The sequence below is a fragment of the Hyla sarda genome, chromosome 6 (genome assembly GCF_029499605.1).
Source record: "Hyla sarda isolate aHylSar1 chromosome 6, aHylSar1.hap1, whole genome shotgun sequence".
Taxonomy (NCBI): Eukaryota; Metazoa; Chordata; class Amphibia; order Anura; family Hylidae; genus Hyla; species Hyla sarda.
The window spans coordinates 56,995,228-57,231,227 of NC_079194.1; the positions used below are offsets into that span (position 1 = coordinate 56,995,228).

The window sequence follows — 236,000 nt, forward strand, 5'->3', positions numbered from 1 at the left end:
CCACATGATGGTAATAGGGTCCCTACTAGAGAAAAGCAAACTTTTTAAAAGTTCAGTTTGCTGGCTCGCTGAACTTTCAGACAAAGTTTGGTTCACAGTGAACGGGATCTCCATGAATTGGCAGTGAAATAAGTTAAAAAATACATGTATAACACTGCCTAAGAGCCCTATATCCCTGTATAACACTGCTAGAGGTACCTAGTAATAAAAACACACTGAACTAGCGGATTTTTATGCTTTTTAATTTGTTTAATTGAAAAGAGAAAAAAACATTGGCAGTACAATATTTGGGATTCAAAATAGATATAAATATAAAGCAGCTCCTAAAGGAGAAGCAAAGGAGAAGCAGACAAATCATTGATGTAAAACAGATATCTATTCAGTGGAGTTACAATATGAAGTCAGCATATACTTACCGACAACAGAAGAACATAAACAGAGAAAGATACAAGGCGAGGAAAGATACAGGAAAAAAAAAAAAAAAACATTAAGAAACATATGAACATATTTCATCACTACCTCGAAGAGATTCCAAAGATAGTCACACAAGGGACTAATATGGGACCCCACAGGCCAGCAAGGAACCCCAATGAGCAGCACATATATGAATGCACATTCAAGGAACCAGTTGGCGTGTCCTGCCTGAATCATTATAACAATAATGGGAGGAGGGAAGAGCACCAGGGACCCCATACACATTCAAACTTAGCAGGGCACTTCCTGTGTTTGTGTACTACATATGAGAAGGGAACCGAGGTCTCGGGTACATCCATCTAAGGGAAATTGCAAGAATTAACACCTTCCGAATCAGTGCGAGTGTGATGCGGCCATACATACCTCCTCATTCAAGATCCCAAACAGGCATATCAATGGTTCTAGAGGGGTTGATAGATAAACTATAGTGGGCAGTAATTGCAGTACATCATTTAAAAAGGAAGCAAAATAAGGACATGCCCAAATGAGATGCCAAAAATACGCCCTGCGGGCATAGTAACGATGGCAGGCATCCAAGGCTAAGCGCCCCATCCTATGAAGTCTAATAGGGGTTACTGTATATAACTATAGATGTTGTACAACTGAATCGATTTATTGGCAGCTGGGGATACCATTGTGTGAAAAGACCAAATCTCCTCTCACTCGTGGGCACGTGAGACTGCAGGTAAGGGTTTAGCAGGTAAGGATGTCTGGGAAATTTTGGCCTGAATGAGGTGATGATTAGGATGGATACAAGACCCCTGAGGCCTTAAGACCCTAATGAGTGGATATGCTGAGTAGTGTTGAGCGGCATAGGCCATATTCGAATTCGCGAATATTCGCGAATATATGGACGAATATTCGTCATATATTCGCGAATATTCGCATATTTGTAATATTCTCATTTTATTTTCGCGTATGCGCCAAATTCGCGTATGCGAAAATTTACATATGCGAAAATGTTCGCATATGTTCGCATATGCGAAAATTCGCGCGCCAGTCTCACACAGTAGTATTAGAGCCTTCTTTACACCACACAAGCTGGAAGCAGAGAGGGGTGATCACTGTGATGTGTACTGTGAAAAAAAAAACAAAAAATAAATAAAAACGAATATTCGTAATTATGAATATATAGCGCTATATTCGCGAAATTCGCGAATTCGCGAATATGCGATATTCGTGAATAATATTCGAATTGCGAATATTCGCGAGCAACACTAATGCTGAGATTTCCAGGAAATTTCCAGGAAATTTGCCAGTTAAGTGCGTGGATTATTTGCAGATACCTAAAGAAGACCTCTCTGGGAATGCCTTAATCAGACTGGAGTTGGAGGAAGGATTTCAGGATGTTACCAACATAAACATCCTCCAAGTAATGCACACGAGCATCTATCCCAAACTTGGAGTCTAGGGGACTCGAGGGAAGTGTGAGTTTTGCCACAGAGGAAGGTCAGATGGGACATCAGTGTAGACATGTACCTTTCTAGCCACTCTCCAATACCTATTTTATGTAATGGGAGGAGACCCCCCTCTCCCAGCAGGAAAACTCTCCAACAATGGACTGAGGAAGTTCACATTAGGAAAAAAAGAGTTAGGGTCTGTTCTGCACCTAAGATCAGGTAAAACCCAGTGACGGATATAACAAAGTTGCCCCGCTGCGTAATACATGTAAATGTCAAGCAGGGCTGTCCCCGTCGACACCTTAGGGTGTTGTAGGGTAGATAGTTGCACCTTGGTCTAAAAGATTGGGGAGAGTAGGGATTGCAATGTGTTATAAAATGACTTAGGGACAGGCACAGAGAAGAAGTGTTCTAACTTGTACAAGCACTTAGGTAAAATAATAAGTTTAATAAGATCAATTTGTCCAGCAGCAGCCAGTGAAAGAGAGACCCATATCCTGAACTCCTCTCAGACATGTGGGAGAAGCTTCAGAACGTTAGACTCAAAGTCCTTAGATGGAATTGTGGTAAATATATATGCCCAAGTACTTTAACATGAAGACCATCTGAAGGCAACACATTACCGGAGGCCAGGGTTTGTCTAACGAGTATAATCTCCAACTTGGTCCAGTTAATGAATAGGCCGGAAAAGAAGCCAAACAGATCCAACAACTGGATAGCATATGGCAAATTAACCTCTTGGTTCGACATAAAGAGAACCATGTCATCAGGTTACAGGCCTATTCACTCCTTACCCCCACCTGTACATATACCAGAGTATACTATGTTTTGCCTAATTAGGATTGCTAAGGGCTCCACTGCCACCGCAAATAGGAGTGGAGACAGAGGGCAGCCCTGACAAGTGTCCATCCCCAAGGTAAATGGCAGAGAGCACAGTCCATTTAACAGGACCTGCGCTTTAGGGTCACGATATAAGATTAAAATCCACTCGCGAAATTTAGGGCCAAACCTACCACCCGTCCAGCGGCACCAATGACAATCGCCCCAAAGCAACGTTCCAACCTGGACGGCCTCCTGTTCAGAAGAGGATATACCAGGTATGAAGCCCATCTGATTGGGATTAATAATAGATTAAATAACTTGGTTCAATCGCATAGTGAGAACTTTACTCAATATCTTTTAGTTTAAATTCAGCAAGGATATGGGCCAATAGGAGACACACTCCACATGGTCCTTAGGACATTTCCTTTAGGGTCTGGTTTTAGGAGAACTAGTATAATAGCATCATATAAGGAAGGGGAAAGAGTACCCTTCCTAAATGCCACATTGTACATATCCCAGAACGCAGGTAAAGGATCTCTGAGTACCGCTAGTAAATCTCCAGGGGTAGCCCATCAGGCCCAGAATACTTTCTCTTGGCCATATCAGAGATTGCCTCCTGCATTTTCTCTAATGTATTGGGGGAGTCAAGGAATGCCCTCTGATCTCTAAACATTGTGGTAAAGGTAATGGTAACCCGGTTGGATCATATTTGGTCAGTGTTAAATTTTGTCACTGATGCTTTGCAATTCCGCTCCAATCCTCGTCCCTGCTCCAGTGCTAAGACTGGGGGGGGGGGGGGGGGGGGTGGCGCACCGTTCCAAAGCAAGTACAGTTGAAAGAAGCATCCAGCACTGGGAAGGCAGGTAAAATCCGTAACTTTATTGTGGCATCTGTATAAAATAGGTACACCGTAGTGCAGTCTCCGACGTGTTTTGGGCTATGGCGCCCTTAGTCATGCCATGACTAAGGGCGCCATAGCCTGAAACGCGTAGGCAACTGCGCTCCTGTGTACCTATTTTATACAGATGCCACAATAAAGTTACGGATTTTACCTGCCTTCCCGGTGCTGGATGCTTCTTTCTAGTGTTACATTTTGGGGTGACAGAACTTCCGAACATTGCCAGGTTTGGCTCTTGCCGACTTAGATAAATGCATACAAATGAAAATACACCATTGCTGATAGTGCCAGTGCAGCTTCTTCTCTCCTTGTCAGAGGAGGAGAATGTCATTGCACTTGCCCAGAATCTTTACTGACAAGAAGAGAAGCATTGCTGTGTATCCATTACAAGATCCAAGAGCTTATAGATAGCTTTGCAACATGAAACGCATGCTCGCCATGGCACTGTTACTGCAACATATATCTAAAAATAGTGCTGTTAACAAATACATTATTATAATTTGTTAAAAAACTCGTTTTACTTTTTTATAGCATAAGAATAAGGTTATAAACTTGAGTTTTACTATAGATTTAATTATGAAAACATTATTTTCAGAAAAAGAGTCTTCTGTAAATAACTTTGGATAATCAACAAGGATTTCTAGAATTATACACTTAAAGGGGTATTCTGGCTTTCTACATCTTATCCCCTATATAAAGGATAGGGGATGAGATGTATGAGCGCAGGGGTCTCCCTGTCACGCCCCCTCCCATAAACATGAATGGAAGGGGCTCGGCATGACGTAACGTCCCTGTCTCAGAGGCAGCCCCCGACACAGAATCCTGGGGCTGCACCGAGATTGTGGGGGTCCCCAGCAGCGGGACCCCTGTGATCATACATCTTGTCCCCTATCCTTTGGATAGGGGATAAGATGTATAAAGTTGGAATTCCCCTTTAATAGGAGATTCCATTTTATGTCTACAGGGAATTAAAGCAGCAGGTTCAATTACATAAATTCAGATTTACACATTGTATAATTCAGATTTGTTTGAAAAGTTATCCCCTAGCTACAATACGAATATTGTAAGGATGTGGAATAAAAGTTAATGCATAGAGAGGATCTTCCCTCGGGCGAGGTTGGTCATTTGGTATCTCAAATTTGAGCTGCTGTAATAGAGTGGTAAAAAACAGGAAGAGTTCCATTCTGGCAAGTCGTTCTCCCAAGCAAGACCTCCGACCTACAAGAGAAAACATTATATTATATATTTTGCCCAATTTAAAAAAAAAATTAAATAAATAACTGTCCTGACAATGGCTTTAAAAACTACATTAAAATGCCTCAAAATGACAAGTGTGAAACCACTCTGAATTTATTAACATTCGTATTATGAATATTCATACTTGACACACAATTTTTAATAGTCACTGTCATTTATAGAAACTTTCCATAAATCAATAGTACAATTAAATAACCTTTGTAATGTATCTTATTAGAAAAGAATCACTTCTTTGTTCATTTTCAAGCTCCTTTGCCCGTTAGCCCCCCTTAGGGTATGTTAAAACGGTACTCTGGCCCTAAGACATCTTATCCCCTATCCAAAGGATAGGGGATAAGATGTCTGATCACCGTCATGCCCCCTCCCAAAGACTTGCATTGAGGAGGTGGGGCGTGACGTCACAAGGGGGTGGAGTCATGACATGAGGTCGTGAGTCTTTAGACACGGAGCCTCCAGCGCTGCGTGCAGCTGAGACAGCTGGGTGCTGCATGAGAGATTGCGGGGGTCCCCAGCCGTGGGACCCCCGTGATCAGACATCTTATACCCTATCCTTTGGATAGGGGATAAGATGTCTTAGGGCCGGCATACCCCTTTAACAATACAGAATTTCCATGTGCGGAATTGCCCTTCAGAATTCTGTTATGTAAACCTTAACATTTTTGTGAATGGTGCTTCCGCAAACCCATTCACATTGCAAAATTTCAGTGACGGAGAACCTGTTCATTCTTTTGGACGAATTATAAACGCACTGCACTGCCATCAATGGACATAGGTCATAGGTCTGTGCAGTCCTACTGCCTATGGATTTTGTCAATTTGCCATCAGATAAAATTTCTAGACGGAATTACTAATCGGATTTCCACGTGTGGAGATTCAATTGTGTAACAAACCCTTAAACGTATCAATCTCTTTAAAAAAAGCTCAAATATGTCCTGAGAGGCAAGATAAGCTAAGAACTCACAGAGATCAACTTGCAAGCTGTCCATAGAACTACATGGAGAGGGGGGAAGAAACAGAAGCAACCAGAGAAATTATAAAGGCTTACAGTGAGTACTATTTCTCACTTTAGGGCTTGATTGATTCAATACTGTTTTATAATGTTCTCTATGCTGCTCTTGCTTCTTAGGGTGCAAGATGTCCTCTTCTGTGTGTGCCATGTATTGAACACATCATAACTGCTAGTCGCCATATGCTATCCCAATTACAACTGAAAATTAGAAATTTAGACCAGGAATGTGATGAGAAATGCCATACAGAAGACACATAATGGTGAGTAATTGCCAACGCTGTTTCTCATGTACACAAATGGCAGCTTATCCTGAAAAGTAACCTGGAATGACAGATACACTTTAAGAGTGGGTTTTTGTTATTTAAATTTTTTTTATTTACAAAGTCTCACATTGTATGGGCAGCTTCATTTCCCAAATAATCTCATGACCCCTGTGTATAAAATATGAAAGTTAATACTAAAGATGAGCGAACTTTTGAAAAATTTGATTCGGCTGATTTGCCGAATTTTTCGGAAAAAATTTGTTTCGATCCGAATTTATTTGCGGTGAATCTATATTAAAAACTGCTATTTCTGGCCTACAGAGAGCCTCAATAGGGGTGTAGAACACTTAACTCTGTTCTAACACGCATATGTAGTGTGCTGGGTTAGTGAAATAATACTGTTATTCAGAATAACATGCAGATTACCAGCATCGCTTTTAGAATCACTGCCGCAGAGAGGAACAATGACAGAGCCTGGAGGTGGCATCAGTATGAGGAGACCATATAGTGCCTGAATGACACAGCGTGGAGGTTTGGGCAGCATGAGGAGACCATATTGTGGCCGAATGATACAGCTTGGATGAGGAGGAAGCATGAGGAGACCATATAGGGGCTGGATGACACAGCTTGGATGAGGCTGAAGCATGAGGAGACATATAGTGGCTGAAGGACACAATGTGGAGGTGTTGGCAGCATGAGGAGACTATATAGTGGCTGAATGACACAGTGTGGAGGTGTTGGCAGCAAGAGGAGATCATATAGTGTCTGATTTTGGGTAGCTAGTGTCACGATTCGGCAGGCTGGAGGTGGATCCTCTGTGTCAGAGAGGGATTGGCGTGGACCGTGTCGGTGGACCGGTTCTAAGTAGCTACTGGTTTTCACCAGAGCCCGCCGCAAAGCGGGATGGTCTTGCAGCGGCGGTAGCAACCAGGTCGTATCCACCGGCAATGGCTCAACCTCTCTGACTGCTGAGATAGGCATGGTACAAGGGATAAGGCAAGAGCAAGGTCGGACGTAGCAGAAGGTCAGGGCAGGCAGCAAGGATCGTAGTCAGGGGCAACGGCAGGAGGTCTGGAACACAGGCTAGGAACACTCAAGGAAAGGCTTTCTCTGGCACAAGGGCAACAAGATCCGGCAAGGGAGTGCAGGGGAAGTGAGGTATAAGTAGGGAGTGCACAGGTGGAAACGAATCAAGGTGATTGGGCCAGGCACCAATCATTGGTGCACTGGCCCTTTAAGTCTCAGAGAGCTGGCGCGCGCGCGCCCTAGAGAGCGGAGCCGCGCGCGCCAGCACATGACAGCAGGGGACCGGGACGGGTAAGTGACTTGGGATGCGATTCGCGAGCGGGCGCGTCCCGCTGTGCGAATCGCATCCCCAACGGCCATGTCAGTGCAGCGCTCCCGGTCAGCGGGACTGACCGGGGCGCTGCAGGGAGAGAGATGCCGTGACCGCTCCGGGGAGGAGCGGGGACCCGGAGCGCTCGGCGTAACAGTACCCCCCCCCCCTTGGGTCTCCCCCTCTTCTTGGAGCCTGAGAACCTGAGGATAAGACTTTTGTCCAGGATGTTGTCCTCAGGTTCCCAAGATCTCTCCTCAGAGCACTCAACTAAAAAGGGTCCAAGATAACGTGGTCCCAGATTAAAACTGGGGACACGGAAGCGGATATACTTGGTGGAGAGCCACACAAAAACAGGAGGAGTTCTTCTTTTTTCTTCGGCAGGCTTCTTCACCCGGGATGAGGCTAGTATGAGGGATTTTAGAGTCTTTTTCCAGATGGTGGCGAAGCCCCGGGAAACCACATCAACAGCGGGCACACAAGAAGGCGTGGGGGTGGGGAGGGAGGGAAGAGGGTCAAGCTTGGCACGGGGCAGAGTGTTAACAGGACGGGGGCTGTGAGGAGGAGACACAGCATAGTCCAGATAGGCCTTGGGGAGACCAGGTAAAGGGGGAGACACAGAGGTTTGACTGACGGGACTGGGAGCAGACGTGAGGCATTTTCTGTGGCAAGAAGCACCCCAGCTCTTGATCTCCCCGGTGGTCCAGACAAGGGTAGAGGAGTGGCGTTGGATCCATGGCAGACCGAGGAGGACTTCAGAGGAGCATTTGGGCAAAACAAAAAGTTCCATGCTCAAGAGCAGGGGTTCTGTGCGGTAACGCACAGTGCAGTATAGAAGTAATTCTTTCTTTTTGCGGCGAGTCCTCTCTTCAGGGGTCAGGCGAGACCGATCCACTTGCATAGCCTCCTCGGCGGGAGGCACAGGGGTGGATTGCAAAGGATACTGTGAGAGAGGTGCTCCGGGTGGTGTGGCACATGGCAGGGCCTTCTCAGGCAGGAGACCACGGCGGAGTCTAGAGTCCCCATCAAATTTGTCCGGCAGGGACAAGCAGGGGTTAGGAGCGACCGGTCGCTGCGGAGGAGTTGCAGGAGCCGGCGGAGGAGATGGTTGTTGCTGTTGCAGCTGCTGTGTCTGTGACTGAACTTGCTGTATCTGCGGCAGCAGCTGCTGTATCTGTGACTGAAGTTGCTGTGTCACGGTGGTCAAGTATGCCAGCTGGTGATTTCGTTGGGTGATCATTAGGGATTGCTGGGCAATCAACGTGGAAATGTCGGCAAGACTTGACAGCGGCACCTCAGCGGAATCCATGGCCGGATCTACTGTCACGATTCGGCAGGCTGGAGGTGGATCCTCTGTGTCAGAGAGGGATTGGCGTGGACCGTGTCGGTGGACCGGTTCTAAGTAGCTACTGGTTTTCACCAGAGCCCGCCGCAAAGCGGGATGGTCTTGCAGCGGCGGTAGCAACCAGGTCGTATCCACCGGCAACGGCTCAACCTCTCTGACTGCTGAGATAGGCATGGTACAAGGGATAAGGCAAGAGCAAGGTCGGACGTAGCAGAAGGTCAGGGCAGGCAGCAAGGATCGTAGTCAGGGGCAACGGCAGGAGGTCTGGAACACAGGCTAGGAACACTCAAGGAAAGGCTTTCTCTGGCACAAGGGCAACAAGATCCGGCAAGGGAGTGCAGGGGAAGTGAGGTATAAGTAGGGAGTGCACAGGTGGAAACTAATCAAGGTGATTGGGCCAGGCACCAATCATTGGTGCACTGGCCCTTTAAGTCTTAGAGAGCTGGCGCGCGCGCGCCCTAGAGAGCGGAGCCGCGCGCGCCAGCACATGACAGCAGGGGACCGGGACGGGTAAGTGGCTTGGGATGCGATTCGCGAGCGGGCGCGTCCCGCTGTGCGAATCGCATCCCCAACGGCCATGTCAGTGCAGCGCTCCCGGTCAGCGGGACTGACCGGGGCGCTGCAGGGAGAGAGACGCCGTGAGCGCTCCGGGGAGGAGCGGGGACCCGGAGCGCTCGGCGTAACAGCTAGTGCTACCATAACAACATTTTTATTTCCAGACTTAGGCCCAGCAGCATCAGTAAACCATATATTGCCTGAATGGCACAGCCTGGAGTTGGCTGAAGCATGACGAGACCATATAGTGTCTGAATGGCACATCCAGGAGTTGGCAGCAGCATGAGTAGACACTAGGCCTTCACAATCCCTAAGATTACAGGATGAATTCTGAAATTTAAACTGAAGATTTTTAGTAGCTCGTACTACCATAACAACATTTTTATTCCCAGACTCAGTCCCAGCAGTATCAGTAAACCATATATTGCCTGAATGGCACAGCCTGGAGTTGACTGAAGCATGAGGAGACCATATAGTGTCTGAATGGCACAGCCTGGAGTTGACAGCAGATGAGGAGACAATAGGGACTCACAATCTCTAATAATAAAAGATGAATTTTGAAATTTCAATTGAAGATGTATGGTACCTCGTGCTACCATAAACATATATAGGTAATGTCTTAGGCTCAGCAGCATTACTAAACCATGTAGTTGCTATATGACACATACAGGAGCAGGCAGCAGCAATAGTACGCAAGAGGGATTCACAATCCCTAACATTAAAAAGGTGAATGTTGAAATCTCTATTAAAGATGCATGTTACCTAGTGCTACCATCCATAAATTTAAGGCACAAGCCCAGAAGCATCAATAAGCCAAGTAGTTCCTGAAAGACACAGTCAGGAGCATGCATCAGCAGTACACCAGAGGGTTTCATGACCCCTTACATTGAAAGATCAATGTTGAAATTTCTATTAAGCATGTATTTAGCTAGTGCTAAACATCCAAAAATTTAAGGCCCAAGCCCAGAAGCATCAATAAGCCAGGTAGATCATGAAACATACAGTCAGGAGCAGGCATCAGCAGTACACCAGAGGGTTTCATAACCCCTTACACTGAAAGATCAATGTTGAAATTTCTATTAAGCATGTATTTAGCTAGTGCTAAACATCCAAAAATTTAAGACCCAAGCCCAGAAGCATCAGTAAGCCAAGTAATTCCTGATAGACACAGGAGCAGTCAGGAGCATGCATCAGCAGTACACCAGGGCGTTTCATAACCCCTTACATTGAAAGATCAATGTTGAAATTTCTATTAAGCATGTATTTAGCTAGTTCTAAACATCCAAAAATGTAAGGCCCAAGCCCAGAAGCATCAATAAGCCAGGTAGTTCCTGAAACATGCAGTCAGGAGCAGGCCTCAGCAGTACACCAGAGGGTTTCATAACCCCTTACACTGAAAGATCAATGTTTAGAGTTCTATTAAGCATGTATTTAGCTCGTGCTAAACATCCAAAAATTTAAGGCCCAGAAGCATCAGTATGCCAAGTAATTCCTGAAAGACACAGGAGCAGTCAGGAGCAGGCATCAGCAGTACCCAAGATGGTTTCATAACCCCTAACATTGAAAGATGAAGCTTGAAATCTCAATTAAGCATTCATGTTAGCTAGTGCTACCAGAACATATTTGGAGTTAATATCCCAGTCCCAGTAGCATCAGAAAGCGATATATTGGCTGAATGACACAGCCTGGAGGTGGGGAAAGCATAAGGAGCCCATGTAGTGTCTGAATGGTACAGCATGAAGGTGGCTGAAGCATGAGGAGATCATTGAAATACAAGAATTTTAAATAGAAATCAAAGATTTTGAAATTGAACTTGAGGATTTTGAAATGGAACTTTTAACTCTCAGGTTTTAGTGGCCCGGGCCCCAAACGTGTGGGTACAAAAGGACCTAAATCTAACAAGGAGTCCCATGTCACGTCAGCACAATGACAGAGCCTGGAGGGGGCAAGAGTAGGAGGAGACCATATAGTGTCTGAATGGCACAGCCTGGAGTTCGCTGAAGCATTAGGAGACCCCATGGCTTCACAAAAATTGTCAGAATATCACCTGACATTCAAAATAATAAAATGATAGATACGTTCTCTGAAGAAAAGGATCCTTCATTAGATGACAATATGAGTATTGTGTGTTCCAGTGACATTAGCTCATCGGAGGAACAGGAAAACATGATACAACTTAATTCTGAAACTGAAGAACCACAACAAACAAGGAATGACTTAAAGCCTACTGTAACTGAGGAACTTCAAAATGGTAAATTTACCACCTGGGATAGTCAGTCAATTCCAACAGCCGGTGGTCAGTATCCCCAGTTCCCTGTTTCTGCTAGTCCTGGCAATATTCCTTTTATTACTGGTCTGGTATCAACATGGCAATAATGCTGGGAGAGTAACTCAAGGATAGCCACATGTTTCCTACGATACATAGTCAATATATGGAGACGATATAGTGGCTGAATGACACAGCCTGGAGGTGGCTGAAGCATGAGCAGACCATATAGTGTCTGAATGGCACAGCCTGGAGTTGGCGGCAGATGAGGTGACAATAGGGCCTCACAATCTCTCAGAATAAAAGATGAATTTTGAAATTTCCATTGAAGATGTATGGTACCTTGTGCTACCATAAATATATATATATATATATATATATATATATATATATATATGTAATGTCCTAGGCCCAGCAACATCACTAAACCATGTAGTTTCTGAATGACATAGACAGGAGCAGTCAGCAGCAGGAGTGCACAAGAGGGTTTCATAAACCCTAAGATTGAAAGATCAATGTTGAAATCTCAAATAAGCATGTATGTAAGCTAATGCTAACATCCAAAAATGTAAGGCCCAAGCCCAGCAGCATCACTAAGCCAAATAGTTCCTGAAACACACAGCCTGGAGCAGGCATCAGCATGAGTTTACAAGAGGGCTTCGCAACCCCTAACATTATGTTAACGTTGAAATCTGTATAGAAGATGTATGTTAGCTAGTGCTAACATCAAAACATTTTAGGCACAGGTCCAGCAGCATCATTAACCATATAGTTGCTGAAACACATAGCCTGGATCAGGCAGCAGCAGAACTACACAAGAGGGCTTAATAACCCCTAACATTAAAAGGGGAATATTGAAATCTGTATAGAACATGTATGTTAGCTAGTGCTAACATCTCAAAAAATTGGCCCAGGCCCAGCAGCATCAGTAAGCCAAGTAGTTCCTGAAACACAAAGCCTGGATCAGGCAGCTGGATGTGTACATAAGAGGGATTCACAACCCCTAACATTAAAAGATCAGTGTTGAAATCTTTATTGAGCATGTATGTTTGCTAGTGCTAACATAAAAAATTGTAGGTAACATCCATGACAGTCCCAGCAGCATCAGAAAACAATATTTTGGCTGAATGACACAGCCTGGAGGTGGGGAAAGCATAAGTAGCCCATATAGTGTCTGAATGTCACAGTCTGGAGGTGGCTGAAGCATGAGGATACCATATAGTGTCTGAATGGCACAGCCTGGAGGTGGCATCAGGAGTCCTGAAAGTGACCCTAATGCAAGGAATTTCTGAAACTGGGGACCAGCACCTTAATTATGTTTTGTATTATCCATGGCAGCACAATGAGAGAGCCTGGGGGTGGCAGAATAAGCATGAGGAGACCATAGAGCAGCACAATTAGAGAGCCTGGAAATGGCAGCATTAGCGTGAGGGGACCATATGGCGGCACAATGACAGTGCCTGTAGGTGATAGCATCAGAATGAGGAGACCATATGGTGGCACAATGACAGAGCATGGAGGTGGTAGCATTAGCATGATGAGAACATAGAGCAGCAGAATGATCGAGCCTGGAGGTGGCAGCATCAGCATGAGGAGACCATATTGCGGCACAATGACAGAGTCTGGAGGTAATAGCAATAGCATGAGGAGACCATAGCGCAGCACAATGACAGAGCCTGGAGGTGGAAGCAGCAGCATGAGGGCCATGCCAACTGAAGGTTGAGTGTGAGGAATCCACCGACTGTTTACTGGAGTTGTCGAATTTCACTTGAGATAAAGTGGATGACCGAGTAAACCGATCAATCACAGCTGCTGGGTTGCTGGTGGCGACACGACTGCTAGTTGACACCGGGAGCTCAGACCTCTCGCTGCGACTCTGGCTGGCAAACACCCCTACTCTGCTGCAACCTCTGTCTGCGCCTGATGAATTTAAGCTGCTGCCACTCCTCTGTGCAATTCCTGGCAATACTCTTCCTGACATACTTAGTGCGTTTATGAGGGGAGTACAATACGCTCCACTACACTTAAAACAGTATTTGTCTAGAACAGCAGCAGGTGTGTACTATTGGACTTTTACAGTATCTAGGCCCTTGACAGATTAACAAGTACAAAATAGTAGACTACTTAGATGTACATATGCGGTATGCACTGATGAAGGCAGAAAAATGGGCTACAATACGCATAAAAACTCTGTATTTTTGTAAAACACCAGCCGGTGAGTACTAGTGCTTGGACTTCAACAGTATGTAGGCCCTTTGACAGATTAACAGGTACAATATGGTACTCTACTTAGATGTAGGTATGTGGTATGCACGCATGAGGGCAAAAAATTGCGCTACAGTACACTTGGAAAACGTATTTTCATAAAACAACAGCCAGTGATTAGTTTTCCCTTGCCTTTCACTGTATGTAGGCTTGTTACAGATTAACAAGTACAAAAAAGTGCACTACTTAGATGTAGGTATGTGGTATGCACGTATGAGGGCAAAAAAATGCACTACAGTACACTTGGAAAACGTATTTTCGTAAAACACCAGCCGTTGATTACTTTTGCCTGAACTTTCCCAGTATCTACACTACAGATTTACAGATACAAAATAGTAGACTGCTTTGATGTAGGTATGTGGTATGCACGTGTGAGGGCAGAAAAATGCACTACAGTCTGCTGAAAAAACTTATTTTTGCATAGTAGCAGGACACAACAGTGCAGCACCACAATAAATAAAATAAAAAATAAGAAATAAAAATTTGCACTCTGTCACAGAGTGTCAAGAATGGTGTGAACTGCTGGTTATTATACTGTCTACAGACTAGTGTAATAGATTTATCTATGTAAAAAAAATGTTCATTTAGGAGCCCCCCCTTCCCCATCTGTTTTCCCCCTCTGCTCCTTCCGGTATCTTGGCCCCCGCCATCGTGTGAAGACTGAACAAAAGAGACTTGTGAAACAGTTACAGGAAGTTGAGAGACACGAGGACAAGGCACATCCCCCATGCTATTTGCCCACTCCCTATATGCTAGAACATCCCACTAGAGAGGGTGGGAACTTATGTTAATGACAAAGGTGATATAAGCTTGAACGATTTGAAATAAAGGGAGTGGACAGCACACAGAGAACGCTAAAGCACAATGGCTCTGTCTCATTTATTTCTCTATGCTTCGGTATATACATTCTGTATACGGATTTGGCCGGGAGTAAGATAGTTACAAGAATGCTGAGTTAAAGCCACCACAGATGGCGCCCAACGTGGTGTTGGACTATAGGCCTAATGTGCAAGTCGCAATACCCAGACAAGGCGATTGAACAAAGACGGACGCAGATGGGATTTGATCAACTCCAGGTGTACGGTAGGACATACTTGTACCTAGCCAAAAGTACTCATGTCTCCCCTTTGTTTTGTCATGCTGATCTAGCGGACTTACATGTGACCTAACAGAGAAAGATAGATAAATTCTCGTCCAGAGCCAATTACCCATGTGCCTGTTATCAAAATGTATAATGTATCTATCTTACTGCCCGAGTGTGTATGAAGTGTGTGTGAGTGAATAAGTGGAATTGGGACTGTTCATTGGGGAGTTGAGTTGCGGAGTACGTTGTCAGAAATAAGCATTGGGCAGAATGTTTAAGACAGAGTGGTAAATAGATAAGTGATCTAGGATGGATAGGTGCTGGTTGCCTGGTATAAAGTCATAATTACTGTCAGGATTCGGCAGGCTGGTGGTGGATCCTCTGTGTCAGAGAGGGATTGACGTGGACCGTGTCGGTGGACCGGTTCTAAGTTGCTACTGGTTTTCACCAGAGCCTGCCGCAAAGCGGGATGGTCTTGCAGCGGCGGTAGCAACCAGGTCGTATCCACAGGCAACAGCTCAACCTCTCTGACTGCTGAGATAGGTGCGGTACAAGGGATTAGACAAGAGCAAGGTCGGACGTAGCAGAAGGTCAGGGCAGGCAGCAAGGATCGTAGTCAGGGGCAACGGCAAGATGTCTGGAACACTGGCTTGGGATACACAAGGAACGCTTTCACTGGCACAATGGCAACAAGATCCGGCAAGGAAGTGAAGGGGAAGTGAGGTAATATAGGGAAGTGCACAGGTGAACACACTAATTAAAACCGTGCGCCAATCAGTGGCTCACCGGCCCTTTAAATCGCAAAGAGCCAGCGCGCGCGCGCCCTAGGGAGCGGGGCCGCCTGCGCCGGGACAGCACAGACGGGGAGCGAGTCTGGTAAGTGGGTCGGGATGTGCACCGAGAACGGGCGCTTCCCGCATCGCGAATCGCATCCCGGATGGGGACATTATCGCAGCACACCCGGTCAGCGGGTCTGACTGGGGTGCTGCGAACAGGAGAACGCTGTGAGCGCTCCGGGGAGGAGCGGGACCCGGAGCGCTCGGCGTAACAATTACAGCTTATCTAGGACTGGGGGGTACAAGGGATTTTCCCGGCAATAGCAGATTCCTGGAACTTGTCCCATTGCAACTGATAGAATATGTGATATGTGTCTTGTCTTGTCTTAATGTGTCCATGGATTATTGTTAAACTAGCTAATTCAGACGAAGTGGGGGAAATAACTTCCCTTCTAATACTAGATCTAATGTATTAGTGTTTTAAGGATATCTCCTAAAAGTACAGCAAGGTTTTTTAGGAGGGCTTTAGTTGGCAACAGCTGGAGGCACCCCAGGGTTTGTAGGCTCTTTGAAGGAGACAGAGGGGGCTATAGCTGAAGAGAGCTGCAGGGCTTTGGAATGTGCAGAAGTAACCTGACCTCACTGATGGAATTGCATATGGAGAGGAAGTGGGGGAAGGGAATTGATAAATTATAGATATTAACCCCTTAAGGACAATGGACGTACTCCTACGCCCCCGTTTCCGAGTCCTTAAGGACCGAGGACGTAGGAGTACGTCCTGTCCATTCCCGGCCCCCCCGCCGCTAGCCGGAGGGGAGCCGGTGCCCGATGCCTGCTGAAATCGTTCAGCAGGCATCGCGGCATATCGCCCAGGGGGGTCATTATGCCCCCCCCATGTCGGTGATGGCCGCAGATCGCTGGACAATTCAGTCCAGCGATCTGCGGCGATTCCGGGTCAATCGGGTCTCCAGTGACCCGGTGACCCGGAATTACTGGCTGATCGGGGCCGTCAGAGACGGCCCCGAACAGCCAGAGCCTGCAGGGGTGAGGTGGCACTGGTGCCACCTCACGATCGCCCTGATTCGTCGGCCGGGAATCAGGGCGCCTGCTGCGGGTGTCACTCCCGCACCCGCTCCGCCCCTCTTCCGGAGGACGTGAGCGGGTGCGGGAAGACGACCCCGGGTGCTGGGGACCCCGATCCACGGCGTTAATGTTGGGATCGGGGCCCCAGGAGCGACGACGACGGTGGCGGCGGCGGGACTGACCTGTGCGGCGATCAGCAGCAGCAGGAGGTGAGTGACAGCCTCCTGCTGTTGCTTAGCAACAGCTCCCAGCATGCAAAAAGGGCATGCTGGGAGCTGTAGTTATGCAACAGCAGGAGGCAGACCACCACAACTCCCAGCATTCCCTTTTGGGCATGCTGGGACTTATGGTTTTGCAACAGCTGGAGGCGCATTCTTTCTATGGAAAAGTGTACCTTCAGCTGTTGTGTAACTACAACTTCCAGCTTGCACAAACAGCTAAAGTGCATGCTGGGAGTTGTAGTGGTGCATCTGCTGGTTGCATAACTACAACTCCCAGCATGCCCGTTGGCTGTCGGTGACTGCTGAGAGTTGTAGTTTTGCAACAGCTGAAGGCACACTGAGTTGAGTAGCAAACCAGTGTGTCTCCAGCTGTTGCATAACTACAATCCCCAGCATCCCCAGCCAAAGTAGTATGCCTCCCGCTGTTGCATAACTACAACACCCAGCATGCCCTTCTGCTGTCCGTACATGCTGGGGGTTGTAGCTTTTGCAACAGCTGAAGGCACACTGGTTGCAAAACACTGAGTTTGTTGCCAAACTCTGTGTTTCACAACCAGTGTGCCTCCAGCTGTTGCAAAACTACAACTCCCAGCATGCACTGATAGACCGTACATGCTGGGAGTTGTAGTTTTGCAACAGCTGGATGTTCCCCCCCCAATGTGAATGTACAGGGTACACTCACATGGGCGGAGGATTACAGTAAGTATCCGGCTGCAAGTTTGAGCTGCGGCAAATTTTCTGCTGCAGCTCAAACTGCCAGCGAGAAACTACTGTGAACCCCCCGCCTGTGCGACTGTACCCTAAAAACACTACACTAACACAAAATAAAATAAAAAGTAAAAAACACTACATATACACATACCCCTACACAGCCCCCCTCCCCAATAAAAATGAAAAACGTCTGGTACGCCACTGTTTCCAAAACGAAGCCTCCAGCTGTTGCAAAACTACAACTCCCAGCATGCACTTATAGACCCTACATGCTGGGAGTTGTAGTTTTGCAACAGCTGGATGTTTCTCCCCCCTCCAATGTGAACGTACAGGGTACACTCACATGGGCGGAGGATTACAGTAAGTATCCGGCTGCAAGTTTGAGCTGCGGCAAATTTTCTGCCGCAGCTCAAACTGTCAGCGAGAAACTACTGTGAACCCCCCGCCCGTGCGACTGTACCCTAAAAACACTACACTACACTAACACAAAATAAAAAGTAAAAAACACTACATATACACATTCCCCTACACAGCCCCCCTCCCCAATAAAAATGAAAAATGTCTGGTACACCACTGTTTCCAAAACGGAGCCTCCAGCTGTTGCAAAACAACTACTCCCAGTATTACCAGACAGCCACTGACTGTCCAGGCATGCTGGGACTTTTACAACAGCTGGAGGCACCCTGTTTGGGAATCACTGGCGTAGAATACCCCTATGTCCACCCGTATGCAAGTCCCTAATTTAGGCCTCAAATGCGCATGGCGCTCTCACTTTGGAGCCCTGTCGTATTTCAAGGCAACAGTTTAGGGCCACATATGGGGTATCGCCGTACTCGGGAGAAATTGGGCTTCAAATTTTGGGGGGTATTTTCTGCTATTACCCTTTTTAAAAATGTAAACATTTTGGGAAACCAAGCATTTTAGGTAAAAAAAAATTTTTTTTTTTACATATGCAAAAGTCGTGAAACACCTGTAGGGTATTAAGGTTCACTTTAACCCTTTTTACGTTCCCCGAGGGGTCTAGTTTTCAAAATGGTATGCCATGTGTTTTTTTTTTTGCAGTTCTGGCACCATAGGGGCTTCCTAAATGCGGCATGCCCCCAGAGCAAAATTTGCTTTCAAAAAGCCAAATGTGACTCCTTCTCTTCTGAGCACTTTTCACCCCCATATGGGGTGTTTTCTGAATCGGGAGAAATTGGACTTCAAATTTTGGGGGGTATTTTCTGCTATTATCCTTTTTAAAAATGTAACATTTTTGGGAAACCAAGCATTTTAGGTAAAACATTTTTTTTTTTTTTACATATGCAAAAGTCGTGAATCACCTGTAGGGTATTAAGGTTCACTTTACCCCTTGTTACGTTCCCCGAGGGGTCTAGTTTCCAAAATGGTATGCCATGTGGTTTTTTTTTGTGGTTCTGGCACCATAGGGGCTTCCTAAATGCGGCATGCCCCCAGAGCAAAATTTGCTTTCAAAAAGCCAAATGTGACTCCTTCTCTTCTGAGACCTGTAGTGCGCCAGCAGAGCACTTTTCACCCCCATATGGGGTGCTTTCTGAATCGGGAGAAATTGGGCTTCAAATTTTGGGGGGTATATTCTGCTATTACCCTTTTTAAAAATGTAAACATTTTGAGAAACCAAGCATTTTAGGTAAAAAAAAAATTTTTTTTTTACATATGCAAAAGTCGTGAAACACCTGTAGGGTATTAAGGTTCACTTTATCCCTTGTTACGTTCCCCGAGGGGTCTAGTTTCCAAAATGGTATGCCATGTGGTTTTTTTTTTTTGCGGTTCTGGCACCATAGGGGCTTCCTAAATGCGGCATGCCCCCAGAGCAAAATTTGCTTTCAAAAAGCCAAATGTGACTCCTTCTCTTCTGAGACCTGTAGTGGGCCAGCAGAGCACTTTTCACCCCCATATGGGGTGTTTTCTGAATCGAGAGAAATTGAGCTTCAAATTTTGGGGGGTATTTTCTGCTATTATCCTTTTTAAAAATGTAAAATTTTTGGGAAACCAAGCATTTTAGGTAAAACATTTTTTTTTTTACATATGCAAAAGTCGTGAATCACCTGTAAGGTATTAAGGTTCATTTTACCCCTTGTTACGTTCCCCGGGGGGTCTAGTTTCCAAAATGGTATGCCATGTGTTTTTTTTTGCTGTCCTGGCACCATAGGGGCTTCCTAAAGGTGACATGCCCCCCCAAAAACCATTTGTCGCTCCTTCCCTTCTGAGCCCTCTACTGCGCCCGCCGAACAATTAACATAGACATATGAGGTATGTGCTTACTCGAGAGAAATTGGGTTTCAAATACAAGTAATAATTTTCTCCTTTCTACCAATTGCAAAAATTCTAAAATTGGGTCTACAAGAACATGCGAGTGTAAAAAATGAAGATTGTGAATTTTCTCCTTCACTTTTCTGCTATTCCTGTGAAACACCTAAAGGGTTAATACACTTATTGAATGTCATTTTGAATACTTTAGGGGGTGTAGTTTTTATAATGGGGTCATTTATGGGGTATTTCTAATATGAAGACCCTTCAAATCCACTTCAAACCTGACCTGGTCCATGAAAAATAGCGAGTTTGAAAATTTTGTGAAAAATTTCCAAATTGCTGCTGAACTTTGAAGCCCTCTGGTGTCTTCCAAAAGTAAAAACTCATTAATTTTATGATGCAAATATAAAGTAGACATATTGTTTATGTGAATCCAAAAATGTTTTATTTTGAATATCCATTTTCCTTACAAGCAGAGAGCTTCAAAGTTAGAAAAATGCAACATTTTCATTTTTTTCATCAAATTTTGGGATTTTTCACCAAGAAAGGATGCAAGTTACCAAACAATTTTACCACTAAATTAAAGTAGAATATGTCACGAAAAAACAATCTCAGAATCAGAATGATAACTAAAAGCATTCCAGAGTTATTAATGTTTAAAGTGACAGTGGTCAGAATTGCAAAAAACTTTCCGATCCTTAAGGTGTAAAATGGCCTGGTCCTTAAGGGGTTAAGGCAGTTGCAAGTTTGAAATATATTGATGGTTGATAGGATAAGAAGGTTTATATATATGGCAGTGGAAATAAACAGTTATATATAACAGCGTGATTCTTGAGAACAATTGTGATTTGACTTAGTTATATTGTAACCATCTGAATGGACATAGATAGACAAAAGAATGTGAGGCGAATAGATAGGCATAAGGTGTTGGCTGAAAGTATGATGCAAATATTTAGGTATTGAAGTTAACACCGATGTACAGACATACCTTTATTTATAAACTGGTGATAGGATGATGAGAATTATCATATTTTCAATTAAGAGAGCCTTTGTAGTAAGTAGGGGGGAGGGAGTGTGAAAATTGAACTGTCTGTATAATATCATTAATATTATGGAGCTAAGAATCCCTTATGGAGTGACACCCTAATACTAATCCCTAAAGTTATAACCCAGATCTTACCTTTCTTTATTCCATGCTTCTCTCTCTCTCTCTCTCTCTCTCTCTCTTTCCATGAGGCTGCTAGTCTCTGCCACATGCTTATTTTGTATGGGGGGCAGCCATGTTATGGGGAAGTTCCTCCCCCAGCAGCCATTTTAGCTCATGCAATTAGTTCTCACCTCGACTCCCCTGCAGCCATTTTAACACACATAGTCAAGTGAAACATATATGATAAATTAGGAATACACAGAGTATGACCAGTGAATGGATTTAGGTGAAACTGTGTATGTCATAAGGAAACTACTTGATGATATTTTATTAATATCTTAATAAGTTTGTTCTCGCAGGAGTGCAAGATGGATAAAAAAAAAGGAAATTTATAAGGAAATGCAATTAACTGTCTGATTATATTATAGGAGTAACGAGAGAAGTTTGGCCAAGGAGAATAAAATAAAACGTAAAATAAATGAAAAAGTGATCACTGTTTAATTAATGAATATTACTTTAAGAATTTAAAATCAGCTAATGGTTTATTGATTATAAATAATGTACATTGAAGATGATTTTTTCACAATTTTTGAAAGAGCTCTGTATATTTTTATTCTTTTACATTTTGTGTTTGGTGAGAATGTGGGCCCTGTCTGTGTGTGTTGTATGTTGAGTATTTGTAAATGTTGGTATTGTTACATGTTACATGTGTATGGTATGTCTCAATGTAGGCACTGATTGCTCAAAAATTTTTGAGGAATGCCAAACTGAAAGAAAGACAAAAAGCCAGACTCAAAGGGGTGGTGACCAGTGACATAGTGGAGTGGGAGGAGAAAGGCGGGGCTTATAGGAAGATTGACAGAACCGCCTTGGTCTACAGAACCACAGTCACATTAAATTGAAGAAACTACAAATCTACTGTTTAAACTTGAATGTGTTATAGTACCTGCATACACAACGTGATATACCTATACATTCTACATTGTATTTATTTGAATAACATCAATTTTAGGTGGATAACTTTATAATGATATTTAATGTAATGCAAAGATGCTGTTTGTCTTGAACTTATAAGATAAAAAAAAAAAAAAATTCAAGAGCCATGATAGTATATCAGAGAATCCATGGTTAATGCTGAGTTATAAATGTAAGTTTGTTCTAAGTAATGTAAAGATGTAATACATAAGACAGGATATATGGTGACCACACGCAGAATGAAGTTCTACTGCAATAAACCACTCGATCTGAGCTGGTGGTTCAGAGAAGGAGAGTTAAAGGTATTCACAGAGATGTGTAAGCTATCTAAAGGTATGACACAATGAGTACGGGTACACTTTAATTATCGCCCACAAGTATGGGCCTATTGAAGTAAGAGTGTTCTTGAATCCCTGAGCGAACCAATCTGTAGTTTGTAATTCAAGTGTTCAAAGTCCGAGAGCGGCCAGAGAAAGTGGCCATCGTAAAGATCAGAGACACATGAAAGAAACAGCCACAGAAGCCAAGGGGACTAAATGGTGAAGGAGGCTGCCAAGGCTCCAGTGCTTTTGTTCCCCCACAATGATGGTACAAAGTATACAGGTGGATGGGCAATGTGGAATTTTCTGGTTAGGTCTCTTGCAGGAACCAGCTATGCATGCTGGGAGAGACCAATGTGCCAGCAGTCTCTTACCCCATGGTAACATATATGACCCCATATACTAAGCAACGGGGAGCTATGTGCATAGTAATGTCAGTACATTGGGTTGCCTCAGGATTCAACAATGCAGAAAGAAGGTTTGTACAGATGTCATCATTTACATCTGACATATGACCTAGGTAAAAACAATAAAGGTACCTGACCAATACGCTCCATAAACATCTTACCTGTTTCAGAGAATATGAGTAGACTTCATCTAACTGCCTGGGGTAGGTCAATATCAGTATCTCCTTGTCTAATTGTACTGATCCCTAACCATAGATACAGTAAATTATACAATTAAGAATCTTTTGTGAAACTGTACCTAGTTTAGATTCTGTAATTGTCACCCATTTCTTCAAAATCTATGCAGGAAATAAGTGAGGAAAGAGAAGATTGCATATGATGATCCCGTATTGATGTATCTCTGATAACTGTTAAATCTATGTCTGTGCATAACCATGGTTGTTCCAAAGGGAAAGATAATCACAATGGATTGTTAGGAGGTGACGTTGTATGAGGAGAAACAGTAGGTGAACATGTACAAATAGCAGGGTGCAACAAGTATTTCAGTGAGTAATAATGTTATAAAGGAAAGGAATACTTGGTGTAAGATTATAGAAAGGATAGACCTAGCTAGCGGGATGAGTAAATGGTAACTATCGTAAAGTATGGGGATATGAAGTTTAGAGTTAAATTAGAAAGGAATTAAACTGGGGAATACACATTAGTCAAGACACGTCTGCCCATACACACTTTCATTACCGAACCAGCAAAAGAAATCTAAACCACCCTTTAGAGGAAAACGTGCAGCCCCTGCTGGGAGTTTTGATCCCTTTGTGTATATTGATGTTAAAGGAGTCCCAAGGGGGGCCCCAGATGAGTTTTATAGTTATAGGTCAAGTAAAAATCCGGAGTTGAGTCAATAATATCCCAGATTTCAATGAGCAAAATTAATTATATCTATTATAACCGACAAAGATTAATACATTTCTTTGTAAATGCTCTTTAAGGTCAGGCCGAACAACTAAGAGTCACATCTGCTATAATATTCCAAAATGGTATGACATTAGATATGATGTATGGTGTAAAAGGAAAAAGGGGGGTATACAAGATGTTTGGGAGACTTGTTGCACGTATATCTCAGCCAATATAGGACCGGTAAAATAATCATACTCATAATTCTAATAATTTTGCTTTGTTGTGTGTTGTGTTTTGCCTGGCCTAAAGAGAAGAAGTGTGAGACGACCGACAAGAATGCCAAGCCAGTGATGACAAATGTGGACTTTGAGATTACAGATGAAGCCTATATCCCATTACAGAGCATCAATGCCATCTATAACACCAGTGACCCATAGGGACAGCATCTGACTCCATATGTGTAAAGTCTGAGGCTAAGGGGGTCCATGGATAAGCCATGGGTCGTCTAAAGTACAGTGGAACGTTCGAGAAAACACATTGGGGCAAATGAGTTAGGATGATGGAAATTAGGGAAACATAGAATGATAATTTTTTAGGGGGGCTTGTAATAGATTTATCTATGCAAAATTTTTTTTATTTAGGAGCCCCCCTTCCCCATCTGTTTTCCCCCTCTGCTCCTTCGGGTATCTTGGCCCCCGCCATCGTGTGAAGACTGAACAAAAGAGACTTGTGCAACAGTTACAGGAAGTTAAGAGACACTAAGACAAGGCACATCCCCCATGCTATTTGCTCACTCCCTATATGCTAGAACATCCCACTAGAGAGGGTGGGAACTTATGTTAATGACAAAGGTGATATAAGCTTGAACGATTTGAAATAAAGGGAGTGGACAGCACACAGAGAATGCTAAAGCACAATGGCTCTGTCTGATTTATTTCTCTATGCTCTGGTATATACATTCTGTATACGGATTTGGCCGGGAGTAAGATAGTTACAAGAACGCTGAGTTAAAGCCACCACACTATTATAAGCAGCAGATGATTTATTGTGGAAAAAATACACAGAATTGCACTGAAAAATCATTCCTGCCTCCTGTGATACGGTTCATGAAGTTAAGGCAGCTTGTTAATATGTATGAGGCAATGAAAAGCCTTCTGCCCCTCTCTGATAAAATGCTGAATAAAGTGACTGGGAGGTTTATGGCTAGCGTAAAAATCCGTCTCAGTGAGAACAAGCAAAGCACTGCACTGCTTTCTGTTCACAACGCTGATGTGATTAGCAGTTGGAAGTGGAACGCTGCGGTACGAGCAATTCAGCGTGTCTGTAACACACCGAGTCCCACAGCTGTCCTCCCTCTCTGCAGTGAACGGCATGAAATGAGCAGCCGCAAAATGGCTGCCGATTATATAGGGCTGTGACATCACAGGGGTCAATGAATGCTGATAGGCTGCATCCTGCAGGTGATTCAGGGTCATCTCGCCTACCTCCCTTCCCGCCTTCCATTCCCGCCTTCCCAGCATCCCCTGTCCCATGTACTGACATGTGGATCCATCATTTTAGGTGTCCTGGAGCGCTGTAAAATGGATTTTAATGAAGCAATTTGCGTGATAGAATCGCGGCAATATTCACATTCGTTGCTCATCTCTAGTTAATACCAATAAGACTCTTCGCACTTACCTGCAGAAAATGGAATAAATGCTTCTCGTTTTACAAACTTTCCGTTCTCATCCAGGAAGTGCTTTGGGTAAAACTGGAAAGGTTTCTCCCATACCTGCAGATCCTTGAGCACAGAGGACAGGTTGGTGATGACAGTCGTGCCCTTAGGAAAAATAATTAAAAACTATAAGATTGCTAAAGAACGATTGTTGTTATAAAGCCCAATAGAAAAATAACTGGATCCTAATGTAAACCAGTAGAAGATTATTGAAAGCCCTTTCAATGATTTCTCTGGTTCGGTGGCCTGTGCAGGATTCCCTATAGTTATAGATATTGTTATTAGATGTCACATCCATATTAATAAATACTGTTCTACTGTTTGATTGAGAAATGCTATACTTTGGAAGGGACAAGTTTTTCCAAATTTTTCATTAGGAGAATGTTTTTTTTTATTTATTTTTGTTCATTCTGCTATTTGTAATAAGTCCTCTGTGGGGGACATACGATTTCCCTTTTTGAATAATGATAAGACAAACCTTTGGTATAATGTAACCTTTAATTTCTATATCTTTGTAGGCCATACGAGGCAAAGCCATGGGAATAATATCTCCACATCGTTGTACTTCATGGATCACAGCATAAGTATATGGCATTTGTAGCACATCCCCCATTGTCGGTGTCCGCTCTCTTCCAATTACTTGATCGATTTCTTCTTGTACTTTGGCTAAATGACAATATTCATTACTACATTAATACATATACATACTACAAACATACGGAGATACAGAGATACTTTTAACTTGCAATATAAAAATAAATAAATCATGAAATTAAGTCAAAAATACATTGCTACATTCATATACAGTAGATGCCTTCAATTTAAAGGGGTACTCTTCCTCTAGACATCTTATCATATATATATTCAGAATGCACAGCACATCTTTGAGGTAAGACTACTCAGTAGCCCAGATAAGTAATTACCTCACTAGTTTGTCTGTAATGTTTCAGACTAAGGTCTTATGGCTAATTCTCTGTTTATATGTGACTATACAAGCACCTATATCAACATGGTGTGTTGTGCTTATTATATTGTACATTTTATGTCTTCTTGCTCAGTATAAGAAAGTCCCCTGATGAACCGTGTGAGATTCATAAGGAAATGCATTGGGACAGGAACAATGTGTAGCTTTGATACAATACAATATAAAAATGAGACATTGTGCGGAGGGATGTGTGGCTGGCTACCAACCACCATAATTATCTACTTGGCTACCTACCACAATAGCTACCTACCTGGCTACCTACCACCATAGCTACCTACCATCATAGAAATCCAGTAAACAGCAGCACACAAATTGTGAAAAACACTTGAAGGTTTATTCCATTATTCCAGTGCAAAAAAACAGAGCAAAGTTTCCGTGGCCTCACGCCGCCATTCTCAAGCTCGGAGCTTGTGCTGCTCTCCTTGGTATATACCTACCATCATAGCTACCTTCCACCATAGCTCCTACCTGGCCATCTACCACCATAGCTACTAGGGGTATATATATACTCAATGGGGACCTACTAACCTAACCAATGTTACTGTGCAGGACACCAAGGGGGAATTATTAGATTAGAGGGGGCCTATAGATGGGTAGATTGTGTAAAGATGAGGAGGGCATTGGAAAAATGTGGAATCTAACAAAACGAAGGAGGGTGACGCCGATCAGGAAAGATGTAAATTGCGAGTCACTTAATTTAACGTTATGGTAAAGGGGGTTGGGTGTGTCGACAAACGCATGGGGGTGGAAGGGGCAATAGGTATGTTTCTGCTTATAGCTGACAAATGAGTACATTGGCTGCTATATGGATCCGAGTCGCTAAACTTAAAGTATGGAGACAAGGAGACAGCTGGGACGCATATGAAGGAACTCACGATTCCTGACCTGCATATGAGTGAGTCCTCGCATCTGTGTTTCTGTTTGTTTATTTATTTGTTTTTTTTTGTTTTTTTTATTGCCGGTTCTCTGGAATGTCTCTGGTTATACATATGATTACATTATCTTGGACATTTTCTGATTTTTTTAATGGGCTTTTATTGGTAAATTATTAGAGATGAAGTTTTAGCCAGCTTTTTCAGTGATAGGCTTATTCAAAAGTACTTTGACCTGACATTTACAAAGTGGTAAAGTAGTAAGATTTAAAGTCTTTAGATGTAAAATGTAATGTGTTGTTACTCACATTGGACATCTGGGTAGAGGATCATATACAACAGAGCCCACCTCAGGGTGGTACTTGTAGTTTCTGTCCCGGCACCAAACAAATCGAATGTTGTCATGAGCAGGTTTCCTTCATTCATGCTACTGGAACTATCGTCCTTCACCTAAAAGAAATGAGCATTAGAAATGTGTTACATGGACTGAATGCAGGAGTTAAACATACAGGGGTTATCCTGGAAGAGGGAAAGTAATAGCTTTCTTTGCTCCTGGCACTTCACTTTTGCTTCCCCGTCATCTTGGACATATAGATTTCAAGACAGGGAAGTATATACTGCCACAGTCACTGCATATGGTTAAAACCATGCTTGCTTGAGGTGACCAAAGACCGTAATATGTTATGATGTATTACTTTTCCTAAATCCGGATAAACTCCATTAGGAAAGTATAAGCTAGAGATGGGGACACTGAGCTTGACAACATTTACTGAAAGAGTACCTGTTACTATGAAAAACTTTTGGCATGTCCTAGCGCCATGTGAAAAGTTTTGATCGGCAGCACTCCTCTGATGCCCACCAACCCCCAATACCCAGCAGCCCCCCACCCCCCGCCTTTGTCACATAATCGAGAAACTCTCATAGTCTTACATGGTGAGTTTGTCTCAATCACGTGACATGGAGCTGGGAGGGAAAGCGATGAGTGCAAACCTCGTTTTCCCACCTTTCCCACCTCGTTCTCCTGATTAGCAAAGGTCTGTACATTCAGAACCCCATCGATCAACAATATCGTCGCTAGGACATGTAAAAAGTTATTATAATGACAGTGGCCATTTAAGGCAGGGTTCACATGTAATGTTTTAGCAGTTTTTTTTTTTTTTGCATTGCACGGTTATTATCGGCATTGAAAATACATGCCACAGTTCACACTGTGAATTCCAGCATGTATATATTTTTTGAGCCCACATCTCAAATATGCTAAACATATTCCTCAGAAGTGCATGTAGTAGATGCAGAACGTATTAAAAAGGGGCTAAACAGTATTCATAACCACATTTAAAGGGGTACTCCGGTGAAAACCTTTTTTCTTTTAAATCAACTGGTGGCAGAAAGTTAAACATATTTGTAATTTATTTCTATTAAATTTTTTTTATCCTTCCAGTACTTATTAGCTGCTGAATGCTACAGAGGAAATTCCTTTCTTTTTGGAACACTGATGACATCACGAACACAGTGCTCTCTGCTGACATCTCTGTCCATTTTAGCAACCATGCATAGCAGATGTATGCTAAGGGCAGCATGGTGGCTCAGTGGTTAGCACTGCTGCCTTGCAGTGCTGGGGACTTGGGTTCAAATCCCACTAAGGACAACAATAAATAAAGTGTTATTATTATTATAATAATGTCAGCAGAGAGAACTGTGGTTGTGATGTCATCAGAGAGCATTCCAAAAAGAAAAGTACAGCTAATAAGTACAGGAAGGTTTAAGATTTTTTAATAGAAGTAATTTACAAATATGTTTAATTTTCTGCCACCAGTTGATTTAAAAGAAAAAAGGTTTTCACCGGAGTACCCCTTTAAGATTTCAGTCCAAATTTTCAAAGTTGGTGGCAAAAATCTGAGGCTACCTTTACAATGTTTGCCACATATGCCATGTAAAAATACCCTAATGGGATGGAATTTTTTAAAGAAGTAGACTGGTTAAAAAATATGACATTAAACACATCCCCAACAGCTGCCACTCTGACTTCCGCCTTATTTCGAATTCCTGGTCCCATCTTAGCACACAGTAAATGTCCATTCTGTCAATCACAGCCTATAGTGGTGACCAGCCTCAGGCAGTGCTAAAGTGGTCTACCAATCTCAAAAGATGTTTATTCTGCTATACTACCCCTTTAATAGTGTTTACTGCAGTGTTTTATAAAGCCAAATCTAGGAGTGGACACTACAAAGGGTTTTGGCTGGAATAAGGCTGAAGTAAGCCTTAGGTCACATCTTTTTGACCTGCTAGATCCAGACACATAGGTCTGGATCCAGCAGGGGTCAAGGAGATCTAACCTTAGGCAATGGCATTGTAATGTTTACATCTCTGGAAAGTCAAGCTGGAAAAAAAAGATACTTGAAAGAAATTTAAAAAAAAAACTACGGAAGAAATACTCTTCAAGGTCTCATACCTTATGGATTTATACTGTATGCTTTCTGCTTGAAAGCTGTTGTTTATTGCCCTAACCCCGACTATGAGTCAATCATTGGTCACATGAAACACTGCCTAGCTAAGCTTCTATGTAGAATCTTCTGGAAAGGCTGATGGAGGAGTCTCTAGTCCAATCCAATCTCCTCAAAGGGCTGGAATCAAAAAACAATCTAGCCTGAGTCAGAGTAGTACACATTTATCCTAGCTCTTCTCCTGTGAAATAGATCAGTCACAGTTAGTGCTGTGTGGCTCAACACATCACCGTCATTTCTTCAGCATACACCCTGCACCTAATAGGGTATTGTAATGCAAAACCATGAGTAAAGCACCACAGAAGGCCAAATTGTGTAGGCTATTCGCTGTAAACAGAATTGGACAGTATCCTGTCTGCAAATGCATGTTCACATGTAAAGAGCACATTAGAGACTTTTCAGTCAGTATATTTGCTATTACAGCAACTCTGAAACTCTTCATTCATCTGCTTCAAACCGGTTACCTACAACTCTGTGCCAACATTTTGCTTGGAGTTGAACAGAACGTTCAGTTTTTCCACATTGTTTGCAAGTTACATAAGTCTCTGCATTTATCATTCCTGTACCTGACACTACGGGCACAACCCATTTCACAAAAGAATTGTTGGGTTTACAGTGGACCATCAGGTTAGCCAGACCACCCTGCCAGATGACATCACCATGTATTGATACCAGGGGCGTTACTAGGTCTCCGATAGACACAGGGCTAGAGCCCATAGCCCAGCCACATCCCCTAACCACACCCTCAGACACACCCCTTAACCACACCCTCAGATACGCCACCAAGAGAATGCACAAAGCATTATCAGGGACATTACTCCCCATTCTGGTGATTGGAGGGTATCCCAGCAGGTAGACCTCACCGATCACCTAGCTATCCCCTATCATGTGGATAGGGGATCATTTAAAATCTAAGAGCAATGGTTGGTGTGATGAGAATACCAATGCCAGATATATAGTGTTTTTTTTATTATATTTTTACATTTTTTATTTAAAAAAGGTGACGATTTATTTTTATTTTTATTGGGGGAGGTTTTTTTTCCTACCTGGCTGATTAGCAAATAAAGAGGGAACATCATGCATTTTTTTTCTTTTTTAACCCCTTAGGGATATGCACTGTAAATGTATGCTGCAGTGAGTAAAGTCTGTCTGCTGCGAGGAGATGTTGTTCTCCCGCTCTCTGCGCCTAGCCGAAAGGCTGAAATCTTCTGAAACTGTTGCTATGTGCGGAGGGAGAACATCGGGGCTGACAGGCACCAGTAGCATCATGTAACTTCCCAGAAACCACCACTGTCTTAAAGCAGTGGTGGCAATTAAAAACAAAAAAAGACAGTGGTAGCCAGAGACCCGGGACTATGGGCCTGAGATCCAGGGCTACAGCCCCGTTAGCACCCCCCCTTGGAACGCCCCTGATACCACGGCACTACAATCTACAGCTAGCCCATCTACCACTCCTGTCCTTCCCTTGAGTATCACATTACAACATCGTAGCAATGTTGAGACCCCAGCCAGAACATATATATGCATGAACATACATATATACCTATGAAAGCAGAAGAGAGTCCTTATTATATAAGAATATAAAAGCTCTTTTACTTTTTCCATCTCCACTAGGTAGGCATCAATAAAATCACGGACAAAGTTTGGATTCCAAGTCTTCTTATGCTCTGAAACTATTTCCTTTAAGAATTCAATAATTTCATACTCTGGCTTCATCACACGATCAATAATCCATGGGATTTTCACTAGAACAGGAATTTCATTTATGATCTAAAAAGAAAAACCAAAAATTGCATAATATTAATTACAATAATTGAATAATAAATGAATATACAGCATGTGTCCCTAGATATATATATATATATATATATATATATATATATATATATATATATATATATATATCTAGGGACAAAGCTATTCAGCCCATTATAACTGCTTTTGGAGACAAAATAGCTATGTTTATACCTGTACTATGTCTAACCTCTCCTTGTCTGAAAATAGATGCTATTCCTATACATATACTTGTCGCAGTGTAAAACTAGCACTCACCCATTATGAGGATGCCTACCTGTCAGCATCTGAGGTAATGTGATCCATCATAAGCAGAATGGACATATGTTGCAATGTACGTCTATTGAAGCTGCCATTTCTATGTTTATCCCAAAAAAAATTGCATTGTAGAAATCCTAACATTCTGTCAAATCAGTTTTGTGAAAAAATTGTTTGTTATTTTCTAGTCAGATTCAGTATGCCTTAGATCCTCTGAAGGCCCCAACATGGCAAAACATGTCAGGGGGGCAACACTTGTTTGATTTTAAACCGGTTCTTAAGTTAATATAACATGATAGTAGGAATAGAGAGGAAATGTGAACCTAACATCAGTCAGTGTGGACTGTAGCACACAATACCTTACCTATCAAAATAATTTAGTATCGACGCACTGCACATTTTATAAAAGAAAACTGCTTTTGAAAATCCCACCACTAGGGGTCCCCATGCCTCCTGGGGCACTGATGAGACCCACAGGTGCATGAGCATGTCCAAGGGTCATGGACACGAGATGGCTGATTGACAAGGCTGCAGGAGGGACACAGCCTGCAGCAACACTACTGCAACACAGAGTTTTACCAAACATGTGCCTCCAGCTGTGGCAAAACTACAACTCCAAGCATGCCTGGACAGTCAAAGGATGTCTGGGCATGCTGGGAGTTTTAGTTTTGAAAAGGTTGTAGGCAGAGTGAGGTAGGGGGAGGAGTCATCACAGTGCAGGTAAGAGAAGGACACGCCCCCTACCTTTCACAAGATAAAAGACATTGAGCAGCTGTAATATGCTATTTTTTTGTGAAATGTGGGTGATAGAGACATAAAAATTACATGTACATGATCAGGAAGAGGTACTGAGAAACATGTAACAGTTTTTTTTTTATTTTTTTGGATTTGATAGGTACACTTTAAGGATAATTCAAACTACATAATCCGCACTACTGTTACGCTGAGCGCTCCGGGTCTCCGCTCCTCCCCGAAGCGCTCGCAGCGTTCTTTAATTCGCAGCGCTCCGGTCAGACCTGCTGACCGGGTGCGCTGCGATATTGCTCCCTGCCGGGATGCGATTCGCGATGCGGGACGCGCCCGCTCGCGATGCGCATCTCGGTCCCCGTACCTGACCCGTTCCCCGTCTGTGTTGTCCCTGTGCGCATGGCCCCGCTCCTTAGGGCGCGCGCGCGCCGGGTCTCTGCAATTTAAAGGGCCAGTGCACCAATGATGGTGCCTGGCCCAATCACCTTGATTAGTTTCCACCTGTGCACTCCCTACTTATACCTCACTTCCCCTGCACTCCCTGGCCGGATCTTGTTGCCCTTGTGCCAGAGAAAGCCTTTCCTTGAGTGTTCCTAGCCTGTGTTCCAGACCTCCTGCCGTTGCCCCTGACTACGATCCTTGCTGCCTGCCCTGACCTTCTGCTACGTCCGACCTTGCTCTTGCCTTATCCCTTGTACCATGCCTATCTCAGCAGTCAGAGAGGTTGAGCCGTTGCCGGTGGATACGACCTGGTTGCTACCGCCGCTGCAAGACCATCCCGCTTTGCGGCGGGCTCTGGTGAAAACCAGTAGCTACTTAGAACCGGTCCACCGACACGGTCCACGCCAAACCCTCTCTGACACAGAGGATCCACCTCCTGCCTGCCGAACCGTGACAGTAGATCCGGCCATGGATTCCGCTGAGGTGCCGCTGTCAAGTCTTGCCGACATTTCCACGGTGATTGCCCAGCAATCCCTAATGATCACCCAACGAAATCACCAGCTGGCATACTTGATCACCGTGACACAGCAACTTCAGTCACAGATACAGCAGCTGCTGCCGCAGATACAGCAACTTCAGTCACAGACACAGCAGCTGCAACAGCAACAACCATCTCCTCCGCCGGCTCCTGCAACTCCTCCGCAGCGACCGGCCGCTCCTAACCCCTGCTTGTCCCTGCCGGACAAATTTGATGGGGACTCTAGACTCTGCCGTGGTCTCCTGCCTGGGAAGGCCCTGCCATGTGCCACACCGCTCGGAGCACCTCTCTCACAGTATCCTTTGCAATCCACCCCTGTGCCTCCCGCCGAGGAGGCTATGCAAGTGGATCGGTCTCGCCTGACCCCTGAAGAGAGGACTCGCCGCAGAAAGAAAGAAGATTTACTTCTATACTGCACTGTGCGTTACCGCACAGAACCCCTGCTCTTGAGCATGGAACTTTTTGTTTTGCCCAAACGCTCCTCTGAAGTCCTCCTCGGTCTGCCATGGCTCCAACGCCACTCCTCTACCCTTGTCTGGACCACCAGGGAGATCATGAGCTGGGGTGCTTCTTGCCACAGAAAATGCCTCACGTCTGCTCCCAGTCCCGTCAGTCAAACCTCTGTGTCTCCCCCTTTACCTGGTCTCCCCAAGGCCTATCTGGGCTATGCTGTGTCTCCTCCTCACAGCCCCCGTCCTGTTAACACTCTGCCCCGTGCCAAGCTTCACCCTCTTCCCTCCCTCCCCACCCCCACGCCTTCTTGTGTGCCCGCTGTTGATGTGGTTTCCCGGGGCTTCGCTACCATCTGGAAAAAGACTCTAAAATCCCTCATACTAGCCTCTTCCCGGGTGAAGAAGCTTGCCGAAGAAAAAAGAAGAACTCCTCCTGTTTTTGTGTGGCTCTCCACCAAGTATATCCGCTTCCGTGTCCCCAGTTTTAATCTGGGACCACGTTATCTTGGACCCTTTGTAGTTGAGTGCTCAGAGGAGAGATCTTGGGAACCTGAGGACAACATCCTGGACAAAAGTCTTATCCTCAGGTTCTCAGGCTCCAAGAAGAGGGGGAGACCCAAGGGGGGGGGGTACTGTTACGCTGAGCGCTCCGGGTCTCCGCTCCTCCCCGAAGCGCTCGCAGCGTTCTTTAATTCGCAGCGCTCCGGTCAGACCTGCTGACCGGGTGCGCTGCGATATTGCTCCCAGCCGGGATGCGATTCGCGATGCGGGACGCGCCCGCTCGCGATGCGCATCTCGGTCCCCGTACCTGACCCGTTCCCCGTCTGTGTTGTCCCTGTGCGCGTGGCCCCGCTCCTTAGGGCGCGCGCGCGCCGGGTCTCTGCAATTTAAAGGGCCAGTGCACCAATGATGGTGCCTGGCCCAATCACCTTGATTAGTTTCCACCTGTGCACTCCCTACTTATACCTCACTTCCCCTGCACTCCCTGGCCGGATCTTGTTGCCCTTGTGCCAGAGAAAGCCTTTCCTTGAGTGTTCCTAGCCTGTGTTCCAGACCTCCTGCCGTTACCCCTGACTACGATCCTTGCTGCCTGCCCTGAGCTTCTGCTACGTCCGACCTTGCTCTTGCCTTATCCCTTGTACCATGCCTATCTCAGCAGTCAGAGAGGTTGAGCCGTTGCCGGTGGATACGACCTGGTTGCTACCGCCGCTGTAAGACCATCCCGCTTTGCGGCGGGCTCTGGTGAAAACCAGTAGCTACTTAGAACCGGTCCACCGACACGGTCCACGCCAAACCCTCTCTGACACAGAGGATCCACCTCCTGCCTGCCGAACCGTGACAACTACATATCTTCACTATGTCTGAACATGTCATACTGACTTCTATTACATACTTCCTGATAAAGGTTCTAATCCAATTCCAGGTAGAATTATCTGTCCTCTAAACACCATGGTCACATGCTTATTTCTTGTAAGTTGTAATAACAATTAATGATATATATGATCATGTCATATTTTACAGTATGTGGATATCAGTATCATGTTGCTATGAAGCTTTTAAAGTACCTGGGCCAAGAATCCAGATTCAGCCTTTAAAGCCGCACTAAAGAGACGTAAAAGTCGTTGGAATTTTGCATCCTCGTAGTCAAACCGATCCCCGAATGCAATGGAGCAGATGACATTGGCAACAGCATTGTTTATAAGGAAATGTGGATCGAATTGATCTGCAGAAAACACAACAATCAGGCTAAGTTTCTACTTGTTTTTTTTGTCCTGCATTTTTTGGGTTGAAAAAAAATGCCTGAAAAAACGCCAGTGCAATTGCGTTTTTGAATTTGTGTGGAAATTGCACCTTGGCAGTTTTTTTTTGGGTACCCAAAATTTGTTGGGTACCAAAAAAAAAAAAAAAAAGTATGCAGCAGTGATGGAAACATTTTTATTAAATGAAATGTAATTATTTCATAACAACATTTTTATTATTTTTAATAAAGTGTGTGTGTTTCCCTTTTTTCTCTATTTTTTTTTTTTAGGTAGTACTACTACTCCCAGCATGGAACAGACTGTTCCATGATGGGAGTAGTAGTACCTGTACGATAGACATATCGCCCCGGGTGTCAGTCCTAACACCCGATGCGATCGTCCATAATATAGCATAGATGTGGAGCGGCTCTATACAGCGCTCACATCTCTGCTCTGTACTCCGGCCAGTGATGTGAATAGAACATTACTCGTTCATATTTTCAACCCAGAGTGGTGATTGGCCGGATAGTTGCAGCCAATCACAGCTCTGAGGGAAATATGAATGAGTGAGTGGCCGGAGTATAGTGCAGAGATGCGAGCGCTGCTATAGACAGGACGATCGCAGCGGGTGTCAGTAGTGATACCCACTGTGATGTGTCCTTAACTGCAAGTACTACTACTCCCAACATGGAGCACACTCTGCTCCATGCTGGGAGCTGTAGTACTTGCATTAATAGACAGATCGCAGCGAGTGTAACTTCTGACACCCGCTGCGATCTGTCTATTAATGCAGGTACTACAGCTCCCAGCATGGAGCAGAGTGTACTCCATGTTGGGAGTAGTAGTACCTGCAGTTAAGGAAAGATCACAACGGATGTCACAACTGACACCCGCTGTGATCCTCCTGTATAATGAATAGATGCGGCCGCTCTTCTATGGTCCCCTGCACGACCGTATAGATACACATAGTCATATATCCCACAGAGAGCTGTGATTGGCTAGAAACATCTAGCCAATCACAGCTCTCTGTGGGAAATATGAATAGTTGTTTATATACGGCAGTGCAGGGGACCATAGAAGAGCGGCCGCCGCATCTATAAATTATACAGGAGGATCGCAACGGACGATTTCAATTGAATTCAATTAGTACAGGTACCTACTACTCACATCATGGAACAGTGTGTTCCATGCTGAGAGTAGTAATACTACCTAAAAAAATTTAAAAAAGAAAGAAAAAAAGTGAAAAACACACACACACTACATTTTTATTATTGCTGGCTACATTTTTAAGTCCCTGCCCACTCCCACATAAATTGATCTCTGTTTAAAAAGTAATAAAAATTTTGTTATAAAAAAGATACATTTCGTTAGATACAATTTAGAGATGAGCGAACTTACAGTAAATTCGATTCGTCACGAACTTCTCGGCTCGGTAGTTGATGACTTTACCTGCGTAAATTAGTTCAGCCTTCAAGTGCTCCGGTGGGCTGGAAAAGGTGGATATATTCCTAGGAAAGAGTCTCCTAGGACTGTATCCACCTTTTCCAGCCCACGGGAGCACCTGAAAGCTGAACTAATTTATGCAGGAAAAGTCATCAACTGCCGAGCTGAGAAGTTCGTGACAAATCGAAATTACTGTAAGTTCGCTCATCTCTAATACAATTTTTTACTTAACTACTGTATCTTTTTTTTTTTATGGTACCCTACGAAATTTTATTAAAAAAAGGTATCTCTATCACTTTTTTGGATCGCTAAAGTCCAAAAAAGAAAGAAAACCGCCTGAAAAAACTCCAAGGCTAAAACCCACATATCGTTTTTCTTGGCATCTTTTAGACTTCTATGGGAGAAAAACTCCACAATTTTGACAAAAAAATCGCCAGTGGCTCAACATGCTGCGATTACTGAGGATCTTAAAAACGCCAAAGAAGAGTGAAAAAACGGCAAAAGGATTAAAAAAATGCCAAAATGAAAAACGCCAAGTGGAATAAGAATTTAGCGATTTCTCATTGATTTACAGCTAACATCTGGCCGCAGCGTTTTTTGGCCGAAAAAATGCCATGCGGACAAACTGGCGTCTTTCTTGGCGTTTAAAAAAAAAAAAAACAAGTAGAAACTTAGCCTCATGTAGATAAATAAATATATAAACGACATAAATGGTCAGAAGTTTGTGTAATAGTATGACATAGTTTTGTTAATAATTATTTGTTTATAGTACTGGGAAGTATTGGGTGAAATTTATTAAACACTGCACCTGGTGGAAACCAGTAAAAAGTTGTACATTTTTTGTACACAAATTACTAATGGGAAACAGAGGGGCTTAACTACTACAGCGGTCCCTCAACATACGATGGTAATCTGTTCCAAATGGACCATCGTTTGTTGAAACCATCATATGTTGAGGGATCCGTGCAATGTAAAGTATAGGACAGTGGTCTACAACCTGCGGACCTCCAGATGTTGCAAAACTACAACACCCAGCATGCCCGGACAGCCGTGAGCTGTCCGGGCATGCTGGGTGTTGTAGTTTTGCAACATCTGGAGGTCCGAAGGTTGAAGACCACTGGTAAAGGAAGTTGTACTCACCTGTCCCTGCTCGTCACCGCTGCCCGGGATGTCGCCGTCCAACCCTGTCGCCTTGTCCCCGACGCTCCGGCAAGACCTCTGCTTCCCCGGCATCCACGCTCTCCGTCGCCGCCATCACGTAGCTACGCACGCCGCTCCTATTGGATGACGGGACGGCGTGCGCGGCGACGTGATGACGTCGATGGAGAGCGCCGACGATGCAGGGATCCCGAAGAAGACGCACCGGAGCCCCGAGGACAGGACAGGACAGTGATCGTCAGTGGAGCACACCGGGCACCGTAAACGGCTATCCGGTGGCAGCTGAAGCAGTCTGCGCTGCCGGATAGCCGTTTACGCGATGGCCCCGACATACAAAAGCATTGTATGTTGATGCTGCCTTCAACATGCCATGGCCTCTGAGAGGCCATCGCATGTTGAAATTATCGTATGTCGGGGCCATCGTAGGTCGGGGGGGTCACTGTATATGGTAGTAGTATGAGGGCCTTACTACTATATGGGGAAGTCTGGAGGCTCTAATTACTTTGAAGAGAGTTCAGAGAAGAGCTACTATACTAGTACATGGATTGCAGGATAAAACTTACCAGGAAAGGTTAAAGGGGTACTCCGCCCCTAGACATCTTATCCCCTATCCAAAGGATAGGGGATAAGATGTCAGATCGCCGGGGTCCCGCTGCTGGGGACCCCGGGGATCGCTGCTGCAGCACCCCGCTATCATTACTGCGCAGAGCGAGATCGCTCTGCACGTAATGACGGGCAATACAGGGGCCGGAGCATCGTTACGTCACGGCTCCGCCCCTCGTGACATCATGGCCCGCCCCCGTCAATACAAGTCTATGGGAGGGGTCATCACGCCCCCTGCCATAGACTTGCATTAAGGGGACGGGCCGTGATGTCATGAGGGGTGGAGCCATGATGTCACGCTGTTCCGGCCCCTGTATCGCCCGTCATTACGCACAGAGCGAACTCGCTCTGCGCAGTAATGATGGCGGGGTGCCACAGTGGCGATCCCCGGGGTCCCCAGCAGCGGGACCGTGGCGATCTAACATCTTATCCCCTATCCTTTGGATGGGGGATAAGATGCCAGGGGCGGAGTACCCCTTTAAATGACCTTAACATGTATAGAAGAAACAGGAGACAGAGGAGATATGATGAAACTTTGAAACTGTTATATACATGTTTCTTTCTATTATTTACTTATGGGCATACTTGGTTTTATAGAGCAATATTGAAAGAATAAACTGTAAGACAATGAATGCCATAGTGCTTTAATACCTCCTTTGTATTGTAGGATATGTTTAGAATATGCAAAGGAAACACAATCCTTGCGTGGGAAGAAAATGATGCTCCTCTTCTGTTGCTCACATCTTTTATTTACACACATTGGAGGAGATTTATTAAAATCTGTGTAGAGGAAGAGTGTTGCAGTTGCCCATAGCAACCAATCAGATCTCTTCTTTCATTTTTAAAGAGGCCTCTGAAACAATCTGGTGGTTGCTATGGGCAACTGCACTACTCTTCCTCTACATAGGTGAGCACATTACCTGTCTGTCCTCCTACTATCCATACCAAGGAGATAATGGCACTTAAACATGTTTTTTCTGTGTTCTTTAATTTTGCATACTGTATTATGGGGGAGATTTATCAAAACCCATGCTGCCCATAGCAACTAATCAGATTTCTTCTTTTATTTTTGAAAAGGCCTCTGAAAAATAAAAGAAGCAATGTGATTGGTTGCTATGGGCAACTGTATCACTTTTCCTCTGCAAAAGTTTTGATAAATCTCCTCATATATGTTTTAATATCACTGTAATAGGAAAGTCACCTGTCAGCAAAGTTTTACAATTCCGTCATATCTGTTCCTACCTGTTTGTATCAAATCACTCAGGGGAAGCAAAGTCTATGTAAATACACTGCTCAAAAAAATAAAGGGAACACTAAGATAACACATCCTAGATCTGAATTAACATAGCTGAATGTGCTGACAACAAAATCACACAAAAATTATCAATGGAAATCAAATTTATTAACCCATGGAGGTCTGGATATGGAGTCACACTCAAAATCAAAGTGGAAAAGCACACTACAGGCTGATCCAACTTTGATGTAACGTCCTTAAAGTGGTACTCCAGTGCTTAGACATCTTATCCCCTATCCAAAAGTTTGGGGGTAAGATGCCTGATCGCGGGAGTCCCGCTGCTGGGGACCCCCGTGATCTTGCACGCGGCACCCCGTTTGTAATCAGTCCTCGGAGCATGTTCGCTCCGGGTCTGATTATCGGCGACCACAGGGCCGACGGTGTGTGACATCACGCCTCCTCCCCCGTGTGACGTCACTCTCCGCCCCTCAATACAAGCCTACAGGAGGGGGCGTGATAGCTGTCATGCCCCCTCCCGTAGGCTTGCATTGAGGGGCAGAGCGTGAGGTCACACGGGGCGTAGACGTGACATCACACGCCGTCGTCCCTGTGGTCGCCGGTAATCAAACCCGGAGCGAACGCGCTCCGGGGACTGATTACAAACGGGGTACGGAGTGCAAGATCATGGTGGTCCCCAGCGGCAGGACTTCCGGTATCAGGCATCTTATCCCCTATCCTTTGAATAGGGGATAAGATGTCTAAGCACCAGAATACTCCTTTAAAACAAGTCAAAATGAGGCTCAATAGTGTGTGTGGCCTCCACGTGCCCGTATGACCTCCATACAACGCCTGGGCATGCTCCAGATGAGGTGGCGGATGGTCTCCTGAGTAATGTCCTCCAAGACCTGGACTAAAGCATCTGCCAACTCCTGGACAGTCTGTGGTACAACGTGGCATTCGTGGATGGAGCGGGCCAGTCCATAGCATCAAAGCCTTCCTCCTGCAGGAACTGCTGACACACTCCAGCCACAAGAGATCTAGCATTGTCTTGCATTAGGAGGAACCCAGGGCCAACCGCACCAGCATATGGTCTCACAAGGGGTCTGAGGATCTCATCTCGGTACCTAATGGCAGTCAGGCTACCTCTGGCAAGCACATGGAGGGCTGTGCGGCCCCCCCAAAGAAATGGCACCCCACACCATTACTAACCGACCGCCAAACTGATCATGCTGGAGGATGTTGCAGGCAGCAGAACGTTCTCCATGGCGTCTCCAGACTCTGTCACGTCTGTCACATGTGCTCAGTTTGAACCTGCTTTCATCTGTGAAAAGCACAGGGCGCCAGTAGGGAATTTGTCAATCTTGGTGTTCTCTGGCAAATGCCAAACGTCCTGCATGGTGTTGGGCTGTCGGGCCCTCTACCACCCTCATGGAGTCTGTTTCTGACCATTTGAGTGGACACATGCACATTTGTGGCCTGCTGGAGGTCATTTTGCAGGGCTTTGGCAGTGCTCCACCTTGCTCCTCCTTGCACAAAGGCGGAGGTAGCGGTCCTGCTGCTGGGTTGTTGCCCTCCTACGGCCTCCTCCACGTCTCCTAATGTACTGGCCTGTCTCCTGGCAGCGCCTCCATGCTCTGGACACTATGCTGACAGACACAGCAAACCTTCCTGCAACAGCTCGCATTGATGTGCCATCCTGGATGAGATGCACTACCTGAGCCACTTGTGTGGGTTGTAGACTCCGTCTCATGCTACCACTAGAGTGAAAGCACCGCCAGCATTCAAAAGTGTCAAAGACCAATACATCTGCCAGGAAGCATAGGAACTGAGAAGTGGTCTGTGGTCACCACCTGCAAAACCACTGCTTAATTGCTAATTGCCTATAATTTCCACCTGATGTCTGTCCCATTTGCACAACAGCATGTGAAATTGATTGTTGCTTCCTGAGTGGACAGTGTGATTTCACAGAAGTGTGATTGACTTGGAGTTACATTATGTTGTTTAAGCGTTCCCTTTATTTTTTTGAGCAGTGTTTATATATATATACATATATATATATATTTATATATATATATATATATATATATTTTTTTTTTTTTATTACCTATAAAGATGCACAAAATGGCATATAAAACCAAGGTCTAACAGGCAATGACAAATTAGCTTGTGTGTAAAACCACTTAAAGAAAAAAAAGAAAAAAAGAGAATTGAGCATTAAAACCAGTAAGCTTAATGGGTTTGGCTAATTTATAGCTTATGTAGATCAATTAATAATTATTATATGTGCAGCGCGTCTATGAGAGTATTGGAGATAGCAGAATGGCTCTTCCATAGAGATATATGGAAAGGACGTGTCGGCAGCCGCTTCATGTGGGGGTTGTGACGCGCCGGTCCCGGGGAGAGCCAGGGCCTCTTACAGGAGATCAAGGGGAGTCCCAGTGGTCGGACCCCCTTCGATCTAAAGTTTATCCCTTTTCCATTGAATAGGAAATATTTTTTTTCCTCTATGATACTGCTCTGCTCAAGATGTAAGATGGAATATTTTTTATTAATAATATGCAAACATACTTTATTTGGCCTTCATAAACTGAGGAAGAGGTTGTTCCCACACCTTTCCTGAGACCTCTTTGGTATCTAATAAACCTACAACTAGTCTTTAGGACCATCATGGGCGGCCAGTAATGGTCTTATCTAGGAGGTCATTTCAAGGGTTTCTTCTAAGGTGAACACCAGTAATGGTTCATTTGATAGACATGGATCCATAGGTACTGGACACTAGACCATGTCCACCAGGTATAAAAAAAAAAAGCACCAGGAACAGAAGTGTCTCAAAACCCGGTTGAAGTGTAGATCTAAATATCAGTTAAAATATGTTTATCTATTCAACAAGTCTTTACGCAAACATCTAGCACTCACCTTTCTGGGATTTAAATGCAGAACACAGACACTGGGCTTCTTCTGTCACTCTTTCCTCGAGAGATTTCTTGCCCATCCCAAAGTCTCTAAGTGTTGACAGGGTAAACCTTCTTTGCTCTTTCCATGAGCTTCCATATCGGGCCAGTACTATGCCTAACAAGAACACATGAAATAGCAAAGAAAAAAAGAAAAATTTAGGAACTCTTGCAACCAGTTGGCATACATTAAACTTGCTCTGCAGATTTCTGGGAAAGACTCTAATAAATGATATGTCAGATATGGGATAAGTGTAAGATCCTGTGGCTTCTGACTGCTTTGAACACCCCCCCCCCACACTTACAATGTTTAAAATAGCACCCTGACTCCTTTTGTTTTGAGTAGAGAAGAGGGTAGGTATAGGCATCCCCACTCCATACAGCCAAGCTCTGCACTTGGTTATCTTCGACTTCTCAAAAGACAATAAGTGGAGCAGTGCATGCCAACCGTTCTATGATTGCAAGGGTCATTGGGGGAGGGGGGGAATTGGGGGTTGGAGTGGGGACTTCTTACCGCTGGGTAGGAAATAAGTAAAATTAAGTTAAAATACCCCTTTACCAGAGTTTGTTAAAGGGGTACTCCACTGGCCAGTGTTCGGAATATTTAGTTCCGAACGCTATGTGCACGCTGCTGGTGTCTACCACACTCCCTAGTGATGTCACATCACACACCCTCAATGCAAGTCTATGGGAGGGGGCATGGTGGCCACCACGCCCCTCCCATAGACTTGCATTGAGGGTGTGTGGTGTGACGGCATGAGGGGGCGTGGCTGACCCCTGCAGGACACACACAGTGTTCAGAACTAAATGTCCCGAATGCTGGCCAGTGGAGTACCCCTTTGAGGCATAAAACATGAGCTATGAATGGCTACTGTGGACAAAACCTGTCGGCTTTTGTTTTCATTATTTTTCTTTATTTCCCCCTATTATTAAAGAAAAAATAACGACAACCATTTAAATGAAGTGTATGCTCCCAATATTTTCTGTTTCTTTTTCTCCTTCATCTATGTATCTACCAATGTGATTTATTCCAGAAAAATAATATTCTCCAACACCAACCAACCACCAAGGCAGGTGCTGTGTAAATGTGTTTTCAGATATCATAGTATTTTCCCACTTTCATCCAATGTATTACCAAATAAACTCATTCTCGGAACACCATTGGGACTAAATTGACTGCAAGTGAAACTAGTGTACAATGAGACCACAATTCTATGGGGAATAAGGAATCTGTTGCCAAAATCCCCAAATTTTCTTTACGAGGCTGAAGTTGGCTTCTTATTCGGCCAGTTTCTTATAGATGACTATGTCAAAAAAAACTTTTCTTCTCTTATTTCTCTGCAGTAAGTCTGTTTTTTTTATACATAAATGTTAAATATTATTTGGAAACAATCAGATTAATAAAAAAAATCTAGATTGTTTGGGTTTTTACTGAAAAAAGCAATATTAAACAATGGATGAAAAAATATGCATCTTGAATAAGTAACTGAGGAATTTAAAAGGTTATACACTGTTGGGACACTGACTTAAGGGTGGATATAGAAAGAGTAAGGGCCCTTCCATAATACCCAACTGTATTTAGCCTGGCCCAAACAGTGGATTGGCATGAAAATAGGTGCCAACTATATACATTTTCTACATTTTGAATAAGTAACTGAGGAATTTAAGGGGTTAAAGGCTGTTGAGTCACTGTCCTAAGGGTGGAAATAGAAAGAGTAACAAACCCTCCATAATACCCAACTGTATCCAGCCTGCATACGCCCCACGTCCTTAAGGACTCAAAATGCAGGGCGTATGCATACGCCCGGCGTCATGAAGAGGTTAAGATTTTTTAATAGAAGTAATTTACAAATCTGTTTAACTTTCTGGAGCCAGTTGATACCCCTTTAATACCCCTTTAAGGGTGTAGATAGAAAGAGTAAGTAGTCCACAGAATACACAGATCTGAAATGAGAATATAAAAAACTCCACAGAAAATAGGTTAGTACATTTATTGTCACCTGCCTGCCCATCTCCCGCCTGTGCAACATAACTATAGCTCCTTACTGTAAGGGCATGCTGGGAGATGTAGTCATACTGCGCGGACGGAAGATGTGCGGGCGGGTGACAAGCTTGTCACCCGCCTGCACATCTTTTACCCAAGGAGCCCAACTACAACTCCCAGCATGTCCTGCAACTTTTTGTGCGACTTTTAAAGCTGGGTCTGACCTTGCTTACACTTGCGGCTTTTTAAAGGGGGTTTTGCACTTTTTTTTTTTTTTTGCGTAAGTGCGACTCTCGCACTTGATAAATTCCCGACCACTGCAAAGTGAAGACTGAAAATTAGGTAAGGCTGATTGGTACTTTATGCTTACCCCCAAAAGTCGCACAAAAAATTGCTTAGGCGCACTTGTAAGCAAAATAGAAAAACCTCTAAATCCCTTGATAAATGTCCCTCATGGAGTTCTCAACATGGAGATTTTTTTCCTTTCCAAAGGAGTAACCAAGGTCGCTTTCACAGGGTGACAACAAGTGATATTTTGTAACGATACAAAATGTCTTCAGGGGCCGGGCAATACCACAGCCACGCTCATGCCCAAGTGGAATGGGGGGGAGTGTTGGTGCTATACTGTGTTGGCAGATTTGAGCACACTCAATGAAAATTTCTCCTTGTGTAATACAAAGATGCCCTTCCACACCAAAAAATAATAGCACTTGTTTTTTGGCCACTACCTTTTTGGATATAACATAGGGGCCATTACTCTTCTTATTTCTTTCCTCACTTTAGAGGACCAATGGCGTTTAACCCCTTAAAATCACTAGTTACTTATTCAAAATGTAGAAAATGTATATAGTTGGCACCTATTTTCCTGCCAATCCACAGTTTGGGCCAGGCTGGATACAGTTGGGTATTATAGAGGGGCCCTTACTCTTTATATTCCCACCCTTAGGTCGGTGGCCCAACGGCGTTTAACTCCTTAAAATCACCAGTTGCTTATTCCAAATGCAGAAAATGTATATAGTTGGCACGGTTGGCACCTGTTTTCCTGCCAATCCACAGTTTGGGCCAGGCTGGATACAGATGTGTATTATGGAGGGGTCCTTACTCTTTCTATTTCCACCCTTAGATTAGTGGCCCAATGGCGTTTAACAACTTAAATTCCTCAGTTACTTATTTAAAATGCATATTTTTTCATCCAATGTTTAATATAGTTTTTTTCAGTAAAAACACAAATAATCTAGATTTTATTTTTTATTAATTGGATTGTTCCCAAATAAGGCTACTTTCACACTATGAGTATTCATCCGTTATCAAACATCCATTTTCTGTGTAAAAACGGATGTATAATAACATATGAAATAACAGGTGATAACGGCTGAATAATGTCCATCAAAATAACGCTCATATTCATCCGTTAAGACCCGTTATCACATCCCTCATGAACGGCCATTTTAACACCTCTCGCATCCGTTATGACCCTTTATAGGCCGTCATGAATATCGTCCATTAGTTGTGACAGAAAAAAAATAACAACGGCACATGCACAAATTCTTCTTCCGTCACAAAAAAAAAAGGTAAATTAATGGCCGTTATTTTTAACATTGAAGTCTATGGCAAACGGATGAGCCTTTATGTCATCCATTTTCACCTGGTTTATAATATCCGTTATTACTTCTGAGCATGCGCAGAAGAGGTGACATCAGCAGACTCCTGCAGTGCTGAGGGACTACTACTACTCCCATCATGGAGCAGACTTGTTTCCATGATGGGAGCAGTAGTTCCCCGGCTGCGGGAGTCTGCCGCGGGCTGGGGAGGCTACATTAGTGTTTGCACTATTACCCCCATTATGGAACAGAGTCTGTTCCATGATGGGGGTTTTAGTACAGGGGCTGAGGGATTGATCGCACTGGGTCTCACTTCTGAGACCCGATGTGATCCGAAGTTATTAAGCAGGGGAGCGGGTGGCATGCTGCGCAACCCTGCAACGTATAGTGTTTTTACTTTCATTTTTAAATGTAACATTTACCGTATTTTTCATCCTATAGGACGCACCGGCGTATAAGACGCACCCGATTTATAGGTGCAAAATCTAAAAAAATAAAGATTTTGAACCCAATAGTGGTCTTCAACCTGTGGACCTCCAGATGTTGCAAAACTACAACTCCCAGCATGCCCGGACAGCCGTTGGCTGTCCGGGCATGCTGGGAATTGTAGTTTTGCAACATCTGGAGGTCTGCAGATTGAAGACCACTGCATAGGAGGTAATACTCACGTGTCCCCGCCGCTCCGGACCAGTCACCGCTGCCCTGGATGTCGCTCCATCGCTGTCGCCGTGTCCCCGTCGCTCAGGAATGTCTCTGCTGCCGGCCGGGTATCCTCGCTCTCCATCGCCGCCATCACGTCGTTACACACGCCGACGCACGTGATGACGAGGAAGGAGAGCGTCGGCCATACAGGGGATCCCTGAACCGAGAAGACACCGAGGAGGCAGGTAAGGTCCCTCCCGGTGTCCTGTAAGCACTAACCAGGCTATTCAGTCGGGCTGTTCGGGACCGCGGTCCCGAACAGCCTGACTGAACAGCCGGGTTAGTGTCACTTTCCCTTCAGACGCGGCGGTCAGCTTTGATCGCCGCGTCTGAAGGGTTAATACAGGGAATCACCGCGATTGGTGATGTCCTGTATTAGCCGCGGGTCCCGGCCGTTGATGGCCAAAGGGACCGCCGCGATAGGGGTGTATTCACCGTATAAGACGCACCGACTTTTTCCCCCCAGTTTTGGGGAAGAAAAAGTGCGTCTTATACGGCGAAAAATACGATATGTATAAAAAACAGATTTACTGCAGAGAAATAAGAGGAGAAAAGGTTTATTTGTCATAGTTATCTATAAGAAACAGGCTGAATAAGAAAGCAACTTCAGTCTCATTCACATAAGTAACTTGCTCCATATATACTGCATGTAGTGTGAACTTTAACCCCTTAAGGACCAAGGACGTACCGGTACGTCCTTGGTCCTGCTCTTCTGATATAACGCGGGGTTACACAGTAACCCCGCGTCATATCACGGCGGGCCCGGCGTCATAGTGAAGCCGGGACCCGCCTCTAATAGCGCGCAGCGCCGATCGCGGCGCCGCGCGCTATTAACCCTTTAGCCGCGCGCTCAGAGCTGACCCGCGCGGCTAAAAGTGAAAGTGAAAGTTTCCAACTAGCTCAGTCGGGCTGTTTGGGATAGCCGCGGCTAATCGCGGCATCCCGAACAGCTGACAGGACAGCGGGAGGGCCCCTTCCTGCCTCCTCGCTGTCCGATCGCCGAATGACTGCTCAGTGCCTGAGATCCATGCATGAGCAGTCATGCGGCAGAATCGTTGATCACTGGTTTCTTATGAGAAACCAGTGATCAACATAGAAGATCAGTGTGTGCAGTGTTATAGGTCCCTATGGGACCTATAACACTGCAAAAAAAAAGTGAAAAAAAATAGTGAATAAAGATCATTTAACTCCTCCCCTATTAAAAGTTTGAATCACCCCCCTTTTCCAATAAAAAAAAAAAAACACAGTGTAAATAAAAATAAAAATAAACATATATGGTATCAACGCGTGCCGAAATGTCCGAATTATAAAAATATATCATTAATTAAACCACTCGGTCAATGGCGTGCGCGCAAAAAAATTCCAAAGTCCAAAATAGTGCATTTTTGGTCACTTTTTATATCATTTAAAAATGAATAAAAAGCGATCAATAAGTCCTATCAATTCAAACATGGTACCGTTAAGAACTTCAGATCACGGCGCAAAAAATGAGCCCTCATACCGCCCCATACACAGAAAAATTTAAAAGTTATAGGGGTCAGAAGATGACAATTTTAAACGTATTAATTTTCCTGCATGTAGTTATGATTTTTTCCAGAAGTCCGACAAAATCAAACCTATATAAGTAGGGTATCATTTTAATTGTATGGACCTACAGAATACATATCAGGTGTCATTTTTACCGAAAAATGTACTACGTAGAAACGGAAGCCCCCAAAATTTACAAAACAGCTTTTTTTTTTCAATTTTGTCGCACAATGATTTTTTTTCCCGCTTCACCGTAGATTTTTGGGCAAAATGACTGACATCATTACAAATTAGAATTGGTGGCGCAAAAAATAAGCCATCATATGGATTTTTAGGTGCAAATTTGAAAGAGTTATGATTTTTTAAAGGCAAGGAGCAAAAAACGAAAATGCAAAAACGGAAAAACCCTCGGTCCTTAAGGGGTTAATGGCCTGGTATGAATCCTCCAAAACAGCCCTGGACCAGCAGGCAGCAGCCAGTATAGCTCATGAGAGGAAGGAACCCACCATTTTAGGGGGTCCATACCTAATACATGGCCATGACAGTCACCGGACAGTGACTCCCATGGTGCAGCTCCCCCCTGCCTACTTCAATTTGTCTGCTGAGCTGTGTACCTTAAAGGACAACTGCAGCACAATATACACTTATGCCCTATCTACAAGATAGGGGATAAGTGTTTGATCGTGGGGGGTCCGACCGCTGGGACCCCCTTGATCTCCCTAACGGGGCACCGCCATTAGCGCTCATAGTGAGCGCTAAAGGTGCGTAGCGTCGACCTAGAGGTCGACGGTGACACCCCGTCTCCTCCCCATCCCAATACAGTTCTATGGGGGTGACGGGGAGGCAGGAACACTGCCTCCCCGCCTCTCCCATAGAGATGTATGGAGGAGGCGTGCCGGCCACAACGTCATGCTGCGGCTGGCACGCCCCTGCACCGGAGAGCCACAGCATAGCCGCAGCCCCGTACAGGAGATCACAGGGGGTCCCAGCGGTCGGACCCCCGCGATCAAACACTTATCCCCTATCAGGCACGGGCCCCAAAATCAAAAGGGACTGTTTTCACCTGGTGTCCAAAGGAGCAGCTCATCTTGGCACAGGTAAAGTTACAATGGTCCAAGAAAGACCATTGTATGTTGAAAATATCCTAACCTAAGACCATTGTTATGTAAGGGATCTCATGTCATGTCATTAATTCACCATATGCCTGACAACAATTATGTGTAATCCTTAGTAAACATTCCTGCTACTACTCATCCCTCTCCCAAATACATATTACACTGGATAGAGAACACCTTGCGTAACAATCGACATATGCTGCACAGGTTCAGAGTCTATGAAACCTCCACAAACAGGTAATGCTTTATGGGAGTCCCCGGGTTACACTCTTCAGATAAGTCTATGATTTCTGGAGACTGTTGGGATTCTACGGCACAGTCTGAGATATTGATATATTTTTTGATCTTAAAGGGGTTTTCCAGCTTATTGAAAAAATATTCAGTGCTGAGAATGGTGGGAAAAAAAACAACACACAGTATCTTACATAATTGAGTCCACCCCTCACATTATATATACAGTATCTCCCATAAGAGAGACCACCCCTCACATTATATATACAGTATCTCCTATAAGTGAGTCCACCCCTCACATTATATACAGTATATCCCATAAGTGAGTCCACCCCTCACATATCTCCCATAAGTGAGTCCACCCCTCACATTATATATACAGTATCTCCCATAAGTGAGTCCACCCCTCACATTATATATACAGTATCTCCTATAAGTGAGTCCACCCCTCACATTATATACAGTATATCCCATAAGTGAGTCCACCCCTCACATATCTCCCATAAGTGAGTCCACCCCTCACATTATATATACAGTATCTCCCATATGTGAGTCCACCCCTCACATTATATATACAGTATCTCACATAAGTGAGTCCACCCCTCACATTATATACAGTATGTCCCATAAGTGAGTCCACCCCTCACATTATATACAGTATCTCCCATAAGTGAGTCCACCCCTCACATTATATACAGTATCTCACATAAGTGAGTCCACCCCTCACATTATATACAGTATGTCCCATAAGTGACTCCACCCCTCACATTATATACAGTATCTCCCATAAGTGAGTCCACCCCTCACATTATATACAGTATGTCCCATAAGTGAGTCCACCCCTCACATATCTCCCATAAGTGAGTCCACCCCTCACATTATATATACAGTATCTCCCATAAGTGAGTCCACCCCTCACATTATATACAGTATCTCCCATAAGTGAGTCCACCCCTCACATTATATACAGTATATCCCATAAGTGAGTCCACCCCTCACATTATATACAGTATCTCCCATAAGTGAGTCCACCCCTCACATTATATATACAGTATATCCCATAAGTGACTCCACCCCTCACATTATGTATACAGTATCTCCCATAAGTGAGTCCACCCCTCACATTATATATACAGTATCTCCCATAAGTGAGTCCACCCCTCACATTATATATACAGTATCTCCCATAAGTGAGTCCACCCCTAACATTATATATACAGTATCTCCCATAAGTGAGTCCACCCCTCACATTATATATACAGTATATCCCATAAGTGAGTCCGTCCCTCACATTATATACAGTATCTCCCATAAGTGAATCCACCCCTCACATTATATATACAGTATCTCCCATAAGTGAGTCCACCCCTCACATTATATATACAGTATCTCCCATAAGTGACTCCACCCCTCACATTATGTATACAGTATCTCCCATAAGTGAGTCCACCCCTCACATTATATATACAGTATATCCCATAAGTGAGTCCGTCCCTCACATTATATACAGTATCTCCCATAAGTGAATCCACCCCTCACATTATATATACAGTATATCCCATAAGTGACTCCACCCCTCACATTATATATACAGTATCTCCCATAAGTGAGTCCACCCCTCACATTATATATACAGTATCTCCCATAAGTGAGTCCGTCCCTCACATTATATATACAGTATCTCCCATAAGTGAGTCCACCCCTCACATTATATATACAGTATCTCCCATAAGTGAGTCCACCCCTCACATTATATATACAGTATATCCCATAAGTGACTCCACCCCTCACATTATGTATACAGTATCTCCCATAAGTGAGTCCACCCCTCACATTATATATACAGTATCTCCCATAAGTGAGTCCACCCCTCACATTATATATACAGTATCTCCCATAAGTGAGTCCACCCCTCACATTATATATACAGTATCTCCCATAAGTGAGTCCACCCCTCACATTATATATACAGTATCTCCCATAAGTGAGTCCACCCCTCACATTATATATACAGTATCTCCCATAAGTGAGTCCACCCCTCACATTATATATACAGTATCTCCCATAAGTGAGTCCACCCCTCACATTATATATACAGTATCTCCCATAAGTGAGTCCACCCCTCACATTATGTATACAGTATCTCGTAAATATTATATTCTATCTTTATGTGTGACAACACTGAAGAAATGACCCTCTGCTACAATGTAAAGTATTGAGTGCCCAGTCTGTATAACCCTGCATTCACTCGGCAGAATTTCTGCATGTCAGCATAAATTCTGCGACCTCATTAATTTTAGCAGAATTCTGCATCATTCGTGCAGAATTTCCTGATGCTTTCCTTATGATTCCGCAGCACCGTGAAAAAGGTTGTCCTTTTTAAAGCTATGTTTTAATTTTGCATGAATTCCACATGTATTTCGCGTGATTTCTGCACCAATTCCACATTTTGCGCAGAAAGTCAAATCGCATTGACTTCAATAGGATTCCGCAGCCAAGGTTCAGAAAAAAAGATAAGACTTTCTGGTGTGTGAATGACCTTGCAGAATCCCATTTTAGTCAATGGGCAACAAATTTAGGCTGAATTCTGTGTGGAAAAATCATGCAGAATTTCTGTGCAGAATTTCTGCCATGTGAACACGGCCTAACTGTATTTAATGTTGTGTCCCCTCAAATTAATTCAACACACAGCCATTAATGTCTAAACCTTGGTGACAAAAGTGAGTACACCCCGTATAGTAATCTGCATTAAGACTTTTCTGCTATTTTTAAAATATATTTCGGGATTTACTCTAAGGCTTGGAACAGCTGAACCCCTTAAGGACCAAGGACGTAGCGGTACGTCATTGGTCCTGCTCTCCTGATATAACGCGGTAACCACAGTAACCCTGCATCATATCACGGCGGGCGCGGCGTCATAGTGAAGCCGGGACCCGCCTCTAATAGCGCGCAGCGCCGATCGCGGCGCGCGCTATTAACCCTTTAGCCACGCGCTCAGAGCTGAGCCGCGCGGCTAAAACCGAAAGCGAAAGTTGCCGGCTAGCTCAGTGGGCTGTTCGGGATAGCCTCGGCGAAATCGCGGCATCCCGAACAGCTTACAGGACAGCTGGAGGGCCCCTACCTGCCTCCTCGCTGTCCGATCGCCGAATGACTGCTCAGTGCCTGAGATCCAGGCATGAACAGTCATGCGGCAGAATCGTCGATCACTGGTTTCCTATGAGAAACCTGTGATCAATGATAAAGATCAGTGTGTGCAGTGTTATAGGTCCCTATGGGACCTATAACACTGCAAAAAAAAAGTGAAAAAAAAGTGAATAAAGATCATTTAACATCTTCCCTATTAAAAGTTTGAATCACCCCCCTTTTCCAATAAAAAAAAACACAGTGTAAATAAAAATAAAAATAAACATATATGGTATCACCGCATGTGGAAATGTCCGAATGATAAAAATATATAATTAATTAAATCGCTCGGTCAATGGCGTGCGTGCAAAAAAATTCCAAAGTCCAAAATAGTGCATTTTTGGTAACTTTTTATATCATTTAAAAATGAATAAAAAGTGATCAATAAGTCCTATCAATGCAAAAATTGTAACGTTAAAAACTTCAGATCACGGCGCAAAAAATGAGCCCTCATACCGCCCCATACACGGAAAAATAAAAAAGTTATAGGGGTCAGAAGATGACAATTTTAAACGTATAAATTTTCCTGCATGTAGTTATGATTTTTTCCAGAAGTCCGACAAAATCAAACTTATATAAGTAGGGTATCATTTTAATTGTATGGACCTACAGAATAAATATCAGGTGTCATTTTTACCGAAAAATGTACTACGTAGAAACGGAAGCCCCCAAAATTTACAAAACTGCGTTTTTTTTTTCAATTTTGTCGCACAGTGATTTTTTTTTCCATTTCACCGTAGATTTTTGGGAAAAATGACTGACGTCATTACAAAGTAGAATTGGTGGCGCAAAAAATAAGCAATCATATGGATTTTTAGGTGCAAAATTGAAAGAGTTATGATTTTTTAAAGGCAAGAGCAAAAAACGAAAATGCAAAAACGGAAAAAACCCCGGTCCTTAAGGGGTTAATAAACTTGCTCTGAAATTATTCTGACATTACCTTTGGTGTCTCCAACACATCCTATTTTTTCATAGATAGGAAATCGAGGTCGATCTGCGATGTCCTCCGACCTGTCGATCAGCGCTTCCTTCATCACATCAAACCCATTCAGCACCACTATCTTTTTCCAGAAGTACTGCAAACTATATACATCCCCAAACTCTTTTTTCAGCTGTTAAGAAAAGATATATATGTATTTTAAAGCAAAGGAATGCATGTTTTCAACAAAACAAATCTGTGCAGAATTCAGAATGATATTATTTTACTAAATATCAAAAAATCACAGGACTAATGCTACATAACTGATTCTTTTTGCTACCAATTGATATATTGTAACTAAACTAAGTGCGACTAGTGCGTGAATTATCCGTTTTTCTAATAACAATAAATCAAATTGTATCTTTTAGTTTTCAACAGACATTTTTATTAGAGATTCAAAGTGTTGGTCTGGTCAGGTTAAAGGGGTACTCCAGTGGAAAACTTTATTTTTATTTATTTATTTTTATTTTTTTATGAACTGGTGCCAGAAAGTTAAACAGATTTGTAAATGACTTCTATTTAAAAATCTTAATCCGTCCAGTACTTATTAGCAGCTGTATGCTACAGAGGAAATTCTTTTCTTTTTTAATGTATTTTTTGTCTTGTCCACAGTGCTCTCTGCTGACACCTCTGTCCGTGTCAGGAACTGTTCAGAGCAGCATAGGTTTGCTATGGGGATTTTGTCCTGCTCTGGACAGTTCCAGATACAGGCATCAGGTGTCAGCAGAGAGCACTGTGGACAAGACAAAAATGAAATTCAAAAAGAAAAGAATTTCCTCTGTAGCATACAGCTGCTAATAAGTACTGGAAGGACAAATATTTTTTTAATATAAGTCATTTACAAATCTGTTTAACTTTCTGGCACCAGTTGATTAAAAAAAAAAAAAAAAGTTTTCCACCGGAGTACACCTTTAACACATTTTTAGGTAACATTTTTAGGTGAACATTTTCGAGAATATTTGTCACATGAAGTTCTGCCTTTCATCATTTACAATTGTGCCTGCCAATCCTGCTAACTAAACAGAAATCTGTCCCTAATGTGACCTATGTTCACTGGAATAAAGTTAAGGAATGTGTTGGGAAATGTATCTTCATGAGGTGATGTGTATTAGAAAGTACACAAAGTAAGGGTATGTTCACATACTACATACAAGGATGACCAGTGTGGTTGTCCACGTTCCATTACTGCCAAACAAGGATTGTCATCAACAGAAAGTAATTCTCAGGGGAAATTTGTGTGGAAAATATCCCATGCATGTGAATGGTGTTGTGGAAATCTCATTAATTTGCATTGAATCTGTGCCAAATCCATCTGTGGTGTGTCTCACTAGTATGAACACAGCCTAAAAAGGTTTATGACTGAGAGTCTAAGGGTTTATTCACACGGGGAAATTTCAACTCAAATTAAAGCCCATAGACTTCTATGGAATTCCGCACTCCCATTCACACTTCTGAATTTCCGCTTGCGGGCATCCCGTCTCATCCCCGGAGGGGATCCTGAGATCCCCTCATACAGGCGATCAGCACAGTCTGCCGGTAAATACTCACTGGCGATCTGCGGCGCTTCCAGGTCACGTGAGTCACATGTGACCTGGATAAGGATGATGATCGGTGGTGTAACAGACACCACCAATCATCATCCATACAGTACTGGGGGGCCGCACTGTTGCTATCTCCCAGTACAGCAGTGATTGGGTGGCCACAGTGACCGCACCAATCATTGCAGTATGGGGAGGGGGGAGGTGGGATCAGGAGCACGATGCTCCGTTCTGCCCACCATTTTCTTCAGATCTGGTGTGCAGGACAGAGCTCTGTTCCTTCATCTCCCTTCTCATAGTTAAAAAAGTGCCCCCTTGCCCTGTTTCTGTGGCCCCTTGGCACAGAAAGCAGTAAGGGTAAGCTTAAGATTAGGTAGGGACAGTTAGGAGTTAAAAAAATAAGATTTTTTTTTTTGCAGCGTACTATCCGTAGGTGTCCGCGGGTCCTTAGCACCTTTAGCTGCGTGATCCCGGCCCTACTGGGTCGCTGCGGTCTGCCGCCAGCATTTTTTTTTTGGCGCAGACCTTTTTTTTTTTTTTTTGCTTAATGTGTGACTGGACCCTCTTAAAAGAGCTATAAAAGAGTGGTCTGCCACCGTTAACTAAAGCCCACCCGCCGCTGATCAGTCCCGTAGTACTATGAAGCATTTTTTTTTATGTGCAGGAACTTTTTCCGGTTATAGCAGCTTTTTTATTTTTAAATAATGTGCTGTGTGGACGGACCGTACCACTGTGTGTGGCCTGCCCCACTGTCAGTGATTTTTTGGGTTCAGGCAGGTGCATTTTTTCGGGGTTAAGCGTTTTATTATTTTATTTTTCGGGTATTTTGTGTGGGGGTCTGTGCCACCAGCCACTGTTCTGGGCTGAGTGGCCGGACCCCCGACTGACTTCTGCGCTCCCTGCCACCACCAAGCGCTAATCAGTGCGCACACCACTGATTAGGTACACAATTTTTTTTCCCTTTTTAGTTTATATTTTTTCTATTAGGGCGGGTTTAGTTAGTTAGGTTAGGGTGGGTTAAGGAGGTATTATCGCACCACACCACACGCAGCACATAAACGAATAAAGTTTTTCCCCCCACATTTATATACTTCACCCCCCATTAGAGTAGGGAAATGGCCCGCAGGGCGTTTTCAGCAGAGGAGCCATATGCCATACTTGCCTCCGACACTCAAAGCGCCTGAGAGGACGAGGAAGACCCCACCTTCCTTATTTCCTCGTCCTCCTCATCATCTAGTTCTGATGATGAGCCACCTAGGCGGTGGAGATGCCGCCAAGCGAGGCCTCAAACCTATTCTGCTCCTGACCCTGTGCCCCATGCTAGCATGAGTCCCCCTGGCACTCATACTAGTCAAGCCCCCCAGCCAAGTTCACTGGTGCCCCATACCGGAGAACTTGTCTGGACTGAGCCAGCGGACCACGAGCCCGTAATTCCTGAGTTTGTTGGCAACTCAGGAATCAAGAGTGACATTGTCGGGTTCACTGAAATTGACTTTTTTAGTTATTATTTCAGTGACGACTTCTCAATCTGATGGTTGAGCAGACGCATCTGTACGCCCAACAGTTCGTCGCCGCACACCCGGGCTCACTCTTGGCTTGGCCCAATGGCTGGTTCCCAGTCGATGCAGCATATGAGGACATTTTGGGGCCTCGTGCTGCATATGGGCCTGGTCAAGAAACCCAGTGTCCGGCAATATTGAAGTGGGGACGTACTTTACCAGACCCCGCTCTACAATATGGCCATGGCACATCCCCGGCTCGAGGACATTCGGAAATGTTTGCATTATGCTGATAATGCGGCATTTCCCCCCCGAACTGATCCCGCGTATGACCGCCTGTATAAAATCAGGCCGGTCATCAATCACTTTGGTGTCAAATTTTGGGAGGCCTATGACCCTGGAAGGGAGGTCTCTATTGATGAGTCTCTCATCAGCTGTAAGGGGAGACTCAGCTTCCGGCAATACATCCCTACCACGCGAGCACGGTATGGCGTGAAGATGTATAAACTTTTTGAGAGTACCTCAGGGTACACCCAGGGAACCCCCAGAATGTCCCCCCACTCTGGGTGTTAACGGGAAAATCATTTGTGGCCTTTTGCACCCATTGCTCCCAGCTCCCAGACTCCTTTCCCGGTACGCTGGCAACACAGGGACATACCTGCAGTTTCAAGAGGAAGTTCTAAAGGCCGTCATCTTTGGTGACCGCCAAAGAGCGGGTCAGAGCACTTCTGGAACTGTGGGCCCCCGGATCGTCCCCGGCCAACACTTTCCAGGTGAGGTCCCCCACACTGGAAAGAAGGGACGATCCCAGAAAAAATGCAGTGTGTCGCAAGAGGGGGATTTGTAAGAACACCACCACTCAATGCAACACTTGCCCCGATCATCCGGGCCTCTTCATTAAGGATTGCTTCAGGGAGTATCACACTTCCATGGAGTACTACATTTTTTATCCTTTCACCTGATTTTCATTCCCCAGAATTCGACTCCAATGTACATTGTCTTCCAAATTTTAAAACTAAAACACCCACCCCCCAAAAAAAATCCCAAAACCTCTTTCCCAATACCCCTGATATCTTTTTTTCCCACCCAAAAAATGGGTCATGGGACACAGAGTAAACAGCATTGGGGTTTTGCACTTGCTTCAAATGCGCAGCGCTCTCTCCCCACCTGAGCGGAGTGCACATTTGAGGTAACAGGTTAGGGACGGCCATACACATCACATTCCCAGAATGATGATTCAGAGCATAGGGTTTGGGGCGGGCATAATTTTTTACTTCCGGCTATACTCTGGGAATTGTCATATCAGTATTAAAATTGCTATTTTCATCCCCCCCCCCCCCCCACACACTTCATCCATTCCTGGAAAATAAATTTAGGGAACACCCATTTATTCCAAATCTCCACTTCACCCCTATACACCTTCCCTAGGGGTGTACTGTTTGTAATAAGCTCACATGTGGGTGTTCCTTTCTAATATTTTCCTCTGAATGTATTTAACTGTTAGGTGGGTAAGAAACATCAGCCTCAAGTGCGAAGAGTTCTCGCTCATGAGCTCTGTCGTATTTCCAGGCGACAATTCGGAGCCACATGTTAGTTGTTCCCAGAAAGATGAAGCAGAGTGTAGGTTGAAAATTGCAATTTTCAAAAGCTTTCATTTTTGTATTTTCCTCTGAATGTATGTAACAGTCAGCTACTGATATGCCTTAGTAGAGCAATGGTCGGCACTATCTGAAAAGAGTACTGTAATATAATAAAGGAGGTCCCAGCACTCACCGATGCAAGCAATTGGTATTTATTGTATATCCAAGTAAAATGACGTCATTTCCACTGGCCGGCATGCCGGGAGTGACGTCACGTTGTCATAGTAACATATCAACAAGGCGTCAAATGTAAACACAAAGCGTTACATGTACAGTGTCATGTAGCAGTGTAATTCATACATAGTAACAAGAAGAACAAGAAGAAACAGTGCGCCTCTTCCCCTCAGGAGCCACAGCGGGGAAAGAAACATCAGGTAATAACAGTCATGTAACTGTTCACTGGTGGACAGACGGGGTGCGCGCTCCCCCTGCAGGGGGGAGTTGGCGCAGCTAGCTGTCCGAGGACATATTGCAAAACGCCTATGGCGGTAAGGTACTGTGACCCCAAAAGCCGATCACGTCTGGCAGTGAACAGTGGCGCAATAAAATCCTGTCATTAAGGGGGGGAGCGCAGCTGCGCATCCAGCCGAAGCTGGTTACCCACTGAGTGGCAGTCAGGGAGGACCCACCAGAGCATATTTGCTCATGGGACCTGGTAGCAAAAAGTTATTGCGCCACTGTTCACTGCCAGACGTGAGCGGCTTTTGGGGTCACAGTACCTTACCACCATAAGCGTTTTGCAATATGTCCTCGGACAGCTAGCTGCGCCAACTCCCCCCTGCAGGGGGAGCGCGCACCGCATCCGTCCACCAGTGAACAGTTACATGACTGTTATTACCTGATGTTTCTTTCCCCGCTGTGGCTCCTGAGGGGAAGAGGCGCACTGTTTCTTCTTGTTCTTCTTGTTACTATGTATGAATTACACTGCTACATGACACTGTACATGTAACGCTCTGTGTTTACATTTGCCGCCTTGTTGATATTTTACTATGACAACGTGACGTCACTCCCGGCGTGCCGGCCTGTGGAAGTGACGTCATTTTAGGGTGCCTCCTCGTGCATATAACTGGCGCCTGCGAGCGAACCAGTTGACAGCAGAGGAAGGCTAAGTGCCGAAAGGCGTCCTGTGACTTGGATATACAATAAATACCAATTGCTTGCATCGGTGAGTGCTGGGACCTCCTTTATTATATTACTGATATGCCTTAGGCCTCAAATGCAAACAGACCTCTATGACTTCTGAGCCTTGTTGTGAGCCCACTCAACACGTTACCCCATATGTGGATGTGTTTCCATAGTCAGGAGAAAAAGCCCTCCAGAATTTGTAACCCAATTACTCCAATTACCACTTGTGAAAATGTTAAAAATTGGGTAACCCCAGCATTTTAGTGTAAAAAAATCTAATTTTTCATTTTACAGCCCACTGTTCAAAAAAACCTGTGAGGTATAAGTACTCACTGTACCCCTTGTTACCTTCCTTGAGGGGTGTAGTTTCAAAATTGTGGTAATTTGCCGTTTTTTTTTTATTTTTTTAGCTTTTACATCAGAACCTCAACCATTGCAGTGCAAAGCACTACTTTAGGCCTTAAATCTCATCGGTGCTGTCTCACTCCTAAGCCCTGTTTTGCACCCGTATAGTGCTTTACCGCCATATATGGGGTATATTCTTATTCTGGAGAAATTGGGCTACAAATTTTGTGGAGCTTTTTTTCTCTTACTACTTGTGAAACTAAAAAATTTTTGGTTAATACCAGCAATTTAATATTAAAAATCAAAATTTTCACTTTTACAGCCCTGTGAGGTATAAGTACTCGCTGTACCCCTTGATACGTTCCTGGAGGGGTCTAGTTTCCAACTAGTTCCCGACTTCAATTTCAGCCAAATTCTCGGGAGAAATTGGGCTTAAAATTTTGGGGTCCATTTTCTCCTATTACACCATGTGTGTCACGATGCCGGCTGGCAGGAGGTGGATCCTCTGTGCCAGAGAGGGATGGCGAGGACCGTGCTAGTGGACCGGTTCTAAGACACTACTGGTTTTCACCAGAGCCCGCCGCAAAGCGGGATGGTCTTGCTGCGGCGGTAGTGACCAGGTCGTATCCACTAGCAACGGCACCTCTCTGGCTGCTGAAGATAGGCGAGGTACAAGGGAGTAGGCAGAAGCAAAGTCGGACGTAGCAGAAGGTCGGGGGCAGGCGGCAAGGTTCGTAGTCAGGGGAGATAGCAATAGTTCTGGTACACAGGGTATAAACACACAAGAACGCTTTCACTGGCACTAAGGCAACAAGATCCGGCAAGGGAGTGCAAGGGAGGAGACTAGATATAAGCAGGGAACAGGTGGGAACCAATTAAGCTAATTGGGCCAGGCACCAATCATTGGTGCACTGGCCCTTTAAGTCTCAGGGAGCTGGCGCGCGCGCGCCCTAGAGAGCGGAGCCGCGCGCGCCAGCACATGACCGCAGGAGACGGGAACGGGTAAGTGACCTGGGATGCGACTCGCAAGCGGGCGCGTCCCGCTGTGCGAATCGCATCCCCAACGGCCATGGCAGAGCAGCGCTCCCGGTCAGCGCTGACCGGGGAGCTGCAGGGAGAAGGACGCCGTGAGCGCTCCGGGGAGGAGCGGGGACCCGGAGCGCTAGGCGTAACAGTACCCCCCCCCTTAGGTCTCCCCTTCTCTTTATCGGGTAACTGCCTCCCCTGGGATGAGGACACCGGGAAAGGATGGAGGGATTCCTCAACGGCAGGCAGAACCGCAGGAGTAGGAATGGGGAGAGAGGGCAGAGGGCGGGACCTGGCACGGGGCAGTGTGACACCAGGACGAGGGCCATGAGGGGACACAGAAGCTTGCCTGATGGAACTGGGAGGGGGGGAGGGGCATTTCCTGTGGCAGGCAGAGTCCTTAATGACCTTAGGGGGACCAGATACAGGAGGAACCACAGAGTTACGGCAAGGGTTACTGGGAACCGGTTTTAGACAGTTCTTGGAACAAGAGGACCCCCAACTCTTGATCTCCCCAGTGGACCAATCCAGGGTTGGGGAATGAAGTTGAAGCCAGGGAAGTCCAAGGAGAATTTCCGAGGTGCAATTGGGGAGGACCAAAAGTTCAATCCTCTCGTGGTGAGATCCGATGCTCATAAGAAGGGGCTCCGTGCGGAAACGTATGGTACAGTCCACCCTGGCTCCGTTGACCGCGGAAATGTGGAGTGGCTTGACAAGACGGGTCACCGGAATCCGGAATTTATTCACAAAGGAGTCCCGAACAAAATTCCCAGAAGCTCCAGAGTCCAGGCAGGCCACGGCTGAGAGGGGAGAGCTGGCTGAAGTGGAAATCCGAACAGGTACCGTGAGACGTGGAGAAGCCGACTTGGCATCAAGAGACGCCACACCCACGAGAGCTGAGTGCGAGCGTGCGTTTCCCAGACGTGGAGGACGGATTGGGCAATCCACCAGAAAATGTTCAGTACTGGCACAGTACAAACAAAGATTCTCTTCCTTACGGCGATTCCTCTCTTCCAGGGTCAGGCGAGACCGATCCACTTGCATGGCCTCCTCGGCGGGAGGCCTAGGCGCAGATTGCAGTGGAGACTGTGGGAGAGGTGTCCAGAGATCTAAGTCCTTTTCCTGGCGGAGCTCTTGATGCCTCTCAGAAAAACGCATGTCAATGCGAGTGGCTAGATGAATGAGTTCATGCAGGTTAGCAGGAGTCTCTCGTGCGGCCAGAACATCCTTAATGTTGCTGGATAGGCCTTTTTTAAAGGTCGCGCAGAGAGCCTCATTATTCCAGGATAGTTCAGAAGCAAGAGTACGGAATTGTATGGCGTACTCGCCAACGGAGGAATTACCCTGGACCAGGTTCAGCAGGGCAGTCTCAGCAGAAGAGGCTCGGGCAGGTTCCTCAAAGACACTTCGAATTTCCGAGAAGAAGGAGTGTACAGAGGCAGTGACAGGGTCATCGCGGTCCCAGAGCGGTGTGGCCCATGACAGGGCTTTTCCAGACAGAAGGCTGACTACGAAAGCCACCTTAGACCTTTCAGTAGGAAACTGATCCGACATCATCTCCAGATGCAGGGAACATTGGGAAAGGAAGCCACGGCAAAACTTAGAGTCCCCATTAAATTTGTCCGGCAAAGACAGGCGGAGGCTAGGAGTGGCCACTCGCTGCGGAAGAGGTGCAGGAGCTGGCGGAGGAGATGGTTGCTGCTGCTGTAGCTGAGACTGAATCTGCTGTAGCTGCGACTGGAGTTGCTGAGTCATGGTGGTCAAGTACGACAGCTGGTGATCTTGTTGGGCAATTTGTCGGGCTTGCTGGGCGACCAGTGTGGGGAGGTCGGCGACAACAGGCAGAGGAACTTCAGCGGGATCCATGGCCGGATCTACTGACACGATGCCGGCTGGCAGGAGGTGGATCCTCTGTGCCAGAGAGGGATGGCGAGGACCGTGCTAGTGGACCGGTTCTAAGACACTACTGGTTTTCACCAGAGCCCGCCGCAAAGCGGGATGGTCTTGCTGCGGCGGTAGTGACCAGGTCGTATCCACTAGCAACGGCACCTCTCTGGCTGCTGAAGATAGGCGAGGTACAAGGGAGTAGGCAGAAGCAAAGTCGGACGTAGCAGAAGGTCGGGGGCAGGCGGCAAGGTTCGTAGTCAGGGGAGATAGCAATAGTTCTGGTACACAGGGTATAAACACACAAGAACGCTTTCACTGGCACTAAGGCAACAAGATCCGGCAAGGGAGTGCAAGGGAGGAGACTAGATATAAGCAGGGAACAGGTGGGAACCAATTAAGCTAATTGGGCCAGGCACCAATCATTGGTGCACTGGCCCTTTAAGTCTCAGGGAGCTGGCGCGCGCGCGCCCTAGAGAGCGGAGCCGCGCGCGCCAGCACATGACCGCAGGAGACGGGAACGGGTAAGTGACCTGGGATGCGACTCGCAAGCGGGCGCGTCCCGCTGTGCGAATCGCATCCCCAACGGCCATGGCAGAGCAGCGCTCCCGGTCAGCGCTGACCGGGGAGCTGCAGGGAGAAGGACGCCGTGAGCGCTCCGGGGAGGAGCGGGGACCCGGAGCGCTAGGCGTAACAATGTGAAAATGAAAAATTTGGAGTAACACCATCATTTTAGTGTTAAAAATCGAATTTTTCACTTTTACGGCCCACTGTTCAAAAAACCTGCGAGAAGTAAGTACTCACTGTAACCTTGTTGCGTTCCTGGAGGGGTCTAGTTTCCAAAATGGTGTTACATGTGAGGGGTTTCTGCTGTTCTGGCATCATGGGAGGTTTGAAAATGTACATGACCCTGACTTCAATTTCAGCAAAATTCTCTCTTCAAAAGACCAATGGCGCTCCTTCTGTTCTGAGACCTATAGTGTGCCCGGAGAGCACTTAACGTCCACATATGGGGCGTTTTCTTAAATAGGAGAAATTGGGCTTCAAATTTTGTGGTCCATTTTCTCCAATTATCCCTTGTGAAAATGAAAAATTTGGGGTAACACCATCAATTTAGTGTTAAAAATCTAATTTTCCATTTTCACGTCCAACTTCAACGCAAAGTCGTCAACACTTGTGAGGTGTTAAGGCTCACTATACCCCTTGTTACGTTCCTTGAGGGGTGTAGGTTCCCAAAATAATATGCCATGTTTTTTTTGTTTTTTGTTTTTTTTGCTGTTCTGGCACCCTGGGGACTTTCTAAATGCACCATACCCCCCAAAAAAACATTTCAGAAAAATTCTCTTTCAAAAAGCCTAATTTTGCTCCTTCTCTTCTGAGCATTGTAGTGCTCCAGCAGAGCACTTAATGTCCACATATGGAGCATTTTCTTAAATGGTAGAAATTGGGCTTAAAATTTTGGGGTCCATTTTCTCCTATTACCCCTTGTGAAAATGAAAAATTTGGTGTAACACCATCAATTTAGTGTTAAAAATCGAATTTTCCATTTTCACGTCCAATTTTAACGCAAAGTTGTCAAACACCTGGGAGGTGTTGAGGCTCACTATACCCCTTGTTACGTTCCTTGAGGGGTGCAGATTCCAAAATAGTATGCCATGTGTTTTTTTTTTTTTTTTGCTGTTCTAGCACCATAGGGGCTTCCTAAATGCAACATAATTTGGTGTAACACCATCAATTTAGTGTTAAAAATCGAATTTTCCATTTTCACGTCCAATTTTAACGCAAAGTTGTCAAACACCTGGGAGGTGTTGAGGCTCACTATACCCCTTGTTACGTTCCTTGAGGGGTGCAGATTCCAAAATAGTATGCCATGTGTTTTTTTTTTTTTTTTGCTGTTCTAGCACCATAGGGGCTTCCTAAATGCAACATGGCCCTCAAAAACCATGACAGCAAAATTCGTTTTAAAAAATCTCACAGTTGCTCTTTCCCTCTTGAGTCATTTTGTGAGCCCACAGAGCACTTTATGTCAAAATAGGAGGTATTTCCGTACTCGAGAGAAACTGGGCTACAATTTTTTTTTCTTCACCTAATACAACTTTTAAAAATGAAAAAAAAATAAATAAAAATGGGGCTACAAGAACATGTTAATGTAAAAATGCACATTTTGATTTTTCTCCTCCACTTTGCTGCTATTCTTGAGAAACACCTAAAGGGTTAACAAACTTTCTGAATATAATTTTGAATACTTTGAGGGGTGTAGTTTCTATAATGGGGTCATTTATGGGGTAATTCTCACAGAAAGGCCCCTCAAATCCACTTCAAACTTAACTGGTCCGTGAAAAATTCAGATTTTGAAATTTTCATGAAAATTTTGAAAATCGCTGCGATACTTTGAAGCCCTCTGATGTCTTCCAAAAGTAAAAACATGTCAACTTTATGATGTCAACATAAAGTAGACATATTGTATTTGTGAATCAATATAAAATGTATTTGGAATATCCCTTTTCCTTACAAGCAGAGAGTTTCAAAGTTCGAAAAATGCTAAATTTACTAAATTTTCATGACATTTCGGGATTTTTCCACCAAGAAAGGATGCAAGTGATGACGAAAATTTACCATTTACATGAAGTAAAATATGTCAGAGTTATTAATGCATAAAGTGACAGTGGTCAGAATTGCAAAAAAGGGCTGCGTCCTTAAGGTGAAAATGAGCTGCGTCCTTAAGGGGTTTAGGACCTTTTATAATATGGTTGTTTACATTTTTTGGGGATATTTAATAAATAAACAGCTCATGAAAATCCAGCCACTTGGGGCCCCCATACATACTTTGACAGTAATCAGTCCTGCATCAGCATCAGGCTTGTCCTTGAGTCATGGACAAGAGATAAATCATGGACAAGGCTGCATGAGCAGATACACCAATCACCTCCCACTGTCACAAGGGAAGAACACACCCCCTCCCACCACACACCAATCACCTCCCACCACAAGGAGTGACACACCCCCTTCCACTGAGAGGATTTCAAACACTGTGAGAAAACACTGTGAGAAAATATCCCATGCATGTGAATGGTGTTGTGGAAATCTCATTAATTTGCATTGAATCTGTGCCAAATCCATCTGTGGTGTGTCTCACTAGTATGAACACAGCCTAAAAAGGTTTATGACTGAGAGTCTAAGGGTTTATTCACACGGGGAAATTTCAACTCAAATTAAAGCCCATAGACTTCTATGGAATTCCGCACTCCCATTCACACTTCTGAATTTCCGCTTGCGGGCATCCCGTCTCATCCCCGGAGGGGATCCTGAGATCCCCTCATACAGGCGATCAGCACAGTCTGCCGGTAAATACTCACTGGCGATCTGCGGCGCTTCCAGGTCACGTGAGTCACATGTGACCTGGATAAGGATGATGATCGGTGGTGTAACAGACACCACCAATCATCATCCATACAGTACTGGGGGGCCGCACTGTTGCTATCTCCCAGTACAGCAGTGATTGGGTGGCCATAGTGACCGCACCAATCATTGCAGTATGGGGAGGGGGGAGGTGGGATCAGGAGCACGATGCTCCGTTCTGCCCACCATTTTCTTCAGATCTGGTGTGCAGGACAGAGCTCTGTTCCTTCATCTCCCTTCTCATAGTTAAAAAAGTGCCCCCTTGCCCTGTTTCTGTGGCCCCTTGGCACAGAAAGCAGTAAGGGTAAGCTTAAGATTAGGTAGGGACAGTTAGGAGTTAAAAAAATAAGATTTTTTTTTTTGCAGCGTACTATCCGTAGGTGTCCGCGGGTCCTTAGCACCTTTAGCTGCGTGATCCCGGCCCTACTGGGTCGCTGCGGTCTGCCGCCAGCATTTTTTTTTGGCGCAGACCTTTTTTTTTTTTTTGCTTAATGTGTGACTGGACCCTCTTAAAAGAGCTATAAAAGAGTGGTCTGCCACCGTTAACTAAAGCCCACCCGCCGCTGATCAGTCCCGTAGTACTATGAAGCATTTTTTTTTATGTGCAGGAACTTTTTCCGGTTATAGCAGCTTTTTTATTTTTAAATAATGTGCTGTGTGGACGGACCGTACCACTGTGTGTGGCCTGCCCCACTGTCAGTGATTTTTTGGGTTCAGGCAGGTGCATTTTTTCGGGGTTAAGCGTTTTATTATTTTATTTTTCGGGTATTTTGTGTGGGGGTCTGTGCCACCAGCCACTGTTCTGGGCTGAGTGGCCGGACCCCCGACTGACTTCTGCGCTCCCTGCCACCACCAAGCGCTAATCAGTGCGCACACCACTGATTAGGTACACAATTTTTTTTCCCTTTTTAGTTTATATTTTTTCTATTAGGGCGGGTTTAGTTAGTTAGGTTAGGGTGGGTTAAGGAGGTATTATCGCACCACACCACACGCAGCACATAAACGAATAAAGTTTTTCCCCCCACATTTATATACTTCACCCCCCATTAGAGTAGGGAAATGGCCCGCAGGGCATTTTCAGCAGAGGAGCCATATGCCATACTTGCCTCCGACACTCAAAGCGCCTGAGAGGACGAGGAAGACCCCACCTTCCTTATTTCCTCGTCCTCCTCATCATCTAGTTCTGATGATGAGCCACCTAGGCGGTGGAGATGCCGCCAAGCGAGGCCTCAAACCTATTCTGCTCCTGACCCTGTGCCCCATGCTAGCATGAGTCCCCCTGGCACTCATACTAGTCAAGCCCCCCAGCCAAGTTCACTGGTGCCCCATACCGGAGAACTTGTCTGGAGTGAGCCAGCGGACCACGAGCCCGTAATTCCTGAGTTTGTTGGCAACTCAGGAATCAAGAGTGACATTGTCGGGTTCACTGAAATTGACTTTTTTAGTTATTATTTCAGTGACGACTTCTCAATCTGATGGTTGAGCAGACGCATCTGTACGCCCAACAGTTCGTCGCCGCACACCCGGGCTCACTCTTGGCTTGGCCCAATGGCTGGTTCCCAGTCGATGCAGCATATGAGGACATTTTGGGGCCTCGTGCTGCATATGGGCCTGGTCAAGAAACCCAGTGTCCGGCAATATTGAAGTGGGGACGTACTTTACCAGACCCCGCTCTACAATATGGCCATGGCACATCCCCGGCTCGAGGACATTCGGAAATGTTTGCATTATGCTGATAATGCGGCATTTCCCCCCCGAACTGATCCCGCGTATGACCGCCTGTATAAAATCAGGCCGGTCATCAATCACTTTGGTGTCAAATTTTGGGAGGCCTATGACCCTGGAAGGGAGGTCTCTATTGATGAGTCTCTCATCAGCTGTAAGGGGAGACTCAGCTTCCGGCAATACATCCCTACCACGCGAGCACGGTATGGCGTGAAGATGTATAAACTTTTTGAGAGTACCTCAGGGTACACCCAGGGAACCCCCAGAATGTCCCCCCACTCTGGGTGTTAACGGGAAAATCATTTGTGGCCTTTTGCACCCATTGCTCCCAGCTCCCAGACTCCTTTCCCGATACGCTGGCAACACAGGGACATACCTGCAGTTTCAAGAGGAAGTTCTAAAGGCCGTCATCTTTGGTGACCGCCAAAGAGCGGGTCAGAGCACTTCTGGAACTGTGGGCCCCCGGATCGTCCCCGGCCAACACTTTCCAGGTGAGGTCCCCCACACTGGAAAGAAGGGACGATCCCAGAAAAAATGCAGTGTGTCGCAAGAGGGGGATTTGTAAGAACACCACCACTCAATGCAACACTTGCCCCGATCATCCGGGCCTCTTCATTAAGGATTGCTTCAGGGAGTATCACACTTCCATGGAGTACTACATTTTTTATCCTTTCACCTGATTTTCATTCCCCAGAATTCGACTCCAATGTACATTGTCTTCCAAATTTTAAAACTAAAACACCCACCCCCCAAAAAAAATCCCAAAACCTCTTTCCCAATACCCCTGATATCTTTTTTTCCCACCCAAAAAATGGGTCATGGGACACAGAGTAAACAGCATTGGGGTTTTGCACTTGCTTCAAATGCGCAGCGCTCTCTCCCCACCTGAGCGGAGTGCACATTTGAGGTAACAGGTTAGGGACGGCCATACACATCACATTCCCAGAATGATGATTCAGAGCATAGGGTTTGGGGCGGGCATAATTTTTTACTTCCGGCTATACTCTGGGAATTGTCATATCAGTATTAAAATTGCTATTTTCATCCCCCCCCCCCCCCACACACTTCATCCATTCCTGGAAAATAAATTTAGGGAACACCCATTTATTCCAAATCTCCACTTCACCCCTATACACCTTCCCTAGGGGTGTACTGTTTGTAATAAGCTCACATGTGGGTGTTCCTTTCTAATATTTTCCTCTGAATGTATTTAACTGTTAGGTGGGTAAGAAACATCAGCCTCAAGTGCGAAGAGTTCTCGCTCATGAGCTCTGTCGTATTTCCAGGCGACAATTCGGAGCCACATGTTAGTTGTTCCCAGAAAGATGAAGCAGAGTGTAGGTTGAAAATTGCAATTTTCAAAAGCTTTCATTTTTGTATTTTCCTCTGAATGTATGTAACAGTCAGCTACTGATATGCCTTAGTAGAGCAATGGTCGGCACTATCTGAAAAGAGTACTGTAATATAATAAAGGAGGTCCCAGCACTCACCGATGCAAGCAATTGGTATTTATTGTATATCCAAGTAAAATGACGTCATTTCCACTGGCCGGCATGCCGGGAGTGACGTCACGTTGTCATAGTAACATATCAACAAGGCGGCAAATGTAAACACAAAGCGTTACATGTACAGTGTCATGTAGCAGTGTAATTCATACATAGTAACAAGAAGAACAAGAAGAAACAGTGCGCCTCTTCCCCTCAGGAGCCACAGCGGGGAAAGAAACATCAGGTAATAACAGTCATGTAACTGTTCACTGGTGGACAGACGGGGTGCGCGCTCCCCCTGCAGGGGGGAGTTGGCGCAGCTAGCTGTCCGAGGACATATTGCAAAACGCCTATGGCGGTAAGGTACTGTGACCCCAAAAGCCGATCACGTCTGGCAGTGAACAGTGGCGCAATAAAATCCTGTCATTAAGGGGGGGAGCGCAGCTGCGCATCCAGCCGAAGCTGGTTACCCACTGAGTGGCAGTCAGGGAGGACCCACCAGAGCATATTTGCTCATGGGACCTGGTAGCAAAAAGTTATTGCGCCACTGTTCACTGCCAGACGTGAGCGGCTTTTGGGGTCACAGTACCTTACCACCATAAGCGTTTTGCAATATGTCCTCGGACAGCTAGCTGCGCCAACTCCCCCCTGCAGGGGGAGCGCGCACCGCATCCGTCCACCAGTGAACAGTTACATGACTGTTATTACCTGATGTTTCTTTCCCCGCTGTGGCTCCTGAGGGGAAGAGGCGCACTGTTTCTTCTTGTTCTTCTTGTTACTATGTATGAATTACACTGCTACATGACACTGTACATGTAACGCTCTGTGTTTACATTTGCCGCCTTGTTGATATTTTACTATGACAACGTGACGTCACTCCCGGCGTGCCGGCCTGTGGAAGTGACGTCATTTTAGGGCGCCTCCTCGTGCATATAACTGGCGCCTGCGAGCGAACCAGTTGACAGCAGAGGAAGGCTAAGTGCCGAAAGGCGTCCTGTGACTTGGATATACAATAAATACCAATTGCTTGCATCGGTGAGTGCTGGGACCTCCTTTATTATATTACTGATATGCCTTAGGCCTCAAATGCAAACAGACCTCTATGACTTCTGAGCCTTGTTGTGAGCCCACTCAACACGTTACCCCATATGTGGATGTGTTTCCATAGTCAGGAGAAAAAGCCCTCCAGAATTTGTAACCCAATTACTCCAATTACCACTTGTGAAAATGTTAAAAATTGGGTAACCCCAGCATTTTAGTGTAAAAAAATCTAATTTTTCATTTTACAGCCCACTGTTCAAAAAAACCTGTGAGGTATAAGTACTCACTGTACCCCTTGTTACCTTCCTTGAGGGGTGTAGTTTCAAAATTGTGGTAATTTGCCGTTTTTTTTTAATTTTTTTAGCTTTTACATCAGAACCTCAACCATTGCAGTGCAAAGCACTACTTTAGGCCTTAAATCTCATCGGTGCTGTCTCACTCCTAAGCCCTGTTTTGCACCCGTATAGTGCTTTACCGCCATATATGGGGTATATTCTTATTCTGGAGAAATTGGGCTACAAATTTTGTGGAGCTTTTTTTCTCTTACTACTTGTGAAACTAAAAAATTTTTGGTTAATACCAGCAATTTAATATTAAAAATCAAAATTTTCACTTTTACAGCCCTGTGAGGTATAAGTACTCGCTGTACCCCTTGATACGTTCCTGGAGGGGTCTAGTTTCCAACTAGTTCCCGACTTCAATTTCAGCCAAATTCTCGGGAGAAATTGGACTTAAAATTTTGGGGTCCATTTTCTCCTATTACACCATGTGAAAATGAAAAATTTGGAGTAACACCATCATTTTAGTGTTAAAAATCGAATTTTTCACTTTTACGGCCCACTGTTCAAAAAACCTGCGAGAAGTAAGTACTCACTGTAACCTTGTTGCGTTCCTGGAGGGGTCTAGTTTCCAAAATGGTGTTACATGTGAGGGGTTTCTGCTGTTCTGGCATCATGGGAGGTTTGAAAATGTACATGACCCTGACTTCAATTTCAGCAAAATTCTCTCTTCAAAAGACCAATGGCGCTCCTTCTGTTCTGAGACCTATAGTGTGCCCGGAGAGCACTTAACGTCCACATATGGGGCGTTTTCTTAAATAGGAGAAATTGGGCTTCAAATTTTGTGGTCCATTTTCTCCAATTATCCCTTGTGAAAATGAAAAATTTGGGGTAACACCATCAATTTAGTGTTAAAAATCTAATTTTCCATTTTCACGTCCAACTTCAACGCAAAGTCGTCAACACTTGTGAGGTGTTAAGGCTCACTATACCCCTTGTTACGTTCCTTGAGGGGTGTAGGTTCCCAAAATAATATGCCATGTTTTTTTTTTTTTGTTTTTTTTGCTGTTCTGGCACCCTGGGGACTTTCTAAATGCACCATACCCCCCAAAAAAACATTTCAGAAAAATTCTCTTTCAAAAAGCCTAATTTTGCTCCTTCTCTTCTGAGCATTGTAGTGCTCCAGCAGAGCACTTAATGTCCACATATGGAGCATTTTCTTAAATGGTAGAAATTGGGCTTAAAATTTTGGGGTCCATTTTCTCCTATTACCCCTTGTGAAAATGAAAAATTTGGTGTAACACCATCAATTTAGTGTTAAAAATCGAATTTTCCATTTTCACGTCCAATTTTAACGCAAAGTTGTCAAACACCTGGGAGGTGTTGAGGCTCACTATACCCCTTGTTACGTTCCTTGAGGGGTGCAGATTCCAAAATAGTATGCCATGTGTTTTTTTTTTTTTTTTTTTGCTGTTCTAGCACCATAGGGGCTTCCTAAATGCAACATGGCCCTCAAAAACCATGACAGCAAAATTCGTTTTAAAAAATCTCACAGTTGCTCTTTCCCTCTTGAGTCATTTTGTGAGCCCACAGAGCACTTTATGTCAAAATAGGAGGTATTTCCGTACTCGAGAGAAACTGGGCTACAATTTTTTTTTCTTCACCTAATACAACTTTTAAAAATGAAAAAAAAAATAAAAATGGGGCTACAAGAACATGTTAATGTAAAAATGCACATTTTGATTTTTCTCCTCCACTTTGCTGCTATTCTTGAGAAACACCTAAAGGGTTAACAAACTTTCTGAATATAATTTTGAATACTTTGAGGGGTGTAGTTTCTATAATGGGGTCATTTATGGGGTAATTCTCACAGAAAGGCCCCTCAAATCCACTTCAAACTTAACTGGTCCGTGAAAAATTCAGATTTTGAAATTTTCATGAAAATTTTTAAAATCGCTGCGATACTTTGAAGCCCTCTGATGTCTTCCAAAAGTAAAAACATGTCAACTTTATGATGTCAACATAAAGTAGACATATTGTATTTGTGAATCAATATAAAATGTATTTGGAATATCCCTTTTCCTTACAAGCAGAGAGTTTCAAAGTTCGAAAAATGCTAAATTTACTAAATTTTCATGACATTTCGGGATTTTTCCACCAAGAAAGGATGCAAGTGATGACGAAAATTTACCATTTACATGAAGTAAAATATGTCAGAGTTATTAATGCATAAAGTGACAGTGGTCAGAATTGCAAAAAAGGGCTGCGTCCTTAAGGTGAAAATGAGCTGCGTCCTTAAGGGGTTTAGGACCTTTTATAATATGGTTGTTTACATTTTTTGGGGATATTTAATAAATAAACAGCTCATGAAAATCCAGCCACTTGGGGCCCCCATACATACTTTGACAGTAATCAGTCCTGCATCAGCATCAGGCTTGTCCTTGAGTCATGGACAAGAGATAAATCATGGACAAGGCTGCATGAGCAGATACACCAATCACCTCCCACTGTCACAAGGGAAGAACACACCCCCTCCCACCACACACCAATCACCTCCCACCACAAGGAGTGACACACCCCCTTCCACTGAGAGGATTTCAAACACTGTGAGATAATGAAAAGAGGGATTTTTATAATAAATATAGGTGATAGAGGCATAAAAATTAGATGTACATGGTCAGGATTAGGTACTGAGTAACATTTTTTTTTGTAGGATCTGACATGTAAGCCAGAAGAGTCAGTGTTGGAACGTTCATAGCATATAAGTGGTGGATAGCTCTGTGAGGCGAAGTTTCTACAATGCCTGTATAGTGTTTTATCTATAATAAACACAAAAAGGTATCTCTAGTGATTTGCTTATTACCTCCAGTAGTTCTGACCACTGAAAAAAAGTCTTGGATTGCAGTCTACTTTCTTTTTCTAAAAACCAGGGGGTGTACGGAACATTTGTATCTGGATATATGGAAATGGCAATTTTAATATTTTTTTCATGACTAACAATATTGCTTGATGTTGATTTTAAATATTGAGGAGTTGTCCATTGTGTTGAGACATCACATGTCTTGCGCTAGTCAATTCTTAGGGCTCATTCACACTAGAGCAATGGGCTTTGTGCAGTGGCGTTGCGACCCGGGTGCGGGGGGTGCGGCCCGCACCGGGTGACACCAACCTAATGGGGTGACACCAAGATGCTCCGCAGCACCCCCCCCCCCCCACTACACAGACACCCCCCATCTGTGCCTGACCGGCCACCCATCCGTCAGCACCCCCCCCGCGCGCTGTGTGTGCGGTGCGCCCTTCCGTCCGTCAGCAACCCCCCCTCTTTCACCTGCACTGTGCGCCCGTCCGTCATCACATCCCCTCGCCGTTACAAGCACTGTGCCCGGCCTCCGCTCCCACGTCTGCGCCGGCCTGACGTCACACTGCATGGCCGCGCAGGTGGATGTCAGTGACGTCACTCGCAGGGCGCCAGGTGAGAAGGAGCGCTGCTGGATGGGTGAGTGTGTGTGTCTGTCTCTCTGTCTGTGTGTGTATGTGACTGTGTGTGTGTGTGTGTGACTGTGTGTGCATGTATGTGACTCTGTGTGTGTGTGTGACTCTGTGTGTGTGTATGTGACTCTGTGTGTGTGTGTGTGTGTGACTGTGTGTGTATGTGACTCTGTGTGTGTGTGTGTGTGACTCTGTGTGTGTGTGACTGTGTGTGTATGTGACTCTGTGTGTGTGTGACTGTGTGTGTATGTGACTCTGTGTGTGTGTGACTGTGTGTGTATGTGACTCTGTGTGTGTGACTCTGTGTGTCTGTTTGTGAGTGTGTGTCTATGTGACTGTGTGTGTGTTTGTGTGTGTGTGTCTTTCTGTGTTGTATGTGTTTTTTTTTTGTGTGTGTGTGTGTGTGTGTGGGGGGGGGGGGGGGGGGGTGGGGGTGGGGGGGGGGGGTTGAACCAGCGATCTAATGTGGGGAGACTTTGACCCATTGTGGGGAACCTGCGGCCTAATGTGGGGAAACTACTACCAAGTGTGCGGAGTCTATGCTACCTAATGTGGGGAGTCTATGCTACCTAATGTGGGAAATCTGTGCTACCTTATGTGGGGAGTCTATGCTACCTTATGTGGGTAATCTGTGCTACCTTATGTGGGTAATCTGTGCTACCAAATGTGGGGAATCTATGCTACCTAATGTGGGGAAACTGCTACATAATGTGGGGAATCTGTGCTACCTAATGTGGGGAAATTGCTACCTAATGTGGGGTAACTGGTACCTACCTAATGTGGGGGAACTGGTACCACATGTGGGGAATCTATGCTGCCTAATGTGGGGAAAAGATGCTACCTAATGTGGGGAAACTGCTACCTACCTAATGCTCCCCCCTGGCAGTAGCACCCTCATCATCCACCAGCAACACCCACCCCCCAGCAGCAGCACCTCCATCAGCAGATCCTGGTGGTGGATGATGGCGGTGCTCCTGCCAGGAGGATGATCCTGCCGATGGATGATGGGGGTGGTACTGCCAGGGGGGATGGCCAGTAGCACCCTCATCATCCTCCAGCAACACCCCCCAGTAGTAGCACCCTCATCATCCACTAGCAACACCACCAATACCCCCCCTCCCGTGGTAATAGCATCAGCTAACGGATGTTGAGGGGTGTTACTGCGGTTGTGGTATTATATTCAGAGGGTGCACTGTATGGCAATGTTATTCATAGGGCGCAGTTTGTGGTAGTAATATATTCAGAGGGCGCAGTTTGTGGTAGTATTATATTTAGAGGGCGCAGTTTGTGGTAGTATTATATTCATAGGGCGCAGTTTGTGGTAGTATTATATTCAGAGGGCGCAGTTTGTGGTAGTATTATTAGAGATGAGCGAACTTACAGTAAATTCGATTTGTCTCGAACTTCTCGGCTCGGCAGTTGATGACTTATCCTGCGTAAATTAGTTCTCCTAGGACTGTATCCACCTTTTCCAGCCCACGGGAGCACCTGAAAGCTGAACTAATTTATGCAGGAAAAGTCATCAACTGCCGAGCCGAGAAGTTCGTGACGAATCGAATTTACTGTAGTTCGCTCATCTGTAAGTATTATATTCAGAGGGTGCAGTGGGTGGTAGTATTATATTCAGGGGTACAGTATGTGGCAGATTTATATTCAGGGGTACAGTATGTGGCAGATTTATATTCAGAGGATACACTATGTGGCAGATTTATATTCAGGGGGCGCAGTTTGTGGTAGTATTATATTCAGAGGGCGCAGTGGGTGGTAGTATTATATTCAGAGGGTACAATATGTGGTAGTATTATATTCAGTGGGTACAGCGTGTGGCGGTATTATATTCAGGGGTACAGTATGTGGCAGATTTATATTCAGGGGTGCAGTATGTGGCAGATTTATATTCAGAGGGCACAGTGTGTGGTAGTATTATATTCAGAGGGCGCAGTGGGTGGTAGTATTATATTCAGAGGGCGCAGTGGGTGGTAGTATTATATTCAGAGGGCGCAGTGGGTGGTAGTGTTATATTCAGAGGGTACAGTGTGTGGCGGTATTATATTCAGGGTTACAGTATGTGGCAGATTTATATTCAGAGTGTACAGTATATGTTGGTATTATATTCAGAATGTACAGTGTGTGGTAGTATTATATTCAGTGGGTATGGTGTATGGAAGATTTATAATCAAATAGTATAGTGTATAGTAGTATTATATTTAGAGGATACTGTGTCTGGCAGGTTTATAATAATAACTGTTTTCATATAGAGGATGAGAATGCGCTGACATAGAGAGGAGACATCTGGGCGTCACATTCTGCAGACAGAAGTTTTAGCTGGAACAAGTCCTGGCGGTATGTACCATCTGAATTAGATAAGGGAAGACTATAGAGAAGACGTCGCCTGTAGTCACTGATATCATTGTGTATTCTCCTCACTATAGAGAAGACGTCACCTGTAGTCACTGATATCATTGTGTATTCTTCTCACTATAGAGAAGACGTCACCTGTAGTCAATGATATCATTGTGTATTCTCCTGACTATAGAGAAGACGTCACCTGTAGTCACTGATATCATTGTGTATTCTCCTCACTATAGAGAAGACGTCACCTGTAGTCACTGATATCATTGTGTATTGTCCTCACTATAGAGAAGACGTCACCTGTAATCATTGATATCAGTGTACATTCTCCTCACTATAGAGAAGACGTCACCTGTAGTCACTGATATCATTGTACATTCTCCTCTCTATGTCCTATCAGAGCTGTAGTCACTTGTAAGTTCTACAGTTATGGTGAGTGAAACTACAACTCCCAGCATAACCTCACCACTGCTCAAAGGGGTACTCTACTGGAAAACATTTTTTTTTTATCAATTGGTGCTACAAAGTTAAACAGATTTGTAAATTACTACTATTTAAAAATCTTAATCCTTCCAGTACTTATTAGCTGCTGTATAAGTGATTCACAGGAAGTTCTTTTCTTTTTTAATTTATTTTCTGTCTGACCACAGTGCTCTGTGCTGACACCTTTGTCCATGTCAAGAACTGTCCATAGTAGGAGCAAATCCCCATAGCAAATCTATCCTGCTCTGGACAGTTCCTGACATGGACAGAGGTGTCAGCAAATAGCACTGTGGTCAGACTGGAAAGAACTACACAACTTCCTGTGGAGCATACAGCAGCTGATAAGTACTGTAAGGATTAATATTTTAAATAGAAGTAATTTAAAAATCTGTTTAAATTTCTGGCACCAGTTGATATAAAAGTAAATGTTTTCCAGTGGAGTACCCCTTTAAGTAATTCTGGGAGCTGTATATTTAAATGGTGAAAACTTCCTTAACACTTTCCTATTCTGTGGCAACTGGTATATCTGATTATTATACTGGAATTTCTCACAATGCGCTACAACAGTGGTGTCTGTCACAACAGGCTAAAAACTTACTGGGGGGAGGGGGTAGGTATGGGGGTGACACCATTTTCTACCGCACTGGGTGACACCAACCCTAGCAACGCCACTGGCTTTGTGGGTTTCAATTCTCTGCAAGTTTTTTCTCCACAGTATTTACTAAGGTTTCCCTACTTTTTGCACTTCTCCCCATGTTTTGCTTTTTTTACACCTGCTCTGATCTGTCGGGTTTTCCTCAGCTCAAATCCACCACATTTTCTGTGGAAACCTTAGTAAATATGTTGGGATTTTTAGAAAATGTTGGAGACACTCCTCCTTTTTGGTGGCCATGCCCCTTTCCATTACTGTCACTCCCCCTTTTAGATTTTCTCAGTAAAATGGAGAGTTGGTCAGGTTTTTTTCAATTCTGGTGCAAAGTCTGGCGCAGACAGAATTGCTGCTGCACAACCCGATAAAACAGGTCGGGTTTACAATAGTAAATCAGGGCCAATTTGAATACTGTATGGACTTTAATGGATTTTCCTCTGCTGCGTTCCATGATAGAACTTCTGACAGAAGCCAGCAGTAAAAGCCTTATGGGCGGCAAATTCCAAAGGAAATAAGTGCTGATTCAACATAATTTCTGTTCCATTTACCAAGGAGCAGAACGGGCTCTGATCCAAAAAAGAATTCAGCCAGGGAATTCCATAGTGTGAAAATTCCTTATGGCCCCACAGTGAAATTGAATACACAATGGACAACCTGTAGAATTGTTTAACGGTGTACAGTAGTGTAACAAGAGACTGCTGTGAAAATCCGTATTCTAAATATAATGGAAATTTATAGTAAGAATCTTTGTGTAACCCTTCATGCACAGAACTATGGTCAGGAATAACATATGCCATACACATATACTGTACCTTGTTCAAGGTTTCTGCTGGATTTTTGTAGTCGACCTGCAGAATGTTACCAAGGAAAGGAATGCCTTTAGGACCTGGTGGAAACTGTGATCCATTCTTCCTGCTTTTCATAAAGTCCAAGAGGAAAAGGAAAGCGATGAAAGAAATGAGCAATAAAAATACATTGGAAAACAAGAAGGAGAAAAACTCAACCATCTTCTCTGTAAACTATATCTAATGTATCCTACTAGTACAAGCTCACAGAATGTGCTGTATCCTTATATGTATCTCGGATTTCTCTGTATGAAAGCAAAGTATAAACCAGATCCAACCCTACAAAAGTACAAAACAACAATTCCTGGACACGCCTACCCATGAGTTCAAAGTATTCTTTTAAAGGAATAGAAATGTCATTTCTCTGCCAATAACATTACACATTATGAATCCTGACAAACCAGATAAAGTACATGCTCGGGATCTAACAATCTTTTCTAACATAACACAAAATAAAAACGACATGAAATGGACTTGTCCTCACAATATTATGTATTACAAAAAGGAAAACAGAAATGTGTTGGTATGACTTGAATAGATGCATGCTCTCCCTTGTGATGTAGATTTTTTTTTGCAGATAAAACTGTTTAAAGGGGTTCTCCGGTGCTTAGACATCTTATCCCCTATCCAAAGGATAGGGGATAAGATGCCTGAACGCGGGAGTCCCAACGCTGGGGACCCCCGGGATCTTGCACGCGGCACCCCGTTTGTAATCAGTCCCCGGAGTGTGTTCGCTCCGGGTCTGATTACCGACGACCACAAGGCCGGAGGCGTGTGACGTGATGCCTCCGCCCCGTGTGACGTCATCCTCCGCCCCTCAATGTAAGCCTACGGGAGGGGGCGTGACAGCTATCACGCCCCCTCCCGTAGGCTTGCATTGAGGGGCGGAGTGTGACGTCACATGGGGGTGGGGGCCTTTGGATAGGGGATAAGATGTCTAAGCACCGGAAAACCCCTTTATTGAAACTTATCTTCATGCTATAAAATTGCATCCCTGAGGTGTTAGACATGTGACTTTCTGTTCACTTACACCATGGATCGATGCTGGAGGTGCTTACTACAAACTGGTACTCACCTTTATATATGGTGGACCTGCCCAATCATCCGCCCATACTGGCAATCCATAGAATCAGCCATCAACACCCTCTCCTCAACACCTCTATCTCTCACACCTGACATGGTCCTCGTCTCTCGCCCCCCTTTAATTCTTATGACCCCAAATTTTCCCTCCTTCTTCCCACCTTTTATCTGTTCCCAAAGTTCTGATCCCACTGAGATGTATGCAGATGAACCCCCTGAAATTAGAGGATTGGTTTACCAGAGATTTGTTGTTTCAAGGAACTCTCCTACAGTGCCTCTAGAACACACCCTACCTTCCTAAAGGTATGGTCATCTTGGTTAACCTCTCAACTCAACACAGACACCGGAAGCCAAACTGCCCCATTGCCTAAATTTCTATAACTCAGTGTTTCCCAACCAGGATGCCTCAAGCTGTTGCAAAACGGCAACTTCCAGCATGCCTGGACAGCCTCAACAAGGATGCCTCCAGCTGTTACAATACGACAACTTCCAGCATGCCCAGACAGCCGAAGAAGTTGTCGTTTGCCACAGCTGGAGGCATCCTTGTTGGGAAACACTGCTATAACTAATGACCCCACCATAAAAGACAAGAACATAAGATGTGATTAAATGGGCAACCATTAGACATGAAAACTGCACATATTCTAAATATCTTAAAGGAGTGCTCCGCCGCACACATCTTATCCCCTATCAAAGGATATGGGATAAGATGTTAGATCGCAGGGGTCCCGCCGCTGGGGACTCCCCGTGATCACCATGTGGACCCCCGGCAATCTGATCTCCTGGCCGGCACCCCTGTCATTCGGGTCACGGTGCGAACTCTGCTCCGTGCCAGATGATTGGTGATGCAGACCGCCACGCCCCCTCCATTCAAGTCTATGGGAGGAGGCGTGATGGCTCTGTACTAGCCGTCAGGCCCCCTCCCATAGACATGAATGGAGGGATAGTAGCATGACATCCCGAATGAGGTAGCTGCAAGCTTCCGTGTTCTGGACGCCGCAGCTTCCGGCACCCTTTTTTTTATTTATATGTTCTATGGTGGCTTTAACCCCTTGGGGACGGAGCCCATTATGACCCTAAGGACTGGAGCATTTTTTGCAAATCTGATCACTGTCATTTTAAGCATTAATAACTCTGGGATGCTTTTACTAATACATTTTATTCCAAGATAGTTTTTTCATGACATATTCTACTTTATGGTAGTGGTAAATTTTCGTCGATACTTGCATCATTTTTGATGAAAAATGTAAAAATTTGTTGAAAACTTTTTACATTTTGCATCTTTCTAACTTTGAAGCTCTCTGCTTGTAAGGAAAATAGACATTCCAAATAAATTATATATTGTTTTTACTTTTGGAAGACGTCAGAGGGCTTCAAAGTTCAGCAACAATTTTCCAATTTTTCACAAAATTTTCAAAATCTGAATTTTTCAGGGACCAGTTCAGGTTTGAAGTGGATTTGAAGGGCCTTCACATTAGAAATACCCCATAAATGACCCAATTATAAAAAATGCACCCCTCAAAGTATCCAAAATGACATTCAGTAAGTGTGTTAACCCTTTAGGTGTTTCACAGGAATAGCAGCAAAGTGAAGGAGAAAATTTAAAATCTTCATTTTTTACACTCGCATGTTCTTGTAGACTCAGTTTTTGAATTTTTACAAGTGGTAATAGGAGAAAAAGCCCCCCAAAAATCTGTAACCCAATTTCTCTCGAGTAAGGAAATACCTCATATGTGTATGTCAAGTGTTTGGCGGGCGCAGTAGAGGGCTCAGTAGGGAAGGAGCGACAATGGGATTTTGGAAAGTGAATTTTGCTGAAATGGTTTTTGGGGGGCATGTCACATTTAAAAAGCCCCTATGGTGCCAGAACAGCAGAATACCCCACATGGCATACCATTTTGGAAACTACACCCCTCAAGGCACATAACAAGTGGTCCAGTTAGTCTTAACACCCCACAGGTGTTTGACGACTTTTCGTTAAAATTGGATGTGTAAATGAAGAAAAAATTTTTTTTTCACTAAAGTGCAGTTTTTCCCCCCAAAATTTACCATTTTTACAAAGGGTAATGGGAGAAAATCCCCCCCAAAATTTGTAACCCCATCTCTTCTGAGTATGGAAATACCCCATGTCAGGACGCAAAATGCTCTGCGGGCGAACTACAATGCTCAGAAGAGAAGGAGCACCATTGAGCTTTTGGAAAGAGAATTCGTTAGGTAGTCAGGGACCATGTGCATTTACAAAGCCCCCTGTGGTGCCAGAACAGTGGACCCCCCCACATGTGACCCCATTTTGGAAACTACACCCCTCACAGAATTTAATAAGGGGTGCAGTGAAGATTTACACCCCACTGGCATTTGACAGATCTTTGTAACAATGGGCTGTGCAAATGAAAAATTATTAGACACCTGTGGGGCATGATGCCTTACAGTTTGTGGTGGTGCACTCGTGTAACTGTCTGTGGTCCAAGATGGTGGCTCGGGGTGGTGAAATGTATCACTTTGTGATGCCAGGGGGCCGTTAACCTACAGGGTCCAAGGATAGGACAGCTTCTCCTTGGCCAGGCGTGGGATAACAAATACACCGATTCCAGGTTAAGAATAAATGTCTTTAATGAAGCAGGAGTAGATGTTACAATCCTCACAACGTAGATTAGAGTAGAGGAGATGCAGTGTAACCCTTGGGATGAGAGGGAACAAGGAATCCACAATCAGACATCAGAAGTTCATACTGAAAGGAGTGGTGAGGACAATGAGGAGGAGTTTGATGATGAGGATGTCAGCAGGCCTGTTGGCTTGGTCAGCTCAGGAGGAGGTGACAGCAACACTGCTGCTGCATCTTTAGGCTTTTGGAAAATGCCTTTGAGAGAAGGGGCACAGTCGAGTGGTGAAGTACCTATCACTTTAAGATATTCTGCCGTGTGGAAATTCTTTACTATATTACCAGAAGCAAGAAACCAGGCACAGTGCTGTCTCTGCAGAGAGAAAGTAAGGGATAGCCATGGTCTGACTTTAGGAATCAGGCCTCTACATAAGCACATGTAGAGGCATCATAAAGTCTGGCTACAAGTATCACTAGTCTACCAATGCCTTACAGCTAACACTACTTCACCACTGCCTGCTGTCCACTGGCTACAACTAGTCCCCACTTTGCACAATCATGTGACACTAAGGATGGGCCCCTCCATACAGCTGTCCATGCACAATTTGATAAACCTCTTTTTTGACAAATCTGAAAACTTCTTTTAATAAAAATTAGAATAACCTATTTAAAAAAAATGTTTTACATTTCTTTTCGAAATATTAAAAACATTCTTCAACCCTAGATTGTCATGCAGCAACACGGAAATACTCACTTTTGTTAAAATGAATCAGGCACGGATGCATGTAGAATTTAAACCTCTTATGCCAGATGCCACTGATTAGACAGTACTACCATCACTGCTGCCGTCCGCTGGCTACTACAAGTCCCACTAGTTTGCCACCTCATGCTGTATGCTGGTTACTATAAGGCCGCTACTCCTGTTGTACACTGACTACTACCTACCACCAGGTCGCCATTACCCTTGTTGCGGTTACTTTAAACCAGGCCTACACATACACAACCCATGATTCTAAAAGAAGGGATAATTTTTCCAGCTTTTTATACAAAAACAAATAATTTTTTCTATTTTGGAACACAAATCCTGTTTTAATTCCCAAAAAGGGATAATTTGCTTAACGCCTGGATGAAGCATTGTGTCTTTTTGACTTGCTCAACTTAAAACCTGTTGGAACTCCCAAAGTGAGGGAAAATTTGGCAGGCATCTACCGACAATCATGGCTACTTTATGCAGCTTAATTTTAGTGTTAATAAGGAAATTTCTGTGAATGAAGACCTGGATGAGAAGGAGGAAGAATATAAGCGGCAGGTGTCAAAAGTTGAATCGGATCAGTGGAACTTCGGAGGTATCACTACTGTAAACTGGCCTTGTTTCAGTGGAGCCTTGTTCTGCAAATGTTGACCCAGTGGGCCGTAAAATACATGAATTGGCCCTATCCATAGTTACTACTACAAATAACTACCATGGCATGAACTGTGCTGCACACCGAAAACTGCATGGAGTTGCCAGACCTCTCAGCTACATGATTGTGCAGGGATGGCTTTCTTGGCACAATAATGGTGACTAGGTATGCGCCACCTGGGCAAGACATACCTCATTAGTAACCTAAAGGTCTTGATGTCAACAAGATGCACCTGTGGCACCAACAACTTTTTAAATTTAATCCCTTAAGGACTCAGGGGTTTTCCTTTAGTTTTTTCCTCCTTATCTTTAAAAAAAAATCATAATTCTTTCAATTTTGCACCTAAAAATTCATCTGTGGCTTATTTTTTTTGCACCACTAATTCTACTTTTTAATGCCATCAGTCATTTTACCCAAAAATCTATGGCAAAACGGAAAAAAAAATCATTGTGCAACAAAATTGAAGAAAAAACACCATTTCATAACTTTGGGGGGGGCTTCCGTTTCTAAGCAGTAAATTTTTCGGTAAAAATGACACCTTATCTTTATTCTGTAGGTCGAAAATGTATTCGTTTAAAATTGTCATCTTCTGACCCTATAACTTTTTCTCTACGCGGCGGTATGAGCGCTCATTTTTTGCACCGTGATCTGAAGTTTTTAGTGGTATCATTTTTGTATTGATCAGACTTTTTGATTACTTTTTATTCATTTTTTCATGATATAAAAAGTGACCAAAAATATGCTATTTATGCTCTGCTCTGCTTGTAATATGATAGCTGTTTCACTGCTGGCTGGCATTTGTAGTGCACCAACTGTACAGACAACAGCAAGTAGTGACAGGACATCTGTGTCTGAGGTCAGCCCACAGATTAAGGCTGTGCTCAGCTTGCTGTGGAATTGTATAGAATTTTTGAAGGCTTTCCTGTCTTTTAGCTCTCTCCAAAATTGTGGCGCAATGCAAAACATTGGGCTTTATCAGAATCATAAACTTACCCCTGTACTGTACCCTATTGACCTGGGAGCAGACTGACACATAAAGGCAAGCAAATCGATGGATAACCTGTGGTCATAAGCTGGGTATACCCTGACATCATGTCACTGTCCCAGTATTTCCTCCTTTCATTTTGATATCAAAACGCCATGTGCTTCTTATCCTTTGTGCTATTATTGTGGAAATTACCAGGTAATTTTTTTCTTTTTTAAGCTATTTTATTATAAAAAAAAAAAACATCTAAATTGGGCACTGCTTTAGTTGTAATGACCAGCAGGAAAAAAAACAAAAACACATATATTACTACATAGTGAATTCCATAAAAAAAAAACAATTAGAATAATTAATAAAAATTATCAAAATGGTACCAATAGAATCTACAGCTCAACAACAACAAAAAAGCTCTCACTGAATTCTGTCAACGCAAAGAAAAAAAGTTATGGCTGTCAAAATAAGACAATACAAGATTTTTTACAGTGTTATCCCAAGATTACAATTAGAGATGAGCGAATCGAAGCTGACGAACCCAAATTCATTACGAATTTCATGAAATATTTGATATGAATGTGAATATCGCCACGATTCTATTGCGCGAATCGCTTCATTAAACTCCATTTACTGCGGTCCAGGCTCCAGGGCATCTAAAATGGTGGATCCACATGTCAGTACATGGGGCAAGGAATGTTGGGAATGCGGGATGACAAGACAGGAAGGGAAGTAGATAGGATGACCCTGAATCACATGCAGTGATTGATGTCACAGCCCTATATATTCGGCAGCCATTTTGCGGCCTGTCGCTTGATTCATTACCATTACAGAGAGATAGGATGGACATCGCTGTGTGTGTGTGTGTGTGTTACACAGAAAAGTTCAGTCCAGCAGCGTTTCACATCCTAGTCACATCAGTGTTCTGGTGGACAGAGAGCAGTGTTTTTTTGACTGAAAAGGATTTTTACTGCAGCCATTGTTCTCCCAGTCTCTTTCTTCAGCATTGAATTACAGAGAGGGGCAGAGAGCTGTGTGTTGCCTCATACATTTCAACAAGCTGCCTCAACTTCATAAACCTTAGCAGAGGAGGCAGGAATTATTTTTCAGCGCAATTCTGTGTCTTTGTTACACAACAAATTATCTGCTGGTTATACTGGTCTGTAGATGGTATAATACCCAGCAGTCCAATCCTAATAGTCTTTGACAGAGTGCAATTTTGTGTTTAGTACACAGTGTACTGCTGGTGTTGTGCAAAAATACGTTTTCGCTAAGCGTACTATACCACATTTTTCTGCCCTCATAAGTGCATACCACATATGTACATCTTAGTAGTGTACTATGTTGTACCTGTTAATCTGTCAAGTCCAGGCAAAAGTAATCACTGGCTGGTGTTTTACTAAAATATGTTTTTTAAAGCGTACTTTACCGCATTTTTCTGCCCTCAAAAGTGCATACCACATACGTACATCTAAGTAGTGTACTTGTCACATATGGGCAGGGAAGTGCACACTAATCTCGCCCACTCCCTTATCCCTGCCTACTTACATACCTGCCCTAATTGACAGGTCCGTAACCACGGTGCCAGTCCCTTCCTAAATAAGTGAGGGACAGTCAAAAAGTCAAAACAACAAACTACAAAACTGAAAAGAGGTCGGGAAAGGCTGGAGGTACATGACAGAAAACAAAACTAAACAGGCACACACAAATATACACCGATCTTTTTCTTCATTGACTAGCTATATATCTACTACCTACTTCTAATCAGAGCACCACCTGCAGCAATAACAAGAGTCCACTTCCACCATTTGATCGACGCTCCACAATAGGGTTTAGTGCAGTGCTGTGTCATCTTGTTTTCCGTAAATACTGTTTTAAGCGTAGTGATGCATATTGTACTCCCCTGATATACGCAATAAGTATGTAAGGCAAAGTAGTGCCAGGATCTGCACAGTGGAGTGGCAGAGGCCTAAATTCATCAGGTGCAGGCAGAGGTTGCAGCAGAGTAGGGGAGTGTGGCAGCCAGAGTCGCAGCAAGAGGTCTGAGCTCCCGATGTCAGCTAGCAGTCGTGTCTCAACCAGCAACCCAGCAGCCGTGATTGATTGGTTCACTCGGTCATCCACTTCATCCCAAGTGATATCCGATACCCCCAGTCAACAGTCGGTGGGTTCCTCAGACTCAACCCTCAGTTGACATGGCCCTCATGCTGCTGCTGCCACCTCAAGGCTCTGTCATTGTGCTGCTCTATGGTCTCCTCATGCTAATGCTACCCCCTCCAGGCTCAGTCATTGTGCCGCCATATGGTCTCCTCATGCTGATGCTGCCACCTCCAGGCTCTCTCATTGTCCTGCTCTATGGTCTCCTCATGCTAATGCTACCTCCTCCAAGCTCTGTAATTGTGCCACCATATGGTCTCCTCATGTTGATGCTACCACCTCCAGGCCCTGTCATTGTGCCACCATATGGTCTCCTTATGCTGATACTGCCACCTCCAAGCTCTCTAATTGTGCGGCTCTATGGTTTCCTCATGCTGATGCTACCACCTCCAGGCTCTCTCATTGTTCTGCCATGGATACAACTGCCATGCAAAACATAATTAAGGTGCTGGTCCCAAGTTTCAGAAATTACTCTGAATTAGGGTCACTTTCAGGACTCCTGATGCTGCTGGTGCCACCTCCAGGCTGTGTCATTCAGCCACTATATGGTCTCCTCATGCTTCAGCCAACTCCAGGCTGTGCCATTCAGCCACTATATTGTCTCTTCATGCTGCCACAAACTCCAGGCAGTCATTCAGCAACTATATGGTCTCCTCATACTGATGCCACCTCAAAGCTCTGTCCTTGTGCTGCCATGTGACATGTGACTCCTTGTTAAATCTGGTCCTTTGTACCCACATGCCGGGGTCCGGGACACTAAAACTTGGGAGTTAAAATTTCAATTTTAAAATCCTCAAATTCAATTTCAAAATCTTGAATTATTTAAATTTAAAAATCTTACATTTCAATGGTCTCCTCATGCTTCTGCCAACTCCAGGCTGTGCCATTAAGACACTATATGGTCTCCTCATGCTTCAGCCAAATCCAGGTTGTGCCATTCAGCCACTATATGGTCTCTTCATGATTCAGCCACCTCCAGGCTGTGTCATTCAGCCAATATATGGCTTACTGATTCTGCTTGGCCTGGCCTAAAAAAATTTATTATAGCACTAGCTACCATAAATCTTTAATTTAAAGTTCAAAATTCATCTTTTAATCTTAGGGATTGTGAAGCCCTAGTGTCTACTCACGCTGCCAACACCTCCACGCTTTGCCATTCAGCCACTATATGGTCTCCTCATGCTGCCAACACCTCCAGGCTGTGTCATTCATCCAATATATGGTTTACTGATGCTTCAGCCACCTCCAGGCTGTGTCATTCATCCAATATATGGTTTACTGATGCTTCAGCCACCTCCAGTCTGTGCCATTCATCCAATATATGGTTTACTGATGCTTCAGCCACCTCCAGGCTGTGCCATTCATCCAATATATGGTTTACAGATGCTTCAGCCACCTCCAGGCTATGCCATTCATCCAATGTATGTTTTACTGATGCTTCAGCCACCACCAGGCTGTGCTATTCATCCACTATATGGTTTACTGATGCTTCAGCCAGCTCCAGTCTGTGTCATTCCGCAACTACATGGTTTAGTGATGCTGCAAGGCCTAGGACATTACCTATATATGTCTATGGTAGCACTAGGTACCATACATATTCAATGGAAATATCAAAATTCATCTTTTATTCTTAGAGATTGTTAGGCCCTATTGTCTCCACATCTGCCGCCAACTCCAGGCTGTGCCATTCAGCCACTATATGTTCTCCTCATGCTGCCAACACCTCCATGCTGTGTTATTCAGCCACTATATGGTTTCCTCATACTGATGCCACCTCCTTGCTCTGTCATTGTTCCGCTCTGTGGCAGTGATTCTAATTGCAATGGCTATAATCTGCATGTCATACTGAATAACCATATTATTTAACTACCCCAGCACACTCCATTTGCGTGTTAGAACAAAACAAAGTGTTCTACACCCCTATTGAGGCTCTCTGTAGGCCAGAAATAGCCGTTTTTAATATAGATTTGCCGCAAATAAATTCAACCCGAAACACATTTTTTCGGAAATTCGGCAAATTGAATTCTTCAAAAGTTTGCTCATCTCTAATTACAATCTATATCATATCCACAGAATGGATGGCGAGTGATTGTTGGGGATTAAACCACTATGACCCTGACTGATCCCAGATATGGGAGTCCTGATAGTCCCTTTTTGAATGAAACAGCAGTATTTTGTTATGCAGCCTAATTCCAATACATTTATGAAACATCTGGCTAGGAAATTTTGGAACCTAAACTCCTTTGCAAACCCAATTGGGTGCCTGAAAAACAGCCTAATAATTACGACTGTACACATATCACATCATCTGACTGCTAGTAAAGAAAAAAAAAAAGGTTTAAATTTATGTATTTCTTTTTTTGCAGTAAACATTATCTGGATTATGTGTGGAATGCAGTACTGGGTCACATGATGTTACCTATCTCAATTAATATTTTTAAGTCTAGTCTTATGTCGGATAGCTAACAAACAATATTTTTTTTGATGAGTGCAGATAATAATGACAGTGTACCCTTAGATAAATGTATGCAAATGAAAGTACACCAGTGCTGATAACGCCAGTTCATCTTCTTCTCTGCTTGTCAGAGGAGGAGAATATCATTGCACTTGCCCAGAATCTCTTCTGACAAGCAGAAAAGTTGCTGTGTATCCATCACAAGATCCAAGAGCTCATAGACAGCTTTGCAATACTACACGCATGCCCGCTGTAACACTGTTCATGTAAGAACAGTTGTGCTAACAAATATGTTATTATAATTTCATGTGTAGCAAATAAGTTTAGCGAATGGCCCCACTGATATCACTAAGCCGTTATGTGAGTGGATGAGTACACTGCTCAGGATCCGTGCATGCAGTTAGGTGGTGCTGCGAGTATAAGCAGTCCAGGTATAACAAATAGGAATAGAAAAGAGACTCGGCGACTCAATGTTACTGCAAATGAACTTCTCTTTATTCTGAGGAATATGGTGTACACATCAAGGCAAGGGAGGGCTGGACAAGAGGCAGGGGGTGCAGTGACAACCAGAAAGGATTTCTAGAATTATATATGAGATTCCATTTTATATCTACAGGGACCTAAATCAGCAGGTTCACTTATATGAATTCAGATCTCCCTCTGTTTAAAATGTTATTCTCTTGGTACAACACGAATATTGTAAGGATGTGGACTGAAAGTAAACGCATAGAAAGGATCTTCCCTTGGACGAGGTTGGTCATTTGGTATCTTAAATGTAATTTGCTGTAATAACGTGGTAAAAAACAGGAAGAGTTCCATCCTGGCAAGTCGTTCTCCCAAGCAAGACCTCCGACCTACAAGAGAAAAGATTATTCTTTGCATACTAGCACACATTGCAGCTTTATAGAATTGAATTGCATATATTTGATGGGTTTTTAAACTTCCGTGCTGTATACTTTTCCTCATTTTAAAACCCAGTGCTGACAATGGATTTAAAAACTGCATCAAAGTGCTGCCTCAAAATACAAATTTGCAATTTTTTATGGCAAATGCGCATGTGAATTTTATGGTGCATAGTAAAAAAAAAGGCTGCAAATTTTGCGAATATATGATGAATATTCGTGAAATATTGTGAATTCGAATATGGCCTTTGCCGCTCAACACTAATCAGCAGCAGGTAGACATGGAGCAGGACCTGAACCAGCAGGTAGTGGCATATCTTGACATGACCATGCCAACACACTTTGAAGGTCTGCTGGACTTCTGGGCAGCCAAACTTAATTTGTGGCCACAACTAGCAGAGTTTGCCCTGGAAAAGCTGTCCTGCCTGGCCAGTTGTGTGCCATCAGAGCGGGTGTTTTGTCTGGTGGGGGCCATAGTAACTCCAAGGAGAACTCATCTGTCAACGAAAAATGTAGAGAGACTGACCTTTGTGAAGATGAATCAGGCATGGATTTCCAGGATTCTGCATCAGAGTAGATTGATCATGGTGCCACACCAACACTTCACAAATATGGATAGGGCAAAACATATTCATGGTGCTGCCCCCCCAGTTACAGAAATTACTCCACATCAGACCACAAATATCACCATGTGCCACCTACACCACCAAGTATTAATGTGATGCAAAGACCTCTAAAAGGTGGAAGGGAACAACATATGGTCCACTGTAACAGGTGGGGGTAACAACTTCCCCTGTAAGGCCCTACTCTCGCACTATTAATTCCCTTCTTGGCAAGTGTTACTCACCCTAAAAAGGGTGGCCCCACACAGGAACCTCTCCCTATTTCCACCTAAAAACACTGCCATTTCCCAAGGTTTTTAGTTGGAAATAGGGAGAGGTTCCTGTGTGGAGCCGCCCTTTTTAGGGCAAGTAACACTTGCCAAGAAGGGAATTAATAGGGCGAGAGTAGGGACTTACAGGGGAAGTTTTACCCCAACCAGTTACAATGGACCATACATTGTTCCCTTCCACTTTTTAGAGGTCTTTGCATCACATCAATACTTGGTGGTGTAGGTGGCACATGGTGTTTTTGCATAGCGAGTGCTGTATACAGCCGCTCCATCTCTGCTATAGACAGGACGATCACAGCGGGTGTCAGTAGTGACATCCACTGTGATGTGTCCTTAACCCCTTAACGACGTGGTGATGCGGTACTTAACGCACCAGGTGCCGTGATCAATACCGATCACGGCATCTGCAGCATCGCGGTCACTTAATTGGATGATCGGATCGCCCGCAGCGCTGCCGCGGTGATCCGATCATCCTGCACACCAGCCGGAGGTCCCCTCACCTGCCTACGCTGTCTTTCAGGAGTCTTCTGCTCTGATCTGCCTTCCCGCAGACCAGAGCAGAAGATGACCGATAATGCTGATCAGTGCTATGTCCTATACATAGCACTGAACAGGATTAGCAATCGAGTGATTGCTGTAAATAGTCCCCTATGGGGACTATTAACCCCTTAAGGACCAAGGGCGTACAAGTACGCCCTTGGTCCTGCTCTCCTGATATAACGCGGGGTTACACAGTAACCCCGCGTCATATCACGGCGGGTCCGGCGTCATAGTGAAGCCGGGACCCGTCTCTAATAGCGCGCAGCGCCGATCGCGGCGTCCGCTATTAACCCTTTAGCCGCGCGCTCAGAGCTGAGCCGCACGGCTAAAAGTGAAACCGAAAGTGGCCGGCTAGCTCAGTCGGGCTGTTCGGGGTAGCCGCGGCTAATCGCGGCATCCCGAACAGCTGACAGGACAGAGGGAGGGCCCCTACCTGCCTCCTCGCTGTCCGATAGCCGAATGACTGCTCAGTGCCTGAGATCCAGGCCTGAGCAGTCATGCGGCAGAATCGTTGATCACTGGTTTCTTATGAGAAACCAGTGATCAATGATGAAGATCAGTGTGTGCAGTGTTATAGGTCCCTATGGGACCTATAACACTGCAAAAAAAAAGTGAAAAGAAAAAAGTGAATAAAGGTCATTTAACTCCTCCCCTATTAAAAGTTTGAATCACCCCCCTTTTCACACAGTGTAAATAAAAATAAACATATATGGTATCACCGCGTGCGTAAATGTCTGAATTATAAAAAATATATCATTATTAAGCCGCTCGGTCAATGGCGTGCGCGCAAAAAAATTCCAAAGTCCAAAATAGTGCATTTTTGATCACTTTTTATATCATTTCAAAATTAATAAAAAGCAATCAATAAGTCCTATCAATTCAAAAAATGGTCCCGTTAAAAACTTCAGATCACAGCGCAAAAAATGAGCCCTCATACCGCCCCATACACGGAAAAATAAAAAAGTTATAGGGGTCAGAAGATGACAATTTTAAACGTATTAATTTTCCTGCATGTAGTTATGATTTTTTCCAGAAACCCGACAAAATCAAACCTATATAAGTAGGGTATCATTTTAATTGTATGGACCTACAGAATAAAGATAAGGTGTCATTTTTACCGAAAAATGTACTACGTAGAAACGGAAGCCCCCAAAAGTTACAAAACGGCGTTTTTTTTTTCAATTTTGTCGCACAATGATTTTTTTTTCCGTTTCACCGTAGATTTTTGGGCAAAATGACTGACGTCCTTACAAAGTAGAATTGGTGGTGCAAAAAAATAAGCCATCATATTGATTTTTAGGTGCAAAATTGAAAGAGTTATGATTTTTTAAAGGCAAGGAGCAAAAAACGAAAATGCAAAAACAGAAAAACCCCCGGTCCTTAAGGGGTTAAAGTGTAAAAATAAAAGTTAAAAAAGTTAAAAAAGAAAGTGTTAAAAAAATATTTTATATACATATTTTGTATCGCCGCATGAATAAATATATGAACTATTAAAATAAAATGTTAATGATACTGTACGGTGAACGGCGTGAGTGTAAAAAAAAAGTCCAAAAAAATGTTAATGATACTGTACGGTGAACGGCGTGAGTGTAAAAAAAAAAGTCCAAAATAGCTGCTTTTTTATAACATTTTATTCCCCAAAAAATTCATAAAAAATGTATTAAAAGTTTTATATAAGCAAATATGGTATCAATAAAAAGTACAGATCACGGCGCAAAAAATGAGCCCTCACACCACCGCTTATACGGAAAAATGAAAAAGTTATAGGTCTTTAAAATAAGGGGATCTTAAACGTACTAATTTGTTTAAAAAGTTTGCGATTTTATTTAAGCGCAACAATAATAGAAAAATATGTTATCACGGGTATCATTTTAATCATATTGACCCAAAGAATAAAGAACACATGTCACTTTTACCATAAATTGTACGGCGTGAAAACGAAACCTTCCAAAATTAGCAAAATTGCGGTTTTCTTTTTAATTTCCCCACACAAATAGTATTTTTTTCTGTTGCGCCATGCATTTAATGGTAAAGTGAGTGATGACATTACAACGGACAATTGGTCGCGCAAAAAACAAGCCCTCATACTAGTCTGTGGATGAAAATATAAAAGAGTTATGATTTTTTGAAGGCAAGGAGGAAAAAATGAAAATGTAAAAATAAAATTTTCTGAGTCCTTAAAGCCCAAATTGGCTGCGTCCTTAAGGGGTTAAGCAGGGACTACTACTCCCATCATAGAGCACACTCTGCTCCATGCTGGGAGCTGTAGTATCTGCATTAATAGACAGATCGCAGCGAGTGTAGCTTCTAACACCCGCTGAGATCTATCTATTAATGCAGGTACTACAGCTCCCAGCATTGAGCAGAGTGTGCTCCATGTTGGGAGTAGTATTACCTGCAGTTATGTAAAGATCACAGGGGGTATCACAACTGACACCCGCTGTGATCCTCCTGTATAATGTATAGATGCAGCGGCCGCTCTCCTATGGTCCCCTGCACGGCCGTATATATACACATATTCCTATTTCTCACAGAGAGCTGTGATTGGCTGGAACCATCTGGCCAATCACAGCTCTGCGGGAAATGTGAATATGTGTATATATGCGTCAGGGCTGGGGACCATAGAAGAGCGGCCGCCGCATCTATACATTATACAGTAAGATCGCAGAGGGCGATCTGTCTATTAGTACAGGTAGTACTACTCTCATCATGGAACAGTGTGTTCCATGCTGGGAGTAGTGGTACTAACTAAAAAAAATTAAAAAATAAAGAAAAAAAGTGAAAAACACACACACAATACATTTTTATAATTGTCGGCTACATTTTTATTTCCCCGCACACATAAATTGATCCCTGTTTAAAAAGTAATAAAATGTATTTTATAAAAAATATAAATTTCGTTAGATACCATTGTTTGCTTCACTACTGTATCTTTTTTTAAAAAAAATGTAAATGGTACCCTACGAAATTTTATTCAGAACAGGTATCTCCATCACTTTTTTGGATCACTAAAGTCCAAAAAAGATTAAAAACCGCCCGCAAAAACGCCAAAGTTAAACCCATGTGGGGTTTAACTTTGGCGTTTTTGCGGGCGGTTTTTAATCTTTTTTGGACTTTAATCTTTTAAACCCCACATATCGTTTTTCTTGGCGTTTTCTCACTCCCATAGACTTCTATTGGAGCAAAAGGCCGCGATTTTGACTAAAAACGCCGGTTTGAGCGATATACAGCGTTTTTTTCAAAACGCTAAGGAGCTGAAATAAATGCAAAAAAAGTGAAAAAGCGGCAAAAGGATTAAAAAAACGCCAAAGTGAAAAAACGCCAAGCGGAATTAGAAATTTGCGATTTCTTATTGATTTACAGCTAACTACTGGCCGCAGCTTTTTTGGCCAAAAAAACGCCATGCGGCAAAATTGGCGTTTTTCTTGCCGACTTAGTGGAGACTTAGCCTTAGGATCCCTGCTTGTCCTCGGTGTACAGAGCCAGGGCCGGATTATCATTGGAGCTTATGGAGCTCCTGCTCCAGGCCCCATCTGCCCAGTGAAACAAGGGGGGCTGGGGGGCTCTCCCGCCCTACCGCTTCTGTCAGCAGGCCCCGGGAGCCAGGAACAGGAGCAAGGAAGTCTGTGCCTCTGACGCTGCTGGGACCCGGGACCTGATCAGCAACAGGCCTCATCGGTGATCTCCCTTCATGGCGGCCGCAGGTAAGGAGGATGACGGGGGTATTATAATTGTGTGTGTGGATATATACTGTGTGTGCAGTCACCGCGGCCTCATGCACAGTAAGCCAGGGCAGGGACACTGCTGACATCACCGGCGCATCCCTGCCCCAGCTGTGCTCCCTGCAGGAGGGGGATCCACACCACTGCCCCCGGAGTCTCACTACAGCTGTTCAGTGGCATCACTAAGGAGGGGCCAGAGGGGGCCAAGCCCCCCCTCCCTACATCATGCTGCGCCCCCCCCCCCCCCCAAGTAAAAACCCTGAGAGGTCCCCTCCTGCAGCTTCCATGGTGCCAGTGACCGGGGGAAGGAGATCACAGGCAGCAGACTGTATCAAAAAGATCCTTGGTACAGCTAATTCCTGCTATCTGAGGATCTCACAACACAGCTGTATTGCCGCCTCAAGAGGAGATCCTGGCTGTCCTTCCTTAACAAGCCCCCTCCCCCTCGGCTGGCCCCGTCTGCACTGCATGGCTCCGTCTGCTGGTGAAGAGTATAGGGAGGAAGTCTGCAGCCTCTGGGATGACATAGACCTGATTCTGACTTCAATGTGGGGAAAATGTAAGTGTATTGGTGCTTGCAATTTAATGTGTGATGAGTACATGGATATAGTGAGTGTATATATAATGTGTGATGTGTACATGTATATAGTGAGTGTATATATAATGTGTGATGTGTACATGTATATAATGAGTGAGAAGAAGGACAGCCCGGACCGGTTCACCCTCCACCCGGAATGCCGCCGGACACTACAGGAAGGAAGGATGGATGGCCCGGACCACCCTGACAGGTAGGGGGAGAGAAGTGAGTGGTGGCATTGGCGGCCTATGGCACCGCAAAAGCCACTGCAGTGCATTGATTTAAAGTGCCCGCTTGAAATCAATGTTCTGCAGCGGTGTCGAGGGGGGATAAATAGCCGACAACTTATACCGGAATATCGGTATAAGATATCGGCTATCGGCCCTAACCTCCACCGATTATCGGTATCGGCCCTAAAAAAACGATATCGGTAGATCCCTAGTGTATATATAATGTGTGATGAGTACATGGATATAGTGAGTGTATATATAATGTCTGATGAGTACATGGATATAGTGAGTGTATATATAATGTGTGATGAGTACATGGATATGGTGAGTGTATATATAATGTCTGATGAGTACATGGATATAGTGAGTGTATATATAATGTGTGATGAGTACATGTATATAGTGAGTGTATATATAATGTGTGATGAGTACATGGATATAGTGAGTGTATATATAATGTCTGATGAGTACATGGATATAGTGAGTGTATATATAATGTCTGATGAGTACATGTATATAGTGAGTGTATATATAATGTCTGATGAGTACATGGATATAGTGAGTGTATATATAATGTGTGATTAGTACATGGATATAGTGAGTGTATATATAATGTCTGATGAGTACATGGATATAGTGAGTGTATATATAATGTGTGATGAGTACATGTATATAGTGAGTGTATATATAATGTGTGATGTGTACATGGATATAGTGAGTGTATATATAATGTGTGATTAGTACATGGATATAGTGAGTGTATATATAATGTCTGATGAGTACATGGATATAGTGAGTGTATATATCATGTGTGATGAGTACATGTATATAGTGAGTGTATATATAATGTGTGATGTGTACATGGATATAGTGAGTGTATATATAATGTGTGATGAGTACATGGATATAGTGAGTGTATATATAATGTCTGATGAGTACATGGATATAGTGAGTGTATATATAATGTCTGATGAGTACATGTATATAGTGAGTGTATATATAATGTGTGATGTGTACATGGATATAGTGAGTGTATATATAATGTGTGATTAGTACATGGATATAGTAAGTGTATATATAATGTCTGATGAGTACATGGATATAGTGAGTGTACATATAATGTGTGATGTGTACATGGATATAGTGAGTGTATATATAATGTGTGATTAGTACATGGATATAGTGAGTGTATATATAATGTGTGATGTGTACATGTATATAGTGAGTGTATATATAATGTGTGATGTGTACATGGATATAGTGAGTGTATATATAATGTCTGATGAGTACATGTATATAGTGAGTGTATATTTATTACTATTCACTATTCACACAAGTCACTAGGACATGAGAGTGAATAGTAATAAATATACAAATAATAGGCAGGCCTAGCGCTTCATACAGGAGGAGGCTGGGAAGCAGGAGCAGCCTCCATTGCGCAGCAAAACTGCTCTGCATTTAATCTACAGGGGACAATATCTTCTAAACTACTTCACAAATTTATGTACGTTATACCCTTTTCTACTCCAGTTCCTCTGCACTATGACCCAGTGTATTGGGTTTAGTGCAGGTGAACAGTCTGTCAGTTTCCCTTTAAGTCCTGGGTACATTGTGTGGCGTTATTATGTCCTAGCAACACAGTGTGTCGCACCATTACATCCTGGCAGCACAGCATATGACACTATTATGTCCTGGTAGCACAGCATATGGCACCATAATATCCTGGCAGTGTAGTGTTAGGCACTATTATATCCTAGCGACACAGCGTGGGGCACTATTATATTCTGGCAGCACAGAGTGTGATACTATGATATCCTAACAGCACTATGTGTGGTACTTATACATCCTGGCAGCAAAGTGTGTGGCACTATTAAGTCCTAGACTATATTGTGTAGCACTATTATTTCCTTGGGTAGATTGTGTGGCACTAATATGTTCTGGGGTACATTGTGTGGCACTCATATATTGGCAGCACAGTGTAGTGTGTGGCACTATTATATCCTGGCAGCACCGTGTGTAGCACTATTATATCCTGGCAGCACAGTGTGTGGCACTATTATATCCCGGCAGCACAGTGTGTGGCACATTTATATCCTGGCAGCACAGTGTGTAGCACTATTATATCCTGGCAGCACAGTGTGTGGCACTATTATATCCCGGCAGCACAGTGTGTGGCACTATTATATCCCGGCAGCACAGTGTGTGGCACTATTATATCCCGGCAGCACAGTGTGTGGCACTATTATATCCTGGCAGCACAGTGTGTGGCACTATTATATCCCGGCAGCACAGTGTGTGGCACTACTTTATACTGGCAGCACAGCATATGGCACCATGATATCCTGGCAGTGTAGTGTCTGGCACTATTATATCCTGGTGGAACAGTGTCCTGCACTATTATATCCTGGTATATAGTGCTTTATAATTGCCCCTCCCCCTTAATTCTGTCCCCCTGTGGCACCCAGTGTGCCCCCCCCAAAATATAAAAGCTGGAGACACCACTGTGTGTCTTCTCTACAAAGTAAGGTGTAGGTTTGTGGGGTGGGGGCTGGAAGGTTGGGGGCTCACTGAAGTGAGGTTGTTTGGGGGGGATGAGGTGAGGTGAGGTAAGGTAAGTGGGGGTTTGGTAAAGGGGGCAGAGGAGTGTGAAGGGACTGAGGGGGGGGGGGGTGCAGAAAAGTGGAATAGTGGAGAAGGACCAGGAGTGTTGCAGCCAGTGTTATGGTAATTTTTTGGCATTTTTGTTCTTATGCTTTTGCCTTCTCCAGAAACTTAGCCTTAGTCCTCCCCTATTCCTTAAGGCTAAGTTTCCGGAGAAGGCAAAAGCACAAGAAAAAAAAGAAAAAAAATGTCAAAAAATTACCATAACACAGGAAAAAGCAATAGCAGTTTTTCTGTGTTTTTGCAGGTAAAAAAAAGGGGGAAACCTAGCCTTAGGGGTATCTGGGAGCAGGATTCTGGAGGAGCACTTATGGGTCTGCGGGAATTAGGGCTCGTCCACACTACGAACTTCCGCCAGCAGAATTTCGCTTGTTTTCAATGGGATGCTGCTGCTCTGTGCACACTACGGAAGACACAGTGTGTGGTAGTATTATTTTTCGAGGGCATGATGTTTGGCAGTATAATATACATGGTACACAAGGCTTGGCAGTATTATTTTTAGGAAGCACTGTCTCTTGAAGGGTTATAATGATTGTTGTCTTTATACAGAGTATGAGGATCGGCTGGCAGAGTGAGGAACCAATGATGTCCAGGCGTCGAAATTTACAGAGGAAAATGGAGCTGGAAGAAGACCTGGCGTCTGGACCAGATGAAGAAGAAAAGGAAAGAAAACAGAGAAGACGTCTCCTGTGAGTCATTTTATGTTTGTGTATTCTCCTAACTGTCCCATTAGATCTCTCGTCACTTCTAAGTTTTGCAGTAATAATGGATGACACTGTACCCCAATTTGAGGCTCCAGCTGTTACAAAACTACAACTCCTATAATGCCTGAAGCTCTCCAGACATAATGGGGGTTGTGGTTTTGCAACAGCTGGAAAGAGTGACCTGAAATGAAGTGATTTTAAACCATTCAGCCCATTTTATTTGAACAGGGGCCTGACTCCTGTTACACCCACAGTGTCAAATAGTCTAATATGCCCAGGCCAATTTTTTTTTTTTTTTTGGGGGGGGGGGGGGGGCATCATAACGAAGTGCTCCGTCTTCCAGGCAGCCTTAATCTGGCCCTGTACAGAGCCCCGCATGTCCTTGGTGTACAGAGCCCTGCTTGTCCTCGGTGTACAGAGCCCTGCTTGTCCTCAGTGTACAAAGCCCTGCTTGTCCTCAGTGTACAGAGCCCTGCTTGTTCTCAGTGTACAGAGCCCTGCTTGTCATCGGTGTACAGAGCCCTGCTTGTCCTCAGTGTACAGAGCCCTGCTTGTCCTCAGTGTACAGAACCCTGCTTGTCCTCAGTGTACAGAGCCCTGCTTGTCCTCGGTGTACAGAGCCCTGCTTGTCCTCGGTGTACAGAGCCCTGCTTGTCCTCAGTGTACAAAGCCCTGCTTGTCCTCAGTGTACAGAGCCCTGCTTGTCCTCAGTGTACAGAGCCCTGCTTGTCCTCGGTGTACAGAGCCCTGCTTGTCCTCGGTGTACAGAGCCCTGCTTGTCCTCGGTGTACAGAGCCCTGCTTGTCCTCGGTGTACAGAGCCCTGCTTGTCCTCGGTGTACAGAGCCCTGCTTGTCCTCGATGCAGAGAGCCCTGCTTGTCCTCAGTGTACAGAGCCCTGCTTGTCCTCAGTGTACAGAACCCTGCTTGTCCTCAGTGTACAGAGCCCTGCTTGTCCTCGGTGTACAGAGCCCTGCTTGTCCTCGGTGTACAGAGCCCTGCTTGTCCTCGGTGTACAGAGCCATGGACACATAAACAGGCTAGCCTGGCCAGGTGGGTGGCTTATGAATATTATAGTTGTATGTATCTTCTACCTGCCTTTCACCGCCCCCTACATGATGGCACAGTCTGAGATATAAGTTATATGTGAAATATAACTTATATCTCTGACTGTACCATCATGTAGGGGGCGGTGAAAGGCAGGTAGAAGATGGAGTAGGCTTTCTTAGCAGCACAGAGTATTTCTGACAGGAACTGTAGTGAAGCAGACAGTCTGCCTCACTACAGTTCCCTCCAGAAATACTCTGTGCTGCTGTGCTATTTCTGTAATAAATCTAAGAGGCCTCAGCCTCACCCAAGCAGGGGGCAAAAAAGGTAAAATGTGTGGCTTATAAATGGACCAGTTGCAATTTTTTTCCTGCCTTTCACCGTTAACTATATGATGGCACAGTCAGAGATATGAGTTATATATCTGACTGTGCCATCATATAGTGAGTGGTGATGGGCAGATACTCAGGTGGAAAACTATTTTTTTTAAATCAACTGGTGCCAGAAAGTTGAACAGATATGTTAATTACTTCTATTAAAATTTTATAGTCCTTCCAGTGTTCTACACCCGATTGAGGCTCTCTATAGCCCAGAAATAGCCACTTTTAATATTGATTCGCCGCAAATAAACCTAACCGGACCTAACGGATTTTTTGGGAATATTCAGCGAATCGGCCGAATCAAATGTTTCAAAAATTCGCTCATCTCTAATATTAATAATTGTAATATGAACTTGTGCTTGAAACCAAATATTAAATAGTAATTGTCATTTCAGGAAACTTTCCAAAATCAGTAGTACAAGTAAATTAGCTTGATAAGGTACCTTATTAGAAAATAATCTCACATTTTTTTACTTTTCAAGTCTTTAGCATATCATTCCTTCAAATCTGCTTAAATCTGTCCTAAAGGGAAGACAGTCTAACAGTTCACAGAGAGATCAGCTGACATGTTGTCCATAGAACTCTATGGAGAGGGGAATAGACACAGAAGCAACCAGAGAGACTATAGAAGCTTACAGTAGACACTTTTTCCTCACTCTAGTGCTTAACTGATTCGCAGCTTACACTGCTCAGCACTGTTTTATAGTGCAAAAACAAAATGAAAAATAGCCAGTACAACTACCTAATACAAGGGTGCACTATACAGAGTATACAAAAGAAGGTTCCAGCAGCACTCTTGGTAAAAAAAATAGAGGCTCTAAGCGCACTTTTTGAGCAAAACGGGTCCCTGATCCACCACACGGAGGTGTCCTCATTTCGGATGGGACCCTAACACGCTCATTCCACTCCCCTCTGCTGGGCATATAGCCTCTGACTGGGTGCCATGCAGGATCCACTATCAATTTAAAACACCTCCTGTGAAAAGGGAGGGGTGCACGGCTACATAGAGTGCCACTCCCCCTAACTTGCACAGCAAAAACAAAAAGAAAAATAGCCAGCACAATTATCTAATACAAGGGTGCACGCTGCTGTGGCAATTACAGAGTGTACGAAAAAGAAGGTTACAGCGGCACTCTTGGTCGAAAAATGAAGGCTTTTAGCGCAGTTTTTGTTCAAAACATGTCCCCCATCCACCATGCAGAGGTGGCCTCACTTCGGATGGGGACCCTAACACGTTTTAAATTGATAGTGGATCCTGAATGTTACCCAGTCAGATGCTATATGCCCAGCAGAGGTGAGTGGAATGAACGTGTTAGGGTCCCCATCCGAAGGCCACCCCCGGGTGGTGGATTGGGGGAGCGTTTTGATCAAAAAGTGCGCTAAGAGCCTCTTTTTTTTTTTTTTTCCAAGAGTGCTGCTGCAACCTTCTTTTTTGTATGCACTGTTTTATAATGTTCTCTGTGCTGCTGCTTCATAGGGTACGGTAAAGACATTAAAGAGCAGGATGTCCTCTTCTGTGTGTGCAGTGTATTGGGAACATAATAGTAGCAAGTCCCAGTTCCAACTGAATATTAGAAATTGAGCCAAATGAGTTCATGACCCCTCTACAGAACGTATGATAGTTAACACTGATTACTTTTCAGGCTCACCTGCAGAAAATGGCATAAATGCTTCTTGTTTTACAAACTTTCCGTTCTCATCCAGGAAGTGCTTTGGGTAAAACTGGAAAGGTTTCTCCCATACTCGCTGATCCTTGAGCACAGAGGACAGGTTGGTGATGACAGTTGTGCCCTATGGAAAAATAATTAAAAACTATAAGATTGCTAAAGAAAAATTGTTGTTATAAACTCCAATAGAAAAATAACTGGATCCTGATGTAAACCAGTAGAAGGTTATTGAAGGCCCTTTCAATTATGTCTCTGGTTCGGTCCTGTGTAGGATTCACTATAGTTATAGATATTTTATCAGATGTAACATTCATATGAATAAATACTGTTCTACAGTTTGATCTATACCATTGCTGTAGAAATTTTATACTTTGAGGAAAAACAAGTTTTCTTAATTTTTGATTAGAAGAATGTTCTTTTGTTCATCCTGCCAATCGGAATAAGTTATCTGTGAGGAGATTAGATTTCCCCTTTAGGTTTTGTTAAATAATCCGGAGGGCGTTAGGGCCACTTGGAAATGTACCGCCTCATAGACGGCAATGCATTTCGGAGCAAAACCTGCTTGATTTAGGATTTTTTCTGCAGGAATAAACATCAGCCATAAAACTTCCACCATGTACACAGTGCAGCAGAATACCATTGAAATCAATGGGACTCTGCTGCAGCGGAATGTGCGTGCAAAATATTCTGGCGGAATTCAGCATGGACATTCCGCTGTATGAACATTCCCTTTGAGTAAAGATAAGACAAACCTTTGGTATAATGTAACCTTTAATTTCTATATCTCTGTAGGTCATATGAGGCAAAGCCATGGGAATAATATCTCCACATCGTTGTACTTCATGGATCACAGCATAAGTATATGGCATTTGTAGCACATCCCCCATTGTCGTTGTCCGCTCTCTTCCAATTACTTGATCGATTTCGTCTTGTACTTTGGCTGAATGACAATATTCATTACTGCATGAATGCTTATACATGCTACAAGCGTAATATATGGGGACATAATATTAACTTGCAATATAAAGAAAAATAGTGGAAATTAAGTGAAACATACAAATACATCCCTACATTCATATAGAATTCTTTAACTTGTTTTCACTGTTTTGTAGATGAGAAAAATGTAAAAAGTTTTAGCAAAATAACCCAATTCATTGCCGATCATACAGATGGAGCACAGTTAACAGTCAGATTTGGTGCATTAATGCCCCTAGTTATAGCCCTTCTTTTTCTCTTTGTGCCCATGAATGAGGCACTATTTGTGTCCAATAAAGACTCTTCTGTACCAGTAGTCTCAGTTTCAGAAATATCTACCATCTTTAGGCTACTACCGAAATGAAAATTACCCTTGTGACTGCCTCGATATGTCAAAACTTGTCCAGTTACAAAATCTGTGTACACCCATATGTATTTGCTTTTTTTTCCCTTAATTTCATTTTTGAAAGCATAAATTTCAGTTTGCAATAAGTAGATTTTGGATTAATTGCAAATCTCTGCATATCTCCAATATCAGTGTGAAGTTGGGTAGTCACATTAATAAGATACACTTTTTAATATTTTACTGAATAATTGACATTTTGGAGCTTGTGACTTCCCAACAATATCTCATGCACCTCTTAAATTTTTAATCAGGTTATGAAATGCCTGATGAATATCTACTTGGTTTAGTGGGGGGGGGGGGGGGGGGGGGGGGAATAAAGGTTGAAAAACATGTGTCGCTTCTGCTATCAGATTCCCTAGATTCAATCTTTGTGATGAAAAAAACCTGCCATACTGCTTATCCATAATCACAACTTGGGAAAATAACTGGGAGAAATATTATTCAAAATAACCCAAACTGACCAAAAAATGCACAACCCCATGCTCCCACCCACCCAAGAGACTAGACCTTGAACCAAACCCTTGAGTCAAAAGGCCCAGTGGTGAAAATCTTTAATAACAACTTGCCCCTAAAACTGTATATCTTTTTCCATTAGTAATAAAATGAATGAGGTTTTCTACAATGGTTGTGCAGTGTTTGTATAAATGACTACTTTTCCAACTGGAATAGCACAAATGGACAATGTCAGCAGTACGCTTGTTGTTACATCCCAACATGTTTGTTACGCCAAGCGCTCCGGGTCCCTGCTCCTCCCCGGAGCGCTAAAGGCGTTTATGTCCTGTTCGCAGTGCTCCACCGGTCAGACTCGCTGACTGGGAGCGCTGCTCTGATTCCCCCGGCGGGGATGCGATCCGCGCGGCGGGGCGTGCCTGCCCGCGGGTCGCATCCCGTTCTGCTCACCTGCCCCATCCTCTTTCGGCTCCGTCCCGGCGCGCGGCCCCGCTCTCTAGGGCGCGCGCGCGCCGGCTCTATGAAATTTAAAGGGCCAGTGCACCACTAATTGGTGCCTGGCCCAATCAGTGTATTACCACCAAACACTACTTAAACCCACTTCCCCTTCCTTTCCTCGCCGGATCTTGTTGCCTTGTGCCCTGTGAAAGCGTTTTAGTGTCTTCCCAAGCCTGTGTACCCAGACCGTCTGCTGTTGCCCCTGACTACGAACCTCACTGCCTGCCTTGACCTTCTGCTACGTCTGACCTCGCCTCTGTCTAGTCCTTGTGTACCACACCTGTCTCAGCTGTCAGTGAGGTTGAGTCGCTATCGGGTGGAACGACCTGGGGGTTACCTACCGCTGCAAGTCCATCCCGCTTTGTGGCAGGCTCTGCTGAAAACCAGTAACCCCTTAGATTCCGTTCCCCTGGTACGGCCCACGCCATCACCTCACTGACACAGAGGATCCACCACCAGTGTCCTCTCCGCATACCAGTCCGGATCCTGACAATGTTTCACTTTACCAACAGATTCATCAGGGATAGCAAAGCTGTAATGGCATCCACTTCAACAAATATGGCTTATATAACTTCCTCTGAGCATCCCACTTTTCATGACCGATCTTACTAAGGATACCTCAAGATACAGCCAACCAAAGGACCATATGTTGCAATGTTCCCATGCATCATCAAAGCATTGCAAGACTGACCAAAGCATTTTACAATTTCCCTAGGTGCACTGCTATTCCTGCCTGGTTTCCTCTAAGGGTACTGTCATTCAGAACGCTCCACACATCTGTCGGGGAAGAACACTCAGTAGACCAGCTAAATATTTTACCCCACCAGTTTGTCTGTAATATTTGAGACGTTCTTATTGCTAATTCTCTGTTCATTTGTGACTATACAAGCACCTTTACCAATGTGGGGCACGTTCTATTTATTATAGTGTACATAAGATGCACAATTACAGTGGTCTCTAGGGTATTCTTGTTCTAAACTACATATTGCATAATCCATCATGGGTCTCACTGTGATGAAAATGCAAATTTTACATTACACATCATGCAGATTTTGACTTCATGGTATTAAAGGGGTACTCTGGTGAAAACCTTGTTTCTTTTAAAACAACTGGTGGCAGAAAGTTAAACATATTTTTAAATTACTTCTATAAAAAAATCTTAATCCTTCCATTACTTATTAGCTGCTGAATGCTACAGAGGAAATTCCTTTCTTTTTGGAACACTGATGACATCACAAACACAATGCTCTCTGCTGACATCTCTGTTCATTTTAGCAACCGTGCATAGCAGATGTATATTATTATTATAATAACGTCAGCAGAGAGAACTGTGGTCGTGATGATATCAGAGAGCATTCCAAAAAGAAAAGAATTTCCTCTGTAGTATTCAACAGCTAATAAGTACAGGAAGGATTAAGATGTTTTAATATAAGTAATTTACAAATATGTTTAACTTTCTGCCACCAGTTGATTTAAAAGAAAAAAGGTTTTCACCGGAGTACCCCTTTAAAGCCTTGAATGGCACACTGCATGTTATACCATAGGGTTTTATTGTGATAATATAGTACATTGCATACCACATATTGTACAGACTTTTATCGGACTGTGATTTATATACTGTACACTGTATATATTTCCCTTCACCCCCTTTCCCCACTTATTTAACCCCTTGAGGACTCGTTTTTTCCTCCTCACCTTTTAAAAATCATAACCCTTTCGATTTTGCAAAATAGAAAAATGGTGGAGAGGCTCCTATTCACCTGGCAACCCGAGACTCGAGCTACCCAAACAACACCTATACTCAAGATGTTAAAAAAGTGCAATATACAGTACAGAAATTGGGGCTCAGAGTCATGAATATTGGAATAATCTTGATTTATTAGATAAATGTATATATTATAAGATATTAATAAACTTGTGTTCTTTGACTCACAGGGCCCTTATGGGTCCACGGAAACACAATTATAACAATTAATAAATGGTTAATAAATGGTTGTTATAATAAAATCAATAACATAGCAGATATACATATATAATAAAAATCTGAATAAAAAATAGAGCTAAAAAATATTATAATCCTTTAAAGAAGTGTCCACATATCAATAAAAAGCAGTGAGGTAGTGGTTGTAGAATATGGGATAGTCTCTCTCAAGTCACGATATTCACAAGTGTTTTATATCCAATTGAATAGTGTCCTATGTATTCTCTCACACGATCCTGGCTCTCTATGCAGAGAGCCCGCTGCTAGAGACACAGCCTGTCTCAAAGGTATGCAGCGACAATGGTAAACTTTAGTAGTATAGATAGTTTATGTGCAGGTATACAGAGTTGGTACCTTCTGTTAGTTGCGCTTGGTCACACAAGCGAGTCCCGATTCCCTGGGCAGAGTGAGCGCTGCTGGAGACTCGGCCGTCTCAGGTAAGCAGCGGCAGCAGTGGGCTGAGTCCATGGGTACTGCAGAGGTTTTCCCGCAGGTGATAGGAGGAAGCCTGCGGCATCCTCCTGGTTGAGTATTGCACGTACTTTCTTGGATAGATTTACAGACAGCAGTGGATGTTAGGTAACGCTGTATCTGGCAAGAACTTGATATTGTGGCACTTGGGTTATGAATGTATATGGCTGGTATACAGCTGGACGTGTTTCAGGTCCGCCTTAGGACCTTTCTTCAGCAGCTAAGCATATGTGATTATATATGTGACATATATATATATATATATATAACTCCTCTCCTTTTTTTGGAGGATGTCACATCCAATTCACAAAAAAAAAATGGGATATACAGAAAAGGTGGAAAAATCCTCGATTTTGGGTATTTAAAACTGATATATTCTGCAATGAGAATATTTAGCAGTATGACATATGTAAATAATTTAATAATTGCATGTATATATTATAAATAAAATATGTACAGTTAAATAAAATATGTTGAAATATGATATTCTAAAAAAAAACTATTAAACTATTCTATGCTCGGGTGTTTGTGTAAAGTTGATGTCTATGTTTGTTTATGCAAGTGAAATTATTAGTGTACATATGAATAATATATCTCTGTCAAATATTATATAAAATATTTTATTTAATTTATTTTATTTATGTGTAGTCAATGTATACACTGGGTTATAAATATAGATGGATATATATATATATATATATATATATATATATATATATATATATATATATATATATATTCTAAAATAGAGTGTCCACGTAAGAAACAAATATATATAAAAAAAATTATGAATGGCTAAAATGATTCATAGTTGTATTTATATAGACTAGGTAAAAGCATGTTTAACTAAAATATACATCCAAAATGACAAATATAGCATGTATGGTGAATGTGTCTTGATTATACCCCAAATAAGTCTTTGGGTTGCATCAGGTTGGGGTCAGGAGGAGGTCCCGACTAAGGACACACCAGAGTGCTGGAGTGCACAGCCAAACGCCTATGGGTCGTCGCAAGGAACGACCTCCTAATCTAAGAACCCGAATACTTCCATTTCACTGTTCAGTCCCTTGGGTGCCAGAGAGTTGAATTCAAAACCTTTTCTGGATTCTGCTCTGGACATCTTACCTATATAGTTCACTCCTTGCCAGTCTTGCTGAATCAATTGGATGGCTGCATATCTGAGTTTATTAGGGTTTCCTAGGTGGAATTGTTTGTAGTGGGCCGAGAGTGGGTGTTTATCATTTTGTTTTTTTATGTTATATCTATGTTCCAATATACGGGTTTTTGGGGCCCGTGAGGTTCGGCCTACGTATTGTTTATTACAGGGGCATTCGATTACATAGATGACCCCCTTACTGGCACAATTTAGGAAATCTGTAATTTTATGTACAAAGCCATTAGCGCTGGACTTAATTTCAATTTTTTTTTTCTCGAATTGAGTCACTTTACAATTGGCAGTGAAGGAGGAGGAAATCGGAAGCTGAGATCGCGCTGTTGCAGAAAAGGTTCAAGGATACTGGTAGAAGTCTTAATTTCTTTTATTCTATTCACACAACGCATTTCTGGATATTAATAATCCTTTCTTCAGGCGTGATACAAGACACAGAATGCAGGAGATATATATAAGGGAAGTGACGTATCGCACCTGGATAACAACACGCCCACAATTCTCACACAGGTAAACATAATGAATATTATTAATACTACATATAATCACTAAATAATAGATCCACTATATTCCACAATAGATAATAAACCTGTCCAATAACAGAAAGGATTATTTTACATAAAAAATGCAATAATGTACAAATGCATAAAAAACACATTAATACATAAAAACACACAATAAAACCTACATTAAAAGGCCGTTTTTTCTATACACTCATTTAACAATGAGACATTGTCCATACCTAAAAAAGCCCTTCAGGTCTTTTAAGTGTACCCTTAAGGTACTCTCATAAAGTTTGTAGAGCTTCACACCATACCGTGCCCGCCTCGAGGGAATGTACTGGCGGAAGATGATTCTCCCCTTAAAACTGGTAAGAGACTCATCTACCGAGAGCTCCCTGAGCGGTACGTAGGCCTCCAAAAATTTGGCCCCAAAGTGATCGATGATCGTCCTCACTTTGTAAAGCAGGTTATAGGCGGGATGACCTTTGGGGGGGGAGAAACATGCCTCATTATCAGCGTAATGCAGGCATTTCCGAATGGCCTCGAACCGCTTCCTTGTCATGACCATACTGTAAAGTGGGGTCTGGTATAGGATGTCCCCGCTCCGGTACTGTCTAACACTGGGCTTTTTGACCAGGCGCTTATGCAGCACAAGGCCCCAAAATGTCCTCATTTCTGCTGGATCAATGGCGTACCATCCATTGGACCTAGCCGATAAAGAATTTGGGTGGTGGGCGATGAACTACTGGGCATACAGATTTGTCTGCTCCACCATGTGATTGACAAAGCCATCACTGTAAAAATAACTAAAAAAGTCAATTTCAGTGAACCCAGCCGTGTCAATCTGGATTCTGGAGTCACCAACGAACTCCGAAATCCATGGCTGATAACCCTCTGGGGGTCTCCAGACAGGTTCACTGAAAGGGAGCTCCGGAAAAATTGTCTGGGGGTCGGACTCCTATTACAAGCGTCATGGCCACTTGTACTAGTGCCGGCCACTGGGTCACTATCATGGGGGGGTGCGTGGCCTCGCCTGGCGGCATCTCCGCCGCCTTCTGGGGGGCACATCATCAGTACTAGATGATGAGGAGGACAAGAAAGAACACAGAAAAGTAGGATCTTCCTCGTCCTCATTGGCAGATTCAGAGTCGGAGGCAAGTAAGATGTATGCCTCCGCCGCTGAAAATGACCGGCAAGCCATCGCCTTTTCTCAACAGTTGCGGGGGGTGGAGGGGCAGTGGCGGGGGGGAGGGTGTGTGTGTGTGTGTGGGGGGGGGGGCGGGGAAGTATGTAGTGTTTGCTTGGTGTGACTTTATAATATAAAGGTGTGTGATAAGAAATCACAAACCGTTATGTGGGCAAAAAAGCGCTGCGGCCCCCCAAAAAAATGGGGGGCCAAATGCAGCACCCTGAACCCCTAATGGGGCCCTAATTTTTACTTTTGACTCCTACCTTTCCCTTTTCTGTATTCTTCCCTGACTAATGGAGGCTTCTTCTTCTGTGAGGGGGCTCCGATCACGCAGAGGGGGGGGGGGGTCCCTGGCTCCTTCTTGCAGCTCTGCCCGCTGACTGAACTCAGTAAGATGGCAGAGCTGCCGGCAGCTATTGTCCGGCCAATAGCAGAGCTCCTGGGGGGGGGGGGGGGGGGTGACAAAATTGCCACCGCCCCATAGATACAGTAGGTGATTGGGGGTGTATTGTACACCCCCGATCACCATGTATCTCCAGGTCATCGGGTAACATGTGACCCGTATGACGGGAGTCGCTGCAGATTGCATTTGTGAATTCACCAGCGATCTGCGGCGATTGCCGACATGGGGGGGTCTCAGGACTCCCCTGGCAATTTGCACGGGATGCCTGCTGAATGATTTCAACAGCCATCCCGATCCGGTCCCCGACGGGTGCGCAGCGGGGACCGGAATTCTCACGGGCATATGGATATGCCCTGGGTCCTTAACGATCAAAAACCCAGGGCGTATCCATACGCCCTGTGTCCTTAAGGGGTTAATTATTAACAATATATTTTTATAGTTCGGACATTTACCACATATGTTTCTATTTATATTTATTTGCACGTTTTTTTTCTATGGGACAAGGGGGGGGGGGATTCAAATTTTTATTAGGGAAGGGGTTAAATCATCTTTATGAACTTTTTTTTTTAACTTTCTTTTTTGCAATGTGATAGCCCCTATAGGGGGACTATAACATGCATTACACTGATTGCCCACACTGATCAATGATTTGCCATAGCATAGCATTGATCAGTGTTTTCGGTGCTCGACTGGATCTCAGGCACGGAGCTGTTATTCAGCGGTCGGACAACGGAGAGGCAGGTAGGGATTAGCCCAACTGAGCTGCCGGGAATGCTTTTTCAACTTTGATCGCCGCATTTAGAGGGTTAATACCGGACATCACCTCGATTGGTGATGTCTGGTTTCAGCCACTGGTCCCGGCTACCATTAGGGTCCAGAACGAACCCGATATGAGGGGGGTTCACCGCGTTACCCTGTGTTATATTGCGGGAGCGGACACAGGGCATACAGGTACACCTTGCATCCCCAAGATGTTAAATATTACCTATCACCAAACTAAACTTTTAATATATTGTTCCTTATGTTATGTGAGAAGGTGAAAGGCTTGGTGGTTGATGGCCGATATGTGTCACCAAGGCTCCTGGCCTTGGTGAAGTAAGAGCCAGTATTTTTTTTAGTGTCTGTGCTGTGATGCAGACTGACACTGTGACCATAGTATGGCTGGAAGGCTAATCCGGGACGGCTCTTACTGGGAATGGTCAAGTCTAGGGTGGGGATCATTCCCCACAATCCAGGCCGTCTTTTGTTGGCCTTAAAGGCAGCATGCTTCACCAGCTGAGGGGGATTTGCTATTTGCAGCTCACACTGCCAGAGACAGCTGAGAGTGGAGTTCTTCCCTGAGAGTTTGGAAGCTGGTGACCAGCCTGCCTGGAAGCCTGGGAAAGACTTGCTTGATGCCACATGGCATGGTCTCCGGTGTCAACAAACACCTAGGGAATACATGTGGACTTTTGTTACGTTTTCTTTGAACTGCATCTAAGACTGTTTTTGCTGTTTTCCAAGTGTGAATAAAACACGGAACTTTGATTTAAAAAGTACTGTTCCTTGGCCTATATACTGCAACCGCACCTGTCTGCAAGAGCAAGTCATTACATTTGGTGGAGTATTCAGACAATGAAGTGAGGTCAGCGATTGAGTTGTAGCTGTCAGGATCCGGTTGGCGGAAGGTGAGGACACTGGAAGTGGATCCTCTGAACCAGAGAGGTGACGGCGTAGGCTGTACCAGGGGAACGGAGTCTAAGGGGTTACTGGTATTCACCAGAGCCCGCCGCAAAGCGGGATGGACTTGCTGCGGCAGGTAACCCCCAGGTCGTTCCTCCCAGTAGCGACTCAACCTCTCTGGCGGCTGAGATGGCGCGGTACAAAAGGACAAGGCAAGGCAAGGTCAGACGTAGCAGAAAGGTCAGGGCAGGTGGCAAGGTTCGTAGTCAGGGGCAACAGCAGAGATTCTGGAAACACAGGCAAGGACACACTGGAACGCTTTCACTAGGCACTAGGCAACAAGATCTGGCAGGGACAGGAAGGGGAAGTGATGTTTTATAGGGGAAACAGTGATTAGACTAGATTGGACCAGGCACCAATTAGTGGTGCACTGGCCCTTTAAATTTCAGAAACCCTAGAGAGTGGGGCCGCGCGCGCCGGGCAGGGACAGAGGAAGGACGGAGCGGGTGAGAAGGGACATGGGGTGCGATCCGTGAACGGGCACGTCCCGTCCCACGGATCGCATCCCCTCCGGTGACAGGGTAGCAGCGCTCTCGGTCAGCAGCGCCGACCGGAGCGCTGCAAGCAGAGTAACGCCGCGAGCGCTCCGGGGAAGCAGCGGGACCCGGAGCGCTCGGCGTTACAGTACCCCCCCCTTGGGTCTCCCCTTCTTTTTGGAACCCAGAAATCTACGAATGAGTTCCTTATCAAGGATATTGATCTCAGGTTCCCAGGACCTCTCTTCGGGGCCACAATTCTCCCAATCAACAAGAAAAAATCTTTTACCTCGGACAACCCTGGAGGCGAGGATCTCTTTCACAGAGAAGATATCAGAGGATCCAGAGACAGGAGCAGGAAGAATGACTTTGGGAGTATAGCGGTTAAGAACAACAGGTTTGAGTAGAGAGACATGGAAGGAGTTAGGAATATGGAGAGAGGGGGGCAGATGAAGTTGGTAAGAGACAGGGTTGATTTGTTTTTTGACTTTGAAAGGCCCTAAAAATCGGGGGCCCAACTTGTAACTGGCTACACGGAATCGAATATACTTAGCAGAAAGCCATACCTTGTCACCAGGGGAAAATACCGGAGGAACCCTTCTCTTTTTATCAGCATGCACCTTCATTCGAGATGAGGCCAGTAGAAGTGATTTTTGAGTCTCACGCCAAATGGAAGAAAAATCTTGCGTCAATTCATCAACGGCAGGAACCCCAGAGGAAGTGGGGATAGGGAGGGGGGAAGCGGGTGACGGCCGTACACCACAAAAAATGGGGATTTGGAAGAAGACTCAGAGTTTTTAAAATTGTACGAAAATTCAGCCCAGGGCAAGAGGTCCACCCAATCGTCTTGGCGAGAGGAGACAAAATGTCGCAGGTAGTCACCAAGTATCTGATTTACTCTTTCCACTTGACCGTTGGATTGAGGGTGGTAAGCAGAAGAAAAATTTAGTTTGATTTTTAATTGACTGCAGAGTGCCCTCCAAAATTTAGAAACAAACTGGATGCCTATGTCTGAAACGATGTGCGTGGGAAGCCCGTGGAATCGAAAAATATGAAGAAAAAATTGTTTCGCCAATTGAGGCGCAGAAGGAAGACCCGGCAGAGGAACAAAATGAGCCATTTTAGAAAAACGATCAACGACCACCCAGATGACTGTATTATTGCGGGAAGGTGGCAGATCGGTGATGAAGTCCATACCAATATGGGACCATGGCTGTTCAGGTACAGCTAAAGGAAGGAGGAGACCTGCCGGCTTCTGGCGTGGAGTCTTGTCACGGGCACAGGTAGTACAAGCCAGAACAAAATCAGTCACATCCTTCTGCAAGGTGGGCCACCAATAGTGTCTGGGAATCAACTGCTCCGACTTCTTGACACCAGCATGTCCGGCCAAAAGAGAAGAATGACCCATTTAAGAATTTTGTGGCAAGGGCGTGAAGGTACAAAGGTCTTCCCTGGAGGAACTTGCACAAGAGTGGTAGGAGTGGAGGAGATGAGACACTCAGGAGGTATGATGTGCTGTGGAGGGGCTTCAGATTCGGAAACATCGGTGGAACGTGATAGTGCATCAGCTCTAACGTTCTTGTCAGCTGGACGAAAATGAATTTCAAAATTGAAGCGGGCAAAAAACAATGTCCATCTAGCTTGGCGAGGATTTAATCGCTGGGCAGTCTGGAGATACGATAAATTTTTATTGTCCGTGTAAATGATGATGGGATGCAGGGAGCCTTCTAAAAGATGTCTCCACTCCTCGAGTGCCAATTTAATAGCTAAAAGCTCACGATCTCCAATTGAATAATTTTTTTCTGCAGGAGAGAAGGTCTTGGAGAAAAAGCCACACGTGCGATTTCTCCCAGTAGTGGTCTTTTGAGTTAAAACGGCACCGGCACCAACAGAAGAAGCATCTACTTCAAGGATAAAAGGCTTTGAGGGGTCAGGCCTGGACAGGACAGGTGCAGAAGGGAAGGCAGCCTTGAGCAGATTAAAGGACTCCTCCGCCATAGATGGCCAGGACCTCGGGTTCGCGTCCTTTTTGGTCAACGCTACAATAGGAGCAACGATGGTGGAGAAGTGGGGAATAAATTGACGATAGTAATTAGCGAACCCGAGGAAGCGTTGGATAGCTCGCAATCTAGAGGGGCGTGGCCAATTCAGAACCGCAGAGAGTTTGACAGGATCGATTTGAAGGCCTTGGCTGGACACAATGTAACCCAAGAAAGGTAGACTACTGCGTTCAAAGAGACACTTTTCTATCTTAGCGTAAAGGTGATTTTTGCGTAGGTGCTGTAACACCTGACAGACATGGAGGCGATGATCCTCAGGGTTAGAAGAAAAAATAACAATGTCATCCAGGTAGACCACTACACAAGTATATAGCAAGTCACGAAAAATCTCATTGACAAAGTCCTGGAAAACTGCTGGGGCGTTGCAAAGGCCGAAAGGCATGACAAGATACTCAAAATGTCCGTCACGGGTGTTGAATGCAGTTTTCCACTCGTCTCCTTCACGTATACGGATAAGATTATAAGCCCCTCTTAGATCGAGTTTGGTAAAAATTTTCGCTCCCCGCAGACGGTCAAACAATTCAGAGATAAGGGGAAGTGGGTAACGATTCTTAACGGTAATTTTATTTAAACCGCGGTAATCGATGCATGGGCGTAGGGTTCCATCTTTCTTAGCAACGAAGAAGAATCCTGCTCCAGCAGGAGACGAAGATTTTCTGATAAATCCTTTTTTTTTTTTTTTTTTTTTATTAAACATTTTCACAATAAACAAAAACATAAAAACATTTGATTAAGCGGAAATGCAAAATTTGGTGTATCGGTAGAAGCATACAATCTGTTGATAACATCCCCCCACAGGTGTATATCAGCTCCCGGAAACAAAACTCCCTATCCCATCCTCCTCCCCTGTCCTCCAAGTATCCTTGGTTGTAGGAGGACATCCAGTAGAATCCCTGGATGGCCTCCTTGGGCCAGCTAGTCGGTTACACAGAAAATGCTCACACCCCTGAAAACTAAGCTGACAACACGGAGCAAGATAAGGAAGGGCAGGACAGGGACACCCTGCGACTCCCAAGGGATCCAGGACAGGAGCAATCATGCGCCTAAGCATCAGGATTGGCACATAAGGAATCCGGTAAGCGTAATGCTCCCAGAGAACCTCTCAGGGATTCCACACTGTACCAAGTAGTGTATCTGAAAGGTTTAACTATATTTATGATCCCCTGAGAGTCGAAGTGGGTTACAATAAAGGATTTCCACTTTTGGAAGAAGCGCTTGGTGCCAGAATCCATGTGCCTCTCTGCATCCAAGCGGTCTACTTCCAAGAACAATTTCAGCTGAACGATCAGAGAGGGCAAGTCCGGAGTGCTCGCCTCCAGCCATTTAGAAAAAAGACATCTTAAGGCTACTAGAAGAACCACATGAATAAACTTGGGATACCGTCCTATCCCCTCCCCCTCCCCCTCAGGAGGACGTGCCTGATGGAAAATCAGCGTTTGAGGTGTGAAGGGAAGTTGTATGCCCCAGTTATCCCAAATGTAAGATTGTATACGACGCCAGTAATCAGCAGTATGAGGGCAGTCCCATATCCTGTGATACATGTTGGTGAGCGATAGCTTACACTTAGGGCAATGGGTGATCCTATCCGGAAACGTGGGGGATGGCAGGATGTTGAAACCATATAAGGCTGCATGTGCTACTTTTAAATTCGTCTCCCTCCATCTTTCATTAATGACATTCTTCCGCACCGCTTCCCACCCTTGTAGTATTACGTCAGTAATGTCAGTGTCACCTGTCCACCTCTCCCAAGTGCTAAAAACATGTTTGGGATCAAGTTTAAGGAATCGATTGCGGAAAGCAGCATATAAGTCTGAGATCGACCGTCTTTGGGGTTCAGTGCCTATAATCTCATCTAAAGTATGATTCGTAGCCTCCTTCGAGAGATCACGCAGTCTGGCGGTGCAAAAAGTGTTGGCTTGAATGGCATAAAAAGAGTGAGAACGGGGCAGGTCATACTGGTGGAGAATCTCGCTTGGTGTAAGCCATCTACGGTTAGCCTCATGCATTAAATGTCCCACCGTGTTTATCCCTTTATCATGCCGTATGCGCAACCAAGAGCAGGACCCACCTTGGGGAAATTCCGGGTGATTACGCAAAGGCATTCGTTTGGACAGGAGAAATGGAAGACCAAAGATCCTTCGCACCTCCTTCCATGACATTATAGTGTCCCGTAATAGTAGTGAACCCTTAATGTCCCTCGGTAGGTTAGCATACCTGGTGTGTAAGAGTGCTGGCAGTGACCATGGAGAGGCGAGTGCTTTTTCTACCACTAAATTTGAAAAATAAGTGGAGGAGTGCAACCAGTCAAGCGCATGTCAGAAGAGGCATGCTATATTATACCCTCTTATATTAGGGAAATTGACCCCCCCTTCTGGTCTAGATAACATGAGTTTCTGTAAAGATATCCGAGGACGTTTGCCTTGCCAGAGAAATCGTTGGAAGGCCGAATTTAAATGCCTGACATCAGTGTGTTTTAAAAGGAGTGGGAGTGTTTGCAGGGGATATAACAAGCGAGGAAAGCTGATCATCTTTACTAGATGGCATCTGCCCAAAAAAGCCAAGGGCAACGATTCCCATCTCTTTAGTTCTGTGAGTATGTGTTGGAAGAGCGTGTGTAGTTAAGGGAATACAAGGTATCCGGAGTCCTCCCTATTCGGATGCCTAAGTAAGTTATGTGGGAAGTTGTTACCTTCACTCCCAGATCCAGGCCCTCCGCAGCCCACCGAGGAGGGGATGTATCCAGCGGTAACAACATGCTTTTAGTGGCATTAACCCTATATCTGGAAAACCCTCCCGCAAGAGAAAGAAAATGTAGTATCCTTGGGACAGCTACTTTGGCATCATGTAGGTAGAGAAGCACATCGTCCGGAAACATGGACAGCTTCACCTCCTGATCCCCCACCTGAATGCCTTGTAAAGATTAGAGGTCAGTAAATGGCGAGCCAATGGTTCGATCGCCAGGTCAAACAGTAGGGGTGACAGGGGGCAACCCTGTCGCGTACCTTTGGACAATGTGATAGGTGCTGATAGAATACCCGGGGTGTGAACTCTCGCTGTCATACCGTTGTAGAGACCTCCTATGAAAGTGCTGAAACGACTCTCTATTCCAAATTTAGTCAACACCAGTCCCAGCCAGTCCCAGCGAACATTATCAAAAGCTTTTTCAGCATCCAGGGCAAGGAGAGCGCACCGGGTAGCTGACTGGGACTGGCCCCGAACACTATCCATCACCGCCAACACCTTCCTTATGTTCGTGACCGCTGAGCGATTTTTGACAAATCCCACCTGGTGATCACCCACTAGAAGCGGCAAAAATTTGGCTAGCCTATCTGCTAGGATTTTAGACAACAACTTCACATCCTGATTAATGAGAGAGATAGGACGGTAGGAGCTCGGATCCAAAGGGTCCTTGCCCTCCTTGGGTAAGACTTTGATATAAGCCAACTTCGCCGCTGGAGAGATCGTGCCTGTGTGCAAAATGTCATTAAAGTATGCAGTTAGGGGGGGTGACACCTGATCTACAAGGGTTTTGTAAAATTCCCCGGTGTAACCGTCCGGCCCCGGAGCCTTCCCGTTCTCTAAAGTTCTAATGCCGGCTTCCACTTCTTCCCTAGAAACATCAGCATTGAGTTCCCGATGCTGCTCGTCTGATAAAGAGGGAAGAGTCAGCCCTTCCAAGAAGCGCGCCCCCTCATCAGTCGGGGCTGGCTGAGTGGAGTAAAGAGCTGCGTAGTAGGAACCCAGGGCTGCATTGAGTGTGTGGGGGTCATGGGTAATCCGTCCCGCAGAGTCACGGAGCGATATCACATGCGCCTGTCCCCGTGATCCCTTCGCTACATGTGCCAGTAAGCGACCTGCCTTGTTACCCTGTTTAAATAAGTCTGCCTCAAAGTAAGATCTGTAAATCCTTTCTTTCCTGTCAAGCCATAATTCGTATGAGGACTTCGCTACCTGCCATTGGTGTTTGTGTTCTGAAGTGGGATTGTCTAAGAAGCGGGTATAAGCCTCTGCCAAGGTAGCACTTGCTTTCGCATGACCCTCCAAGGTATTACGTTTGATCGAATTACTATAAGACAGTATTCTGCCCCTGAGCACTACCTTCGCTGTTTCCCAGTACAGGGAAGGGTTGTCTAAGTGTATTGCATTGTCTGTCTGAAACTCCAGCCACCAGCCCCTGAGAAGACTCTGGAAGGATTCATCCTTCACTAAATAAGATGGAAAACGCCACAGGAAGTCCGAGCCTTTGGGGCAGGATGGCAGAAGCTCCAGCGAGACTGGTGCATGGTCTGATATAACCATATCCTGTATAGCTACCTCCCGCAATCGGGAGCTCAATAATGGGCTGACCAGGACATAGTTAATGCGAGACCAGGAGTCATGTGCGTACGAGAAGTGTGAGTACTCACGACCATCAGGGTGCAATTGTCGCCAAGAGTCAATCAGATCCGTCTGCGTCAGGAAGGGGGGGAGAACTTCAAGTTCAAGTCACCTCCCAGTATCGTCAATGGTCCACTAGTGCTATTGACAGTGTCTGCTAAAGAGCTGAAGAAGGAGGAATTGTCACCATTAGGGGCATACACATTGTATACGTGATAGGGAGAGCCATTGTGTACTAATTGCAAATGAGAGAGACGCCCTTCGCCATCATTAACGTGTGAGAGGACCTGATGTGCAAACGACTTGATAATCAGAGTAATCACCCCAGACCTGCCCTCCACCGCCGGGCTGCCCACCACGTGGGCCACCCACAATTTTTTCATTTAAAACGCCTCTTCAATAGAGAGACATATTGGATATTTCTTTTGGATACCAGATACCCGCGGGGAATGAACAAACGCTTAGATTTAATCATGACCTGTACATAAGAATATAGTATAGCGTTATATGCCTCCCCGGATGCCCCGAGCACCGTAGCCCCTTATAATGTTTTATATTTATATATTTTTGGTAGACCAATAATTTCTCTTGGTGCGAGGGTTGGGAGGGTGATTCCGCCTAGTGTGTTTTGATACCTATTAGAGTGCGGTTACTGAAAATTAAAATTATAGTATTAATACGTAATGGATATATATGTAAACCAAAACAGAGCAAATTGTGCAGTGTTTCAATTTATTTATGTACATCTATTAATTCATGGCATATATATCATCTTTTAGTATATGTATACATGCACGTAGGTCTCAGAACTACACATAGAAAGAGGTTGTTTATCCTTTTCCATTATTTACCCGTGCATGTGTGATATTGACATGCCGTAATCCATTTAATGCATGTAATTTTTAACATATATATCCATGTATGCAGATCTCTGAGTTTTTTAGTCAATGAGGTAGATTATCCCATTCTACTATTGACCTATACATGCACGATATCAACATACCGCAACCTATTGTGTGCATACCTGTCGATTTTTGCACTTAATGTTTGGAGTATATTCACACTCATAGGATAAACACACAGCGAATGATGCACTTATGGTAGGATCCAACTCATTCTGTAATACTAACAGATGATATCCATGCCGGGTTTTTATAATTACTACCTATGTCAGGTATTTTATCATGTGACCATCGAGTCTCTGTTTTAAATTTGCATGTTGGTCTGTTGAATTTAGTCTACGTTTAAGCTCAAGAGAGAGCGAAACGCGTCAGATTACCACAGTCCTGTGATGTCTGTTTCCTTGCTATGGCATGAATAAAAGCAATCTTTTAGAGCATACCTGGTGCCGGACAATCCTTCCTTCTATACGCTGTTGAAGCCGGGGCGGGACCGGCGGGTCCGTGACAGCACAGGTGTGTCGGAGATTCGGCTCCGGAGGTGAGCGGACACCACTGCATTTGGACAATTTTTTCATTCTCTGGAAATCCTGTTCCCGCAAGTGAGTTTCCTGTAACAGGACTATGTCGGGACGCAGGCATTTCAGAAAACGAAGGACTTTCATACGTTTCTGAGGGGACCGTAAACCCTTCACATTCCAGGAAGCAACCTTACACATTACCAATCAGAGAACCCCTGGGAGTCAGGGGAGAGGATACCCAGCCTGGCCAGATTGTACGCAAGGAGGGGACAGCAAGGAGGTAACATTTAGAAGAGAAAGCAGAGCACGTACTGGAGGGGAGGGAGAAGAGTTGAGAAATGTCATCGACGGTGGTCCAGGACCCACCGCAAATGGAGATCCCATGTAGGGAAAGCAACAGGGAGAAGGTGGAGGAGGACCCAAATGCAGAGGACACCAAAAACAACAAAACAGAGAGAAGGTAAAAAAAACAACAACAGAAACCAAGACATCCCCACATGGCTCAAATCCCTCGATGGAAATGGAAAGGCCAAACAATGGGTAATGGACTTCACTTTTTTCAGGCATGCGGTCAGCCAGAACCCCCACCCCGGAACCCGCTAGATGGCTGAGACCAGACTAAGACCGTTAGCAACACAAAAGACTGGAGATTGTATGAACGGAAAAGACAAAAGGGAAGAAACATTTTAAGGTAATATCATGGAGCAACACAATAATAGAGAGGGAAGAACCAGCTCTGTCAGCAATATCATAACTTGTGAGCAAATAGTAACATCAATATCAAAGAATGCAAATGAGAAACATCCCTGAAATGTTAAGGCACATCTATAACCCCCGAGACCCCCCCCCCCCCCACAGACAGAGGGAGAACAATAATAGCAAAACAGCCAGTATACTCAGTCTGGGGAAGAGGAACGACCGCTCCTGCTTCTGCTACGTCTTCCTGTAGATGGGCGACGTCTCCTGGAGTCGCCTGGGGAGCTAGTGCGACTACGCCTCCTCCTGGGCGGAGGGTGAGAGGGATCTCCACGATCTCTGGAGGGCGGAGATTGATGAGCTGGTAAGCTAGTAGCCCCAGTTGACTCACAAAGGATCTCCGGCAGGGCCGCTTCTGCTGCAGCTGGGGTTAGGTAAGTGGAGAAAGAGCCATCTGACCGGAGAACTCTCAAGGTGGCAGGATAGTGTAGTTGAAAGCGTCTTTTAGCCTTGAAGAGTTCCGAGCATATCTTGCCAAAGGCTCTTCGGCGCTTGGCGGCATCTGCAGAAAAGTCCTCAAACAATAAAATGTTATTATTCCTGAAAGTGAGCGGCGTAGAGCGTTTCCTATAAGCCTTCAGCAACCCCACTTTATCATTGTAATCCAGAAGTTTAAATATGCTCTGCCTAGGACGGGTGGAGTCCACGTGCCGTGGCTGAGTAGAAGTCGATTGTGGTCTTCCCACACGATGAGCTCTTTCCACTCTACATTTATGTGACAACCCCAGAGCCTTAGGTAAGTCACTCTCACAAAAGACTATGCGTAAATTGTTGCGGCGGGATCTATTCTCTAGGTCTTCAAGTTTTGCACTGACATAACAGAGATCTGTCTCCGCTCTGCGAAGTCTTGTAGCCAACCCACTGTTTTCATCTTCTAGGGTCACAATACATTGTTCTGCTTCACTAAAGCGCCCCGACTGAGCACCTAGATCAGACTGAATTTGTGTTAGCGTGGAGCGCATAGTATTTTCCAGAGTTGATTGTATGGTCGGTGTAATTAACTTGACCAATGCATCTGCCAATGTTTGTAGGCCCATGGGGGAGGTAAAGGACACCTCTGAGTTTCCAACGACAACATGCAGCTGTACAGGCGCGGAAGGCAATTGAATTCCTTTTTCCGGAGTGAAAAGAGGCTGACTGCAAGTGGTCTCCATGGCTACCAAGGGATCCCGTCCCCCCTGGGCAGATGCAGAGCAAGGCACTGGAGCGAGGGCAGGAACAGGCCCCAGCTGTGTAGGGGCACCTGTAGAATGACCAGCGCGTTGGGAACTTTTAGATAAAAATTTCTCCATGAGGATAGGAGCCAGGGAAGTAGGGGCGATGACTGAGAGTTGAGGACTCCGCCTTGCACCAAGTGTTCCAGATATGAATAGCAGTTCCTAGAACAGGAGGAATGGTAGGTATAAAAGCCGTCCGAGATTGTGCCTCTGTTCCGTTGGTGCAGTGAGTAACGTTTGCTGTTCAACGAGCAGGAAAATGTGGGGGTGAATGACAGACTGATGCTGGTCCACTGCTGGGGCAAATATGGAGAGAAACGTTTACTTTCCACTACTCAGGAGAAAGGTGAGAGTCAATGACAGGCTGAAGCTGATGCGCTGTTTTGTCAGGTATAGAGAATCACAAATGTAGATCACAGGGCCAGGGGAGTGCAGGGGTTAATAACAGGCCGAGGCTGGTGTACTGCTTCACCAGGTGTAGAGAGTGGCATCCACTGTTCCCAGCGCAGGAAAGATGGAAGGGTTAATGACAGGCTGAAGCTGGGTCACTGTTGCGTCAGGCACAGAGATTAATGGTGGTAGGTCACAGAGTTGGAGGCATGCAGGGGTTAATGACAGGCTAGAGGCGATGCACTATTTTGCAGAAACATGGAGTGATGATGCAGTTCACAGATCCAAAGGAATGCAGTGGGTGATGACAGGTAGAAACTGATTCACTGCAGGTATAGGGAATGCTGGTGGGATTCTCAAAGCACAGAGTAGGGGGAGTGCAGGGGTTAATGTCCGGCCACAGCCGAGTCACTGCTCTGGCAGGCACAGGGATGGATGGTGCAGTGAGTGATTTAGAAGCTGTCCTGTATCATGGCCGAGGAAATGAGCTGTATGGAGGCAGCCTCTTATCAGTAGCGAGGCTGTCTGGCTTCTCCACTATCCACTCCGCTCCCCCGTTCACTGTACTGAGAGCCTCGGCTGCCGCCCTGTCAGTTCACCGAAGCTGCGCTCCCACAGTACCTTTACCAGGCCAGGGAAGATGGCGGCCGTCCCTGAGTTGCCATGCGCTCCTGCGGGCACGCCGTCCTTCTCGCCGGCTGCGTAACAGGGGGACTCACAGCCTCCCAACGACCTCCGGGACCTCAGATGGCAAGGTGAGCAGGGCTATGCCCCTTCCAGTTGTCGGTTCTGTGCAGGTAGACGGTCCGGGGTGTGGGAGCTCCGGCTCTGCGATCCTCACATGCCCGCGCCGGAACCGGAAGTCCTGATAAATCCTTTTTTTAGATTTTCTTGAATATACTCGGACATGGCTTGGGTCTCTGGGGCAGAGAGCGGAAAAATTCTGCCACGCGGTGGAGAAGTACCAGGAAGCAAGTCAATAGGGCAGTCAAAGGGTCTGTGTGGAGTTAAGACCTCTGCTTGCTTTTTACAAAAAACATCGGAAAAGTCCTGGTAGGCCTTAGGCAGGCCTGGCAGAGAAGAAGAGATGGTTACTTGACGGATGGGTACGGTCTTAAGGCATCGCAGGTGACAGGTAGGACCCCAACTTCTAATGTCCCCAGAAGACCAGTCGAGAGTAGGAGAGTGGAGCTGGAGCCAAGGCAAGCCTAGTAAAACTTGAGAAGTACAGTTGGGAAGCACAAAAAATTCAATCTCCTCATGATGGAGGACACCTACGTTCATGCGCAAGGGCACAGTGCGATAGCACACGGTACAGTCCAGATTCTGTCCACTGACAGAAGAAATGAAGAGAGGCTTGTCGAGACGGGTCACAGGGATGTTGAATCTGTTGACTAATGAGGCCTCAATGAAGTTACCTGTTGAACCTGAGTCCAGAAAGGCCACGGCAGAAAAGGCGGATTTAGCAGGCAAAGAAATACGTACAGGAATAGTTAAGCGTGGAGAGGTAGAATCCACACCCAGTAATGCCTCTCCCACGTTTACTAGGTGCATGCGTCTTCCCAGACGCGGAGGACGAATAGGACAGTCCTTCAGGAAATGCTCGGAGCTCGCACAGTAAAGGCAAAGGTTCTCATTCCTGCGGTGAGTCCTCTCAAATTGGGTCAGGCGAGACCGATCCACTTGCATAGCCTCCTCGGCGGAAGGCACAGTCACAGGTTGCAGCGGATGCTGGAAGAGAGTGGTTGGGCGGGGAAACCGCCTGGTGTGAACGAGATCCTTTTCTTGGCGTAGCTCCTGTCGCCTTTCTGAAAAACGCATATCAATGCGGGTGGCCAAATGGATTAGTTCAGACAGGGTTGAGGGTATCTCTCGTGCGGCCAGAACATCTTTGATGTGGCTGAATAAACCCTTCTTGAAGGTCGCGCAGAGAGCCTCATTATTCCAGGCTAATTCTGAGGCAAGAGTCCGGAACTGAATGGCGTAATCGCCCACTGAAGAGTGGCCGTCTCGGCAGAAGAAACCCGGGCTGGTTCCTCAAAAACAGAGCGTATTTCTGAGAAGAAAGTTTGGACTGAAGCGGTGGCAGGATCGTTGCGGTCCCAAAGCGGAGTGGCCCAAGACAACGCCTTTCCAGAGAATAAGCTGACCACGAATGCCACCTTAGACCGTTCCGTGGGAAACTGGTCAGCCAATAGCTCCAAGTGCAGAGAACATTGGGTCAGGAAGCCACGGCACAACTTAGAGTCCCCATCAAACTTATCCGGAAGAGAAAGACGGACTCTGGTGCTGGAAGCGGCAACTTGCAGTTGAGGAACTGGTGGAGAAGATGGCTGTAGAGGCAGAAGTTGCTGAACCATTGCAGTCAGTTGTGACAACTGATGTCCTTGTTGGACTACTTTTTGAGACTGTTGGGCCACAACGGAGGAAAGGTCTCCAAGGCTAGGTAGCGGCACCTCAGCGGAATCCATGGCCGGATCTACTGTCAGGATCCGGGTTGGCGGAAGGTGAGGACACTGGAAGTGGATCCTCTGAACCAGAGAGGTGATGGCGTGGGCCGTACCAGGGGAACGGAGTCTAAGGGGTTACTGGTATTCACCAGAGCCCGCCGCAAAGCGGGATGGACTTGCTGCGGCAGGTAACCCCCAGGTCGTTCCTCCCAGTAGCGACTCAACCTCTCTGGCGGCTGAGATGGCGCGGTACAAAAGGACAAGGCAAGGCAAGGTCAGACGTAGCAGAAAGGTCAAGGCAGGCAGCAAGGTTCGTAGTCAGGGGCAACAGCAGAGATTCTGGAAACACAGGCAAGGACACACTGGAACGCTTTCACTAGGCACTAGGCAACAAGATCTGGCAGGGACAGGAAGGAGAAGTGATGTTTTATAGGGGAAACAGTGATTAGACTAGATTGGACCAGGCACCAATTAGTGGTGCACTGGCCCTTTAAATTTCAAAGAGCCTAGAGAGCGGGGCCGCGTGCGCCGGGCAGGGACAGAGGAAGGACGGAGCGGGTGAGAAGGGACATGGGATGCGATCCGTGAACGGGCACGTCCCGTCCCACGGATCGCATCCCCTCCGGTGACAGGGTTGCAGCGCTCTCGGTCAGCAGCGCCGACCGGAGCGCTGCAAGCAGAGTAACGCCGCGAGCGCTCCGGGGAAGCAGTGGGACCCGGAGCGCTCGGCGTTACAGTAGCATGCTGTTTGCTAAGAACTGAGTCTGGGATAACTTGTTGGAGTGGTTGCTAGGGGCAACGATCCTGCCGACAAGTGACTGACAGTACAGCAGGAGTGTTTTCTCCAGAGAGTCAAGGCAAAACAGTGTTCCAGTGACCGCAGTGTTACAAAAATGGAGGCTGTTATGAAAGCACTCATGGAGGCCAACAAGCACCAGCAGGAAACCAACCATCTGCTGTTACAGCACATAATGGCGCTACAAACTGCAGTGACAACCTGGGCCACCCCTGATTCCCAGAAAGCCACACGGAAGACAATCCGCAAGATGACCCCCTCAGATGATGTCGAGGCCTATCTGGTGGTTTTTGAAAAAGTGTCTGTGAGGGAGAGGTTACCCTGGAACCAGTGGGCTGAGGTCATCGCTCCGTTCCTGACGTCTGGGTCCCAGCAGGCGTACTTTGACTTGCCCACTGATTATGACACTGTCAAGGGTGAGATCCTGGCAAGACTGAAGGTAAATGTGTGGGTCCGGGCCCAGCGGGTAAGGCTGTGGGAATATAAGCCGGCTGAGCCTGTCCAGCCGCAATATGACCTATTGCAACGCCTGCAGAAGTGGCTGCAGCCGGAGGTGTTGAGTCCCACTGCCATGCTTGACTGTCTCCTTGCCGATATGTTCTGGAGGGCTCTGCCTTACTCCCTCCAGAGCTGGATTGGCCAGGCATCCCCTAGCAATGCCCTGGAAATGGTAGACCTCGTAGAAAGGTTTGAGGCCACCGTAAAACTGCGGGAGGGGGCGGTAAAACCCTTGCCCAGGTGGCTGGAAAGCCCTAAAAGCCCTGCCCCGCTGCTATGTTGGGACTGTCACAAACTGGAGCATGTTAGAGATAATTGTCCCCAGCAACAGGAAGCTATGGACACCAACTATACATTCCGCCCATCCCTGTATGCCCAGAGACTGTTTTCCACCGGTGTCCCTGGGGCACGGGACTCTGATCACCTCTGCCAGGTAAAGGTGGGAGATAGTGTCGTGGTGGCACTAACAGACTCAGGTAGCATGCTGAGGTCCAACCTGGTGAGGTCCAACCTGGTGCCGCCTACTGAGTATACGGGCCACCAAGCTGGAGTCTTCTGCATACATGGGGACTTAATAGACTACCCCACTGCCCTGGTGACTTTTTCAACAATGACCGGAAGCTGGACTCATGAGGTGGCCGTTGCCAAAAAGTGACCCTATGAATTTATAATTGGGAGAGACTTTCCAGGGTTCGTATCTTTGTGGCCCCAGACAAGAGTTCCCCAGACCCGTGAGGCAGGGGTATCCCCAATAGACTGGCCCTACTCAGGGGCAACCCCGGAATCCCTGGAACTTGAGTCAGAAGAAACAGCAGTTGGGGTGATCACCACTACGGTGGAAGAGAAGGCGTCATCGCCACTAAATGTAATGGTTGGAGATGTGAAGGAGCTGCCGTCAGGTCCAGAGTTGGCAGACCTCAATGTCTCGGGAGAAAATTTAGGTACAGCACAACATCAGGACCTGAACTTATCTCTGGCCTGGGAAAATGTCTTAAATGTAGAAGGTGTGCCACAACAACCGGGGGCCGAGACTGTATACCCCGCTTTGTGGTCCACCAGGGGATGCTGTACCAGGTAAATCAGGTACGGGGTGAGAGTGTGGAACAATTGGTGGTGCCTAAAGCATATCGGAGGCTTGTGTTAGAGTTAGCCCATCAACATGTTTTAGGGGGGCACCTGGGCCAGCAGAAGACGCAGGACCGAATTTTGCAGTGTTTTTCCTGGCCCAGCGTGTATAAGGAGGTTGAAAGGTATTGTGAATCTTGCCCAACATGCCAAATAACGAGCCCCCAACCACATTATGGTAGTCTCCTGGTTTCCCTCCCGATTATCGAGGTCCCGTTTGAACGGATCGCTATGGATCCTGAAGGCTTGTTGCCGAAATCCGCTAGGGGGCACCAACACATCCTGGTAGTCCTGGACTATGCGACTCGGTATCCCGAGGCGCTACCTCTGCGACATAACTCGGACAAATTAATAGCTAAGGAGCTAATGGAGATGCTTTCCCGAGTGGGCTTACCTAAAGAGGTGTTGGCTGACCAGGGCACCCAGTTTATGTCAAGGTAAAACAGCTACAGACCTCCGTGTACCACCCACAGATGGACAGCCTGGTAGAAAGGTTTAATCAAACATAAAAAAATATGTTAAAGCGGGTGGTGGCTAGATATGGGAAGAATTGGGAACTTTTGCTGCCCTATCTCATGTTCACAGTGCGAGAAGTGCCCCAGGCCTCTACTGGGTTCTCGCCCTTTGAACTGCTGTACAGCAGACATCCACGGGGTCTGTTAGACATCGCCAAAGAGGCGTGGGAACAACAGCCCACGCCACACAAAAGTGTAGTTGAGTATGTCACGCAGTTGCAAAAACGGATGGAAACAGTGTTGCCCTTGGTTAGGGAACATATGGGGCAGATCGGGTTCTGGTACCAACGGTCGACAGTGAGTTTCTGGCTAGGTGGCATGGTCCCTACGAAGTGATCGAAAAAATAGGGGAGGTGACGTACAGGGTACACCAGCCCAGGTGGAGGAAGCCAGAGCAAGTGTACCATGTAAACTTGTTTAAACCCTGGAGAGATAAGGAGACTAGTGTGGATGACAGCCCACGGCCAGGTTTGTTAGGGGTGGAGTTTCCGGTCCCTCAGTCTAGGGCAAGGGAAGCAGTTGCCACAGTAAAGATTGCTGACAGCTTTTCCTCTGCACAAATTCAGGAGGCCAGGGAGTTTGTCAGTAGGAACACCGATGTGTTCTCAGACCATCCTGAGCGTACTTCTGTCATCCGCCATTACACTTGTCACTGAACCCCAGGTGAAAATACAGTTGAAACAATACCGGGTACCTGAGTCGTGGCGACAAGCCATTTCGGAAGAAGTGCAACAGATGTTAAAACTGGATGTCATCAAAGAATCGAAAAGGGAGTGGGTTAGTCCGATAGTTTTAATACCCAAACCCAATGGTAAGTTACTGTTGTGTAACGATTTCCGGAAACTTAATGAGGTTTCCAAGTTCGATGAATAATCCAATGCCCCGAGTTGATGAGCTTATTGAGAAGCTAGGACAAGCTCGTTACTTTTCTGTTTTGGACCTCACAAAAGAGTACTGGCAAGTACCCTTGACGGAGGCTGCCAAAGAGAAACAGCCTTTGTCACACCAGAAGGTTGACACAAGGTGTTACCCTTTGGTTTGCATGGCGCTCTCGCTATGTTTCAAAGGCTAATGGATATTGTACTCCGGCGACATCGTCGGTATGCCTCAGCTTATCTGGACAATATCATCATCCACAGTACAGACTGGGAAAGTCACCTTCCAAAAGTACAGGCAGCGGTTGACTCCCTTAGGAAGGCCGGGTTAACTGCTAACCCCCAAAAATGTGCCATAGGGTTGGAAGAGACCAAATACCTGGGGTATGTCATTGGGCGTGGAGGTGTTGAATGTGATTGAAAAAACGGCCACTAGGTGGCTCTGTTCTGTTCCCTGCCGCAATGTCAAACAGTTAGTTTGGTCTCCTCCTGGCCTGGCACGAGAACAAACTCAGGAAGTGCATGCAGAGCATGGGGAGGCACCGCTCTCACAGACTTAAGTGACGTTGCGCCTGCTGGGGATCGTCCACTTTCTCCAGCCAGGAGCTCACACAATTAAAGCAAGGGGAAAGGTATGATACACAGCTTTTTAAAGCTCAGAATTTTTTTTTAAGGGCAGGAGGGGTGTAAGGAGTAGTTAGGTAATGGTAGTTTAGAAAATATGGTTTGATGCCAGGTATTCTTTACATTTTATTTTGCACTTTAGAACAAGGAGGGACAGTCTCTATGGTTGAGGTAGGACAGGAGAAGGTTATTAAGAAAGTCTGGACACTTATCCCCTTTTTTCCCTGGAATCTTTTGTTTTTATCTTGTCAACGCATTTAGAGCACTATTGGCCTCTGGCAACATCTGGTCTTTAGGTTGGCTGCATATTGAGGTATCTTTAACTCCTTAACGATGCAGGACTTAAATGTACGTCATGGTAAGCTGGTACTTAATGCACCAGGACATACATTTACGTCCTAAGCATAGCCGCGAGCATCGGAGCGATGCCCGGATCATGCGTGGCAGGTCCCGGCTGCTGATCTCAGCCAGGGACCCGCCGGTAATGGCGGACATCGGCGTTCCCGCGGCTGTCCTCCATTAACCCCTCAGATGCTGTGATCAATACAGATCATGGCATCTGCAGCATCGCGGTCACTAAAATGGATGATCGGATCGCCCGCAGCCCTGCCGCGGCGATCCGATCATCCAGCACGGCAGACGGAGGTCCCCTCACCTGCCTCCGCTGCCTTCCCGGTGTCTTCTGCTCTGATCTGCCTTCCCGCAGACCAGAGCAGAAGATGACCGATAACACTGATCAGTGCTATGTCCTATACATAGCACTGAACAGTATTAGCAAATTATTGCTATAAATAGTCCCTATAGGTACTATTAAAGTGTAAAAATTAAAGTAAAAAAGTAAAAAAAAATAGAAAAAACCCCTCCCCCAATAAAAATGTAAATTGTGCCATTTTCCCTATTTCCCCTCCAAAAAGTGTTAAAAAAAGATTTTATATACATATTTAGTGTCGCTGCATGCGTAAATATCTGAAATATTAAAATAAAATGTTAATGATACCGTACGGTGAACGGTGTACGCTGCTTTTTTATAACATTTTATTCCCCAAAAAATTTTGAAAAAAGGGATTAAAAGTTTTATATAAGCAAATATGGTATCAATAAAAAGTGCTTATACGGAAAAATGAAAAAGTTGTAGGTCTTCAAAATAGGGGGATTTTAAACATACTAATTTGGTTAAAAGTTTGCGATTTTTTTTAAGCACAACAGTAATAGAAAAGTATGTTATCATGGATATCATTTTAATTGTATTGACCCAAAGAATAAAGAACACATGTAATTTCTACCATAAATTGTACGTCGTGAAAACGAAACCTTCCAAAATTAGCAAAATTGCGGTTTTCTTTTTAATTTCCCCAAACAAATAGTATTGTTTTGGTTGCGCCATACATTTTATGGTAAAGTGAGTGATGGCATAACAACGGACAACTGGTCACGCAAAAAACAAGCCCTCATACTAGTCTGTGGATGAAAATATAAAAGAGTTATGATTTTTTGAAGGCGAGGAGGAAAAAAAAGTCCTTAAGGCCCAAATGGGCTGAGTCCTTAAGGAGTTAATCCGACTGGTCATGGTTCAGTGGGATGGTCATAGAGGAGGTTATGTAAACCCCATTTGTTGAAGTGGACGTCATTAGAGCCTTGCTATCCCTGATGACACTGTTGGTACAGTGAAACATGTTAGGGAAGCATGTTTATGGTGTTTTTTAGAGTGGTTCTAGCAGTGTGTCCATTTTGTGTCATTCCAGTTGGGAAAACAGTAATTGATTAATACACTCTGGCACCATAGTTTTATAGAAACTTTTATTAATGTTATTACTGGTGAAAATATATATATATATATATATATATATATATATTTGAGCAGCAGGTCATTATTAAAGGGGTTTTGTGATTAGAAGTTGTATACCCAAGATCCAGTCTGCTGGGGGCTTCTGTTTTATTTTCACCCTAGGTGCACAACTTTGCTCCTTTGCCCATCCACCCCTACCCCAGGAGATGGACCCCTACAATCGTCTCCTAAAGCCATACATGACCATGAACACTGACCATCCTTAAGCTGTGTTGTAATGCAGAGGATGATGCCAAATTTTGCACTTGTAGTAACTTGGTTGTTTCTGCAGTCGTGTCCTGTTACTGCACAAGCGCCAGCATCTGCCTCTTTGTTCCATCATAGCTGAGCTAAGTTGTCATCTGTCTTATTTAAAAGTACTTTGAGCTGACATTTACAAAGTGATAAAGTAGCAATATTCAAAGTCTTTATATGTAAAATGTAATGTAAGAGTGTTATAACTCACATTGCACATCTGGGTAGAGGATCATATACAACAGAGCCCACCTCAGGGTGGTACTTGTAGTTTCTGTCCCGGCACCAAACAAATCGTATGTTGTAAGAAGAAGGTTTTCCTCATTAATGCTACTGGAACTATCGTCCTTCACCTAAAATAAATAAGTATTAGAAATGTGTTACATGGACTCAATGCTGTAAGTGAACATAAAGGTGTTATCCGGGAGGAGGTAAAGCAGGCCCGTCCCTAAAGGACAGGCAAACTAAGCAATTGCTTGGGGCCCCGGTGCTTGTTGTGCTTCCCATAAGGCTGCAGCCGCCTGAGTGCTCTATAGAGAGCCTCAGGTGGCTGCAGCACTCCTGGTCACCTCCTAAGTTCCTTCCCTGTAGCGTGGCCGAGCTTTTCTTCCTCCTGGCTGTCAGTCTGGCCGAATACAGGATCAGGAGATTCAGTTTCCTGTACCCGGCCGAACTGACAGGAAGTGTACACTGATTTGTACATTAATTTAAAGGGGTACTCCGGTGGAAAACTCCTGGTGCCAGAAAGTTAAACAGATTCGTAAATTACTTCTATTAAAAAATCTTAATCCTTCCAGTACTTATCAGCTGCTGAATACTAGGAAAGAGGAAATTATTTTCTTTTTGGAACACAGAGCTCTCTGCTAACATCATGACCACAGTGCTCTCTGCTGACATCTCTGTCCATTTTAGGAACTGTCCAGAGAAGCATATGTTTGCTATGGGGACTTTCTCCTACTCTAGACAGTTCTCAAAATGGACCGAGATGTCAGCAGAGAGCTCTGTGTTCCAAAAAGAAAAGAATTTCCTCAGTAGTATTCAGCAGCTAATAAGTACTGGAAGGGTTAAGATTTTTTAATAGAAGTAAGGTACAAATCTGTTTAACTTTCTATCGCCAGTTGATTTAAAAAAAAAAGTTTTCCACCGGAGTACCCCTTTAAGCATTGCTTTGCGTCTACTCCTGACTTTCCCCGTGTCAGTGGCCTCTGGTGAGAGGAGCTTTTCAGCTTTGAAGCTGATAAAGAATTACATGAGGTCCACCATGGTTCAAGAAAGGCTCACAGGACTGGCACTTATGTCAATTGAGTGTGATGTTCGCCAGTCTTTGGACATGGAAGACATTGTGATTGCCTTTGCAGGAAACAAGGTTCGCAAACAGCAGTTTTAGATAATTTGCACATGAAAAATTTTAATGTGTGTGTATTTTAAGTATGTTGGATTTAGTTATTGTGCACTTTTTAAATATGTATTGGATTGTATGGTACAGTGGTGTTTTTTGCAAATGTTCAAATTTCATGCACATTAAATGCAACAGCAGTATTTGCACTGTAAACCTCCTTTTTTATTTATATAAAGTGTCGGTGAACTTAAACTGTATGGCCATGCTGTGGTTCCTGCAGGCTTTGCGTGCGTAAAGTGGGGAGGGAGTGAAGGGGTGGGGGGCTTCCATGTCTATTTTGTTTGGGGCCCCCAAATTCCTTCAAACAGCCCTGAGGGAAAGTAATAGCTTTCTTCACTTCCATGGCTCCACTTGTCATCTCCTTGGTATCTTTGAAGGGGAGCGGGTACTGACTCCCAGTCATTGCATGCGGTTGAAACCATGTTTGCGTGCGGCGACCAAAGATCACAAGTTATGAAGTATTACTTTTCCTCCATCTGGATAAATGCCACAAGGAAGGCATAGGCTAGAGATGGGGACACTAAGCTTGACAACATTTACTTTAAGGCCAGGTTCGCATGTAGTTTCTTGGCAGTTTTTTTTTTTTTTTTTTTTTTTTTTGCAGTCATTATTTTCAATCAGAATACATGCAACAGTTCACACTGTGAATTGTGGTGCATATTTATTTTTTTCAACCTCTCATATGCTTAATTGCTGTTACATGTCACTTTTTCTAAACCTATTCATCAGAAATGCATGTAGTAAATGCAGCACACCAATTTGGTGTATTAAATGGGGCCAAACAATATTCATGACTCCAATTAAGATTTCAGTCCAAACTAAAATCTGAGGCTACCCATGGAATTATTACCACATGTTGCCCTTGGGAAAATGCCCTATATGGGTGGCATTTAAAAAAAAATAACTTTTTTTTTTTTAATCATCTGGTGCCAGAAAATTAAACAGATTTGTAAATTACTTCTATTAAAAAACCTTAATCCTTCCAGTACTTGATAGCTGCTGAATATTACAGAGGAAATTCTTTTCTTTTTGGAACTGTCCAGAGTAGGAGAAAAACCCCATAGAAAACATATGCTGCTCTAGACAGTTCCTAAAATGGACAGAGATGTCAGCAGAGAGCACTGTGGTCATGATGTCAGCAGAGAGCACTGTGTTTCAAAAAGAAAAGAATTTCCTCTGTAGTATTCAGCAGCTAATAAGTACTAGAAGGATTAAGTTATTTACAAATCTGTTTAACTGTCTGGCACCAGTTGATTAAAATAAATAAATAAATAAAGTTTTCTACCGGAGTACCCCTTTAATACTGTATGCCTTGTGCTTGAAAGTCGTTGTCTATTGCCCTAACTCATTGCTATAAGTAAATCATTGAAACACTTTCAAGCTAAGCTTCTATGTAGAATCTTCTGAAAAGGCTGATGGAGAAGCCCCTAGTTCAATCCCATCTCTTCAAAGGACTGGACTCAAAAACCAATCTAGTCTGAGTCTGGCTTTAGCCAGAGTAGTACACATTCATCCCACCTCAGTTCCTGCTAAATAAATCAGTCAGAGAAAGTGCACATACCTAGTCAGAGTGTATATTCTAGGATTAGTCATAAATGTTCAGGGCAACCTTGTGTCTGTTCAAGTCAAAGACTGCTACAATCAAGTCTAAATCTTTTTAAAGTTGCAAGAAACATCCAAAGTTGATCAGATCTGGGCCAAATGCAATGTGATTACGGCACTGGAGTTTGGAAGATATCTCTCAAAATGACCCTCTGCTTAGACAAATATCTTCATGGACCTACTGTTGGAATTAGTGCTGTGTGGCTCAATCATCCACAGAAGTTTCTACAGCATACGCCCTGCACATGGGTAGCGGGATGCAAAACTGTCAGTTAAAGGTGTACTCCGCCTATCAAAGGATAGGAAATAAGAGGTCTGACCAACCGTGGGGGGCCCGCTGCTGGGACCCCCCTTGACCTATGTGCAGTACCGGTGCCGCTCCTGGCATTCTATACAGTATGTTAAGAATGCTGGGTTTGGGCAGCTGAAGACATGACGTGACATCACGCCAAGCCCCCTCCATTCATGTCTATGGGAGGGGGTGTGACGGCCATCACGCCCCCTCACATAGACTTGCATTGAGGGGGCAGGGCGTGACCTCACATGGGGCGGAGTTGTGACGTCACGATACTCCGGCCCTATGGTCGTCACGCTTCACACTCAGAGCCTCCAGCGCTGCGGAGAGATCACAAAGGTGGGTGCAGAATGACAAGTTCCAGGGGTCCCCAGTGGCAGGACCCCTGCGATCATACATCTTATCCCCTATCCAAAGGATAGGGGATAAGATGTATTAGGGCCGGAGGGCCTTTAATGGAGGGAGTGTGGCGTGACATCACGAGGGGGAGTGGCATGACGTCACGTCATCGGCAGTGCAAACTCAGCATTCTAAACATACTGTTTAGAATGTCGGGTGCGGCATGGGTGCTGCACAGAGATCACGGGGGGCCCCAATGGTGGGACCTTCATGATCAGACATCTTATTCCTTATACTTTGGATGGGGATAAGATGTTTGTGGGCGGAGTACCCCTTTAAGTTCAAGTATCTGCACCACAGTAGGCAAAACTGTGTAGCACATTCACAGTAAAGAGAAGAAATGCAGACAACTATTCTACTCATACTCCAACTATGACTTATATAGTAATTCTTACTTATTGGGTCCAGAGGGCACCATCAGGATAGCCAGATCACCATGCCACGTGACATCACCATGTATTGCTATGAAGAAACTATCCACAGCTAGCCTGACTACCACTCCTATCCTCCCCTTGAGTACCACATTATAAAATCGTAGCACTCTTGCCATGAGACACATACTTTCATATCTTATCCTTGAGACCCCACCACCACCACCAGAGGACAGTTTTTAACCCCTTAAGGACCAGAGCCATTTTGGCCTTAAAGACCAGAGCGTTTTTTGCACATCTGACCACTGTCACTTTAAATATTAATAACTCAGGGATGCTTTTCCCTTTCATTCTGATTCCGAGATAGTTTTTTCGTGACATATTCTACTTTATGTTAGTGGTAAAATTTCGTCGATACGTGCATCATTTCTTGGTGAAAAATTCAAAAATTTGATGAAAAAATATAAAATTTTGCATTTTTTTTAGCTTTGAAGTTCTCTGCTTATCAGGAAAATGAACATTCCAAATAAATTATATATTGGTTCACATATACAACATGTCTACTTTATGATTGCATCATAAATTTGACATGTTTTTACTTTTGGAAGACATGAGAGGCCTTCAAAGTATAGCAGCAATTTTCCAATTTTTCACAAAATTTTCAAAATCGGAATTTGTCATGGACCAGTTCAGTTTTGAAGTGAATTTGAAGGGCCTTCATATTAGAAATACCCCACAAATGACCCCATTATAAAAACTGCAAGCCTCAAAGTGTTCAAAATGACATTCAGTAAGTGTTTTAACCCTTTAGGTGTTTCACAGGAATAGCAGCAAAGTGGAGGAGAAAATTAAAATTTTCACACATCATTTTTTACACTTGCATGTTCTTGTAGACCCAGTTTTTGAATTTTAACAACGGCTAAAAGGAGAGAAATCTTCCTAAAATTTGTAACCCAATTTCTCTCGAGTAAGGAAATACCTCCTATGTGTATGTAAAGTGTTCGGCGGGCGCAGTAGAGGGCTCAGAAGGAAAGGAGCGACAATGGGATTTTGGAGAGTGAGTTTTTCTGAAATGGTTTTTGGGGAGCATGTCACGTTTAGGAAGCCACTATGGTACCAGAACAGCAAAAAAAAACAAAAAAAAACACATGGCATACTATTTTGGAAACTACACCCCTCAAGTAACATAAAAAGGGGTCCAGTGAGCCTTAGCACACCACATGTGTTTGACGACTTTTCGTTAAAGTTGGATGTGTAAATGAATTTTTTTTCACTAAAATGCTGGTTTTCCCCCAAATTTTACATGTTTACAGAGGGTAATAGGAGAAAATCCCCCCAAAATTTGGAACCCCATCTCTTCTGAGTATGGAAATACCCCATGTGTGGACGTCTAGTGCTCTGCGGGCGAACTACAGTGCTCAGAAGAGAAGGAGTCACATTTGGCTTTTGGAAAGAAAATTTTGCTGAAATGGTTTTTGGGGGGCATGTCCCTTTTAGGAATCCCCTAGGGTGCCAGGACAGCAAAATAAAACCCACATGGCATACTATTTTGGAAACTACACCCCTTAAGGAACATAACAAGGGGTACAGTGAGCCTTAACACAGCATAGGTGTTTGACGACTTTTCGTTAAAGATGGATGTGTAAACCATTTTTATTTTTTTTCACTAAAATGCTGCTTTTCCCCCAAATTTTACATTTTTATAAGCGGTAATAGGAGAAAATGCTCCCAAAATTTGTAACCCCATGTGTGGACGTCAAGTGCACTACGGGCGCACTACAATGCTCAGAAGAGGAGGAGTCACATTTGCAAATTTTGCTGAAATGGGGGGGGGGGGGGGGGGGCTGCTCTGCGGGTGCACACCGGTCTCATTTAGGAAGCCCCTATGGTGCTAGGATAGCAAAAAAACAAACATACACATTGCCTACTATTTTGGAAATGACACCCCTTAAGGAACGTAACAAGGGGTACAGTGAGCCTTAACACCCCACAGGTGTTTGATAAATGTTCATTAAGTGGGATGTGAAAAGGAAAAATTTGATTTTTTTTACACTAAAATGCTAGGTTTACCCCAAATTTTTCATTTTCTCAAGTGATATTTAGAGAAAATGTCATCGTAAATTTGTAAAAACATTTCTTTGGAGTAAGGACATACCTCAAGTCTTTACTCAGCTCTGCGGGTGAACAACAGTCTCAGAGGTGCAGGAGCGCATTCAGGGGCCTTGAGCTTCTACATTGTTGCCTATGGAGCTAGAACAGTGGGACCCCCCCAAGGGGCATTACATGGGGTACACTAAATAACTAAAATGGGGTACACTGAGACGTAAAATAATAAAACAGGTTATGCTCCCAGAATGATGACCCAGAGCATAGCCAAAACTAAAAAATATGCCCACCCCAAACCCTATGCTCTGAATCATCATTCTGGGAATGTGATGTGTGTGGCCATCCCTAACCTGTTGCCTCAAATACGCACGTCGCTCAGGTGGAGAGAGAGCGCTGCGCATTTGAGGCAACATCAAAAGTCCCCAATGATAGTGACCCATTTTTGGAAAAAAAATACCCCCAGAGGTCTTATCAGGTTTTTTTTTATATAAAAGAGTTTTTGGGGCAATTTAGTGGTCATATGCAGCACGAGGCCCCAAAATGTCCTCATTTCTGCTGCATCAATGGTGTACCATTCATTGGGCCTGGCCAAAAAAGAATCAGGGTGGTGGGCGATTAACTGCTGGGCGTACAGATTTGTCTGCTCTACCATGTGATTGACAAAACTTGTCACTGAAAAAATAACTGAAATAGTCAATTCAGTTAATCCAGAAATGTCAATCCGGATTCCGGAGTCGCAAACAAACTCCGGAATCTGTGGCTGATAAGCCTCTGGGGGTCTCCAGACAGGTTCCCCGGAAGGGGGCTCAAGTATACTTGTCTGGGGGTTCAGACTCCCATTACGAGCGGCATGGCCACTGGTACTAGTGCCGGCCACTGGGCCACTATCATGGGGGGTGTGGCCTCACCTGGCGGGGTCTCCGCCACCTTCTGGGGGACTCATCATCAGTACTATATGATGAGGAGGACGAGGAAGAACACAGGAATGTAGGATCATCCTAGTCCTCACTGACAGATTCGGAGTTGGAGGCAAGAAAAGCGTAGGTCTCCGCCACAGAAAATGCCTGGCGAGCCATCGCCTTTTTTCTACGGTGGCCGTGGGGGGTGGCGGTTGATGGGGGGGAGGGTGTGTGTGTGTGTGGGGTGGGGGGAGTATGCAGTGTGTGTGCTTGGTGTAACTGTAAGTGCACAGCACAGGTGTTTGACAACTTTTCGTTAAAGATGGATGTGTAAATGATTTTCTTTTCACTAAAATGTTGCTTTCCCCCCAAATTTAACATTTTTACAAAGGGTAATAGGAGAAAATGCCCCCAAAATTTGTAACCCCATCTCTTCTGAGTATGGAAATACCCCATGTGTGGACGTCAAGTGCACTACGGGCGCACTACCATGCTCAGAAGAGAAGGAGTCATATTTGCAAATTTTGCTGAAAGGGGGGGGGGGGGGCATATCGCATTTAGGAAGCCCCTATGGTGTCAGAACAGCAAAAAATAAAACACATGACCTACTATTTTGGAAACTACACCCCTTAAGGAATGTAACAAGGGGTACAGTGAGCCTTAACACCACACAGGTGTTTGATAAATGTTCATTAAGTGGGATGTGAAAAATAAAAATTAAATTTTTTTACACTAAAATGCTGGGGTTACCCAAAATTTTTCATTTTCACAAGTGGTATTAGGAGAAAATGTCATCGTAAATTTGTAAATACATTTCTTTGGAGTAAGGACATACCTCATATCTGGACGTTAGGAGCTCTGTGGGTGCACACCGGTCTCTGAGGTGCACGAGCGCATTCAGGGGCCTTGAGCTTCTGCATTGCTGCCTATGGAGCCAGAACAGTGGGACCCCCCCTCAAGGGGCATTACATGGGGTACACTAAATAACTAAAATGGGGTACAGTGGGACATAAAATAATAAAACAGGTTATGTTCCCAGAATGATGACCCAGAGCATAACCAAAACTAAAAAATGTGCCCACCTCAAACCCTATGTTCTGAATCATCAATCTGGGAATGTGATGTGCGTGGCCGTTAGAGATGAGTGAATCGAAGTTGACGAACCCGAATTTGTTACGCATTTCAGGAAAAATTCGATTCGCAACGAATATGAATATCGCCGCTATTATATTGCGCGAATCGCTTCATTAAACTCCATTTTACAGCGTTCCGGGCTATTGGAGACCTAAGATGGCGGATCCACATGTGAGTACATGGGGCAGGGGATTATGGGAGGGCGGGAAACAGCGGCGGGAATGAAGGTAGGCGGGCTGACCCTGAATCGTGAGATGCAGCCTATCAGTGTTCACTGACCCCTGTGATGTCACAGCCCCTATATAATCAGCGGCCATCTTGCCTCTCTTCATTTCATCTATGCACTCAGATGGAGAGGACGGGACTGTGTGTGTGTGAATAGCTCATACCACAGCGTTACACTGCAGCTGCTAGTCACATCAGCATTAGGGAAAGACAGGAGTGCAGAGTACTTTGCTGTTACACTGAGAAGGATCATTGATAGCTAAACCTCCTATTCACGTTATTGAGCATTGCAGCAGAGAGGGGCAGATAGCTGTCAGCTGCCTCATACAGATCTCCAAGCTGCCTGAACTCTCTGAAGCATCTTATTTCCTCATTTTTCAGCCCAATTGAGTTTATATTTATTTGCTCCACAAATCTTCTGCTGCTCAGAATTGTGTGACAGAGTGCAATTTAGGGTTTAATCCCTGGATTTTTTTTTTCGTGGTGCTGCACTGTTGGGTCCTGCTGCTGTTCACAAATAAGTCATATTAGTGTGGACTTTAGTGCCTTTTTACCATTTTTCACCTGTTACTCTGTCTCTGTGCTAAATTCAGTGTTATACCACACGTTAAAAACCTGCCGGTGTATGAAAGAAAAAAAAAAAGTTTTTCCTGCGTACAAATATGCTTAACAGTGGCCTTATGATTGCAAAGGGCATGCATACAAGCAAATAGCGAACCATATACTACCTTTTTTTCTGTCTTTGCTAAATTCAATGTTATACCACACGTTATACACCTGCCGGTGTATTAAAGAAAATAAAAAGGTTTTCCTGCTTACAAATACGCTTAACAGTGCCCTTATCATTGCAAAGGGCCTTCATACAAGCAAATAGCGTACCATATACCACCTTTTTTTCTGTCTCTGTGCTAAATTCAGTGTTATACCACACGTTATACACCTGCCGGTGTATTAAAGAAAATAAAAAGGTTTTCCTGCTTACAAATACGCTTAACAGTGCCCTTATCATTGCAAAGGGCCTTCATACAAGCAAATAGAGTACCATATACCACCTTTTTTTCTGTCTCTATGCTAAATTAAGTGTTATACCACACGTTATACACCTGCCGGTGTATTAAAGAAAAAAAAAAGTTTTTTCTGCATAGAAATACGCATACCAGTGCGCTCATCATTGCAAAGGGCATATATACAACAAAGGAGTGTACTATTTAGTAACTGTTATTCTGTCTAGGGCCTATATACTTTGAAAGGACAGCCGTAAGTAATCGCCTGCTGCTGTTCTATACCCTCATAAACGCACTAAGTATGTCAGGCAGGGAAGTGCCAGGACGTGCACAGAGAAGGGGCAAAGGCCTACATACGTCAGGCAGAGTTGGCAGCAGACTTGGGGCGAGTGGCAGCAGGAATCGCAGCAATAGGCCTGAGCTCCCGTTAACACCCAGCGGTCGTGTCGTCAACCCATCTCTCCTCGTCAATTGGTTTGCACACTCATCCCCATCATCACAAGTGACATGTGACAACCCCACTCAAGAGTCGGTGGGTTCCTCAGACACAACCCTCAGTTGGCATGGCCAGGGAGCAGTCCCCGTAATCCCATTGCCTTTGTCTTATGCTGTTCCCTCTCCCAAAGAAGTATCTCATGCTTTGGGTTCAGCTCCACTATTTACTGAGGACGATCCAATAGAGGACAGTCAGCAGCTAATGGGCAGCCAAGAATGTGAGGAGACATGCGTTGTTTGCTCCGCAAGGCGGGCAAGTAGTGATGCGGAGAGTGATGTGGGAGGCGGTGTTTCAATTGTTCAGGGTCCTGAGGCAGACACTGTTGTGGAACACGAGGAGGACATCAGTGACGTGCACACATCTTTTGATGATGATGAAGCCGATCGCAATTGGGAGCCGTGTGCAGAAGCCGGGGCTTCATCATCATGAGGAGAAGAGATTTGCTCTTTGTCTATGAGGCAGCAAGGCGGTAGCACGGTTGGCAATCAGCGTGGTGGTGGCAGTAGTGGAAATTCAGGAGCCAAACGTGCCAGGGGGAGACCACCTGCTTCGCGGCAAGCTACCATTCAGGGAGGAAGTGGAACAGGGGTTCCTGGAACTGACGCCAATAGCAGTGAAATAGTGCGGACTGCGAGTGGAAAATCAGCTACTCTGCGGTGTGGTTGTTCTTCATCAAGAATCCGGAGGACCTTAGCGTAGTCACTTGCAAAATCTGTCGGCAGAAAGTAAAGCGTGGCCAGGGTCCTAATCTCGGCACCACGGCCCTGCGTCAACACATGATTCGCCACCATAAAGCGGCCTGGGATAACCGTGGCTCCGATGTAGTGGTCCAGCCTACACAGTGGCCATCCGCTCCCTCCGTCATCCAGCCAAGGCTCCACCACCTCAGCCGAAGGGAGCATTGTGTCAAACCCTCCTTCTTGCACTCCTGTTTCTTCCGCTCGTAGTCAGCCATTCCGCCAACAATTGATCGGCGAAGCTATGTCCAAGAGACAACAGTATGCGCCCACTCATCAAACGGCGCAGAAGTTGAATGTGTTCCTGTCCAAGTTGCTGGTGTTGCAGTCCCTCCCTTTCCAACTGGTGGACTCTGCAGCTTTCAGGGAATTGATGGCTTGTGCCGAGCCGAGGTGGAGAGTCCCAAACCGTCATTTCTTTGCGAAGAAGGTAGTACCAGCCCTGCATAAGTTTGTACAAGAGAAGGTGGGCCAGTCCTTGAGGCTGTCAGTGTGTTCAAAAGTGCACGGCAACGCCGACGTGTGGAGCTGTAACTACGGGCAGGGACAATACATGTCTTTTACGGCCCACTGGGTAAATGTTGTTCCTGTACAGCCACAACAGCAACTTGGACAGGTCACACCTCTTCCTCCTCCACGCTCTCGCTCCCAGGCAGTTGGTCCTTTTACAGTGTGCGCCTCCTCCTCCTCCCCCGTGTCCTTGGCCTCCACCGCACGTCCAAATCTCGGTGGCCCTTCATCGTACCACATGTGTAGGGCACAGCGGTGTCAAGCCATCCTTCACATGGTTTGCCTTGGCGAACGGAGTCACACAGGGGAGGAACTGCTGAAGTCCATTAGGGAAGAAATCCGAGTATGGCTTACTCCACGAAATCTGGAAATGGGAACAATGGTGACCGACAATGGGAAGAACATTGTGGCCGCGCTGTGACAAGGAAGTGTGAACCATTCGCCCTGCATGGCACACGTGTTGAATCTGGTTGTCAAGAAGTTCATCAAGTCTTCACCCCATTTGCAAGACGTCCTGACAATGGCAAGGAAACTGTGCATGCACTTCAGCCACTCATACACCGCCAAGCACACTTTGCTTGAGCTGCACCGTAAGAACGGTATCCCACAACATAGTTTAATTTGTGAAGTTGCCACACGTTCGAATTCCACCCTCCATATGTTGGACAGACTATACGAACAAAGAAAAGCCATCACAGATTTTTTGATGATACAAGCAGATAGGAGTACTCCCCTGTGTAACTTCAATGTGAACGAGTGGCAGCTCATACGTGACACCTGCCGTTTGCTGAGGCCCTTTGAGGAAGCCACATTTTTTGTTAGTCGCTTGAATTACGCCATGAATGACGTAATTCCACTCCTACATTTACTCCAAAAAATGATTGAAAACATGGCTGGTCACGGCAATGGAGATGTTGCGCCTACATCAGAAGGCTACATGAGTCCTGTGGGGGATGAACTGGAGGAGGAGGATGAGGGGCAGAGCGGAGCACAGTTTACGGTGGATGAGATGGCCGGTGTTTCTGGTCATTGGACAGGAGAGGAGGAGCAGGAGCAGCCAGAGGAGCTGGAGGGTTATTACGAGGGAGGCGAGACAGAGGACCAAGACACACCGTGGCAGTATGCAGTGGAGATGGAGGCAGGTAGTCCCAGCGAGTCACTGTCACAAATGGCACGATGCATGCTGAGTTGCTTGCGTCGTGACCCCCGAATTGTCAAAATTCATCAGCCTGATGACTTCTGGATCTCCACCCTTATTAGACCCTCGCTACCGGCCCAGAATGGGGGCCTTTTTTACACCCACTGAGAGGGAGGACAAACTGACTTACTTCAGGGAGCTTCTATGTAGTCGGTCACATGGTGCATCCACTCGCAGGTTTGACTCGGGGGGGCCCTCTGCGCTCACCTTGCACTGCCACGGCTGCTGGGGAGGGGAGGGGTGGCAGGAGCAGTATCGGCTCAATCAGCAGCAGCCTGAGTCTACAGTCGCTGATGAGTAGCTTCCTTCAGCCGCATAGTGAAGCTACTCATCAACAGCAGGTGGACATGGAGCAGGACCTGAACCAGCAGGTGGCGGCTTACCTCGACATGACCCTGCCAACAACCGTTGAAGATCCGCTGGACTTCTGGGCAGCCAAACTCGATTTATGGCCACAACTAGCGGAGTTTGCCCTGGAAAAGCTGTCCTGCCCGGCCAGTAGTGTGCCATCAGAGCGGGTGTTTAGTGTGGCCGAGGCCATAGTCACCCCAAGGCGAACTCGTCTGTCCACTAAAAATGTGGAGACACTGATGTTTGTCAAGATGAATCAGGGATGGATCAGCCAGGATTTCCAGCCACCAATGACAGATGGGTCTGAGTAGATTGACCATGCTCCTACAACAAAATTTTCTCTATTGTGGTTGGTTATGAAACCCTCTGGAGCAGACCTGGGCACTGTACGGCCCGCTTGCCACATACGGCCCCTTGATCGGCTCTGACCGGCCCGCGCTGATTGGGGGACAACTATGCTGCTTAATCTGGGGGACAACTATGCTCCTAATCTGGGGGACATCTATGCTGCCTAATCTGGGGGACATCTATGCTGCCTAATCTGGGGGACATCTATGCTGCCTAATCTGGGGGACAACTATGCTCCTTATCTGGGGGACAACTATGCTCTTAATCTGGGGGACAACTAAACTCCTAATCTGGTGGACATCTATGCTGCCTACTCTGGGGGACAAGTATGCTCCTAATCTGGGGGACATCTATGCTGCCTAATCTGGGTGACATCTATGCTGCCTAATCTGGGGAACAACTATGCTCCTAATCTGGGGGACATCTATGCTGCCTAATCTGGGGGACATCTATGCTGCCTAATCTGGATGACATCTATGCTGCCTAATCTGGGGGACAACTATGCTCCTTATCTGGGGGACAACTATGCTCCTAATCTGGGGGACAAGTATGCCCCTAATCTGGGGGACATCTATGCTGCCTACTCTGGGGGACAAGTATGCTCCTAATCTGGGGGACATCTATGCTGCCTAATCTGGGTGACATCTATGCTGCCTAATCTGGGGACAACTATGCTCCTAATCTGGGGGACATATATGCTGCCTAATCTGGGGGACATCTATGCTGCCTAATCTGGGGGACATCTATGCTGCCTAATCTGGATGACATCTATGCTGCCTAATCTGGGGGACAACTATGCTCCTTATCTGTGGGACAACTATGCTCCTAATCTGGGGGACAACTAAACTCCTAATCTGGGGGACATCTATGCTGCCTACTCTGGGGGACAAGTATGCTCCTTATCTGGGGGACAACTATGATCCTAATCTGGGGGGCATGTATGCTGCCTAATCTAGGTGACATCTATGCTGCCTAATCTGGGGGACAACTATGCTCCTAATATGGGGAAAACTGATGCTTCTGGCCTTGGGCCTATAATTTTTTTTTTAATTTAGCAGTAGCTAAATACATGCTTAATGCAAATGTCAACATTGATCTTTAAATGTAAGGGGTTATGAAACCCTCTTGCTCTTGGGTACTGCGAATGACTGCTCCAGACTCATTCTGTGTCTTTCGCAAACTACTTGCCTCCCTGGTGCCTCAGGCCTTGGGCCTATAATTTTTTTAAGTTTAGCAGTAGCTAAATACATGCTCAATGCAAATGTAAACATTGATCTTTAAATGTAAGGGGTTATGAAAACCTCTTGGGTACTGCAAATGCATGATCCAGACTCATTCTGTGTCTTTCAGGAACTACTTGCCTTCCTGGTGCCTCTGGCCTTGGGCCTTAAATTTTTGGATGTTTAGCAGTAGCTAAATACATGCTTAATGCAAATTTCAACAAAGATCGTTAAATTCTCGGCGCTCTGCCAGGGCGTTCTCCTACCCCACCTGGGCCGATCCGAGGACCTCACTTACCAACTCACTAACTAATCCAATCGCTTATAGCGACGGGCGGTGTGTACAAAGGGCAGAGACTTAATCAACGCCAGCTTATGACCCTCACTTACTGGTAATTCCTCGTTTTAAGGTTAAATAATTGCAATCCCAGATCCCTATCACAAACTGGTTTCAGCGTGCAACACGCACCTGTCCTTGAAAGATAGAGACACGCTAATCCGTTCAGTGGAGCGCGGCTGCGGCCCCAGAAATCTGAGGGCATAACACACCTGGTATTGCTCGATCTCGCAATTGATCGTGCAAAGGTAGGGGGTTATTAAAGCCTCTTGGGTACTGCTGAGGCCTACTCCTGACTGCTCCTGGTGTAATGTATGGGGTAATTAAACACTCTTGGGTAGTGTTTTTTTTTTTTTTTTTCTGATAATTTTATCGGTAATAAAATAGAATTTTCCAGAATGCTAATCGTTACACAACGGAACGCTTGTTGCGTGTGATTTTTTTAATGAAGATAAAAAAATTAAAATAAATACGGACAGGGATTAACACTGCTTCATCATTTTGGGCGAAAAAAGTCCTTTGGTGATCTGATCTTTTGGAGACAGATGCGCTTACACACATATTGAATTAGTTTTTGTAAAAAAATTTCAAACATTGTGTGGTTTATTATTTTTGAGAAGAATGTCTTTGGGTGGTCCACCATCCTGCATTATAGAGTTTTGTGAACTGTTGAATATGCGCTTGTTCTTACACAAAGGTATTTCTTTAAAACATTTCTAAAATGTTGTTGTTTTTTGGAGGGGATTGTGAAGCCCGGGTGTGTACTGGTGCATCAGCCAACTCCAGGCTGTGTCCTTCAGGCAATATATGGGTTCCTGCTGCCGCAGAGGTGGGGCCTGGGTCTGGAAATTTCTAATTTTTGGATAGCGGGTGCTACCTATGAGAAATCTTTGTCAAAAATTTCATATATTGTGTTGTTTTTTTGGGGGGATTGTGAAGCCCTGGTGTGTAGTGTACTAGTGCATCAGCCAACTCCACTCTGTGCCATTCAGCCACTAAATGGTCTCCTCTTGCTGCCAACATGTCCAAGCTGTGTCATTCAGCCACTATATGGTGTCCTCATGCTGCCAACACCTCCACGCTGTGCCATTCAGCCACTATATGGTGTCCTCATGCTGCCAACACCTCCACGCTGTGCCATTTAGCCACTATATGGTGTCCTCATGCTGCCAACACTTCCACGCTGTGCCATTCAGCCACTATATGGTGTCCTCATGCTGCCAACACCTCCACGCTGTGCCATTCAGCCACTATATGGTGTTCTCATGCTGCCAACACCTCCACGCTATGTCATTCAGTCACTATATGGTCTCCTGACACTGATGCCACCACCAGGCTCTGTCATTGTGCTGCTGTGCGGCAGTGATTCTAAGAGCGATGCCGGTAATCTGCATGCTATTCTGAATAACAGTATTATTTCACTACCCCACTACCCTAGACACAGCAAAGTGTTCTACGCCCCTATAGAGGCTGTATGTAGGCTAGAAATAGCCTTTTTTAATATCGATTCGCCGCGAACAAATTCGGATCGAAACAAACTTTTCGGGAAGATTCGGCGAATCGGCCGTATCAAATTTTTGAAAAGTTTGCTCATCTCTAGTGGCCGTCTCTAACCTGTTGCCTCAAATGCGCACCCCGCTCAGGTGGAGAGAGAGCTCTGCGCATTTGAGGCAACATAAAAAGTCCCCGATGATAGTGACTCAGTGACCCATGACCCAATTTTGGGTTAAAATTTGGAATGTACTTGGACTTGGTACATTGGGGTCAAATTATGGGAAATTAAAATGAAAAGGGAAAATTTAGAACTCCATGGAAGTGTGATACTCCCTGAAGCAGTTTTTAATGCAGAGGCCCTGATGATCGGGGCAAGTGTCACATTGAGTGGTGGTGTCCTTCCGTATCTCCCTCTTGTGACACACTCTGCATTTTTTCTGGGATCGTCCCTTCTTTCCAGTGTGGGGGACTTTACCTGGAAAGTGCTGGCCTGGGATGATCCTGGCACCTATAACTTCAGTTCCTTGGGAAGTCCGGCCTGCTCTTTCCCGGTCGCCAAAGATCAGGACCTTTAGGACTTCTTCTTGGAACTGTAGGTATGTCCATGTGATGCCAGTGTACTGGGACAGTACAAAAGAGTTGTACATGGTAACCTGTACCAAGTAGACCACAACTATTTTGTACCATACCCGGGTTTTCCGCATGGCATTGTATAGCTTGAGAACTTGATCAGAGAGATCAACTCCCCCCATATACTGATTGTAGCCCAGAATACAATCAGGCTTGAGGACCGTTGTTGTGGTACCTCGCAAAGGGACAGGTAAGCTGCCTTTACCATGAATAGTGGTCAGCATAAGGACATCCCTCTTATCCTTATACCTGACCAGCAACAGGTTTTCATGGGCACGGGACTCACCTTTGGGCATAGGTGTCTTAACAAAATTTAGAGAGAGGTCTCTCTGGTTTTTCCGCACGGCCCCACAAGCGGACATGGATCTGGCGGCGAGGGATGTGAACAGAGGGATGCTGGTATAAAAGTTGTCCAGGTACACGTGGTAACCCTTATCCAGCAATGGGTGCACAAGGTCCCAAACAAGCTTCCCGCTAACACCCAGAGTGGGGGGACATTCTGGGGGTGTGTGGGGGGGGGTAGTATGTAGTGTGTGTGCTTGTGGTAACTGTAACTGTATGGGGGGAAAAAAACTAAAACATGGGGGTGGGGGGCAAATGCAGCGCACTGAACCCCTAATAGGGCCCGGGTCACGCTGATAATACTGCGCTTGACCCTTGGGGACATATTAGGGGGTCGGGGGGGGGGGATATTATTCTTTACTTTTTTTTACACTTTTTTAACTCTTTTAACTTTTAACCCTTTTTTAACTTTTAATCCCTTGGATGTATTCTTTCCCTGCTCTAACAAGGGGTCTTCTGTGGGGGCTTGGATCTTCACAGAGAGGGGGTCCCTGGCTCCTTCTCGCAGCTCTGCCCGCTGAATGGACTCAGTGGGCTAGCAGAGCCGCTAGAAGGGGCCGTTAACCCCTCCCCTGCCGGCTGCTATTGGCCAGCTGCGATCATCCGGCTGATAGCAGCGATCCTGGGGGGGGGGATGACGAAATCGCCACCTCCCCATAGATACAGGAGGTGATTGCGGGTGTATTCTACACCCCCGATCACCATGTATCTCCGGAATCACCGGAATCGCTGCAAATCGCAAGCGTGAATTCACTTGCGATTTAATGACCCCCCTGGGCATTTGCACGGGGTGCCTGCTGATTAATATCGGCGTGCATCGAGGACCAAGATTCCCACGGGCGTACAGGTACGCCAGTGGTCTTTAAGTACCAGGGAGTGCAGGTGTACCTGTACGCTCCTGGTCCTTTGGTGGTTAATAACTTCTGCATGAACATATATATATATATATATATATATATATATATATATATATATATATATACACCGATGACAGAAGAGGAGAATCATTCAACCTTATTATATAAGAATATAAAAACATTCTTACTTTTTCCATCTCCACCAGGTAGGCATCAATAAAATCACGGATGTCGTTTGGATTCAAAGTCTTCTTATGCTCTGAAACTATTTCCTTTAAGAATTCAAAAATTTCATACTCTGGATGCATCACACGATCAATAATCCATGGGATTTTCACTAGAACAGGAATTTCATTTATGATCTAAAAAGAAAAATCAAGAATTGTATAATGTAATCACAAATGCTTATATAAACATTTACTAGCCCGTTTTTTCCTACCTAGTCCTTTTGGTAGAGAAAAAGGTATTTATGAGAAGGCCTCGTATCCCATCCTCGTATTTCGTCATCATATCCCGACCTCATATCCTCTGCATATATCCCATCCTCATATCCCGACCTTAGGTGGAGCTGATTTGTGATCAGTTGCGTTGCTAGGGTTGGTGTCACCCGGTGCGGTAGAAAATGGTGTCAACCCTTACAACCCCCCCCTCCCAAAGTAATCATATAGCCTGTTTTGATGGATGCCCATGGTGTAGTGCTTTGCACAATTTTTTTTCCAGAAAATGATCAAATATGCCAATTGCCACATAATGGGAAACTGCTGTTGTTTTATCCATCATAACTGCAGAACTTACAAGTGACTCCAGCTCTGATGGGGCTCTACTCATGAGAATACACAATGATATCAGTGACTACAGGTGACGTCTTCTCAATAGTGAGCAACATACACAATGATATCAGTGACTACAGGTGACGTCTTCTCTATAGTGTGGAGAATACACAATGATATCAGTGACTACAGGTGACGTCTTCTCTATAGTTAGGAGAATACACAATATCAGTGACTACAGGTGACGTCTTCTCTATAGTGAGGAGAATACACAATATCAGTGACTACAGGTGACGTCTTCTCAATAGTGAGCAACATACACAATGATATCAGTGACTACAGGTGACGTCTTCTCTATAGTGTGGAGAATACACAATGATATCAGTGACTACAGGTGACGTCTTCTCTATAGTTAGGAGAATACACAATATCAGTGACTACAGGTGACGTCTTCTCTATAGTGAGGAGAATACACAATATCAGTGACTACAGGTGACGTCTTCTCAATAGTGAGGAGAATACACTATGATATCAGTGACTACAGGTGACGTCTTCTCAATAGTGAGAAGAATACACAATGATATCAGTGACTACAGGTGACAGCTTCTCAATAGTGAGGAGAATACACAATGATATTAGTGACTACAGGTGACGTCTTCTCTATAGTGAGGAGAATACACAATTATATCAGAGACTACAGGTGACGTCTTCTCTATAGTGAGGAGAATACACAATATCAGTGACTACAGGTGACGTCTTCTCAATAGTGAGGAGAATACACAATGATATTAGTGACTACAGGTGACGTCTTCTCTATAGTGAGAAGAGTACAGAATGATATCAGTGACTACAGGTGACGTCTTCTCTATAGTGAGGAGAATACACAATGATATCAGTGACTACAGGGGACGTCTTCTCTATAGTCTTTCCCTATCTAATTCAGCTGGAACATACTGCCAGGACTTCATCCAGAAAATCATCTTGATGCCCAAATGGCATTGGCTCCTCACTATATCAGCGGAGTTTCATCCTCTATATGAAAACGTTAGTTAATATAATACTGCCGCAAACTGTGCTCCCTGAATATAAACCTAGCACACACTGTACCCTTTGAATATAATAATACTATTGCACACTGTACACTCTGAATATAATACTACAACACACTGCACCCTCTGAATATAATACTACCACACACTGTACCTTCTGAATATACTACCATACACTGTGCCCTCTGAACATAATACTACCACACACTGTACCCTCTGCGTATAATACTGCCACACATTATATCCCCTGTATATAATAATACCACACACTGTACCCTCTGTATATAATACTACCAAACACTGCCTCTCTCTGAATAAAATACCACCACACATTGTGCTCTTTGAATATAATACTATTTCACACTGTGCCTCTGAATATAACCTTGCCATACAGTGCATCCTCTTAATACAATACCAAAACATACAGTATTGTGGTGCATAAAAACTGTACCATGCCAGAAATGCCTTTATAATATACACTATACCTCTGAAATGCAAAACACTATATGTGCCCATCACATATAGTAATAATGGCCTGTCCCCATCCTGTGCCCCATACATATAATAATAATGTCATGTCCCTGTCCTCTGCCCCCTACATATAAAATATAACAATGCCCAGTGATGTCACAGTACAGGGATAATACAGCCAGTGATGTCATAATACAGGGATAATCCACAGAATGATGTCACAGTAGAGGAATAATACACTTAGTGATGTCACAGTACAGGGATAATACACAGTAACACAGTTCATAAGGTTGAAAAAAGACCAGAGTCCATCAAGTTCAACCTATACCCCTAATAAGTCCCTACTGAGTTGAGTTGATCCAGAGGAAGGCAAAAAAAAACTCATTCTAGAGGTAAAAATTCCTTCCTGACTCCAAATATGGCAGTCAGAATAAATCCCTGGATCAACATTCTGTCCCTATAGAGCTAGTATACATAACCAACAATGTTATTATTCTCCAAAAATGCATCTGTCACGATGCCGGCTGGCAGGTAGTGGACCCTCTGTGCCAGAGAGGGATTGGCGTGGACCGTGCTAGTGGACCGGTTCTAAGCCACTACTGGTTTTCACCAGAGCCCGCCGCAAAGCGGGATGGTCTTGCTGCGGCGGTAGTGACCAGGTCGTATCCACTAGCAACGGCTCACCTCTCTGGCTGCTGAAGATAGGCGCGGTACAAGGGAGTAGGCAGAAGCAAGGTCGGACGTAGCAGAAGGTCGGGGCAGGCAGCAAGGATCGTAGTCAGGGGCAACGGCAGAAGGTCTGGAAACACAGGCAAGGAACACACAAGGAACGCTTTCACTGGCACTAAGGCAACAAGATCCGGCAAGGGAGTGCAAGGGAAGTGAGGTAATATAGGGAAGTGCACAGGTGAAAACCCTAATTGGAACCACTGCGCCAATCAGCGGCGCAGTGGCCCTTTAAATCGCAGAGACCCGGCGCGCGCGCGCCCTAGGGAGCGGGGCCGCGCGCGCCGGGACAGAACAGACGGGGAGCGAGTCAGGTAGGGGAGCCGGGGTGCGCATCGCGAGCGGGCGCTACCCGCATCGCGAATCGCATCCCGGCTGGCAGCAGGATCGCAGCGCCCCGGGTCAGAGGACGTGACCGGAGCGCTGCAGCGGAGGGAGTGAAGCGAGCGCTCCGGGGAGGAGCGGGGACCCGGAGCGCTCGGCGTAACAGTACCCCCCCCCTTGGGTCTCCCCCTCTTCTTGGAGCCTGAGAACCTGAGGAGCAGACTTTTGTCAAGGATGTTGTCCTCAGGTTCCCAGGATCTCTCTTCAGGACCACAACCCTCCCAGTCTACTAAAAAAAAATTTTTCCCTCTGACCTTTTTGGCAGCCAAAATTTCCTTGACCGAGAAGACGTCCGAGGAGCCGGAAACAGGAGTGGGAGGAACAGATTTGGGAGAAAAACGGTTGAGGATGAGTGGTTTGAGAAGAGAGACGTGAAAGGCATTAGGGATACGAAGAGAAGGAGGAAGAAGAAGTTTATAAGAGACAGGATTAATTTGACACAAAATTTTGAAAGGACCAAGATAGCGTGGTCCCAACTTGTAGCTAGGGACACGGAAGCGGACATATTTAGCGGAGAGCCATACCTTGTCTCCAGGGGAAAAAACGGGGGGAGCTCTTCTTTTCTTATCCGCGAACCTCTTCATGCGTGAAGAAGCCTGTAAGAGAGAATTTTGGGTCTCTCTCCATATAATGGAAAGGTCACGAGAAATTTCATCCACAGCGGGCAGACCAGAGGGCAAGGGGGTAGGGAGGGGGGGAAGAGGGTGACGGCCGTACACCACGAAAAATGGGGATTTGGAGGAAGATTCAGAGACCCTGAAGTTATACGAAAATTCGGCCCATGGAAGGAGATCTGCCCAGTCATCCTGGCGGGAGGAAACAAAATGTCGCAAATAATCACCCAGGATCTGGTTAATTCTTTCTACTTGTCCATTGGACTGGGGATGATATGCAGAGGAAAAATTTAATTTAATCTTGAGTTGTTTACAGAGAGCCCTCCAGAATTTAGACACGAATTGGACCCCTCTATCCGAGACAATCTGCGTAGGCAACCCGTGAAGACGAAAAATGTGTACAAAAAATTGTTTAGCCAACTGAGGCGCAGAAGGAAGACCAGGAAGAGGGATGAAATGTGCCATTTTGGAGAATCGATCAACGACCACCCAAATAACGGTGTTGCCACGGGAAGGGGGTAAATCAGTAATAAAATCCATACCAATCAGAGACCAAGGCTGTTCGGGGACAGGCAGAGGATGAAGAAAACCAGCGGGCTTCTGGCGAGGAGTCTTATCCCGGGCACAGATAGTGCAGGCTCGCACAAAGTCCCCAACATCCGTCTCCAGAGTCGGCCACCAATAGAAGCGGGAGATGAGTTGCACAGATTTCTTGATGCCCGCATGACCTGCGAGATGGGAGGAGTGACCCCATTTGAGGATTCCGAGGCGTTGGCGTGGAGAAACAAAGGTCTTTCCTGGAGGAGTCTGCCTGATGGAGGCAGGAGAAGTGGAGATCAGGCAGTCAGGTGGAATGATGTGTTGCGGAGGGAGATCAACTTCTGAGGCATCCGAGGAACGAGAGAGAGCATCGGCCCTAATGTTCTTATCGGCAGGACGAAAGTGAATCTCAAAATTAAATCGGGCAAAGAACAGAGACCACCGGGCCTGGCGAGGATTCAGCCGTTGGGCCGACTGGAGGTAGGAGAGGTTCTTGTGGTCGGTGTAGATAATAACAGGAAATCTTGATCCCTCCAGCAGATGCCTCCATTCCTCAAGTGCTAATTTAATGGCTAGAAGCTCTCGATCCCCGATGGAGTAGTTCCTCTCCGCTGGAGAGAAGGTCCTAGAGAAAAAACCACAAGTGACAGCATGCCCGGAAGGATTTTTTTGTAGAAGAACAGCTCCAGCTCCTACTGAGGAGGCATCAACCTCCAATAGGAAGGGTTTGGAAGGGTCAGGCCTGGAGAGCACGGGAGCCGAAGAAAAGGCAGACTTGAGTCGTTTAAAGGAGTCTTCTGCTTGAGGAGGCCAGGACTTGGGATCAGCATTTTTCTTGGTTAAAGCCACGATAGGAGCCACAATGGTAGAAAAATGTGGAATAAATTGCCTGTAATAATTGGCGAACCCCAAAAAGCGTTGGATAGCACGGAGTCCGGAGGGGCGTGGCCAATTTAAGACGGCAGAGAGTTTGTCTGGATCCATCTGTAGTCCCTGGCCAGAGACCAAATATCCTAGAAAAGGAAGAGATTGGCATTCAAACAGACATTTCTCAATTTTGGCATAGAGTTGGTTGTCACGAAGTCTCTGAAGAACCATACGGACATGCTGGCGGTGTTCTTCTAGATTGGCAGAAAAAATTAGGATATCGTCCAGATATACCACAACACAGGAGTATAACAGATCACGAAAAATTTCATTGACAAAGTCTTGGAAGACGGCAGGGGCATTGCACAGTCCAAAGGGCATGACCAGATACTCAAAGTGTCCATCTCTGGTGTTAAATGCCGTTTTCCACTCGTCCCCCTCTCTGATGCGGATGAGGTTATAGGCGCCTCTTAAGTCCAATTTAGTGAAGATGTGGGCACCTTGGAGGCGATCAAAGAGTTCAGAGATGAGGGGTAAGGGGTAGCGGTTCTTAACCGTGATTTTATTAAGACCGCGGTAGTCAATGCAAGGACGTAGGGAGCCATCTTTTTTGGACACAAAGAAAAATCCGGCTCCGGCAGGAGAGGAGGATTTACGGATAAAGCCCTTTTTTAGATTCTCCTGGACGTATTCGGACATGGCAAGAGTCTCTGGGGCAGAGAGAGGATAAATTCTGCCCCGGGGTGGAGTGGTACCCGGGAGGAGGTCGATAGGGCAATCATAAGGCCTGTGAGGAGGTAGAGTCTCAGCTTGTTTTTTGCAGAAAACATCCGCGAAGTCCATATAGGCCTTAGGGAGACCGGTTACTGGAGGAACCACAGAGTTACGGCAAGGGTTACTGGGAACCGGTTTTAGACAGTTCTTGGAACAAGAGGACCCCCAACTCTTGATCTCCCCAGTGGACCAATCCAGGGTTGGGGAATGAAGTTGAAGCCAGGGAAGTCCAAGGAGAATCTCCGAGGTGCAATTGGGGAGGACCAAAAGTTCAATCCTCTCATGATGAGATCCGATGCTCATAAGAAGGGGCTCCGTGCGGAAACGTATGGTACAGTCCAATCTTTCATTATTTACACAATTGATGTAGAGGGGTCTGGCGAGACTGGTCACTGGGATGTTGAACCTGTTGACGAGAGAGGCCAAAATAAAATTTCCTGCAGATCCAGAGTCCAAGAAGGCCACTGTAGAGAAGGAGAAGGCAGAGGCAGACATCCGCACAGGCACAGTAAGACGTGGAGAAGCAGAGTAGACATCAAGGACTGTCTCACCTTTGTGCGGAGTCAGCGTACGTCTTTCCAGGCGGGGAGGACGGATAGGACAATCCCTCAGGAAGTGTTCGGTACTAGCACAGTACAGGCAGAGGTTCTCCATACGGCGTCGTGTCCTCTCTTGAGGTGTCAGGCGAGACCGGTCGACCTGCATAGCCTCCACGGCGGGAGGCACAGGAACAGATTGCAGGGGACCAGAGGAGAGAGGAGCCCTGACGCCTTTCAGAAAAACGCATGTCAATGCGAGTGGCTAGGTGAATAAGTTCATGTAGATTAGCAGGAATTTCTCGTGCGGCCAGAACATCTTTAATGTTGCTGGATAGGCCTTTTTTGAAGGTCGCGCAGAGGGCCTCATTATTCCAGGACAATTCTGAAGCAAGTGTACGGAATTGTACGGCATACTCGCCAACGGAAGAATTACCCTGGACCAGGTTCAACAGGGCAGTCTCAGCAGAAGAGGCTCGGGCAGGTTCCTCAAAGACACTTCGGATTTCCGAGAAGAAGGAGTGTACAGAGGCAGTGACGGGGTCATTGCGGTCCCAGAGCGGTGTGGCCCATGACAGGGCTTTTCCGGACAGAAGACTGACTACGAAAGCCACCTTAGACCTTTCAGTGGGAAACAGGTCCGACATCATCTCCAGATGCAGGGAACATTGGGAAAGAAAGCCACGGCAAAACTTAGAGTCCCCATCAAATTTATCCGGCAAGGATAAGCGTATCCCAGGAGCGGCCACTCGCTGCGGAGGAGGTGCAGGAGCTGGCGGAGGAGATGACTGCTGAAGCTGTGGTAGCAACTGTTGTAGCATAACGGTCAGTTGAGACAGCTGTTGGCCTTGTTGCGCTATCTGTTGTGACTGCTGGGCGACCACCGTGGTGAGGTCAGCGACAACTGGCAGAGGAACTTCAGCGGGATCCATGGCCGGATCTACTGTCACGATGCCGGCTGGCAGGTAGTGGACCCTCTGTGCCAGAGAGGGATTGGCGTGGACCGTGCTAGTGGACCGGTTCTAAGCCACTACTGGTTTTCACCAGAGCCCGCCGCAAAGCGGGATGGTCTTGCTGCGGCGGTAGTGACCAGGTCGTATCCACTAGCAACGGCTCACCTCTCTGGCTGCTGAAGATAGGCGCGGTACAAGGGAGTAGGCAGAAGCAAGGTCGGACGTAGCAGAAGGTCGGGGCAGGCAGCAAGGATCGTAGTCAGGGGCAACGGCAGAAGGTCTGGAAACACAGGCAAGGAACACACAAGGAACGCTTTCACTGGCACTAAGGCAACAAGATCCGGCAAGGGAGTGCAAGGGAAGTGAGGTAATATAGGGAAGTGCACAGGTGAAAACCCTAATTGGAACCACTGCGCCAATCAGCGGCGCAGTGGCCCTTTAAATCGCAGAGACCCGGCGCGCGCGCGCCCTAGGGAGCGGGGCCGCGCGCGCCGGGACAGAACAGACGGGGAGCGAGTCAGGTAGGGGAGCCGGGGTGCGCATCGCGAGCGGGCGCTACCCGCATCGCGAATCGCATCCCGGCTGGCAGCAGGATCGCAGCGCCCCGGGTCAGAGGACGTGACCGGAGCGCTGCAGCGGAGGGAGTGAAGCGAGCGCTCCGGGGAGGAGCGGGGACCCGGAGCGCTCGGCGTAACAGCATCCAGTCCATTTTTGAACTCTTTTACAGAGTTCACCATGACCACCTCCTCTGGCAGAGAGTTCCATAGTCTCACTGCTCTTACAGTAAAGAACCCCCGTCTGTGCTGGTGTAGAAACCTTATTTTCTCAAGACGTAGAGGATGCCCCCTTGTTATAGATACAGTCCTGGGTATAAATAGATCATGGGAGAGATCTCTGTATGGTCCCCTGATATGTTTATACATAGTTATTAGGTTGCCCCTAAGCCTTCTTTTTTCTAAACTAAATAACCCTAATTCTGAAAATCTTTCTGGGTACTGTAGTCCTCCCATTCCCCATATTATCCTGGTTGCCCGTCTTTGAATCCTCTCCAGCTCCATTATATCTTTCTTGTATATTGGTGCCCAGTACTGTACACAGTATTCTATGTGTGGTCTGACTAGTGATTTGTACAGTGGTAGAATTATTTCCTTGTCGTGGGCATCTATGCCCCTATTGATGCACCCCATGATTTTATTTGCCTTTGCAGCAGCTGCCCGACACTGGTCTCTACAGCTAAATTTACTATTAACCCCTTAAGGACCGGGGTTTTTTCCGTTTTTGCATTTTCGATTTTTGCTCCTTGCCTTTAAAAAATCGTAACTCTTTCAATTTTGCACCTAAAAATCCATATGATGGCTTATTTTTTGTGCCACCAATTCTACTTTGTAATCACGTTACTCATTTTGCCCAAAAATCTACGGTGAAACGGAAAAAAAAATCATTGTGCGACAAAATTGAAAAAAAAACGCTGTTTTGTAACTTTTGGGGGCTTCCGTTTCTACGTAGTAAATTTTTTGGTAAAAATGACACTTATCTTTATTCTGTAGGTCCATACGATTAAAATGATACCCTACTTATATAGGTTTGATTTTGTCAGACTTCTGGAAAAAATCATAACTACATGCAGGAAAATTAATACGTTTAAAATTGTCATCTTCTGACCCCTATAACTTTTTTATTTTTCCGTGTATGGGGCGGTATCAGGGCTCATTTTTTGCGAAGTGATCTGAAGTTTTTAACTGTACAATTTATGCAATGATAGGACTTATTGATCGCTTTTTATTCATTTTTAAATGATATAAAAAGTTACCAAAAATGCACTATTTTGGACTTTGGAATTTTTTTTTGCGCTCACGCCATTCACCGAGCGGTTTAATTAATGATATATTTTTATAATTCGGACATTTCCGCACGCGGTGATACCATATATGTTTATTTTTATTTACACTGTGTTTTTTTTTTTATTGGAAAAGGGGGGTGATTCAAACTTTTAATAGGGGAGGGGTTAAATGATATTCATTCACTTTTTTTTTCACTTTTTTTTTGCAGTGTTATAGGTCCCATAGGGACCTATAACACTGCACACACTGATCTTCATCATTGATCACTGGTTTCTCATAAGAAACCAGTGATCAACGATTCTGCCGCATGACTGCTCAGGCCTGGATCTCAGGCACTGAGCAGTCATTCGGCGATCGGACAGCGAGGAGGCAGGTAGGGGCCCTCCCGCTGTCCTGTCAGCTGTTCGGGATGCCGCGATTAGCCGCGGCTATCCCGAACAGCCCGACTGAGCTAGCCGGCAACTTTCACTTTTAGCCGCGCGGCTCAGCTCTGAGCGCGCGGCTAAAGGGTTAATAGCACGCGGCGCCGCGATTGGCGCTGCGCGCTATTAGAGGTGGGTCCCGGCTTCACTATGACGCCGGGCCCGCCGTGATATGACGCGGGGTTACTGTGTAACCCCGCGTTATATCAGGAGAGCAGGACCAAGGACGTACCGGTACGTCCTTGGTCCTTAAGGGGTTAACTAAGACTCCCAAGTCCTTTTCCACCTCAGTCTTCCCAAGTGTTCTCCCATTTAATACATAATCCCAGCCCGGATTTTTCTTCCCCATATGCATTACCTTACATTTATCAGTGTTGAACCTCATCTGCCACTTCCCAGCCCAAACTTCCAACCTATCCAGATTCATTTGTAACAGTGCACTGTCCTCTATTGCGTTTACAGCCTTACAGAGTTTAGTATCATCTGCAAAGATTGCTACTTTACTATTCAAACCCTCTACAAGGTCATTATTGAATATATTAAATAGAACAGGACCCAAGACTGACCCCTGTGGTACCCCACTAGTAACAGTCACCCAATCAGAATAAGTACCATTAATAACCACCCTCTGTTTCCTATCAATGAGCCAGTTACTTACTCACTTACACACGTTCTCCTCCAGCCCAATCCCTCTCATTTTATGCACCAACCATTTATGTAGGATTGTATCAAATGCTTTGGAAAAATCCAGATATATGATATCCAGCGATTCCCCCTGGTCCAGTCTGGAGCTCACCTCCTCATAAAAGCTGATCAGGTTAGTTTGACAGGACCGATCCCTCATAAAGTCATGCTGATATGGGGTCATACATTTATTTTTATCAAGATATTCCAAAATAGCATCTCTTAGAAAACCCTCAAACAATTTACAACGGAGGTTAAACTAACAGGTCTATAATTCCCAGGGTCACCTTTTGACCCCTTTTTAAATATTGGCACCACATTTGCCATGCGCCAGTCCTGGGGAACAGTCCCTGTCACTATAGAGTACCTGAATATTAAAAATATGGGGTCTGTCTATTACATTACTTAGTTCCTTTAGAACACGGGGGTCAATGCCATCTTGACCTGGTGATTTGTCTATTTTAATTTTTTGCAGGCGGCACTGCACTTCTTCCTGGGTTAGACAGGTGACCTGTACTGGGGAGTTTACCTGATCTCACTGTATTTCACCTGCCATTTAATTTTCCTCGGTGAACACAGTGGAGAAGAATTTGTTTAATATATTTGCTTTTTTTTTTATCTCCGTTTATAATTTCTTCCTCATCATTTTTTAAAGGGCCAACACGTTCATTTCTGACCTTTTCGCTATTTATATAGTTAAAGAACATTTTTGGGTTAGTTTTACTTTCTTTGGCAATGAGTCTTTCTGTCTCTATTTTTGGGCTTTTATCTGTTTTTTACATATTTTACATTTTTCTCTATAGCTTTTTAATGCTTCTTCACTGCTGTCCAGTTTTAGTAGTTTAAATGCTTAATTTTTGTCATTTATTGCCCCCTTAACATATTGGTTTTCTTTTATTTCTGACCCTTTTATTCCCATAAGGTATATACATCTTACAGTGAGAATTTAAGATATTTTTTAACCTGTTCAGGACCCAGGGCGTAATTTTACCCCCCGGCGCCCTGGTACTTAAGGACCCAGGGCGTAAACTTACACCCTGGCGGTTTCCGGTCCCTGCCTCGCGCCGGGCGGGGATCGGAAGCAGATGCCTGCTGAAATGCCTTAGCAGGCATCCAGGGCAAACGCCGAGGGGGGCCATGTAGGCCCCCCATGTCGGCGATCACCGCAAATCGCGATACCGGGCTGATCGGTTCTCTGGGACCCGACCGCCCGGTAATTTCGCATGATCCCGGCGACAACATTACGGAGACAACATGCCCCCCAAAAACCATATGTGGGCGCAAAGTGCTCTGGGGGCGCACAACAAGGCCCAGAAGGGAGAGTGCACCATATACATTTGAGGTGATTTGCACAGGGGTGGCTGATTGTTACAGCGGTTTTGACAAACGCAAATAAAAAAACACACGTGACCCCATTTCGGAAACTACACCCCTCACGGAATGTAATGAGGGGTGCAGTGAGAATTTACACCCCACTGGTGTCTGACAGAGCTTTGGAACAGTGGTCTGTGCAAATAAAAAATTTTGTACAGCCCACTGTTTCAAAGATCTGACAGACACCAGTGGGGGGTAAATGCTCACTGTACCCCTTGTTACGTTCCTCAAGGGGTCTAGTTTCCAAAATGGTATGCCATGGGGCATTATTTTGCTGTCCTGGCACCATAGGGGCTTCCTAAATGCGACATGCCCCCGAGCAAAATTTGCTCTCAAAAAGCCAAATATGACTCCTTCTCTTCTGAGCATTGTAGTTTGCCCGTAGTGCACTTCAGGTCAACTTATGGGGTACCTCCATACTCAGAAGAGATGTGGGTTACAAATTTTGGGGGGTATTTTCTGCTATTAACCCTTGCAAAAATGTGAAATTTGGGGGGAAACACACATTTTAGTGAAAAAAATTACATATTTTTTTACATATGCAAAAGTCGTGAAACACCTGTAGGGTATTAAGGCTCACTTTATTCCTTGTTACATTCCTCAAGGGGTCTAGTTTCCAAAATGGTATGCCATGTGGGGGGGTTTTGCTGTTCTGGCACCATAGGGGCTTCCTAAATGCAACATGCCCCCCAAAAACCATTTCAGAAAAACTTACTCTCCAAAATCCCCTTGTCGCTCCTTCGCTTCTGAGCCCTCTACTGCGCCCGCCAAACACTTTACATAGACATATGAGGTATGTGCTTACTCGAGAGAAATTGGGCTACAAAAATAACAATCCATTTTCTCCTTTTACCCCTTGTAAAAATTCAAAAATTTGGTGTACAAGAACATGCGAGTGTAAAAAATGAAGATTGTGAATTTTCTCCTTCACTTTGCTGCTATTCCTGTGAAACACCTAAAGGGTTAAAATGCTGACTGAATGTCATTTTGAATACTTTGGGGGTGCAGTTTTTATAATGGGGTCATTTGTGGGGTATTTCTAAGATGAAAACCCTTCAAATCCACTTCAAACCTGAACTGGTCCCTGAAAAATTGTGATTTTGGAAATTTTGTGAAAAATTGGAAAATTGCTGCTGAACTTTGAAGCCCTCTGGTGTCAATTTTATGATGCAAACATAAAGTAGACATATTGTATGTGTGAATAAAAAAAAAATATTTGGAATATCCATTTTCCTTACAAGCAGAGAGCTTCAAAGTTAGAAAAATGCAAAATTTTCACATTTTTCATCAAATTTTGGGATTTTTCACCAAGAAAGGATGCAAGTTACCACAAAATGTTACCACTATGTTAAATTAGAATATGTCACGAAAAAACAATCTCGGAATCAGAATGATAACTAAAAGCATTCCAGAGTTATTAATGTTTAAAGTGACAGTGGTCAGATGTGCAAAAAATGGCTGGGTCCTTAAGGGGTTAAAGTCTCCCATTTAGTGTCAGTATTGTTCTTTTTGAGGACATTATCCCATTTTATATTGTTAAGGGCTTCTCTGAGTTGATCGAACTTTGCCTTCCTAAAGTTCATTGTTTTTGTGGCCCCTTGAGAGATTCCCTTATTGAAGAACAAGTTATAATGTATTATATTATGATCACTATTTCCTAGGTGTCCTTCTACTTGCACATTAATTACTCTCTCAGGTACGTTGGTTAATATTAAGTGTAGTAGGGCGCACCCTCTGGACGGGCCCTGCACCATTTGGGACAGATAATTGTCTTTAGCTATGTTTCCTTTATGAGATTCGCAGGTCTAAGTGTCCCAGTTTATATCAGGATAGTTAAAGTCCCCCAATATTATCACATCATTTTGATTTGCTGCCTTGTTTATTTGCCTCAGTAATTGATCTTCTGGCTCTTCCATTATGTTTGGTGGCTTATAGCAAACACCTATCAGATTTTTTTTATTTTTATCTCCATATATTTCTACCCATAATGACTCCACATTATCGTTTCCCTCCCGTATATCCTGCCGCAGTGCGGCCTTCAGACTGGACTTTACATAAAGACAAACTCTTCCCCCTTTCTGTTTTGTACGATCCTTCCTGAATAGACTATATAATCCTGTATGTTGACCGCCCAGTCACAGCTATCGTCCAACCAAGTCTCTATTATACCCACTATGTCATTATCCTCCTCAGAAATTTTCAACTCCAGTTGGTCAATTTTATTGGACAGACTTCTGGCATTAATCAACATACAATTCAATCGTATATATTTTTTCTTCCTATGATGCCTATCCCTATTAACTATTCTAACCCCTTCCTCCGCTCCACCCCCAGGTACATTAATAATTCCCCCCTCTCTATCTACACTATATTCCCACTCTATGTTGTAGGTTCCCTCCCCCCCAGTCCCTAGTTTAAACACTCCTCCACCCTTCTAGCCATCTTCTCCCCAAGCACAGCTGCACCCTCCCCATTGAGGTGCAGCCCATCCCTATGGTAGAGCCGGTATCCAATAGCAAAGGCAGCCCAGTTCTCCATGAACCCAAACCCCTCCTTCCTACACCAGCTTCTGAGCCATTTGTTTACCTCCCTAATCTCCCGCTGCCTCTCTGGTGTGGCTCGTGGTACAGGTAATATTTCAGAAAATACTACCTTGAAGGTCCTTGCCTTAAGCTTGCAGCCTAAGTCCCTGAAATCATTTTAAAGGACACTCCACCTACCTCTTACTTTGTCATTGGTGCCAATATGTACCATGGGGTCCTCTCCAGCCCCACCCAGCAACCTGTCAACCCGATCCGCGATGTGCCGAACTCGAGCACCAGGAAAACAACAAACTGTTCGGCGATCCCGGTCTTTGTGACAGATTGCACTGTCTGTCCCCCTAATAATTGAGTCTCCCAATACCTGTCTGGCCTGCCCTGCACTCCTCCCTCCCTCCTTACTGGAGCAGACCTCCAGGTGGTCAGAGGCAGAGTCCTGCTGCAGTACTGCTAGCTCTGAAATGGCATCCCCCTCATCTGCCAACCGGGCAAACTTGTTGGGGTGTGCCAGAACAGGACTAGCCTCCCTGACACTTTTTCCTCTACTGCGTTTTCTAACTGTAACCCAGCTAACTGCCTGACTGTCCTGCTCCTACGTGCCACTATCGTCCCCCACCTCTACTCCAGAGAATACTTGCTCAGTGAGCAGAAGACTCCTCTCCATGTTGTCAATGCGTATAAGTGTTGCTAGTTGCTCCTCTAGATCCAGGATCTGGGCTTCCAAATGAACAACTCGCACACATCGTGCACAACAATATGCACCCTCAAACTGCTGTTCAAGGATTGCATACATTGTGCAAGATGTGCACTGGACTACCTTTTCCAACATGGAGGCCATACTAGGTTTGGGGATTGCAAAATTTTACAGAAAACAAAACAACAATGAAATATTTCAATTTAAATTCCCTGAACTTAAAGTCCCAATCATATCACAATACAGGGATAACACAGAGTGATGTCACAGTACAGGGATAATATGCTGTGATGTCCTAATACAGGGATAATACAGAGTGATGTCACAGTACAGGGATAATATGCAGTGATGTCCTAATACAGGGATAATACAGAGTGATGTCACAATACAGGGATAATATACAATATAGGGTTAATATGCAACTACAGAGCAGTACAGGGATAGAATTCATGATGGGGAGGATTGGCAGGGATCAGGGCACAGTATTTGAAGTGTTACATCCACTGTTCTCCTGCACTCTGGTCCTTCCTCTGATCCCAGCAGGCCTCTCCGTATTGTCGTGCGGTAATAACTCAATTATGAATTATGGTCATAAAAAAATATGAATTATGAAAAATAACAAATTATTAAAATTATTAAAATATCAAAATTATGACCTGGTGAATTGTAGGCAAAGCTAATCAATACAATTCACATCTGAGTCCGACTATTTCCTCAGATATCAACAAGCATAAATTTTTAACGTAAATTTGTTTTCCCTTAGTCCTAACAGCAGCACAAGTGGGGTGTTCTGCCCCTGTGAAGCTGGCAGGATGGTGGAACTTTTAATTCCGCCCAAGTAATTAGCATTTTTTTTAAATAATATTTTATTAAATTTTGCAAGTATAAGAAAAAACAGACCAGGGCAATCCCCTGGATGAAGGAAATCAAATAAAGGTCAATTCCGTACAACATAACTTATCAGAACAGTAGGTAAGGACAAGCCAAAAAACCCTCACCCCCACCCTCCCCTCCCTCCCTAGATCCGTTAACCAGTCCCGAAGGACCCTGTGCAGATATACCAAAGGAGAGATAGCTCAAAGACACATGTACCTCCTTGAAAAGTGCCAGACAACAGTCCATGAACATGAGCAAAGCGCAGCCTGGTTCCACGACACCAACGTAATGCAGTAACATAAGGACCCTATCCCCTATCTGCCATCCTGCAGTAACCTACCCAGGGAACCCGCAATTGCCCTCGTCAAATACCATGTGGTATCTTTAAAGGGTTGCATCACTGTCCGAATTTCTGCATCTGTACAGAAGGATACCAGAAATGTCCTCCATTTTTTGAAGAATGATTTCGCTGTTTTTTTCCTTCATACGTCGTAGGTCCATCACATCTATGAAGAGGTACTTTTTCATTTGGAACAGGATGTCGGACACCGGGGGTAGTGTCGACTGGAGCCACATAGCAAGAATACAGCGTTTTGCCCCAAGATAAAAGCATGGACCAGGAGCGGAATATTGTGATCAGGTGAAGGGATATGCAGAACAATCAGCGGGACATCCAATGGAAGTAATTAGCATTTTAATTAACTCCCCCATAAAAGGCCTCCTCTCCTAGGCCACATTGCTTATATAACTAGTAACAAAACAAATAAGGGCGGGAAATTTGTGTGCTGCTGTTAGGACTAAGGGAAAACAAATTTACGATAAAAATTAACGCTTCCCTTACATCCTAACCAGCAGCACAAGTGGGGATTTAGCAAGTAACAACACAAATAGGGAGGGACTACGGCAGAGCGGCACTTAGGATAGACTGCCCAAAGGCCAACTCTTCCGAATGTTTGGCATTAACCCTGTAATGACTGAGAAATGTGTTATGGATGCCCCAAGAGGCAGCAGCACAGATTTGTTCCAGGGGAACAGACTTCCTTTCGGCAAAAGAAGCAGACACTGCCCGGGTAGAATGGGCAGTAACAAAGGCAGGAGGAGTTAACTCCTGGGCTACAAAAGCCTCAAGGATTGCCTCTTTATTCCATCTACTCAGAGAGGGTTTAGAGGCTTTAAAAGCTTTGTTCTTTCCTGAAAAAGAGATGAGAAGGTGTTCTGATCTTCTGAAATTTCCAGTTCTTGCAATGTAGATTTTAAGGATTCTTGAAATGTCCAGTGTGTGATTCACAGCTTCTTCAGGAGAAGATGGGTTAGGACACAGAACTGGGAGAGGCCGGGACCTTAGGGTCAAAGGTAGGCAGATATCTCAACAGGACTCTATCTTGGAGAAAAAGTGTATAAGGCTCAAAAGCCGAGAGGGCCTGAAGCTCACCAACTCTTTTGGCTGAGGTTATGGCCAGCAAAAAGGTGACTTTAAGGGTTAAATATCTAAAGTCAGCTTCTTCCAGAGGCTCAAAGGAGGGAGAGCATAACCCCTTGAGAACAGTGAATAAATCCCATCTTGGAATAGGTTTAAGAACCCTTGGTTTAAGTCTTTCAGCTCCCCTGAGGAATCTTTTGATTAGGGGTTCTTGTGACAGGGATCTGTCTAAAAAGGCAGAGAGTGCTGAGACTTGAACCTTTAGAGTAGATGGGCTTAGACCCTTGTCAAGGCCATCTTGGAGAAAACGTAGTAATGCAGAAAGGAGGATCTGAGGCTACTACCTCTTTCATAGTACACCACTGATGAAAGATTCGTTTTATCCGGGAATAAACCTTGTTTGTTGATTGTGCTCTGGAATGAGCAATGGTTCTCAAAACCTCTGCAGGAAGCCTACTATCTAGTAGGGTCCTGTCAATCTCCAGGCTGTCAGATTGAGTCTCCTCAGATCTAGACAGGAGCCTGTGTTGTGAGACACTAGGTTCTGCATGGGGGCAAGCCTCCAATAACACCCTTGACTTATCCTCATGAACTGGGTGAACCAGGACCTCTAGGGCCAGAATGGTATGATGGCTATCACAGAGGCCTGGTCTTGCCTGACTTTCATCAATACCCTCGGTATCATGGAAAGTGGAGGGAATATGTAGGCCAGCCTGAACCTCCATGGTATGGACAGGCCGTCTATCGCCACAGGATTGTCCTCTTTGTAAAGAGAGAAAAACTTGCTCACTTTGGCGTTCAGACGTGTTGCCATGAGATCTATCTCTGGCACTCCACACCGCAGAGTTATCTTCTTGAAAACTTCTTCGTTGAGGGACCATTCACCCTGGACTGGAAGGCCGCGACGATCTGCTACTGTGTTGAGATCCCCTTTGATGTGTATCGCTGAAAGGTGGGTCAAGTTAGTCTCTGCCCAAGACAGAATTAGTCTGGACTCCTTGAGGAGTGCTTGAGACTTCGTGCCTCCCTGTCTGTTGATGTAGGACACCACAGTGGTGTTGTCCGACCAAACTTTTATTGCTTTCCCTAGAATTAGGGGTGCGAAGTGGAGAGCTAGACGAACTGCTCTTAGTTCTCTCATGTTGGAGGAGAGAAGTCTATCCTGAGAGGTCCCAGTACCCTGAACAGGACACTCGTTCAGATGGGCTCCCCAACCCAGAAGGGAGGCGTCCGTGGTCAAAATGATCCAACGAGGTTGAATCAAGGACTTCCCATCCGTCAGATCCCTCCACCATATGAGAGATGTTCGGACTTCGGGAGACAGGGTGCATCTCTTGTCCAACCCTTTGGGGTTGCGATTCCAAACCGACAAGACCTGATCTTGAAGTGGTCGGAGATGCCAAAGGGCCCAGGGAACTGCCTCTGCAGATGCTGACATGTGGCCCAACATCTTCATCAGAGTTCGGATGGAGACTTTGTGAGGACTCCTCAGAAACTCTGCGGCTCTTATCACTCGATTCTTTCTCTCTGGAGTCAGAGATAAAGTCATGTGGGAAGAATGAAGCCGAGAAACTTCCTGGATGTGGAAGGAATGATCTCGGACTTTTCCCAGTTTATAATCCAGCCCAGACGCTGAAGGAAATCTAGAGCCAGATGAAGATGAGATTGTAAGACTTCTGGAGAAGTGGCTTTTAGAAGCCAGTCGTCCACGTAAGGAATAATCTCTAGACCTCTTAGTCTGAGGGCAGCAACAACTGGAGCCACAACCTTTGTAAAAGTGTGGGGAGCAGAAGTAATGCCGAAAGGTAGGACAGCAAACTGGAGGTGTCTTACCACTCCTTTTATGGTGACAGCAACCCTCAAGAATTTCCTGTGAGCAGGATAAATGGGAACGTGAAGGTAGGCGTCCTTCAGATCGATGGTGACCATAAGATATTGAGGGTCCAGTATGCTGATGACTGACTGGATGGTTTCCATTCTGAACCACCTTTTCTTTATGAAGCGGTTTAGGAAATGGAGGTCGATAATCATGTGCCAGTCTCCTGACGGCTTTGGGACTAGGAAGATAGGGGAGTAGACCCCTAACCCTCTTTGGTGGAAGGGGACTTCCTCTAGGGCTTGTTTCTCTATATATTGGAGAACCGAGTCCTCCAGAAACAATTGCTTTGTTTGGGGTAATAACTTTGTTAACACAAACTTCCTTGGGAGGGAGAAATAAAATCTATTTTGTAGCCTGCCCTGACTACTTCTAGGACCCAAGGATCCTGGATTTCTTGCATCCAGGTGTCTATAAACAAACTTAAGCGGCCTCCCACAGGAGGAGATCTGGAAAAACTTTCCAACTGAAGATCTTGAAGGGAAGGGAGAGGGAAAACTTAAGTGGATCTCTCGGGACTGTCACGAGTCAGACTTCTGGTCTTTACCCCGACCGCGTCCTCCACCATGCCTTGGGTTATATTGGCGCTTCTGAGTCTTGGAAGAGGCCTGATTTCTGTTTCCTCTGCCCTTACTTCGGCCGCGAAAATTTTGGACAGGAAGGCATTTGCCCTTCTTGTCGGCGAAGCTTTCCATTATCTCATCCAATTGAGACCCGAATAGTCTACCAGGCTCAAAAGAAAGCCCACATAGATTGATTTTAGAGGAGTTATCCGCCTGCCAGGGGCGGAGCCACAAGGGGCGTCTACTGGCTGAAGCAAGGCCCATGGATTTTGCAGCCAGCTTTAGGTGTTGTTGAGACGCCTCGCAAAGAAAATCTAGACTAAGAAGAAGGGTCTTAAATGAGTCCAGAATTTCCTCTCTGGGAACATTTCCTTCTATGTCAGACTGAATCTGGAGAATTTGGTCCTTGGCGAAGTCAGAAACTTCTGATGAAGCAATAGCCACATTAGCAGAGGCAGAAGCAGCAGAATAGCAACGTCTCAGTAGAGAATCTACTTTCCTGTCAAGGGGTTCTTGGAGATTACTTCCATCATCCGCAGGAACGGAGGGGTGTGGATTACATGCTGGACTTACGCACTCACCCAGAGATGCAGAGCTTGTGCAGTAAGGTACTGAAAGTCCCATGAACTTGCATAGAAATTCATTCAAAAAATCTGACATCACATTGAATCTGCCATTTGTGTTTCCCCCTAAAACATTTTCAAAAATTTGTGTCAAGTCTGCTTTGTGAAAAAAACCTGTTCATCTCTAGTCAGATTGACTATGATTTAGATCCCCTGAAGGCCATTTATAGGAGGCAACACTTGTTTGATTTAGGTTCTGTAAAATGTGAATCTTATATCAGTCAGAGTGGACTGCAGCCATAGAGATTGTTTGATCTACCATAATACTTTAATAAGTAAGGCATAAGGCACTTCATTAATGGACAGCCTCCATGAATGTAGATATGGACAGCCTCCATGAATGTAGATACAAATAAAGTGCAAATGTGTTATAAGCAATGTGTTTTCTAGAGATAGTACATGAAAAAATCATATTTTAAAGGGGTACTCCAGAGAATTATTATTATTTTATTATTTTTTTCAAATCAGCTGGTGCCAGAAAGTTAAACAGATTTGTAAATTAGAACATCCACAAAAGCAACAGAAAAAGGGGAGAGCACTCTTAAGAGCAATATCACCTTATATAAGCAAAGCGGTCCTCAGCGACCTCTGTTGGAGTCTCCTGCGGGGTGCACATATGACAGTGTGAAGTATACAACGTAAATACAATAAAGATCACATATGTGCACTCACCGCGTGGCAGAGACAGTCAAGCCTGGAGGTCCGGTGGCGAAGACGGGGTGACGGGTCTCGGCATCGGCACTTGTATGTTGCACTCGGAGGCTACACCGGCTGTTTCGCAGATAGACCCGGAACCCCGTCTTCGCCACGGGACCTCCAGGCTTGACTGTCTCTGCCACGCGGTGAGTGCACGTATGTGCTCTTTATTGTATTTAGATTTGTAAATTACTTCTATTTAAAAATCTTAATCAGTCCAGTACTTATCAGCTGCTATATGCTACAGAGGAAGTTGTATAGTCTTTTCAGTCTGACCACAGTGCTCTCTGTTGACACCTCTGTCCATGTCAGGAACTGTCCAGAGCAGGAACAAATCCCCATAGCAAACCTCTCCTGCTCTGGACATTTCCTTACATGGACAGAGGTGTCAGCAGAGAGCACTGTGGTCAGACAGAAAAGAACTATACAACTTCCTCTGTAGCATTCAGCAGCTGATAAGCACTGGAAGAATTAAGATTTTTAAATATAAGTAATTTACTAATCTGTTTAACCTTTTGACATAAGTTGATTTAAAAAAACCATTTCCACAAGAGTACCCCTTTAATGCTGACCAAAGAAATATCATGTACCCCATGAGAAATGAGTACTAATTCTACATATACATGTACAAATAAAGGGATTATAATATCTATATCCAATGAAAACATACAAGGTGATTCTCAACACTGTCCGCCACGCAAAATTATTTAAATAATTGACAATTCCCTAGTGACAAGAAATTAATTTCAGCGCCAGCTCCAAGTTATGTCTTCTTCTACCAGATCTACACGGTCATACCCAAGGATCATTTGTAGCTCCAATGGGCCAGTTCAACCATGATCTTTAAAGCGATATCCACCATAAGGTGACTTTAAAGGGGTACTCCAGTGAAAAACGTTTTTTTTAAATCAACTGGTGCCAGAAAGTTAAACAGATTTGTAAATTACTTCTATTAAAAAATCTTAATCCTTCCAGTACTTATTAGCTGCTGAATACTACAGTGGAAATTATTTTCCATTTGAAACAGAGCTGTCTGCTGACATCATGAGCACAGTGCTCATGGAACCGCAGTACCCCTTTAATACTTACCTTTAAGTCAGTAATGGATATGCTTAGAAAAGATCCGTGCTTGTCTTGGAGCTAAATGGCTGTAATGTGAGTCCACCATAACGCTATGGCTTTCTTTTTGTGAAATGGCTTTTTTCTGTTGGAGTTCCCTCCCTCCAATACAAGTCCCAGGACCCCTTGTTTGTAACTGTGAGGTCACTTTTCTCCCCTCCCCCCCTCCCCAACATCAACCACCCCACTCATTGAAGCGCACCTGGGACAATTCCATGCAGCAATGTGGAGAATGATCTCCCTCCCACAAAGCGGTCACTCCACCCATTAAAGCAGACAGACTCCCATTGCACACCTGGCTAGTAATGTAATTTCTGGGGCCCCACAGCAACCTGGGGAAACCTGAGATGACACTCATTTTGTATGCTGCTAAAAATAAACATCGGAGCAAAGATCACAGAAGAATTGCGAGACCAACATGAAACACAGTTACAGACACTATATTAGGAAATGCACTAACTTTCCAGCCCCTGTAGAACAGTCAATTTAAAAAAAAAAATCCTGGAATACCCCTTTAACACCTTAAGGACCAAGCCCATTTTAACCTTAAGGACCAGACCTTCTAAAATCCATAACTCTTTTATATTTCAGGGATGTGGAATTCCTATCGCCCAACGCCTGGGACTAGCAGTTTTGGGCGCCGGGCAGGTGAATTTGTCCGGCCCTTAGCCCGGCTTCGGGCAAGCAGGGCCGGACCTGACAAGTCTGGTGGCGATCTGCAGTCTGTATGGAGCGGGCTGCCGACTTCTGCCCGCTCCATACTCTGCCGCCTCCGACAAAAAAAAACTGTATCCTCGGAAGCAGAGCAGGGGAGATGAGAAGCTGTGTACAGTATTTGTCTTCTCTCCCCTGCTCTGCAGACGTGCGGGGGGAGATGAGGGGGCGTGGCTTCTTGCTCCCCGTGCAGACCTGCGTCCTCTGCCTTCACTCCCCCCAGCTGTAGCTTCGGAGAGCTGAGGGGAGGAGGCGCGTCTGCACGGGGAGATGCTTGCGGCGCTCTGCAGTATGTATGGAGCGGGCTCGGGATTCCTGCCCGCTCCATACTCTGCAGCCCCCGGCTGTTCTCAGTAGCCGGGGGCCGCCGCTAATAGCCAGCATGCGGCGATCGCCGCGGCTGGCTATTAACCCTTTAGATCGCCGCTGTCAAAGCTGACAGCGGCGTCTAAAGGGACATGTGAATGCTCCCTGGTGGGCTAGTGGGGTGGGTCGCCCCCCCACAGCGCGATCGCAGGGGGGCGATCCACTATAGAGGTAGCCGAAGGACTTACCTCTGCTTCCTCCTGTCCCGGCTCTGTCATTGATAGATCCTGGCTGGACCAGGCTCTATCAATGGATCACAGAGCACACAGATTAATAGAGTTCAATAGAATCTATTCATCTGTCCGAGGAATCTAATGATTCCTCATAAGTCTAATAAAGTGTAAAAAAAAATAAAAAAGTTTTCATAAAAGTTTGAAAGACACATTAACCTAGTGGTCTTCAAACTGTGCCCCTCCAGATGTTACAAAACTACAATTCCCAGCATGCCATGACAGCCGTTGGCTGTCCGGGCATGCTGGAAGTTGTAGTTTTGCAACATCTGGAGGGCCACAGTTTGAAGACCGCTGCATTAACCCCTTCCATGTTAAAAGTTCAAATCACCCCCTTTTCCTATATAAAAACATGCAAACATAATAAAAATAAACATTTGGTATCGCTTTGTGCGTAATTGTACAACCTATTAAAATATAACATTATGTATCCCGTACGGTAAATGTAAAAAAATACCAAACCACAGATTTGCAATTTTTATAATATCCCATAAAAAAAGTTAAAAAGCGATTAAAATGTCAGATCAATGCCAAAATGGTACCGATACAAAAAACAGATTATGGCGCAAAACATGAGCCCTCATACAGCCTGGTATGCGGAAAAAAAATAAAGCTACAGGGGTTAAAAAATGGCAATTAAAAAAATTAGAAAACGTTCAGAATTAGTAAAACATGATGTAAACGATACAAATCTGGTATCGCTGTAACCAGGCGCCTTAAGTATAAAACTAACCTGTTACCTCAACCACAAGGTAAATGGCGCAGAAAAGAAAACCACCAAATCTGCAAAATTATCTTTTACTATTTCAATTTCACTTCCCCAAATATATATATATATATATTTTTTGGTTCAGAGAATATGTTATTGAAAAATTAAAAGGTATCCTTATAGTAGGTAGTTATGGCTATAATAGGGCGAGGATGAAAAAATCAGAGCGTAAAAGCGAAAATTGGCCGGGACAAGTGGATCGTCATGAGGGACAAGTAGAGTTTGCTCCATTTTAGTCCCGTGGACAAGTAGTTTTTTATAAAATCTCCACACCCCTGTATTTCCTTCTACAGACCCATATAAGGGCTTGTTTTTTGTGTGACCAACCAAAAAATGTATTGCGAACCCAAAGAATTAAAATGAAAACCACAATTTTGCATATTTTGGAGGGTTTCGCATTCACACTGTTCTTTACAGTAAAAATGATGTGTTTTTTATTCTGTGGGTCAACACGATGAAAATGATACCCATGGCTAGATACTTTTCTATTTTTGTACCGCTTAAAAAAAAATTTCAAACTTTTTATACAAAATCAGTAATATAAAATCGCCCTGTTTTGACCACCTATAACTTTTTCATTTTTCTGTATATAGGGGGTATGAGGGCTCTTTTTTTTTGAACCGTCATCTGTAATTTTTATTAATACCACATTTGCATATATAAAACTTTTAGATCACTTTTTATAAATTTTTTTGGAATAAAATGTGACAAAAAAGCTGCATTTTTGGACTTTTTTATTTTTTACGTTTATGCCGTTTACCGTATGGGATCATTAACATTACATTTTGATAGTTCGGACATTTACGCACACGGCAATACCAAATATGTTTATTTAAAAAAATTTACGCTTTTTGGGGGTAAAATGGGAAAAAAGATCAATTTTCGTTTTTATTGGGGAGGGGAGTTTTCAAATTTTTCTTACTTTTTATTTTTAAATTTTTCAACTTTTTTTTACACTTTTTTTTTTACACCCCTTACCATAAGGGACTATCGATAGCAATCAGTTGATTGCTAATACTGTTCAGTGCTATCCACAGGACATAACACTGATGAGTATTATCGGCTATCTTCTGCTCTGGTCTGCTCGATCTCAGACCAGAGCAGAAGACCCGAGGAGACAGCCGGAGGCAGGTGAGGGGACCTCCGCCTGCCATTACAGATGATCGGATCCCTGCGGCAGTGCTGCAGGCGATCCGATCATCTATTTTAACATGTGCATTGCCGCAGATGCTGTGATGTGTATTGATCATGGCATTTGAGGTGTTAATGGTGGACATCTGCGCAATCGCGAATGTCGGCCATTACCGGCGGGCTGATAGCAGCCGGGACCTGAAGTGTATGAAACAAACAGCGCTCCGATGCTCGGGGTCATACAGGTAGAATTATCTGTCCTCTAAACACCATGGTCAGGTTGTAATAATGATGTGTATGATTATCTCATATTGTTTTACAGTATGTGGATATCAGTACCATAATGCTATGAAGCTTTTAAAGTACCTGGGCCAAGAGTTCAGATTTAGCCTTTAAAGCCTCATTAAAGAGATGTAAAAGTCGTTGGAATTTTGCATCTTTGTAGTCAAACCGATCCCCGAATGCAATGGAGCAGATGACATTGGCAACAGCATTGTTTACAAGGAAATGCGGATCGAATTGATCTGCAGAAAACACAACAATAATGTAGATAAATAAATATATAGATGACATAAATGGTCAGCAATTTGTGTAATATGTAATATGGTGCTGATAATTATTGTTTAAAATACTGGGAACTATTGGGGAGATTTATTAAACATTGCACCTGGTGAAGATCACTAAGATGTTTTTACTGATATCCACCATCCAAGAAGGTAGGACTAACCCCGTTTTTTGTGTGCAGGGGAGTGGCTGCCCCACACTCCGAATTTATTAGAATGTATGCCTGCTAGCAGCCATAAATATAATGGTAATCTATACACAGACATCATAATCCAGCTGACCTCCTTAAAGGGGTACACCGGTGAAAACCTTTTTTCTTTTAAATCAACTGGTGGCAGAAAGTTAAACATATTTGTAAATTACTTCTATTAAAAAATCTTAATCCTTCCTGTACTTATTAGCTGCTGAATACTACAGAGGAAATTATTTTATTTTTGGAATGCTCTCTGATGACATCACAAGCTCAGTTCTCTCTGCTGACATTATAATAATAATAATAATAATAATGCTTTATTTATTGTGGTCCTTACTGGGATTTGAACCCAATTCCCCAGCACTGCAAGGCAGCAGTGCTAACCACTGCGCCACTATGTTGCCCCTTGCAGCCCCTTGCAGCCCCTTGCATACATCTGCTATGCATCTGCTATGCATGGTTGCTAAAATGGACAGAGATGTCAGCAGAGAGCACTGTGCTCCTGATGTCATCAGTGTTCCAAAAAGAAAGGAATTTCCTCTGTAGCATTCAGCAGCTAATAAGTACTGGAAGAATTAAGATTTTTTAATAGAAGTAATTTACAAATATGTTTAACTTTCTGCCACCAGTTGATTTAAAAGAAAAAAGGTTTTCACCGGAGTACCCCTTTAAGTTGGGTGCTAGGATCATTACGAGGTTCAAGGGGTATTCCGACCATAGACATCTTTTCCTTTCCATCTCATCCTTTGGATAGAGGATAAGTCCTGCCACTGACTACCCCCCCCCCCCCCCCTGTGCGATCTCCGTGCAGCACCCGGTATTCTGTAGCGTGATGTCACATCTCCAGTCCTGGAAACCAGCATTTCCAAGTCTGCAGCAGAATGTCAGGTGCTGCACAGAGTGACGGGACTCCCATGAACAGACATCTTATCCCCTATCCTTTGGATAGGGGGTAACTTGTCTATGACAGGAATTCCCCTTTAAGTACATTCCCCTTTAAGTAAGACTTTGTTACAGAAAAATAACTCTTTATTCTGGGGATAAGATGTCTAGGGGTGGAGTACCTCAATAAAAACATTGATCAATGGGTTACTAGACAATGTTTAAAAAAGACATATAAATTCCATTCATCATAAAATCATGTGTGGTGTCCCGGTACCATATTATATACGTTACCTGTATAAAGGTCCCCATAGTCAGAGTCCCTAGGATGTCGGGGTCCCTCTTTTGTAGTTTCCCCTTGTCACCTCTCCCTTAGTCAATGACTATATAGCAGTTCTATTTAATATTAATATAAGTATAAGTATATAAATGTGTATATTTAGTTATCTACCTGTTCGGAGCGTGGCAGGACCTGCGGGTCACGTGGATAGGTTGGAACTCTATGGTTTTGCTTTAGGACCTTTGGAGGTTCCCATTACGTGGTCACCCACAATGTACTGTAACGGTGAGTGACAGTCGTTACGGACCAATCCAAAACGGCCGGCCCCTGCCCATATAAGGGACCTGCGCCATCTTGATCCCTCTCTTGGGTTGCTGACTCTGGAAGAGGTAGGACCTCCGCAGCTTACAAGACGATTTACTAGGCCAAAACCTTGCGGCCTAGGCCTATAACATAGTGGAAACACTAAGCAATTCCCCGCTACTCAACGCAAGATCACTGGACCTAATAATTCCCCTAAATCCAGCGGATCTCTGCTATACAATTCTTCAAAAGCTAAATTGGGGTTATCCGATCCCAACCGACTGTCAATCGCTGCTCAAGCCTGATGTAAAGAGACTCTGTTATCTGGACTGTTACTATTACTACATGTACAGAAATTCATCAGTAAAAGTTCCTGCAAGTTTTCAGTTAACAGCGGTTGTGGACAATCCTTTATTTCTGCATCACCTATTGCCCTTTAAGGGTGGCAATAGGCCTATCAAGAAACCAGCATTTAACCCTCACCCTGGTGTCACGAGTGAAAAGGGTTAACAGCGCCCTTAACTATCCTGAACAGCAACACCCTAAAGACCCTACACTCCCACAAGACAGTATCCTCTCATATGCCACCACACATGCAATACAATGTTTCTGTGTTCCAATACCAACAATTGTCATATATTAAAAAATAAAATACTACATATTTTTTGGTACCACAGCATAAAGTGTTTTATTTGTTTTATCAACATTGCCATTATCTTTCTTAATATAATATAGTGATGGAGTAGAGCTGTGCCTGTTATGTGAATTGGTTATGGACTCTGCCATTCCACATGGGCTGACAGCTTTTTCAATGCCTGCTGCCTGCATCGGAAGATCAGAGAGAAGACCGACGAGGGAATGGGAGCATCTGGAGGACACAAATGAGCTGTGGGGGGAGCCGTGTGACAAGTGAGTATTTGTTTTTTTATGTTGCCACATAAAGGGGCAGTGTTGGGGCTTATCTAATACTCGGGGGCTAAGAGGGGACCTAACTACTATATGGGGACCAAGAGGGGTCCTATATACTATATGGGGGCAGTGTGAGGGGCCACATTACTATATGCAGCACAGAGGGGGCCTTACTGCTATATGGGGGCAGTGTGAGGGGCCTTACTACTATATGGTGGCAGTATGGGGGCCTAACTACTATTTGGGGCAATGTGGGTACCAAACTACTACACACATGAATTGCATCTTTGCTGCATTCAAGGTCACCTACTCGGTCCTGGGTCTGCGGTTAGATGGGGTTGGTCCGGGCTGCTATTATTATTTATAATAAAGCACACAATGGTATTGTGCTCACAGCGCAACATCTACAGGTGAGCACATTACCTGCTCTATCCTTATACTATCCATACCTAGGAGATAATGGTACTTAGAGCGACTTTTCTGTGTTCTTAAAATCTGCATACTGTATTATATGTTTAAAATATGACTCTGTAATAGGAAAGCCACCTGTCAGCAAAGAGAACTTTTACAAATTGCATGATTAACGCCATAACGCTATGGCTTTCTTTTTGTGAAATGGCTTTTTTCTGTTGGAGTTCCCTCCCTCCAATACAAGTCCCAGGACCCCTTGTTTGTAACTGTGAGGTCACTTTTCTCCCCTCCCCCCCTCCCCAACATCAACCACCCCACTCATTGAAGCGCACCTGGGACAATTCCATGCAGCAATGTGGAGAATGATCTCCCTCCCACAAAGCGGTCACTCCACCCATTAAAGCAGACAGACTCCCATTGCACACCTGGCTAGTAATGTAATTTCTGGGGCCCCACAGCAACCTGGGGAAACCTGAGATGACACTCATTTTGTATGCTGCTAAAAATAAACATCGGAGCAAAGATCACAGAAGAATTGCGAGACCAACATGAAACACAGTTACAGACACTATATTAGGAAATGCACTAACTTTCCAGCCCCTGTAGAACAGTCAATTTAAAAAAAAAAATCCTGGAATACCCCTTTAACACCTTAAGGACCAAGCCCATTTTAACCTTAAGGACCAGACCTTCTAAAATCCATAACTCTTTTATATTTCAGGGATGTGGAATTCCTATCGCCCAACGCCTGGGACTAGCAGTTTTGGGCGCCGGGCAGGTGAATTTGTCCGGCCCTTAGCCCGGCTTCGGGCAAGCAGGGCCGGACCTGACAAGTCTGGTGGCGATCTGCAGTCTGTATGGAGCGGGCTGCCGACTTCTGCCCGCTCCATACTCTGCCGCCTCCGACAAAAAAAAACTGTATCCTCGGAAGCAGAGCAGGGGAGATGAGAAGCTGTGTACAGTATTTGTCTTCTCTCCCCTGCTCTGCAGACGTGCGGGGGGAGATGAGGGGGCGTGGCTTCTTGCTCCCCGTGCAGACCTGCGTCCTCTGCCTTCACTCCCCCCAGCTGTAGCTTCGGAGAGCTGAGGGGAGGAGGCGCGTCTGCACGGGGAGATGCTTGCGGCGCTCTGCAGTATGTATGGAGCGGGCTCGGGATTCCTGCCCGCTCCATACTCTGCAGCCCCCGGCTGTTCTCAGTAGCCGGGGGCCGCCGCTAATAGCCAGCATGCGGCGATCGCCGCGGCTGGCTATTAACCCTTTAGATCGCCGCTGTCAAAGCTGACAGCGGCGTCTAAAGGGACATGTGAATGCTCCCTGGTGGGCTAGTGGGGTGGGTCGCCCCCCCACAGCGCGATCGCAGGGGGGCGATCCACTATAGAGGTAGCCGAAGGACTTACCTCTGCTTCCTCCTGTCCCGGCTCTGTCATTGATAGATCCTGGCTGGACCAGGCTCTATCAATGGATCACAGAGCACACAGATTAATAGAGTTCAATAGAATCTATTCATCTGTCCGAGGAATCTAATGATTCCTCATAAGTCTAATAAAGTGTAAAAAAAAATAAAAAAGTTTTCATAAAAGTTTGAAAGACACATTAACCTAGTGGTCTTCAAACTGTGCCCCTCCAGATGTTACAAAACTACAATTCCCAGCATGCCATGACAGCCGTTGGCTGTCCGGGCATGCTGGAAGTTGTAGTTTTGCAACATCTGGAGGGCCACAGTTTGAAGACCGCTGCATTAACCCCTTCCATGTTAAAAGTTCAAATCACCCCCTTTTCCTATATAAAAACATGCAAACATAATAAAAATAAACATTTGGTATCGCTTTGTGCGTAATTGTACAACCTATTAAAATATAACATTATGTATCCCGTACGGTAAATGTAAAAAAATACCAAACCACAGATTTGCAATTTTTATAATATCCCATAAAAAAAGTTAAAAAGCGATTAAAATGTCAGATCAATGCCAAAATGGTACCGATACAAAAAACAGATTATGGCGCAAAACATGAGCCCTCATACAGCCTGGTATGCGGAAAAAAAATAAAGCTACAGGGGTTAAAAAATGGCAATTAAAAAAATTAGAAAACGTTCAGAATTAGTAAAACATGATGTAAACGATACAAATCTGGTATCGCTGTAACCAGGCGCCTTAAGTATAAAACTAACCTGTTACCTCAACCACAAGGTAAATGGCGCAGAAAAGAAAACCACCAAATCTGCAAAATTATCTTTTACTATTTCAATTTCACTTCCCCAAATATATATATATATATATTTTTTGGTTCAGAGAATATGTTATTGAAAAATTAAAAGGTATCCTTATAGTAGGTAGTTATGGCTATAATAGGGCGAGGATGAAAAAATCAGAGCGTAAAAGCGAAAATTGGCCGGGACAAGTGGATCGTCATGAGGGACAAGTAGAGTTTGCTCCATTTTAGTCCCGTGGACAAGTAGTTTTTTATAAAATCTCCACACCCCTGTATTTCCTTCTACAGACCCATATAAGGGCTTGTTTTTTGTGTGACCAACCAAAAAATGTATTGCGAACCCAAAGAATTAAAATGAAAACCACAATTTTGCATATTTTGGAGGGTTTCGCATTCACACTGTTCTTTACAGTAAAAATGATGTGTTTTTTATTCTGTGGGTCAACACGATGAAAATGATACCCATGGCTAGATACTTTTCTATTTTTGTACCGCTTAAAAAAAAATTTCAAACTTTTTATACAAAATCAGTAATATAAAATCGCCCTGTTTTGACCACCTATAACTTTTTCATTTTTCTGTATATAGGGGGTATGAGGGCTCTTTTTTTTTGAACCGTCATCTGTAATTTTTATTAATACCACATTTGCATATATAAAACTTTTAGATCACTTTTTATAAATTTTTTTGGAATAAAATGTGACAAAAAAGCTGCATTTTTGGACTTTTTTATTTTTTACGTTTATGCCGTTTACCGTATGGGATCATTAACATTACATTTTGATAGTTCGGACATTTACGCACACGGCAATACCAAATATGTTTATTTAAAAAAATTTACGCTTTTTGGGGGTAAAATGGGAAAAAAGATCAATTTTCGTTTTTATTGGGGAGGGGAGTTTTCAAATTTTTCTTACTTTTTATTTTTAAATTTTTCAACTTTTTTTTACACTTTTTTTTTTACACCCCTTACCATAAGGGACTATCGATAGCAATCAGTTGATTGCTAATACTGTTCAGTGCTATCCACAGGACATAACACTGATGAGTATTATCGGCTATCTTCTGCTCTGGTCTGCTCGATCTCAGACCAGAGCAGAAGACCCGAGGAGACAGCCGGAGGCAGGTGAGGGGACCTCCGCCTGCCATTACAGATGATCGGATCCCTGCGGCAGTGCTGCAGGCGATCCGATCATCTATTTTAACATGTGCATTGCCGCAGATGCTGTGATGTGTATTGATCATGGCATTTGAGGTGTTAATGGTGGACATCTGCGCAATCGCGAATGTCGGCCATTACCGGCGGGCTGATAGCAGCCGGGACCTGAAGTGTATGAAACAAACAGCGCTCCGATGCTCGGGGTCATACAGGTAGAATTATCTGTCCTCTAAACACCATGGTCAGGTTGTAATAATGATGTGTATGATTATCTCATATTGTTTTACAGTATGTGGATATCAGTACCATAATGCTATGAAGCTTTTAAAGTACCTGGGCCAAGAGTTCAGATTTAGCCTTTAAAGCCTCATTAAAGAGATGTAAAAGTCGTTGGAATTTTGCATCTTTGTAGTCAAACCGATCCCCGAATGCAATGGAGCAGATGACATTGGCAACAGCATTGTTTACAAGGAAATGCGGATCGAATTGATCTGCAGAAAACACAACAATAATGTAGATAAATAAATATATAGATGACATAAATGGTCAGCAATTTGTGTAATATGTAATATGGTGCTGATAATTATTGTTTAAAATACTGGGAACTATTGGGGAGATTTATTAAACATTGCACCTGGTGAAGATCACTAAGATGTTTTTACTGATATCCACCATCCAAGAAGGTAGGACTAACCCCGTTTTTTGTGTGCAGGGGAGTGGCTGCCCCACACTCCGAATTTATTAGAATGTATGCCTGCTAGCAGCCATAAATATAATGGTAATCTATACACAGACATCATAATCCAGCTGACCTCCTTAAAGGGGTACACCGGTGAAAACCTTTTTTCTTTTAAATCAACTGGTGGCAGAAAGTTAAACATATTTGTAAATTACTTCTATTAAAAAATCTTAATCCTTCCTGTACTTATTAGCTGCTGAATACTACAGAGGAAATTATTTTATTTTTGGAATGCTCTCTGATGACATCACAAGCTCAGTTCTCTCTGCTGACATTATAATAATAATAATAATAATAATGCTTTATTTATTGTGGTCCTTACTGGGATTTGAACCCAATTCCCCAGCACTGCAAGGCAGCAGTGCTAACCACTGCGCCACTATGTTGCCCCTTGCAGCCCCTTGCAGCCCCTTGCATACATCTGCTATGCATCTGCTATGCATGGTTGCTAAAATGGACAGAGATGTCAGCAGAGAGCACTGTGCTCCTGATGTCATCAGTGTTCCAAAAAGAAAGGAATTTCCTCTGTAGCATTCAGCAGCTAATAAGTACTGGAAGAATTAAGATTTTTTAATAGAAGTAATTTACAAATATGTTTAACTTTCTGCCACCAGTTGATTTAAAAGAAAAAAGGTTTTCACCGGAGTACCCCTTTAAGTTGGGTGCTAGGATCATTACGAGGTTCAAGGGGTATTCCGACCATAGACATCTTTTCCTTTCCATCTCATCCTTTGGATAGAGGATAAGTCCTGCCACTGACTACCCCCCCCCCCCCCCCCTGTGCGATCTCCGTGCAGCACCCGGTATTCTGTAGCGTGATGTCACATCTCCAGTCCTGGAAACCAGCATTTCCAAGTCTGCAGCAGAATGTCAGGTGCTGCACAGAGTGACGGGACTCCCATGAACAGACATCTTATCCCCTATCCTTTGGATAGGGGGTAACTTGTCTATGACAGGAATTCCCCTTTAAGTACATTCCCCTTTAAGTAAGACTTTGTTACAGAAAAATAACTCTTTATTCTGGGGATAAGATGTCTAGGGGTGGAGTACCTCAATAAAAACATTGATCAATGGGTTACTAGACAATGTTTAAAAAAGACATATAAATTCCATTCATCATAAAATCATGTGTGGTGTCCCGGTACCATATTATATACGTTACCTGTATAAAGGTCCCCATAGTCAGAGTCCCTAGGATGTCGGGGTCCCTCTTTTGTAGTTTCCCCTTGTCACCTCTCCCTTAGTCAATGACTATATAGCAGTTCTATTTAATATTAATATAAGTATAAGTATATAAATGTGTATATTTAGTTATCTACCTGTTCGGAGCGTGGCAGGACCTGCGGGTCACGTGGATAGGTTGGAACTCTATGGTTTTGCTTTAGGACCTTTGGAGGTTCCCATTACGTGGTCACCCACAATGTACTGTAACGGTGAGTGACAGTCGTTACGGACCAATCCAAAACGGCCGGCCCCTGCCCATATAAGGGACCTGCGCCATCTTGATCCCTCTCTTGGGTTGCTGACTCTGGAAGAGGTAGGACCTCCGCAGCTTACAAGACGATTTACTAGGCCAAAACCTTGCGGCCTAGGCCTATAACATAGTGGAAACACTAAGCAATTCCCCGCTACTCAACGCAAGATCACTGGACCTAATAATTCCCCTAAATCCAGCGGATCTCTGCTATACAATTCTTCAAAAGCTAAATTGGGGTTATCCGATCCCAACCGACTGTCAATCGCTGCTCAAGCCTGATGTAAAGAGACTCTGTTATCTGGACTGTTACTATTACTACATGTACAGAAATTCATCAGTAAAAGTTCCTGCAAGTTTTCAGTTAACAGCGGTTGTGGACAATCCTTTATTTCTGCATCACCTATTGCCCTTTAAGGGTGGCAATAGGCCTATCAAGAAACCAGCATTTAACCCTCACCCTGGTGTCACGAGTGAAAAGGGTTAACAGCGCCCTTAACTATCCTGAACAGCAACACCCTAAAGACCCTACACTCCCACAAGACAGTATCCTCTCATATGCCACCACACATGCAATACAATGTTTCTGTGTTCCAATACCAACAATTGTCATATATTAAAAAATAAAATACTACATATTTTTTGGTACCACAGCATAAAGTGTTTTATTTGTTTTATCAACATTGCCATTATCTTTCTTAATATAATATAGTGATGGAGTAGAGCTGTGCCTGTTATGTGAATTGGTTATGGACTCTGCCATTCCACATGGGCTGACAGCTTTTTCAATGCCTGCTGCCTGCATCGGAAGATCAGAGAGAAGACCGACGAGGGAATGGGAGCATCTGGAGGACACAAATGAGCTGTGGGGGGAGCCGTGTGACAAGTGAGTATTTGTTTTTTTATGTTGCCACATAAAGGGGCAGTGTTGGGGCTTATCTAATACTCGGGGGCTAAGAGGGGACCTAACTACTATATGGGGACCAAGAGGGGTCCTATATACTATATGGGGGCAGTGTGAGGGGCCACATTACTATATGCAGCACAGAGGGGGCCTTACTGCTATATGGGGGCAGTGTGAGGGGCCTTACTACTATATGGTGGCAGTATGGGGGCCTAACTACTATTTGGGGCAATGTGGGTACCAAACTACTACACACATGAATTGCATCTTTGCTGCATTCAAGGTCACCTACTCGGTCCTGGGTCTGCGGTTAGATGGGGTTGGTCCGGGCTGCTATTATTATTTATAATAAAGCACACAATGGTATTGTGCTCACAGCGCAACATCTACAGGTGAGCACATTACCTGCTCTATCCTTATACTATCCATACCTAGGAGATAATGGTACTTAGAGCGACTTTTCTGTGTTCTTAAAATCTGCATACTGTATTATATGTTTAAAATATGACTCTGTAATAGGAAAGCCACCTGTCAGCAAAGAGAACTTTTACAAATTGCATGATTAATGGTAAAAATTTCTGCCCTTTACATTTCTCACTATTTTTACTACTGACTTGACTCAATAAAAGTAAAAATTTGTGAGGCCAGGGAACTATAAGGGTATAAATGCCCTTTGGGTATATCTCTTGGCTCATTATAGCAGTCGCCATATGGCAAACGCTGAAGGAGGGGCATGTGATGAGACAAGAATGTCAGATTCTTTTATAGAAGCACAAAACCCAGAAAAAAACACGCCCCTTCATCTGCAGCCATGTATGAAAAAGCACCAGGGGTAGAACTGTCTCTAAAGCAGGTAGGAGGGTGGATCTGATTCTCGGTTAACATATGTTTATTTATACAACAAGTCTTTACACAAACATCTAGCACTCACCTTTCTGAGATTTAAATGCAGAACACAGACACTGAGCTTCTTCTGTCACTCTTTCCTCGAGAGATTTCTTGCCCATCCCAAAGTCTCTAAGTGTTGACAGGGTAAACCTTCTTTGCTCTTTCCATGAGCTTCCATATGGGGCCAGTAACAGGCCTAACAAGAATACATGAAATAGCAAAGAAAAAAAAAAGAAAAATTCTGGAAAAATTCAAGACTCTAATAAATTATACTTTGGATAAGAGATAAGTATGAGGTTACGGGTCCTCTGACTGCTGTGCCACATCCATCCCAGATCAGAAAAGACCATTGTATGCTGAAATGATTGTAACCTCAGGCCATTGTAATGTAATGGATAACTTTTATATTTTATAATTTTACCATACACTTGAAAACAATAATATATAATATGTATATGTATTGAACATTCCTGCTACAACTCAGTCCTTACCCATATACATATTACAGCTTGTGTAACAATAGGCTCATGCTAGACAGGTTCAGAGTCTATGAAACTGAGTCTATGTGATGTCTCAGTACGGGATATGCATCTCACAGTCCTGTCAGCTTGAGTCCCTGCACTTCCCCAGGCCTCACCATCATTGTACCCCTATAATCTGTATAATTGTATATTATGTGTGAAGGACCTTTGATATGGTCACATGGTTATTGATCACTTGATAATAGTTGTCACATGTTAAGGTCATATGTTTTGTTACCCAAAGAGCACCAGGTGACCAGATGACCCGCTAGCCTATGGGCTCCTTGCTCAGCCCCCCCTTTATAAGGAAGGGAGGAGCTGCAATCTGCTTCTTTCGCTCTTGGGATTCATTCTCTGCTGAGGTAAAGTTCAGTCCAGACATCTCAGAGCCAGTGTCCAGCACATCTGGAGGCCTCAAGCCTAAATTACAGCCACAAGCCAGTAAGTCAAGTCATCTCCGTCTGCTGTCACTATCTTCAGTCAAGTCAAGTCTTTTATAGTGAGTGTCGCTGTCCTAAAGTCTGTCAAAGTCACTGCAAGTCCCAGCAAGCTGCAAGGTCCCCTGTGTTACTGGTCACCTCTCTGGGATCCTGGCCAGCTGTAAAGACTGTACAATCTGTCTACCTCAGTAAAAGCTACCGTTAACCCTGACCTGGCCGTGGACCCTTATTTGCCCTGCCTAACTAGGACTAGTGGTGCTACCATTCGGGTAGTTATCGGTAAAACCATGCCCTGGCCCTATTAATGTAATAGTATACTAATGTGTAATAGTATAGTATTCAGCACAAAAATATAAATTTATAATAATACATTTATAATAATAAGTAGTATCGCATTCGGCACAAAAATATAAATATATAAATTCCTGATGATAAGTAGTGGGTCCCAAAGTAAGTGATTTTATATATATATATATATATATATATATATATATATATATATATATATGTAATAGTATTAAAAATTTATAAGATAATGGCAATATAAAATGGCTCCATAGATTAATAAAAAGATGGGGTGAGATAAAGGAATGGGGCAGTACACGGGATTGATAGAGCAGAATAAAAATGGGTTATCCATTAAAAATTACACTCTATTATTTCATTAACCATGTGGCAACAGTGTCTCTAAAGAATGTAGCCAATAGTTTGCCCTTTTTCGTAGAGTGTTAAACCTTTGATAGAGCATATTGCCAAAGATGTATCCCAGAGTGGCTCACAAGAGACTAAAGTTGCCTGAATGGTGCTCGTGCATATGGCAGGATACACTGTGTAACGTGAACCCATGGACAGTGTTATTCCGGTTCTAATTAAAGGACATCTGTAGTGCTCTGAAGTTTATCCCCTATCCGAAGGATAGGGGATAAGTTTTAGATTGCAGGGGTCCCCGCATCATGCGGGGACGGAACGCCCCTTTCCTGCACATTGTCGCGGCCCCGTACAGGAGATCGCGGGAGGCCCCAGTGCTCGGACCCCCCGTGATCTAAAACATCATTCAGATAGGAGATAAAGTTCAGAGCACTACAGATCTCCTTTAACCCCTTAAGGACCAAGGACGTACGGGGACATCCTTGCACCCTGCGCTTTAAGGACCAAGGACGTCCCCGTACGTCCTGGCGTTTTCCGATCAATGCCGCGCGCCGGGCAGAGATCGGAAGTGGATTCCTGCTGAAATGCTTCAGCAGGCATCCAGGGCAAACGCCGAGGGGGGCCATGTAGGCCCCCCATGTCGGCGATCGCCGCAAATCGCGAAGGAAATCGCCCTTGCGATCTGCGGAGATACCGGGCTGATCGGGTCTCTGGGACCCGACCGCCCGGTAATTTTGCATGATCCCGGCTGTCACAGACAGCCAGGACCATGCTGGAGTATAGGAGCGAGGTGGCAAGCCTGCCACCTCCTCCTGTCCCCTGCTATCCATCGGTTAGCTAACCGACCAATCGCAGGGTGGGGGGCGGTTACTTCCTCCTGCCCTGCCCGGCCCCTTGAAGTCCGGAGAGGATGGGAGGAAGACCGGAGGACGCAACGGGGGACGGGGGAGTGCTGGGGACCGGCCCTGGTACTTACCTCGTCCCTGAAGACCCGGATCCCGGCGATGAAGACGGCGGCGGCGGCGACAGGTGAGTTCCTCTTCAGCCGTGGTCGGGCCCTTTACAGCAATGCACGTCGCCGTAAAGCGGCATGCATTGCTGTATTGGGACCCTGTATAATACAACTCCCAGCATGCCCAGGCAGCCCTTGGCGTCTGGGCATGCTGGGAGTTGCAGTTTTGCAACTTCTGGAGGTCCACAGTTTTGGGACCACTGTGCCCTTCCAGATGTTGCAAAACCTAGAGAAAGGAAGGCGCCTCATGTGCGGGATCAGTAGATCTTGCAGGTGGGGGTAGGGGAAGGTGATTCCCAAGCCGCTTACCGAAGTTGGTTGTGCGCCCACACACAACAAGGTTAGGAGCAGAAGAGATATGAAGGCAGGTCCACTGCAGCCCTCCTGGATAGGTGTAGAATCAAAGGCGAATGACCAGGGAGTCAGGAGTTTGTCTGGCGCAGAGAGGAACCATCAGACAGCCAAGTAAAATCAATGGATTTATTAGATGCAACGCGTTTCGCTGCGCATGCGCAGCTTCATCAGGCATGACAAGGGGAGGCTGGTAACAGGTATATATACCTCCAGGAATTAACCATTAGAGTGCTTTTTAAAAAGAGTTGTTACATAGAATTACATATCCATATGACAATGTATGAAAAAAATATATAAATAAATATAAACAGAAATCACAAAAATAGTAATAAGACAGCAATATGAAAGCACTATGAAATCCTATAAACATATGTATATAAATATATATAATATAATATAATTATAATTATCGCATGTGATGTGAATGTAACACCACAAGCGACTCAAGAAATAGCACCGCTAAATCGCCGGTGCGGCATTCAACAACACAAGTTGGATATTATTTCAAAAGATATATATGATATAAAGAGTCATGTCAATTGATTCAAGAGATAGAAAAATTATTATTTAATTGTATATCGCTACCTTATTAAAAAATAAAATAGTAAAAAATAAATGACAGTGCGATAAACCAAACCGCAACTGATCAAAAAGGAAATGTATGAACACTACTTAGAGAATAAAATGAACTCAATTAACTAATGCGGTATTGAATACAGCAACCGGCGAAAACGCAGGGTGTGAATATTCGTACAAGAATCCAGATTAACAAACAATAAATAAATTAAAAATACAAAGATATTTATATGTAAAAAAGAAGAAAGGAAAATAAACAAAACTTAGATAATAAAACGTAAGGAATAAATAAATACACCGTGGGGCGCTCCAGGGTGAACAGTACAGAAGGAACAAAGAAAAAATCAAGGTATAATATTTTCGAAATTAATCCATATGGAAAGATGGGAAATTTTTAAATCCCAAATTATCAAATTATTTAACTGTATCGATACATTCATTAAAACCTTGAGGGTGCAAAGTATGTAGTTTGTGAATCCAAAAGGATTCGCGATTGTTCAGTCTTTGTATTCTATTAGGTAAATGAATGGGGATAGTTTCTAAAATAATTAATTTTAAAGTTTCATCTGTGTTTGTTCATCCTGGAGCGCACCGTTTGTGTGGTACGGCGCACGTATTGGCGATCGCAACCACAGGTTAATAAATAGATAGCAAAAGTGGTGTCGCAATTTAGTGAATCCTTAATTTTAAATGTTTGTTGTGTAAAAAAGGAAGAAAAAGTATCAGTTTGGATAATCCATTCACAACAGAGGCAGCGACTTTTTTTTACAAGGAAAACAATATGGTTTAATAGAACAGGAATTCTGTGGTGTACGATATTCGGAAAATCTGCTGGGGGCTAATAAATTGCTGAGATTTTTGGAACGTCTGTAGGTGACATTAGGGACTGGGGGAATTAATTGGTTTAGAATTTTATCATTTTGAATAATGGGCCAATTTTTTCTTAATATTTTTCTAATATTAGATGCCTCAATATTGAAATTCGTAACAAAATTGTATCTAAAGGGGTTATGAAGCTGATTAGAACTGGATTTTTTAGAAATAGATGTAACCAAATCAGATTGTTTTTTATCTTTCACCTTCATATATGCCTTAGTAAGAAGCGATTTAGGATAGCCCTTTTGTATAAAGCGTTGTTTTAAAACCTCAGCCTGAGAGATAAAATCTGAATCAGAGGTGCAATTTCTACTAATTCGTAAATATTGGCCGAATGGCACCCCTCTTAGCCAGCTTGGATAATGTGCACTGTCGAACTGTAAAAAAACAGTTATTATCGACAGATTTGAAAAAAGTCTTCGTAGAAATAGTGCAATCGACTGTTTTATGGATGTCAAGGTCTAAAAATTGGATGGAATTTTCTGCATAATGCATGGTAAATTTTATACCCCATGTGTTAGTGTTCAACTCTTGTACAAAGAGGTCAGCTTCATGTTTGGTACCTACCCAGATCAAAAAAAGGTCGTCTATATAACGACGAAAGAAAAAAACGGACTTAAAATACAGGGATTGTGCCATGACAAGGGATTCGAATCGCCCCATGAACAAATTAGCGTAACTAGGGGCGAATCGAGTCCCCATGGCACAGCCCCTATTCTGCCGATAAATAGTATGATTGAATTCAAAAACATTATTGAGAAGAATAAATCTAATAGACTCCAGTAAAAATTCTGACTGACTGGGGTTAAGTGAAGAGTCCTCTTGTAAAAAATGTTTAATTGCAGGAACACCTAAATCAGTGGAGATGTTAGAATAAAGGGAGCACACATCCAGGGTAAGAAAACTATAATAAGGGGGTAGGGATAGAGCATGTAATTCAGAAATAAGTTGGGCTGAATCTCTCAGATAAGATGGTAATTGTAAAACAAAGGGTTGAAGAAATAGATCTATAAAGTGAGAAAGGTTTGCAGTAATCGAACCAATACCTGAAATAATAGGTCTACCAGGGGGATTGGTTAAACATTTATGTAATTTGGGTAGATAATAAAAAATAGGTAAATTATAATTTTTAATATTGAGAAATGTGTGCTCCCTTTTATCCAACAATTGTTTTTCTGTAGCTCCACCTATAAGCAAACAATACTGTGAAAAAATATGAGGGGAAGGGTCATAAGAAAGCGGAGTATAATATTCAAGGTCTGATAAAATTCTAAGGGCTTCATTTTTATAATCAGCCCTATTCAAAACAGCAACCCCCCCACCTTTATCTGCAGGGCGAACAATAATAGATTTATTGTTCTGTATGGATTTAATTGCAATTCTCTCAGCAGAAGTTAGATTATCATTTTCCTTAAAAATAACAGATTTATCACATAAATTTGAAAAATCCTGCATGACCATATGATAAAAAGTCTCAAGATGGCTGCCACGATTGTGTAGAGGGTAAAACGAAGATTTGGGTTTTACTGGTACATGACGAGCTGGAGTCATGTCAACTAGTGTGGTAACAGGAGTTGAAGTGTTATCAATATTAGAATTACAAACTCCCAAATTCGAAATTTGGGGGGTATTAGTAGTTTGATGGTCCGATCTGTTCTGGATAAAGAAGTGACGGCTCAATATTAATCTACGAATAAAATCGTTTAGATCTAAAAATAACTGAAAATCGTTCGGACGTGCAGCAGGACAAAAAGACAGCCCTTTCGCAAGTAAATTAGTTTCATTTTCGGAAAGTATATAGCTAGATAAATTGAAAATTTTTATAATTTCTTTTTTTGTTATTAATTTTTCTGTCTTTGAGATAATTGTAGAGGTGGGTTGGCGTTTTCTCTGACCTCCTCTGCAACCTCTTTTTATAGATTGTGTTCGATTTGATGTCTTTATGAGGGGGTAATACTGGGTGATCGTGCGTAAGCGTACATCCAAATTGGCATTGCACGCTAGAGTGGCATCTGTAGTGAGAGGGCAATTGTAAAAAGAAGATGAGGAGGTGGAAGCAGGAGTAGAACTCCCTGGGGTGTCAAGCGTGTCATATTGTGAGCTATCAATGAGTGTGGAACTCATGTCAGACATAGAAACCTCGTGCACCGTGAGAAGGGAGGGATCAATGGAGCAGTCGAGAGAATTACAAGGCTGCCCAACATGGAGACCCCCCACTGCCCCGGAACCCGGGTCCAACCCATGACAAGGATCCAAAAAAGTGAGAGGAGGAAGCAAAGGACAGACCATGTTAGGTGCTGGTCTGTCTAGTGATGAGAGAGTATTAGTGGTAGTGTTGTTAAGCACATTAGTGTTAGAATTAGCAGGGGTAATACATGTACTGGTAATGATTTTTTGGTTACAACTTGCATTGGTATTAGCAGTAGGCATAAAAGATTTATTCGCTGATGATTTGGTTTCAGAAGTAATATGATTTTTCTTGTTATTAGAATTTTTTGAATTAGACTTTTTTTGAATTTTTTGTCAGTCCCCAAGGGAGTGACAGATGTTGCAAAAGTACACATCCTCAGCATGCCCTTACTGTCCAGGTATGCTGGGAGTTGTAGTTCTGTAACATCTGGCCCTTCAGATGTTGCACAACTACAACTCCCAGCATGCCTGGACAGTTTTGGCGTACTGGGAGTTGTAGTTTTGCAACATCTGGAAGGGCACAGATTGGAAACCACTGTATTAGTGGTCTGCAAACTGTAGTCCTCCAGATGTTGCAAAACTACAACTCCAAGCATGCTGGGAGTTGTAGTTCGGCAACATCTGGCTCTAAAGATGTTGCCGAACTACTACTTCCAGCATGCCTGAGAATGTTTGGGAGTTGTGGTTTTGCAACAACTGGAGGCACACTGGTTGGGAAACATTATCTTTTTCCTAACTCAGTGTTTCCCAACCTGTGTGCCTCCAGCTGTTGCAAAACTATAACTACCAGCATGCACTGATAGACTGTGCATGCTGGGAGTTGTAGTTTTGCAACAGCTGGAGGTCCCCCACCCCCTTGTGAATGTACAGGGTACATTCACATGGGCAGGGGCTTACAGTGAGTATCAGGCTGCAAGTTTGCAATGCAGCAAATTTTGTGCGGCAGCTCAAACTTGTAGAGGGAAACTCGCTGTAATCCCCCGCCCGTGTGACTGTACCCTAAAAACACTACACTAACACAAAATAAAATAAAAAGTAAAAAACACTACATATACACATACCCCTACACAGCCCCCCCCTCCCCAATAAAAATGAAAAATGTCTGGTACGCCACTCTTTCCAAAATGGAGCCTCCAGCTGTTGCAAAACAACAACTCCCAGTATTGCCCGACAGCCGTTGACTGTCCAAGCATGCTGGGAGTTTTGCAACAGCTGGAGGCACCCTGTTTGGGAATCACTGGCGTAGAATACCTCTATGTCCACCCCTATTCAAATCCCTAATTCAGGCCTCAAATGCACATGGCGCTCTCACTTCGGAGCCCTGTCGTATTTCAAGGCAACAGTTTAGGGCCACATATGGGGTATCGCCGTACTCGGGAGAAATTGCCTAACAAATTTTGGGGGTCTTTTTCTCCGTTCACCCTTTGGGGTCTACACCAGCATGAAGTTGGGGTCTACACCAGCATGTTAGTGTAAAAAAATAAATTTTTTACACTAACATGCTGGTGTTGCCCTATACTTTTCATTTTGACAACAGGTAAAAGGGAAAAAAGCCCCCCAAAATTTGTAATGCAATTTCTCCCGACTATGGAGATACCCCATTTGTGGGCGCAAAGTGCTCTGGGGGCGCACAACAAGGCCCAGAAGGGAGAGTGCGCCATGTACATTTGAGGTGATTTGTACAGGGGTGGCTCATTGTTACAGCGGTTTTGACAAACGCAAAAAAAACAAAACCCCATATGTGACCCCATTTCGGAAACTACACCCCTCACGGAATGTAATGAGGGATGCAGTGAGAATTTACACCCCATTGGTGTCTGACAGATCTTTGGAACAGTGGGCTGTGCAAATTAAAAATTTTGTGCAGCCCACTGTTCCAAAGATCTGACAGACACCAGTGGGGGGTAAATGCTCACTTTACGCCTTGTTACGTTCCTCAAGGGGTCTAGTTTCCAAAATGGTATGCCATGTGGGGGTTATTTTGCTGTCCTGGCACCATAGGGGCTTCCTAAATGCGACATGCCCCCCGAGCAAAATTTGCTCTCAAAAAGCCAAATATGACTCCTTCTCTTCTGAGCATTGTAGTTCGCCCGTAGTGCACTTCAGGTCATCTTATGGGGTACCTCCTTACTCAGAAGAGATGGGGTTACAAATTTTGGGGGGTATTTTCTGCTATTAACCCTTGCAAAAATCTGAAATTTGGGGGGGAAACACACATTTTAGTGAAATTTTATTTTTATTTTTTAACATGTGCAAAAGTCGTGAAACACCTATGGGGTATTAAGGCTCACTTTATGCCTTGTTACGTACCTCAAGGGGTCTAGTTTCCAAAATGGTATGCCATGTTTTTTTTTTTTTTGCTGTTCTGGCACCATAGGGGCTTCCTAAATGCAACATGCCCCCCAAAAACCATTTCAGAAAAACGTACTCTCCAATATCCCCTTGTCGCTCCTTCACTTCTGAGCCCTCTACTGCGCCCACCGAACACTTTACATAGACATATGAGGTATGTGCTTACTTAAATTGGGCTACAAATATAAGTATACATTTTCTCCTTTTACCCCTTGTAAAAATTCTAAAATTGGGTCTACAAGAATATGCGAGTGTAAAAAATGGAGATTGTGAATTTTCTCCTTCACTTTGCTGCTATTCCTGTGAAACACATAAAGGGTTAAAACGCTGACTGAATGTCATTTTGAATACTTTGGGTGCAGTTTCATTTGTAGGGTATTTCTAATATGAAGACCCTTCAAATCCACTTCAAACCTGAACTGGTCCCTGAAAAATTGTGAGTTTGGAAATTTTGTGAAAAATTGGAAAATTGTTGCTGAACTTTGAAGCCCTCTAGTGTCTTCCAAAAGTAAAAACACGTACATTTTATGATAAAGTAAACATAAACATAAAGTGGACATATTTTATATGTGAATAAAAAAAGTTATTTGGCATATCCATTTTCCTTACAAGCAGAGAGCTTCAAAGTTAGAAAAATGCTAAATTTTAAAAAAAAATCATAAAATTTTGGGATTTTTCACCAAGAAAGGATGCAAGATACCACAAAATTTTACCTCTATGTTAAAGTAGAATATGTCACGAAAAAACAGTCTCAGAATCAGAATGATAACTAAAAGCATTCCAGAGTTATTAATGTTTAAAGTGACAGTGGTCAGATGTGCAAAAAACGCTCTGGTCCTAAGGTGTAAAATGGCCTGGTCCTTAAGGGGTTAAGGCGCTCTCGGAAACAGCGTATGGTCCTCCCTACATATTGCAGCCCACGTGGGCACTGGAGTAAATACGCTACATATTGGGACCCACAGTCAAGTCGTGACTTGATGGGGTATGAAACCCTTGTGACATTTGAAGTGAATTCTTTGCATTTGTGTGTAATGTGAGGACAGCATTTGCATCTGGTCACCCCATACTTAAAGTTGCCTTTCATAGTTAGAAAATTGGATGTGGCCGCCATAGTAGATTTGGATTTCTATTTACTGGGGCCAACTAGATTCCATAGGGTGCGTCCCCTAAGGAATGTGAGTGCAGGTTTGGGAGGAAGAACAGCAATTAGATGGGGGCCTTTTAATAAAATCCCCAATGTTTGTTGAGTAGTATATCAATGAGAAAAAACAACAAGAGGTGCGCCCCTAGTGAGGACCGTTTATCATAAGTGAAAGAGGTAACACAAAGATGGGTTCTTACCCCTAGGTGTTGCGCTCAGAGCACAACACCTACAGTGGCGTCTGTATGCAGAAAGTCAGATGGAACCACTGCCACGAGGAACTTCCCGATGTGACGTCAGTCAGTCCGGTGGAATACAATGCAAAGAGATATGTGAATAAGTTCCTCTAAAGAAGGCGCTGGTGCCTAAAGATGGAGGTATACTTCTTTATTAGCTACGCTAATTATGATGAAGCCTGATGAAGATCCCGGTTCGGGATCGAAACGCGTAGCTAACAAAGAAGTATGCCTCCATCTTTGAGCACCAGCGCCTTCTTTAGAGGAACTTATTCACATATCTCTTTACAATGTTTGTTGAGAACCTTCCTAATGTCGCTGTGTGTTCCTAATGTCGCTGTGTAGGTAGTTATAAAATTAATAGAACAGTCCTGAATTTGGGTAATAGAGCCAGGTTTGGGAACCAAACAGTCTTCCTGTGTGAGGGCCAGAGCTCTGTTGAAAGAGGAGTGCACCAGGGGGGCAGGGTAGCCCTTTCCCTTAAACCGTTCTTTTAGGATGTTACTCTGGGCCCCGAAGTCATCTTCCCTGGTGCAATTCCTGCGGATCCTTTTGAACTGCCCATGTGGTACACTACATAACCACTTGTAATGAGCGCTGTTAGAGTAGAGATAGCTATAGCTATCAACCTGCTTAAAGAAGGTCTTAGTGTGCAATTTGTTACCATTATCATGTGAAACAATGACATCCAGAAATTCTGCATGGTTGGTGAAAATGGATTGCGTGAACTGAAGAGACCAGTTATTAGTGTTTAGATGGGTAAGTAATGCATCAAGGTCTTCCCTACTCCCCTTCCAAATAAAGAAAATGTCATCTATGTAGCAATGATAGTAAACGCAACTGGAAAAAAGGGGGTGGGGGTACACAAATAATTCCTCAAACAAGCTGACAAAAAGATTGCCAAAACTTGGAGCCACTTTGGACCTTTGGAGATTTTTATGAATTTTTGGTAGACAATAAAATAGTGGTAGGGCGGGTTTTTTGATGATGTTAAAGACCCTTTCTGCCTTGGAGAGTACCCCCTGTGAATAGCCACTGTGTATAAGCTCTAAGTTCCTCCTGGAACTGCTTGGTGGGGTTATATTGAATGGGTTTATAGTATTTCAAATCAGATAGAAGTCTGTGTGATTCTGTAATATAATCGCACTTATTAAGTATGACAAAGCCCCCCCCCCCCCTTTATCTGCCAGTTGAACATTAAATTGAGTCATTGATTTGAGCGCGGTCCTCTCTATACGTGATAAATTAGAGGTATCTTTTTTGGAATTATTTTCTTTAATAAGTGAGTCGAAGTCATACTGAACCATGGCAGAAAAGGTTTCTATGTAATTCCCCTTGGCATGTAAGGGATAGAAGGTAGAACGGGGATGTAGGTCCGTCTGGATGAGAGGAGGAATTAGGGAGGATAATAGTGTTGGGTCCGGGGGTCTTGATGTGGCTACCCCATCTGTCTCTTTGATAGCAAAGAATCTTTTAATGGCAAGTTTACATATAAAATTGTTTAGGACTAAGAAGAGGTTGAAACTATTTGACTTGGTGGTAGGGCAGAGGGATAGACCCTTCTTAAGAACTCTTTGTTCGACCTCCTCCATCACATAGCTGCTTAGATACATTTTTTTAACCATGTTCAATTCATCTTCTTTTTTGTGTGATCTCCTCTTTGTTTCTTTCCTTTCCCTTTCGGCCCGATCTCCCCTGCTTCCCTTCTTTCGCGCTGCGGCTTAAACACTGGCTCCAGCGTTGTCAGCATCATCCCCTCCTCCCCAAAGAGCGGTCTGCAAGATGTTGACATCTGGAAGCCGGATGTCAACAGTCCTGGAGCCACGCCGGGCCTCTGCTTTCCACATGATATACTATGATTATGTACAATGTTTACCCTGCATTATTGTTTATATGACTTTTACCCTGTGATGTTCAGTATTTTTATATATTATAGCAATACACTTATTTTTTTTTATGTATGATGTCACCTCTGTAGCTCTGCCCCCTTTGTATTGGGATTAATTTTGTAACATATATTTACTCTGACTGTACCCAGAACCTACACACTGATCTGAGGAAGGGCGTGGCTCCCCCGATACGCGTCATCCCTTCAGTGTTTTGAAATATCTCTGGGCATAGCAGCTGTTTCTTCTTCTACTGGTTACCTACAGTGGTGGGTTATATGCAAATTTCCTATTTGCTCCAGGTGAGCAGCCACTACCTAAGGGCCATTTAAGCCCATTCTCCCTACCTTATTCCCTAAAGGGTCTAAGTGGTAATACACGAGGTGCCTCCGTCTGTCTTTTTTATTTTTTATTCACAGGTCCCCCTTATCGGAGTCTGAATTGGGTAAAAAAAAAAAAACAATCGCATGCCAATGCAAAAAAGTTTGCACCAGAAAACTATGGGACTTTGTCATTGAAATGTGCTTCTACCATGGTGCTGATAAAGTATAGCGGGAGGTGAAGAAAATTGTGCTGTTTTTGTGGAAAAGTTTGTGAAAGTTATCGTGAGCACAATGTGCAAAATCAGAAGTGAAGCCATGTTACGCGCCAAAATGTCTGCCATTGTACCTTAAGGGATTAACCAGTTGGTCGAGAAGCGCGTGAAAGATTCCCCCGAAGCCAGCGTCCCACCCCTGGCCTGGGGATCATGTTGCTGTGTCCAGTCCGAGGTGGAACTTGAAAGATCCGCCCCTTGTTGCCAGGGGGGCTACGAAGAGGATGCACCACTCAGTCACTTCCGGTCCCAGGCCCCGCTTGTCACGATTCGGCTGGCTGGAGGTGGATCCTCTGTGCCAGAGAGGGATTGGCGTGGACCGTGTTGGTGGACCGGTTCTAAGTTGCTACTGGTATTCACCAGAGCCCGCCGCAAAGCGGGATGGTCTTGCAGCGGCGGTAGCAACCAGGTCGTATCCACCAGCAACGGCTCAACCTCTCTGACTGCTGAAGATAGGTGCGGTACCAGGGAGTAGACAAGAGCAAGGTCGGACGTAGCAGAAGGTCAGGGCAGGCAGCAAGGATCGTAGTCAGGGGCAACGGCAGGAGGTCTGGAACACAGGCTAGGAACACACTAGGAAACGCTTTCACTGGCACAATGGCAACAAGATCCGGCGAGGGAGTGCAGGGGAAGTGAGGTATAAGTAGGGAGTGCACAGGTGAACACACTGATTAAGCCTGCTGCACCAATCAGTGGCGCAGTGGCCCTTTAAATTGCAGAGACCCGGCGCGCGCGCCCTAAGGAGCGGGGCCGCGCGCGCCGGGACAAGACAGACGGGGAACGAGTCAGGTACGGGAGCCAGGATGCGCATCGCGAGCGGGCGCCTCCCGCATCGCGAATCGCATCCTGGCTGAGAGAGATATTGCAGCGCACCCGGTCAGCAGGTCTGACCGGGGCGCTGCGAATGCGAGGATGCTGCGAGCGCTCCGGGGAGGAGCGGGGACCCGGAGCGCTCGGCGTAACAGTACCCCCCCCCCTTGGGTCTCCCTCTCTTCTTGGAGCCTGAGAACCTGAGGATAAGACTTTTGTCTAGGATGTTGTCCTCAGGTTCCCAGGATCTCTCTTCTGGGCCACAGCCTTCCCAATCCACCCAAAAAATTTTTTTTCCTCTGACAGTCTTGGAGGCCAGAATCTCCTTCACGGAGAAGACGTCAGAAGAACCGTAAACAGGAGTGGGAGAAACAAGTTTGGGAGAGAAGCGGTTAATGATGAGTGGTTTAAGGAGAGAGACATGGAAGGCATTGGGAATACGAAGAGAAGGAGGAAGAAGGAGTTTGTAAGAGACAGGGTTAATCTGGCACACGACTTTGAAAGGGCCAAGATAGCGTGGTCCCAGTTTGTAACTGGGGACACGAAAGCGGACATATTTAGCGGAGAGCCATACCTTGTCTCCGGGAGCAAAAATGGGGGGAGTTCTCCTTTTCTTATCGGCAAATCTTTTCATCCGGGATGAAGCCTGTAAAAGAGAATTTTGGGTCTTTTTCCATATGGTGGAAAGATCACGAGTCACTTCATCCACAGCGGGCAAACCAGAGGGCAAGGGAGTAGGGAGGGGGGGAAGAGGGTGACGGCCGTACACCACGAAAAATGGGGACTTAGCAGAAGATTCGGAGACTCTGAAGTTGTATGAGAATTCGGCCCATGGTAGAAGATCTGCCCAGTCATCCTGGCGGGAGGAAACAAAATGCCGTAAATAGTCACCCAAGACTTGATTAATTCTTTCTACTTGCCCATTGGATTGGGGATGATAAGAAGAAGAGAAGTTTAATTTGATCTTGAGCTGTTTAGAGAGGGCCCTCCAGAATTTAGACATGAATTGGACGCCTCTATCCGAGACTATATGCGTGGGCAAACCGTGAAGGCGAAAAATGTGTACAAAAAATTGCTTTGCCAACTGAGGCGCTGAAGGAAGACCAGGAAGAGGAATAAAATGTGCCATCTTGGAAAATCGATCAATGACCACCCAAACAACTGTGTTGCCACGGGATGAGGGCAAGTCCGTAATAAAGTCCATACCAATCTGTGACCAAGGCTGTTCGGGGACAGGCAGAGGATGAAGGAGGCCAGCAGGCTTCTGGCGAGGATTCTTATCCCGGGCACAGACAGTACAGGCCCGCACAAAATCAACAACATCAGTCTCCAGAGTCGGCCACCAATAAAAACGAGAGATGAGTTGCAAGGATTTTTTGATGCCCGCATGGCCTGTGAGATGGGAGGAGTGTCCCCATTTGAGAATCCCGAGACGCTGGAGTGGAGAAACGAAGGTCTTCCCTGGAGGAGTTTGCCTGATGGAGGCTGGAGAAGTGGAGATCAGACAGTCAGGAGGAATGATGTGTTGCGGAGAGACCTCTACTTCAGAGGCATCAGAAGAACGAGAGAGGGCATCGGCCCTAATGTTCTTGTCAGCAGGGCGAAAATGGATTTCAAAGTTAAAACGGGCAAAGAACAACAACCACCTGGCCTGGCGAGGGTTCAGTCGTTGGGCAGACTGGAGATAGGAGAGATTCTTGTGATCAGTGTATATGATAACTGGAAATTTTGATCCCTCCAGCAGGTGCCTCCATTCCTCAAGCGCCAATTTAATGGCCAGTAGTTCTCGATCACCGATGGAGTAGTTTCTCTCCGCCGGAGAGAAGGTCCTAGAAAAAAACCCACAAGTAACAGCATGCCCGGAAGAATTTTTTTTGTAGAAGGACAGCTCCAGCTCCCACTGAGGAGGCATCTACCTCCAATAGGAAGGGTTTAGATGGGTCAGGTCTGGAGAGCACGGGAGCAGAAGAAAAGGCAGACTTGAGATGTTTAAATGCGTCTTCCGCTTGGGGAGACCAGGACTTGGGATTGGCATTTTTCTTGGTTAAAGCCACGATAGGAGCCACAATAGTGGAAAAGTGTGGAATAAATTGTCTGTAATAATTGGCGAACCCCAAAAAACGTTGGATAGCACGGAGTCCGGAGGGGCGTGGCCAATCTAAGACGGCAGAGAGTTTATCTGGGTCCATTTGTAGTCCCTGGCCAGAGACCAAGTATCCTAGGAAAGGAAGAGATTGACATTCAAAGAGACATTTCTCCATTTTGGCATAAAGTTGATTGTCCCGAAGTCTCTGAAGAACCATGCGGACATGCTGGCGGTGTTCTTTTAAGTTGGCAGAAAAAATCAGAATATCGTCCAGATAAACCACAACACAGGAATATAGGAGATCACGAAAAATTTCATTAATGAAGTCTTGGAAGACGGCAGGGGCGTTGCGCAGGCCAAAGGGCATGACCAAATACTCAAAGTGTCCATCTCTGGTGTTAAATGCAGTCTTCCATTCGTCCCCCTCCCTGATGCGGATGAGATTATAAGCACCTCTTAAGTCCAGTTTGGTAAAGATGTGGGCACCTTGTAAGCGATCAAAGAGTTCCGAGATAAGAGGTAAGGGGTAGCGGTTTTTTACCGTGATTTTATTAAGTCCGCGGTAATCAATGCAAGGGCGTAGGGAGCCATCTTTTTTGGACACAAAAAAAAAATCCAGCTCCGGCAGGAGAGGAGGACTTGCGGATAAACCCCTTTTTTAAATTCTCCTGGATGTACTCCGACATGGCAAGAGTCTCTGGAGCAGACAGAGGATAGATTCTGCCCCGGGGTGGAGTAGTACCCGGGAGGAGGTCAATAGGACAGTCATAAGGCCTGTGAGGAGGTAAAGTCTCAGCTTGCTTTTTGCAAAAAACGTCAGCATAGTCCATATAAGCCTTAGGAAGACCGGACACAGGGGGAACCACAGGGTCACGGCAGGGAGTACTGGGAACCGGTTTAAGACAGTCCTTGTGACAAGAAGTACCCCAGTTCTTGATTTCTCCTGTGGACCAATCAAGGGTTGGGGAATGGCGTTGAAGCCACAGTAATCCAAGAAGAATTTCAGAAGTGCAGTTGGAGAGGACCAAAAATTCAATTTTTTCGTGATGAGGTCCGATGCACATTAGGAGAGGTTCCATGCGGTAACGCACGGTACAGTCCAATCTTTCATTGTTAACAGAATTGATGTAGAGGGGTCTGGCGAGACTGGTCACCGGGATGTTGAACCTGTTGATGAGAGAGGCCAAAATAAAATTTCCTGCAGATCCGGAATCCAAGAAGGCCATAGCAGAGAAGGAGAAGGTAGAGGAAGATATCCGCACAGGCACAGTAAGGCGTGGAGAAGCAGAGTTGACATCAAGAACTGTCTCCTCTTTGTGCAGAGTCAGCGTACGTCTTTCCAGGCGGGGAAACCGGCACAGTACAGGCACAGATTCTCCATGCGGCGACGTGTCCTCTCTTGAGGTGTCAAGCGAGACCGGTCTACTTGCATAGCCTCCACGGCGGGATTGCAGAGGACCAGAGGAGAGAAACCGCCTCGTGCGAACAAAGTCCATATCCTGGCGGAGCTCCTGACGCCTTTCGGAAAAACGCATGTCAATGCGGGTGGCAAGATGAATAAGTTCATGCAGGTTAGCAGGAATTTCTCGTGCGGCCAGCACATCTTTAATGTTGCTGGATAGGCCTTTTTTAAAGGTCGCGCAGAGGGCCTCATTATTCCAGGATAATTCGGAGGCAAGAGTACGGAATTGGATGGCGTACTCGCCAACAGAAGAATTACCCTGGACCAGGTTCAGCAGGGCAGTCTCAGCAGAAGAGGCTCGGGCAGGTTCCTCAAAGACACTTCGAATCTCCGTGAAGAAGGAGTGTACAGAGGCAGTGACAGGGTCATTGCGGTCCCAGAGCGGTGTGGCCCATGACAGAGCTTTCCCAGACAGAAGGCTGACTACGAAAGCCACCTTAGACCTTTCAGTAGGAAACTGGTCCGACATCATCTCCAAGTGCAGGGAACATTGCGAAAGAAAGCCACGGCAAAACTTAGAGTCCCCATCAAATTTATCCGGCAAGGAGAATCGTAGGCCGGAAGCGGCCACTCGCTGCGGAGGAGGTGCAGGAGCTGGCGGAGGAGATTGTTGCTGGAGCTGTGGTAATAGCTGCTGTAGCATCACGGTCAGTTGAGACAGCTGGTGGCCTTGTTGCGCTATCTGTTGCGACTGCTGGGCGACCACCGTGGTGAGGTCGGCGACAACTGGCAGTGGGACTTCAGCGGGATCCATGGCCGGATCTACTGTCACGATTCGGCTGGCTGGAGGTGGATCCTCTGTGCCAGAGAGGGATTGGCGTGGACCGTGTTGGTGGACCGGTTCTAAGTTGCTACTGGTATTCACCAGAGCCCGCCGCAAAGCAGGATGGTCACGCAGCGGCGGTAGCAACCAGGTCGTATCCACCAGCAACGGCTCAACCTCTCTGACTGCTGAAGATAGGCGCGGTACAAGGGAGTAGACAAGAGCAAGGTCGGACGTAGCAGAAGGTCAGGGCAGGCAGCAAGGATCGTAGTCAGGGGCAACGGCAGGAGGTCTGGAACACAGGCTAGGAACACACTAGGAAACGCTTTCACTGGCACAATGGCAACAAGATCCGGCGAGGGAGTGCAGGGGAAGTGAGGTATAAGTAGGGAGTGCACAGGTGAACACACTGATTAAGCCTGCTGCGCCAATCAGTGGCGCAGTGGCCCTTTAAATTGCAGAGACCCGGCGCGCGCGCGCCCTAAGGAGCGGGGCCGCGCACGCCGGGACAAGACAGACGGGGAACGAGTCAGGTACGGGAGCCGGGATGCGCATCGCGAGCGGGCGCCTCCCGCATCGCGAATCGCATCCCGGCTGAGAGATATATTGCAGCGCACCCGGTCAGCAGGTCTGACCGGGGCGCTGCGAATGCGAGGATGCTGCGAGCGCTCCGGGGAGGAGCGGGGACCCGGAGCGCTCGGCGTAACACCGCTGATGACATCCTTCCAGCCAGCAGCCATTTTAGTGAAGACCAGTATAAGAAGTGACGCGGAGCCTGAGCTCTTCAGTTCAACGGAAGTGCTGGCTGAGAGCAAGACGATGGCAGAGGCGCAGCTATCCACGTGTGCGAAGAGTCCCAAGATGGAACTGGAGGACCGACAGTTTGCTGAAGCCACTGCACAAGTGTTCCAGGAGTTAGCGGATCGCCTGCACAAGCTCTCCATCGGGGCCGAAGACATCCCCCTGAAAGTGCCGCTGGTAGAAGACAATGGAGAATGGGCCACAACTTCGGCAGAAGGTACGCCGAGGTCGTCACGAGAGCTGTCGCCGGTGAGGCTGTCACCCCATCACTGGACTTGGGGATCCTGGGTGGAGATCGACACAGAGGAGTCAGAAGTGAGTACCCCGGCTGAGTTCTCTACCCCTCCATCTACCCCCAGTCCAGAGCCAGCGCCCCAGGTCCAGCAGCCCCCAGCACATCCCTGGTCACCACAGTTACCTAGGTGGCTATTTGGCGACGAGCCTGACTTAATCCAGTATATGAGGGAGCCTCTCCTTCCCCTGCCGGGGAAGTCCCTTCCCTCAGTTCCTCCGGCCCAGTCCAAAAGGGCCAAAAGAGACAATGAGGTGGCCGTCATTCTGTAGGAACTGAGAAAGCAAAAGATGGAGTGGTATGGGCCGAAGCGGCTTCCGTTCAGGCTGTGACAAGTGCAGCAGCAAGATACAAAAAGCTTAGAGGCCCTGTACATAAGGAAGTTAGAGTACCCCCAGGAGGGTGAGCCATCCCTGGAGCGCCGCCGCGCAACAGTAGTTAAGTTCGACAAAGTGAGGGGGTTTGGCACCCTTATGGACTGTCACCATGGGGGCATCCTCCTAGTGAACAGGAGGGAAGTACAAAGGGACTATCTCCCCCCAGCTATGTATTTTCTTAAGAGCGGGGAGATTGTGAAATATACACCTGTACAAATACTGTGCGGGGAATGGGCAGCAGCTATCACCAGGCCTAAGAATTCCACGCAAATTCCCTTCTTTGCCTACTTCCCCTCTGAAAATTGGGACTCGGATCCCTTTGGTCTCCTGCCACCAAGCGCCAAGGGAGCAGTTGTTCAGGAGGAGTATCCGGATCCACCTGCTATGGACCCAAGTATCTTAACCCCTTAAGGACCACGGGTTTTTCTGTTTTTGCGCTTTCGATTTTTCCTCCTTACATTTTAAAAATCATAACCCTTCCAGTTATTCACATAAAAATCCATATGATGGCATATTTTTTGCACCACCAATTCTACTTTGCAGTGACATCAGTCATTTTACCCAAAAATCTACGGCAAAATGGAAAGAAAATCATTGAAATTTAAGAAAAAACGCCTTTTTGTAACTTTTGGGGGCATCGGTTTCTACGCAGTAAATTTTTCAGTAAAAATGTATACGTTTAAAATTGCCATCTTCTGACCCCTATAACTTTTTTTATTTTACTGGGTATGGGGCGGTATGAGGGCTCATTTGTTGTGATCTGAAGTTTTTAGTGGTACTATTTTTGTATTGTATTTGATCGCTTTTTATTCATTTTTTCATGAAATAATAAGTGGCCAAAAATATGTTATTTTGAACTTTGGAATTTTTTTGTGCGTACACCATTGACCGTGCGGTTTAATTAATTATATATTTTTATAGTTCGGACATTTACGCACCTGGCGATACCACATATGTTTATATTTATTTCTTTGGGAAAAGGGGGGTGATTTGGACTTATATTAGGGAAAGGGTTAAATGGCATATATTAACTTTTTTTTTACACTTTTTTTTTGCAGTGTTAAAGCTCCCATAGGGGGCTATAACACTGCACACACTGATCTTATACACTGTTCACTGCAAAGCCATTGCTTTGCATTGATCAGTGTTATCGGCGGTTGATTGCTCAAGCCTGCATCTCAGGCTTGGAGCAATCAATCGCCGAAGGGACACGCCGGAGGAAGGTAAGAGGATCTCCGCTCGCGTCCCAGCTGATTGGGACACCGCATTTTCACTGCAGTGGTCCCGATCAGCCACACTGAGCAGCCGGGACGGTTTCACTTTCGTTTTAGATGCTGCGTTCAACTTTGAACGCTGCGTCTAAAGGGTTAATAGCACTCGGCTGCCGCGCACTATTAGCCCCAGGTCCTGGCTTCAGATACATGCCAGGACCGACATGATATGACATGGGGTCACCGCGTGACCCCGCCATATATCGCGGGAGCCAGCCAAGGACGTAAATATACGTCCTTGGTCGTTAAGGAGTTAAAGGGCTGGCGCACTCAAGTCATCTGAAAGAGACAGCGTACTCAAATCTTCTTCAAGGGGTGTCCACAGATGTACCCAGGCCTACTCCTGCTGTCAAGGAGGTTTGGCCTAACCAGCGGTTACCAACCAAAGTGCCTCAGCCTACTCCAACTGTTGCAGAGGTTTGGCTGGACCAACAGATGCCAACTGTCATTCCGCCAGTGGCACAAGCTGCTGTACAAGTGGTGGTCACTGTGAGTCCGACCATCACTGAATCCCATTTGTCCCATGTCTCATGGAACACACATGTCATCCCCATGGAAGGGGCCCAGTCTCGTGGTCCTAGGTATATGTCACAGCCTAGAAAGGAGTTTGACTGATTAAGTTAGAGAGGAAGAGTACCTATGTGAAAAAATTTCTATTTGTGTACTCAATGTTTAGTAACTTCATCAGACTTGGTCGTATGACTTGTTGTTGTTACAGGTTTCTACAGTAACGTTAAAAGCACAGTGCCTTTGCAGTAAAGTTTTTGCAATAACCAATCTGTTGTGCCCGGCTACTGCCATGATTCTCAGGAACCTGAACTCTATAGTGTATCTGGACTACTGAGTGATACATGGACATCTGTGTAAATATGCCATAGTAATATATTTTGCTCACTGTTATGTGCAAACGAAATATTTGTGGTCCTGCACTATAATTGTTGTAGTGTAATAAAATGTATATAATTTATTATACACCAAAAAGTCAGAGTGTACTGTATTCCCTGATGTCTGGTAGTTTTCTTGTAGGGGTTGTCCTGAACTCATTTGGAGAAGCAACATTTCACCCCATCACCAACATCATGTACAGTCCACTGTAAATTTGTGTACTACACATAGTCATAAGTACACATAAATTGCACATAAAGTCATGTACACATGTTTTATGTACAGTAGGACTGTAACACTCACAATCACACAGTGTATAAAAATGTCATATGTCTAAAATGTCAAATGGGATAGTTCTTGTGTCTTCGTGCTCAGGATACTTTGCTGGCCAGAAGGTATTCCTGTTACTCACAAAAGCACGTAACAAAGAGTCAAAGGTAACAAAATGTCAAATGTTCTCTAAAAAAAAAAGTCTAGCATAAGAAAATGTCTAGCATAAAAATAACTAGTTTTCTGGGGAGAGTGTATAATGCCAATGGACCCCAGTAGCCAAGGCATTGGGCAGAAAGCCTCCGGCAACCCAATCCGCCAGTGTACAACAAAAATAGAGAAACATATCCGCACATCCACCTATTGTATTTTGATCTATTTGCTTCTCAGCTTAATTTTAAAACCTAAAAGGTTGTTAGTATACACTTTGATCAAAAAGTACAAGCCCACTCACCACGCCAAGGCCACTTTGTCAGAGTGGGTCCCTAACCTAACACTGGCATTTCCTCCTAGCATTCTCCCAGCCCTCTGGCAGGGAGTACTTGGTAGGTATTCATATTGGTGTGGTTGCACTGTGGCGGTCATTGGTACTGTGAGGCTTTGTCTGTGGGGTGATGTGGTCTGGAGCCAGGGGCTTGGTCAGGCAGCAGTGGGGCTGCGCCAATGTTGGGTTAGGGACCCACTCTAAATCGGTGGCCTTGACGTGGTGAGTGGGCTTGTACTTTTTGATCAAAATGTATACTAACAACCTGTTAGTGTTTGAATTTATGCTGAGAAGCAAGTAGATCAAAGTACAAATTGTGGATGTGCGGGTGTGTTACTTTTTCTCTATTTTTGTTTCACAATTATATCTAGTCATGTACAGTGTTGTTATGCATAGTCAAATGTCTTAGTATGCATAGTCAAATGTCTTAGTATGTATAGCCATAGCCTAATGTCGTGTTATACCATAGTCATAGGTATGTGGTTATTCTCCGTTAAATACACAAATCTACCAGAGCATGTATGGACATTGATACAGAGACTCTATTGTGTTATCAGTTCTTGTCTACAACAAACAGCCTGGAAATGGACGTTGGATACAATGCTCCAGGACTGCACGTGGCCCCACGGCCATTTCACTCCTCAAAGCATTCCAGGACGGATGTCGAAGGCAACTTCAGTTAAGTAGGGGGGGTTGTGATGTCCCAGTTCGGGATATGCATCTCACAGTCCTATCAGCTTGAGTCCCTGCACGTAACCAGGGCTCACCTGCATTGTACTCCTACAATCTGTATAATTGTATATTATGTGTGAAGGACCTTTTTATATGGCCACATGGTTATTGATCACATTATAATAGTTGTCAAATGTTAAAGCACATGTTTTGTTCCCTAGAGAGCACCAGGTGACCAGGCGACCCACAGCTTGCCTGTGGGCTCCTTGCTCAGCCCCCCTTTATAAGGAAGGGAGGAGCTGCAATCTGCCTCTTTTGCTCTTGTGATTCATTCTCTGCTGAGGTAAAGTTCAGTCCAGACATCTCAGAGCCAGTGTCCAGCACAACTGGAGGCCTCAAGCCTAAATTACAGCCACAAGCCAGTAAGTCAAGTCATCTCTGTCTGCTGCCACAATCTTTAGTCAAGTCTATTATAGTCAGTGTGGCTGTCTTAAAGTCTGTCAAAGTCACTCTAAGTATTAGCCAGATGCAAGTTCCCCTGTGTTACTGGTCACATCTCTGGGATCCTGGCCTAGCAGTAAAGACTGTGCCATCTTTCTACCTCAGTAAAGCTTTTGTTAACCCTGACTTGGCCGTGGGCTCTTATTTGCCCTGCCTAACTAGAGCAAGCGGTGCTACCGTTCAGGTGGTTATTGAACATTTAGGGGTTAACACCATCTGCCCCTGGGCTACAACATCTGCCCCATACATCTCATCACACCCCGTGGCTCACCACAGGAGTTCCCATGTTGCACTCTTCAGATTGGTCTATGATTTGTGGAGACTGTTGGGATTCTATGGCACAGTCTGAGATGTTGATATATTTTTGTTGATCTTAAATGGGTACTCCACTGGAAAACTTTTTTTTTTTTTATCAACTGGTGCCGGAAAGGGAAACAGATTGGTAAATCCCTTTTACTGAAAAATGTTAATCCTTCCAGTACTTATCAGCTTCTGTATGCTCCACAGGAAGTTATTCTCTTTTTGAATTTCCTTTCTGTCTGACCACAGTTCTCTCTGCTGACACCTCTGTCCACGTTGGGAACTGTCCAGAGCAGGAGAGGTTTGCTATGGGGATTTTCTCCTACTCTGGACAGTTCCTAAAATGGACAGAGGTGTCCGCAGAGAGCATTGTGGTCAGACAGAAAAGAAATTCAAAAAGAAATGAACTTCCTCTGGAGCATTCAGTAGCTGATAAGTACTGGAAGGATTATGATTTTTAAACAGCAGTAATTTACAAATCTGTTTTACTTTCTGGCACCAGTTGATTTAAAAAAAAAAAAAAGTTTTTCAGCGGAGTACCCCTTTAAAGAGGTTGTCCAGCTTATTGAAAACTTGCTCAGTGCTGAGAATGATGGGGAAAAAAAATCTTTATATATCTATTTAATCCTGTTCATGTCCAGAGCTGGTAAACTGACCATTCAGCCAGGTTTGTTCATATGGGTGCAGCAATGATGTGCCTGTGGTACAGGGCACAAGATCATAGAGGCCAGTCCTTGGCAGCAGTGAGATGGGAGGTACTTGTGCACATCATTGCTGCAGTTATGTAAAGAAACCATAAGGAAGAACTGTAGTGGAGATGAATATGAACACTGGTCTGTTGTTTACAGCACAGCATGGAAGTCACCTCAGATGTGCTTTAATGGGTGGGGTGGCTGATGTGTGGGAAGGAGAAAAGTAAACTCACACTTACAAACAAAGGATCCTGGGACTTGTAGTTGTAGGAAGGGAACGCCAACAGAAAATAGCCATTTCACAATAAGAAATCCACATCGTTATGTGTCTGTCTCTTATGTGTCTGTCTGGCAGGTAAGTATTTAAATAATTTGATGGTAGCATTTTCAGATTGTTTTTCTTCCGTGTAAAAGTACAATACAAGAAAGGTGTCAGGCCAGAGCCTTAGAGACTAATATACACTCTGCATCTTCTGCACTGGGACTGTGCTGCCATTTAATAAATATATTTAGGGATTCATTCCAAGTCTTGGAACAGCTTAATAAACTTACTATGAAATTATTCTGACATTACCTTTGGCATCTCCAACATATCCTATTTTTTCAATGATAGGAAATCGAGGTCGATCTGCGATGTCCTCCGACCTGTTGATCAGCGCTTCCTCCATCACTTCAAATCCATTCAGCACCACCATTTTTTTCCAGAAGAACTGCAAACTATATACATCCCCAAACTCTTTTTTTAGCTGTTAAGAACATATATGTATGTAAAAGAAAAGAACTAATGTCTTCAACAACAAAAAATCTGTGCAAAATTCGTAATTTATGGTATTAGTTTACCGAATATAAAAAAAATCACAGGACTAATGTTATATAAGAGCTTTTCTTTGTTGCTCATTGATTTACTGTATCTGAATTTAGTGCAAGCCAATGAATCATCAGTTTTTCAGATAACAAATCAAATTCTATCTTATAGTTTTTAATTTAGAGATCCGGTGTGGTCAGGTTAACACATTTATAGTTAAAAGAAATAACTATACACTTTATAGTATGAGGTAAAATAACACAGAGGGGAACATTTTCAGGGATATTTGTCCCCTGAATCTCTGTCTTTCATCATTTACGATTGTGTCAGTCAAAACTGCTGTCTAAACAGATATCTAATAAAAATGTGTGCAAATGGTGTGCACGTGCTGTATGTAGTCCAATATATGAAGTCTGTGATTATGCAATCTGTATTGCTCAGAGAGGCTTAAGGTTCTTGCAATAGTTACCATGTAACTGTGAGAATGTACATAAAATGATGATTACAGGACCAAGTAGCTCACCCGTCCTGCCACGGTCCCCAGAGCTCTCACTACTTACCCGCTGCGGCTTCCGAATCGGACGCCTGGTCGCTGCCTGGAGTGGCGAGTCGTCAGCACCGGTGAGCCAGGGGAGAGAGAGGTCTGCTGACCGGTGTGGTGGTTGGAGGCTTCATGCGCTGTGCGCACCAGGAGAAGTCAGCGTGTCTGTGTTTTGATTTTTGCGCTGTGCGCACCAGGATGCCGTGGATCGCTGTGGCTTATATGGCTGACTTTAGATTGCTATATACAGTAGAGTGAGGAGAAATGGTGGAAAAAAGCCGGTACAGTGGAGGCGCTGCTCGAGTGGTGACATTACTGAGAAAATCAGGCGGTGCAGGATAACGATTTTTATTGAAAGTATTGGGACAGACCAGCAGCGGTGCAGACGCCATACAGGATCATTTTTCAGCTCTCCCACACTGAACATCATAGGAATATGGGAATTGTTAAGTGGACCTGAGGAAGGCATCAGCAGATCATGAAAAATGATCCTGTATGGCGTCTGCACCGCTGCTGGTCTGTTGGACAGACCAGCAGAGGTGCAGACGCCATACAGTATCATTTTTCAGCTCTCCCACACTGAACATCATAGGAATATGGGAATTGTTAAGTGGACCGGAGGAAGGCAGATGCCGAAACGCGTTGTCCCAATACTTTCAATAAAAATCGTTATCCTGCACCTCCTGAGTTTCTCAGTAATTTCACCACTCGAGCAGCGCCTCCACTGTACCGGCTTTTTTCCACCATTTCTCCTCACATTGCATATCGGCTCCTTACTTAGGAGCTCGATGCCGGTGGGAGAGCAGCAGCTCATCCAACATTAGGGCTGCACAGGTCCCAGTGCGCCCCCTCCAAGGTCGGTACATCATTGTTGGTGTGGTGGAGGGTGCACATCAGTGAATACATTTCTCTCAGGGAGCGCCCCCTGCACCTTTTTCTCCCCTCTCGTCTCCTATATACAGTAGAGGGGATGGCTAGACACGTTTCAAGATCGTCTGGATCTCTTTTTTTAATAGTAGAATAGCAGGCAGAAATTTCGCTTACTAAAATATACTGTATAGTGAATGGGGTTCTGTTCACAAATTCACACTTCGTAATTTGTGAAGCGGAATTTGTGAATGGAAAATCCACTTGAAAATTTCCGCCTGAAGAATGGCATTGCTCATTCTTCAGGTGGAAATACTTGCGGAACAAATTTCAGTCTATTGGAGACTGCAGTGTCCGCTGGCAGCACTCGGAATCTCCGGGCGGAAATTTTCTGCCCCGAGAATCTGCAGCGTGAACCTAGCCTAAGGATCTATTCACACGGCAGAATTTCCGCTTGCGGAATTCTGGCTAAAATTAAAGCCCATGGACTTCTATGGGATTCCGCATTCCCATTCACACTTCTAAATTTCTGTTTTCAGAATTCCGCTAGCGGAAATTCAGAAGTGTGAAGGGGAGTGCGGAATTCCGCAAGTGAAAATTCAGAAGTGTGAATAGACCCCAAGGGCCCCTTTTTTGATGGCCTGAGCTTGTCTGTAAACAAGCACAGTTCTCGGTGATTGGTGACAGAGCCTTCAGTCATGCGGCCCATCCTGGCAACGAACCGTCAGCCACACAAAGATGTGTGACTGAAGGCCATTAAACATGTCAAAATCTCCTGATTGGCAATGAATGTTTGTTAGCTGATCGCTAGCCTCATTACAGAGACTGATATGGGCATCTTCGGCTTATAATCTTTTCATGTAAATAGGGCCCTATGATTGGGATACAATGATCTTTGGGAAATCCATATATATATATATATATATATATATATATATATATATATACATATATATTTTTTTTATTTATTAATTTTTTTTTCCCCCTCAACACCTTTTTATCTCACAAAACAAAATCTGAGTTTTAGACATATAGGTACATAATAGGCTTGTATATGAGCCAAATGTGAACAGGATCAATCATCAATCATTTCAGTGTCATAAAGAAAACAGCCCAGGAAAATACCCCCACTAGGGGACCCCATACCTACTGGGACACTAATCAGTCCTGCAGCAGCATCAGGCTTGTCCATGAGTCATGGACAAGATGACTGATGGACAAGGCTGCATGAGCAGATACACCAATCACCTCCCACCACCACAAGGAGGGACACACCCCTTACCCTGAGAGGATTTCTAACACTGTGAGCTAAGTGAAAGAGGGATTTTTATAATAAATATAGGTGATAGAGGCATAAAAATTAGATGTACATGGTACGGATTAGGTACTGAGTAACATTTTTGTAGGATCTGACATGTAAGCCTTAAGAGTCAGTGTTGGAACGTTCATAGCATATAAGTGGTGGATAGCTCTATGATGCGAAGTTTCTACATTGCCTGTATAGTGTTTTATCTATAATAAACACAAAAAGGTATCTCTAGTGATTTGCTTATTCCCTCCTGTAGTTCTGAACACTAAAAAGTCTTGGATTGCAGTCTACTTTCTTCTTTTAAAGACCAGGGGGTGTACAGAGCATTTGTATCTGGATATATGGAAATGGAAAATAAGGCAATTTAAAAAAAAATGTAATCAAGCAATATTGCTTGATGTTGATCCTAAATACTGATGAGTTGTCTGTCTATTGTGTTGAGACATCACATTTCTGTCGCTAATCAATTCTTAGGGCTCATTCACACTACAGCAATGGGCTTTGTTGGTTTTAATTCCCTGCAGGTTTTTTCTCCACCGTATTTACTAAGGTTTCCCTACTTTTTGCACTTCTCCCCACGTTTTGCTTTTTTTACACATGCTCTGACCTGTAGGAGTTTCCTCAGCTCAAATCCACCACATTTTCTGTGGAAACCTTAGTAAATATATTGGGATTTTTAGAAAATTTTGCAGACACTCCCCCTTTTTGATGGGCACACCACCTTTCCATGACTGCCATGCCTCATTTCAGATTTTCTCAGTAAAATGGGAGTTAGTCGGGTATTTTTAAATTTTTTTGCCAATTCTGGCGCAGACAGAATTTCTTGTTCACAACCCAATAAAAGAGGTCGGGTTTACAATAGTAAATCAGGGCCAATGTGAATATTGCACGGACTCTGCCATGCAGCAAACCCCTATGTACTTCAATGGATTTTCCTCTGCTGTGGTCCATGATGGAACTTCTGCCAGAAGCCAGCAGTAAAAGCCTTATGGGTGGCAAATTCCACAGAAAATAAGTGCTGATTTAGCATAATTTCTGTTCCATTTACCAAGGAGCAGAAAGGGCATTGATCCAAAAAAGAATTCAGCCAGGGAATTCCATAGTGTGAACATACCTTATGGCACCACAGTGAAATTAAATACACAATGGACAACATGTAGAATTGTTTAACGGTGTACAGTAATGTAACAAGAGACTGCTGTGAAAATCTGTATTCTAAATATAATGGAAAGTTATAGTAAAAATCTTTGTGTAACCCTTCATGCACAGAACTATGGTCAGGAGTAACATATGCCATACACATATACTGTACCTTGTTCAAGGTTTCTGCTGGATTTTTGTAGTCAACCTGCAGAATGTTATCAAGAAACGGAATGCCTTTAGGACCTGGTGGAAACTGTGATCCATTTTTCCTGCTTTTCATAAAGTCCAAGAGGAAAAGGAAAGCGATGAAAGAAATGAGCAATAAAAATACATTGGAAAACAAGAAGGAGAAAAACTCAACCATCTTCTCTGTATACTATATCCAATGTATCCTACTAGTTCAAGCTCACAGAATGTGCTGTATGCTTAAATGTATCTTGGATTTCTCTGTATGAAAACAAAGTATAAACCAGATCCAACCATACAAAAGTACAAAACAACAATCCCTGGACACGCCTACCCATGAGTTCAAAGTATTCTTTTAGAGGAAAATAAATATTGTTTCTCTGCCAATTAACATTACACATTGTGAATCCTGACAAACCAGATACAGTACATGCTCGGGATCTAACAATCTTTTCTAACATAACACAAAATAAAAAGGACATGAAATGTTTACATGACCAAAAGGAAAAAGGAAAACAGAAAGGTATTGCTATGACTTGAATAGATGCATCCTTTCCCTTAGATGTAAAATTTTTTTGCAGATAAAACTGTTTAATGAAACTTATCTAGGTGTTAGACATGTGACTTTCCTTTCTGTTCACTTACAAACTGGTACTCACCTTTATATATGGTGGATCTGCCCAATCATTCGCCCATACTGGCAATCCATAGAATCAGCCATCAACACCCTCTCCTCAACACCTCTATCTCTCACACCTGACATGGTCCTCGTCTCTCGCCCCCCTAATTCTTATGACCCCAAATTCTCTCCCCTTCTTCCCACCTTTTATCTGTTGCCAAAGTTCTGATCCCACTGAGATGTATGCAGATGACCCCCCTGACATTAGAGGATTGGTTTACCAGAGATTTGTCATTTCGAGGAACTCTACTACACGGCCTCTAGAACACACCCTACCTTCCTATAGGTTTGGTCACCATGGTTGACCTCACAACTCAACACAGACACCGGAACCCAAACTGCCCCATTGCCTGCTCCCTCTTCCCCCTTTAATTATGATTCCTGCTAAAAACACTTAACAAGTCCAGTGTTACAATTCTATAACTCCGTGTTTCCCAGCCAGGATGCCTCCATCTGTTGCAAAATGGCAACTTACAGCATGCCCGGACAGCCGAAGTTGTCGTTTTGCTACAGCTGGAGGCATCCTGGTTGGGAAACACTGCTATAACTAATGACCCCACCATAAAAGACAAGAAAACAAGATGTGGTTAAATGGGCATTAGACATGAAAACTGCACATTTTCTAAATATCTTAAAGGAGTACTCCGCCACACACCTTATCCCCTATCCAAAGTGGGCCTCCAGCAATCTGATCTCCGGGCCAGCACCCATGTCATTCAGGTCATGGAGCGAACTCCACTCAGTGCCAGGTGACTGGCGATGCAGGCCGCCACACCCCCTCCATTCGAGTCTATGGGAGGAGGCGTGATGGCTCTGAACTAGCCGTCATGCCCCCTCCCATTGACATGAATGGAGGGAGCATGGAATGAGGAAGCTGCAATCTAACATCTTATCCCCTGTTCTTTGGATAAGAAAAAAGATGTGTGCGGCAGAGTACCCTTTTAACTCCTTAACGGCGAAGGACATATATTTACGTCCTGTGCCGGCTCCCGCGATATGCCGCGGGGTTACACGGTGACCCCGCGTCATATTGGGTCGGTCCTGGTGGCCATCAATGGCCGGGACCTGCTGCTAATACAGGACATCACCGATCGCGGTGATGCCCTGTATTAACCCTTCACAATCAACAACCTTCAGGGGTCACCCCACAAGGGGTTAGCCCTAAACTAGAAACCCCCCCTAAAAAATAGCTTTTATTGATATTCCACGTTAAAATATTTACTAGACATATTGAACACTTAAGTTTTAAAATTCCAGACTGTGTCTCTAATTCATTAAGCACCTCCTAGGTATTGCTACAGTGCTCTGTGTTTGCAATAAGTGCAACTTCTCTGGATGTGTTTTGCTTTAAAGTGCATTAGGACATGGGTCTGATATTAAAATTAGATCTCAATTAGCCCCCCCGACGTTTCGTCAGCTACGCTGACTTTCTCAAAGGAATCGGCTACTGGCTGCTTGAGATCGGATCATCAGGCTTATATAGACTCTGTTTGTGACGTAGCCCTGTACCACATCATCATGCGCTTCAGGGCTAGCCAATGGGCACATTCTGCGTCATGGTTCTGTAATTATCGTCCAATGAATGGGGGATCACCTGATGATATATCTTGATGGACATACTAGTGTCCAATCATCATTCAATCATGTGACATGTGCGCAATCACGAAAGTCAAGTGAATCTCCTGCGCCGCGCTTGACAGCGGATTTTGTAAATATCCCATTCCAATCGGTATCTGCGGCTGCGCATATTTCATAGTGTGTACGGCTGCGCATATTCCGCGCATGACAATGGACTTAGTCTGCATCCCGTTCAGGTAAGCGCTTGTAATTGCATCAAGTTCATGTGTCATTCAACCCTTATGAGGGGTTAGCCGTGCGCATGACATCGCACTTAGAAATTTTTACCCACTATCCAGGTTGCAGGAATATCTGCACCTATAACATGTATACTGCTGATGTCACTGACTTATGGATGTCTCCATTGTTAATTGTGAAATAGACTGCCCTGATACTGTTATATTATCTGAGTGATACTATTATAAATAACTAAATGTTGTGAGTAACTTGGGATAAGCCCGATGCATAAAATAGAGTATGTGTTTTGTGGTGAATTCAGTTAATATTGTGTATATGATTCCATATAGATACTCGTGGCGGTTATCATATGTATTGTATAATATGTAATACTGACTCTAATGTGCTTGTTTTATAGTGTAATTATTTTTTATTTTTCTGTGTACTTCTTTGTGTTTTTCTATATTATAGTGTTGTATGGTTAATATTTATTTATGTGTTATTGTGTTTTATATTTAAGGAGTCATCTATGTATACTCTGCAAACTCCAACAACACACGCCTGAAAAACAATGGGCGCTCAATGGGCCCTGTCTGTTCCTGTCTTTAATGTTGTGGTGAACCAGATGCATTACGTGTGTCTTTGGATGCATATTCTCATTTATATAAATCCGAACGATCACTCTTTCATTAATGTGGAGCAAGTCCTTATTATTCGTTAGTATGTTCTTTATATATTTTTTTATGTGTATACAAAGCCGGATCTTGCTTCCTTGTTGGTATAATTTGTGTGTGAGGCAGATTATTGTGATGTGTCCATTTAATTATAAGTTAGTAAATAAATATTTAATGTACCACTGGCACACTAATTCATATTTTGATTACTGGGTCTGTTTCAACGTTCCTGACAATAGATGTTCAATAAGTTTAACATGTTTCATTTTCTTTAATGTAATTTTATGTTTATATAAGTCACTCCAAAAAAGGTGTATATGAGAAGCCTTCATTGAGTCCCAGTGGACTCCTGCTTTTTAATTTATAAATCCATTTATCCTCTTCTCTTAAAAGGACCCTATCCACATTACCCTTTCTATCTCCCATCCTGATCTGACGGAGACCCCAGAATTTGATCTGACCATCTGGTTGTTATAGACCAGCCTCATATGTCTGGCTATATGGATGTCTGTATTGATGCGGATAGTGCTAATGTGCTTACCTATGCACCGTCTTAATTCTTGTGTGGTTTTGCCCACATATAATTTTGGGCAGGTGTAGCTAGCTACATAGAGCACATTCTTACTGCTACAGTTGATTGTCCGTTACTGCCGTGGCGCCGTGTCTGCGGGGGGGTGCGGCCCATAGACTGGTTTGAGTGGCATTGGGGCCGCTCTGCCGGTGGGTTGTTCCCCCCTGTGGGCATTGGTGTCGCGGCGGTGGTGGTCGCCGCTCAGTGCTGCGCCATTTTATGCTAGGGACGTTAGGGACCCACTCTAAATAGGTGGCCTTGACGTGGCGAGTGGGCTTGTACTTTTTGATCAAAAATGTATACTAAAAACCTGTTAGTTTTTGATATTATGCTGAGAAGCAATCAGATCATTATACAAGATTGTAGATGTGCACCATGTCTGTTTTTCTACCCGAATTCTCGCTAATGTGCTTACCTATGCACCGTCTTAATTCTTGTGTGGTTTTGCCCACATATAATTTTGGGCAGGTGTAGCTAGCTACATAGAGCACATTCTTACTGCTACAGTTGATTAATTCCAAAATCCTATCTGTTTTTCCATCCACTGGATTGTTAAATGACTTGATTTTCAGAAGGACTTTACATGTGGAACAATGTCCACGTGGGTAGGAACCCGGTGGAGGTTGTGGTAACCAGGTCCTATTGCTAGATGTTGTTTCTGTAAAATGACTGTGGACCAGAAGTTCACGCAGATTGGGTCCTCTCTAGTAAGTTATACTGGGTCTGGGTAACACAAAAAGAGAGAAACACAGCCATACATCCACCATTTGTAATTTGATCTACTTGCTTCTCAGCATAATTTCAAAAACTAACAGGTTGTTAGTATACAGTTTGATCAAAAAGTACAAGCCCACTCGCCGCGTCAAGACCACCTTGTTAGAGTGGGTCCCTAACCTGACACTGACGTAGCCCCCGGCGGTAACCACTGCCTCTGAGACCCCATGCCCAACGGGGGGAGAGACCCAGTGGCCAGGCAGCCCCACTACTGCCCGACCAAGCCCCTGGCTCTGGGCCACTCCACCCTCACAGATAAAGCATCACAGAAACAATGGCCACCACAGAGAACCACACCAGTATGAAACCTACCATGTGCTCACTTCCAGAGGGCTGGGAGAATTGTAGGAGGAAACCCTTATGCAGTTTCCTGATAATTAAAAACGCCTGGGCCAAATGGGTGGAGTGGAGTGCTGGCTATGGGAAAAGGGAGAGACTACAAATATCTGGGTCTGGGACCTACTTTATTTAAGAGATTCGGATCAGACTGTAAGATGGGCCAATATGTTTGTAAAATGCGATAGATCTGTGAGGTATATGCATCATAGGTGCCTATAAGTATGATAGTAGATGGTTTGCTATTTCTTGAGTTGGTAGGTCCGAGTAATTCAGTTCTGTTGCTCTGTTGTGCCCTGTTGTAGGCTTTCTGCAGGTATTTTTTGGGGTAACCCCTTGTCTGAAATCTCGACATGAGATTGTTACTCTCAATGACAAATTTCTGATCCTCAGAACAGTTACGCCTTGCCCTGAGATATTGTCCTATAGGGAGGCTCTTGCGTAATGATAAGTGGTGCCAGCTGTTCCAATGTGAAAAACTGTTGGTGGATGTCGGTTTGCGGAAGATGTCGGTTTGTATCTTATTCTCCTCATCAATATATATGTTTAGGTCCAGAAAATTAATTGACCTACCACCTTCCTCCAAGGTGAACTTCATTCCTATCTGGTTGTCGTTAAGTACCTCTACAAATTCTTTAAATACACCCGCGTCCCCATCCCAAAAAATTAAAATGTCATCGATGTACCTTCCCCAAAATAAAATGTGCTGAGTGAAAAAAACAAAATCATCACTAAAAACAATAGTGCTCTCCCACCACCCCAAAAATAAATTAGCATAAGTAGGTGCACATGTGGTCCCCAAAGCGGTACCCTTGATTTTTTTGTAAAGGGTACCGCCAAAAAGAAAAAAAAATGTGAGTGAGTATGTAGTGTAGTAACTTAATTACAAAAGTATTGTGATTACGAAAGAGTGTGCTTTTCGTGTCAAGAAAAGTGCTCACAGCAGTGATGCCCAAATTGTGTTGTATATTACTGTACAGTGATTCTACATCTAAACTCATAAGAACAGTGGTATTAGTGACAGTTAAATCAATGATTTTTTGGACTGTGTCCTTAGTGTCTTTCAAGTGAGACAGTAGGGAAGATATAAAGGGTGACAGTATTCGATCGATGTAGGTACTTGCTCCCTCTGTCAAGTTATTATTTCCCGATACCATGGGTCGGCCTTTGATGGGATTAAGGCCCTTATGTGTCTTTGGTAACACGTAAAATGTGGAGTTAGTGGGATGGGTATTGAAAATGTATTTATATTCTTCTTCAGACAATAAATTATCCGACTTGGCATCTTGAAGTATTATGTCCAGTTCCCTCAAGTATTTCGGAGTAGGATCCCTCGTCATGGTCTGGTAGGTGTCCCTGTCATCCAATAGCTGATGGGCCATGGCTACATAGTCCTTCTTATCTAGAAGCATTATGTTCCCGCCCTTATCAGATGGTTTAATTATTAGGTTTGGGTCTTCCTATAGCATTTTGAGAGCTTGTTGTTCCTGTGTGCTTAAGTTTGAGTGTATCAGATGATTTTTAGGACGTATTTTTTGTATATCATTAATGACTAGGTTTACAAAGGCATCTATTTGAGAATACTGAGTGAACGGTGGAGTCATGGTCATGATCTCGGTTTAAGGGATGTGAAGGGTGCTGTAATGTCAGAGCCTCTCCCTTCATTTTCTTCCTGTAAAGATTGCAATACATCTAGGGTTCTGGTGTCATTTATGTGCATCAATCTGTCCCCCTGTTCATTCTGTAGGTGCCATTTGTGAAGGGCTAGTTTGAGGGCGAACAGATTTATGTCTTTAACCCAATTAAATTACTCAAACCTGGGGGTAGGGGTGAATGAGAGACCCTTTAGTAATAGGGATCTCTCTGCCTCACTTAATGGATGATTAGACAGATTGAAAATTTGCATGTTATCCAGTCTCTCATTCAGCAGTGGGGCTCTCTCATTTAAATCTTGGGTTGATGTTACTTGATGATATCTAGAGTCACCCTACTGTCTAGAGGTCCCTTGTGTTCCATTTGTGTCAGGATCTATTGCATTCCCTGTGAAGGACATATTGAATTGATCCATATATGGAGGGTCAGGGTGAGTTGTAACTATTTGCTCCCCCGAATCAAGCATGTCTATGAAAAGAGAAAATAATAACTTGACAGAGGGAGCAAGTACCTACATCGATCGAATACTGTTACCCTTTATATCTTCCCTACCGTCTCACTTGAAAGACACTAAGGACACAGTCCAAAAAATCACTGATTTAACTGTCAGTGTTCTTATGAGTTTAGATGTAGAATCACTGTACAGTAATATACAACACAATTTGGGCATCACAGCTGTGAGCACTTTTCTTGACACGAAAAGCACACTCTTTCGTAATCACAACTCTTTTGTAATTAAGTTACTACACTACATACTCACTCACAATTTTTTTCTTTTTGGCGGTACCCTTTACAAAAAAATCAAGGGTACCGCTATGGGGACCACATGTGCACCTACTTATGCTAATTTATTTTTGGGATGGTGGGAGAACACTATTGTTTTTAGTGATGATTTTGGTTTTTTCACTCAGCACATTTTTTGGGGGGGAAGGTACATCGATGACATTTTAATTTTTTGGGATGGGGACGCGGGTGTATTTAAAGAATTTATAGAGGTACTTAATGACAACCAGATAGGAATGAAGTTCACCTTGGAGGAAGGTGGTAGGTCGATACATTTTCTGGACCTAAACATATATATTGATGAGGAGAATAAGATACAAACCGACATATTCCGCAAGCCGACATCCACCAAAAGTTTTTTACATTGGAACAGCTGGCACCCCTTATCATTACGCAAGAGCATCCCTATAGGACAACATCTCAGGGCAAGGCGTAACTGTTCTGAGGATCAGAAATTTGTCATTGAGAGTAACAATCTCATGTCGAGATTTCAGACAAGGGGTTAACCCCAAAAAATACCTGTGGAAAGCCTACAACAGGGCACAACAGAGCAACAGAACTGAATTACTCGCACCTACCAACTCAAGAAATAGCGAACCATCTACTATCAGACTTGTAGGCACCTATGATGCATATACCTCACAGATCTATCGCATTTTACAAACATATTGGCCCATCTTACAGTCTGATCCGGATCTCTTAAATAAAGTAGGTCCCAGACCCATTATAACTTACCGGAGAGGACCCAATCTGCGCAAACTTCTGGTCCACAGTCATTTTAAAGAAACAACATCTAGCAATAGGACCTGGTTACCACAACCCCCACCGGGTTCCTATCCGTGGGGACATTGTTCCACATGTAAAGTCCTTCCGAAAATCAAGTCATTTAACAATCCAGTGGATGGAAAAACATATAGCATTTTGGATTTTATCAACTGTAGCAGTAAGAATGTGCTCTATGTAGCTAGCTGCACCTTCCCAAAATTATATTTGGGCAAAACCACACAAGAATTAAGACGGCGCATAGGTAAGCACATTAGCACTATCCACACCAATACAGACACCCATATAGCCAGACATATGAGGCTGGTCCATAACAACCAGATGGACCAGATCAAATTCTGGGGTCTCAATCAGATCAGGATGGGAGATAGAAAGGGTAATGTGGATAGGGTCCTTTTAAGAGAAGAGGCTGATGGATTTATAGATTAAAAAGCAGGAGCCCATTGGGGCTCAATGAAGGCTTCTCATATACACCTTTTTTTGGAGTGACTTACATAAACATAAAATTACATTAAAGAAAATGAAACATGTTAAACTTATTGAACATCTATTGTCAGCAATGTTGAAACAGACCCAGTAATCAAAATATGAATTAGTGTGCCAGTGATACATTGAATATTTATTTTCCTACTTATAATTAAATGGACACATCACAATAATCTGCCTTACACACAAATTATATCAACAAGGAAGCAAGATCCGGCTTTGTATACACATAAAAAAAAAATATAAAGAACATACTAACGAATAATAAGGACTTGCTCCACATTAATGAAAGAGTGATCGTTCGGATTTATATGAATGAGAATATGCATCCAAAGACACACGTAATGCATCTGGTTCACCACAACATTAAAGACAGGAACATACTTACCCATTGAGCGCCCGTTGTTTTTCAGGCGTGTGTTGTTAGAGTTTGCAGAGTATACATAGATGACTCCTTAAATATAAAACACAATAACACATAAATAAATATTAACCATACAACACTATAATATATAAAAACACAAAGAATTACACAGAAAAATAAAAAATAATTACACTATAAAACAAGCACATTAGAGTCAGTATTATATATTATACAATACATATGATAACCGGCACGAGTATCTATATGGAATCATATACACAATATTAACTGAATTCACTACAATACACATACTCTATTTTATGCATTGGGCTTATCCCAAGTTACTCACAACATTTAGTTATTTATAATAGTATCACTCAGATAATATAACAGTATCAGGGCAGTCTATTTCACAAACAACAATGGAGACATCCATAAGTCAGTGGCATCAGCAGTATACATGTTATAGATGCAGATATCCCTGCAACCTGGATAGTGCGTAAAAATTTCTAAGTGCGATGTCATGCGCACGGCTAACCCCTCATAAGGGTTAAAAGACACATGAACTTGATGCAATTACAAAAGCTTACCTGAACGGGATGCAGACTAAGTCCATTGTCATGCGCGGAATATGCGCAGCCGTACACACTATGAAATATGCGCAGCCGCAGATACCGATTGGAATGGGATATTTACAAAGTCCGCTGTCATGCGCGGCGCAGGAGATTCACGTGACGTGCGTGATTACGCGCACGTCACATGATTGAATGACGATTGGACACTAGTATGTCCATCAAGATATATCATCACGTGATCCCCCATTCATTGGACGATAATTACAGAACCATGACGCAGAATGTGCCCATTGGCTAGCCCTGAAGCGCACGATGATGCGGTACAGGGCTACGTCACAAACAGAGTCTATATAAGCCTGACGATGCAATCTCAAGCAGCCAGTAGCCGATTCCCTTGAGAAAGTCAGCGTAGCTGACGAACATCGGGGGGGGGGGGGGTAATTGAGATCTAATTTTAACATCAGACCCATGTCCTAATGCACTTTAAAACAAAACACATCCAGAGCAGTTGCACTTATTGCAAACACAGAGCACTGTAGCAGTACCTAGGAGGTGCTTAATGAATTAGAGACACAGTCTGGAATTTTGAAACAAAAGTGTTCCATAAGTCTAGTAAATATTTTACTGGAATCTCAATAAAAGTTATTTTTTAGGGGGGTTTCTAGTTTAGGGCTAACCCCTTGGGGGGGTGACCCCTGAAGGTTGTTGATTGTGTATTTGCCCTGGAATCCCTGGGAATCTTTTTGGTTATATTAAAATAGCTGTATTAACCCTTCAAACGTGGCGATCACAGCTGACCGACGCTTCTGAAGCGAAAGTGAAACTATCCCGGTTGCTCAGTCGGGCTATTCGGGACCGCCGCGGTCAAATTGCGGCGTCCTGAACAGCTTACAGGATGCTGGGAGGGACCCTACCTGCCTCCTTGGTGTACGATCGGTGAATGACTACTTCGTGCCTGAGATCCAGGCAGGAGCAGTCAAGCGCCGATAACACTGATCACATGCATTTTAATGCATGCCAGTGATCTGTGTAAAAGATCAGTGTATGTAATGTTATAGGCCTCTATGGGGGCTATAACATTGCAAAAAAAAAGTTTAAAAAAAGTGTTAATAACCCCTTCAGGACCAAGCCCATTTTGGCCTTAAGGACCAGAGCGTTTTTTGCACATCTGACCACTGTCACTTTAAACATTAATAACTCTGGAATGCTTTTAGTTATCATTCTGATTCCAAGATTGTTTTTTCGTGACATATTCTACTTTAACATGGTGGTAAATTTTTGTGGTAACTTGCATCCTTTCCTTGTGAAAAATCCTAAAATTTGATGAAAAATTTGAAAATTTTGCATTTTTCTAACTTTGAAGCTCTCTGCTTGTAAGGAAAATGTATATTACAAATAAAAAAATTTTTTATTCACATAAACAATATGTCTACTTTATGTCTGCATCATAAAAGTGACGAGTTTTTACTTTTGGAAGACACCAGAGGGCTTCAAAGTTCAGCAGCAATTTTCCAATTTTTCACAAAATTTTCAAACTCACTATTTTTCAGGGACCAGTTCAGGTTTGAAGTGGATTTGAAGGGTCTTCTTATTAGAAATACCCCACAAAAGACCCCATTATAAAAACTGCAACCCCCAAAGTATTCAAAATGACATTCAGTCATCATTTTAACCCTTTAGGTGTTTCACAGGAATAGAAGCAAAGTGAAGGAGAAAATTCACAATCTTCATTTTTTACACTCGCATGTTCTTGTAGACCCAATTTTTAAATTTTTACAAGGGGTAAAAGGAGAAAATGTATACTTATATTTGTAGCCTGATTTCTCTCGAGTAAGCACATACCTCATATGTCTATGTAAAGTGTTCGGCGGGCGCAGTAGAGGGCTCAGAAGGGAAAGAGCGATAAGGGGATTTTGGAGAGTACGTTTTTCTGAAATGGTTTTTGGGGGGCATGTTGCATTTAGGAAGCCCTTATGGTGCCAGAACAGCAAAAAAAAACACATGGCATACCATTTTGGAAACTAGACCCCTTGAGGAACATAACAAGGAATAAAGTGAGCCTTAATACCCCACAGGTGTTTCACTACTTTTGCATATGTAAAATTTTTTTTATTTTTTTCACTAAAATGTGTGTTTCCCCCCAAATTTCACATTTTTCCAAGGGTTAATAGCAGGAAATACCCCCCAATATTTGTAACCCCTTCTCTTCTGAGTATGGAGGTACCCCATAAGTTGACCTGAAGTGCACTATGGGCGAACTACAATGCTCAGAAGAGAAGGAGTCATATTTGGCTTTTTGAGAGCAAATTTTGCTCGGGGGGCATGTCACATTTAGGAAGCCCCTATGGTGCCAGAACAGCAAAAAAAAACACATGGCATACCATTTTGGAAACTAGACCCCTTGAGGAATGTAATAAGGAATAAAGTGAGCCTTATTACCCCACAGGTGTTTCACGACTTTTGCATATGTAAAAAAAAAAAAAAAATTCCACTAAAATGTGTGTTTCCCCCCTAATTTCACCTTTTGCAAGGGTTAATAGCAGAAAATACCCCCCAAAATTTGTAACCCCATCTCTTCTGAGTATGGAGGTACCCCATAAGTTGACCTGAAGTGCACTATGGGCGAACTACAATGCTCAGAAGAGAAGGAGTCATATTTGGCTTTTTGAGAGCAAATTTTGCTCGGGGAGCATGTCGCATTTAGGAAGCCCCTAAGGTGCCAGAACAGCAAAAAAAAACACACATGGCATACCATTTTGGAAACTAGACCCCTTGAGGAACGTAACAAGGGGTACAGTGAGCATTTGCCCCCCACTGGTGTCTGACAGATCTTTGGAACAGTGGGCTGTACAAGTTTTCATTTTCATGGATCACTGTTCCAAAGATCCGTCAGACACCTGTGGGGGGTAAATTCTCACTGCACCCCTCATTACATTCCGTGAGGGGTGTCGTTTCCGAAATAAGGGTCACATGTGGGGTTTTGTTTTTTTTGCGTTTGTCAAAACCGCTGTAACAATCAGCCACCCCTGTGCAAATCACCTCAAATGTACATGGTGCGCTCTCCCTTCTGGGCCTTGTTGTGCGCCCCCAGAGCACTTTGCGCTCACATATGGGGTATCTCTGTAGTCGGGAGAAATTGCATTACAAATTTTGGGGGGCTTTTTTCCCTTTTACCTCTTGTGAAAATGTAAAGTATAGGGCAACATCAGCATGTTAGTGTAAAAAATAAAAAAAATTTACACTAACATTCTGGTGTAGACCCCAACATTTCCTTTTCATGAAGGGTTAAAGAAGAAAAAGCCCCCCAAACCTTGTAACGCAATTTCTCCCGAGTACAGCGATACCCCATATGTCGCCCTAAACTGTTGCCCTGAAATACGACAGGGCTCCAAAGTGAGAGCGCCATGTGCATTTGAGGCCTAAATTAGGGATTTGCATAGGGGTGGACATAGGGGTATTCTATGCCAGTGATTCCCAAACAGGGTGCCTCCAGCTGTTGCAAAACTCCCAGCATGCCTGGACAGTCAACGGCTGTCCGACAATACTGGGAGTTGTTGTTTTTCAACAGCTGGAGGCTCTGCTTTGGAAACAGTGGTGTACCGGACATTCTTATTGGGGGAGGGGGGCTGTGTAGGGGTATGTGTATATGTAGTGTTTTTAACTTTTTATTTTGTGTTAGTGTAGTGTAGTGTTTTTAGGGTACAGTCACATGGGCGGGGGATTACAGCGAGTTTCCCAGCGCAAAATTTGCTGCATCTCAAGATGCGAGAAACCCACTGTAAAAGCCTCGCCCATGTGAATGTACCCTGTACATTCACGGGGGTGGCGGGGCGGGGGGGGGGGGGGCTTGCATCAGCTGTTGCAAAACCACAACTCCCAGCATGCATGGTCTGTTAGTGCATGCTGGGAGTCATAGTTTTGCAACAGCTGGAGGCACACAGGTTAGGAAATACTGAGTTAGAAACAGACAATGTTTCCCAACCAGTGTGTCTCCAGTTGTTGCAAAACTACAACTCCCAGCATGCCCAGACAGCTGAAGGGCATGCTGGGAGTTGTAGTTCGGCAACATCTGAAGGGCCAGATGTTGCTGAACTAAAGCTCCCAGCATGCCTGGACAGTCAGTGCATACTGGGAGTTGTAGTTTTGCAACAGCTGGAAGAGCACAGATTGGAGACCATTATACAATGGTCTCCAAACTGGGGCCCTCCAGATGTTGCAAAACTACAACTCCCAGCATGCATGGTCTTTTAGTGCATGCTGGGAGTTATAGTTTTGCAACAGCTGGAGGCACACAGGTTAGGAAACACTGAGTTAGAAACAATGTTTCCCAACCAGTGTGTCTCCAGCTGTTGCAAAACTACAACTCCCAGCATGCCCAGACAGCTGAAGGGCATGCTGGGAGTTGTAGTTCGGCAACATCTGAAGGGCCAGATGTTGCTTAACTAAAACTCCCAGCATGCCTGGACAGTCAGTGCATGCTGGGAGTTGTAGTTTTGCAACAGCTGGAAGAGCACAGATTGGAGACCATTATACAATGGTCTCCAAACTGGGGCCCTCCAGATGTTGCAAAACTACAACTCCCAGCATGCCCAGACAGCCAAAGGCTGTCTAGGCATGCTGGGAGTTGTAGTTTTCAGACTCCTAGAAGCAGCAGTGAAGATCTTCACTGCTGCCTCTGAGGACTACATACTTACCTGCTGGTCCCGTCGCTGCTCGTCCACGTGGCCGGTCCCGCGCTGCTCCTCGGTCCTGCCGCTGCTCCAGGTAAGTCCGCCGGTCCCCACGTGTTCCCCCCATGTGCCGCAGGTCCCCGCGAGCCCCTGCAGCCTTCGTCCCCCGTTCTGTCCGACTTCCAGGGGCGGGCAGTGCGGGGGATCTGAACTTTCACCCCAGATCACTGTGATTGGTCCACAGGGACCAATCACAGTGATCGCTGACCAGGACCATCAATTGATGGTCCTGGGGGTGAAGCAGAAGTTGTCCCCTGCTGGAAACAGCGGGACTTCTGCCAGTTAACCCGTGCGATCGCCGGGTTAACTGCATGTCATTTATAAACGCCGGGATGCGCGAACGCACTGCACAACCCGGCGTTTATATATGACATTCTGCGGGAAGGGGATAAAGATCATTTTACCCCTTCCCTAATAAAAGTTTGAATCACCCCCCTTTTCCCATTAAAAAAATAAAAGTGTAAATAAAAATAAACATATGTGGTATCGCCGCGTGTGTGTAAATGTCCGAACTATAAAAATATATCATTAATTAAACCGCGCGATCAATGGCGTACACGTAAAAAAAAATTCAAAGGTCCAAAAAAGCATATTTTTGGTCACTTTTTATACCATTAAAAAATGAATAAAAAGTGATCAAAAAGTCCGATCAAAAGAAAAATGGTACTGATAAAAACTTCAGATCACGGTGCAAAAAAATAGTCCTCAAACTGCCCTGTATGTGGAAAAAAAAAAAAAGTTATAGGGGTCAGGAGAGGACATTTTTCATTTTTAAACGTATACATTTTCCTGCATGTAGTTATGATTTTTTCCAGAAGTACGGCAAAATTAAACCTATAAAAATAGGGTACCTACAGAATAATGATAAGAGTTTCATTTTTATTAAAATATGCACTGTGTAGAAACGGCAGTCTCCAAAATTTTAAAAATGGCGTTTTTTCTTCGATTTTGTCGCACAATGATTTTTTTTTCTGTTTTGCAGTGGATTTTTGGGTAAAATGACTAATGTCACTGCAAAGAAGAATTGGTGACGCATACAATAAGCCATAATATGGATTTTTAGGTGGAAAATTGAAAGGGTTATGATTTTTAAAAGGTAAGGAGGAAAAAAACGAAAATGAAAAAACTGAAAAACCCTACGTCCTTAAGGGGTTAAACCCCTTTATGGTGCAGCAAATTTTAATTTTTTCCTCCTCACCTTTTGGTCTTGTCTACCACCCTACCCTTTTTTTAATCTATATGTTCAATGGTGGCTTTAGCCTTCTTTATTTTGAATTATATTTTGAGCTTTGTTAGCATGTGCACTGTATGCATGATATGTACCTCTTTGCTTTATTGAGCTTTGGTCACCACAAAATGTTTGTTCTCATACTTTATGCCATATACTTGTTTGTTGGCTTTTTATCATAATATTGCTTATGGTCACTTGTTATTTTTCTTTGTTTTTCCCAATAACTCATTAGTAAAAATTACAGTTAAAAAAAAGAATTGCCCCAATTCTGGTGTTTGACACTGTTTTCCGTTTGGGCTATTCAATATGCGGTTTCAGTAATACTATATTTTTATAGGTCAGACAATTCCACATGTGGCGATATAACAAAAAAACCTTTATTATTATTTAGATTCCTTTTTTAATGTGAAAAGGAGGGTGATTTAAACTTTTAATATGAAAGGGGTTAAGTTATTATAGGTTAACTATATATATATATATATATATATATATTTTTTTTTTTTTTTTTTTTTTCAAGCTTTATTAGCTTTCTTAAGGGGCACTTTATGAGCCATCAATAGATGGCTCATCAAATAAGTGCAGGACATATGTGCTGTATTGATCAGTTAGATCAGTGCTCTATTGACAAAACCTGCCCTATGTATGCTCTGTCAGTAGAAGACTGGAAGCAGCCATGGAGGGCCAGGTAAGGCCTGTGGCCAGCAATTGCCACATGACAGCTATTAGTGGCAGCACCCAGCAAGTGAAATCAGCTGGAAGCCACCACCTACTGAGCGGGATGACAGCAAAATCCCACTCCAAAGCCAGTCCCCCCAACCCAAGCGTACCCATATATCATGTGGTGGGAAGGGGTTAAATAACACTATTAACAACAATATTAACATTATTAAAGAGAACCTGTCATCAGTTATTTGCTGACCAAACAATGTCAGCATAAAACTGGTGCAGGTAGAACATTGCCAAGACACCATGAGTTACTCTGATGACCAGATATTTAAGTGCTGCTGGGACCAGGGTACCTAGTCCTCAGGGCAGATCCTGGCAGATGCTTTCCACCTGACTGGACTGAGTGACGTGTTGCTCCCTATTGTGGAGATTTTTCAAAACTTGCCGATGAAAAGTTGATCAGTTGCCCACAAGAACCAACCAGATTACTTCTGTTATTTTTCAGAGATCTTTTTTTAAATTAAAGAAGCAAAACTGATCAGTCTCTATAAGCAACTGGTCAACTTTTCCTCTGCGTAGGTATTGATTCATTTCCCCAATGTGTGTATAAGTAGAGGCACATTGCTCAGTGCTGGTAGGGCTAGGTGAGCAAACCATGAGATTCTGTTTCATAATAGAGCTAAATGAACTTTTCAAAATGTTGGCTTGGATCATTTGCCGAACATATTGAAGAAGTTTGGATTGCGACAAATAGAGATAAACGAGCCGATCCCCGCAAACCCAGATTCAACTCGAACATTAGAGAGGAAGAATGCCTGGCGTTTTGGCGCCCAGAGGAATCAGGAAGTACTAGGGCAGTGAGGTGATGTCAGGGTAGACCAGAATTCTTTGGAGCTTTCACATGATGACCCCAGGTTACAAAAGGATTTACTGGTTTATGTGTCAATCAACTACCAGGCCAATAGAAGACAGCAAAGGGGGTAGGGTCTTAGACAAAAGTTATAATTCCATGTACTGCCACGCTGCCAGAATTCTGGAGACAGAGACAGTGTGAGCAGAAACCAGAGCAAGCCTGCAGAAGGCAGAAAGCTTTCTTATTTCATAACTTAATCTCTACAATTCCACCGCACATTAAGCACATCTGTGGGCTTATCTCAGGGACCTCCTGTCCATACCTGCAGAAGTCTGATCGTGCACTACAAATTCAAGCCAGCATCATTCCAGCCCACAAATAGTTTCACATACAAATATCTGAACAACTGACCCAAGCTGAGAGCTGACCTACATTATAATAATATATGAATATTATAAAATTATATTTAAAGCGCCATGAACACAGAATAGCCCTCTAAAGAGTCTTTATGTATACTTTTGTTAGTTACACACAGTATTTCTACCTGGTTGTAAGATAATGCATTTTAAAGTGTGTAAGCCTAAAGCACCTTTACGTATAATCGCACAGACAGTATAGCTACCTAGTTGTAAGATAACAATGCAATAAAAAGTGTGTACATTGAACACGCATTAGCCTTCTAAAGCACCTTGTAATTTTTTTGTTTAATCTCGCACACAGTATTCCTACCTGGTTGTAAGATAAGACAGTTTAAAGTGTGTACATCGAACACGCTTTAGCTTTTTAAAGCACACACATTTCCTACCTGGTTGTTAGATACTGCAGTTTAAAGTGTGTACATTTAACACAAATAAGCAAAAGCCATCTAGAGCACCTTTACATATATAGTTTTTTTTTCATGCACACAGTATTTCTACCTGGTTGTAAGATAACGTAGTTTAAAATACACACTCATTAGCCATCACAGTCTGCTTAAACTAATAACACACAAAGAATTAAATCTTACCATGTTTTTACTGAACACACCATGTAAACATTCACAGTGCAGGTGGAAAAAGTATGTGAACCCCTAGACTAATTGGAGTGAAGTGTCATCCAACTGGAGTCCAATCAATGAGAGTTTGGAGGTGTTTGTTACAGCGTCCCTGCCCTGTAAAAAACACCCACCAGTTCTGGGTTTTCTTTTCACAAGAAGCATTGCCTGATGTGAATGATGCCTTGCACAAATGAGCTCTTGATGAAGAATTGTTGACTTGCATAAAGCTGGAATGGGTTATAAAAGTATCTCCAAAAGCCTTGCTGTTTATTAGCCCACGGTAAAACAAATTGTCTATAAATGGAGAAAGATCAGCACTGCTGCTACTCTCCTTAAGAGTGGCCATCCTGTAAAGATGACTGCAAGAGCAAATCGCAGATGCATAACATCCCTATTAGCGAATCTATGATATGTAAAACACTAAACAAGAATGGATTTCATGGGAGGATACCATAGAGGAAGCCACTGCGGTAAAAAAAAAAAAAACATTGCTGCACACTGGATGTTCCACAGCAGTACTGGCAAAATATTGTGTGGACAGATGAAACCAAAGTTAAGTTGTTTGGAAGAAACACACAACACTATGTGTGGAGAAAAAGAGGCACAGCACACCAATATCAAAACCTCATCCCAACTGTGAAGTAAGGTTGTGGGGGCATCATGGTTTGGGGCTGCTTTTCTGCATCAGGCCCTGGATGGATTGCTATCATCGAAGGAAAAATGAATTCACAAGTTTATCAAGACATTTTGCAGGAGAACTTAAGGCCATCTGTCCACCAGCTGAAGCTCAACAGAAGATTGTTGTTGAAACAGGACAACGACCCATGGCCATGACTAAGAGCAACTGCTCAAAACGCGTCGGAGTTTCACTCCCATTTTAGAGTGACATGTCACTTGCCACAATTTGTGGCTTCCTTTTTATATTTTAATATGGACTATTAAATGTAAAGTTTTAAGGATTTTCTCATCTCGAGAGCTGGATTTTTTCATCCTTGCTTTTTCATTATTGCTGTAATTGTACCGACCAGCAGGAAAAAAAAGGAAAACATATACAGTACAAACCAAAAGTTTGGACACACCTTCTCATTCAGAGTTTTCTTTATTTTCATGACTATGAAAATTGTAGATTCACACTGAAGGTATCAAAACTATTAATTAACACATGTGGAATTATATACATAACAAAAAAGTTTGAAACAACTGAAAATATGTCATATTCTAGGTTCTTCAAAGTAGCCACCTTTTGCTTTGATTACTGCTTTGCACACTCTTGGCATTCTCTTGTTGAGCTTCAAGAGGTAGTCACCTGAAATGGTTTTCACTTCACAGGTGTGCTGGTGTGGAGGAGGAGGTGTTATGGAGTGGGGGTGCTTTGCTGGTGACACTGTTCGGGATTTATAAAATATTGAAGGCATAC

At 44.4% G+C, this 236,000-nt stretch overlaps 2 protein-coding genes across 2 annotated transcripts; both read right to left on the minus strand.

Moving 5' to 3' along the window:
• Positions 1-3,752: 3,752 nt before the first annotated feature.
• On the minus strand, positions 3,753-79,737 carry LOC130275623 (cytochrome P450 2D15-like). Its single transcript, XM_056523815.1, has 9 exons — positions 79,307-79,737; positions 54,496-54,667; positions 43,178-43,330; positions 35,650-35,807; positions 31,451-31,624; positions 27,659-27,800; positions 25,972-26,159; positions 25,457-25,598; positions 3,753-4,812 (listed from the first exon to the last, which is right to left on the minus strand). Exons 1-9 carry the CDS (start codon positions 79,499-79,501, stop codon positions 4,631-4,633), a joined length of 1,506 nt encoding a protein of 501 aa, XP_056379790.1. The 5' UTR covers positions 79,502-79,737; the 3' UTR covers positions 3,753-4,630.
• Positions 79,738-90,630: 10,893 nt separating this feature from the next.
• On the minus strand, positions 90,631-216,773 carry LOC130275624 (cytochrome P450 2D14-like). The gene is made up of 9 exons (XM_056523817.1): positions 216,579-216,773; positions 212,319-212,490; positions 187,295-187,447; positions 183,580-183,737; positions 150,898-151,071; positions 132,967-133,108; positions 104,083-104,270; positions 103,313-103,454; positions 90,631-90,863 (listed from the first exon to the last, which is right to left on the minus strand). The coding sequence occupies exons 1-9, from the start codon at positions 216,771-216,773 to the stop codon at positions 90,682-90,684; spliced, it is 1,506 nt and encodes a 501-aa protein (XP_056379792.1). The 3' UTR covers positions 90,631-90,681.
• Between the last annotated feature and the right edge of the window lie 19,227 nt (positions 216,774-236,000).

Bases quoted from the DNA above. Each gene is read 5' to 3' on its own strand.
- LOC130275623 (XM_056523815.1), bottom strand. From the start codon at position 79,501: ATGGTTGAGTTTTTCTCCTTCTTGTTTTCCAATGTATTTTTATTGCTC. The intron at 43,331-54,495 runs GTAATGTCAGAA...TGTTCTTGTTAG, and splicing joins ATGTGTTGGAGACACCAAAG to GCATAGTACTGGCCCGATAT. The intron at 25,599-25,971 runs GTTTGTCTTATC...ATTTTTCCTAAG, and splicing joins AAGGTTACATTATACCAAAG to GGCACGACTGTCATCACCAA.
- LOC130275624 (XM_056523817.1), bottom strand. From the start codon at position 216,773: ATGGTTGAGTTTTTCTCCTTCTTGTTTTCCAATGTATTTTTATTGCTC. The intron at 212,491-216,578 runs GTACAGTATATG...TGTTCTTAACAG, and splicing joins CAGCAGAAACCTTGAACAAG to CTAAAAAAAGAGTTTGGGGA. The intron at 103,455-104,082 runs GTTTGTCTTATC...ATTTTTCCATAG, and splicing joins AAGGTTACATTATACCAAAG to GGCACAACTGTCATCACCAA.